The 288,358-nt window shown below is 39.7% G+C and overlaps 1 protein-coding gene, 1 long non-coding RNA gene, 1 other non-coding gene and 3 pseudogenes across 24 annotated transcripts; 3 read left to right on the top strand and 3 right to left on the bottom strand.

Annotated features, from left to right (window-relative positions):
• Positions 1-12,908: 12,908 nt before the first annotated feature.
• On the bottom strand, positions 12,909-13,022 carry LOC123571501 (small nucleolar RNA SNORA40; annotated as a pseudogene).
• An 18,074-nt stretch (positions 13,023-31,096) lies between these two features.
• On the top strand, positions 31,097-33,249 carry LOC107128507 (uncharacterized; annotated as a pseudogene).
• Positions 33,250-75,805: 42,556 nt separating this feature from the next.
• Positions 75,806-75,911, bottom strand: LOC123571520 (small nucleolar RNA U13). The gene has a single exon (XR_006695671.2). It is a non-coding gene; the product is annotated as a small nucleolar RNA U13 (small nucleolar RNA).
• Positions 75,912-100,454: 24,543 nt separating this feature from the next.
• On the bottom strand, positions 100,455-240,259 carry STAG2 (STAG2 cohesin complex component). 22 transcript variants are annotated; one of them, XM_065537877.2, is made up of 36 exons: positions 238,952-239,102; positions 238,702-238,729; positions 180,951-181,012; positions 179,706-179,845; positions 176,370-176,448; positions 171,552-171,716; positions 164,927-165,023; positions 159,622-159,698; positions 156,905-157,109; positions 154,830-154,981; positions 153,258-153,331; positions 152,015-152,138; positions 151,111-151,209; positions 150,931-151,010; positions 146,106-146,213; positions 144,671-144,782; positions 141,344-141,461; positions 140,815-140,918; positions 139,684-139,776; positions 139,139-139,228; positions 138,308-138,511; positions 136,187-136,257; positions 135,862-135,949; positions 135,688-135,768; positions 133,172-133,264; positions 130,536-130,710; positions 125,367-125,506; positions 123,790-123,891; positions 120,611-120,759; positions 118,605-118,733; positions 115,390-115,613; positions 111,817-112,006; positions 111,617-111,727; positions 108,565-108,691; positions 107,248-107,325; positions 100,455-102,381 (listed from the first exon to the last, which is right to left on the bottom strand). In XM_065537877.2, exons 4-36 carry the CDS (start codon positions 179,747-179,749, stop codon positions 102,358-102,360), a joined length of 3,807 nt encoding a protein of 1,268 aa, XP_065393949.1. In that variant the 5' UTR covers positions 179,750-179,845; positions 180,951-181,012; positions 238,702-238,729; positions 238,952-239,102; the 3' UTR covers positions 100,455-102,357. The 22 variants fall into 22 exon arrangements, with proteins under 22 accessions (XP_065393949.1, XP_065393948.1, XP_073885312.1 ...); XM_065537876.2 differs by lacking the exon at positions 238,702-238,729 and adding an exon at positions 204,110-204,134; XM_074029211.1 differs by lacking the exon at positions 238,702-238,729 and adding an exon at positions 175,595-175,717.
• On the top strand, positions 225,364-226,044 carry LOC102131778 (transcription factor BTF3 pseudogene; annotated as a pseudogene).
• Positions 239,514-241,565, top strand: LOC135969083 (uncharacterized). Its single transcript, XR_010584166.2, has 2 exons — positions 239,514-239,619; positions 241,015-241,565. It is a non-coding gene; the product is annotated as an uncharacterized lncRNA (long non-coding RNA).
• Positions 241,566-288,358: the final 46,793 nt, after the last annotated feature.

The raw sequence follows: 288,358 nt of genomic DNA, 5'->3' as shown, positions 1-288,358 counted from the left end.
ATATTTTCACCAAATTTGAAGGTTATTTTCAAGATGGTCTGGCTTAAAATACATCATATTAGCACAATTTACTTTGGGGATGCTGTAGGGCACATTGATTATTTTTTTCCTTACATTGAGTTTTGTGGCCCATCATTTTATGGATTTGCATGAGTTGAGTTAAGAAACCTAGACTTCTTGAATTTTTCTAAAATATCACAGATTAAAGAGAATATTCAAAAATTTCATCAATTTTTCAAAATAATTTTGTTTTCTCCACACAATGAGTAAATTTAAATGCTTACAAAATTTGTCCCAAAGATGAAAAAATCTTAGTTTCAAATCACCAAGAGTATTTGTTTTCTTTTACCAAGAATAGGAAGTCATAATCAATAGTATTTTAAATGAGCATTTTTATGGAGCTGGAAACCCAATTTTAAAGGGACATCCATGCAAGGGCCAATTGCAAAGACAGGCTTTTTCAAGGGCAAATGAAATTGCAGTAAGAAGAATGCTTGGAGAAAGATGAGAAGAATCGTGTTCTTTCACAGGCAATTGAAACCAAAGTTCAGTTCAAAGAGACATTTGGCTGCGGATCAGGAGATACATGAGATGTGAATTCAGATGCTTCTGTAAGAGAAAATAGTGCTTTTACATTTGAACTCCAAATCAATTATGCCAAAGAATCTATACGAGTTCTATGTCTGGAATGTGAAAGGAGAGTCTAAATGTTTCTATAGAAAGGTCATGTTGAAACCAATTACTAAGCCCCCAAAGTTACTAAAATTGTTATTAATGGAGCAGTTTCCACAATTCCAATTATTTAAGACAAGATCAGAGCTTAAACTGTGTATGTCAACAGGGTACAATAGGAATCAGTATTTAATTCTCACAAACCACTGGTTCCTTCAAACTACTGCTTCATCTTTTAAAGGCCGTAAGTACCAAGTGAGTATCTTTTTCACCCATGGCTATTAATAAATCCCAAATGCAAATACCTCAAATAATTGGCATTGGTTTTTGACAGAGTTGCTTCTCACATAGGCAACACTATGTAATGTGTGCCTGAGTGGTGAGCAACAAGGATTTACTCAAATCTACTCAGGAGAATAACAATACCTATGACCTCTAAAGAAACTTGTTACAAAGTTGGAAATTATTAAAGCTCTGAATTAATTCAGCTAGACAAAATCATTATAATGTTAACATTAGTGTTTTTATTGTTTCTATTAAACTTTATTTAATGATAGTTAATTATTCTCCTGTGGAGCACTGGGAGTCTCCTAGAGTCTCTTTTCTTTCTTGGCACTTATAATGAAGGCAGAGAGTTAACTCCCAGTTTTCTTTCTTATTGACAAAAGAGATCAGCACATTAAACACTTGGAAAGCCCTTCCCAGTGACTAGCACAGCCCTTGGCAAATAGTAAGTACTTAATAAATATTTGCCAAATGATTTAATGAACCACCCTTATATGAGTTGGAGTTTTTTGGTTGTAACAAAATCCAACTCTGGCTAACTTAGGAAAAGAGGGAATTTATTTGAAGGCTACAGGGCAGCGAACAGGTTTAAGAAGAGACTGGAAAAACCAACTCTTCGGAAACCAAAGAAGAAACCAGGGAGATCCAGAAGATGTAGAGCAAGAACTGCTTAACACTTTATGTGGACTTTTTATTACTCCATTCATAAATCAAATTCAAGAGGAAGCTTCTAATTGACCTAGCTTGGGTCCACATCACTACTCCTACATGAGGAGAGGATAGGGTATCTTGATTAATATTCCTACCAGAATTTATCCAGTGTCAAAAAAGAATCTTCCCAAAGGAAATTGGCATGCTTCTGCCAAAAGAAGGTAGAATGGATACAGAAAAGGAAGGAAGGAAGGGAGGGAAGGAGGGAGGGAATGAGGGAGGGAGGGAGAGAGGGAGGGAGAGAGAGAGGGAGGGAGGGAGGGAGGGAGGGAGGAAGGAAAGAAGGAATTTTTTTCTTTTTTTTCCTTTTTTTTCTTTTTCTTTCTTTCTTTTTTTTTTTTTTTTTTTTTTTTTTTTTTTTTTTTTTTGAGATGGAGCCTTTCTCTGTTGCCCAGGCTGGAGTGCAGTGGCTCGATCTCGGCTCATTCCAACCTCCACCTCCCGGGTTTAAGAGATTTTCCTGCCTCAGCCTCCCGAGTAACTGGGATTACAGGTGCCCACCACCAGGCCTGGCTAATTTTTCTATTTTTAGTGGAGACAGGGTTTTACCACGTTGGCCACACTGGTCTTAAACTCCTGACCGTAGGTGATCCCCCTGCCTCAGCCTCCCAAAGTGCTGGGATTATAGGCGTGAGCCACCACACCCAGCCAGGAATTTTTCTAAGTATTAAGTAAGAAGGTACTTAAAAGAAAATACTTAGAAAGTAAGTACTTAGTAAGAAAAATTACTAAGTAATATATTAAAATATTGTCTTAGAGTTGATCCAATCTGATAGGATTAGTGTCCTCATAAGAAGAGACACCAGAGAGTGCTCATTCTCCCCACTCTTCTCCCTCCTTTCCACTCCCCCTCTTCTTTCCTCTTTCCACACAAGCACACCAAGGAGGCCATGTGAGCACACAGAGGGAAGGCAGCTGTCTGCAACCCAAGGGGAGAGCACTCATCAGACACCCACCCTGCTGGAACTTGATGGATTTCCAGTCTCCATAACTGTGAGAAAATAAATTTCTGCTGGGAAAGCCTCCCACTCTATGGTAGTTTGTTATGGCAGCCTGAGCAGATGAATATATCCACCATCAAAATTGATGAGACAACCAAATAATTTCACAAAAATGCCTTCCAGGGAAAAATAGTTAAAATAACTGCTTAGAGATAAGTTGCATTATTTTAGTACATTTATAATTAAAATAGAATAGGCTATCATAACCATCAATCATTACACATGAATCTCTGAAAGACCTAACTGCCAAAGACTGCTGCGTTTTCAATGTTATTATCAAAATATGATACTAGCAATAGCTCAAATTGGTAGGGAAAGCATGAATTATTCAATAAATTGTATAGCACTACTTGGGAAAAAACAGTTAAACTCTCACTTCATGCCCAAAGCATAAAAAATTATAGATGCTTTTAAAACCTTCATTTAAAAATAAAAGCTCAGGCCAGGCACAGTGGCTCACGCCTGTAATCCCAGCACTTTGGGAGGCCAGCACGGTCAGATCACTTGAGCTCAGGAGTTCGAGACCAGCCTGGGCAACATAGTGAAACCCCGTCTCTACAAAAAATTAGCCAGGCATGGTAGTGCACAATTATGGTCCCAGCTACTTGGGAAGCTGAGGTAGGAGGATCACTTGGGCCTGGGAAGCAGAGGTTTCAGCAAGCCAAGGTCATGCCACTCTACTCCCAGAATGGGAGACACAGTGAGACCCCGCCTCAAAAACAAAATTTTTTTAAATTAAAAAATAAGAGCTCAGCAGCATTAGAGGAAAACACTGAAAGCATTTGTATAATGTTGGAGTGGGAGATATCTTCTTAAGATTCAAATTCAAAAGCCATAAGAAAAAACATTAACACATCACAGTATGTAAAAATGTTCAACTTCTGTACAGAAAAAGATAACACAAAGAAATTTAGTAGACAGGCAAAAGACTGAAAGAAAATATTTGCAGCATATAAAAAAAGAATTTGATATCCACCATATATAAAGAGTTTCTACAAATTAATAAAACACCAACCATATAATAGAAATATATACTTTCACAATATTATGCAACCATCACCACTCTCTAATTTCAGAACATTTAATCACCCCCAAAAGTAACTAATACACATTAAGCAGTCACTCCCTTTCCTCCCCACCTCCAGCTCCTGGCAACCATTAATCTACATTCCAAATAAATCTACAATCTCCATAAATCTATGGATTTACCTATTCTGAACATTTCCTGTAAATGGAATCATACAATATGTGACCTTTCATTTCTGGCTACTTTCACTTACTGTAATGTTTTTAGGGTTCATCCACATTGTATCATGTATCTGTATTTCATTCATTTTTAGAGTTGAATAATTGAAATTTCAGTTGCCTCCCCTTTTTGGATGCTATGAATAATGCTGCTATTTGTGTACAAGTTTTTGTGTGAATACATATTACCAGTTCTCTCAAGTATATATCTAGGAGTGGAATTGCTATATGGTCATTCTATGTTTAATTTATTGAGGAACTAATAAACTTTTCAACAACAACTGCACCATTTTACATTCCCACCAACAATGTGTGAGGGTTCTCATTTCTCCAAATTCTTACCAAAATTTATTTTCACTTTTTAAAAAATTACAACCATGCTAGAGAAGTAGTATTTCGTTATGGTTTTTATTCATATTCTCCTATTGACTAGTGATGTTGAGCATCTGGTCATATGCTTATTGTCCATTTTTATATACTTTACGAAAAAAATGTCTATTTCTTTGTTCATTTTGATTTGGTTGTTTTGTGTTGTTGCGTTGTAATTTTATATGTATTTGGGATTCTAGACTGTTATCAGATTTCCAAATATTTTCTGTGCTTCTATGGGTTGTCTTTTCACTTTCTTGATGTGTCCATTAAAGCAAAAAGTTTTAAATTTTGATGAAGTCCAATTTATCTTTTTTTTCCCCTTTTGTTCCTTGTGCTTTTGGTTTCATACTTAAGAAACCATTGCCGACTAGGTATGGTGGCTTCATGCCTGTAATCTCAGTACTTTGGGAGGCCGAAGCTGGAGGATCACTGGAGACCAGGAGTTCAAGACCAGCCTGGGCAACATAGTAAGACCCTGTCTCTACAAAAAAAGAAAAACAAAAACAAAAAACAGCCCAGTGTGGTGGCACCCACCTGTAGCCCTAGCTACTCAAGAGACTGAGGCAGGAGGATTGCTTGAGCCCAGGAGTTCAAAGCTGGAGTGAGCTATGATCATGCCACTGCACTCCAGTTTGGGTGACAGAGAAAGACCCTGTCTCCTAAACAAACAAACAAACAAAAAAGACAACAAGCGTTGGTGTGGATTAGGAGTAATTAAAAGAACCTTTGTGTACTGTTGGTGGGAATGCAAAATGATGCACATGCTATGGAAAACAGTATGAAAGTGCCTCATAAAACTAAAAATAGAACTACCATATAATCCAGCAATCCCACTTATGGGTATTTATCTAAAAGAATTGAAATCAGAATCTCAAAGAGATATTAGCACTCCTGTGTTCATTGCAGCACTATTCATAATAGCCAAGATGTGGAAACAACCTAAATGACCAACAACAGATAAACAGATAAAGAAAATGTGCATATACATACACTGGAATACTATTCAGCCTTTAAAAAAGAAATTCTACAATATGTGGCAACATGATTAGACCTTGAGGACATTATACTACATAAAATAAGCCAGTCACAAAAGGACAAATAACAAGTAATGCATGATTCAATTTATATGATGCATGTAAAATAGTCAAATTCACAGAATCGACGAGTGAAATGGCTCATTGAACATGGTGGTAGCCTTGGAGATTCGTGCATATTCTTTGCAAGCCAAGCCAAACCTACATGCAAGTAACTGTGTCTAAGGGTATTGATCTTGGCACCACCCACTCTTGTGTGGATGTCGTTTAGCACAGAATATTGGAGATAATTGCCAATGATCAGGGAAATTAGCCAGGCTTGGTGGTGTGCGCCTGTAATCCCAGCTACACGGGAGGTTGAGGCACCAGAATCACTTGAACTGGGAGGCGAAGGTTGCAGTGAGCTGAGATTGTACCACTGCACGCCAGCCTGGGCAGCAGAGCAAAACTCCATCTAAAAAAAAAAAAAGAATTATCAATGAGTCAACTGTTGCTGCTATTGCTTATGGCTTAGGCTGCTATTGCTTATGGCTTAGACAAAAAGGTTGAAGCAGAGAGAAATGTGCTCATCTTTGTCCTAAGAGGTGGCACTTTTGATCTGTCAGTCCTCACGATTGAGGATGGAATCTTTGAGATCAAATATACAGCTGGAGACACCCACTTAGGTGGAGTTAGATGGAGAAGACTTCGACAAGCAAATGGTCAACCATTTTATTACTGAGTTCAAGCACAAGCATAAGAAGGACAATGATGAGGATAAATAGAAGACTCTTGACGAGTGTAATGAAATTAGCAACTGGCTCAATAAGAATGGTACTATAGAGAAGGAAGAATTTGGACATCAGCAAAAAGAGCTGGAGGAAGTCTGCAACCCCATCGTTACCAAGCTGCACCAGAGTGCAGGAGGCGTTTGAGGGAATGCTTGGGGCCTTCCTTGGTGGCAGAACTCCTCCCTCTAGTGTTGCTTCCTCAGTGCCCTCTATTGAAGAGGTTGATTAACCTAACCCAAGTATAGATATAACATTGCTCCACGTAGTTAAAACTTTAAAGGACCCAAATTTGCAGCAAATTATATGGCAGTATTAAAGTTTGGCTGCTATAGTAAATTACTGGATATTCTCAATACTTGAATATGGAACATGTGCACAGAGGAAGGAAATAGCATTGAACTTTATAAGCAGTGTATTGTAAGTGGAAAATGCAATGTCTTGAATACAGCTATATTTAAAATTGACACCAAAAACAGAGTGAAATGGTGGTTGCCAGGGGCTGGGGGAAGGCAGAAGTAGGGAGTTACTAATCAACAGGCATAAAGTTTCAGCTAAGCAAGATGAATAATAAGCTCTAGAGATCTGCTGTACAACATTGTACCCATAGTCAACAATAATGTATTGTACATTTAAAAAATGTGTCAAACAGGTAGATCATGTTGTGTTCTTACCACAGTAAAATAAAAAATTTAACTTAAAAAAAACCCTTGCTCTCATATAGCTCCATCCCACCCTGAAGCTGTTCTCATGAATTACATCTTTATATGATATGTACTCACCAATATAGATTATAATTTATACTTTAAGCATTTGTCTTTTAAATCATATAGGAAAAAAGAGGAGTTATAAACAAAAGACACATTAATACTGACTTTTATTTTTGCCCATGTAGTTATATTTAACAGTTTTTTTTTTTTTCATGCAGTTACTGAGTTACTATATATGGTAATTACATTTCAGCCTGAAGGATGCCCTTTAGCATTTCTTGTAGGGAAGGTCTAACAGCAGTGAACTCCTTCAGTTTTTGTTTAACTGGGAATATCTCAGTTTCTCCCTTTTTGAAAGGCTGTTTTGCTGAATATAGAATTGATTGGCATGGTTTTATTTTCTTTCTACACTTTAAATATAACATCCCACAGTCTTCTGACCTCCATTGTTTCAGATGAGAGATTAGCTGTTAATCTTTATTGAGGATCTTTTGTGCATAATGAGTTGTTTCTCTTTGCTGCTTTCAATATTCTGTCTTTGACTTTGTACAATTTGATTATGATATGTGTTGGTGTGGATGTCTTTGAGTTTATCCTTCTTGGAGTTCATTGAGCTCTATAGAGGCAAAAAGTAATGTCTTTCATCAAATTTTCAAAGTTTTGGCCATTACATCTTTAAACATTCTTTCTTTGCTTTTCTCTTATTCTCTCCGGGAGTTCACATTATGCTTATGTTGGTATTCTTGATGGTATCCCACAAGCCCCTTAGTTCTATTCATTTTTCTTCATTTTTTTTTTTCTTTCTGGTCCATGGACTGGATTATCCCAATTGACAAATCTTGAAGTTTGCTATTACGTTGTTCTGCCTGCTCAAGTCTGCGGCTGAACCCCTCTTAGGAATTTTTTTGTTTCAGTTATTGTACTTTTCAACTGCAGAGTTTCTATTTGATTTCTTTTTATAATTTTCATTGGATATTCTCCATTTGGTGAGACATCATTCTCCTGATCTCTTCTAGTTCTTCACTCATGGTATCCTTAGATCTCTAAGCATATTTAAAATAGTTAATTAAAAGGCTTTATTGAGTAAGCCTAATGTATGGGCCTCCATGTGAACAGTTTCTATTAATTTCTTTTTTCCTGCATACAGGCACACTTTCTTGTTTTGTTGCATGCCTCTTTTTTTAAAAAAGTGGACATTTTGAATATTATAATGTGGCAACTCTAAAAATCAAATCCCCCTCCTCATGGTTTGTTGTTGTTTGTTTAATGACTTTTATAAGCTAATTTTGTAAATTCTGTATTCTTTGTCATGTGTGGCCACTGGATTCCTTCTTCCATGCACTTAGTGGTCAGCCAGTGATTCAACAAAGAATTCCTAACATGCCTGGAACCAAAAAAAAACACACACACACACACATTATTTCAGTTTTTACTGAGAAGTTCTGTTTATATTGGGGTACATCTTCAACAGTCAGGCAGTTTAAAACTCTGCCTGAGCCTATATTACCTTCTTGCACAGAGCCTGGAGGTGAATCAGAGGTGAGAGCTTATGGCTTTCTCGGTTCTTTTCTGAGCATGTGCACAGCCCTGGACATATGTATGGCCATTCAGATTCCCAAGAATATGTAGGAGTTTTCAAAGCCCTTACTCCCTAAAGCATCTCACTTTCCAGCTTCTCCTCCCAAGTTTTTCAGTTTTCTATTGTTTGCCTCAAGTGTTATCCCTCCCCATGTGGGAGCACCTAAAACATTTGCCTTTAAATATTTTTGGCTACACTCCCAGAGTAGCCATCTCAACCCTGGGAGATTTTCAAGTTAGATAAAATAAAAGCAAGTCCTTTGAGTCTATCCTCAAGGGAGTCACCAGTCAGGTCAAAACAATCCACCAGAATTCTTTGAGAATAAGCTCTGTTCTACTCCCTCCAATGCTGGGTACTTGTTCCAGGAGTGAGCGCTATTGTCTTCAAAGCCACTGCCAAGCCTGGGTTTGGGAGATAGTTTAAGTTTAAGTGCCACAAAGTTCTCTTACTGAGATCCAAATATATTTTCTTGATTAAGGATTCCCCTGGTTACTGTAAGATTTTTATTAGTTTCCAGAGTTCTGAAGAAGTTGATTCTGACAGTTTTTGCTAGTTTATTTACTGCTTTTATGAAGCAATTAATTTTTGAAGTTCCTTATTCTGACTTTTTTTATTTTTTGAGACAGAGTCTCACTCTGTCACCCAAGCTGGAGTTCAGTGGAACAACCTCAGCTCACTACAACCTCCACCTCCTGGGTTCAAATAATTCTCATGCCTCAGCCTCCCCAGTAGCTGGGATTGCAGGAGTGCACCACCACATTTTTTTTTTTTTTTTCATAGAGACAGGGATTAGCCATGTTGGTCAGGCTAGTCTTGAACTCCTGACCTCAAATGATCCGCCTGCCTCGGCCTCCCAAAGTGCCAGGATTACAGACATGAGCCACCACGCCCAACCTCCTTATTCTGACATTTCACTGATGTACTAATATAATCTTTTGGCTTCCCTGGGCCACACATAAAATACACTAACACTAACGATAGCTGATGAGCTAACACACACACACACACACACACACACACAAACTCACAATGTTTTAAGACAGTTTACGAATTTGTGTCAGGCCACATTCAAAGACGTTCTGAGCTGCATGTGGCCTGCAGGCCATGGGTTGGACAAGATTGTACTAGGCAATTCTTAAGATGAAAAAAGATGACCAATTGTCATAAATAGCTGTTCAACCTACTAGTTATTGGTGGAGATGCTGATTAAGATGAGATTATTATTGGTCCATCAGATAAGCAAAAATTGAAAAGATTGAGAATATCTAATATCAACAATGTGGGAGGAAATAGGCATTCATATGCTACTGGTGGTAGATAAAATAAGATCTTTGAGTGTGCAATTGGCAGAGTCTCAAACTTTTCAGTGTTTATTCCTTTTGACTTTTTCACTTCAAGGAATTTAACTTATGAACACACACATGCATAATATGTATTTACAAGGATGATCTTTGCAAGATTGTAATAATGAAAAATCTGAAGACAAACAGGTGCTCAATAGGGAGGTGTTAAGTAAATTATGGCACCACAAAACCCTGCAATATACATCCTGTAGTAACATTCCAACCTTACGTAATTCACAATTGGCTTCTTCCTCCACTCAAATCTCAGATGTGGAAAGCTAATGTTCTTATCTTATAGTGTTGGGGACTGAGGGAGTTTGGGGCTTGGAGGGAAGGGCAAAATCAGACAAAAACACTGCAGGTAGCCACATACAGGGAAGTGGGGGAATTGGGGATGAACCCCCTTCTTCAGTATTATTCTGGCTCAGTCTCCTCAGATTTAGCCCATGAAAGCAAGTCAGAAGTCGAGATAGTTAGTATGATCCCATTTACCCATGAGTGTGTACTATATTCACGTATATGTATTTATGTATATATGTAAATGTATTTTAAAAGACCTGAAAGAAATACACAAACTAATAACCATAGCAACCTCTAAAAAGGGAAATGGGAATGGGGCAGGAATGACAGACTCTCACATTTTACTCTGTTATTAAACCTTTGAAACAGGAATGTTTCTCAAAAAAATCATCTAATTAAAAAACTTATTTAAGAAAAGGTGTTTTGTTTGTTCATTTGTTTTCTAGATAGGGCCTCCCTCTGTTGCCCAGACTGGAGTGCAGTGGGCAATCATAGCTCACTGTAACTTTGACCTCCTGGGCTCAAGCAATCCTCCCACCTCAGTCTCCCAATCTGCTGGGACTGCAGGTATATCACCACACCTGGCTGATTTTTTTATTTTTTTTAGAGACGGTGCCTCCCTATATTGCCCAGGCTGGTCTCAAACTCTTGGCCTCAAGTGATCCTCCTGCCTTGGCTTCCCAAAGTGCTGGGATTGCAGGTGTGAGCCACAACACTGGACCAAGAAAGGGTTTTAAACAACATTAAAGACAACTGGGATAAGGGAATCAATGGCAGTCCCATCACCCTAGCAACAACAACAACAATAGGCATAGAGAATGCCAGAGCCCAGAGTGAATTTGTGAATCACAACTTTAAAAGATAAGACTTGCCCAAGTTGATGTAGTGAGTTAGTGACAGAGTGTACAACCCAGGTTCCCTTAATGCCAAAAGAAAACAGGATTCTAAAACCAGAGGGAAAACTTGAAATGACAATGGGAATCAATGAACCACTAAATCTGAAAAATCTGCAAGAGGTCAGTTGCAGCTTATCCAGTCCTCTATCTCAGTGAAAAGTGAAGAAGAGAAGGTGAAAGTCTTGTTATGAAACCATGGAATGTATGGAGTCGGAGGCATTCATGAAGAAGCTGTGGTAGCTTTTGTCTTCTCTGAGACCTCCAGTGCTGGTACGTGTCACTTAGAATTCCCCAAAAAGCTATTTGACAATTAGAAAAGGAAATTAGGCACTTTATCAGTATCTGTGGAGTTGTTGACTTAAAAAGAGCCCCATGCCACCTTTAGCACTTAGAAGCAGTAACAGCAGCAACAAACTGTTCTCTCTCTCTGCAGTATACTCGTTACTAATTGTTTTACTTGGAAAAGCTAGGAGAAGGGTAGCAGAATCCAACTCTGGCTCATATGAGGAAAAAGGGAACTTATTGGAATGGTATGATTAGTGGTACACTGGTAGATGTTTAGCAACCAGCTCTTCAGAACAACAAAAAATCTGATTTCTAATGTTTGTTGATTTCCATCATATAAATACTCCCACCACGGTCAACTGCAAGCTCCCAGTGTAACATCATCTAGCTCACAAAATTCCTGAAAAGTTAGTGGTAGGTCCTCAGGATCTGATACGGAGAAGTCCACAGGATGGAAGGGAGGCAGAAGAAGATCAACTAGGCAGTACCAGAAGGCCTAAAAAGCAAGAACTACTCAACAGTATTGTCAGGTCACTGCCACATTAGCTTCTCTGCACAAACCTCTATACTGCCCCTACCACCTCCCATAGATTTTTGTGCCCTTTTAGGGGAAAGTCATCCATTCATCTCATTATCCACAAATGGTGTAACCCAAAAGTAGTGGTTCATGCCATATAGTTGCATTTCAAAATATCCTTAGTAAAAGGCCCCAGTTTATATTTGCAAGCCCAACTTGCAGGGTCCTAAACTGAAGAAAACAAGTTTATAACGAGAGATTGGGGCAAAACCTGCACGTAAGTCTTCTTTATTTCTTTGTTTCTTGTGGGTTTTTTTAAGAAACATTTATTGTAGAAAATTCACACAAACACACACACACACACAGAGAGAGAGAGAGAGAGAGAGAGAGAATAGTATAATGAATCCTCATTCTCAACAATTATCAACTTGGGGCCAATCTTATTCTATCTACATTTCCACTCTTTTTCTTAAGGAAGAAAAATATCACAAGAAAGACCAGAAGAAAGATCAATAACAGTCTCAACAGTTAGGACTCTTATTTGGAATTGGAATAACCTGGTGATACGGTTTGGCTGTGTTCCCACCCAAATCTCATCTTGAATTGTAGCTCCCATAATTCCCACACATTGTGGGAGGGACCTGGTGGGAGATAGTTGAATCATGGGGTGGTTTCCCCCATACTGTTCTCATGGTAGTGAATAATTCTCATGAGATCTGATGATTTTATAAGAGGAAACCCCTTTCACTTGGTTCTCATTCTCTCTTGCCATCACCATGTAAGAAGTGCCTTTCACCTTCTGCCATGATTGTGAGGCACGTGAAACTGTGAGTTCATTAAACCTCTTTTTCTTTATAAATTACACAGTCTCGGATATGTCTTTATCAGCAGCATGAGAACAGACTAATACACCTTGTAAAATAATAATGGCTACAATTTTAAGAGAAACTATGGGTTATGAGCTTTACGTAAAGTATCTTGTCAGATCTTCACAACAGCCCTGCTAGGTTGGCATTATTATCTCAGTTTTCAGATGGGAAAATTGAGGCTGGAAAAATTAAACACTTGCCCAAGTCAAAAAGCATTGGCAGAGTCAGATTCAAACTTAGAACATAAACTATGTTGTACCCAAAATGTTAACAGTCATTGCCTCAGGACTGTGGAATTACGATTTTTTTATTTGCTTTTAATAATATTCCTTCTTATATGTATCAAAACTCATACTGAGCAGTGAGTTCTGAGTGGCAAAAGATAATTTATTTTTTGCACCCATCAATAAGTCTTTGTCCACAAGTTATATGCGTTTTTATTATCTTTTTTTTTTTTTTTTTGCTCTTTTTTTTTTTATTTCTCTATAATTGGCATTGCTGGGCAGCACATCCATCCAGATACGCTGGTGTGGGCTATGATGTTCTTCACAGGCCCAGGCCCAAGTGGTTTGCTGCTAGTGCACCCACCCTGAAACAGCTTCAAGAAAACCCTGTTAAACAAACATCTAGACTTTTTTGTGGGGTTAGTGAGGCTCTGGGTAGAAGTGAGCCCAGCAGTCATCATGAAGCTATTGCTGCCATGTTCCTAAATGTGGCCTGAATTCACTAGACTGCATTCAGATAAGCATACCATCCAAGCCAAAGAAGTGATCGGGCCTCTCTACTGCACCAGTCTTTATTCACTATTGTACCCAATGCTAATCTGACTACATCCAGTAGACTCATGAGGATGGTGATTAGTGCAGAAACCATGATAATGGGTCAATTACTAAACACCTACTCTGGATAGCAAAATGGCTGCTGATTCACTTCTGCCTTTCAAATCTCACACAAGAATCCCTCTTGTGGCCCACATTAAGAGGAAACATATAAGGAAGACAGTTCCAGGAAATGTAGTTCAGCCTACCCAAGCTAACTCCACAGGGAAGACAGAAGTAGAGGCTGGAACCCAAGAAGAGCCTCATGGGTAGAACTAGGCCTAATAGAAAGAAATTACTGGGATGCCTTTCAAATAACTTGAGTTGTCTAATAATCATATTGATGGCATCATAGGCAGGAAGCTCCTCATCTCTGGAAGTATTAAAGCAAAAGTTTATGGACAAACTATGGAAGGTCTTATACCAGCTAGGAACCATACTTTGTTTTTAGAAAGCTACTTTAGTAACCCCAGGTAAAGGTGATGGGAGCTTGAACTAGGGCAGTAATGGTAGAGACGGTGAGGGGAGAATTGATCTGGAAGACATTGTGGAAGTTGATTTAAAGGACTTGGCAACTGATTTGAGGGAGGACTATGTATTAACTTCCTATGACTGCTATAATAAATTATCATAAACTTAGTGGGTTTAAACAATAGAAATATTTTTAAATTTCTATCTCTAAAAATAGAAATTCATTATCTTACTGCTCTAGAGGCCAGAAGTCCAAAATGAGTCTTATGGTGCTAAAATCAAGATGTCAGCAGGGCTAGTTCTGAAGGTTCCAGGGGGGAATCTATTCCTTGCCTCTTTGAGCTTTAGTAGCTACCAGCACTCCTTGGCCACATCACTCCAGTCTCTGCCCCCATAGTCACATTGTCTTCTCCTCTTCCGTGTCAAATGTCCTTACCTCTCCCTTATAAAGATGCTTGTCCTTATAAGGGACACTTGTCCACAGGCCTATCCAGAATAATCTTTCCATCTCAAGAGTCTTAATCACATCTGCAAAGTTCCTTTTGCCATATAAGGTAACATTCACAGGTTCCAGAGATTAGGTTGTGAATATCTTTTGGAAAGCCATTTCAGCCTTGTACGGACAGTAAAACTAAGGAAAGCAGTTATAACTCTAGGATCTCAAATATCAGTGGCTCAGACCATGACAGAATCATTAAACAAAGTAAGACTATCGACAAGAAGAAAAAATAGTTTGGTGAGAAGAGTTTAATTTGGGATATGCTACAAATGATATGAGGGATTGATGGGACAACCATATGGAGATGACCAAAAGAAACTCGTAATACTACAGTTTGAAGGTTTGGAAAAGTATCCAAGCTGAAGATAAAGATTTGAGAGCATCTGCAGAGATACTATAGAAGAAGAGTATAAACTCTTGAATAGTAGGGATTAGATTTGCCTATAGTTCTATTCTGGATACCTAGCGTAGCATCTGGCACATGGTAGGTGCTCAAAAAATAATTGTTGAATGAATGGATAAAGGTAAGATCCCAAAGGAAAACAGAGAGGAAGGGCAGGAATTTTTCTTCTTTGAAACAAGAGGTAATAGAAGACAGAAGAGGTGGCTATGCAAAATAATTTAGAAATGGACAGAATATATTGCAAGATCTCACTTTGGGCAATTTTGATATCATCGAAGTGGAAGATGAAGTCATCAGTGAGGAATGTTTTGAATCAACTGAGAATGGGATTCTCATTTGAGGAAAGTAAACCATAAAATGTCAGTACTGTAAAAGACCTTGAAGAATATCTACAGAGCCCTCATCTTACAGATAGGGAAACTGAGGCTTAGAGAAAAGAAAACAATTGCTCAAGTCCCCAAGCCAAATAGAGTTTTGTTTATGTATACAACAAATATTTACTGACTGCTGGCTCTATGCCAGGCAGACCCTGGGCTACATGTTAGGGACATAGTGAAAAACAAGGTAGTCAGGGACCCTGTGCTCATGGAACTTTTAGTGTAGTGTGAAAGATATTAGAAATAAGCAGGGTGCTAAGTGCTATGGCGGGAAAAGCTTCAAGTGCTTAGGGGAGCATAGAGGAGGAAAAGTAAGAGTTAACAAGAAATGAATAGCAAGATTGGTCAGCTGAAATGCCAGCACAGCTGCGGGTAGACAGGGACTTGGCTGTTAACCCAGGCAGCAGTTTCATGACCTAAATGATATTTTTAATTCCAGGGAGAAGAAAAGAAGGCAACTCCCAGGGCCTGACCCTGGTTCTGACATTCCTTTGTACTTGGCTCTTGTCTTCATGTTCCTCAGGCAAACCAGAGGCATAGGAGGAGGAGCGCTTCAGTAAGCTGAGTGATTTACTACAAATTTGAACAGACGAACAAATATGAGAAAAACTCAGAAGTTTTGTTCACTTTTCCAAGGGCACCCAGGATTAAAGAAGCTGCCAGAGCAGGAATTAGCAGAGCACTTCCTCAGGAAAGTGAGGCTTGGAATGAGATTTGAAGTCTACAACAGGCAAGATTATCAGAGAGAACAGCCCACTTTGTTTCACCAGTTTAATATGTCATTACATTTATGTTAAGGCCACTTGTGCTAGAAGCCAATAATAATCGGAGGCAATTGCATTTTAGGAAAGAACAAATGTGAAGTGTAAAAATATATATGCCACTTACCTAGCTTGAAGTAAAACAAATTTCCATTATTTTTCTAATTAAAATTATCCCTAGCCCTTCGCTTAGCTATCATTAGAATATGCTTCTTCCGTCTCTAGAGTACCCCCTCTCACAAGAGTTCTGTGAATCGCAGGGGTGCATACTCATTACAGAGGGTCACTACTGGCTTCTGTTGCCTTAAGGAGAAAAATCTGGAAGCCTACTCAGTCCACCTAGGAACTGTTTCCTTCAGCTGTTGTCACTGTTGCTACAACACAGTGTTGCTAGGAGTCCAGCAATCCAGCCCCATTTCTGATGTTTTAGTGAGTGAGGCTTGTGTTGGCACAGTGGAAGGTTCTAGAGGTGGTAGGGGTAACCACAGGATGAATGGCAGACCACGACACCCACAGGCCTCAGCCCCAAAGCCCCCAAGCCTAGGTAGCAGCAAGCCTCCCTCTACCTCTAGACAAAGAAACCAGAACACACTAGAGTTCTTTCTCTTGAGGAGAAGACTAGACTATAGCTTCCCGAGGAAGAGAGTGGGGATGCCAGAGGGACTTTAAAGAGAGAGGTTGAGGGAGAGTGACTGCATGTGAGATGCCCCTCTTGCGAAGGCCTAAAATGGCAAGCCTTTCTCCCATCCCATTGTGTAGTTCTAGTGAAAGATTTAATAAAGCAGAGCTTCCCAACTGAGGGACCTTGAGACACTGGGGTGCTGCCAATGGATTATAAGTAGGGCAAGAATTATTGATTCCCTCAGGGTTTGGGGCAGTTAGGCAGAGCTTGAGGGAGCCAGAGCCTTCATGCCAGTCGCCACCGGCTGCTAGCAACTTAGCTGGGCGTTTTTGCAGAGGGCAGGTTCTGTAGAACAGAATCTAGAATTTTGCCCTCCCGTCTCCACAACCAGCCAGCACTAAAGGAACTTCTGTTCCTCACTGCTTCACTGTTTCATGCTGAGTATACCCAAGGAAGTGATCAACCACCACATCATCTATTTGAGACTAGGGGAGGGAATGAGGAGAGAAAATGCCAGTAGGCCCAGCTCCGGGTACCAGCCCCAAATTCATATCTTCACATATGTCTGTCTGCTGTTGATATGCTGTCTTAGAGGCATCCAAGCTAGCCACATGGTGACTGCCCGTGTGTTCTGAAAATTACAGCATCATCATTATTTTGAAATACTGTGCTTGACAGTAAAAAATTTGGATTGGGTCTGGGCGCAGTGGCTCATGCCTATAACCCCAGCACTTTGGGAGGCTGAGACACGTGGATCACTTAAGCTCATGAATTCAAGACCAGCCTGGGCAACATGGCAAAATCCCATCTGTACAAAACATATAAAAAATTAGCCGGGCATGGTGGTGTGCACCTGTATTCCCAGCTACTTGGAAAGCTGAAATGAGAGGATGGCTTGAGCCTGGGAGGTGGAGGTTGCAGTGAACTGAGATTGCACCACTGCACTATAGCCTGGGCAACAGAGGCAGACATTGTCTCCAAAAAAAAAAAAAAAAAAATTGGATTGAATTTGGAATCCATTTGTGTCATCACGAGATATTTCATCATAGTGCTTATCAGTAAAAGAAAAGGAAGAGCTGTTGGACTTTTAAAATATACTTCAACTATTGCCAGGACTGGTGGCACGTGACTGTAGTCTCAGCTACTTGTGGAGGCTGAGGCAAGAGGACCACTGAAGCCCAGGAGTTCAAATGCAGCATGAGCAAAAGGACAACAGAGCAAGACCCTGTCTCTAAAAAAATAAAATTTACAAAAAATGAAACTGTTTTTTATTTTTTTACTCTAGCCACCAGTTGTCTAAAAAATTCAACTGTTGTAAGTTTTGGAAAATTTGTTTTAAGTTGTTTTTATCACCTACTTATGGGAACAAAGTTTCTTGTCAATGGTGACAATAAAAGATTCAAAAAATCATCAGTGGGCTAGGTATGGTGGCTCATGCCTGTTATCCCAGCACTTTGGGAGGCTGAGGCAGAAGATTCACTTGAGCCCAGGAGTTTAAGACCAGTCTGGGCAATAGAGGGAGACCCTGTCTCTACAAAAAATTTAAATTAAATTAAATTTTAAGAAATAAAAGCAAATAGTCATAATTAAAACCTTGATAGGGAACTATGTGAAATCATTTTGAGCACAATACTTGATAGAAAACGTTATATTGACAGAACTAAGCTCAGGTTTTTCATTAAACATTTTTGAAAATATTTTATTTAAAAATTTAACACAAATATTGAATATCTTTTAAAATATCTTGGGCCGGGTGCTGTGGCTTACACCTGTAATCCCAGCACTTTGGGAGGCCGAGACAGGTGGATCACTTGAAGTCAGGAGTTCGAGACCAGTCTGGCATACATAGTGAAACCCCGTCTCTACTAAAAACACAAAAATTAGCTGGGCATGGTGGTGGGCGCCTGCAATCCTAGCTGCTTGGGAGGCCAAGGCAGGAGAATTGCTTGAACCCGGAAGACGGAGGTTGCAGTGAGCCAAGATCACGTCATTGCACTCCAGCCTAGGTAACAAAAGCGAAACTCCGTCTCAAATAAATATCTTTTATTTATTTTAATTGTCATAATTACAGATACTTACTGTGGGGTAACTTACAGATACTTAAATCCCCATAAACCCACCATCAGTTAAACATAAGTCAAAAATGCATTTAATACACCTAAACAACCAAACATCATAACTTAGGCCAGCTTACCTTTAACATGCCCAGAACACTTATATGAGCCTATCATTGGGCAAAATCATCTAACACAAAGGATATTTTATAATAAAGTGTTGAATATCTCATATAATTTATTAAATACTGTACTGAAAGTGAAAAACAGAATGGTCATATGGGCACCCAATTGGAGACTGTCTGTATATGATGCAAAAAAGGAATGGATGTTGTCAGTGAGTCCCATATAGACATCCACAAATCCCCTCCAGTTTACCCCCAAGTGCTGTAAAAATATCATTTTCCATTTGTGTCATGATATAAAAGAGCTGAGAAACACTGAGATAAGAATAACAATTTTAAAAAGAGTTGCTTAAACCACTTTATTACTCAGGACTCACTTCACTGTAAGTGGCAGAAGTCCAACCAGAACTAGCTTAAGCCAAATAAGCAGTGGGAGTGGGGGAGTACATTGATGGACTCAAGAACCAAAAATATATAAATGGCAAGGATGGTACTGGCCTCAGTGATGACTGGATGAAAGGACAGGAATACAACTACCTCACTCTCACTCACTATCTCTACATCTCCATTTCTCATTGCTGCTCTCAGAATATTTACTTTCCCACCTCCTCTGCCATCACATCTTCTTTCTTTCTTTTTCTGCCTTTGTGTGTGTGTGTGTGTGCACGTGCGCGTGTGTGTATGTGTGGTTTTTTGTTTGTTTGTTTTGAGACTGGGTCTCACTCTGTCACTCAGGCTGGAGTGCAATGGTACAATCTTGGCTCACTGCAGTGCAGCCTCTACCTCCTGGGCTCAAGCAATCCTCCCACGTCAACCTCCTGAGTAGCTGGGACTACAGGCATGCACCACCACGCCAGGCTAATTTTTGTTTTCCAAAATCGGCATGTAGTTTAGTGTGCCTTTGATCTGAAAGAGAAAGGATTGGAAGGTTTCTGGAAGGGAATGCTATCAGCTTTCTGATTACCTTCCAGGACTCCAGATGTTATAGAACTGAGGGGGCACCAGTCCTTCCCAAGTAAATTATTAACTAGAGCCATCAAATAGCCTTGGAAATCCGTAGATTGACAGATGTATTCTCTAGCATAACAGGCTTTAACATCCCTGACTTCTCTTCCGTATGTGTGTTAGTCCGTTTTTCATTGCCACAAAGAAATGCCTGAGTCTGGCTAATTTATAAAGAAAAGAGGTTTATTTGGCTCACAGTTTTGTAGGCTGTACAAGAAGCATGGCACCAACATCTGCTCTGCTTCTGGTGAGGCCTCAGGAAACTTACTGTGATGGCAGAAGGTGAAGGCAGAGCATGTGTGTCACATGGAGAGAGAAAGAAAGGAGAGAAGTACCAGGCTCCCTTAAACAACCAACTCTCTCATGAACTAACGGAGGAAGAATGCACTCATTACCAAAGGGAGGGCACCAAGCTATTCATGAGGGATCCACTCCCATGACTCAAAAACTTCCCACTAGGCCCCACCACTAACATTGGAGGTCATATTTCACCACGAGATTTGGAGGGACAAAACACCCAAACCACATCAGTATGGAAACAAGGAACACAAGTTGTGAGACAGAAAAGGATGGCTCATGCTGTACCAATGTGTATCAATCAGGATAAGCTAGGATCTGCCAGGGTAACAACCTTCAAATCTCAATGGCTTAAGACAATAAAAGTTTCTCATTTATGCTTCATGTCCATCATGAGTTGGCACAGGTCTCTACTCATCATGATCACTCATAGACCCAGCCTAATGGGAAGAAAAGGTTCCAGAAGGTCTCACATTGGTAATGAAATGCTCTGGCCTAGAAGTGACATATTATTACCACTCACAACTTACATGGCCCAACCCAATCCCAAAGAGACCAGAAAGTGAAATCCTACCATGAGCCCAAGGAGAACAAGAAAAACTTGGTGAATAGCACTAATGTCTACAACATTGATTTACAACTGTGTATGTTGGAGAGTGGGTGAATGAAACTTACCCAAAAAAATCATATGGATAGGTGATTTCTCAGTATTATTGTCCTTGATCTTAGAAAAATCCAGTATGAAAATGCAAATTATTAAATCAGATCAAGTATGGGTTACTTACTCACAGTGCATGAATTATTTAATTTATAAAATGATTCAGCTTAGGATCTTTTAAAAATTTTGAATTTCTTAAACATCTAAATATTTATTTACAGATCATTTACCAAAGAATTCTACAACCTTTGTGTTGAACCTTAGGTTAACTCTTAATACATATGACTTTGAGTTTTTACTGTATCTTGCCTATCTGTGTGTCTAGGCAAAACATATACATTAATCCATAGTTTCCCTAGGTCAAGGTGTAAAGGTCCCATGGTTACTCAAACCCAAGAAAAAGAAGACTAAAATGCACAGTATAATCAGTACTGTGACATCAATTCTGCAGAATAAGAAATTCAGCCTCAAGAACAGGACAAGAGTAGTCTCTTCTGTGACATGTAAAGCCCCAGTTTTTCTTTCAGAAGTGGCTGGTGGGGTTTTCCAACAAAACTCAATTGGCATGTTCACATGCTAAAATGAACAACAAAGGCCTGGGAAGCAACTTTTTTCTCACAGCAATAATCCAAAAATAGTATATGGCAATGCCTTCACCCAAGGGTAAACCCCTTAAACCAAGGGCCAGAGCACACTTCTAGTCCTGTTATCTTTCCCAGTACGCCTCAAAATCATGGGCAACCAATGCATAGCCAAATTTTGCCACCTCTGATGAGGTGAGCTAAACAATGCATTCAGTCTCCCTGCCCACAAACTGTCCATTGGTCGCTGGGGCTGCTGCTTACCAAGTGTTAAGCACTGGGCCAATGAGCTTGGAGATCTTCAAAAGTGGTAGAAAACATGGCATCAGAACTCATGGAATTTATGGCCCACTTGAGAGGGAAAAATTTGATATTTTTTAAATTATAATTGCAAATATGAAAAAAAATAGGCCAGGCATGGTGGCTCATGCCTGTAATCCCAGCACTTTGGAAGGCCGAGGCAGGCAGATTCTCTGAGGTCAGGAGTTTGAGACCAGCCTGGCCAACATGGTGAAATCCTGTCTCTACTAAAAATACAAAAATTATCCAGGCCTGGTGGTGGGCATCTATAATCCCAGCTACTTAGGAGGCTAAGGCAGGAGAATCGCTTGAACCCAGGAGGCAGAGGTTGCAGTGAGGTGAGATTGTGCCACTGCACTCCAGCCTGGCCGACAAGAGAAAAAAAAAAAGAAAAATAAAGAAAAAGGAAGGAAGGAAGGAAGGAAGGAAAGAAGGGAGAGAGAGAGAGAAAGAAACAAAGAAAAGAAAGAAAGAAAAGAAAGAAAAAGAAAGAAAGAAAGAAAGAAAGAAAGAGAAAGAAAGAAAGAAAGAAAAAGAAAGAGAGAGAGGAAGAAAGAGAAGAAAGAGAAAGGAAAGAAAGAAAGGAAGCCTTCAAGTATGCAGACAATACCACTAGCCCACTAGAAACAACTGCCCCTTCCTCCAACCCCTTAATTTGCTGCCTTGCCCTAAGTGTTGATGGAAAATAGTGCTGCATGCTTAGGACATATCAAAGAAGACGATAGGTGCAAGTTCATTCTCAGGAAAGACAGGTAAATTTACTGGAGGCCAAGGCACCAGGAGAATCCTGACACCAGAAGATACAGAATTTCTGACATTCAGTCATTCTTTTACTTAGTTTTTTGTTCTCAAATATTTTGCTAAGCCATGTCACAAATATTTTGCTAAGCCATGTGCTGGCCATTGGACAAGACATAGTCCCTTCTCATATGGAACTCACATTGCAGTGAGGGAGATAATAAATTATTAATTATGATATCACCAGGTCGTGCAGAAATACTGATGGCCATGGAAGCACAGAGGAGGGACCCCCAGCATGGTTGAGGAGGCAAACAGAGAGATTCTAGTGACATGTAAGCCCGCAGGACGAATAGGAGTTTGCCAGACAAACGAGGTGGAGAAAGACTCACAGGCAGAATGAACAGTATGTGCAAAAGCATGGAGGTAAACCACTCAATTCAAGAACCAGAAAAAGAATGCATAGCAGAATCGTAGAGTGCAAGAGGGCAATAGGGGACTAATGGGGAGTGAAGCTAGAGAAATAATCCAAAAACAGGTGTTGGGGAATCTTACAAACCGTGGAATCAGAATTTGGACTTTACCCTAATGGTGGTGGGAGTTGTAAGCAAGGGAGTGGCATGAACCAGTTTGCATTTTAGAGAGATGAGTCTAGTTGCATTGAGAAGAAAGGTGCCCAGTTAGAGGGTAGCATGTAGCCGAGCCTCAAACTCTTTCTTCCCATGTTACATCAAGCAAGTTTAAAACAACCATGTTTTTAAAATGGTACAATTACCGGGTGGTAAAGCCTCCATCAGGCTGACTAGCTTAGTTGATGCATAGAGATACAGTCATGCTAGAAAGTCCCTCAGACCTACATTGGATATGAGAGACAAATAAATACTTCTTGTGTTAAGCCACTAAGATTTGGAGTTATTACTACACCATAACCTAGTGTATCCTCAACTAATTGTCCCTACGAACTTGTGGGGACAGGAAGAGGCAGATGGCCAGGTTTAAATAAATTATTCCTTCTTTTCCTCTGCCTGAGGAAGAGCTGTCTCTCACTCTCCATCCATTCCTCTTCCTGGTGCACTTTATGTTATACACAGACACTTTCACTCCATTTCCCATTCACATTCAATATACATATTTCCTGGTGGAAAGCAAATTGTTCTAAAAGGTGATGTTTTAAGACACTTTCTTGAGATATCTTACATTTCTGTAAGATCATAAAAAAAATTTGCTGGACTATAAGTACCAATTTTCACATTTAAAAACCTATAGACAGTTTCTTCAAGCACTACTCTCTGCCTTCTTCATAAGAGATTCAGTGTCTCACTGATGTGTTAAAATATCTCAGCTTAAGGTTCTTAGCCAGTCAAAACCCAGATCAAAGTATGCTGAAGCTGAACAGTTGAGTTCATTGTACTAAAGGCCATCAACTAAAATGGTCACATTTCTGGCATGTCCTGATAGAATGGAAAAAGCATCATAGGAATAAAATATTGCCACAGAGGTGCCTGTTTTTATAAGCAAATATGTTGGCAAGATCTATTTATTAGCAAGTAGCTTTTATGAAAGGCAGCATTGTAGGCTATTAACTCTTGTTCCATCTAAACTATCCAAGGTGGGGAAGGGGAAAGATGGAGGAAAGAGGCAGTTGGAATCGGCTGTTTTGACGGAAAGTTAACAAGATGTCTAGGATGAATTGTGAGGTCTGAAAATTGGGGGGGAAATATTGATGGATAAAAGTCGAGAAAGCTGTAATTTAAAAAGTACAAGCACCAACATTGGGAAGTAGAAATGTGAATTCATCTTTAGTTCCAGCTGCTGCTTTTATGGGATAGGGTTGGAGAGAACCCCTAAATGAGCCCTTCAGTTCCATACATGCAAAGAAAGTACCTGGCCTTTGTTTTTGTTTTGTTTTAGTTTTTGAATGTTCTTCAATCCTATCCTTCGTTCTTAATGGAAACCATGGAGCAACCTGAATGAAGATGTTTTTAGATTGATGAACCGAGTTTTGATTTGTAATATGAAGTGCTGCAAAAATAGCTGTGTGTAGTTGAACTAGAGTTACTTTATGTTTCTGCAGAACTTATTGCCCTGAGGAAGTGTCCTGTGCCTTATACCTACTGCTTATTCTTATGGAGATATGTCTTCTCCCATTTGAGTGATCACACACAGAAGATGAGGAATTAAGCCAAGAAGAGGGCATGGTGGCTCATGCTTGCAATCCCAGCACTTTAGGGGAGCCAAAGAGGGAGGATTGCTTGAAGCTAGGAGTTCAAGACTATCCTGAGCAACAAAGTGAGCCCCCATCTCTGTAAAAAAATTTAAAAATTAACTAAGAGTGGTGGCACACACCTGTAGTCTTAGCTACTTGGGAGGCTGAGGTGGGAGGATTGCTTGAGCTCTGGAATTTGAGGCTGCAATGAGCCATGGTCATGCAACTGCACTCCAGCCTAGATGACAGAGTGAGATCCTGTCTCTAGAAAATAAAAGTAAATAAATAAGCCAGAAGAAAAAGTAGGGATGGTCTCCACCTTAAACAGAAGAGACAGAAGAGCCTGAATTAAATGCTAGCTTTCAGTCGGACTCAGTGGCTCACGCCTGTAATCACAGCACTTTGGGAGGCTGAGTTGGTTGGATCACTTGAGGTCAGGAGTTCGAGACCAACCTGGCCAAAAGGTGAAACCTCATCTCTACTAAAAATACAAAAATTAGCCAGGCGTGGTGGCAGGAACCTGTAATCTTGGCTACTTGGGAGGCTGAGGCAGGAGAATGGCTTGAACCCTGGAGGCAGAAGTTGCAGTGAGCCAAGATTATGCCACTGCACTCCAGCCTGGGCAACAGAACAAGACTCCATCTAAAAAAAAAAAAAAAAAAAGCATAAAAATTCTGACAAAATGGTAAGGAATTACTAGGCCAGAATTGAAGGTTTAATATTTACCAGTGAAGTGAATAAGAGCAAAAGAAACTTTTTCTCTGAGGGTTCTTGACAATCATAAATTTTTGAACTTTCACTTTGAATAATTCACAGAGCAAGTGGCATCAAGACAGAAGTCAAAACCTGGAGCCTCCACAAATAGTAGATCCTTCCCTCAATAAACTAGAACCCTACACCCTCAGAAAAAGGATGAACCAGAGTTGGGACAGTCCTCACATGGGATTAAAACCCAAGTCTGTTTCTGTGGGTTGATCACAGAACCTCCAGCCTTGAACGAGGTTTAAGGGAATGCCATATTGCTGGTACCCCCAAGTACCTGAGAGAAACGAACACATATGTTTGGAGAAAGATACCTTTATCCTTGATCTCAAATTATTCTTACAAATAATTTTTAAATTCAGTGAGGAACACAAGGTCAAAGACAACGAAGCATGGGCATGGCGGCACACATCTGTAGTCCTGGCTACTTAAGAGTCTGAGGTGGGAGGATCACTTGAGCCCAGGAAGTTGAGGCTGCAGTGAGCCATGATCATGTCACTGCACTCCAACCTGGGCAAGACAGCAACATCGTGTCTCAATACGAGATGACAAAGCACACAAGAAAACTAAACCCCAAGAGCAAGAACCAGTGGCTACAACCAGACCAAAAACAGACCGTCAAAAACTTCAGATAGTGACAACTATTCAGATAATACTAAGTTCAGATAATACAGACTATTAAATAACTGTAAGGTATGCTTACTTTTTTTTTTTATTTTTATTTATTTTTTTTTTTTTTTTTTTTGAGACGGAGTCTCGCTCTGTCGCCCAGGCTGGAGTGCAGTGGCGCGATCTCGGCTCACTGCAAGCTCCGCCTCCTGGGTTCACGCCATTTTCCTGCCTCAGCCTCCTGAGTAGCTGGGACTACAGGCGCCCGCCACTGCGCCCGGCTAATTTTTTGTATTTTTAGTAGAGACGGGGTTTCACCGTGGTCTCGATCTGCTGACCTTGTGATCCGCCCGCCTCAGCCTCCCAAAGTGCTGGGAGCTTACTATTTTTAATGAAATGAAACATAAGCTAGATCAAATCTACAGAGAATAGGGAACCCTAAAAAGTGACACTGAAGACTTAAAAAGAAACCAAATAAAACTTATAGCAAAACAAATAACTGAAGTTTAAAACTCAACACTTACCAGTAGTCATATGGTACAACTGAAGGGCAAAAAATGAACTGGAAATTAAGTCAAAATAAATTATCTATTATGCTACACAGAGAGATAAAACAACAGAAAATTTAAAAAGAGAGACTGGTCAAGGTGGCTCACGCCTGTAATCCTAGCACTTTGGGAGGCCGAGGCGGGTGGATCACAGGAGGTTGGAAGTCCGAGACCAGCCTGGCCAACATGGAGAAACCCCATCTCTACTAAAAACACAAAATTAGCCAGGCATGGTGTCACAGGTGTGTCATTCCAGCTACTCAGCAGCTGAGGCAGGAGAATCACTTGAACCCAGGAGGCGGAGGTTGCAGTGAGCTGAGTTTGAGCCATTCAACAAGAGTGAAACTCCAGCCTGGGCAACAAGAGCAAAACTGCGTCTCAGAAAGAAAGAGAGAGAGAGAGAGAGAGAGAGAGAGAGAGAGAAGGAAGGAAGGAAGGAAGGAAGGAAGGAAGGAAGGAAGGAAGGAAGGAAGGAAGGAAGGAAGGAAGGAAGGAAGGAAGGAAGGAAAAAGAAAGAAAGAAAGAGAGAAAGAGAGAGAAAGAGAAAGGAAGGAAGGAAGGAAGGAAGGAAGGAAGGAAGGAAGGAAAAAGAAAGAAAGAAAGAGAGAAAGAGAGAGAAAGAGAAAGGAAGGAAGGAAGGAAAGAGAAAGAAAGAAAGAAAAAGAAAATAAGAAAAGAGAAAGTGAGAAATAAGATAGAAGATGTTCTAACACAGTCACTTCTCTTTGTTGACAAGAGTTTTGTTCTATAAAGTCATTGTGAATAGTGGATTAGTGAATACTGAACCATTGTTCCTAGGAGAAATAAAAGGTTAAGTTCCTGTGAGCATCTGTTCACAATTATTTCATTAATTAATCAATATATAACTTTGTTTTATGTGTGTTTTTGTTTAAAGGCAGCTTACTTAACATACCCATGGCCAACAGCACTTTAACTCATGTTTGAATGAAGCTTATTTAACACACGGATTTTCACAGCCTTCTTGTACCAAGAAAGATGCTTGGGGGACATTTTAAACAGAGAAATCACCAACAAAAAGCAAAACATCCAAAAACCAAAATCAAAACACTAAACAGATAGCAAAAAGGACATGTGTGTACAATATGAGAGCTGAAGCAAGAAGGCAGAGCATCACCTTGTTTGACCTCAGCTGGGAACATCTACATCAGGTGACTCCAATTTTTTGCCACTCTGAGCATGTCCATGAAAATAAGATTAATTTGGGGATACAAATAGATTTTAGCAAGTAGGTGAATCTGCACATATGCAGTCCACAAATAATGAGGATTGATTACACTCAGAGTTCCAGAGAGACAAAGAAGAAAGAAAAATGAGAAAAAGGCAACATTCAGAAACATAATGACAGAATTTCTTAGAACCTGTGAAAGACACCAACTGACAGATTGAAGAAACCCAAAGCAGAATAAATGAAAAGAAACCCACTTCTTGATACATAATAGTGAAAGTACAGAAAGACAAAGAGAAAATCTTAAAAGCAACCAGAGAAGAAGACAGAAAATCATCAAGTAACAATGATAAGACTGACATGCAACTTCTTATCAGCAACAATGGAAGCCAGGAGAAAGTGAAATGTTGTGGGAAAAGAAAATAACTCCCAAGAGTGTTCAAAACCCAGTGAAGGCCAGGAAAGGGGGAGGGGAAAGGCGGAAAAAAGAAAAAGAAAAAAAAAAAAAGAACTTTGGGAGACTGAGGTTGGTGGATCACTTGAGGCCAGGAGTTCAATATCAGCCTAGCCAACATGGTGAAAACCCATCTCTGCCGGGTGCAGTGTCTCACGCCTGTAATCTCAGCACTTTGAAAGGCTGAGACAAGTGGATCACAAGCTCAGGAGATCGAGACCACCCTGGCTAACACGGTGAAACCCCGTCTCTACTAAAAATACAAAAAATTAGCTGGACGTGGTGGCGGGCACCTGTAGTCCCAGCTACTCAGGAGGCTGAGGCGGGAGGATGGTGTGAACCCGGGAGGTGGAGCTTGCAGTGAGCCAAGATCACGCCACTGCACTCCAGCCTGGGTGACAGAGCAAGACTCCGTCTCAAAAAAAAAAAAAAAAGAAAGAAAGCCCGTCTCTACTAAAAAACACTAAAATGAGGTCAGGTGCGTTGACTCACGCCTGTCATCCTAGCACTTTGGAAAGCCAAGGTGGGCAGATTGCCTGCGCTCAGGAGTTCAAGACCAGCCTGGGCAACATGACCAAACCCTGTCTCTACTAAAAATACAAAAAATAAGCCGGGCTTGGTGGCACACCTGTAATCCCAGCTACTTGGCAGGCTGAGGCATGAGAATCACTTGAGCCTGTAAGGCAGAGGTTGCAGTGAGCTGAGATTGAGCGACTGCACTCCAGCCTGGGCAACAGAGCGAGACTCCATCTCAAAATCAATCAATCAATCAATCTAACGGTGATTGTAAAAATGTCATTATACGAAATAGGAATTTCAGAAATGGTAAATATTATTGAAGCTACTAGTAAAATATGCTCTTTAAAGATATTGATCAACATATATCCTTTCTTAATGCCTCATTGTCAACATTATGAACACGTAAGTTCTATGATGTCTTGTTAAGATAGCCATAGATCTATGTGGTGTCAAATCTGAGCTCAAATATTTGTCAATACCGCTGGCAGCATTAAAATTGTGCTTTTCTGAAAACAAACCATAAAAAGAATGGAAGTGAGGCTGGGCACATTGGATCATGCTGTGATCCCAGTAGTTTGGGAGGCTGAGGCAGGAGGATCCCTTGAGGCCAGAAGTTCAAGACCAGCCTGGGCAATATAATGAGATCCCATCTCTACAAAAAATTTTAAAAATCAACTGGGCATGGTTGTGCATGCCTGTAGTCCCAACTACTGAGGAGGCTGAGATGGGAAGATCACTTGAGTCCAGGAGTTCAAGGATGCAGTAAGCCATGATCATGCCACTGCACTGCAGCCTGGGAAACAGAGCAAGACCTTGTCTCAAAAAAATAAATAAAATAAAATAAAGAAAGAAAGAAACAAAAAAGAACGGAGATAAATAATGGGACAAACTTGCATCTCCTGATAAGATGCACAAAGGACATAACATTACCTATGTAGTATTCTGCCAAGTATTTTTAATTTGGATTTAATCAAAATAAGACAATCAGACAAATATAAAATAACTAGCTTGGACTTTTGAAAAAGGCAATGTCATGAAAGACTGAAGAAAAAAAAAGTACAGTGGAACTGCTCTAGATTAAGGGAAATTAAACAAACACTGACAACTAAATGTATTTTATGATCCTGAGTTGGATCCTGGATTTTTTTGTTGTTGTTGTTGTTCTGAGACGGAGTCTCACTCTGTCGCCTAGACTGGAGCGCAGTGGTGCAATCTCAGCTGACTGCAACCTCCGCCTCCTGGGTTCAAGCGATTCTCCTGCCTCAGCCTCCCAAGTAGCTGGGATTATAGGTCTGTGCCACCATGCCCAGCTAATTTTTGTATATTTAGTAGAGATAGGGTTTCACCATGTTGGTCATGCTGGTCTCAAACTCCTCTAAGTATAAAATCTTGTGGGATTTACCCACTAACAAAATTAAACAGATGTTACTATTCTGCCTTATTTGCTATACATGTTTATTCATATTTTAATGCTGTATTTGTAAGAAATGAAATGTTACATCTATATTCCTTCATCATCCCTTCCTTCTCTAAACTAACTACTATCCTAAAACTGGTGTGTATGTTTCCCATGCATGATTTGCACTTTTACTATAAATAAATGCACTCATCAACAATAAATAATTTTGTAATATCAGTTTTTTTTTTTTTTTTTGAGACGGAGTCTCTCTCTGTCGCCCAGGCTGGAGTGCAGTGGCTGGATCTCAGCTCACTGTAAGCTCCGCCTCCCAGGTTTAGGCCATTCTCCTGCCTCAGCCTCCGGAACAGCTGGGACTACAGGCGCCTGCCACCTCGCCCGGCTAGTTTTTTTTGTTTGTTTGTTTGTATTTTTTAGTAGAGACGGAGTTTCACCGTGTTAGCCAGGATGGTCTCGATCTCCTGACCTCGTGATCCGCCCGTCTCAGCCTCCCAAAGTGCTGGGATTACAGGCTTGAGCCACCGCGCCCGGCCTATATCAGTATTTTAACTTATGAGAAATACCAGTGCTTACAGCAAGTTTTTAGCCTTAAATATTAGGATAAACCGTATAAAGTTGCCAATATTTGATCATTATTTACCTATACAAAAGAGGCCGGGCACAGTGGCTTACACTTGTAATCCCACCACTTTGGGAGGCTGAGGCGGGTGGACCACCTGAGGTCAGGAGTTTGAGACCAGCCTGACCAACACGGTGAAACCCCGTCTCTACCAAAAATAGAAAAATTAGCTGAGTGTGGTGGCGGGCACCTGTAATCCCAGCTACTTGGGAGGCTGAGGCAGGAGAATCGCTTGAACCCAGGAGGCGGAGGTTGCAGTGAGCCGAGATCGCGCTATTGCACTCCAGGCTGGGCAACAGAGCGAGACTCTGTCTCAAAAAGAAAAAAAAAAAAAAAAAAAAAAGACAGGGTATTGCTCCAGTGGCAGTCATTTTAGCAGCTCTTGAGTCCATCCAGGCCATCCGAGCTTTGGGAGCGTGTTGTTTGGCAAGAGGGCAGGAAGGGGCGAGGGGAGGGGTTCTCCTGCTGAACAGTGGCGGGTATGGGGGTCGGCGGCGGCGGGGGTGACAGCTTTACTCGGGTCCCCGCGCTAGTCTTGGTCCTGGTCCCAGTCCCGCACCGCCCACAGGCTCCGATGGCAGCGGCAGCGGCAGAGCTGAGGGCCCTGACTCAGGTTGCCATGACTACAGAAGCACATATAAATCTCACAAAGGGCTGTTTGAACTTTGAGGACATCGCCATTTACTTCTCACAGGAAGAGTGGGGACTTCCTGATGAGGCTCAGAGACTCCTATACCTTGAAGTGATGCTGGAGAACTTTGCACTTGTATTTTACCCAGGATTTTGTACAGAAATACTGGGTGTGGTGGAGCCTGCAGCAAGCTAGTTGGAATGTGCCTCTTGTAAAAGTAGCCTCACTGGGTTGTGGGCATGGTAAAGAGGATGAAGAGACACCTTCTGAGCAGAATGTTTCTGTGTCACAGTCTAAGGCAGGTTCATCCACACTGACGACTGAACCCTGTGAGATATGTGTTCCATTCCTGAAAGATATTTTGCCTCTGGCTAATCTCTCTGGGAAGGAACCATACTTGGTTGGAGCACGTGCAAACCAGTACCAGCACAGAAACATCACAGTGCAAAGAAATCCTTGAAGAGGAACATGGACAGAGCCTCGTATGTGAAGCGCTGCCTTCTCCGTCTGTCAGGGAAGTCCTTCCACAAATGCGAGGTTGGGAAGGACCTCCCAGTCATCTTGGGGCTTCTAGGTCCCTGGTCTTTCCTAAAACTGAGAAGCCCAATACGATCACCAAATGTGGAGAGGACACTCACAGTCAACAAAGTTATTACAAGTCAGGTCAGTGTGGGAAGCTTCCAGGCACAAACACTCCTGTTCACTGTCTAAGAGTCGACACTGGAAAAAGCCTTTATGAGTGTATCAAATGTGGGAAAGCCGGCCAGGCAAAGTGGCTTACACCTGTAATCCCAACGCTTTGTGAGGCCAAGGTGGGCAGATCACCTGAGGTCAGGAGTTCGAGACCATCCTGGCCAACATGGTGAAACCCTGTCTCTACTAAAAATACAAAAAAAAAAAAATTTGCCAGGTGTGGTGGTGTGCACCTATAGTCCCAGCTACTTGGGAGACTGAGGTAAGAGAATTGCTTGAACCCAGGAGGCAAAGGTTGTAGTGAGCTGAGATCACGCCACTGCACTCTAGCCTGGACAACAGAGTGAAAGTCTGTCTCAAAAACAAAACAAAACAAAAAACGGCAAATGTGGGGAAGCCTTCTGTGGCAAGTACTCATTTGTCTAGCACCAGAGAGTGCATACTGGGAAAAGACCCTCGGAATGCAATGAATGTGGAAAATTCTTTAGCCAAACCTCCCACCTGAATGACCATCGGAGATTCCGCACTAAAAAAAAGGCCTTATGAGTGCAGCAAATGTGGAAAATTATTTAGACAAAACTCCAGCCTTGTTGACCACCAGAAAATACACACTGGAGCAAGGCCTTATGAGGGTAGCCAATGTGGGAAATCCTTTAGCAAAAAAGCCACTTTTGTTAAACACTGAAGAGTTCACACTGGAGAAAGGCCTTATAAGTGTGATGAATGTGGAAATTCCTGTAGTCAAAGTGCCATTCTTAATCAACACCAAAGAATTCACATCAGAGCAAGCCTTAAGAGTGTGGCCAGCACGGGAAATCCTTTAGTCAGCAGAGAGTTCACACTGGAGAAAGGCCTCCATCCTTATTCAATACGAGAGAATTCACAATGGAGCAAGACCTTATGAGTGTGGCCAGCGTGGAAAGTCCTTTAGCCAAAAGTCTGGCCTTATTCAACATCAGGTGGTTCACACTGGACAAAGGCCTTATGAGTGCAACCAATATTGGAATTCCTTTAGCCAGTGCTCCAGCCTCATTCATCACCAAAAATGTCATAACACGTGGAGGCCTCATGAATGCAGCAAACGTGGAAGAGCGTTTACCTTCAAGATCTATCATCATTTAGCTCCTGAAAGTCCACACTTCAGAAGAGCCTTAGACCTAGAGAGAATGTGCTGTCTCTGTAGTATTGTGGCAATGGAGAGCATTTATGAGGGAGCCACCTGCCTGAAGTTGAACCTTATGCTTCCAAGTTTCTCTGGTAGAAACCGTCTCCCCTCTACTACCTTGCACAGTAGGAATTGGTCACCCTGATGTTCTGAGGCAAGGCAGACATCTATGTGTTCTCTTCTTTGGAGGAAATCTCGAGCAGTCTGAGCCTTTAGGGGAAATTCATTCCCTTTTCTGACTGATCACAGCATACATCAGACCCAGTTTTGGTCAGGAGGGCCCAGCCTGGGTTCTGCTGGAGGTTTATGTGGAAGGCTTCCCTTCATGGAAATTCTTGGTCTCACACAACTCTTGGTCATTCTTCCAGCCTCCTAGTCACCACCTGGCAACTGACTGCCTCACATTGCTCCAGTTTATGCACTAACAAAGGCTATATATATACATTTTTTTGAGACAGGGTCTCCCTCTGTCACCCAGGCTGGAGTGCAGTGGTGCGATCTCAGCTCACTGCAACCTCCACCTCCAGGGTTCAAACGATTCTCATGCCTCAGCCTCCTGAATAGCTGCGACTACAAGTATGCACTGCCACTAAAGGCCTTATATTTGAATCTACCTGTGATCTTGGGGTTTTGTTTAATATGTGCAGTGGGTGGCAAACAGACTTGAACTCTATATGAAGGAGTGGACAGCTTTTGTGGGCCTCTACAGAAAAAGTAAAATGACAGAGTAATTCTCATTCTGGTTTTGGTCATATTTGTTTTGCTACCTAAGGTCTCCTAGGAAACAATGCAAGGTTTCGGTTATTCTAATTTGTGGCCTGGATGCCTATACTTTCTGTGAGACTAGAAGTTATCCTGAGGAAAGGCCAGCTGTTATGACAAGCACCTGTGCTTCGGGGAATAGGACAAATTTGTTCCATTGTTCCCAGAGGATGTCATATGATGCCCAGGACTGTTGAGAAGTTTTTCACGAGATTCTATAAGGAGACATGCCCTGATATCAAACATTCCATAGGCTGATGTCACTCAGAAGATGATGGGAGTCAGGTGTGAACTATAATTGGTACAGAAATACTGGATATGGTGGAGACTGCAGCAAGCTGCTTGGAATGTACCCCTTATAAAAGTGCATTTACAAATCTTCCTATGACTGTGGCTTTGAGCAAGTGACAGGACCTAGAAATCTGTGTATCGCCAATAGCTGAGGTCATTGTCAGCAAAAATAATTAACTTTTTTTTTTTTATTCTTGTTGACTTTCTAGGTTGTTTACATCAAGTCTGTTGCTGTAGAAGCAGGAAAAGGATAAAGATAATAGAAGTCTGGCTGGGCCCAGTGGCTCACACCTGTAACCCCAGCACCTTGGGAGGCCAACGCAGGAAGATCACTTGAGGCCAGGAGTTTGAGACCAGCCTGGCCAACATGGTAAAACCCCATCTCTACTACAAAAATTAGCCAGGCGTGGCGTGGTGGTGAACATCAGTAATCCCAGTTACTCAGGAGGCTGAGGCACAAGAATCGCTTGAAACCGGGAGGCACAGGCTGCAATGAGTTGAGATCACACCACTGCACTCCAGATAATAGAAGTCCTACAGGATGGGGATGTAGGACTTGTGATTTCCACCAGTGTTGCTATTGTCTCAGACTACAACAGCCTACAGTGCTTGCCGATATTTCCTGCACTTATGGATGCAGGGTTGCCCTTCCTCCAGCCTGAAGGAAAAGAGAGTTCAGTCAACATGAGGTTGCCAAGCCTTCTGGTTTCTGAAAAGTGGGAGATCAGGCCAGGCGCAGTGGCTCACGCCTGTCATCTCAGCACTTTGGGAGGCCAACGGGGGCAGATCACCTGAGGTCGGGAGTTCGAGACCAGCCTGCCTAACATGGTGAAACCCCATCTCTACTAAAGATAAAAAAAAAAAAAAAAAAAATAGCCAGGCATAATGGTGGGTGCCTGTAATCCCAGCTACTTGGGAGGCTGAGGCAGGAGAATCACTTGAACCCAGGAGGCAGGGGCTGCAGTGAGCCAAGATAGCACCATTGCACTCCAGCCTGGGCAACAGAGTGACACTCCATCTCAAAAAAGAAAGAAAGAAAGAGAGAAAGAAAGAGAGGAAGGAAGGAAGGAAGGAAGGAAGGAAGGAAGGAAGGAAGGAAGGAAGGAAGGAAGGAAGGAAGGAAGGAAGGAAGGAAAGAAGAAAAGTGGGAGATCAGGTATTTTATTTTGAAACATGTTTTACAAACTTCCTTGATGAATAAGTGACATGCCATGGTATATATGTATTTATGGTGTATAATTTGAAGAGTTTGTCATATGAGCCCATGAAACCACCTGATATGGTTTGTCTGTGTCCCCACCCAAATCTCATCTTGAATTCCCATGTGTTGTGGGAGGGACCCGGTGAGAGGTAATTGAATCATGGGGGCAAGTCTTCCCTGTGCTGTTCTCATGATAGTGAATAAGTTTCATGAGATCAGATGGTTCTATAAAGAGGAGTTTCCCTGCAGAAGCTCTCTTCATTTGCCTGCCTCCATCCACATGTGACTTGCTCCTCCTTGACTTCTGCCAGAATTGTAAGACTTCCCCAGCTATGTGGAACTGTAAGTCGAATTAAATGTCTTTCTCTGGTAAATTGCCCAGTCTCAGGTATGTCTTTATCTGCAGTGTGAAAATGTACTTATACACCACCCTAATCATGATCATGAACATATTCATGATTCACCTCATGTTGTTTTGCAATCTGCCTGCACTTTCCAAGGCCTTCAAGAGTCCAGTGATTTACTTTCACTACAAGAGAATAGTTCGAGTTTTCTAGAATTTTATGTGAATGGAATCATAAAATATTTACTCCTCTTTTCCTAATGTTTTTCATACTGCATAATTATTTTAAGATTTAGCAATGTTGTTTACATGAATCATTCATTTGTATTGCTGAGAAATAATTATTCTGTGGATATGCCACAATTTGGATAAATAATTGGATGATTTCCAGTTTGGGGCTGTTATAAATAATGCTACTATGAACACAGGCATATAATTCTTAAGATGCATAAATGTTTTATTTCTCCTGTTCCAATAGTACAGTGTATGTGAATAGTACAGTGTATGCTTTATTTTTAAAGAAACTACCAAACTATAACCTAACTGTACCATTTGCATTCCCATCAACAGTATGTGAGCCTTCCTGTTTCTCTACATTCTTGCCAATACTTGGTATGGTTAGTCTTTTTAACTTTAGTTGTTTTATTAGCTGTATAATAGCATCCTTCTGTGATTTTATTGCATTTTTCTGGTATTTTATGGTATTGACCATTTTTTGTGTGTCTATTTGCTACCTGTATATCTTCTTTGGAAAAATGTTTGTTAATGTATTTTGCCTATTTTTAAATGAATGTTGGTGATAGTTCCTTTTTCATTAATAAATAGACATGTATAACAAAAAAGACAAATTTATATTGCCTGGCCTAATATATAGAGAGAGAGAGAAAGAAGAAAGGCTGAAAATTAGTGGATTAAGCATCCACCTCAAGAAGTTACAAACAGAAAAACAAAAACCAAAGGGTGAAGAGAAAAAAAAGCAAAAATAAATAGAAACAAATGCCATAGTAACCATACATAAAACAGAGAAAATCAACAAGGCCAAACTTTGTTTTGTTTTGTTTTGTTTTGTTTTTGTTTTTGAGACGGAGTTTCGCTCTTGTTGCCCAGGCTGGAGGGCAATGGTGCAATCTCGGCTCACTGCAACCTCCCAGGTTCAAGATATTCTTCTGCCTCAGCCTCCCAAGTAGCTGGGATTATAGGTGCCCACCACCATGCCCGGCTAATTTTTGTATTTTTAGTAGAGACAGGGTTTCACTGTGTTGATAGGGCTGGTCTTGAATCCCTGACCTCAGGTGATCCACCCACCTTGGCCTCCCAAAGTGCTGGGATTACAGGAGTGAGCCACCGTGCCTGGCCAAAATTTTTTTAAGAGTAATTAATAAAATTGGCAAACTTTTGGTGAAATTATTTGAGAAAAGAAGAGAGAAAAAGAGAACATACAAATTACCAAAACAGGATCAGAGATGAAAAGGATACTTCATCCATATGTTGAAAACATATTTTTAAATGAGTAAGGCACAAATTACCAAAACTGAACTAAGAATAAATTTTAAAATATGAACACATTTATAATAAGTAAAGAGAATCAGTAATCAAACACCTTCCAACACCTTCTAACAAAAACAAGTCCAAGAAGGCTACCAAACATTTAAAGAATTTAACATTGATCCTTCTCAAATTCTTCCAAAAACTAGAAGCAAAAGGAATACTTCTTAACTCACCCTATAAAGCCAGCGTTACACTGAAACCACAGCCAAAGACATCACAAGAAAAAACAATTACAGACCAATATCCTTTATGAATACAGATGTAAAAATCCTCAAGGAAATACTAACAAACCAGATTCTCCAGCATATTAAAAGGATTATAAACCATGACCAAGAAGGCTTTACCTACAACAGCAAGAGTGGTTCACATAAGAAAATTAATCAATATGGTAAACCACAACATTAGTTGAATGAAAGAAAAAATCCACATGATCATCTCAATTGACACAGAAAAAGCATTTGACACCCTTTCAGAATAAAAACTCTCAGAAAATTTGGAAGCAAATTTTCTCAACCTGATAAAGGACATTTATGAAAAACCCACAACTGACTTCACCCTCGATAGTGAAAGATTGAAAGCTTCCCACCTAAGTTCAGGAATAAGACAAGGTTCTCTCTCTTTCCACGGTCATTCAACATTGTACTGTAAGTTCTAGTCAGGTTAATGGGACAAGAAGAAAAAACAGCATCCAAAGTAGAAAGGAAGATATAAAATTATCTCTATTCACAGATGACACAATCCTATATACAAAAAATTCCAAAGATTCCAGAAAAAATTTACTTGAGCTAACAAATGAATGCAGCAAATTCACAAAATACAAGATCAATATACAAACATCAACCGTATTTCTATACACTAGCAATGAACAATCCTGAAAGGAAATTAAGAAAATATTTCTATGTACAATAGCATCCAAAAGAATAAAATGCCTAGGAATATTTACCAGGGAAGTCAAAGACTTGTACACTGAAAACTACAAAACATGGCTGAAAGAAATTAAAGAAGACCTAAACAAATTGAAAGACTTTCTGTGTACATGGATTGGAAGACATAATATTGTTTGAGATGGCAATACTACTCAAAGTGATCTACAGATTCAAGGCAATTCCCATCAAAATTTCAATGGCCTTTTTAGCAGATAAAGAAAAGTCACGGCACTTTGGGAGGCCAAGGCAGGAGGATCACTTGAGCCCAGGAATTTGAGCCCAGTCTGAGCAACATAGTAAGGCCTCATCTCTACTAAAAATAAAAAATTAGCTGGGTCTGGTGGTGTGCATCTGTGGTCCCATCTACTTGGGAGGCTGAGGGGGGAGAATGGCTTGAGCCAGGGAGGTTGAAGCTGCAATGAGCCATGATCATGCCACTGCACTCCAGCCTGGGCAACAGAGTGAGACCCTGTTCCCCACAAAAAAAAGAAACAAAAAAAAAAAGAAAAAGAAAAAGTCAGTTCTTGAGTTCATACGGAATTGCATGGGACCCTGAAAAACCAAAACAATCTTGAAAATTAAAACAAAGTTAGAAGACTCACACTTTCCTATTTTAAGTCATAATACAAAGCTACAATAATCAAAAACAGTGTGGTACTGGCATAAAGATATACATACAGAGCAGTGGAATAGAATTAAGCATATAGAAATAAGCCCATACATCTATAGCCAATTAATTTTCAACGAGGATGCCAAATCATTCAATAGCGAGACAACTGTCTCTTCATCAAATGGTGCTGGGGCAAGTGAATATTCATATGCAAAGGAATAAAGTTGGACCCCTACTTCAGAATACATACAAAAATTAACTCAAAGTACATCAATGACCAAAAGATATTCTTGCTATGTAGCCCAGGCTGGAGTGCAGTGGTATGATCATAGCTCACTGCAGCCTCAAACTCCCAGGCTCAAGCAATCCTCCTGTCTCAGCCTCCAAAGTGCTGGGATTACAGGCATAAGCCATTGTGCCCAGCCTCAAAATCTTAAAACTCTTAGAAGAAAGCATAAGGGTAAATGTTAATGTTCATTGGCAATGGTTTCTTAGATGTGACACCAAAAGCACAAGCAACAAAAGAAAAAATAGATAATTTGGACTTCATCACAGTAAAAAACTTCTGTGCTTCAAGGGACACCATCAAAAAAGTAAAAGGAGAACCTGTTAATATTAAATGGAAAAAGCATATATTTTTGTTTTTGTTTTTGTTGTTTGTTTGTTTGTTTCACTCTTGTCACTCAGGCTGGAGAGCAATGGCACAATCTCGGCTCACCGCAACCTCCACCTCCTGGGTTCAAGCAAGTCTCCTGCCTCAGCCTCCCAAGTAGCTGGGATGACAGGCGCATGCCACTGTGTCCAGCTAATTTTGTATTTTTAGTAGAGATGGGGTTTCTCCATGTTTGTCAGGCTGGTCTCAAACTCCTGACCTCAGGTGATCTGCTTGCCTTGGCCTCCCAAAGTGCTGGGATTACAGGTGTGAGCTACTGCACCCGGCCGAAATGTATTTTTTAATTATATATCTGATAATAGTGTAGTATCCAGAATAAACTAAAAAAAGGCTTAAACCTCAAAAACAAAAAGAAAAACAACTCAATTAAAATTGGACAAATTAGCCAGGTGCAGTGGCTCACTCCTGTAATCCCAGCACTTTGGGAGGCTGAGGTGGAAGGATCACTTGAGACCAGGAATTCCAGACCAGCCTGGGCAATACAACAAGACTCTGTCTCTACAAAAACTTTAAAAAATTAGACATACATGGTGATGTGAGCCTGTAGTCCCAGCTATCATGAGGCTGAGGTTGGAGGATGGCTTGAGCCCAGGAGTTGGAGGCTGCAGCGAATTATGATCACACCACTGCACTCTAGCCTGGATGATAGAGTGAGACCCTGTCTCCAAATAAATAAATGAGCAAACAAATAAATAATTTTTAAAATTTAATTTTAAAAAATAAAAATGAATTTTAGGAAAAAGATAAATTAACCTCAGTTGATAGAATGCTTTAAAAAATGAACAAAGAACTTGAGTAGACATTTATTGTGAGAAGATATACAAATGGCCAACTAGCACATGGACAGATATTAGTCATGTACATGCAAATCAAAACCACAAAAAGCTATCACAACACACCCACTAGAATTGCCTTTTTTAAAAAAAAAAAAAAAGGAAAATAAGTGTTGGTAATGATGTGGATAAATGGGAATTTTAATACATTTCTGGTTGTAATATAAAATGGCACAACTGCCACAGAAACAGGTTTGGTGGTTCCTGAGTAAGTTAAACAGATACTATATGACCCATCAATTACCCTCCTAGGTATATACCCAGGAGGAGAAATGAAAACATCCATTCACACAAAAACTTGTAGCAAACCTTCATAGCAACATTATTCTTAATAGCCAAAAAGTGGAAACAATCCAAATGTTCATCAACTGATGAAGGGATAAGCACAATATGGTATATCCATACAATGAAATATTTATTCAACCATATAAAGGAATGAAGTGCTGATATACATCACAACATGGATATTCCTTGAAAACATTATGTTAAGTGAAAGAAGCCAGACAAAAAAAGGCCATCTATGGTATGATTCCATTTATATGAAAGGAAAAGGCAAATCGATAGAGATAGAAACTAGATTATTACTTGCCAAGGGCTTTAGGGGAGGGGCAATGAGATATGACTGGTTAATTGGCACGAGGTTTCTTTCTAGGTTAATGAAAATACTCTGAAATTAGATCATAGTGATGGTTGCACCACATGGTGAATCTACTAAAAAACACTGAATTGTACATTTTAAAACTACTAAAGTGATTACTTTTTCTCAATTTTCAAAAATAAAAAATCCCTAAAACTGTTAACTCTGATTCCATTGGACTTAACTCCTGATCCAATATAGTGTCTGATAGCTAGTTTATGCTCAATATACATTTATTAAATGAATGCTCAAATTAGTAAATTAATAAATAGAAACACCCATCAAACATAGCCGACTGTAAGCTCCATCAGGCAAAGATTTTTTTCTGTTTTGTTCATTGCAATATTGAAACCTCGTTTGCAAAATTTATAACAGTTAGAAAACTAAGACAGTGAATGAGATCTGACCTAACAAATTCCATCTAGACTTTAACCTCCAAACTGCCCTTGGTCATTCCTGGACATGGGCAAAGCTAATTTTAGGATAAAAGTATAGTTTAACTGATAATAGCCATTCCCAAAACTAAACTGCCTTTGTAAAACTAATGAAAGGGCCACCAGGCTAGGAGGATGAGAGGGACCTGAACTCTGCTAAGACATAGGTATAGTTAAACGATTACCAGCCATTTTTCTGGAAGTCACAAGACTTGAAACTTCCCCAACTATTCCTGTAAATAACATCACTATAGTATAATCTGAGATTGGCCTTTTGAGATGTCTTTTCAGGCTTTCACATTTCTGATGATCAGATGGCCCCAACCAGACCAGCAAATCCTCTGTGGCTACCACATAGAAGCAGACTCAGTGCACAAGGACCATTTTCCAGACGGCTATGATTTGTATCCCCAACCAATCAGCAGCACTATTCCCTAAACTCTGCCCACCAAACTATCATTGAAAGATTCTAGCCTCCAAATTTTCAGAGAGGCCGATTTGAGTAATAATAAAACTCGAGTCTCCCATTTAGCTGGCCCTATGTGTATTAAAGTCTTTATTGCAAATTTCCTGTCTTGCTCTATCTGGGCAGTGGGCAAGAAGGACCCATTGGGCAGTTACAAATTTGGGAGCTCATCTGGGATAGCCCTTGTGGCTACTTGCCCACAGTTTGGCAGCCCTTCACTCGCAACAGATCCGGAGGCCAGCCCAAGCAGCTACTTAGTGCTCTTGGACCAAGGGCTTCCCCTGGCACTATCTCTACTGCTGGGGTGCTGTCAACCCATAGTGTATGCATCTCATTGCAATGGAGAAATAATTCCCGGAAGACATCTTGTAACCTGGTTTGGTGAGTATTCCAGGATCTGGCAACACTTGCTTCCTTCTCCTTATCTGTTGGCCTCCCTAGAGGACCTATCTGTAGCCCCATCCCAGGGACTATTGGGCTCTCCCTAGGTTGTAGAAAGAGTCTTGGTTTGGGGAGATTTTTCCCCAGGTAGATGGAGAATATGGGGCCTATTTGGAGGAATACTCTTCTGGTTTCGAATCTAGTCTGGAATTTTGGTTTGGAAGTCCTTTTGTCCATCTTTACCTCATCGTGCATATTTATAAGCATAGACAGGATTCCTCAAAGGAATTGCTGATGGAAGTCCAGCAGGCTCTCCTAGTTTTGTCTGGTTGGTCACATTTGGTGAGCCCTGAAGGAAATTCTACAGTCCTAACTCAGGGACCATCTGCTCTTCCATCTTGCTCACAGACCATCTCTTGAAACTTCTGGTTGGAGGTCATCCTACCCTACTTTGAATGAATCAAGGATGTCAGGGACCAATGAAGGCAAGTTGGAGCCTTGGAAGGTTGATATTGAGTGCTGAGCAGAGTGACTAGTGTCTGTGTTTTGTCACATGATTTTTCTCTGGCCAGAAGGGAAAATGTTAATTTGGTTCCCCCCATGCAGTCTGTTGGGCTGTTGGGCTGCATCCTGCAAAATTGAGAGATTTTGTCTATGCTTCCATGAAACAGAAAAGAATTATTTTTTTTTTTGAAATGTTACTTGGCTCCATATCACCCAGAAACCTGGCATGCCATTAAAAGGGTAAGAATTTCTTACCAGCCAGGTTTCTGGCCTCTCTCTCTGTGCAAACCAGTTGAGTAAATGCTAAAAGTCACTGTTTATCTCCTCTGCAAGATTTTGTTTAATAGGAAAAAGGATTTGTGAGGCTAATTTCAGGCTCCAGTTAATCTCGTGTATTTTGTGCCAAAATTTTTCTTTCTGTATTGTTCCATGTGATGATTAATACTGAGTGTCAACTTGACTGGATTGAAGGATGCAAAGTATTGATCTTGGGTATGTCTGTGAGGATGTTGCCAAAGATTAGCATTTGAGTCAGTGGGCTGGGAAAGGCAGACCCACCCTAATCAGCTGTCAGCACAGCTACAATATAAAGCAGGCAGAAAAACGTGAAAAGACTAGACTGGCCTAGCCTCCCAGCCTACGTCTTTCTCCTGTGCTGAATGCTTCCTGCCCTCGAACATTGGACTCCAAGTTCTTCAGTTTTGGGACTCAGACTGGCTCTCCTTGCTCCTCAGCTTGCAGACGACCTATGTGGGACCTTGTGATTGTTTGAGTTAATACTTAATAAACTCTCCTTTATATCTATCCTATTAGTTCTGTCACTCTAGAGAACCCGGACTAATACAGATTTTGGTACAAGGAGTGGTTCTAGAGGAACAGAATATTAAGGATGGAGTTCTTTCATTGGTTTGGGTGTTTCTGGAGTTGGCTGCTTAATATGCTTAGACCCAATGCTAAGGACTCCACTTCTAGTAGTATGGAGAACACTGATAGTTGTTGGTGTGAACTGTTTAGAGAGTTATGCAAAATAAATGCATTTGACACTCCTAATTCACTGCTTGTGAGAGACAAGGAGTTAGTGACTCTATACATAATACCTTTGACCACATTTGGAGAACCAAGGAACATAATGAAGCTGGTTGGTTGCTCCTAAGTTCAGTGGACAAAGTGATGAAAGAAAATAATGAACTCGGGGATTCTAACTCCCGGCTTCAGAAGCAGATACTGAGCCTCAAATCTGCTAAGATTGCCCTGAGTGAGAGTCTTATCTCCTGTAGATAAAGAACTGAAAGTGTAGAAAAACAGACACAAATTCTTATCATGTGAGTAGCTGACCTGCAATGAAAACTGCATGCACAGCCTTGCCAGGTGTCTACTGTTAGAGTGAGGGCATTGATTGGAAAAGAATTACACCCTGAAACTTGGAATGGGGACATGTGGGAGGACTCTGATGAAGTTGGAGACACTGAGTTTGTAAACTCTGATGAACCTTTTTTGCCCAAAGGAACAGCTTCCCATTCCCAGTAGTGGCAACATCCCCTCCCCAATTCATGCTGCTATCAGCCTTTCCACCTTTGTCTGAGGAGATAAACCCTGCACTGCCTGAGGCAACAGTGATGGCCTCCCCTGAGGCAATTGCCAGGTAAGATAATGTTGATTCTCCTCAGGAGCCACCCCCAATACCCCTATTTGCTTCTGGACCTGTAACTAGACTAAAGTCCTGGCGGACCCCTAGAGGTGAGGTTGAGAGTATGACCCATGAGAAGGCACATTAGACTTGAAAAGAACTGCTTTTCTAATGTATATAAACAGAAATCTGGAGAACAGACATGGGAATAGATATTAAGGGTATAGGGTAATGGTGGAAGGAACATAGAGTAGTATCAGCCTGAATTTATTGATTTGGGTGTACTAAGTAGGGACTCTGCATTTAATGGTGCAGAGTCAGAGTTTAAAAAAGGTTCTAACAGTTTATTTTCTTGGTTAGCTGAAATATGGATTAAAAGATGGCCCACTGTGAGCAAGGTGGAAATGCCTGATCTCCCTTGTTTTAATATAGAGGAAGGAATCCAAAGGCTCAGGGAGATTGGGATGGTGGCGTAGATTAATCACTGCAGACCTACTCATCCCAGCTGGAAGGGTCCAGAAGATATATCCTTGACCAATGTCTTGTGAAATAGATTTATGAGGGCACCACTTGCATCTTTGAAGAGCCCTGTAATTGCTCTTCTCTGTATATCACATCTAACAGTGGGAACTGCAGTTATTCAACTACAACATTTAAATACAATGGGAATAATTGGATACCAAGGTGGCAGAGGCCAAGTGGTGGCACTCAACCATCAAAGGCAAGGTGGGTGTGGCTACTGTAATGGACAGCAGAGGCAAAGCGGCAATCAGAATAGTCTGACTTGTGTAGAGCTCTGGCATTGAACAATTAATCACAGTGTTCCTATAAGTGACGTTGATAGGAAGCCTACTGCATTTCTACTTAATTCACACAAGCAGAAAACTTCTAGGTCTAATGGACAAAAGACTAATTTGAATTATAAAAACAGAGAATCCTGGCCCCTCAATCAATTTCCAGACTTGAGCCAGTTTACAGACCCAGGACCCCTTGAATGAATGGGAGGCCGGGTCCCCTTGAGGAAAGACCCCACTACATTACTGACAATTTATGCAGTTAATTTTTCTTCCAGCCTTCCCCAAGGAGACCTCTCACCTTTCGCCAGGGTAACTGTCCACTGGGGAAAGGAAAATGATCAGACATTTGAGGGACTAGTGGACACTGGCTCTGAGCTGACGTTGATTCCAGGGGACCCAAAACATCATTGTGGTCCTCCAGTTAAAGTAGGGGCTTACGGGCTGGGCACGGTGGCTTACACCTGTAATCCCAACACTTTGGGAGGCCAAGGCAGGCGGATCACGAGGTCAGGAATTCAAGACCAGCCTGACAAACATGGTGAAACCCCGTCTCTACTAAAAATACAAAAATTAGCTGGGCATGGTTGCTCGCGCCTGTAATCTCAGCTACTCAGGAGGCCGAGGCAGGAGAATTGCTTGAACCCAGGAGTCAGAGGTTGCAGTGAGCCGAGATCATGCCACTGCACTCCAGCCTGGGTGACAGAGCGAGACTCCATCTCAAAAAAAAAATAAAAATAAAAAAAGTAGGGGCTTATGGAGGTCAGGTAATTAATGGAGTTTTAGCTCAAGTCCAACTGACAGTGGGTCCACTGGGTCCCCAGACTCATCCTGTGGTTATTTCCCCAGTGCCAGAATGTATAACTGCCATAGACATACTTAGTAGCTGGCTGAACCCCCACATTGGCTCCCTGACTGGTAGGGTGAGGGCTATTATGGTAGGAAAGGCCAAATGGAAGCCATTAAAGCTTCTTCTACCTAGAAAAATAGTATATCAAAAACAATATTACATCCCTGCAGGGATTGTGGAGATTAGTGCCACCATCAAGGACTTGAAAGATGCAGGGGTGGTGATGCCCACCACACTCCCATTCAATTCTCCCATTCAGCCTGTGCAGAAGACAGATGGATCTTGGAGAATGACAGTGGATTATCATAAGCTCAACCAAGTGGTGAATCCAATTGCAGCTGCTGTACCAGATGTGGTTTCATTGCTTGAGCAAATTAACACATCTCCCGGTACCTAGTATGCAGCAATTGACTTGACAAATGCCTTTTTCTCCATTCCTGTCCATAAGGCCCACCAGAAGCAATTTGCCTTCAGCTAGCAAGGCCAGCAATATATCTTTACTATCCTACCTCAGTGGTATATAAACTCTCTGGCTTTGTGTCATAATCTTATTCAGAGACACCTTGATCACTGTTTGCTTCCATAGGATATCACACTGGTCCATTACATTGATGACATTATACTGATTGGATCCAGTGAGCAAGAAGTAGCAAACACACTGGACTTGGTGAGACATGCCAGAGGATGGGAAATAAATCTGACTAAAATTCAGGGACCATCTACCTCAGTAAAATTTCTAGGAGTCCAATGGTGTGGGGCCTGTCAAGATATTCCTTCTAAGGTGAAAGAGAAGTTGCTGCATTTGGCCCCTCCTACAACCAAAAAAGGGACACAGCACTTAGAGGGCCTATTTGGATTTTGGAGGCAACATATTTCTCATTTGGGTGTGTTATACCAGACCATTGATTAAGTGACCCAAAAGGCTACCAATTTTGAGTGGGGTCCAGAACAGGAGAAGGCTCTGCAACAGGCCCAGGCTGCTGTGCAAACTGCTCTGCCACTTGGGACACATGACCCAGCAGATCCAATGGTGATTGAGGTGTCAGTGACAGATAGGGATGCTGTTTGGAGCCTTTGGCAGACCGCCATAGGTGAATCATAGCGGAGGCCTCCAGGATTTTGGAGCAAGGCCCTGCCATCTTCTGCAGATAACTACACTCCTTTTGAGAGACAGCTCTTGGCCTGTTACTGGGCTTTGGTGGAAACTGAACTTTTGACTATGACTCATCAAGTCACCATGTGACCTGAGCTGCCTATTATGAACTGGGTGCTTTCTGACCCATCTAGCCATGAAATGGGTCATGCACAGCAGCAATTCTACCATCAAATGGAAGTGGTATATACATGATTGGGCTTAAGCAGGTCCTGAAGGCACAAGTAAGTTACCTGAGGAGGTGACTCAAATGCCCATGGTCTCCACTCCTGCCACCCTGCTTTCTCTTCCCCAGCCTGCCCTGATGGCCGCATAGAGAGTACCCTATGATCAGTTGACAGAGGAAGAGAAGACTAGGGCCTGGTTCACAGATGGTTCTGCACTGTATGCAGGCACCACTCGACAGTGGACAGCTGCAGCACTACAGCCCCTTTCCATGACATCCCTGAAGGACACTGGTGAAGGGAAATCTTCCCAGTGAGCAGAACTTCGAGCAGTGCACTTGGTTGTGCAATTTGCCTGGAAGGAGAAATGACCAGAGGTGCGATTATATACTAATTCATGGGCTGTAGCCAATGATTTGGCTGGATAGTCAGGGACTTGGAAGAAGCATGATTGGAAAATTGGTGACAAAGAAATTTGGGGAAGAGGTATGTGGATGGACGTCTCTGAGTGGTCAAAAACTGTGTATCCCATGTGAGTGCTCACCAACGGGTGACCTCAGCAGAGGAGGATTTTAACAATCGTGTGGATAGGATGACCCGTTCTGTGGACACCACTCAGCTTCTTTCCCCAGCCACCCCTGTCATCGCCCAATGGGCCCATGAACAAAGTGGCCATGGTAGCAGGGATGGAGGTTACACATGGGTTCAGCAACATGGACTTCCACTCACCAAAGCTGACCTGGCTACATCCGCTGCTGAGTGCCCAATTTGCCAGCAGCAGAGACCAACACCGAGCCCTTGATATGGCAACATTCCTCTGGGTGATCAACCAACTACCTGGTGGCAGGTTGATTATACTGGACCTTTTCCATCATGGCAAGGACAGAGGGTTGTTCTCATTGGAATAGACACTTACTCCACATATGAGTTTGCCTATCCTGCATGCAATGCTTCTGCCAAGACTACCACCCATGGACTCATGGAATGCTTTATCCACCATCATGGTATTCCACACAGTATTGCCTCTGATCAAGGCACTCACTTTATGGCTAAAGAAGTGAGGCAATGGGCTCATGCTCATGGATTTCGCTGGTATTACCATGTTCCCCATCATCCTGAAGCAGCTGGATTGATAGAACGGTGGAATGGCCTTTTGAACTCACAATTACAATGCCAACTAGGTGACAATACTTTGCAGGGCTGGGGCAAAGTTCTCCAGAAGGCCATGTATGCTCTGAATTAGCGTCCAATATATGGTACTGTTTTTCCCATAGCCAGGATTCACGGGTCCAGGAATCAAGGAGTGGAAGTGGAAATGGCACCACTCACCATCTCCCCTAGTGATCCACTAGCAAAATTTTTGCTTCCTGTTCCCATGACATTACGTTCTGCTGGCCTAGAGGTCTTAGTGCCAGAGGGAGGAACACTGCCACCAGGAGACACAACAACGATTCCATTAAACTGGAAGTTAAGATTGCCACCTGGACACTTTGGGCTCCTCCTACCTTTAAGTCAACAGACTAAGAAGAGAGTTACAGTGTTGACTGGGGTGATTGACCCGGATTATCAAGATGCAATCAGTCTACTACTCTGCAATAAAGGTAAGGAAGAGTATGCATGGAATACAGGAGATCCACTAGGGCATCTCTTAGTAGCATCTCTTAGTATTACTGTGCCCTGTGATTAAGGTCAATGGGAAACTACAACAGCTTAAATCCAGGCAGGACTACAGATGGCCCAGACACTTCAAGAACGAAGGTTTGGGTCACTCCACCAGGAAAAAAAAAAATGACCTGTTGAGGTGCTTGCTGAAGGCAAAGGGAATACAGAATGGGTAGTAGAGGAAGGTAGTCATCAAAACAAACTACAACCACGTGACCAGCTGCAGAAACGAGGACTGTAATTGTCATGAGTATTTCTTCCTTCTTTTCTTAAAAACATGTTTGTGCATTTATACACTTGTATTAAGAAAATATCTCCATTTTATTTCCTTTTTCCTTTATCATGTGCCCTAATATTTATTGACTTCATATTGGCATTTAAGTATTGTTAATTTTATGTAATAGTATCTGGGTTGGGAATTGGTGCATTTCTGGTTGTACGAAGGATAGTTGTATTACGTCAGGCATAATTATGACCTTACTATTGTCTTTATTTGAAAATTATGTATGATCTCAAGAGATGTGTATGAGTTCAAGTTGACAAGGGGTGGACTTGTGATGGTTAATACCAAGTGTCAACTTGATTGGATTGAAGAATACAAAGTATTCATCCTGGGTGTGTCTGTGAGGGTGTTACCAAAGGAGATTAACATCTGAGTCAGTGGGCTGGGAAAGGCAGACCTACCCTTAATCTGGGTGGGCATGATCTAATCAGCTGCCAGCATGGCTAGAATATAAGCAGGCAGAAAAATGTGAAAAGGAGAGACTGGCCTAGCCTCCCAGCCTACATCTTTCTCCCATGCTGGATGCTTCCTGCCCTTGAACTGAACTCCAAGTTCTTCAGTTTTGGGACTCGGATTGGCTCTCCTTGCTCCTCAGCTTGTAGATGGCCTATTGTGGGACCTTGTGATTGTGTGAGTTAATACTTAATAAACTCTCATTTAGATAGATAGATAGATAGATAGATAGATAGATAGATAGATAGATAGATAGATAGACAGACATATATATTTATAGAGAGCAGGAAAGTGCAATGTTCCACAATATATCTCATTGAAAGGATGTTTCCCTGAGGCTGCTGTGCAACATAATGCCAATCAGCCCACTCTGTAATCATATCTCACTCTGCCATTCCATAGCTCCTAAGTGTCCAAGAGCATGCATTTCTTATTTAAATGAACAAAGATAAGAGTATCGCCCTGTAGTAATAATCACTCACTCTAGGCAACTTCTATTAAACATTTTTAAAAGTATATGTTTTATATAGCTATTATAAATCAAGGTTAAAATTTTCTCATAATGCAATGTAATTTCTGATCCCCCTAAAAGTCAAAAAGATTAGATACAAGAGGAAGAAGGAACAGACAGGAGGAAAGAGAGAATCAGACAGAATTCTGTTGACTGAGTTTTTACAGAGGCAGAGCAGGGGCTCTAAAACAGTATCCGTATGCACATAACCCAAATACAGGCCTTAATTAAGTTGATTTTTAATAACACAGATCTCAAAAGGAAAATACTTTTAAATCTTTTATTACTAGATTTTAGCTGAGACAAACAGCCTATATTTCTGTCTTTTCAAATTTTTTTTACCAAAGGTAACTTCGTATGTGAAACCAATAAGCCTTAACTAAACTTGCGAATAACCACAGACGCATAAGATGGCAAGCCATTTTTACAAGATCTGGAATTGCCCCAAAAGTAGCTCAGAGAAAGGCAAATTCAAGACAGGATATAAGAAGCTGTCCCTGGAGGGGAAAATAATCACTAAACAGCAAAAGCTGCACACATATCAATCCAGAAAGGGCTCATTCCCTATCCAGGAATTGAACCCAGGCCACGATTAGTAAAAGCTCACTAGCCTTAGCTAGTGAGTTACAACATGGGGAAGCCACCATCACTTTTCCCATAAGGAGTCTAGAGTAGTCATTTTTGAGCTTGGAAAGGATTTTAACTGCTCAAGAGAATTCTTAAGGCTAGCCATGACATGAACCCAAAAATTCCCACCCTCCAGATGGTGGAGACTAGGAGAAAGCACTCCCACATGGCCATAAAAAGAACTTTATGTACTGTCTCATCCCATAGTGTTTCCCTCTTTTGGGGATTCAGGATTTTGTGTAAAAATTGGATCTTTAATTTTGGGGAATCTGTTCTGCCACCCAGCTATGCCCGCCTATCAGGCCCTAGCAACTACATGCCTTCCTGGCCCTGTTCCTGAAAAGGCTCCACCCTAAAGCCAGTAACCCAATTAACTTACATCTTTAAGGAAATCTCCACCTGTAAAGGTGTCTGCTTTTCCTGGCCATCTTTTTTTTTTTTTTTTCTTTTTTTCTTTTTGAGACCGAATCTCACTCTATCACCAGGCTGGAGTGCAGTGGTACCATCATGGCTCACTGCAAACTCTACCTCCCGGGCTCAGGTGATCCTCCCACTTCAGCCTCACGAGTAGCTGGAACTACAGGCACATGCCACCACGCCCTGCTAATTTTTCTATTTTTTGTGAGGACAGGGTTTCTTGATGCTGCCTTTGAGTAAGCTACAGGAACAAAAAGAGGGGAGAGAGAAAAGACAGATTCAATTTGTCTCATGCCATCTTTATTGGCTCTTGTTTGAAAATCTGTCTCCTCTCTATCAAAGTAAAGGTTTTTGCCTTTTCTTAAATTTTTGAGGCGGGGCACAGTGGTTCACGCCTGTAATCCCAGCACTTTGGGAGGCTGAGGCAGGTGGATCACCTGAGTTCGAGACCAGCCTGATCAACATGGGGACACCCCGTCTCTACTGAAAATACAAAATTAGCCAGGCGTGGTGGTGCATGCCTGTAATCCCAGCTACTCGGGAGGCTAAGGCAGGAGAGTCTCTTGAACCTGGGAGGCAGAGGTTGCAGTGAGCCGAGATTGCACTATTGCACTCCAGCCTGGGCAACAAGAGCGAAACTCCATCTCAAGAAAAAAAAAAAAAAGAAGAAAGAAAAGAAAACATTTTTGAGCTGTTACTTCAGCTAAATGAATGACTCATGATCCTATTTTGTGATATCAATTATTTTAAACCTTTGATATTCGACAAACTTTCCAAAATAATATTCTAAATTATGTCTTTTTTTTTTTTTTTTTTTTTTGCCTCATTAACCTTTTTAAGTGCAAAAGAGACATATTTGGCTGGGCACGGTAGTTCATGCCTGCAATCCCAGTACTTTGGGAGGCCGAGGTGGGCAGGTCACTTAAAGCCAGGAGTTTGAGACCAGCTTGGCCAACACGGCAAAACTCCATCTCTACTAAAACTACAAAAAATTAGCCAGGTGTGGTGGTGTATGTCTGTAATCCCAGCTACTCAGGAGGCTGATGCGTGAGAATCACTTGAATCCAGGAGGCAGAGATTGCAGTGAGCCAAGATCATGCGATTGCATTCCAGAGAGAGACTCTGTCTTAACTTTTTTTTAAAAAAAGAGAGAGACAGAGACATACCCGGCTTATTTGGTATATTAAAATCATACAAGGACCATTGTCAAATAGAAAATGGTATTTAACTTTCCTTGGGTTATATTCATATACATATGTTATTAGTATGTGTTCAAAGTTATATGATTCCTATAATTCTGATATGCCTTGGTATATGCTATCAGTAATAATTATGACTGCTGTATTAAATTATTATGTGCCACAAAGATGACCAGATTTCCTTGTTGACTGCATCTTTAACTGTGGCTGTACTAAGACTTGTCATCCACAGACAATTGTCATCTTATTTTGATCTTTTTCAAAAGGCAGCTTATCTATAGGACTCTGACAAGTGTTTATTTTGTTTTTTGTTTTTTGTTTTTTTGAGATGGAGTCTTTGCTCTTGTTGCCCAGGCTGGAGTTCAATGGCACGATCTCAGCTCCTTGCAACTTCCACCTCCTGGGTTCAAGCAATTCTCCTGCTTCAGCCTCCCAAGTAGCTGAGGCCACAACCATACCTGGATAATTTTTGTATTTTTAGTAGAGATGGGGTTTCAGCATGTTGGTCAGGCTGGTCTCAGACTCCTGACCTCAGATGACCCACTCACCTTGGCCTCCCAAAGTGCTGGAATTACAGGTGTGAGCCACTACACCTGGCCTTGACAAGTGTTCTTGAACATAAGTCTTTGGAAAGTATTCATGAGTATTTTTAACTTTTAGCAATATAGTTATTTGCATAATTGCAAAAAAAAATCTGTTTTCTTTTGTAACAGGACAAAATTGGAGATACGGGTTATATTACCAAGGCTTTGACTGGAATGATATGCTTTCAGATATAAACAGATTGCTTTAAGAAATCAAAGTTGACTTATAGAGCTGGTAATAGTCCCTTGGGAAAACTGGCCTCATACCTTGTGTATACAGTCCCTGTACACGGTTCCTGACCTGTGGTAAGTAAAGAATGTCACTTTCTGACAGGCCCAGGAGCCCCTAGTTATCTTGAGACTGAGAGGAGAGGAATTCAACTAATTAATACAAATATTTGCAGGCACAGATAAATCCATGGCTGAGCTCGAGGATTTTAAAAGTCCAAGCTGAGATTCCTTATGAAAAAGCAGTTCCAGTAAGCCAATTTTATTAAAAGTGCGTACATGTCAAATAATTATTATTGTTGCCCTTTATGCAAACAACCAGGCAAAGTATAATAAGACTAAAACTTATTTTGCAAATAAATTTTTCCAATTATGATTTGTCTTTAGTAAAAATGGGGACTGGAGAGAGAAAAACTATGTTTCAAAAAATACTATAAGGTCAGGTGGTGGCTCATTCCTGTGATTCCAGCACGTTGAGAGGCTGAGGCAGGTGGTTCACTTGAGGTCAGCAGTTTGAGACCAGCCTGGCTAACATGGTGAAACCCTGTCTCTACTAAAAATACAAAAAAAAATTAACCAGGTGTGGTGGCTTGTGCCTGTAATCTCAGCTACTTGAGAGACTGAGGCAGGAGAATCACTTGAACCCCAGGAGGCGAAGGTTGCAGTGAACCAAGATTATGCCGCTGCACTCCAGCCTGGGCGACAGAGTGAGACCCTGTCTCAAAAACACAAAAGAAAAAAAAAAAACACTATAGTACACCTGTTAGATTCTAGTCTTGTCTGTTTTTAGTTGTTGTTGTTTTTATTATTTTCGCAATTTGAACTAAATCCTGAAGTCTCTCTGAGCTACAAGTCTCCAAACTCATGCTTTCCAATTTTTCTTCCATTTTTCTGACTTGGACTCAATGAAATTGCTACTACCTTTTTCCTGAGGCCCTGCAAGCTGAAGCTTATTCCTTGTAATACAGGCAAGAAAAAATGTGTCAGATTGCCACTGCCTTCTTCCTATATAACTAAAGATGCTTTGAGACCAACATCTGGATAAATTGTGACCCACACTAACCTTTGTTTTTCTTCTGTTTCCATAGAAATGTCTCATATTAAAAATCTGTTTGCCTTCATCACATATAGAGCCCCAGCCCATCTGCAATACTACCTCCTGAAATAGGACAGAGCTGTTTAACTGAACTGATCTATTCTCTGAACTAAAAACTGACTAAAAAAGATATGGCATGGTATATTTAAATTTACTCTTTCCTGTTCATCCCAATTTGTCTACCAACAACCTCTAACACAAATCTTTCTCAACTAGTGACCCTGTGTCTGACTGGTTCTCAGAGCTATTCACCTGGATCCTTTAGGGCTTTAGATAAATTCTACAAGGACTTCTGAAGCTAGGACTTTCACTCGTTATATTAGGACTCATTATCTTATAGTTTGCTGTCAACCTCCAACCAGGCTGTGAATACATCCAGACAGCTACAAAGCAGTTTCACTATGCTTACACTGGAGCCAATCCTATCCCAACAACACCCCCTGTCAGCAGAAAGAAGTTAGAGCAGTTGTTGGCCTTTTCCCATCTCCGTAGCTCACACCTAAGAATAAGGTGTGGTGAAACCCAAAATAGGGGATTGAAACCACCTTTGCAAAAATTATAACAGTTAGAAAATTGTAACAGTAAAAGAGATCTGACCAAACCAACTACATATTGCCTTTAACTGCCAAACTCCCTGGCCATGGGCCAAGCTAACTTTGGGAGATATTTAGTTTATAGTTTAAATGATAATAGCCATTCCCAAAACTAAACTACCTTTGTAAAACTAATGAAAGGGCCACCCAGTTAAGAGGATGAGGGGGGCCTGAATTCTGCTAAGATGTAGGCATAAAAGATTACCAGACATTATTCTAGAGGTCATAAGATTTGCAACTTCCTCAATTACTCTAGTAAATAACATCACTATAGTATAACCTAAGATTGAGATGTGTTTCAGGCTTTTGCATTTCTGATGATCAGATGACTCCGTCCAGACCCACTACCCCAACCTGTGGCCTTCACCCAGAAGTGGACTCAGCACGGGAGGACCGTTCTCCACACCCCTATATTTCCATCTGCAACCAATCAGCAGCACCCATTCCCTAGCCTCCTGCCTGCCAAACTATCCCTGAAAGACCCTAGTCTCTGAAGTTTGGAGGAGGCTGATTTAAGTAATAATAAAACTCTGGTATCCTGTTTAGCTGACTCTACATGTATTAAACTCTTTCTCTATTGCAATTCCCCTGTCTTGATAAATTGGCTCTATCTGGGAAGCAGGCAAGAATAACTCATTGGGCAGTTACAGTATTCCCCAGTGCCTGTAACAGTGCTGACCACATAGCAGGTGTACAATAAATATTTCCTAAATGAATGGATTAATGAGTTCTGCTGGTTTCTTATATGGGCTATTGCCTGGGTGGGATCACAATGGTCCAGGATCTGCCTCACGAAACAGTTCAGTCAGTGTACCAAGATTTACTTGTCTCTGTGGAGCTACCACACACTTACTCAAACTGGCAGGAAGTTCTTTTGTAGTGGAGTAGCTGCTGAGGGGAGTAATTTGAACAAACTATTATTTACTTAAATTTTTAAAAACTGCCATCTTCTTCATTGTAGAGAAGATACAAAAAATTCTCTTGGAGCATATTTATTCAGTGCAAAGGTTTTGAGAGTTTCTCTTGTTCAATGGAGAGGTGTATAAGTAGTTATTGCCCTGAGTAAATTGGTAACAGGAGGATCTTTCAGGTCTTCACTAAGTCCATCCCTCTAGTATGCAGATCTGGGAAGAAAGCTGTAGAGCATAGGGTCTTCTGTGGTGAAGATAAATGAAAAGAATGAGAAGCGAACCTCTCCCTTCAGATTCCAAGCTAAGGAAACCTGTCAACTTGAACTCAACCACAAAAGTCCTTACCAAGGCAGGGACCTGGAAGAGAAAGCAGATCCCAGAAAAAATTACCAAGAAAATAAAAAGAGATAACCCAATAGGTGAGCCGACACTTGAATCATTGTGGAAAATGGGAACCAGTAGTTCTGGGTTAATGAGCTGATAAACCTCAAAACTGATCCTGCATGGTTCCTCCTGAAGGTAAACCATGCCCTGGTCCTGTAACTTTGTGAGATGCTTGGACCGTTTGTCTTAAAGCACTCATATGTGGTTGGTGCTGGAATCTGCCAACACCCACGACAATGACGGGAACAGGGGGTATAACACTGACTTTAGCATTTTGGGTACCATCCACTGAGGCAACACTGCTGTATGAACTCAGACAATTTTTAGAACTTTATCTAGAGAGCTTAAGCCAATGGCTGAACAAACCTCTAGAGAATTCAATACATTTCAGCCCTAATCAAGTGGTTTCTGGTAGCAATATTATCCAGGATCAAAGGTTCCCATTTCAGCACAAGGAGATGAGTAAGTGAGATGCTTTAACACACAATGCCCACCCCCAACCTCAGGTTAGTAAACACTTTGGAGTCAGAGGCATACAAAGGGGAACATATGGGACTTGAAGAGAAAAGACAGGTTTTACACTAATTTATCCAGGTACTTTATAATTGGGAGTGGGCTAGCTTATTATTCATAACTGAATCAAAGTCCAATCATACTATAATCAAAGTAGCTCTATTACTTTTTCAAAATAAAAATTTCTTATGGTTGTCTCTTGATTGTAAAAATGCTTCATAGATATGGTAGAAACTTTAAACAATATAGAAATGTATTAAGAAACTAAAAATCACTTCTGAATCCCACCACACAGAAGTGACCACTGTTAACGTTTTGGTAAACATATTTCCAAAAATCTTTCCTTGTATACCGTCACACACCCCCACCCCCAACCGCACAACCCCCTTGTATACAACAACACTCCTTCCCACCCCCACACACTCTTTGCCTTTCAGTGACTGGTACACATCACCATGTTTAACCAATACTTAGTGGTCCACTAAATGGATGTATCATAACTTATTTAACCAATCCTCTATCAATAGACATGCAAGATATCACCAATATTTTGACATTATAGATAGCACTGCAATAAACAACTACTTATATCATTTTTTGCATTTTTAAAATTTTTGTGTATTTATTTACCTTTATTTTATCTGTTCTCACAATCTATTTATTTATTCATTTACTTTTAGAGAGACAGGGTCTCACTCTGTCATCTTGTTATAAATAAAGTTTTGGTGCCACAAAAGAAATAGCACTCAAATACAAAATTTTCTTTTTAATTCTTAGCAAGGCAAGTTACTCCTGTAGAAGGGTGCACCCTTACAGATGGAGCAATGGTGAGTGCACACCTGGACAAGGGAAGGAAAGGGGTTCTTATCCCTGACCCACGTGGGCCCTGCTGCTGTGTCGTTCCCCTATTGGCTAGGGTTAGACTGCACAGGCTAAACTAACTCCAATTGACTAACTTAAAGAGAGTGACGGGGTGAGTGGTTTGGTGGCAAAAATGGTTGTGGCAGAGCAGGAAATCAGAATGAGTCAGGGTGGAGAATGAGTCAGGGTGGAGCAGGTAATTGGAATGAGTCAAGGTGGAGCAGGTAATCGGAATGAGTCAGGGTGGAGCAGGTAATCAAAAAATGTTGCTTTATGAGGAAGTTAAGTTTAAAAGTAGAAGGGAAGAATTAAACATACTGAAATATTGATTCTCTGAAGAGAAATTTAGAACTCATATCTAATAATCTAGGCTGGAGTGCAGTGGTGCAATCATAGCTCAGTCTAACCTTGAACTCCTAGGCTCAAGAAATCCTCCCACCTCAGCCTGCTGAGTAGCTACAACTACAGGTGCATGCTAACCTGCCTAGCTAATTTTTTTTAAATTATGTTTATTTATGTTGCCCAGGATGGGTGGTTTGCTGCACCCATCAACCCATCATCTACATTAGGTATTTCTCCTAATACTGTTCCTCTCCTAGCCCCCAACCCCCCAACAGGCCCCAGTGTGTGATGTTCCCCTCCCTGTGGCCGTGTGTTATCATTGTTCAACTCCCACTAATGAGTGAGAACATGCAGCGTTTGGTTTTCTGTTCCTGTGTTAGTTTGCTGAGAATGATGGTTTCCAGCTTCACTCATGTTTCTGCAAAGGACATGAACTCATCCTTTTTCATGGCTGCATAGTATTTCATGGTGTATATGTGCCACATTTTCTTTATTCAGTCTGTCATTGGTGGGCATTTGGGTTGGTTCCAAGTTATTATTCCACACAATAAACATATGTGTGCATGTATCTTTATAGTAGATTGATTTATAATCCTTTGGGTATATACCTAGTAATGGGATTGCTGGGTCAAATGGTATTTCTGGTTCTAGATCCTTGAGGAACTGCCACACTGTCTTCCACAATGGTTAAACTAATTTACACTCCCACCAACAGTGTAAAAGCGTTCCTATTTCTCCACATCCTTGCCTACATCTGTTGTTTCCTGACTTTTTAATGATCACCATTCTAATTGGCGTGAGATGGTATCTCATTGTGGGTTTGATTTGCATTTCTCTAATGAGCAGTGTTGATGAAATTTTTTTCATATGTCTGTTGGCCACATAAATGTCTTATTTTGAGAAGTGTCTGTTCATATCCTTTGCCCACTTTTTGATGGAGTTGTTTTTTTCTTGTAAATTTGCTTAAGTTCCTTGTAGATTCCGGATATTAGCCCTTTGTCAGATGGATAGATTGCAAAAATTTTCTCCCATTCTGTAGGTTGCCTGTTTACTCTGATGATAGTTTCTTTTGCTGTGCCAAAGTTATTTAGTTTAATTGGATCCCATTTGTCAATTATGAAAGCCTCTGCTTTTTGATGCTCACTTGTGGTTTTGTGTATTGGCTTCACGGTACCAAACAGGGATAGACCCCATTATGGGGGACCAGTTTTTCTGGTAACAACCCTTCTTATTCCCTCTTCCAGGAGGTTTGTTGGCAGGCCTGAAATCTCCAACCCTCTAATTACTTGGTCTTTGTGGTGTACATCCACATCCTGTGGCTACCTAGGGGCTCCATTTTAAGTCACCTCGTTAGCATAAACTCAGGTGTGATTGAAACGGCTTGTTATGAATAACAAAAGACATTCCTATAATTCAGGAAATTTTTAAAAGAGCTCTGTGTCAGGAACCTGGGACAAACACCAAATATATTATTATACCACAATGATAATGAGCTCTGAATTGAATTTGTAATAAATAGCCTACCAAATGAAAGATGGATTCACAGCCAAATTCTACCAGATGTTCAGAAAACAGCTGGTACCATTTCTACTGAAACTATTCCAAAACATTGAAGAGGAGGGGCTTTCCATAACTCATTCTATGAGGCCAGCAGCATCCTGATACCTAAACCTGGCAGAGACACAGCAATAAAAGAAAACTTCAGGCCAATATCCTTGATGAACATCGATGCAAAAATCCTCAACAAAATACAGGCAAACTGAATCCAGCAGCACATCAAAAAGCTTATTCACCACAGTCAAGTAGGCTTTATCCCAGTGAGGCAGGAAAATAGAGTCTGGAGGCAGGGAACATAAGACCGATTCACACTTCAACTATGACAGGAAATACCCTCTCCATAGGGTGTAGGCCAAATAACTTTGAAACTTTACTTCATCCTCTTCATTTACATAGGCAATACCCCAAGTAGAGGGTATTTAAACTCACAAAAACTCTGTAACAGGGCCTTTGAGCCTCTATGCTCAGGCCCGCTCCGACACTGTGGAGTGTACTTTCATTTTCAATAAATCCCTTCATCCCTTCCTTGCTTTGTGTGTGCATGTTATCCAATTCTTTCTTTAAGACACCAAGAACCTGGACCCCCTCCACTGTTAATATATTTTGGTAAGCCAGCCAGGAGGAAGAGGTAAGCCCAAATTGTTGAATATAAAATGCTCCAGGAATAAATACTCAGTGCCATAAAGTAAAACCACCACTCAGGCAAAAATTTAATTCTCTCAGCAAGGCAATTTACTTCTGCAGAAAGGTACCGTTTGCGTCAATCAAGATCACAAGAGCACATAGAACAAAGGAGACCAGGGGGGTTTTATCCTTAATGCAGTCCCTCTCTCTGTGTCACTCCTCCGTGGGCTGCGGTCGGACCACACAATCTGAGCTGACCCAACTGGCTACTTGTACATATTTTCCTAAATATAGAAGGGGAGGGGGACATAAGGTACAGAGGCGGAGCATGTGAGATGTGCAGTTTCGGGGGAACAATGGGTGCAGGTAACCAAGGGAACAGATGTGAATTATTGATTAGAACTGATGGGAAGAGGCTGTTTACAGTAACTAGGGGGCAAGGAAGAACAAGAAAGTTGAGTTTGAGAACAAAGGATAAGGAAGTTAACAGGCTAAACCCTTTGAAGAGAAACTCAGAAAGATTTATTGTATCTTACAATTCCTCCCTTTTAATTTTCTTATGATTCCTTCTCTTCAAACTTTTTTAACATGTCTTGGCTTTGCCATTTGATTTGATCTTCTAAAAGGAAGAGCTGACTTGAATAAGGTGGAGGAGAACTAAGGGAGGCTTTAGTAAGTGCTGTTTGTACAATCCTTTGTATTAACCCACGGATGCATGGTATAACACAACACCCAACGAGAACGCGTACGCCTATTATGACTGCAAGGGAAATAAGAATTGAGACCATAATTCCTTTCCATTTACCGAATCACTTTCCTAGCCATCCTGAAATGGGGTCATCGACTCCAGAATTTGTAGTTAATTCATTGCATAAAGTGGTAAGTCCTTGCAAGGCCTTTGTTATGCTCCCATCGGGGACAGTGTTGCTTGGGATGAAGGTACAACATTGGGTTTTAATCATAACACAAACTCCACCTTTTTTGGCTAATATGTCTAGAGCTATTCTGTTTTCCCAAGCCATTTGACTAGTAGGCCCTAATTGGTCAGCTATTCCTTTGATAGCATCCCTGGTGTAATTAATAAACCGCTGCTGATTATAATAGATGTAATTTATCCAAGCTACATTTTTATTAATAGTTACCCATGGAAATATGGATTCAAATCCTGCAACTATTTGGTCTTGGGCCTTGAACCTGTCAGGCACTCCCCCTGGGACCCCAGTGGCATCTCTGTAAACTTGAGAGTAAAAAGACCCATAAGGGGCTCCTCTTATTTTTCAGTGTTATGGTTTTTCTTTTTCTGGTTGATGAAATACCAGGGTGAAAGGGATAGCCAATTGGACAAGAGCACAAGTGCTGCTCCAGTTACTTGGTAGAGTGTCCAGTACAGGTCCACCACAATACCACTATACATCTGCTCGAGGATGACTAACGGCAGACTGATGGGTAAGCTCTTGGAAGGACTTAAGCTCACTGCATCCCGTTAAGCCTCCAAGGAACGCCAAATTCTCCCCGTGAGAAATACGAGGTGAAATTGATGTTGGAAGACGGAAGCTGGATGGCCCTTGGGGGCTGACCCTTAGGGTGTTGGACTTTGGGATATAGCAGAGAGACAGCTTGGCATGATTTGTTGCCCCAGGCTGTGGAATCCTGGAAAACAGCTACCATACAGCCCATGCCTGGTCGATTGAAGAACCATCCTAGTGGAAAGGGGACAATCTGGGCCTCTGGTCTGCCACGCGCACAAGCATAACAATTGCTTTTGTTTAACATGCAGATGGAATATTGAATCCATTCCAACCAGGCATTTACATCTTGATATCCTGTTTCAATTGTTAGGGTTTGTCTTAAATCTTTTACTTCTACAATATTTACTTTGGCATTGTTGTTAGGTAGGGTAGTAGGTTCAGATGGAGAAGAAGAAGGGGAATCAATAAAGCATATTTTAAAGAAGCCTATATGGTCATATCCATTGGCCTCTGCTCCTAAGAAATACAAGCATTCTAAAGGAGGCGCATGGTTGGTGGAGGTAGGGACATTAATAGAGATAGTTACTGGGTTACAATAGTCAAGTTGACACTTAGAGGGTGTGGTTCCTTTGGTAAGGCGAAGGTAAGATTTTAGGTCAGCACAGCCTTCTGGGAAGGTCCTGCCATGTTCTCTGGTAGTTAGGATGACATCTGCCCATTGAGAACATATCTCCCAACTTGGGGTGCATTGGTACCCCTGCCACGAGCAAGGCGCGGGCTCAGTGACTTCTTTGAAGGGGCAGAGGTATTTTTCTAAAGTAGAGACATATCTTTGCCAGTATTCGTCCTTTTGGCAAGGCATGACAAGGCATGCATCAAAGGTAATGATTTGGGGTGTGTCTGACCTAGTTACATTGCTAACAAGGTCAGCAATAGAATGAGGAAAGAAGAAAGGGTAATAGAATACATAAAAGAGTGTTAAACTTTTCTTAACCTTAGTTTGAGGGGGGGTTTCCGCGACTTCGGGATGGCAGTGCTTTCTTGACTTGGGTATGATGGGTCCATCTTTTCTTGCTGCTTGAACTGCAGTTTCAGGGGTTAGAAGCACTATGCCAGCTCCTCAGGCTCGTGTTGAGGTACTGAAAACTCTAGGGGTGGTGCCTGTACTGGAAAATTGTGAGTTCTAGGGGAAGAGAAAGTGGAAGATAAACCAAGTATGTACGAATGTTGGCAGTGGATTGCTTTGAGAGGTAGTTTGGATTCTTACTAGAGTAATAGGAAGACAGAAGACATTTGATTTATGGCAACCAAGTCTCTAGACTTGTTTGGCTAAGGGTATAAATTCCTATATACGTATAAACTTTGTGCTACACATGGCTTGGGGTCTTTAATGGGTCCTCTAATGTATGTGGGATAGGACTTCCTTCATAAGAGGTTTGAATAACATTTCTCTGAGTTCCCTTTAGTGCCTACAGGAGAAACGGCAGCTGGTCCAGCTTACCTGATTTGCTAGGTTATTTTCTTGACTCTTGAAAGACAGGCTTTTTGGTGCCTGGGGACATGGACAATAGCTAATTTTTTTCTTTTCTGGTAACTGAAGGTTATTTAACACTTGGGTGATTAACTCCTCATAAACAAGACTTTGACTTTTACTATTAAGTCAGTCTGAAATTTTCTAAATGTATGAGCCACCATAAAGGCGTATTTAGAATTAGCATAGATGGTTCTTTCCAGGTCCTGCAGTACCTTAAAGCTTGACTAAGTGCAAACAGCTTACAAATTTGGCGAGACTAATTATTAGACAAAATTTTGTGTGTGTGTGTGTGACTTTATTTCTCTACGAACTTCTCTTTGAATTACTGAACAACCGTTGAGTCCTTTTTCCCTTAATCACTTTTGAAAGGGATTTCTCTTAAGTTTGGCCAGACATTTGTATGGTAATCAGTTAAATCTAAACATGTGTGCTTTCTTTTTAGATTTGGATCTCTCATTAATAAACTTGTTAGGTGAAGTGAATTATCAATAGTTAATATTAAACCATCCTTTTTAATAGAATAGCCTCATACTTATACACTTTTAATACTTTTCTGGTGGTACATTTTAATATAAGTGACCTTAAAGAATCTAAGTTCTTTTCTGGTGGATATTTTCACTTTTAACACTGGCCTGACCATAATAAATGCTAGTGGATATATCAGCTGAAAGATTATCTACTACTTGCTCAGGAAACTTAGCTGCGGGGATGCCTAGCTGCTTAGAGCCATTGCTGAAGCCCTGTATTACTCGGCCTCGGCAAAAGTAAGGCAAATGTCCTATAAGGCAGTCTGCCTGGAGCACAGGCTGCGGCCCAGTCTGTGTGTCCTGCAGAGCCGCCGTCGATACGGTGCCAGGACCCTGGACCAGCTGAGGGGCAGGAGCACGGGCTTTGCCTGCTGCAGGGGCGCACTATGGGCGGGACAACACCGACTACATGTTGCGGTGGATCCTTGATGTTGCTAGCCCAGCAAAAGACACCTGGCGAATTAGGAGTTTGGAGTTCTTTCAGGGAGGGGGACTTAGGCTGGGGAAGAACAGACTTATGGGGCGATGCCTGAGGGTAAGGGTTGGGTGTATTACGTGGGGGATGGTCTAGGCGATCCTGCTTGCTGTTCTTTTTGCTAGGATCCGCTGAGCCCGTTCCTTCACTGTCTTTTTCATTCAAGATGGTTCTATCTTAATGGGGTGCGTGTGCAACTAATTTTCCTCCAAAGATTAGTTTTTGACTTGCTCCTTTCAATCCTTGGAGGAGGAGAAGGCACAAGTCCTTGCCACCAACATAGGGCATAATCTATTTCCTTTCGGGAGGCAGATCTTCTACTAGCAACATTTTCTATTAGAAGCTCACAAATCCATTCCTCATTCGACCCAAATTCTGGCCAGAAAACTAAAGGTTCAAGGATTGGTTCTTGAGTCCAGATGGACTCATTTGTTGCTTTTTCCTATGTTTAGTCTTTTCACTATCTTTCCAATGTTTTAACATGAGACCTAGGGGACTATCGGGGTGATATCTTTGTTGCTAACTTTATCTTTTTTGCTTGTAATATTTCCCATACTGAGTCCTGGCTAGGCTCAATCCCTCGTTTTATGAATCTCTTGCCTAGCGGGAGCTTGCTGTAGCTCAACCCCTCATATTAGGTGTCTCTTGCCTATTTGGGGGGTTCCTTGTGGCTCAACCCCTCATATTGGGGGTCTTTTGCGTACTCTTCGCTGGAAGCGTTGCTAAGGTTCAATTCGCCTATCCTTTAGCTCCACCTGCTGGAAGTTCCCCGCACCCTTCTTTCGCTTCGTCGGCTCTGGCTGCTTCCCTCGCGGGAATGTTTCAGGTTCCTCTTAGCAGTGATGGCGGGTCAGTATAAACCCCTGACGGGGCCCCCGAAGGGCCACCCTAAGCCATATGAGATGACCACGGAACCTCACATTGGACTCACTCACTCCGCAGAGCAGTAGTGCTTGTTACCATTCACACACTTTCAACCTCCAGAATGCCCCGACCCCCCGCCCACTGAGACCACCAAAGAAGTACTTTGTCAACCCTATGATGTTTCCTACATTGGTCTGTGCTCAGAGTTTACCTGGTCGCCACGGTATTTCAAGCCTTTCTTCCCCGCGTTGCTGAGAATCTGGGTTTATTCGTCACAATGGGTGGATCTTGATCTCCCGTCCCTGAGGCCACTGCAACAGGGCAGTGGGACGCGTCTCCCTTGGGTAGGGTGACCGAAGACCCCTTCCCGAAGGAGAATGGGGATCCCGGATGAGCCCCCAGAATTGTTGGATATAAAATGCTCCAGGAATAAATGCTCAGTGCGACGAAGTAAAACCATCACTCGGGCAAAAGTTTAATTCTCTCAGCAAGGCAATTTACTTCTGCAGGAGGGTGCCACTTGCGTCGATCAAGATCACAAGAGCACATAGAACAAAGGAGACCAGGGGGTTTTTATCCCTAAGGCAGTCCCTATCTCTGTGTCACTCCTCCATGGACTGGGGTCAGACCGCACAATCTGAGCTGACCCAATTGACTACTTGTACATATTTTCCTAAATATAGAAGGGGAGGGGGACATAAGGTACAGAAGTGGAGCATGTGAGATGTGCAGTTCCTGGGGAACAATGGGTACAGTTAACCAAGGGAACAGATATGAGTTATTGATTAGAGCTGACGGGAAGAGGGTAGGCTCTTTATGGTAACTAGGGGCAAGGAAGAACAAGAAAGTTGAGTTTCAGAACAAAGGATAAGGAAGTTAACAGGCTAAACCCTTTGAAGAGAAACTCAGAAAGTTTTGTTGTATCTTACAAAAGTTTAGGATTTTTTTCTTCTCCTTTCTCCTTTTCCTTTCTGCTCCATACAGGGGAATCTCTTTCTCTCTCTCTTTTCCTTTCCAACCCAGAACCCTTGATGGGTAGCACCTAAACATGGTAGCAACTGCAGGTTTCTGGTCATAGTCGGTGAAACTAAGGGATTTCCATGTGAAGAAGCCTAACTGCCACCAGTTGGTTAGCTTAAGGAATCTGGGTCTTTTTCATTTTTCCTTTTCCTCTCTTTCTTTTTCAGTTTTTCAGCGGCTGTTTCCTAATAGCTCCTTGAAAATTGAGGGCAAATTGACTGGGGTCACTGCCCAGTATTGCCTGAAGACCAAGGAATGAATGGGAATAATTGCCCTGCCCCAAAGGGCGAATGATTTTTTTAAAAATCTTTTCCACCCGTGGTCCCTGATCCCTATGTGCAGGGCAGCTCAGAGCAAATTCACACATGTTTCAGATGACTTAAACCTTTTTTTATGCTAAATTCTTCCCTTCCACTATTCAACTGGCTAAAGACAAAGGAAACCCACGCAGCCTCCAGTTCCTATCATTAAAGTTCATGGAACAGGAAGCATGGGAAAGCGTGGCCTTATTGAATTATAAAGATGCTAAAAGTTGGGGATTACACCCAGGTTCCAAAGGAAAGCACATAGCAGGCTCTGGAGGGAATGCATGCGAAGTGGCACCAGTGCCCACCTAAGGCCAGAGACGTCTGGAACTCTAAGATTGAACCCCACAGCAGGATGCTCTGGGGGATACTCCAGACCTCAAACTCCAAAGAGGATGCTCTCCACAGAGGTTCTGAGGTGTAGTAATAAGCCCTCCATATAATTTTTTCTCGCAGTTGCAGTGCTGCTTGGCCCCAAAATTGTTTAGAATCTGAAGTTCACTGTCTAATGGGAAAGTGGGATGGCATTGCATGTATCCAGGCCTTTGTGCTGCTGTTCTAAGCAGGGGGCATGGTTAACGTGTGATGCCCTCATTTGGTACTGTTTGGCTCAGTGTTCCTTGGAGTCTGGGGAGGTTTAGTTTTTGAAAATCAAACTGCCATGGAGACTGCTTTACCCAAAATTTTGGTTCACAGCCTTCCTTGGATTATCTATTGGGGCAAAGTAAAACTGGCAAGCTTGCTACCTCATGGCTAAGGTTCCAAGCTATTGGATCTTTGTTTGTGTGTGTATACATGACTAGATGTGTTCGTGTGTACACTTATTGTTATATGTTTTGTCTACCAAATTAGCTTATAAGTAAAAGAGCATTCATAAATTAAGCAAATAAGTCCATTTTCAAGTCAATTTTCAAGTTCACGTGACCTAAGTATAACTTTACTAAAAAAGCTAGCTTTAAAGTTATTGGTGGAATAAAAATAGCAAGGCCTTCAGAACTGTCAGCATACATTTTATCTGAATGTTATGTTAGTCTTTGTTAGATATTTTTAAATGTCAGTGTTAATTCAAGCTGGGAGCTGTTTGTGGGGAGCCTGCCTCCCCTTCTATTCAAAGTCTCACTGAGATAAATGCGTATCTGATTGTTTCCTTTGGAAAGGCTAATCAGAAACTCAAAAGAATGCAACCCTTTGTCTCCCACCTGTGATCTGAAAGCCCCCAAGCCCCCTCCTTGCCTCGAGTTGTCCCACCTTTCTGTACCAAACCAATGTTCATTTTATATATGTTGCTTGATGTCGCATGTCTCCCTTGTTAAAAGTAAAAATTAACTACAGTGAATGAGATACATGTTTTAGGTAAACTTTTTGTGTAAATTAAAATCTTAAAGTTATTTTTGATGTTCATTTAATATCTGGATCATTTCCAATTAAGAAAGGTTTGTGATATGGGGAAATGTGTTTCTAAAATTGTGGAATTGTTCTTATCTATAAATGCCCATTTCTGACAGTTCAGAATTTCTTGCTTTTTAGGGTTTCACTAAAGTTTTAGGTTACTAAGGATAACATTCTAGTTAACACGTAATTCGGTATACAAAATGTGCCAGAAAGGGTTTTGTTATTAGTGAAAAAAGGAATAAGTTTTGTCTAATTCAGAAGTTATCTAAAAGTTAGTTCAAATTACAGATTTGAAAAGGTTATTTATGAAACAATGTAGTAAGGAACCATTAAGTAGGGGAGAAAGATGTGGAAAAAGTTTAAATAAAATATTCTTTAAAACCTCATAAAGAATTGGAAACATTTGGCTAATTAACATTTTCATAGTTAAAGCTCTTAGTCTTGATTAAAGTCAAAAAGCATTGGCAGTTTGGCAATTTGTTTTAATATAGTTAACCATGAAGTTGGATTTAGTGTGAGGCCAAATTTCACATACATGCTTACATTGCTTCACACTATGTTTACTGTTTTTCTTAGAGGGTGCTGGAGTACTGACTGGTCATGTGCCTAAAGTGGATTTCCTGATTGCTCGGAATGTATAATGATATTGATGAACTTAAGGATATTTAATTGTGTTTCAGGAATAAAATATTCATTATATGGGGTCTGGGGGGGCCCTAGGTAAAACTGTAGCCTCCTTGGTAAATTGAGTAGGAAAATTTAGGGTTGATTTTTGTTTATTTGTTTTTGCTTCTAGTTTTCATTTGTTTGCTATTTATTTTCCTCTGGCTTTGCTTGCGTATCCATATACACAAAACCATGCTAGTGGAAGCCTTTTATTTGGTTCTGTGAATAGTTATTTTGTTTCCACTGCATTTCTAGCAAGTTATCATCCGTTCTATTTATCCGGAATTCCTAAGCCACCTTTGTCGGGCTGCAGGAATTATTGGAGCACACCAGCTTTTTATCCTTCAACTAACTTTTTGGATTTTAGGCTTCCTGACACTTTACGCTTATTGAGTATATGCTTTCAAATAGAATTTGAGTCGTATTTCTCTTTCTGCCTAGTTTCTCCTAAATTTGTAAACTATCTATGAATATTCTTAATTCATAGCAACGTGTTTGTTTGCATGCAGTCAAGCAGGTTCACTAGGGTCCCTCAGGGAGAGAAAACCCAGAAACCTGGCCTGCCAGCAAAAGGGTAAGAATTTCTTACCTGTCAGTCTCTGGCCTCTTTCTCTCTGTGCAAACTGGTTAATCTCCTCTGTGAAGTTTTAAATTAATTGGTTTAATAATAATAAGAGCTTAAATCAAATATTTTGCCAGAAAAGTAGAAAGTGTAATGTCTTTTAGTTCATGTGACTTTAGCAATCTTTGAAAAATAAAGATGGTTTTCAAGATTCTTGGTAAAATATAAATGTCTTCAAAATGTAAACATGTGGTCTGAATTATGTTCGAATATTAGGTTTGCTAAATGCTTTAAGATAATAAACTGCTTCTTTGGCTTTTGAAAATTGTTTAACTTGTTTGCTTTCCAGCTAGGTAAGACCTGGGGACATATGAAGTTAGCCATGCACCTAGCTATGCTGGAAATAGTCAAACCTTATCAGAACATAACTTACCGGGTCTTACATTATAATTCGCTATTATAACATGCAATTAAGACTACTAGAAACAGTTTTACATGAGAGGTGTGTAAGAACAGTAGAATGTGTGGGGTTTTTTTTTTTTAAGTTATAAAAGGTTTTTGCTTCTTTAAAATTTCTGAGTCATCATTTTGGCAAAATAAATAATTTATGGTAATCTGGAATTCCAAAATCAAACTTCAGTTTCAAAATTGTCTTTCCTAATGCCTGGCTTTCTGGATGAATCATAGGGCCCCTGAAAACATCCAGAAAAGAGGTAAACAGGATTATTTGACATGTTTAGATACACGGGATTGCCAAAATGATGTTCAGTCTTCTTTAGGCTATATTTTTGTGAATAATACTAATATATATTCCTAAATTGTATGGGATTTCTAAAATTCTAATGTCTAAGTATATGCTATAAATTATAATTATGGTTATTATGTTAAGTTATTGTAAACCACAAAAATAACCAAATTTTCTTGTCAGTGCTATGCGCCTAATTTGGAAAAACAACTGGTATCCAAGAGGATATAAGTCTAATGTTAATTAAGCGTGGAGACTCATGGAGAACGAGGATGGCCACCTTGTCCACCCTGAGTTCTTAAAGCTTTTATTAGAAAAGTTCTGCATTCCATGACTCATCATGGAAAAGATATAATGATCCAAACTGAACACATTGGTGTAGTGACTTACAAATTACTAAAATAGTTTATAACCAATACTTGATCCCATATTCCTGGGAAAACAATTAAAGCTTCAGATATATCTGGTCACCTGGAGGGTCATTTAAACATTGTATAAAGGGATTTCTTTCCATTGTTATTTTCAATGCATGTTTTCCCATGCAAGAAAACATGGGAAAGAAAAGCTTTCCCATGCAAGAGGCTGATGTTATAACAGTAGATTATTATGCTACAGTGTATTTTCACTAGGTAAAGAAAGCTTTTCATGGTTTGGATCTTCTGAGAACATCGGAGAAAGCCTCGCTTTGCCATTTACACTACAACAAAACTTCAGGACCTTAGGTTTGGGGTGCATGGTCTCGCAACTGAGAAGGGTCCCTCCACATTTTTGGAACTGTGCACCCACTGGAACCCTTGAGGTAAAGCTAACCAGGGAAATTTCTCCCAAGAAGAAGATGGCATCTTTGATGTGAACAGCTTTTCCCAAGTTCACAGATTAAGACTTCTACTGTCATGAAACTCTTATCTTTCAATGTTTTTTCTTGCTTATGCCTCTATGAACAATAGAAGTGGAAAGGGGATCTGTTGTGTGCACTTATGGGGTATACTTTTATTTGTGAAGGAGTTTGCAGCCACCCTTATACATGGATAACCTTATACTTTGATAGATAAAGTCCCATTGTAGGTAAGAAACTTTAATGGTACATGCGTTGCCTCATAATCGGTCAAAAACAAAACATCGGTTCACTCCTCTTAACCCACATCATGGGTTAAAAAGAACATTGCCAGAAAGCCTTCACTCTTCTAAAAGTGCATCATTTGTTAGGTCCTTTCTCCATGGTTTAAAATAAAAGAAGCAATGATTAGAAATGTATCCCTCATGATAGGTTTTATAGCAAATTCTACTGTAAAGGCTACAGTTACACAACAGACTTTAGATTCTCTTGTGAAAGTTATGCTAAATAATGGAATTAGCTAAACAGAAAAGTACCTGTGCAGCTGCTGACACTTGTGGCCTATGGAGAAATACATCAAATGAAGATTATAGAAATTCATTGGTAGAGGATTGATGAAAAAATTGCTTAGCCAAGTGAGTAAACTCTTTATCTAGCTCATTCTTTGATCTATTTAATTTTAGGAGGTTTGGTTTATGGGAACCTTGAGTAAGGAGAATACTCCAAACTCTTGGTATTTTCCTCACAATAGTCATAATAATAGTCTCTCTCATGTGTTGTATTCTCTCAAAGATTTTAAATGCGGCCGGGCGCGGTGGCTCAAGCCTGTAATCCCAGCACTTTGGGAGGCCGAGACGGGCGGATCACGAGGTCAGGAGATCGAGACCATCCTGGCTGACACTGTGAAACCCCGTCTCTACTAAAAACTACAAAAAACTAGCCGGGCGAGGTGGCGGGTGCCTGTAGTCCCAGCTACTCGGGAGGCTGAGGCAGGAGAATGGCGTGAACCCGGGAGGCGGAGCTTGCAGTGAGCTGAGATCCGGCCACTGCACTCCAGCCTGGGTGGCAGAGCGAGACTCCGTCTCAAAAAAAAAAAAAAAAAAAAAAAAAAAAAGATTTTAAATGCTTGCATGCAGCCATTTCTAGAATGTCGTATGGTCTCTCTGCAACTGGAATGACAAGAGCTAAAAGAAATGTGCAACCATGAGGACACTGTAACCTACAAATGACGTGCTGAGACTGGAAATCCAAAATGATGTCAACTGAGAGTGGCGCTAAGGCCCTAAGTTTTCATCACATGCTCACCTAAGTGAGAACCTGACCAAAAAGGGAAAATGTTTTTAAACAAAATTCTGAAAGCCCATTGTTTTGAATTAAGTTCATGCACTAGGCCCCCCAACAAATCAAACCAAACCAAAATGGAGTCACTCGTGCTAAGGTTTGTGCTAAGGAAACACATAGATTCTAGAACAGACCAGGTTTTGTTTTTTCTCCTGCAAATCTCTATAACAAATATTTCTGACAGCATAGGTATCCACCCCCTGAAGTTCCCATTAAATATTTTAACCTAATTCATTTCCTCTCACCTAGAGACCATCAAGCTTCAGATGAGGTGAAGACACCACCCCTGGTCATCAAGAAGCTGCCCTGCCTCAACTAGATACAACAGGGCGAGTTCTATGATCCCCAATAGGTAGGGACTACGCTCCAAGCCAGCATGAAGCAGTTACAGAAAAAAGACCATTAGTCCCTCTTCCTCCCATAAAGATTTATGGGGATCGTATCTCTCCGGGGGAGATGAGGCAGGAAAATAGATAGGGTCTGGAGGCAGGGAACATAAGGCAGGTTCACACTCCAGTTATAACAGGAAATATCCTCTCCATAGGGTATATGCTGTAAATGACTTTGTAACTTCACTTCATGCTCTTCATTTACATAGGGCATTCCCCAAGTAGAGGGCATTTAAACTCATAAAAACTCTGTAACAGGGTCTTTAAGCCCCTATGCTCAGGTCTGCTCCCACATTGTGGAGTGTAATTTCATTTTCAATAAATCTCTTCATCCCTTCTTTGCCTTATTTGTGCATTTTGTCCAATTCTTTGTTCAAGATGCCAAGAACCTGGACACCCGCCACCATTAACACCAGGGATGCAAGGTTGGTTCAACATATACAAATCAATAAATGTGATTCATCACATAAACAGAACTAAAGACAAAAACCACACGATTACCTCAATAGATGCAGAAAAGGCTTTTGATAAAATTCAACATTCCTTCATGTTAAAAACTCTCAATAAGTTGGGTATTGAAGGAACACACCTCAAAATATTATAATAATAGCCATCTATGACAAACCCATAGCCAACATCATACTTGAATGGACAAAGGCTGGAAGCATTCCCCTTGAAAATTGGCACAAGACAAGAATGTGCTCTCTCACCACTCTTATTCAATACAGTATTGAAAGTCCTGGACAGAGCAATCAGGCAAGAAAAAGAAATAAGGGGCATTCAAATAGGAAGAGAAGAAGTAAAACTATCCCTGTTGGCAGAAAACAGGATTCTATATCGAGAAATCCCCATGGTCTTCAGCTGATAAACAACTTCAGCAAAGTTTCAAGATACAAAATCAACATACAAAAATCACTAGCATTCCTATACAGCAAAAAAAAAAAAAAAAAAAAACCGAGCTGAGAGCCAAATCAGGAAGGCAATCCCATTCACAATTGCCACAAAAAGAATAACATATCTAGGAATACAGCTAACCAGGGAGGTGAAAAATCTCTACAAGGAGAATTACAAAACACTGCTGAAAGAAATCAGAGATAACACAAACAAATGGCTAAACTTTCCATGGTCATGGACAGGAGGAATCAATGTCATTAAAATGGCCATATCGCCCAAAGCAATTTACAGATTCAATGCTATTCCTATCAAATTACCAACAATATTCTTCACAGAACTAGAAAAAACTATTTAAAAATTCATATGGAACAACAACAACAACAAAAGCCTGAGTAACCAAGGCAATCCTAAGAAAAAAAAAAAGCTGGAGGCATCACATTACCCGATTTCAAACTATACTACAGGGCTACAGTAACCAAAACAACATGGTACTGGTACAAAAACAGGCACATAGACCAATGGAACAGAATAGAGAGTCAGAAATAAGGCTGCACACCTATAACCATCTGATCTTTGACAAAGCTGACAGAAACAAGAAATGGGGAAAGATTCTCTATTCAATAAATGGCGCTACCCATATGCAGGAAATTGAAGCTGGACCCCTTCCTTACACCATATACAAAAATCAAGTCCAGATGGATTAAAGACTTAAATATAAAACCTAAAACTATAAAATCCTGGAAAACAACCTAGGCAATACCATCCTGGGCACAGGAATGGACACAGATTTCATGACAAAAATGTCAAAAGCAATTGCAACAAAAGCAAAAATTGACAAATGGGATCTAATTAAACTTAAGAGCTTCTGCACAGCAAAAGAAACTATCAACAGAGTAAACAGACAACTTACAGAATGGGGGAGAATATTTTAGAAACCATGCCTCTGACAAAGGCCTAATATCCAGCATCTATAAGGAACGTAAACAAATTTACAAGAGAAAAACAAACAACCCCATTAAAACATAGGCAAAGGACGTGAACAGACACTTTTCAAAAGAAGACATATATGCGGCCAACAAGCATATGCAAAAAAGCTCAACATCACTATCATTAGAGAAATGTAAATCAAAATTACAATGAGATGCTATCTCACACCCCAGTCAGAATGGCTATTATTAAGAAGTCAAAAAAATAACAGATGCTGACGAGGTTGTAGAGAAAAGGGAACACTGACACACTGTTGGTGCAAGTGTAAATTAGTTCAACCATTGTGGAAAGCAGTATAGCAATTCCTCAAAGAGATATAAACAGAACTACCATTCAGGCCAGCAATCCCAATACTGGGTATACACCAGAGGAATATAAATCATTCTACCTTAAAGACACATGCATGTGAATGTTTATTGCAGCACTATTCACAATAGCAAAGACATGGAATCAACCTAAATGCCCATCAATGTCAGACTGGATAAAGAAAATATGGTACTTACACACCATAGAATACTATGCAGCCATAGAAAAGAATGCAGTTGTGTCTTTTGCGGGAACATGGATGGAGCTGGAGGGTATTATCCTTAGCAAACTAATGCATTAACAGAAAACTAAATATTGCATATTGTCACTTTTATGTGAGAGCTAAATGATAAGAACTCATGAACACAAAGAAGGAACAACAGACACTGGGGTCTACTTCAGGGTGGAGGTTAGGAGGAGGGAGAAGAGCAGAAAAAATAACTATTGGGTACTAGGTTTTATTTACACTTGGGTGATGAAATAATCTGTACAACAAACCCCTGTGAAATGAGTTTACCTATATAATAAACCTGCACATGTACTTCTGAACCTAAAATAAAAGTTTAAAATAAAGATTTTTACAGAAGCTTCCCAGGGACTGAAATTGCTAGGGGAGCTTTCAGAACTCTTGGCCTGAAGTAAGTGAGGCAATTTCCAGTGTTCTCTCCCCATTTTGTTCTACACCTCATCCTTCACTTTCACAGTCCATCCTTGGTACTCAAGGTCTTTTCTGATTTCTCATCAAAGTTAACCAGTCTTCCCAGGCATGGTGGCATGTGCCTACAGTCCCAGCTACTTGGTAAACTGAGGTGGGAAGATACCTTGAGCCCAGGAGTTCAAGGCCAGCCTGGACAACATAGTGAGATCCTATCTAGGATACTGCATTGTGCTTAGCTGGCCTTCCTTTTAATCAGCAATAGACAACCAGAAGTTTGAGGGCAACCCATCTCTTGTTCAGGATATCCCTTGTTAGAGAAAGGCTGTTCTTACTTTTTACAAAACCATAAAGAGCATTAAAACTGGAAAGTCTGCCTAGTATGTTTGCTGGTTTCTGAGGACATCATTGCTCCACCGGTTCTTCTTCCACCCAACTCTTGAGATCCTGCCTCAGCAACTTTCTCCAACATTTAATGTGGCTTCTTCCATCCAAGAGTGGTTTCCTGCAATTTTTACATCTATACTTAGGGGAAATTAGAAACAATGCACAACCTCCAACAATCATTTAATGATTCCAGTGATGTTTCACCTCTGCAGCCTCTTCTTCTCTAAAGAAAACCATGGTCCTCTCTGGCTCTTCTTATGTTTGGTCTCCTGATCAAGTTCTTTCTTTCTTTTTTCTTTTTTTCCACATCAGATGGGTAATGTGCCAAGATGCCATGACAAGGTTTGAGGGAGACACATCTCACATAAGAGCATGAAAATCCAATCATCACACTTATTAACTACAAAAGAATCTGGTCAAGTTCTTTCATCTTTTTTCAGTTATCTCCCTTTTTTCACTGCAGGTGCACTCTCCACTTAACTTGCCCACCCTAGTAATTTTAAAAGGACCCAGTTTAGATAATGGCAATGTATCAGTGTTAGTTTCTTGGTTTTGAAAATGTACCAGGATAGGCCGGGTGTAGTGGCTCATGCTTGTAATCCCAGCACTTCGGGAGGCCCAGGCTGGCAGATCACCTGAGGTCAGGAATTCAAGACCAGCCTGACCAAAATGGTTCACAAAAGGAAGAGATTTGTGTCTTCTGGGGCAGGGGTGGGGGTGGTATTAGTGAAGGCATGGGATGCTATGTGGAAGTGAAGCCAAATGAAGCAGGATGTTATAATGTTCCTCTGTGTGCCCTTATGGATTAAAATCATCCCAGATACTTTCTAAGTCACATCATCTAGGACAGTTCTGGAGCAGGGGAGAAAGTAAGAGTCAGCTGTAGGGATGCATTGGAAGTTAGCTTTGGAGACGGGCGCAGTGGCCCACGCCCGTAATTCCAAAACTTTGGGAGGCCAAGGCGGCTGGGTCGCTTGAGGCCAGGAAATCGAGACCAGCCTGGCCAACATGGTGAAACCCCATCTTTACTAAAAACATAAAAATTAGCTGGGCATGGTGGCAAGCGCCTATAATCCCAGCTACTTAGGAGGCTAAGGTAGGAGAATCACTTGAACCTGGGAGGTGGAGGTTGCAGTGAGCTGAGATCATGCCGCTGCAATCCAGCCTGGGCGACAGAGCGAGACTCTGTCTAAAAAAAAAAAAAGAAAAGAAGAGAAAAGAAAGTTAGCTTTGGCCTTAATATTTGGCCAAAATCTGCTCTCACCTTTGGCCTTACCCTTTGGAAGGCCAAATGTCTACCTCAACACTACTTCTGCCATCCCAGAACTGGTGCAAGACGTGATCTTATATGTTATCATCACATATAATCAGTACCAAACTGTCGGTAATATGAACAAAGAATATAATTTAGGTTTATTGTTAATATCTAGGCATTTTCAAATGTAGGGAAGCATTCTAGATGTCAACTGGGGTGAAAACCTCCCCACATGCCTTATATGTTGAAATGTTTCAGTCCTTTGAAGTATAAATACATATTGATTATGGCAGGAGTTAAATGCTACAATACTTAATGGGGATTATGAAAGTATCTAATTTTGTGTACAAACATAGGAACTTACAAAAAGTTATTAATAAATAGGGAAATAGGTGAACAGTCAATACAAATATTAAGGGCCAGACACTGTGGCTTATGCCTGTAATCCCAGCACTTTGGGGGGTCAAAATGGGAAGATTGCTTGAGGCTAGGAGTTTAAGACTACAAAAATTTTTTTTAAACTTAGTCAGGTGTGGTGGCACACATCTGTAGTCCCAGCTATTCAGGAGGCTAAGGTGGGAAGACCACTTGAGCCCAGGAGTTTGAGGTTACAGTGAGCTATGATTGCACCACTGCACTCCATCCTGAGGCATAGAGTGAGATCCTGTCTCAAAAACCAAGAATAAAATAAAATAAAATATTAGGATAATATGCAGTAGCCAAATACATTTAAGACAATCATATTCTTTTTGAGCAAATACTTTTTTAAATTATAAAACAAAAATAAAAATTAGATATAATTCTAATCTTTGTAGAATTGTTTTTTTGTATCAGCATTTGGAACAATAAACAAAATAACCTTTAAGAATTGTATTGGCTGGGGGCAGTGGCTCACGCCTGTAATCCCAACACTTTGGGAGGCTGAGGTTGGTGGATTACCTGAGGTCAGGAGTTCGAGACCAGCCTGGCCAACGTGGCGAAACCCTGTCTCTACTAAAAATACAAAAACTAGCCCGGCGTGGTGGCGCATGCCTGTGATCCCAGCTACTCGGGAGGCTGAGGCAGGAGAATTGCTTGAACCTGGGAGGCGGAGGTTGCAGTGAGCTGAGATCACACCATTGCACTCTGAGTGAGACTCTGTCTCAAATAAATAAATAAATAAATAAATAACTTTATTTAATGTTCAGTTGTTTAATTATAAGGCCATGAGTGTTTTAAGAAAAAGTCTTATTTGAAAATCCTTCATAGCTTATGAAGACAAAATAAAAGCTAAATGTCAACTTTTCTGCCTCCAAATTTCATGAGGAAAAAAATCCAAAATCACATGCAACAGCCATGAAAAATCATGTTTCATCCAAATATAGTAACAAAGAATGTAATGACTATAAAGACAAGAAAGTGTTAGAGACAAGTAAGGTAACCAAAGCTCATTTGATTCTCATTAAGCAAGCTTCAAAAAAAACAGACTTTACAGGAATCCTTTAAGGCAATTCCTTATCGTGTTGAGTCTATGGAGTTTAAGAATCTAAACAAAACTTGTTGAAATGATGCTTATAGGCCGGGCGCGGTGGCTCAAGCCTGTAATCCCAGCACTTTGGGAGGCTGAGACGGGCGAATCACGAGGTCAGGAGATCGAGACCATCCTGGTTAACACGGTGAAACCTCGTCTCTACTAAAAAAATACAAAAAACTAGCCGGGCGAGATGGCGGGCGCCTGTAGTCCCAGCTACTCGGGAGACTGAGGCAGGAGAATGGCGTAAACCTGGGAGGCGGAGCTTGCAGTGAGCTGAGATCCGGCCACTGTACTCCAACCTGGGCGGCAGAGCGAGACTCCGTCTCAAAAAAAAAAAAAAAAAAAAAAGAAATGATGCTTATAGACTGCCAATCATTTTCAGTAGTTGAAATGGAAGGATTTTTGAAATGTGCCCAAGCTATGAATCTCAGGTACAAAATTCCTCCTAAAAATTAAGTTACTGAAAAGTGTTTTGTCTGAATTATATTCTACTGTGCACAAAAATGATTAGCAATACTATTAGCTATGCTACTTTTAAAATTTTGTGCATTGTACCCTTGGAAGTGCAAAATCAACCAGAAATCCTTTTTAAAATCAGAGCACAATGGATTAATGCTTTTGTTGTACTTTGCTTACAGTAGCAGTTAGTTATTGCTATGTTATTTTAAAAACCACCCAAAAACTTAGTGGTTTTAATAAAACACCATTTATTTGGCTAACAATTCTGCAGGTTGTCACTTTAATTCGGCTCAGCTGGGCAGTTCTTCCGGTCTTAGCTGGGCTCCTTCCTGCGTCTACGGTCAACTGTAGATGAGCTAGGCAAATCTGCTTCCGGAGTTTGACTAGATGCACACATGCAATGAATGCTAAGACACAGGTGGCAATTCGTAGATAATTTTTTTTTTTTTTTTTGAGATGGAGTCTCACTCTGCCACTCAGGCTGGAGTGCAGTGGTGTCATCTTGACTCACTGCAACCTCTGCCTCCCGGGTTCAAGAGATTCTCCTGCCTCAGACTCCTGAGTAGCTGGGATTACAGGCATGCACCACCACACCCAGTTAATTTTTGTATTTTCAGTAGAGGCAGGGTTTCACCATGTTGACCAGGCTGGTCACAAACTCCCGACCTCCAGTGATCTGCCCACCTCAGCCTCCCAAAGTGCTGGGGTTACAGACGTGAGCCACCATGCCCAGCCAGTATCTTAAGAGTCTATTACATTGCTCTATTAACACATCTAGGTCCACTGTTCAAAGACAAATTTCTCTCAAAAGATTGTATAAAACATCAAGAGCTGGTTTTCTAGTTAAGTTGTAGAAGCACATTCCACTCTGCCTCTCCCACTGAATGCAGCTATAAAACCTGGATAGAATGCATGGAGCATCTATTTGAGAACTCCATAAAGTATGTGGTAGCAGACATATTGGAAAAGAAGACAATAATTCAAAGTAAACTTGCAGTCCTATCACAGCGTGGACAGCAGCAGTGGCTGCAATAGTCAAAGCACCTCACAGGGGCCTAAAACTCTGAGGAGCTGTGGTAACAAGACGGGGGAGCAAACACCCATTGGTTCATTTCCCTCTCTCTTTCCTTCCAGACAGGAGCACAGTCACAAGAAGTATTAATATATGGCAGAATGAACTAACTAAAAATCTCAGTTTTCTGGTCAGAGGACTGAATATGGAAGCCTTAGAAACCTGAAAGTATCAGAAAGACGGCAGAGAGGGAAAGAGGGAAAGTTCCAAACAACACCACCATAAAATTGTTTATGAACTCTTTAGAGACCTGTACACCAAAAAAAAAAAAGTCATTTAAAAGTATGTTATATTGACTGGGCACGGTGGTTCATGCCTGTAATGCCAGCACTTTGGGGGGCCAAAGAGGGCAGATCACTTGAGGTCAGGAGTTCCAGACCAGCCTGGGCAACATGGTGAAACCCCATCTCCACGAAAAATACAAAAGTTAGCCATGGGTAGTGACGGACAACTGTAATCCTGACTACTTGAGAGGCTCAGGCATGATGAGAATCGCTTAAACCTGAGAGGTGGAGGCTGCAGTGAGCCAACGTCTTGCCACTGTACTCCAGCCTGGGTGACAGAACAAGACTCTGTCTCAAAAAATATACCTATTAATAAAAATGTTCAATGTAAAAGCTTCTTTTTTTTTTTTTTTTTTTTCTTTTTGAGGCAAGGCCTCACTCTGTTGCCCAGGCTGGAGCCCAGTGACACAGTCACAGCTCCCTGCAGCCTAGAAATGCCAGGCTCAAGTGATCCTCCTGCCTCAGCCTCCAGACTAGCTGGTGAAATGAGAGAGTTCTCTTATTCCCCTTGCAGGGCATGCAACAGAGGTGCGGTTCCCTTATTCAGTGCCCTGCTGCTCAGACCCCTAGAAGGAGCATGCAGACAAGCAGGTGCAGAGGCTGCAAAGAGTGCTTTTGGGCTCTCGACCCACAGCAGGACTCCCGAAGCCCAAGTGGGCGTGTCTTCCACCGCTTGTGTTAGTCAGCTCAGTAGACCCTCTGCCTTATCTCAAGAACATGGGGTGAGTGTGACAGCCTGAGTTCTTGCCCAGTGTACCGGAAGAATCAGATCACACATGGGCTGGAAGGTTAAGTGCAGGGTTTTATTGAGTGGTGGAGGTAGCTAGATGGATAGGGAGCCGGAATCAGGGAATAGAGTGGGAAGGTGGTCTTACCCTGGAGTCGGGCCACCCAGCGGTGGGGCTCTTCTCCAACCGCCCTGGGCAGAAATCCCCTTGGCATCTGCGCCATTCCACTGTTGCTGGTCTGCCAGTATCTGCTGGTGTGTTCCTCTGCTCCTCTCAATGTCCGGCTGCTTGTGTCTGTGCCCGCTAGGTGTTGGGTTTTTATGGGCACAGGATGCCAGCAGGGGTGGGGGGCGGTGGCCAGCCAAAAGGCAACTTTTTGGGCGTGAAAACAGAAATACCTGTCCTCATTCAGGTCTATGGGCACAGGCCCGAGGGTGGAGCCCTTGGCCAGGGACCCCACCCTTCTCTACCCAGCACTTACCTGCCCGGCTCCCATATCACTGGGACTACAGGCTGTGCTACCACACCTGGATAATTTTTAAAATAATTTTGTAGAGATAGTGTCTTGCTTTGTTGCCCAGGCAGCCAGTTTTGAACTCCTGGCCTCAAGCGATCCTCCTGCCTCAGCCTCCCAAAGTGTTGGGATTATAGGCGTGAGCCACCTTGTGTAGCTGAAAACCTCATTTTTAAACAAAAGACATTTAATAATGCTTCAATACAATTTTGGATTTACTGTTGCATTCCAGAAATTTTCTGATAGCATCATTTAGTTTAGGCCTTGGCTTCAGGTAAATATTGATTTTAACACTTGACCATTTAGCATTTTGCCTAAATGTATTTTCAGTCACTCCTAGTTGCCAATCAAATAAGAAGGGCAGGATCAGTAGGACTCTGCTCCATTTAACCTGATGGGCATTTTCCGATTCAGTCAACAAGTCATGTGTACTGGCTTTTCCTCAATTTCTGAGGAAATTCTGAGATAAAGCATCTATCTACTACTTCAAAGTGATATTAAGTTATGAAAGTCCTGCTGAAATTGAGCAGTACTTTCATAACTTAATATCACTTTGAAGTAAGAAGATAGATGCTTTCTCTATCTCCATTAGCAGAAAGTTTTATTGTCACAAGCTAGGCATGACAGCTACAAAAGAGAAGCTTCAGGCTGGACGCGGAGGCTCATGCCTGTAATCCCAACACTTTGGGAGGCCGAGGCGGATGAATCACTTGAGGTCAGGAGTTTCAGACCAGTCTAGGTAACATGGCGAAACCCATCTCTACTAAAACTACAAAAATTAGCCGGGTGTGGTGGTGCATGCCTGTAGTCCCAGCTACTCGGGAGGCTGAGGTGGGAGGATGAGCCCGGGTGGTTGAGGCTGCAGTGAGCTATAACACTGAACTGCAGCCTTGGCAACAAAGCAAGACCCCATCTTGGAAAAAAAAAAATCAAAATCACCATTCTGAGTAGACATTCCCCAACATTTATCAAGTTTGGCAATAACAGTCCTGTACAGTACGTTGATTCATTCAGTTACCTAGACATATCTTTTAAACAAGTTTCTCTTTGGTGGCTGGCTCATTAGGAAGTTTCATTGTTCAAAGCTAGGTCTTTCCTGAGCTTTTTCATGACTGACATTTCGTTGCTGTTTTAAATTTTTGCTGCCTAAAATCACTATTGTGATGCTCTCTAATTTAGAGTTTAGGGGTCTGGCTCATCTCTGGCTAAACCAGACCACAACTTGCTTCCCAAGAGTTATATTGGCCCTGACAGTGAATATTCCCTTGGCCTACCTCCACACAGAAGGGCAGTGGCTTTCAATTCAAGGACTGGTTCCTGTTTGGCTCATCCTTCATTTGGGTTGACTTTTAAGACACATAGCTCTGTGCTTTGGCAAACACAGAATAGTTGTGTTCTAAGGATTTGTCAGAGAACATACCCTCAAACCCACAGTTGCTCAATACTTATGGAAAGCTCAGCTGAGAGTATAATATTTATAGAGGATTGCCTGAAGTCTAAGAAGCCTCTATTTCTCTAGTCAAACATGTATCCCTGGATAAAAGTGAGATCAGCAAGAAAACTGTATTTGTGGATTGAACTGACTTGTCTACCCCTCCTCACACACACACACACACACACACACACACACACAGAATTACTTTAGGTGTAAAGACTTTATTTTTTTAGAGAAATTTTAGAATCATGGCAAAATCAACAGGAGGGTAAAGAGGCTGGGGGCGGTGACTCACACCTGTAATCCCAGCACTTTGGGAGGCTGAGGCGGTTAGATCACCTGAGGTCAGGAGTTTGAGACCAGCCTGGCCAACATGGTGAAACCCCATCTCTACTAAAAATACAAAAATTAGCCGGGCATGGTGGTGCATGCCTGTAATCTTAGCTACCTGGGAGGCTAAGGCCGGAGAATCACTTGAACTCTGGAGGCAGAGGTTGCAGTGAGCCGAGATCGTGCCATTGCACTCCAGCCTGGATAACAATAGTGAAACTCCATCTCAAAAAAAAAAAAAAAAGAAGAGGGTATAGAGATTTCCAATACACTCCCTGCCCCTATATACCTATACATACACAGCCCTTCCCATTATCAACATCCCCAACTAGAGTGGTACATTTGTTACAATTGATGAACATACACTAGTACACTAACACATCACTATTGCCCGAAGTCCATAGTTTACATTAGGGTAACACTTGGTGGTGTACTTTCTATGGGTTTGGACAACTGTATCCACATGTATCCACCATTAGAGTATCATACAGAATAGTTTCACTGCCCTAACAATCCTCTGTGTTTCTCCTATTCATCCTTCCCTCTCCACCAACCCTTGGCAACCACTAATCTTTTTTACTGTCTCCATAGGTTTGCTTTTTCCAGAATGTCATATAGTTGGAATGATACAGTATTTAGCCTTTTCAGACTGGCTTCTTTCACTTAGAAATATGCGTTTAAGATTCCTCCACGTATTTTTATGGCCTGATATCTCATTTCTTTTTAGCATTGAATTTAACATTCCATTGTCTGGATGTACCATATTTCGTCCATTCACCTACTGAAGAACATCTTGATTGCTTTCAAGTTTTGTAATTGGGAACAAATGTGCTATAAATAAACATACATGTGCAGGTTTATGTGTGGATGCAAGTTCTCAATTCCTTTGAGTAAATATCAAGGACCGTGATTGGTATTGGTACCATATGCATCATATGGTAAGAGTATATTTAGTTTTCTAAGAAATGGCCACTGTCTTTCAAAATGGCTGTACCATTTTGCATTCCCACCAGCAATGAATGAGAGCTCCTATTGCTCCACATCCTCACCAACATTTGGTGTTGTCAGTGTTCTGGATTTTGGCCATTCTAATGGGTTATGGTCATTCTAACTTAGATTTATATTTCCCTGATGACATATAATATGAAGCATCTTTTCATGTGCTTATTTACCATCTGTATATCTTCTTTTGGCAATATGTATATTAAGGACTTTGGCCAATTTTTTTTAATTGGGCTATTTACTTGTTGTTGAATTTTAAGAGTTCTTTGTGGCTGGGCGTGGTGGTTCATGCCTATAATCTCAGCACTTCGAGACGCCGAGGTGGGCAGATCACCTGAGGTTAAGAGTTCGAGACCAGCATAGCCAACATGGTGAAACCCCTTCTCTACCACAAATACAAAAATTAGCAAAGCGTGGTGGTGTGCACTTGCAATCCCAGCAGAAAATTGCTTGAAACCAGGAGGCGACGGTTGCAGTGAGCCAAGATTGCACCACTGTACTCCAGCCCGGGTAACAGAGAGAGACTCTGTCACAAGAAAAAAAAAAAAAAAGTTATTTGTTTAGTGTATTAGGCCACTCTTGCATTGCTATAAAGAAATAACTGAGACTGAATAATTTGTAAGAAAAGAGATTTAATTGGCCCATAAGTTCTGCAGGCTATACAGGAAGCATAGGAGAATATGCTTTTGGGGAGGCCTCCGAAAACTTCCAGTCATTATGGAAGGCAAAAAGGGGGCAGGCAAATCACATGGTGAGAATGGGAGCGAGAGAGAGTTGGGCGTGGGCGAGGTACCACACATCTTTTAAACCACCAGATCTCGTGAGAACTCACTCACTATCATGAAGATAACACCAAGCCATGAGGGATCCGCCCACATGACTCAAGCAGGCCCCACCTCCAACACTGAGGATTACGATTCAACATGAGATTTGGGCAGGGACAAATATCCAAATCATATAACATATTTTTTATAAGAGTCCTTTATCATAAATGCCTTTTGCAAATATTTTCTCCTAGTCTGTGGATAATTACTTTTTTTTAATTTTTTTTTTTTTTTTTTTTTTTGAGACAGAGTCTCACTCTGTTGCCCAGGCTGGAGTGCAGTGGTGCAATCTCAGCTCACTGCAACCTCTGCCTCCCAGATTCAAGTGATTTTCCTGCCTCAGCCTCCTGACTAGCTGGAACTACAGGTGCAAGCCACCACACCTGGCTAATTTTTGTATTTTTAGTGGAGACAGGGTTTCACCATGTTGGCCAGGCTTGTCTTGAATTCCTGACCTCAGGTGATCCACCCGCCTCAGCCTCCCAAAGTGCTGGGATTACAGGCGTGAGCCACCACACCTGGCCGAGAATTGCTTGTTTTAATTGGGATATAACCAACATACCTTAGATTTCAGCTATTTTAAATGTACAGTGGTTTTTAATACATCCTCAGGGTCATGCAATCATCACCACAGTTATTCTTTGAAACATTTTCATCACCCCCCTCCAAAAAACATACCCATTAGCAATTGTAGCCCCTTTTTCTTCAACACCACCCTCATCCCCTAGAACACTAATCTCTTTTGGGTCTCTGTAGTGACTGGATTCTTTCACTAAGCATAATAGTTTTCAAGTTTCACCCATCTTGTAGCATGAATGAGTACTTCGTTTTTTGTGTGTGGTTGAATAATGTTCCATTGCACAGATATAATACATTTTATTCATTCATTCATCAATTGATAGATATTTTGGTTGTTTCCACTTTTTGGCTATCCTTTCATGAATTCCACTTTGGCATTACACTAATGGCCTATACTAAGGGATATCATAAGAAATACTAGAAACATAAAGTTTTACTTACTGTCAGGTTCTTTCTTCCATTGCCAGGATACTATTTTATGACAACCCATAAATGGTAGGCTTAATCTGAAAAACTGTTTTTGTTTTTTATGCTCAGAGACAACATGAATGCTGTAACTAATTATTTTTCATTCTTGGTGTTCATCTTGCTTCTTTTTATATTGTTGTATTATTTTTTAACAAAATGGGGATAAATATTAGTGGCAATTCAGCTCACTCTAAAGTTATGGCAAATGGGCTTTCCGGTTGATCCATCTTGTCTGATCTTTACTGTACACGTGGCTGACAAAGAGAAGGGAATATGGACCCGTCATCTTGAACATGTCTAGTACCTAGTTCCTGCTGGCATTCACCCTTGCAAGCTCCTAGCTGGTTTGCCTATGCCTGTGGCTTGACCTTACAGGTTGTTCTTTGTTAGAAAATGATTCGGGGCTGCTTTTCATGAAAAACAAAAGCCTTACCAAGGGCTCCCATGCCCTTGCTATCTGCCTAAGTAATTCCTTCTTAACTCCTATATCATCACCTCACATAGTTACATGTTTTGTGGTGAGAACACTTAAGACTTATAGTAAATTTCAAGTATACGTTATTATTAACTATACTCACCATGCTGCACTTTTGATCTCCGGAACTTACTCATCTTATTACTAAAAGTTTGTACCCTTTGATCAAAATCCCATTTTTCTGCTCCCTCTCAGACCATAGCAACCATCTTTCCACTTTCTGTTTCTATGAGTTTGACTGTTTTAGATTCCATATATGAGTGAAGTCATGCAGTATTTGCCTTTCTGTGTCTGGTTTATTTCACTTAGCATAATATCCTCTAGGTTCATCCTTGTCACAATGGCAGGATTTGCTTCTTTTTTAAGGCTTTTGTTCTTTTTTTTTTTTTTTGAGATGGAATCTTGCTCTGTCACCCAAGCTGGAGTGTAGTGGCCCGATTTCAGCTCACTGCAAGCTCCACCTCCCAGGTTCACGCTATTCTCCTGCCTCAGCCTCCCGAGTAGCTGGGACTACAGGCGCCTGCCACCACGCCCGGCTGACTTTTTGTATTTTTTCAGTAGAGACAGGGTTTCACCGGGTTAGCCAGGATGGTCTTGATCTCCTGACCTCGTGATCCGCCCACCTCGGCCTTCCAAAGTGCTGGGATTACAGGCTTGAGCCACCGCGCCCGGCCAAGGCTTTTGTTCTTGTTGCCGTTGTTGTTTAAGCTCTCTAATTACAACTATACATATTTTTTCTTTCTTTTTTTCAGCACAGCTGTGAAGAATACATATTTTTCCCCCCTGGCTCGAGGACCTAGAAATGTCTTTTAGACAATAGTAAACTAAGTAGTCTTCCTAAACCACCATATACTGTCTGTGTATGATCACCTCAGAGTCTATTTATTTGGTAGCAGGAAGAGATTGTTAGCCTGAAAGGTCTGTTTCCACAGATCAAATCCTCTTAGCTTGTAAGTAATTCTTTCTTTCCTTTCTTCTTTTTGTCCCTTTCTCCCCTCGTCCTCTCATCTACTTTTTTGCTTTCAATATTTTGATACAGAAATTTTCAAACACAAAAGTTGAAGGCATTTTACAATGAACATTCATATACCCAGCACCTGGAGTTCTGGAGCTTACAACTAACATTTTATCTATACATATCTATTCATCTCATCCATAAACTAATCTTATTTTTGATGCATTTTGAGATAAGTTGAAGACATCAGTGTATTTCACACCAAATATTTTAGTATACGTATCAACTAAAGTTAAACTTTTACTTGTTTTTGTTATTAGGTAAAATATAATGTGAAATGCACAAATCTTTTGTGTAAGGGTTTGAGTCATGTAGGCCAAAACTTATCATGTTATAGGATAGTACCATCACCACAGCGAGTTCCCTCATGCTCTCATGTCAATCCTGGCCTCTACACTCCTAAAACTGTCTGTCACGAGTTTTTCCACCACAGAACAGTTTCATCTGTGTTAGAATTTCATATAAGTGAAATTACACAGTATGTATACTCTTTTATATCTGGATTCTTTTAGTATAATGTTTTTGATATTTGTCCTCCTTGTTGTGTGGATTGGTAGTTCATTCCTTTTCATTGCTGAGTTGTATTCCACTGTATAAATAGACTTATTTATCCATTTTTCTGTTGATAAAACTTGGGCTATTTCCCGTTTGGAACTACTATCAATAAAGCTGCTATGAACATTCTTGCACAAGTCTTTTTGTGGACTTTCATTTATCTTGGGTAAACACCTAAGAGAGGAATTGCTGGATCACAGGGTATGTGTGTGTTAAGCTTAATAAGAAATGGCCAGCCCTTTTCCAAAACAAAATGTGAGTTTCACTTGTTCCACGTCCTCGCCAATATCCTGTGTTGTCAGTCTTTTTAAATTTTAGTCATTCTAGTAGATGTGTAGTAGTATGTCTTTGTGATTTTTAATTTTCATTTCCTTTATGACAAATGCTGTTGAACATGTTTTTCAAGTGTTTATTGTCTACTCATCTATCTTCTTTTTTGTTTTTTCCTTGAGACAGGGTCTCGCTCTGTCACCCAGGCTGGAGTATAGTGGCAGCTCATTGCAGCCTCCACCTCCCGGGTTCAAGTGGTTCTCCTGCCTCAGCCTCCTGAGTAGCTGGGATTACAGGTGCGTGCCACCATGCCCAGCTAATTTTTGCATTTTTAGTAGAGATGGGGTTTCACCATGTTGGTCAGGCTGATCTCGAACTCCTGGCCTCAGGTGATCCACCCACCTCGGCCTCCCGAAGAGCTGGGATTACAGGCATGAGCCACCGCACCCTGCCTACTCATCTATCTTCTATTGTAAAGTGTATATTCAGATCTTTTGCCCATTTTATTGGGTATTTATTTCACTGAGTTGTCAGGAGTTCTTTATATATCCTTGATAACAGTCCTTTTTCAGATAAATGTTTTGTGAATATTTTCTTCCAGTCTATGGCTTGCCTATATATTTTCTTAATGGTGTCATTTCTTTGGCAGAAGTTTTAAATTTTGATGTTTTGCTTTCGTTTTTGTTTTTGAGACAGAATCTTGCTCTGTCACCCAGGCTGGAGTGCAGTGGCATAATCTCAGCTCATTGCAACTTCCGTTTCCCAGGCTCAAGCGATCCTCCTGCCTCAGCCTCCTGAGTAGCCAGGACTACAGGCCTGTGCCACCATGCCCGGCTGATATTTTTGTATTTTTGGTAGAGAAGGGGTTTCACCATGTTGGCCAGGCTGGTCTTGAACTCCTGACCTCAAGTGATCCGCCCGCCTCAGCCTCCCAAAGTGCTGGGATTACAGGCCTGAGCCACCATGCCCGGCCATTGATGAAGTCTATTTTATCGGGTTTTTCTTTGATAGTTATTTACATCCTAAGAAATTTTTTGCCTACTGTCAAATCACAAACATATTCTCCTATGTTTTCTTCTAAAAGTATTATAATTTTGTCTTTTACATTTAGGTCTGGGACAACATAGTGAAGAGACTCAGTCTGGCAGGGAAGAGACATGGTAACCAAAACCCCAGGGGCCTCACATGCCAGGGCATAAGCCTTCCCCTACTTTCTTGCCTCCCTTAAAGGGTTGACCCAAGTCACGTAGCAGATAGCTGCTGTCTCCTCTGAGTTCCCAACCATAAAAAAAAAAAAAAGAACCTAACCATTTATTTCCTTGAGTTACTTCTCTCAAGGCTATTAAAGTGAGACTCTAGCATTCCTGATAAGAACCTGACTAGATGCACCCAGCTAAAGACAAGATGGACTCCAGTGCTGACCTTTCATCAAGGTTTTCCTCCTTATAATGTCGTTATAATGCTAAAAATCACACCCAGGGGTGGAGATTTAACATGCTAATGAGACGTACAATACATGAAGCAGCATATTATCAAACTGTGCAGGTGGTACATGCCTATATATCACCCTTTTTCACCTCAGCTTCCTTAAAATGGCAAGAACAAAAGCCCTTCAGGGAGCTAGCACCAGGACCCCTTTCCTGTATGCTGCTCGCTTGCTTTGCTTGAGCCACAAGCCTATTAAACCTGTGAAAAATTATCTGTGAAAAATTTGTTTGGCCTGGTGTTAATTTCTGGGTTTTGTTTTTGTTTTTGAGACAGTCTTCCTCTGTTGCCCAGGCTGGAGAGGAGTGGTGTGATCTCAGCTCACTGTAACTTCCGCCTCCCGGCCTCAAGGGATCCTCCCTCCTCAGCCTCCCGAGTAGCTGGGACTTCAGGCACGTGCCACCACGCCCGGCTAATTTTTGTATTTTTAGTAGAGATGGGGTTTCACCATGTTGGCCAGGCTGGTCTCAAACTCCTGACCTCATGTGATCCACCCACCTTGGCCTCCCAAAGTGCTGAGATTACAATCGAGCCACCACGCTCAGCCCCATCCTGGCGTTAATTTCTACTTACACGAAAGCCAAGAACTCGGAGCGCAAACTGTGGTGACAGATCTATAATCTGCCTCAAACTGACTTTGTGTATAGTGTGAGATAGCAGTTGAGCTGAATTTTTTTTTATATGGTTATCCAGTTTTTCCAACACTATTTTACTCAGTAAGCTAGCAATATATAAAATTAAGATACAGAAATCAATAGCCTTCATGTACACTAACAATAACCAGTTAGAGAAGATAATGGTAGAGGAAAATCACCTTCAAACAGCAATAATGAAGATAAAATAAACTTAAGAAATATGCAAAACCCATTTGAGGAAAAGTTTAAAACACTTCTGGAAGACACAAAGTAGACTTGAACAAATGGAAAGATATCCCTGTTCTTAACTAGAACAACTCACCTTTGCGAGGACCTAATGAGGAGGAGAGAACCAGTCCTCCTGTAGCTAATTTTTTGTTCATATCTGTGTGTCTGTCTACCTATCTAGTAGAGACGGGGTCTCCTTATGTTACCCAGTCTGGTCTCAAATTCCTGGGCCCAAGTGATCTTCCCACCTCAGCCTCCCAAAGTGCTGGGATTATAGGCATGAGCCACCATTTCTGGCCAAATTAATTTTTAAATTTAACACAATCCTAATAAAATACTAACAAGGCTTTTAATGGAGCTAGACAAGTTGACACTTTCCATATAATAAGCATGGAACAATAACTTGCAAAACACTGAAAAAGGAAATAATACATGGAATGTTAAAGCCAACTAAAAAGCCTTATAAATAAAACAGTGTGGTACTCCCTATGGCAAGACAGGCTGACAAGTGAAATAGAAAAGAAAGTCCAGAGATGTATGCTAAGTACATAGGGCAATTTATTGTCTGATAAAGGTGACAGCTCAAACCACTGGGGCAAAGATGACCATTTTAATAAACAGGGCTGGATAGCCATTTGGAAAAAGATAAAAATATAGATTCATACCTCACACCTTACACAAGAATCAATTTCAAATGGATTAGAAATCTGAATAAAGAAATTAAACCATATAACCATATAAGTCCTAAAAGAAAATTTGGGTGAATTCCTGTATAACCTGGGTTTCTAACTATGACTCAAAGTCCAGATGAAATAAAAAGTTAATACATTTGACCACATAAAGATTTTTAAAATATTTTGCATGGCAGAAAAATAGCATAAGCAAAGTCAAAGACAAATGACAAACTCAAGGAAAATATTTGCAACATGTATCACAAAGGGCAAATATTTCCAATATCTAAAGAACTCTTAAAAATTGAGGAGAAGCTGGGCAAGGGTGGCTCATGCCTGTAATCCCAGGACCTTGGGAGGCCAAGGTAGGAGGATCACTTAAGCTCCGGAGGTTGAGGATGCAGTAAGCTGTGATTCTGCCATTGCACTCCAGGCTGGGTGACAGAGTGAGATGCTGTCTCAAAAACAAAACAAAACAAAAAGCCGGGCATGGTGGCTCACGCCTGTAATCTTAACACTTTGGGAGGCTGAGGTGGGCAGATCACGAGGTCAAGAGTTTGAGACCAGACTGGCCAACATGGTGAAACCCCGTCTCTACTAAAAATACAAATATTAGCCAGGCATGGTAGTTGCACGCCTGTAATCCCAGCTACTCAGGAGGCTGAGGCAGGAGAATCACTTGAACCTGGGAGGCAGAGGTTGTGGTGAGCCGAGATCATGCCACTGCACTCCAGCCTGGGCAGCAGAGCGAGACTGTCTCAAAAACAAAAAAATTAACAAACAAACAAACAACAACAAAAAAAGGAGAAAACACCAAAAACTTGATAGAAAAATAAGCGAAATACATGAACAGACAACAGAAAAGACACAAAATGGCTCTTAAACAATATAAAAACACTCAGCCTCACTTACACAGTAACAGAGATGCAAGTTGAAACTACACTGAGATGTGTAGTTCAATTCAACTCAGTTATTGAATTGGCAAGAATTAAAAAACAAGACCACACATTCAGTCAGAGCGGCTGTGGAGAAGTAGGCACTCAAACATTCAGCACCATATGCTGGTGGGAATGCAAATTGGTTCAATCCTTTTAGGGGGGAGAATTTGGCAGTATCTAACAGAAATCCACACACATTACCATTTGAAGAACATTGGAATTTGCCCCGAAGATGTATCTTCAACAATACAAAAATATCTATACACACAGTTATTCAGTGTAGTATTTTCTTTGTAGATGCAAAACAACGAAAACAACCTAAATGCCCATACATAGAAGAGTGGTTAAACTATAGTGTACCCACACAGTGAAGTAATATGAACTGCAAAAAAGAATAAGAATCTATGAATAATATGAAATGGTTTCTAGGACATGTTAAGTTTTAAGAAAAGTAGAATGCAGGCTAGGCGTGGTGGCTCCTGCCTGTAATCTCGGTACTTTGGGTGGCTGAGGCAGAAAGGTCCCTTGAGGCCAAGAGTTTCAGACCAGCCTGGGTAACATAGCAAGATCCCATCTCTCCAATAAAATAAAATGAGTGCAAAAGAGTAATAAAGGGAAAACAAGAAAATGTATACATATCTGCTCATTGTGCAGGAAGAAACACAGAAAATGTTAAGCAGGAACTAAAGAGATTGGTTACCTACAGGGGTGAGTGGAAATAGGATGGAAAGAATGGAGGCTAGGAGGCTGGGCACCATGGCTCATGCCTATAATCCCAGAACTTTGGGAGGCCAAGGCGGGTGGATCACCTGAGGTCAGGAGTTCAAGACCAACCTGACCAACATGGTGAAACCCTGTCTCTACTAAAAATACAAAAAAAAAAAAAAAAAAAAAAATTAGCCAGGCGTGGTGGCTCATGCCTGTAATCCCAGCGACTTGGGAGGCTGAGGCAAGAGAATCACTTGAACCCGGGAGGCAGAAGTTGCAGTGAGCCGAGATCATGTCATTGCACTCTAGCCTGAGCAACAAGAGCAAAATTCCATCTCACAAAAAAAAAAAAAAAGAATGGAGGCTAGGAATGGGATAGAAGGAATCAAGGGTGGGAGTGAGACTTCTTTGAGTATATATTTCTATACAGTTTTGGCTTTTAGAATCTTGTTAATAATTCCTCACATATTCATAAATAAAATCAACAAAAATGGGGGAGGACCCTAAAATGCAATATAAACAAAAACAAACCTAACTATATGTCAAATGAATAACATAACTACATTGTGGTGGTAGTGGCAGTGAAGGAGGTAGCACAGAACATACAGACAAATATATATAGAAGTATGCATATGTATACATACATATATTTCTCAGCTTAGTCCTCTAAGAAAGCCTGTAGAAGCAATTAAAACCAGTACCAATGAGCATATGTAGTTGCCAAATTCTGGCCTCTAAATATCATTCTCCAATAAAAAGAATAAGAGAGGGGAGGGGAGAGAGGAGAAAAATACAGGATAGGATCCAATATCTTAGAAACAAGGATAGCTTGTCCACTATAACAGAATGAAACACAAACTATACGAATACAGACACAAGTAGGTGCATACATTTAGTAGCAGGAAGATGAAGAGAGAAAGTTACATTCATAGACTGCAGAATCAGAAACTGTGAGTTAAAATCTAGACCTCATCACTTACATGTTATGCATCCTTCGGCAAGTTGATTTAACCTGTGCATCAGTTTCCTTCTCTGTAAAATGTAGATAATATCAACTATAATTTGCTGGAGAATAGTGCTTGTTATACAGTAAACACAACACATATTAGCTATTATTTTTTCAATGTTACAATTTTGCTATAAACACTATAAAATTGTTTAAAAGCTAACTTGTCACAGGTTCACTAGAGTAAAATCCTCAGGCATATCCTAAGCAAAAGATAGTAGAGGATAAATAAGTTAATGTAAAAAAACAATCAAGGTACAAGTTCGGATGTAAGCAAGAGCAGAATAGAACTTTCCAGTGCTTGTCTCCCCACAGGAACATAAATTTGAACAACTATCCACACATAAAAATACGTTCACAAGAGCTAAAGAAACCAGACAAGAGCTTACAGCACCTGAGTGTAATGCAGAAATAAGAAAAACTGCATTGAAGAGGGTAGGAAGGAGAGTTTTATATTATCCTCATAACCCCTTCCCCAATCCCAGTCAGCACAGTGTGGAGAGAGACCCTCTGCTTGGGGAAAGAGGGAAGCGAGCACCAGACTTTGTCCATCCCAGTAAAACCAACACTGGGCCCATCCCAGTAAATCCAGTGCCCCCATGGCGTGAAACTCTAGGTCAGTATCCCCAAACTGCGCCTCCAGACTTGCCCCAGTGCTAGGCCGGCCCCTGCCGGCCCCATTAATTTGGTCTCTGGGCCTACCCTAGCATCAAGCCAGCCCCTATACACAGGTCCATATGAGCAGCCTCAGATTCTGGACCACCTCTACAGCCACAGGCTTCAGGCCCACCCCAGCACTAGGCTGCCCCCACCCTTAGCCCTACTTATCAGGCTGGAATCCATGGTCCAATTGCCAGGTCAACAATCCTGGCTTCAGGCACCAGGACAGCACCGTGGACACAAGTTCCAGGCTTGCACAAGGCCAGGCCAGCCACTGTAGCCCCACCCTCCAGCAGACCCAGGGTCCAGGTTCATCCCAGTAGAGCCTAGCACTGAGCCAGCCCCCATGGACTCAGGCTATAGCACTGCTCCTATGGACTTAGCCTCCAGACCCATTCTAATGCCTGGCAAGCCCCTGAAAATTGAGGCTCAAGGCCCCACCCTGTGGACCGAGGTGCTGGGCCCACCCACCTCCTTACCCAGGTACCTGGCCAGCCTGCCTAAGGACACCAGCAGCAAGCTCACTCATTAACCACATCAGACTACCTGCTAAGAATCTCTGGACAGGCTGAATGTGGAAGGGCTTTCCAAGACAAAGCCAGTCTACAAAGGCTGAAGTAAGTTCCAACTTCTTCAAATGTACAGAAACCAATGCACAGCCATAAGGATAAAGAACAATCAGGGAAACATGACAGCATCAAAGGAACAAAGGAAAGCACCAGGAAGTGAACCTAAAGAAATGGAGATTTATGAACTGCCGGCCAAAAACTTTAAAATAATTGTTTTAAGGAAGTTAAGTGAACTTCGAGAAATACAAAGAAACAATTCAACAAAATTAGGAAAAGAATAAACAAAACAAGAAATTTAACAAGAATTGAAATTTAAGAAAAAAAATTCTGAAACTGAAAAATATAGTAAATAAAATGAAAGAGAGAGTGGCAGAATTAATGAAGCAGACAAATATGTGAACTTGAAGACAGGCTATTTGAAAATATAGTCAGAAAAAAGAATAAAAAGAAGTGAAGAAAGATTCCAGGATTTATGGTACAGAATCAAAAGAGCATTATATATATATATATATAAAATTATATAAATTATAGGTGTTCAAGTAGAAGACAGAGACAACAGAACAGAAAGCTTATTTATGAAAATAATTGCAAAAAGCTTTCTAAACCTGAGAAAACATGTAAATACCATGTAAAGGAAGGTCTAAGGTCTGAAATCAAATTCAGTCCAAATAAGACTACACCAAGACATATTATAATCAAACCATCAAAAATAAGACAAAGTGCAGATAATGAAAGCAGCAAGAGAAAAAAATGTGTATCACATATAAGGGAGATCCGGTAAGGTCAGCAGTGAATTTCTTAGCAGAAACCTTACAGGCCTGGAGAAAGTGAGATGATTATATTCAAAGTGCTAAATGAAAAACCTGCTAACCACGAACATGTACCTGGCAAAGCTGTCCCTGAGAAATTAAGGAGAGATAAGACTTTTCCAGACAAACGAAAGCTGAGTGAGTTCATTACCACCAGACCTGTCTAACAAGGAATGCTAACGGGAGTTCTTCAAGATAAAAGATAATGCTAATTAGTAACATAAAAACATATAAAAGTATAAAACTCACTGGTTAAAGTAAATATACAAATTCAGAATACTCTAATACTGTAATGATAGTGTGTAAATCAATTATATCTTTACTATGACGGTTAAAAGATAAAATAATTAAAAATAATAGGGTCGGGCACAGTGGCTCACGCCTGTAATCCCAGCACTTTGGGAGGCCGAGGTGGGTGGATCACCTGAGGTTGGGAGTTCGAGACCAGCCTGGCCAACATGCAGAAACCCCGCCTCTACTAAAAATACAAAATTTGCTGGGCGTGGTGGCATGTGTCTGTATTCCCAGCTACTGGGGAGGCTGAGGCAGGAGAATCGCTTGAATCCGGGAGGTGGAGGTTGCGGTGAGCTGAGATGGTGCCATTGCACTCCAGCCTGGGCAACAAGAGTGAAACTCTGCCTCAAAAAAAAAAAAAAAAAGAAAAGAAATAATAATAATAATAGTAACAATAGCTACAATTATTTGTTAAAGAATGTACAATATAAAAAGATATAAATTCTGCCTTCAAAAACATAAAATGGGGGGGAGTAAAAGTGTAGTTTTTCATGCAATCAAAGTTATCACCTTAACATAGCCTGTTAAAATTGTAAAATGTTTTATGTAAACCTCATAGTAACCACAAAGCAAAAAGCTATAGAAGATACACAAAAGACATAAAGGAATAAAAATATCACTGAAGAAAATCACCTAATGACTAAGGAAGGTAGCAAGAGAGGAAGAAAGAACAAAGGATCTACGAAACAACCAGAAAACAATGAACAAAATAGCAGTAGTAAGTCCTTACCTATCAATAATTACTATGAGTATAAATGGAAAAAATTCTCCAATCAAAAAACTGGTTGAATGGATTTTTAAAAAGTAAAACCTAACTACTGCCTAAAAAAGACTCACTTCACCTTTAAGGACACACAGAGACTGATAGTGGAGGGATAGAAAAATCTATTTTATACAAGTGAAAATCTGAAGAGAGCAGGGGTAGCTATACTTTAGATAAAGTAGAATTTGAGTAAAATCTGTAAAAAGACACAAAGAAGGTCATTATATAATGATAAAGGGGACGATTCATCATGAGGATATAACAATTGTAAATATAGATGTATCCAACATTGGAACACCTAAGTATATATATGGCAAATATTAATAAATTTGAAGGGAGAATACACAATACAGTAATAGCAAAAGACTCCTCTCCACAAAAAATGTGTGAGGTAATGCATGTTAGCTCGATTTAGTCTTTCCACAATGTATATGTATTTTAAAACATATACATATGAATAGTTCTTGTCAATATGTACACACACACACACATATATATAGTCAATTAAAACAAGTAAAAATAAAAAATGAAAAACAAACTCATAGTAGCTGGCCTTTCATTTTCCTCAATGGTAGAATAAGGCCTGATGTGATGAAAACACCCATATTATTAAACAAATCAATTTTTCACAAGTCATTTAAAGGCACCCTGCTACCATTTTGGATCTTCGCCAATTCTGAGCACATCACACATAAAACGAAAACACTTAAGTTACCAAAGGTATCACTTGTGAATGTCTTTTTTCATTTTTAAAGCTGATGTGAGGTACTGGATAGTCAACTATCCTTTCTAGTCTTGCCCCATCCACCCTTAAGCAATTACTAAATAGTTCTCACATCTAAGATGGTCATTTATGTTGTCTCCTTTGCCTGAAATTTTCAGCCCTCGTCATGCAGTCCTCCTTTCACCTATCCCACCTCTCGGCTTTTAAAATGCAACTCAGGTAGCAGCTTTATTCCTAACAGCCAAAAAAGCAGAAACAACCCATAACAAATTGTAGTATATTTTTACAATGAAACACATTTAAAAGAATGAACTGTTGATATATGAAACATGGATCTCAGAAACATGCTGAAACCTTGCACAAAAATACTGTTATGATTCCACTTATATGAAGTTCTAGAACAGCCAAATTTAATCTATGATGGGAACATAATAGCTATTGTTTCTAGAGGATAGATGAACAGATTGGTTAAGGAAAATAAAGAAACTTTCCAGGTTGATGGTAATGTTCAAATAAGGATTTGGGTTAAGCAGTCTAAGCATTTGTCAAAACAGCAAATATATATAGTTTATTTACTATATATAAATTGTACACCAATATAGAAAACAGTAAACTTTTAATGATATGCACACTGAAGTAGTTAGGAGGTAGTGTGCCGGTGTTTGCAATTTACTTTGAAATACATAAATGAGAGACAGATGGATATGTGGTAAAGGCAAGTACAACAGTGTATTCAAAGTAAAATTCTTTCAACTTTGTTGTGGGAAAATTTGCATGAAATGTTGCAGGGGAGAATTCAAGTATCAGCCTTACAGGAAGCCTCCCTGAGCACATCCACTGTTTGTGCCCCTCCTCTGTGCTCCCCTAACACCCAATACAATGAACTTACTTCATTTTATTCTTTTGGCATCTGCATCCTAACCCCCAGTAGAACTGTAAACACAAAATCTGTCTTGTTGGTCTCTGCCTTCTCACCAGCTAGCGCTAGGCCAGGCACACATCAATCACTAAGATTTGTTGACCTGAAGTGACATTTATCTAGTGTACTTCAACACGGAGTTTCCTCATAACCAAAGGCATGGTGCTTTATTGGATCATTTTCTTTTGCTGAATCATTACTGCTACCAGAGTAATATGTCTGATCTGTATTCATCCATGTGACCCCTTAAAGTTCCCTTTGTGGCAGAATATTGAAGACATCTCAGTTATCCTACTCTTCTTCCCCAGTCTCTCAGCTTTATTAACTAAACCACTGATAAGTTCAGGACTCAGATTCAGCTTACATCTTCTTTATGAAAGCCGGTTAGGTAGCATATTAAGGACAATATTTATTTACACCTACCAAATCTATAACCAGTTGAACTCTTAAGTAGATGCACTATGACAACGAACAATGTACCATTTTATGTGTATGCAATTACGAATGTTTCCCTTATCTATCAAATAGTTTCAATGCTTTCTAGGACTTAATGCAGCCAGACTGCCTGAGCTGGAATACCAACTCCATTATTTACTAGCCATATAACCTTGTCTTAGGCAGCCGTATCCAACCTTCCTGGCACCAGCGGCCAGTTTCATGGAATGTAACTTTTTCCATAGACTGTGGGGGTGGGGTGGGAGGTGGGGTTCAGGATGAAACTGTTGCACCTCAGATCATCAAGCATTTTCATAAGGAATGCTCAACCTAGATCCTTTGCACGTGCAGTTCACTTTAGGATTTGCACTCCTATGAGAATCTAATGCCAAAGCTGATCTGACAGTAGGCAGAGCTCAGGTGATTAATGCTTGCTCACTAGGCTACCACTCACCTCCTGCTGTGCAGCCCAGTGCCTAACAGGCCAAGTTCTGGTACCCCTGGTCTAAGGTATTTAAATTTCTTTGTACCTCATTCTCACCTCCTTCTGATTTGTTTAAAAAAAAAAAAAAAATTGGTGGGGGAATAACAGCATCATCAACTCGTCATGAAGCTTAATGAGTTATTACACATAAACTACTTAAAACAGCACCCAGTTGTTTTAGCTATCATTTTATACGTTCAGTTCTGAATCACTAATGATAGAAGACAATTCTAATATGATATACAAACTAGCCCAAATGAACAATGTGCTAGTGTTACACTGACATGAACCTCTTAAAGAGTACAATGCAAATCTTGTTAACACTTTCTTTGATGAGTTTTCAATATGGATTCAATTAGTAAATTCTTTTTCAAATGTTGGTTTTACCTCCATGCCATGAGCCCCTTATTTAAGACAGGTTTCTCTCTTACTCTCTCTCTCTCATTCTCTACCTCAGCATATCCTGCCTGTTTCCTTCCTGGCAGTTATTACAAGTTTATTATTTTGTTTTCCCCAATGGATCTATGAAGGAGAGATCTCTTAACACATGCCTAGCACACAGAAGGCACTCAAATGTACCCTGTATAAACAATGGAAACATTTGTAAATGTGTTTAACCTATACCAGATGAAAATTAAAGCAATAATGATTACAGATTCCTATTTTAAAGTAATAACCCAATTAGGGATTTGGTTTCATTGTAAATACATATGATTTATTAAAAATATAAACTGATGGCATTCTCTATAAATTATTCCCCAAACACATGAAAAGATGTGATAATAGATATAATTTGCAAACCATTTATAGTCACCCTCCCCCTCTGAGTACAAGAGAAAACATACAACATACTGTAGGTTTATTTTTATTCAAAAAGTTACTGTCTCAAGACATAAATACAAATCAGAAAACAGTACAATTAGGACAATAGAATGTGGAGGACAACAGGTTAGAGTAATATATAAAACATTTTTAGCTGGTTGAAAACAAAGCTGTAAGAACTGCTTTCACAAAGAAGTACTCCTTTCAAGAGTGAGAAAAAAAATCAACTTAGGTTTAAAATCATATATACAGTCCTCTCAGCAGTTCTAGTTAATGCAGTGGTGTGTAAAACAACATAGGCAATACTTTTGCACATAACAATATTTGTTGATGGAAAATCTGTTAGACAAGTCTGGATTCATTTGTTATTAACCATGACTTAATAAAATAATTGTATCATGATCTTTTTAGCTAACCTATGGTTTTTGGCTACCACAGCCCAATGCTTGATTTCTGACTAAAAACTGAAAGCCTTTTGGTATTCACCCATCTGAAGATATTCTTGTATTGCAAGCATATTAAGGCATGGAATGATTAAAATAATATACCTCAAGAACTGAGAGACGACTGACAAAAGATAGATACACATGTAATATAAGTTAATATTTTGTTTTAAACGATGTCTAGCTGCCTAAGCCTCGCAAAATGAGTTGATGTCAAAATGGCAAGTAGCCACTTTCTGTTTTAAACTAATTTATTTGTGAAAGGACATAAAATGAAGTTTAAAGCTTAGCTTTCAAAGAATATTATGGGTTATGAATTCTATTATCCCATCTAATTTACATACAGCGGAAATGTACTGTAACCTGTTAGAAGTATCTTTAACCTGAAGACTGCTTGCAAAGACAGATAGATAAAACAATATAAAATACAAATTTAAAAATCATTTTAAAGCATGAACACTCATGCTTTTCTATTTTTAAACATTGTTAAACTTTCAATATATTTCTGAAACCTCATAATTTTAAGTTGGAATTTAAAAGTAAGAAAAAACTAAACAAACTGCGCAATTATAAAATCAGCACCAATTTATATATATATATAATTTTATTTAAAATTTAGATCCCTATTCCCACACTCTAATAAGCTGTATAATTTTTGTTTAGAATTTTTCTGCAAACATACTACAATAAGCTTCTTTTATTTGGAGACAAAATACAGTGGCACTACTGGAAGGAATATCACAACATTACATTTTTATCTTAAAGGACAAGCAAACTTTCAGGGTTGATAATGGGATAAGCATGTTTGAGACTGGTTACCTTCTGGCAGTTCACTGCATCTGGATATTTCTGAAAAGTATAGAGAAGCTCTTGGATTTTAAAAATATCTTAAAATACTTTTAGATGAAAAAATTGTAAAAGTTCTGCTTATAAGTTTACTTTTCTCCACAATTACAATATTTAAAACAAAGTTTTGTTGATTGATGTTTTAAGCATTTAAATTTAGAATGCTAAAAACAATTCTATCCTACACTTTCTTCAGGGTAGGGGAATAAATACATCCTTAACATTGTTTTCTGGATGTAAACAAAAATCCAGCAGAGGTCATCATTATTTAGTACAACCAGTAAATAAATGTAAGAGAATTCGTATCTGTACCAAATGCCTCTTCAGATTGTTATTTTGTTTTTTTTCTTTTTTTAAAAAAAAGCATGAAATAATTGATTCAAAAGCCAACTAACAGCGCATAAATAAAATATTTACTTTCTAAGAAAAACTGTAGCTTATCATCAAATTGTTTACTTGTCCTTTACTTTTATTCAGGCAAACAAAACTGCCCCTCAATGCACTTGATCTTGGTAAGCATAAGCATGTCATATTCTCCTTAGAGAAAAATCTGTACAGAATTTCACTGTATCTACCACACTTTAAAATTTCCTCTTCCACTTAGAAAATGACTTCACCACAGATTTAATTGTGTACTGGTATTAAAACATTGACACTCCAAGAACCTAATGAGAGAGAGAGGGGGGAGAAAATCTCGTTAAAAGTCATTCATTTATTTAAATATATCTGTAAACATTACATTAATGCTTTATTATGTTAAATAACATGCTAATAAAACCACTTTGAAAACTTCCTCTCTCTTCAGATGTATAATTCTAAAATTAAATCGACCATGATATACAATGAAATAACATCAGGACTAATCAAGATGCTACTTACCTCACAAATATAATTAAAGTAGGAACCTTGGATTAATTATGTTTATATATACCCCTGATGTCTAGATAATGCCCTAAACATAGGCACTCAACATAGGTATTTGTTGAATGAATAAATGAATGTGCTTCTTCACATATATTTCTGGCACAGGTTCCTTGGAAAGAGGTTAAGAAAGTCTTGCAAACTTGGCTATTTGTGCTGGAAGTGGATACAGTTTTTCAAAAAGGCATTTGAAAATGCAACCAAAAACAATCTAAGAACAATTCAAGTATGTAGAAAGCAGGAAGCTTTCTTTAGAAAATATGGCCAAAGTGAATAGAACAGAACTACAAATTTTAAGAAATCAAAAAGGTAAGGTAAAATCAGGGCAAAATGACTTATATTGATGCTTTCTATATACTCCAGCTGAGAAAGGAATGTTAGGTAAAATCTAATAATTACTTGTCTAAAAGTAAAAGCAGATGATGAATGGAGCAACTCTCCCTTGTTCATTAAACAAGAATAGCATGTGACTGTTAGTATATATACTAAAAGTTAGGTTGTTCAATTAAAATTCTAGCACTTATGCCCATTAAGTAATATTTTAGAATACTATAATGAGCTAGTAAGAACTGATATCAAAGCCAGATGTAATGAGCTGAAATATTACAAAGAGCTCTTACTTACAAGTTAAATCTCTCATAAGTTCTATGAACAAAAGTCATAGAACTCATGTATAACCATAAGCTGAAGAAACTGTGTATTTTCAGACCCAGAAACAAGTATCTGATTGCAGCCTCTTTATAATGAATTATCAAATAGTGTTTGGAATCCCAAGTAATGAAAACAAAGAGGACTCGTGCACCCAGTTTCTTACCTGTCCATTCACAATAACTACCACACTACTAATCCCTTGTCCTCTCCCCTTCCCGCATGCTTCAGGGTTCTCCTTTTTTGGTTAAAGACAAGAGTTTGGGTGGTTAGAACGTTTCCACCAAAGAGACCTAGATAATGTTTAAAGGCCAATTCTTGCCATAACAGTCTATGAATCTCGGTAGGGAAAGGTCTGATGATGAATGAAAGTATAAAATCTTAATTAGCAATTTAGTATAGAGTATGGGATGAAGATGAACTCAAGTTCTTTACAAACAGAGTGCCTGACTAGAAAGCACCCAAACCCCTGAGATTCTTTTTGTTTTGTACAGACTAGGTTATAACTAGATTCTCTTACTAGAACATTAAATTAGTTCCATTACATGGAGCCCTTCTTTACCAATTTTATACTATAAATAATTCTAATAAGAGAATCTCAACACAGGGGAATGAGAGTAGTGACACTCTTTTCTGTGCCAACACAAACTCTGCCTATTTCTGATGTTAACATTAATAAATACTTTAACATATTTTTAGAAGTACAAATATCAAACCAGTATATTTTGGCAATTCTGGCAGAAAACGACTGTTATCAAAATGTTATAAACCAATTTTGTGTCCAAATATAAAACCAGCTATACCATAAATCTAGAATTTTTATGTATATGCAACACAAAATGATAGGTTCAGAGTGTTTATATTACCACTTCTTAGAACTGGACATTAAAGAATTTAAATCCCAATTTTGCTACTGTTTTGATGACCCCGTTATTACGGGCTTCAGTAAGAACAGATGTGGGGTATTGTATAAAGGCAAACAGAACTTTACATTTAAAATTTTCCATTATTCCATTTCTTAAGTTATGGTTGAGACAGTATGGAATATAGTTTAGTGTATATTTTAAAAATAAACTATTAACTTTAAAAAAAAAATTACATTGTCAAAGCCTTCTAAAGAAACCTAAGCCTTTAAAGATTATTGAGCATTCAGTTATGTGACTGCTGCCATCATGTGGTAATGCTATAAAACTACAGTTATAAGTACAAGTGCTCATTTTCCTAATTTTAGTAGCAGAAGCAGCTAAACTATTATCAAATTAAGAATAAATAAAAGCCTCTCAGCTGTAACATTCAATGTACACGAGAACGCTATAAAATCACCATAAATAAAAAATGACTATTAGGACCCTACTTTTCTCTAAATGTTAAATGTCAAAAATAGATACACAGTTAATACTGCTGTTTCATTATTTTAGTAATCTGAAGAACACCTGTTTGCAAATCTAGTATGTAACTAAGAAAACAAATGTTAAAAGTTCTCCTGACATTAGACAAATACATTAAAAAATGGTGATCCTAACTGCCCATATTAATTTTGATCATAGTTAACCATTTCAATTTCTTAATTACTTCTGTTGGTGTTTCATCCAAATGGGGATTACGACAGTAGAGACAGCAGGAGATTATTAAATCAAAAGGAACTGGCATCAAATTACTACTTGGACACTTCCTAACTGTATAACTGAGCAAAGTCACTAAACCACTTCTTCAGTCTCAGCTTACTACAGCATGAAAGTGGAAATTCCCATTACCTTTCTCACAAGGTTGCTGAGAAGATCAAAATAAATCATACCTAGCATAGTGTCTGTCACCCAAGCTCTCAGCTACTACCTTCCATACTTTTCATTTCAAAGTGATAGTCAAGGTGCACTAGAATATGAATTCCTTAAGGACAGGGAGAGTGTCTTATTCACTTCAGCACCAACTTCTGATGTAATAAATTGTTGAATAAATGCATTTCATCACACCTGCTTGAAAATATTCCTTTACCCCTCATCATAATCACTACTTTCATGTTTAACAAACTAAGATAATACATACTGTTAGATTAATTATCAAGAAAACCATAAACTTCAGACTTATGAGTGGGATAGGTCACTTAGGTACTATAAAGTCTTGCTACTCAAAGTATGGTTTGCAGACCTGAAGCACCGACAGCATGTTAGCAATGCAGACTCTTAAGGCCACACATAAGACCAATCGAAGCAGATTCTACCTTTTTTTTTTTTTTTTTTTTTTTTTTTTTTTGAGACAGGGTCTCGGCTCTGTCACCCAGGCTGGAGTGCAGTATCGTAAACACAACTCACTGCAGCCTCAACCTCCTGGGCTCAAGCGATCCTCCCACCTCGCGCTCCTGAGTAGCTGGGACCGCAGGTATGCATCACCATGCCCAGCTGATTTTTTTTTTAGTTTTTGTAAAGATAGGGCCTCACTGTGTTGCCCAAGCTGGTCTCAAGCTCTTGGGCTCAAACAATCCTCCCACCTTGGCCTCCCAAAGTGTTGGGATTACAGGCATGAGCCACTAAGCCCAGCCCCTTGGCCTTATTAATAAACATGTTAGTGTGAATTAGTTTGTCAAAATAGTTCTAAAAGCTATCTGAAAGCAGATTATGAGGTAGGAGAGGGCAAGGAGGGAATGGTAGAAACTGGACATAGAAGGGAGGCCTTAGAGGATGGTATAACCATCACTTGAGGCAGTAGCTGTGAGGAACGAGGAACATAAAATGGGTAGATACTAAAAAGGGAGATGTCAAATTTATTCATTTGACAAAACTAAATATCTACTGTGCTGGGCAGAACTAAAAATGAATAACATCACTGCCTCAGGGATTTCAATCTAGTGAAGGACCAGGGCATGTAATATCCTATCTCACTATGCAAGTCTGGCAATTATTACAATAAAGTGTGTACAAGGAGTTAAGGAAGAAGAGAAAAAAAAATCTGGAAGTCAGCAAAAATTCCACAGGTAATGTCAGAATTACTATCAAATAAAGACTTTACTAGGAGGAAAAATAAAGGGGAATTTCTGGCAGAAAAAAAGCTTATACAAAGTTATGGAGTCAGGAAAGAGCATAGTGTATCTGAGAGGAACTACAAGATTTGATATGGCTAGAGCATAGAATACATGTAAGGAAAAGGCCAAGGTTAAGGTGGCAAGGGAACCAGATCATAAAAGGCTTTGTTTGCTAGGCTGAGGAGCTAGAATTTTCTTCCTAATGGCAATGGGGGAAAAAAAATCAATAAAAGAATGGTAAGTGAGAATATCACATCTGCATTTTTAGAAATATGACCCCACAAGAGGTATGAAGGAGCAGGGGAACTGCAATATCAGCTTAAAGGCTTTGCAACAGCCCATGTGAAAACTGAGGAGGACCCGAATCAAGGCACTGTCAAGAAGAATATGGCACAGGGGACTGATATAAGAGGTATTTAAGAAAAAGAACTGACAAAGCCCAATAATAACCAATTAAGGATGGTGGGAGTGGTAACTGACTCTCATCCTAGACAGCTCAATAACCTTCTCTTCATTATCAAAGCCTTTGTTCAAGTTCTCATTATTTTTCACCATGCCTTTATATTACGCCCCTCATTCACCCTGTCCCATCCATAAATGTCAAGGAAATCTTTCTGAAACACAATTCTCATCATGACATTACCTTATTTAAAAATCCTTCAATGGGCAACCCATTGAAGAACAGTACAATCCTGGAAGAACAGTCCAAATTCCTTAATATTCAAGTCCCAGTCAGCCAGGATTCAAAAGTACTTTTCTAATCTGTCACCACTATTGCATCACTCTCTTCCTCTCCCACTGAAATCCTGCCTGCCTGCCTCTTTTTCTCACGTCCAACTGTTTTCATCTATTCTCAGTATGGCTACCCCAGGTTTTCAACCTCAAACTGAGAGACTGCCTATACTTTTGATTTTGCAATCCTGGGGTACATTTAAATTAAACCTACTGATTCATCCATAATTGAAGCTGGATCAAAGAAATCAGGCTTCAGTTCTGTTCTCTCTCGTCTGTTCTTTGATGGTGGCTAAAGGAAAAAAGGAAATAAGTTGACATTAGCTATATCTACAAACCAGATAGTAACTGAAAATATCCAAGTTAAGTGTTCACATGGCCTATGTGATTGCAAGTGTACCTGACACAGTATTTTAAAAACTCATAGAAAATGATTGGCCGGGCCCGGTGGCTCATGCCTGTAATCCCAGCACTTTGGGAGGCCAAGGCGGGCGGATCATGAGGTCAGGAGATCGAGACCATCCTGGCTAACACGGTGAAACCCCGTCTCTCCTAAAAATACAAAAAATTGGGCGCCTGTAGTCCCAGCTACTCAGGAGGCTGAGGCAGGAGAACAGCATGAACCCAGGAGGTGGAGCTTGCAGTGAGCTGAGATCGCGCCACTGCACTCCAGTCTGGGTGACAGAGTGAGACTACGTCTCAAAATAAAAAAATAAAATAAAAAATAAAAAACTCATGGAAAATTATCCTGAGAGACAAAAACCGGAAAACTCATTTTTCATTTTACTTTAAAAATCATTCTCTCAAATCCGTTTTCCTTTTGAGGCACCTTTATACCATTCTAAAAATTTAATTATTTCTTTAAGAAGAATACACAATATACTAAAAAGAATCATAAGACTTGACTTAGAAGTATCAACTTTACTGTTTGCTAGTTTTGCCTCTTTGGAGAGAGTAAGTTTCAATATTCTCAATCATCTCAACTTACTTCACAAAGTTGAATGAGATATGTAGCAAAATGAAATATGTAAAACCATTTTGTGTATGATCAACCCTAATCACATATTTAATTATTAATAAAGAATACACTCCTTCCTGTATTTAACTTCCTTCAAGTTTAAATAATTTTACTTCATTATCTGATATTGAATTTGTCTCAACAAGTATTAATACATTGTTTTGATAATGGTATACTTTTATACTCATGTTTAATGCATAATTAAATAACAATTGACTTTCATAGTCAAATTAGTATTAATCAAAATATACCCTTTAAACCTATATATTCCTAAATTAATCTCAGAAGCAAACAGACAATTTTTATCATCTTAATCTAGGATCTATCACCTTCACCAACCTTACTCTCTTCTAAATCCCTTCCCATATATCTAAAACCCCTGGCAACTATTTTATTTAATATTTTTGCAAAACTTATTTCTCTTGGTAAGTATTTCTCTACTCTAATAAATATCCAACATAATTTTCAAAAGATCTAAATTGAAAATCTTACAGAAATCATGAAGTTTCTTACCAAATCTATATCCATGGTGTCAAAATCCATTCCCTCATTAAGATCCTCAATCCTCCCTTCTGAGGACATCATAACATCTTCAACAATTGGCTCTTCATCATCTTCCATTAGGCTTGTGCCACGCCGACTAGAGAAATATAAAACAAAGTCAAGATCTGAACTCACGTCATGACTATTAATATATAGGCAGCAGTATGTGGCTCTCTATATTCAAGTATAATGGAAAATGATGGAATTAAAGGTCAGGGAGAATGATTAGGCATTATGTCATCAATGATGTCAAAACCCAATGTTCACTTGTCTAAAAATGCTAAGGAGTTATGTTTATTCTACATTACTTCAGTACATTTAGCTTTATAGTTCTGATATGCCATATACAAGATTCAATGAGAATTTCCCACATGGGAACATACAAGATACCTCAAATCCTTTTTGAAAGTCGGCAGGGTACAAATTAATAAACAAACATAAAACAGAGACCAAAGAAATGACATTTTCAGAATACACATATTTTCATCAATATATAATGCTACTTTTACCTATCACTCCCTCATTCATTCAGTACCTAATGTGTACCAGGCATGTGCACACTCACTCACACAATGCCCACTATGTGACAGGCTTCTACTGTGTCCTATAGATGTTTAAAAAAAAAAAAAAAAAAAAAAAAAGATGAATAAGACTAAGACATGATTCCTGCCCTCAAGGAGCTTACAGTCTACTATGGCAAACAGAGATAAACAATTAATTATGACAAAATGTGATAAAAATTACAAGAAAACTATGCATCAAATGTTCTAAGGACATACTAAAATAAGGGATTAATTCTGCCTCAGGAAGAAATGAGGAACACTCATGCTGAAACTTAGATTCGTGTGCCCTATGAAACTCAAACTAAGACATATATAGAAATTTAAAATGAAAAACTAAGACCAAGAGTTATATATGTTATTACATAATTATGGGGAATACATTAAGTTCACAAAGTAGCCCAGATCAGCATAAAGTAGCCAACATAATTGTGAGACTGAGTAGGACTTGTTTTTCCCCAGTTTGGCCAACATTACCTTCTTTTCTCATCCAAAGACACCCCCATAGTCAAGAAAGTTGCCAAAACCCCAGCAATTATTTACCGAATGCTTACAATTTACACAATACTATGCTGGTTCTTAAAAGATATAAAGATAACAAGGTATGATGTCTGATCCATGTTACCTGGACAAATATGTTTATAATGGTCCTTATTTCCTAACAATTCTAGGTAGAAAGACAATTTTACTGTATTTTGTGGAGGCAACCGTGAAGGGAATATACGTGCTGTATGAACCATGTGACAGAAAATCAGAAAGCTGTTCTGCATTTTGTTTGAAATACAAGGAAGATACATGTGATACGAGCTATGAAAAATAAGATAATTTGGAAGTATTTTTATTTATAGGGCAGATACCATTATAGAAAAATCATTGTAAGATGAAAATGCTTTAGAGTCCCACGCAATAGATGACTTATGGTACAATCACCAAAGAATCTTCTGGTAATAGTTATTTAACTGAGATAATTTCTTGTAGTTGCCAGTGGGGAGGGAGGGGGAGGCGGGGGGCGGTTAACTATAATTGGGAATTAAAATGGTACTCAGTAGTAACATGCTATTATATAGGATCTTAGGAACTGGTATAATGTTTTATGGGGAGAGATACAGACCAAATGATTGCATGGCAGAATTCTGGAATATATGGACTGGTGACAAGTTGGAAGCCAAGAAATTAGTTGTAGGATCCAGCATAAAATAAGAACTTATAATAACTAAAGTGAATTTATGCAGGCCACCACTCATAGTAAATGATCATTTTGTAAGAAAAACAGGTAAAATTCTTAACATCTAAAAACCAACAAAACAGAACAAAATATGAATTAAAAAAAGAAGAGGGTAACAACTACTATCAGTAAAACATATAGCACATTATAAATACAATGCTTTCAAACTCAAAAACTTAATCATAATCATCACACTTTTCCCTATATACTAATCAAGACATTTTAAAAAATTATCTAAAGACTGCTTGTCTGCCATTTATTTTAGAGCCAAAGCTAATGAAGATTTTATAAAGATTTATAAAGTTATCATACATAATCCAGTAAAAGCAAAGTATTTAAAAGATAAACTTCAATTTTTTTTAGCATTGAACATTTATTCAATTCAATGAACATTTACTTAGCACCTTTTATGTGTCAAGCACTGACAGGCAATGAATGTGGTCCCTGCCCTTGAGGAGCTCACAGTCTAGACAAACGGGACAAACTCATAAACAAATATTTACAGTACAACGTGGCAAGTGCTATAAGAAATATGGATATACATAGTGTTATGGAAGCATAGATGACCAAAGCTTCAGTTAAAGTGACACCTGAGCTTGTTCTTTTATGATGATTTTACCAGCTGCCAGGGAATACGAAATCATACTAAAATGTGGCAGGGGCCATCGGCCATATTTTGAAACATCTTGCATGCCATGAGCTAAGGAAGTTTGGAGTTTATCCAGCAGGCAATGGGGAGTCACAGAAAGGTTTTAAGTAAGAGTTACCTGGTAAGATTTTTATTCTAGAATAGTAATTCTTGATGGTAGTGTGAATGATGGAGTGGGGGGTGAAGGGAGAGGTTTGGTGAGAAGATAAATGGGAGATTTGAGGGAAGAAAACCAGTTAGAAAGCTAATATAATAGTTCAGGTGAGAGATGAGGGCCTGAACTAGGTTGGGAAAATCAATTAGGATGTAACAGAACTGTATTTTTAATGCTGTGTACCAAAATAAACAAGGATTGATATTTAAACTTTTCCAACAGATCAACCTAAGATTGGTCCTTTGGCTAACTGGGTAGTATTTTAATTAAAATATTTTGTTTTTCTGTTGGAAAGACCAATTTTTAGTTCCTTGATTATTTCAGCTCAAGTTACTCTAGAGAGTTTGCTGAAATTTTTAGATAAGGCACACATTAAAATGTTAAAATGAATTAGTGAACTTCCTAGACTCAGACAATAAGGCACTCTCACTTACATGGCATGCTGAAGATTAGTTCGCAGTTTAACATAGCTCATTGCTGCTCTCTCCTGCTGTTGCCTTGCTTCCTCTTGTTGTCTTTGAGCTAACATCCATGTTACCTGCGTGCTTCAAGGAGAATTTTATTCTTCTTTTAACTTAACTTTTTCTATGTAATTAATAAAGTTATAGTACAGAAAATGATCAAATGTACTTACTTATAATCAAGAGGTGTTTGATGATGTTCAGTCTGCATTGGATAAACACTCATGAAGCTATCCTCAGGCCGTAATCTTTTGGGCTCTCTCATAATAGTGGAGGTGAGTTGTGGTGTCTGCATCATAACAGGGGTGTGCAGTGTTTGTTCTCTGCTTAACCACATACTATCACTACTACTACTTTCTTCAGCTGGAAAAGAAAATTAACGACGAGGTTTAGTCACTAATTTTGACTATTCAGGTGTCTAATACAACCTGTTCAGGTCAATAAACATCTGTTGCTTTCCACATGCAAGTCATAGGAATAGGGGGACACAAACCTATGTAAGGGGCAGTCCCTGACCTGGCCTTAGAGTCTAGTTGTAGACACAGAACAACTAGGCAATTAAAATACAATGTGGCAAATGCAAGGAGAGAGGGAAGCATAAGGGGAATGGGGGCAGTGAAAGGGGTCAGAGCCAACTATCCAGAAGCAACTTCTAACTAGAGTAGGTATCAGCTGGGCTAGGAAGGCTTTTTATTCTAGGCAGGGAGAAGAACATAAAGCAAGAACTAAGGCAATTCTCGGCTCACCGCAACCTCCACCTCCTGGGTTCAAGCAATTCCCCTGCCTCAGCCTCCCAAGTAGCTGAGATTACAGGAATGTGTTACCATGTCTGGCTAATTTTTGTATTTTTAGTACAGACAGGGTTTCACCATGTTGGCCAGGCTGGTCTTGAATTCCTGGCCTCAAGTGATCTGCCTGCCTTGGCCTCCTAAAGTGCTGGGATTACAAGTGTGAGACATTGCACCCAGTCGACTGAACCCTATTAATCTGCTAATATTTGACCTACAAAAAGGGCAATTTTGTATGGTTCAAAACTAACAGTTTGCTACTCCTGGGGCACAAAGATTGAAAGAGTAGTAAAAGACAAGGCTAGATAAAGAAGCAGGAATCAAATTGTGGAAAATCTTGTGAGCTCTGCTAATGTAACAAGGAACTGCTGTTAAGGTTTTAAGGCAGGGAAGTAATTTGGTGAGTTATATGTTTTAGTCAATGTGGTGGCAGTGTGGGGAGTAAACTTAAAAACAGAATACTGGTGAACAAACAGACCAGTTAGGAGGCTAATTGTGTGGCCTAGGTGAGTGAGACATGGTAACAGGGATGGAAGTAATAGGAGACTGGTTCCCAATCTATTGGATGCAGACCGCTGAGCAGGTAGTAAGAGCAACTGCAAGGGGGCCACAAATCTATATGAATATTAAGCACTGGACTAAAAAGAAAAAAGGTTTCACACCTGCAAAAGCTACTTTTTTCAAATGTCTGTAAATGTTGCCATAATTAGTCAAATTTGTGTACAATTGTTACTGAATTAATAGTAATTTTTAAAATCACTGACTTGGGAGAAAAAAATTAATAGCACTTTGTGGTTGTGAATTTAGAAGAAAACTATTTCATTAGAAGATTATACATATGAGGCCAGGTGTAGTGGCTCATGCCTGTAATCCCAGTACTTTGGGAGGCTGAGACAGGTGGATCATAAGGTCAGGAGTTTGAGCCTGGCAAAGATGGTGAAACCCCATCTCTACTAAAAATACAAAAATTAGGCGCAGTGGCAGGCGCCTGTAATCCCAGCTACTTGGGAGGCTAAGGCAGGAGAATCACTTGATCAAGCGAGGGGGAGGTTGCGGTGAGCCAACATCACACCATTGCACTCCAGCCTGGGCAACAAGAGTAAAACTCCATCAAAAACATAAAAAAGATTATGCATATTTGCAAATGTGTGTAAGGTTTTAAGGGATAAGAGTGGAAAGAAAATGCATGAATAGCTAATACTATAATAATAGATTAAACATAAACTCCACATTTTGCAATATAATTATATCAGCCTTTAAGTTCTACTGCATTCAGGCTCCAATATTGTCTTCAAAACTGCATTGACTTGGCAAACTTATCAGTATTCAAACTTCCTTAACTTATTAACGCCTCAATTTCTATGGTTCTCCCCAAAAACCTGAATGAGAGCATTGACTCTTCCTGTAAAAACTGAAGTATCTGGTTTAATAATCTATTTGTAAAATGTAATATAAATACCAATTCATATCTGTTTCCATGAGGTCTTAAAAAAAAAAAGAGAGATTTCTGTAATATGAATACCCATTCATGTGTTTCCATGATGTCTAAAAAAGAGAGAGATTTGATGGCCCAGCACACATCTATAACTATTAACAACTAGCTCAAATGATAAAAACTTTCAAAAATTTAGTGATATGAGAAAACACCATCTTTTAATTTGATAACATTGTTTTTAAAAAACAGAAAAGTTTCTTTTAACTTATAAACCATGGGCCCTAACTACTTTAACTGGTCCAGGTTAATAAAAGAGATTTCCCTATTAACTATGATGTTGGGACTATATAACTAACCAGTGTAAAATTGTACAAGTTAGAAATATAAGGTTATGCCTTTATACTACTGGACAAAAGATACTAAAATTCATAGGACAATCAAGTTTTAAACATTAAGCACTTGATGATAAATGAAAGCTGATGAGTTATGTGGCAATTTAAAAATATGGCCCCAAAATTCTTTGACATTTCTCACATTAAGAGGTGGAGAATTATGTCCTCTCCCCTAGAATCTCTGTGATTGCTTGGCAAATAGAATATGGCAGAAATTACACTATGCCAGTTTTTGGGCCCAGGCCTTAAGAAATTGGCAGCTTCCACTTCTGGTCTTTTGGGACACTTGCTCTTGGAGCCTAGTGATATGCTGACATGGAGAAGTCACAGGTAGGTGTCCTGGCAGATAGTACAGCTGAGGTCCCAAGTGACAGCCAGCATCAGATATGTAAGTGAAGATGCCTCCGTATGATTTCAGCCACCAGCCTTTGAGCCTTCCTAGCTGAGGTACCAGACACCATGGTCCTGGCTATGTCTTAAGTTTTGAGGTAGTTTGCTATTCAACAATAATAACTGGGACAAATGTTGACAGCTAAGCTAATTTGTTTAATAATTCCTAAGAAAAAAAGTCCCCAGGCCCATTTTGAACCAACTCTGGAGTGCTAGGAGTCTAAGAGTTTCAAGCACCATAATGCATTCCTACCTCTAATATGATAGCACTCTATTTCTATGAAGTTCTTCATGATTAATGGCCTCTTCATAGAAATTCAGAAGTTGCAACCTCTCTAAATCTGTTGTTCCACTTTAAGTAGATGATCTGATCTCTTGGGTAATAACTAGCTCCATAATACTGAGTCCATTTCCCTATGCATACAGTGTGGCAGATTTTAAAAAGCAGGCACTCTAGAGTGAAACTGCATGGCTCTCCTACTTACTAACTGTGTGACATGAGTATGTTACTTAACCTTTCTGTGCCAAGTACTGTCATCTGAAAAATGAAGATGTACCCAAAACGTTGTGAGAACTGAGTTTATGTATCTAAAATGCATACAACAGCACATTTACACATAACGAACACATTTTGTAAGCTATTACTGAACACATCTCAAATAAAAAATAAGGTGAACCTTAATGACAATTCAGTTGGTAAATATGAGGGATAAATATAAAGAAAACAAATCATATCCTTACTGAGTGAAAGCTGCATGCCTTCAACCACTTTCCGTTTTCCTGTAGATGGTTTTGATTTTTTACTCCGCACAGTTGACCCCCGGCTGCTGATTCCACTAATGACTGACATGGTGTCATCATCACCACCAGCTAGCAAAGAATTTCGGTAAGACATCAGTGGAAGCCACACATCCTCTCTTCGGAGTGACATCTGAAAGGTCATGAACTTTTCCAAGTAAACATACCTTGAAAAGAAATCGAAACTGTTAGCTTCGATACAGAAATCTGCAGGTTACATTAACTCCTAGTTGTGTGAGCATGGGCATATTACTTCACTACTCAAACTCAGCCTAATGAACAATGTTGTCTCTGCCAAGATTTTCACATCAAATGAAATAATTCAGAGCATTCAGTTTAACATTTGCTGAGTACCTATTACATCCCAGGCACTACGAATAGATACAAAGATGGATATGATATGATTCCTACCTGCAAAAAAGTTTCAGCCTGGTGGAAATCATAAATCTACCCCTGGATCCAAGTATCTCAAGGCTTATATGTAATTTTGCAATCAAAATTCAACTAACGTTCATGTGACGACTATGTGCTAGGTATTTTTTTTCCTCAGGTTCCTTAACTATTCTTACAATTCTATGAGAAGAATGTTTTCCCAATTTTACAGGTGATGAAAGAAAGGATAATAAAAATTAAGAAGTAATCCCACAGTAATAAAAATGAGTAGAGGCAGCATAACCATGATTCAAGTCCAAGGCTCTGACACCAAGAGTTCAATAAGGCTAAATTATGCTTCAAATAAAGACAATTATTTGTCAATTAACTGTAAAGTGCAACTAAAATATTTGCTGTCATTGTAATGACTGATTTCTATCAATTCAGATTTACTAGTGTGAACAGCATTAAAGAGAACAGGAGACATCAGTTACGAAGCATACTGCTTTGTTAGCTGCTCAGTATGCATTTTTCTTTTTTCTTTTTTTTTTTTTTGAGACATAGTCTCACTCTGTTATCGAGGCTGGAGTGCAGTGGTGCCGTTTCGGCTCACTGCAACTCCATCTCCCAGGTTCAAGCGATTCTCCTGCCTCAGCCTCCTGAGTAGCTTGGATTACAGGTGCACACCACCACGCCTAATTTTTGCACTTTTTGTAGAGACAGGGTTTCACCATGTTGGCCAGATCGCTCTCGAACTCTCTGCCCACCATGACCTCCCAAAATGCTGGGATGACAGGTGTGAGCCACCGCACCCAACTCCCAGTATGTCTTTCTGTATTACAATACACTTCAGTCATATATAGTAGTACAGTACCCCTCCAAGTGTGGCCTATGAACTGACTACCACTCCAAAAACTGTTAAGTCTGCAACAAGATGCAAAGCTTGAGCCAAAATATACTCACTGGCAGAGAGATTTACAATTATGTACCCACCACATACCTAAATAGGACATTACAGATAAGTAGCCTGCACTAAAGCTATCCCCATTTTGCTTCCTCCTCGTGCCCAGAGGTTACCACTATTTATCACCCCCAAGCACATTTTATATGTTCAATACATAGTTGTCTGTAAACATCATAGAACAGTTTTGTATTTTGCTCTTTGTACTCAACGAAATCTAGCCATTTTTACTATTGTATGGTATTCCATTATATATAAATCTATTGATCCATTTTCAGTTGATGGATGTTTAGGTTGTTTTGTTTTGAGTTTTCCACTATTTCAAACAATCCAACAGCCATCATTCTTTTATTAGCCTCATTGTGCATGTATTCAGGAGTCTCTGTGGGGTATCTACTTATGAATGAAATTACTGGATCATGAGGTAGAGAGAATCTTAAACTTTACTAGGCATTGCCAAAAAGCTCCACAAAATGGTCTTGTACTGCCATCAACAATGTATAAAAGGCTCTGCTGCCTCACATCCTTGGCAATATTTATTTGACACTATCAGACTTCTTAATTTTTCCTAATGTGCTAGGTGAGAAATGGTATTTCATTGTTTTAATTTTTATTTAATACTGCTTATGCAATTTTAACTGAGATAAATTTATATATAATAGAACACATAAAACTAAGACCACTGTTGTATCAGTTTTACAACTGAATATAGACCTGTGTGACCCACATGCCTAACAAGATACAGAACTTGGCAGGGCATGGTGGTTCACGTCTGTAATCCCAGCACTTTGCGAGGTCAAGGTGGGCAGATCACCTGAGGTCAGGAGTTCGAGACTAGCCTGGCCAACATGGTGAAACCCTGTCTCTACTAAAAATACAAAATTAGCCAGGCATGGTGGTGCATGCCTGTAATCCCAGTTACACAGGAGGCTAAGGCAGGAGAATCTCTTGAACCCGGGAGGCAGAGTTTGCAGTGGGCCGAGATGGTGCCTGAGGGACAGAGCTAAACTTCGTTTCAAAAAAAAAAAGGTACAGAACTCTAGTACCCTAGTGTTCCCATTCAAACTCTCCAATACTAGAAGTAACCATTACTGTAATTTTTATCACCATACATTAGTTTTGTCTGCTTTAGAATTTCATATAAAGTCTATAGTCTTTAAAAGCAAAATACTAGCGGGTTTTCAGACAAGATTATTTATAATATGAGGTATCCATATGCTTCTGCCCTTTTACACCTCAAAGCCATGAGGAAAGGTAGAAGATTTTTGAGAATTTAAATCCATTTTGGGAGCTCTTTTATAAGTCACCATTATAGGAGACTAAACCAGAAAAGTGCCCTGTTTGAGAATTAAAGGATGTTCCTGATGGATTGCCTTTATTATTGTTTTTCAAACGCTCCCTCCTTAGTTGGGTTAAGGCACAAATGCAAATAAGAACACAAAAAGCAGCCAGGCACAGTGGTTCATGCCTATAGCCCCAGCTACTCAGATTAAGGCAGGAAAATCACTTAAGCCCAGGAGTTCAAAGCCAGTCTGGGCAACATAGTGAGTCCAGTCCCTTAAATAATACATAAAGTATTCAAATTATACCTCAAAAGCTACAACTATACTGGAGGAAAACTCACAATATTAAAATAGAGTATTTATTATGCATAAAACATAGTTATAATCCTTAAATTATAAAGTTACTGAAGTATAAACTTTTTCGTGTATTAATGCAATCCTACAATTCTGTGTGTGAGTAGAAAGGAGAGAAACCAAGTATAACAATTGCCCTTAAGAATCCCAAAATGAAATTAAATAGGACATTTCCAGCAAATACATACACTGTTCTTTTGTCTTGTCGGAGTAGTTTAGAAGAAAATTCACTCAGAATATCAAGAAATGCCAAATTTAAAGGTGGATGGCTCTCCCCTTGCGGATTAGGCTCTTTAAAAGCAAATTCTATGCCATCTCTGCAAAGAAAAAAGAAATAATTGAAATAAACATTTGAGGGACTATAATAAAAAAGTCAATAACTTAGAAAATTTCACTAGCTACTTCCTTTGCCAAGCTTTTAATCTGAGGAACAGAAAACAAGGAGGTTGTAAAGAGTGCAGATATATTAACATTTTATGTGACTGTTACTTTCTTTAAAACAATACACACACACACACACACACACACACACACCACTTAGCTTTCAGTCTGAACATGGTCTGGTATATCTACATTCTTTAATCGGTACCTTTTTCCATAGAAAATAACATAAATTCTCTCACATAATGATCAATACATTATCTGTATTTTTCAAGACATAAAGGAGACCTACTCTAACATATAGAACGTTAAAAAAAAATTCACAAATATCTGTAATGAACAATTCAAGAGTAAAGTTTAAAATTAAACTCCATGTAAGGCCCATTTTAACTACATTTATGTGACAATAAATACCTCTATTCATCAAAATAACAACCCAACATTATAACTCTATCAAATATATAACTGAGTAAAAAACAATCCAGATAGAATCAAGGAGGAAACGAAGGAAGGATATTACATGAAAAAAAGACATTATTTCTGAAAATAATATATAGGTAGTCCTTAAATATTATGTACAATTACCATCTAATGGATTAACAGGCATAAAAATAAACTTCAGTTTTAGAACAAAGTGAAAGTTGTTGAGGGAGGAAGCCAGGTGTGGTGGTTCATGCCTATAATCCTAATGCTTTCGGTGGCTTAAGTAGGAGGATCTCTTGAGGCCAGGGGTTCAAGACCAGCCTGGTGAACATGGTGAGACCCTGTCTCTACAAAAAACAAAATAATAATAATTAAGTTGAGGGAGTATAAGCAAAACTTAAACAAGAGCAGCAAATTTTCCTCAAAGAGACAGTTAACACTTTTATAACTAAATGAGCAAGAGGATGAAGGAGAGTCCAAGACTCCAAAAGCAAGGTTCTTTAACCCACAGGTAACAGATAAAGGGTTTTAATACACAAATGTTGGTTATGTTAAAGGTCTAAAATGTATCCATACTTTAAAAGTGCAATTGATCACTAAATTACATGCCCAGTATAAAATAAAATGACTTCCAATTTTGATAAGGGGAACAAAATATGCAGATGGAAAGAAGGCTGTGGATCAAAAAATGGGAAAAGGTCACTACAAAATAAGAGTGCAGAACCAAAGAAAAAACTTGAGACAAAGGAATCAAACCTCAAAGATTTCTCTATCTGACAATGAGATCATGACAAAAGTTGATAAAAGATGTGTAATGCTTGATGAATTTATGCTGCTTTGATTCACATAATTTATAGACTTTGTATGGTTTAAATTTAAACAAAGGTTTATAAACGGAGTTTTAATCCTAACTCATTTTGCTGTTGTTTTTGAGACAGACTCGCGCTCTGTCACCCAGGCTGGAGTGTAGTGGCGCAATTTCGGCTCACTGCAACCTCTGCCTCCAAGATTTGAGCCATTCTCACACCCGAGTAGCTGGGACTAGAGGTGCACACCACCACTCCCAGCTAATTTTTCCATTTTTAGTAGAGACAGGTTTCACCATGTTGGCCAGGCTATTCTCAAACTACTGGCCTCAAGTGATCCGCCTGCCTCAGCCTCCCAAAGTGCTGGGATTACAGGCATGAACACCAAGCCTGGCCCAACTCATTTGTTAATTGATATAGCACTGTAACTGGTTCTTTAAAATTAAGAAAGGAGATAGGGTAGAGATTTAGAATAAAGCATAAATTTAATTTAGTTATTCCAAATGAAAGTGCTAGATTTAAAAAAAAAAAAAAGTTTCATGACTTAAAAAATATGAGAGCTGAATAAAATATCTGGAAATTACTTGTGTAGCATGGCAATGGCTTCTCTTGTTTTCAACTGATCAAGTCCAAAAGTTAAAGCAAAACGTCGAGCAAGTTCTTTTATGCCACTAAATGTAGAGGATGATCTATCAAAATTATAGCCATTTTCTTGTATCATTTCATTAAAAAGCTGTTTGGAAAGAAAGAAAGCACGTTAAAGTTCTTAATACCTGGAGATTAACATCTTTTAAAATACTACATTTTCATTTAAAATACAGGTGTTCAATAAATGAGGCACTGTATTTTATTGTAAAACACTAAAACATGATACAAATGACCAAAAGTGTAGTACTTCGTATTTTTAAACTGGAGGTTGTTATTAACATCAGAAACTCTTTAGGTTAGTTTTGGCAGAATGCTATTCTGCTGGTATTAATTGGATATTAACACAGCATATAAAAATATAAAGAAAAAAACCCCCAGCAAATTATTAGGCAACCATGCTCTGTTATTTACGTTTCAGTGGTGAATCTTCACATCAAGAACTCTTAACATGAAATAGCGAAAGCTTAAGAATTTTAATCTTCTTTGACAAAGCAATTCTAATTATAGGACTTGAACCAAAAGAAATAATATTTATGCACAATACTATGTACAAAAATGTTTCAGTGCTATTTATAACAGCAAAGCTTGTTTAAAAAAAAAAAAAAAACCCTCAGCATAAACAAGGAGACTTTGGTTAAATTGTGGTCCATCTACAAAATGGAATATTATATAGTCGTCAAAATGGATATGCTAATCATCCTGCTTTGGTTAACTATACACTGTGTCAAAACATCACTATGTATACCCCATAAATATGTACAATTATGTGTCAACTTGTTTTTGTTTTTGAGACAGAGTCTTGCTCTATCACCCAGGCTAGAGTGCAGTGGCATGATCTTGGCTCACCACAACCTCCACCTCCCGGGTTCAAGCGATTCTCCTGCCTCAGCCTCCTGAGTAGCTGCGATTACAGGCGTGTGCCACCAAGCCCAGCTAATTTTTGTAGTAGAGACGGGGTTTCACCATATTGGCCAGGCTGCTTTCGAACTCCTGACCTCGTGATCTGCCCACCTTGGCCTCCCAAAGTGCTTGGATTACACACGTTAGCCACCACACCTGGCCATGTGTCAACTTTTTAAACTGAGGAAGACTTCTGGGTATACACCCAGAGAAAATGAAATCCAAATGTTGAGGAAATATCTGCATTCATAAAAGCAGAGAATAGAAAGGTGGTTGTCAGGGACTGGGGGTTGGGGGAGGCTGAGACTTTGGTCAAAGGGAACAACGTTTCAGTAGGACAGGATAAGTAAGTTCTGAAGATCTATTGTATAGCATGGTGACCATAGTTAAGAGTAACGTACTGTTTTGTTTGTCTAAAAACTGCTAGGACAGTTGGTCTTCAATGTTCTTAACACAAGTAAGTAAGTATGTGATGTAATGTTTATGTTAATTAGCTAAATTTAATCATTTCACAATGCATACATATCAAAACATGCTGTACACCATTAAGTACACAGAATTCTTACTTTTCAATTATACCTTCACAAAAATCTAGAAAAAAAATAAATGAACCTCTCCTGCTCCAAAAAAAAAAAAAAAAGGTGCTGAGGAAATTATTTAATGGCATAAATGTGTTCATTGTTTATTAGTATTAAAATGCAGTCTTACAAAATGGAATGCACAATTTAATTTTTGTTAAAATTTCAGATTTCATGTAGGCATAAAAAAGAGTAACAAGGCCATTAAAAAATAAAAAGGTTATTGTAAAGTGAAAACATTAAGGATAATCTGCATTTGTTCCTTTTTTATATTTTCTAAACTTTCTACAGCTAGCAGCTATTACTTTATAGCAAAAGTTATTTTTTAAATGCCATCTTTCAACCTTTTAAATTTTATTTATTTTTCTTTCTTCATTTTCTGTAGAGATGGGCTCTTGCTATGTTGCCCAGGTTAGCCTTGAACTCCTGGGCTCAAGCAATTCCCTACCTTGGCCTCCCAAAGTGCTGGGATTACAGGCATCAGCCACTACACCCAGCCTACATTTTGTTAATTTTAATAGAGAAAATTCAAATTCTCAAATAAAATTAAGAACATTCCTATCTGTATTTCTTAAAAGAAAGTTCATTAAGTTGGAATGGGTTATCTTTTGCATGCAAATTTTGTCTCCAAAGACAAAAGCATACTAAGTGGATAATTTTACCTAATTAAACTGCCTCAACACTGCCAAAATGAAAACTATTGGTTTTTTTGTTTGTTTGTTTGTTTTGAGACAGAGTCTCACTGTGTCACCCAGGCTGGAGTGCAGTGGCACGATCTTGGCTCACTGAAACCTCCACCTACCAGGTTCAAGCAATTCTCGTGTCTCAGCCTCCCAAGTAGCTGGGATTATAGGTGCACACCACCGTGCCCAGCTAATTTTTGTTTTTTTAGTAGATACGGGGTTTCCCCATGTTGGCCAGGCTGGTCTCGAATTCCTGACCTCAGGTGATCCGCCCACCTCGGCCTCCCAAAGCACTGGGATTACAGGCATGAGCCACCACACCTGGCCAAAACTATTGTGTTTTAGTTATAAAATTAATATATGCTCACAAAAATAAGTTTGGAAATATACAGAGAAAAAAGTAGAATTCAACATGAAATCTACCAAAGCAAGTTAACCACTGTTAATATATTTTGTGATTATGAAGCTCTTTATACATTAACGAATATAGATCTACACTAAGTTTAAGTGCTGTACAATAGTCATTGCAGAAATGTACTATACAGTAAATTTATCTAATATCCTGATAGACTTTTAGATTATGTCTTACTTGCTGTAAACAATGTTGCAATATATAACTTTGTATATCAACTTTTGCAAACTTGTCTTTTTATCACCTTGCATAAAAGAGTAGATTTAAAAAGTAGAACTGCTGCCTCAAATGGCATACACATTATATATTTTTACATAAATTGCCCAATTGCCTACCACATCTATATTTCCTCCATACCTTAGACACCTATAGGTTTTGCCAATCTTGACAGTTTGAAAGCAAAAAAATAATCTCACTTGCACTCTCTTGTATTTCTACTTTTATAAATTGTCTATTGCACCCTTTGCCCAATTTCAACTGCTACCTTAGTTTGCTATTAGGTGTTAATTGTGTTAGCTAAAGTTGGTACTCTTAATGCTTACCTGTTGCAGACTGAGAATAAGGGTCTTAGCACACTGAATTTTGTCTATCTGCCTTGTTTTACTCATTGTTTCTTTGATGATATCTCCATAGTCATTATAATACTGAAAAGAAATTTGTACAAATTAGAGCTTTATCTCTTAAAACCACTGGACAATAAGACTAATTTTAGGTTAGTCATGTAAACACATAACAAAGTATGTATTTGGCCAAAATTATGCCTTCGAAGGCAGGAAAGAATGTTACTGAAACCTAAAGATCATTTCTAAGCATACAATCCCTAACTTCAGTAAAATCATATATACAAAACCGTTAAGATCTAATCAAATTCAGCTCCAGACTTGGTTTAAAATAAAGAAGGTATAGTGACTAAAAGAACACTTAGGTTATGCAGATTTTCAGAAGTAACACAAAATATACAAACAAAATTCTCTTTGTAAAACAATGAATATAATCTCAGTTATACTTATAACTAATTCATTGATACTGGGTACAGGCCATGAGCAGTTTAAAACTATTAATTTGGCTTGTAGAATCTAACAGTCTATAAACAACTTTTAAAAGGAAAGCATATAAACAACTTTTAAAAGAAAAGTTGTTTATATGACATTTACAATACACATGGCACATGAAATTTTTTCCTAATTTAAGATTGTGTTTCAAACACGTACAATAACAATTATCAAAGATAACAGAATAACCATGTCCCTATGACAAATAAGTGACTTTAGAATACCTAAAACTTTAAAAGTTGTTAAATAACTTCATAAACAACCTTAGTTTAAAAACAAAACAAAACAAAAACTGGTAATTATCATCCCAAATGATTTAAGTTCCAAAATAATTTTCAATGATATTAGAGTTCAAGTAGCAAAATATTCCAGAGAGGATTAACTAAGTTTTAATATATTACATATTTTATTTATTGAAAGCAAAGGCTTTAAAAAGTTTACATTTATAATTAGATTTTAGTTGAGGAAGGATTTTTAAAGCTATCTTACCATATTTAGTCACATTCTCTTAGTATAATCAACAATATCCTGTTTATTATTACTTTTAACTTACAAAACCTCACATACAGTTATGAAAATTATGAATAACCTATGGTGAATCAAGTCAGACTTTGAGAACCAAAGGTGGGAACCTTAACAATCATAGTGGAACAGATAAAGGTAGTCAGGATGCAAAATGTTTGGAGTTATTCAAGGTTGCAAAATGCATAGTAACCAAGCCAAAACTACCACCCAAGTTTTCTGACTCCTGAAATTCTTTTTAATGCTACATCAAGCAGAGGAGGATGCCATCCTATTATCTTAAACTGAATCATAAATGCTATTTCTGATAGTGACAAATTAAGAGGCCATCTCTAATATTCCAAATGCAAATGAACATAATAAACCCACAATGTCCATTAATTGGAGTAGAGGTATAAGGAAATGTTACTGAAAACATTAAATATTTTAAATACAACTCTTTTACACTAGAAATGTAATTTACCACTTAAATAATTCAATGGCAGCCATGTATAAAAACCAGTGTTGCATTTTAAAACTATCTTGCTATCCATTTTCAACTTTACCTTCATATACTGTTTGAAGATATCTGCAGCTGTATTCATCTCCACCACAGTATATACAATTAGCTTACAAAATGCTGCAAGTAAATTTCTTCTCTTGTGCAGAGCTTCAATTTTACTGGCTTCATCCTCTTGCTGACCATCTACAGAAAAAGTCCCAAACATTAAGCCATCTTGTATTTTATTTCAACCATGTATTTTTTAAATTCTCACTATAAAACATGCTTTTGTAAGATAATTTGAAAAGGGAAAAACATTAAAATTAAAATTATAAACATTCATAATTTATTCCAATAGACTACATTTTTGTGACATCAAATAATGATCAGAACAAATGGAATTGAATCACTCTATTTGTTCATATTCTACATTCACCTAGTGAAGTCAGGCTAAACTTGCCTAACATTCATCTACTTCCCTAGCAGGATAGTTTGTTAACAAAATCTGCACATTCAATGTCTGTTAGTTAAGGCTCCTAGATTCCTGAACACTGCCAACCTCAGAATTTCTCCTATCCCTTACGAGGATGATCCCACTTACTTCAAACCCCAAAAATCTGGCTATAAGAGTCCTCCTTTGTACATATATTCTGCTAGACAGGCCCCAGAAACCATTTTGTCTTTTTAAAATAATCTTGCATATTTCTACTCTGATCCATTATGTGAAATCTTGACATTCAATTCTCAAGAAGACAAACTTATTTCCAAATTCATAGTCAGGGAAGCCCCACTGCAGCCTCCAAGTAATGCCAAATAATTGTTTTTACTTATTGGATACTGTAAATAAAACTGGATGAAGCTTTTTATATTTAAAAAAAAGCTACATAAAAAATTTTTCCCTCTGGAGAGATTTTACAAATGAAATTACTTGTAAAAAAAAAAACCACTATCCCGGGCCGGGCGCAGTGGCTCACTCCTATAATCCCAGCACTTTGGGAGGCCAAGGCAGGTGGATCATCTGAGGTCAGGAGTTCGAGACCATCTTGGCCAAAATGGTGAAACCCCACCTCTACTAAAAATACAAAAATCAGCTGGGTGTGGTAGCACGCGCCTGTACTCCCAACTAGTTGGGAGGCTGAGGCAGGAGAATCGCTTGCACCCAGGAGGTGGAGGTTGCAGCGAGCCAAAATCACGCCACTGCACTCCAGACTGAGCAACAAGAGTGAAACTCCATCTAAAACAACAACAACAACAACAACACTATCCCATGTTAAATGAAGTTAAAATTGTTTATGTTTATTAGCCATTTATAATTCCTCTGGTGAACAGTCTGCACATATCCTATCAGCTCCAACATAAGGTTCTCAATATCAAAAACTATTTTATGTATAGTAAGAATGTTCTTTCATTTAATTAATTTTTCATCTTGTCTCTGGTAATCTTTGATAACTTCTAGTAAACTAAAACCAAATTTTAAGAGTAAGAATTTGTTTAAGACAGACCATCAGAGAAAGTTATATCTCAAATATATGTCCCAAGATGCAACACTATTTGCTTAGACACCTAAGACATATCATTACACTGAATACATAAAGTAACCTTTTCTTAATAGCTCTGTCACTATAATGGACAATTTCTACATGACATTGTTTCCAATGACATACAGACATTTTCCCTCTAAAGACTAAACTATCCTATGATATTAAAAGTGTTTAAGTCCTGATTTTTATTTTCCTCCACTAACTGCTTGTCAATAATTAGCCAACTTTTTCTCTTGTGGATATTAAGGAATGCAAAGAAGTACCTAACACACTGGGCCTTTCATTAAGTGTCAGCTGCCATTATTATTATGTATTGTCAAATGAAATGCCTCTAGGAGCATTCCCTATTTTCCTCTCCCTTTCTAATCTGATGTGGGCTAACAAATACAATATGCAAGGGTCTACAATACTAGATGTTAGGTGAGGATGAGTAACAATGGAAATTATCATATGCTGCTGAAAGGAGGGTAAAATACTACAACCACTTTGGCAAGATGCACACACACTATATAATCTAGCAATTCCATTCAGGTATACACTAGAAAAGAACTACACATGTGCTCAAGGAGCTAAGCATTGAAATATTTGTTGTAACACAATTTTAATTGAGGAAAAAGTAGAAATAACCTAAATGTCTAAAAATAAGAAAATGGATAAACTGTTGTTAACTTGTATCATATAATACTGGTCAGAATGAATGAATTCTAGCCACATGTCAACACTGTTTTATCTCAGGAATGTAAATTCAAAAAAGAAAATTGCACTGGTTGCAGTGGTGTGTGCCTATAATCTCAGATACTGAGGAGGCTGAGGCAACAGTACTGTTTGAGGCCAGGAGGTTGAGGCCAGCCTGGGCAATATAGCAAGATCTCATTTCATATTTTAAAAATAAGACAAAAGGCAAATTGCAAAAGGTTCAACATAATATCATTTACATGGAAGTTAGCAAGAATAAATGAACTATGTATTTTTAACAGATACAAATTCTTAGTAAAATAAAACCAAAATGCAAAGGTGTAATAAACAACAAATTTGGGGTAGCAGTTATCTCTAGGGAAAAGGGGAGGATAACGGGATAAGGGAGGAATACAAATGAGGGCTTCTTTTGTAACTGTACTTTTATTTCTTTAAAAAAACCTAAAACAAATACAGCTAAATTTGACAAAGACTGATAGAATGGTTATGTAAAAATCTGTTATATTTTCTACTCTTCCATTGGACTAGAATGCACTTCATTTTAAAAGTGAAAATAGTGCCAGGTACAGTAGCTCACATCTGTAATCCCAGCACGTTGAGAAGCCAAGATGAGAGGACTGCTTGAGCCCAGGGTTGGAAACCACCCTGGGCTACACAGCAAGACCTCGTCTCTACTAAAAATTAAATAAATTAGCCAGGCAGAGTGGCACAGGCTTGAGTCCCAGCTACTCCAGAGACTGAGGTGGGAGAATCATTTGTACCTGGGAGATTTAGGCTGCGATGAGCTATATGGAGTCCACACCACAACCTGGGTGACAGAGTGAGACCCCCCCACCACACACACACAAAGTCCAAGGAGATAAGATGCTGTGGGTAATTCTAGGAAGCTCCTAGGTGGTCAAGAGTTTTGGCAAGCGTACTCTAATTCAATTCCCCATGGACTAAATGAAGCTAAGGCAGCCCCAAATTAACAAAAGGGTTATGTACCAAAACTTATTTTGTATCAGGTTTTAGAATCCAATTGTGCTTTCTCATAGACGTTTTAGAAGTTTAAAAAAAAAAAAAAAAAAAAAAAAGATGTTTTATAAAGTCCTATTCACTTTTTGGATTAATTTCAGATGTTAGCTTCTCAAAAGATGCTTCAATACCTGCAGATCAGTGAGAACTTACTCTACATGCCCAAAACACTTTGTACATGTCTCCATTACTTATCAAAAATTGCACTATAGGCCAGGCACAGTGGCTCACACCTGTAATCCCAGTACTTTGGGAGGCCGAGGCGGGCAGATCACCTGAGGTCAGGAGTTCAAGACCAGCCTGGCCAACATGGTGAAACTCTGTCTCTACTAAAATAACATAACATAACATAACATAAAACAACAAATTTTAAAAAAAAGAAGAAGAAAAAAAAAAAGAAAAAGAAAAATTAGCTGGGTGTGGTGGTTGACACGAGTAGCCTCCCAGCTACTTGGGAAGCTAAGGTAGGAAAGCCATTTGAACCTGGGAGGCGGAGGTTGCAGTGAGCCAAGATTGTGCCACTGCACTCCAGCCTGGGTGGCAGAGCGAGACTCCACCTCAAAAAAAAAAAAAAAAAAAAAAAAATTGCACTATAATTACTTGGTTCTTTTCAACCTGAATTTAATTCTTGAAGGATGATACCTTGTTTCATCTTTTCATATCCATACCATCTAGTAAACTGCCTGCTGACCAATAAATGTCAATATTATGAATAAAAGCATAACTAAGCCAATAGCTTAGAGTAACAGATGAAAAACTCAAAGTATATAACCTTCACTACATGGATTCTGACAACTGTTTGGGCAACTCTGGGTTTCTCATTTGTGTTCAGAGTAAGTTTTCAGTATGTGAGCACAAAGCTCTCTATTGCTAAAAATAAGCTACATGCCGTATACAGAATTACCTGTTTATTTACACCCTGATATGCAGTGATACATCAGTATGGATATACACATGTTGATGTTGTATTTTCCTTTAAGTATAACTTCACACTTTGGGAGGCCAAGGCAAGAGGATCACTGGAGGCCAGGAGTTCAAGACCAGCCTGGGCAACATATCAAGACTCCATGTCTACAAAAAATTAGCCAAGCACGGTGGCACACCACCTGTAGTCCTAGCTACTCAGGAGGCTAAGATGGGAGGATTGCTTTGGTCAGAGTTTGAGGGTGCAGTGAGCTATCATAATGCTACTGTACTCCAGGCTAGACAACAGAGTGAGACTCTGTTTCTAAAAAATAAACAAAAAATATACCTTCAAACTAAAAACAAACCCAGAAAGACGCCACCAAATATCACTTCTTTTCCATGACTTCATGCTCAAGTAGGCAATTAGGGTGTGTAAACAATTAGGGTGTGAAGAGTAACTTAACACTAGGTGAGGCTGGTTTGATTCTTTTCCTGTGAACATTCTATACTGCCCCAGACTTTTACATAGCAGTTTCAAACATTTTTCTAACATTCAGAAATCACATTAATACTCCCAAAATTTAAAAAAAAACCTATGGTATACAAGTACACAACAAAAAGTAACATAAATACTTGATTCTTCCCAAATTATCTGCATATTGGTATTACCAATAAATAAGGGCAAGAGGGAGTAAATTTTATTGAGTACCTGCTATATGTCCAGGCACTGTACTAGTCATTTGGCTCGATTTTTAACAGTTTTATGAGGTAGTTAGAAATTAGAAAACAGGCTCAGTGCTAGTGAGAAGCAGAGATCTGACTTGAGAGCCTATACTCTGCAACATCACATTTTCTTCACAATAGTACAAAAAATGAACATAAATGTGCTGGAATATATACCTGTGTTTCACGTTTTTAAGGATAAAATATATTCTAGTGCACTGGAATATATACCTGTGTTTCACGTTTTTAAGGATAAAATACATTCTAGTGCACCAATGTACATCATTGTTACTTAAGTTTGATTTTATGGTGGACACACAGATTTAATAAAAAGATGGCAATAAAATTACCTGCACTATTATTATCATCATCCTGTTCAATGAAGACATGATCCAAAATAAAGCTGAGCAACTCAGACTGCAATGAAGAATCAGGGGTGTAAACTAATGGCTCTAACATGTCACGCCCTCCTGACATAATCTGATGGCTGAAGATCATCAAAATATCACACAGAATAGTGAAGGCCTATTTAAAAAAAAAAAAAGAGGAAAGCATGCTATAATCCAAGATTTCTCACTAACTGCCACAAATAATTTACATATTTAACACAGAAACAGAATCCAACTTTCTATATTTAAAAATCTTAAGAGAAATCAATGTTTAGTATTTTCCTAAGATTCTAAAGCTGAGAAGTATATATATTTGCATAATGCTTTACTAACTGCAAATTTCACAATTTTTTTTTTAAATTTTCAGCAACATTAAGTGACTTGTACAATATGTTACACACTACCAAAACATGCAGGGTCAGGACTCAAACTCAGGTTTTCTAACTCCAAATCCCCTACTTTGCTCTATATTGCAATGCCCCAAGGTATTCATTCTCAAACATGAAATAATGTATAAACTTGGTACCATTCTTCATTCTACAGAAGAAAAAACATTAAAGAGGTAAGTATTAGAATAGAGATCACAAAATCTGTGGTACTTACTAAGTACTCTCATTGTTCACACGTGTACTGATTAAGTAGAGAAAACATAACCAGATACGGGGCTGCTTACTATTTATCAGGTAAACCTGAACATATTATAATAAACATAAGGCTGAAGTTGTATCTCAAGGAGCTTAATAAAAACTCTGCCACGGGTTTTAAATGGAGTCACAGACTAGTTAATTATTTGTTGGGAAGGGGTAATGAAAATAGAAATTTAGGGTCACAAAGTAAACCAGAAAATACATTTAAAGGAAGCCCATTCCTGGAAAGACAATATAATACAGAGCACAAAGTAGATCTTACTAACAGTTTTGCCATTTTGGTACCAACCATATTTACTTTTTCTCTTTATGTTTTTACCCCTTCCTTCAGTCTCTTCTCCTAACTACTATAGTAGTAATTTATACCTATTAGCATATTTCAGTTTACAAAAACTTGCAACATAAAGAGTAAGGATATAAAGTATTAAGTATGATGATATTTACTAATTAGCTGAACTGGCAAATCAAGTGAGCTGACCAGGACACATTCTGGGAAGCTGTTGGGAAGACTGGGCACACAAGCTGTTTAATAACTAAATAATTAACCTCTATGGCCTGAGCAAGGGATTATATAGGCAGTTACACAGGATAACCCACAAGGATAATGTGTTAATGCTGTAAAAATAGGGATTATTATGCTGAATAACTTGGTGTCCCATGCCAATATAAAGTAATATTTCATGCATTAGGTTTGGATCCGTGCATGTCATTAAAATCCTATTCCAAGAGTTTAAATCTAAATTCAATTTACTACCATCAGAAATCTTGTTCCTTTCATCTGAATTATAGAGATGAAAATTAAAGTACCACACCCTTTATTGCTATAGTTCAAAACAACACATATAAAATTGGAAAGAATTCAGCAATGTAACAGTTATAGCTATATACTTCATATTTTTGGAAAAAAGAAAAAAAAGCAAAATTCAGTAACTGCATCTTGGCCATTGAATACCTTCTAATTCATGTGTGACCAAGCATATATGTATGGTAGGGACAAGAGAGAGATGGAAATACAAAAAAAAGAGACTAACAGCTGGGCACTGAATGGACATTTTAAACTATAGAAATCCAAATATGTTTTATTAAAATTAGCTTCGGAACTTTTTAATTAAATAAAAACAAGTGCCAAACAAAAGGGCTGGTATATTTGAACATATCACAGTGTCCAAAAATCATAGTCAGGTTGACTATTGGGATTCTACCTGAAAAAACAAAGGTTAAGCTGTATGAAATGGTTGCAAACCTTGAAATCACCATAATCCTTTTGACTATACCATATTAATAGTTATTATGAAATGCTTGTGAAAACATCTTCCCATAAAAGCATTTGAAAAGCATGTTTCCAACGAAGCTTAATCCTCTCAATTAGAGAATTAGAACTGAACATGACGTTAGTTCTAGGATCAAACCAGGTTAACAGTCTATTTCCAGAACTGAAAAGGTTGGAAGTAATGGAAGCATGAAGGCATATGGGCTGGGAAGGTTAACACTTGGAAGAGTGACTATAAATGTTTATTTCAGACAAGGTCCACAGAAAGATCAGGATGAGCGAGAATGCCAACATTTGATATTCTCAGAGAACAAACCCTCGTGGACTTTTCTATCCTGGAGCAAACTTGTTATATTAGTTGCTTTCAGGAATGACTTTTTGTTAATTTCATACATCTATAATTTGTATGAAGAAGTCTGTTTACCATGTGTCATAAAGGAACAACAACATAAATTAACTAGAAGGGTAATCTATAATGCAATTATAAACCCCACATGAAATTAATCAATTTTATTATGCACAAGTCCAATATATTGACCTATTTTTTTAGTATAGTACACATAGGCAGATACAAGATATTTCTGCTTCGCTCAATCTTAGTATTATTTAAACTTTCTACATTAGTTCAGATTTTATAAAAGTTGCTTACAAAAAGATTACCATCTATAGTAATTACTAACCTGTTCCTTAACAGTAGTATTCACGTTGGTCAGGTAATGTTGACATATCTGACAAAATACTCTCATTTGCTTCTTTAAACGCAGCAAGTCCTCCTTGAAAAAATTTAACATTAACTTTTAAAAAATATTGTATAAACAATTCAGCATTTCTTTAAAATGTTTTCAATTACGTAAAACATTATCATATATATATAGCTTTATTAACTCTACTTGTGCATTTGATTTAAATTTCTTGTTTATAATTTACTAGAAATGAAAACAAAGAGACGGTTTGTCTTACAAATCTCACCAAAGTGCAGCCTTAAAAATATGAGGTACAGGCCGGGCGCGGTGGCTCAAGCCTGTAATCCCAGCACTTTGGGAGGCCGAGACGGGCGGATCACAAGGTCAGGAGATCGAGACCATCCTGGCTAACACGGCGAAACCCCGTCTCTACTAAAAACACAAAAAATTAGCCGGGCGAGGTGGCGGCGCCTGTGGTCCCAGCTACTCGGGAGGCTGAGGCAGGAGAATGGCGTGAACCCGGGAGGCGGAGCTTGCAGTGAGCTGGCCACTGCACTCCAGCCTGGGCGACAGAGCGAGACTCCGTCTCAAAAAAAAAAAAAAAAAAAAAATATGAGGTACACTAATAGATAATATCCTAAGGCTTTAGCCACTAGCACAGAATGCTAATAAAGATTTACACTCCGTGCTCACATCATTTCAAGGGTGGTCAACCCATAAATGGAAGAAAATAATAAAAAAGAAATGGCATCTTCCATTTCTTGTTAGAAGGATACTGCTGTACTTTATAAAAACTCAGAATGGAAAACATTTTGTGGTGTTACTATAAACTTTAAAACGTCTCAAGCTTTTAATTTAAGTTAATTAATTTGTTTGTTTATTTATTTTGAGATAGAGCTCACTCTGTAGCCCAGGCTGAAGTGCAGTGACATGATCTCGGCTCATAGCCCAGGCTGAAGTGCAGTGACATGATCTCGGCTCACTGCAACCTCTGCCTCCCAGGTTCAGGCAATAATTCTCCTGCCTCAGCATCCTGAGTAGCTGAGATTACAGGTGCACACCACCACGCCCGACTAATTTTTGTATTTTTAGTAGAGACAAGGTTTCACCATGTTCGCCAGGCGGGTCTTGAACTCCTGACCTCAAGTGAGTGGCCTTCCTCAGCCTCTGAAAGTGCTGGGAGTACAGGCGTGAGCCACAGTGCCTGGCTTACCATAAATAATTTTATATTCACTCCTTTCCTATACTAAAAATACTGCCTTTTTTCCAGTTTATTTTTTAACTTTCAACATAGGTAAGCAATTATATATGGTAATATAGTCACCGTTCCTACTACAAGCTTAACATTTAGTTAAATTAACTTTTTCCTAACTGATAAAAAGCACACAATGAGCGGGGCACAGTGGCTCACGCTTGTAATCCCAGCACTTTGGAAGGCCAAAGTGGGCAGATCAGTTGAGGCCAGGAGTTCGTAAGCCTGGTCAACATGGTGAAATCCCATGTCTACTAAAAATGCAGAAATTAGTGGGCGTGGAGGTGCGTGACTGTAGTCCCAGCAGCTTAGGAGGCTGAGGCACAAGGATTGCTTGAACCCAAAAGTCAGAGGTTGCAGTGAGCCGAAACTGCACTACACTCCAGCCTCGATGACAGAACAAGACTCTGCCTCAAAAGAAAAGGGAGAAAAAATAAAAGCACATAATGTTAACAATACTATATTGATTTTTCAAGAGGAAAAATCCATTTGTAGATATAAACAGCATCTTAAAAGCCCAGAGAAATTCTAAGTATTTAACATTATTCTCTGGGTTTAGGCAACACAAACTTATTATCAAGAGGATTACTTTTTGAAGAAAATGCCTACAAACACCTAACTCCCGAACTCTCAGAAATTGCGTGATATTTCTAAAAATGAGCCCAAACAATATTTAAGGCAATATCCAGTACTACAAGTACAATGTTTAAGCTTCCAATTTACAAATGGAAAAGGCAGTCCTGTTTAGTTCAATTACTAAACACATTAAGGATTATCATTATGGGTAAAGCTTTAAAAGCTCTATATGTACTAATAGCTGGCACTAGCACATTATATATTCAATCAGAAAATGATTGATCATGAATTTGGAACATCACTAGAGAGATCTTGAATATGAATAAGGTTATCTCAAAACAATACCAGAGCATAAGAAGATCTAGGGGCAGTTGGTTTATTATCTTCAATTTATGTAATCTAATACTTATATCTGTTTCAAAGGCTCTTGGTCATCAACTTTGAGAATACAGAAAACCACAGATTATGCAACCTTCAAACGTGAACAACAATGTTTAATTAAAAATCATACCTTGAAACAAACCATACTGATGTCCTCCACTGAATATACATCAAACTATAAATAACAGTACATTAGAAACAAGCAACATTTCACTGAAATAACTGATCTCATTAAATGTGTAAGTTTGCTGAAAACCGTTAATGATACTTAGTCTAACAAAAACACTATCGAACCACCACAAACCTTTGTAGAGCTGCTTTCAGTTATCTTAGCAAGTTGCCAAAGGATTACATAGTGAGTACACTGCAGTGCGTGAATAACAATCTGTAAAAAGAATCAAAGGATACAGTTAAAATTTTAAAGTCACAAGACTTCACTTTTCAAAGTTAAATGTGTAACTAGTAAATAAATAAAAACCTGCTCAGGCATGTCTCCATTTTCGATTCCAGTTTTCAAGAGTTTGTAATTACAAGCAAATAGATCCCACTTTGAAAGGTCATGGGCACTGTAAAAATAAATAAATAAATAAATAAATAAGCTTTATTAAAAAGCTAAACCTAATGACAGTTGTTTTGGACTTGACTATTAACAGAATGTAGTAAATGCAGTAAACTTTAAAATGCCCCCACAACAACAACAACAACAACAACAAATTAGCTTAGAAATTAACATTATAACCCACAAAACATGCAAGTTTATTTCTACAGATTTAAGAAAACAGGAACTTCAAAATTCAACTTACTTATGAAAAGCAGTAATCCTCTTCAATGTTGACAATACCTGATATGCATCATCTTCATCAGGTTCTTCACCCTATGAATATTAATTATACTTAAGAACCATCAGAGTGAAAAATCCTAGGCTAACAAAACCCACAAACGAACTTTGTCATTCAATACCTAGATCTGGCCAAATTTAAGGCAATATGGCTGGGGTAATAAATCAACACAAGTTTGTTATCATAGAAACATCATAACTAGGCCGGGCGCGGTGGCTCAAGCCTGTAATCCCAGCACTTTGGGAGGCCGAGACGGGCGGATCACGAGGTCAGGAGATCGAGACCATCCTGGCTAACACGGTGAAACCCCGTCTCTACTAAAAAATACAAAAAACTAGCCGGGCGAGGTGGTGGGCGCCTGTAGTCCCGGCTACTCGGGAGGCTGAGCTTGCAGTGAGCTAAGATCCGGCCACTGCACTCCACCCTGGGCGACATAGCGAGACTCCGTCTCAAAAAAAAAAAAAAAAAAAAAAAAGAAACATCATAACTAAGAGAAAAAATGAAAATGACATTCTTCTTTTTCTTCTAAGTAAACTTGACACAAAATTATAAAGGCATCTATTTTTTCACAGTAATAAATGCACTAGGACAATAAAATACTTAAATGACAAGAATATCAGAAAGACAATACCTAAAGGACAAAACCTAAGTACCTTAAATGTATATCATCATGAAGACATATGACACTAATCACAAATAAATAGGGAAAAACCCCCTGAATAATGACTAGATATGCTGGTCCTATTTGGATATCAATATTTATTAATTTCATTCATTTTCAACTTAGGGTAACTTAAGTTTTGAAAAATTTTACCAGTCTTACTACAGGAAACATAAAATTGTTTACACACTACTAAATCTACTGTGTTGAACTCTAGTTCTCTCAAAAAAGCACTTGTTTTTAAACTATAACTCTTCTACAAAGTAATTAAATTTAATTAACAAACCATTGCTTGATTTTAAATGAATTTGTCCTAATCAAAATCATATTCAGCCAAGAGTAGAGCTATTACAATTTTTAACTAAGAATGTAATAATTGTACATCAAAATATTTGCACAAACCTCCAATTAGTAAAACTTAATAAGCCCAGAATAACGATATACACCAAATAAAAGTTAAATGAGTAATTAATAAAACAAGAAAACTAGAAATTACAAAGTCCATATGATTTTACAACATTAATGATAAAAGTGATGTGGAAAAGGCTAACAGCATTAATTTGACAATTATGAATTTTTATTTTATTCAAGAAAATTTAATGTAAATATTTCCAGAAAAAATAACAATCACAACAAAAATACAAGTGTATTTAAGTGCTATGCACTAAGCCTCTTTGGAAATACAAGAGAATAACACAGGAAACTGAAAAAGTTTTATAATATCAAAACCCAGATCGGGTGTGGTGGTTCATGCCTGTAATCCCAGCACTTAGCGAGGCCAAGGCGAGTGGATCGCCTGAGGTCAGAAATTCGAGACCAGGCTGGCCAACGTGGTGAAACTCCATCTCTACTAAAAATACAAAAATTAGCCTGGTACGGTGGCACATGCCTATAGTCCCAGCTACTCGGAAGACTGAGGCAGGAAAATCGCTTGAATCTGGGAAGCAGAGGCTACAGTGAGGTGAGATCGCACCACTGTGCTGCGGCCTGGGCAACAGAGCAAGACTCCGTCTCAAAAAAAAAAAACAAAAAAAAAAAACATAATGTCCTTCCCTAACCTACACTGCCAAAACACTTAGAAATACTCCACTTTTTTAGGCTATCTAGTCTAAATCCAGCTCTCCTTTTCTGTTCCATTAACACCCTATTCCTTAACAGCCCTGGTTTAACCAGGTAACTGTCCAGACCATTTCTCAAAACAAAAAAGATGTTAGTTTTGCTTTCACCTTCTCTGAGTCACAGATTCTTAACACTTTCTTATTTTGGTGGAGTAGCAGCCTGGTGAGTCATAGAATGAAAAGGCTGAACATCTTTTCAAAATACTGCTAGGGACTATCACCAAGACTAACACTTGGGTGACTAATTGGCTTACTGGAGTAGAGGTGCTCAACTGACAAAATACTTGTAATAGTTATAATATATACCTCTTGCAGAAAATCTTCAAGAAGCCGGTTAAATTTATCTGCCAATTCATCTATCAGTTGACTTCTTGAAATATCTACCCTGTTGAAGATTGTGAACTCTTCGTTACAGAGTGCATGGTAAGTTTTAGAACATGCTTCCAAAACATCTGTATCTGTGTGCTTCTCTACAATATTCCGGATCTGTCGCAATAAGGCATCCAAATGCTGCAAAATAATATTTTTCATCAAAACTAAAGCATATGTGATAGGTATAAGGTGACTACATCACCACACCACCATAGAAAAAACTGTCAAATACAGTAACTCTATGACACAGAGCGTACATTTTAAGGTGCTTTTCTAATCATGATAAATAAATACACTGATCCATCCATACTTATTCCTCAACTTTAAGGGAGATATTACCTACCTCATAGGGCTGTGGTGAGAATACTAACATATATTCATAGAACACAGCAAAAGTGTTCAATAAATATTAGTTGATTTTGTCTTATAATTGTTACTATTGTCTATGGCCATACCACCCTGAATGAGCCCAATCTCATCTAATTGTTATTATCTAGTTATCCACCCCTAGTCTCCATAAATGATCAGTGACACAGTCACATAATAGCTAAGAATGAGGGTACAGCTGTGGGCATGAAGCAAAGGGAAGCATCATTACCACCATTCTGTGAGTCAAACTAATCTAAAGTACAGAAGACCTAAGCTATAGGTTTCCTTTCTTAAAATACGTCCCAAAAACACATTTTAAGAAATATAAACAAACGCTATGATGAAATGAACTAAAACATTTTTCTTAAAGGTTTTTTTTACACAAAATAATCTTACCTTTTCTAATCGTCCAGTGGTATATATTTCCAAATCAAAGTACTGAGGCAGCTGCAACAAGTTAGTCACCTTTTCTGCATCTACAGAGTACTGTGAAATACAAAGATCATGTTAAAAATATCACTATAAGGCCGGGCGCGGCGGCTCATGCCTGTAATTCTAGCACGTTGGGAGGCCGAAGCGGGCGGCTCATGAGGTCAGGAGATCGAGACCATCCTGACTAACACAGTGAAACCCCGCCTCTACTAAAAATACCAAAAAGAAAAATTAGCCGGGCGTGGTGGCGGATGCCTGTAGTCCTAGCTACTGGGGAGGTTGAGGCAGGAGAATGGCGTCAGCCCAGGAGGCGGAGCTTGCAGTGAGCCCACATCGCGCCACTGCACTCCAGCCTGGGCAACACGGCAAGACTCCGTCTCAAAAAAAAAAAAAAATATATATATATATATGTATATATCGCAATAAGCATTATAATATTCTGTGAGGCATTTAGAAAAAAAAAAAAACTGTGATTTCTTAATAACACTATGATATCAACACAAACTTACTTTTGCTAATAACTGAGGAAGGGCCACGGCAAAAAGCTCAGTGATTTTTGTCCTGTCATCCAACTGTGTCTTCTTCTCCTTTGCTGTAAGCACCTAAAGTAACAGAAAGACTTCTATATTTATTAAGCCCATTAGCACTGTTAAGTGTTCAAGTTTTAGTTAAAACATACAAAATGATTACTAAAAGTAAACTTCAAGAGATGGACACAAAAATTTCACCATAAAACATTAACCCTAAAAGTGACACGAAAGAGAAAACTACACATTATAAAAACATAAAGCTACCTGAAATAACAAAAAAAATTTTACATAGTCCTAGAGGGAAAATCAATATCCAATAAGACTCATCAACTCTACCTTCAGATGGTTGGAGAATCGGTTAAAAATAGGAAATATAGCTTAGGAGCTTATATATAAAATATTGGGATTGACCAGCATTTCTGCTTACTCTAGGCTGTGGAACACGACACGTAAGTAACAAATTCAAAACACTAAATTGCTATCAGCAATTAGCAAAAAGAAACAGAAATTTTTAAACACAGAAATAGAAAATATAGAAAACATCACCTTGTCTTTGATAAAATTTTGTTTCAGTTATGCACAAACACAAATATATTCATGTGTAATACGTCACAATATAAAAAAGAATTTTTATGCTTTACAGTCAAAAGTTTGAAAGCCTGTGGAATTGTTGGTATAAAATGCAAATTCACATAAACTTTACAAAAATGCACTAAAATATGATCCCAGGAAATAGAAATTTCCTTATTTTAATAAAAAATTATCTCGATTTTTATTTCTGATTTTATTTTAGAAGAAAAAGAAAGCAACTCCATAAATAGAACATACAACTGCACCATTCCAAATGGTGTACACTACATTCAGTCATGAAGGCAGGGACTGTCAATCATATCTCCTGCAGTTAACTAAAAAAGTATCTTATAGAGAACTCAAATTTCTCAAATTGCTAATGCTTTAAAATTTACCTCTAAGACATTTATAAGCAAAGGTTGTCTGAAAAATAAACAAAATTTTAAAAAATTTTGTTTCATGGCTAAAATGGAATTTTTAAAAGATTCTGAAAAAGGAGAAATGGAGTTTAGAATATTGAAAAGACATTGATTGTCATACCCTTTTTCCTGTCCCTCTTCCCACGGGAGGATGACATTCAGCCGCTTGTCTAATGGTACAAAGCATTATTTCAATCAGAGCACTCTCTTGCCTATCTGTTAGTGCTAAAAAACAAAAAAAAAAAAATCAAAAAGTCAAAAAGAGCCTATTTCTTCTCCCTATATGCCACTTGTAATTATTACATAACAGTTTCTTCTGCCTGTAAACAGAACCTGCCCTAAGGTACTAAAGAAAATCCCATTACTGTATCACAGAAAAGACAACCTTCCTAAAACCCTCAGCATCCCAAAACTATCCACCACAGATTCATACATTTGGGTAAAGAAAATAACCCAGATAAAAAAAAAATAAAGAATGCTGACAGCAATTACATCTTTTTACATAGCATAATATTTACATGAAAACAAAACTATGCACAAAGTAAGACTTTCTATCAAATTGTCTTGACTAAAAGGATAAACAAATGGAATGAGTAAAAATCTACTTACAAAACTGTCTAAACAAAAATACCATAATTAAACATCCTTACCTTCCTCTCCACTAAGTGGCTCTTCCAGCAACAAGCTATTCATACATTCCCAGTCTTTCAGCAGCTCAGTAGCACAGTCCCACATGCTATCCACAAGGTATGCTGCATGCTCATGTAACTAAAATTTAAAAAGAGCAATGTGGTCTTAGACAATAAGCACACTAGCCTTAACTCAAAAGAATGGAAACTTTATTGATACCATCTACAAACTCTCAAACAGCTGTCTATTTTTTGAGGTCAAATAGATGAAAGGACAGAGAAGAAACTGCCTTAGTCTGCTTGCTGTAAGAAAGACGTGTTAGGTAGCATCATTACACATTAACAATTATCATTAAAACATTAATATGAAAAATATACATTTTTTAATATTTTTATATATTTATAATAAATTATATGTATTTGGTGGGGCAGAGACAGAGTCTCACTCTCGCCCAGGCTGTTGGGAAGTGGTTCGATCTTGGCTCACTGCAACCTCCACCTCCCAGGTTCAAGTGATTCTCCTGCCTCAGCCTCCCAAGTAGCTGGGACTACAGGCATGCACCACCACGCCCGGCTAATTTATGTATTTTTTAGTAGAGATGAGGTTTCACCATGTTGGCCAGGCTGGTCTCAAACTCCTGGCCTCAGGTGATCCGCCCACCTCAGCCTCCCAAAGTGCTGGGATTACAGGTGTGAGCCACCGCACCTGCCCTGAAAAGTATTTTATAAAGAAATTATATACATATTGCTTATTTGGACCTAATATTATATCAGTTAGCTACTCTCAATTCTTAGGTATGCTATGAATTTACTTTACCTGAATGGGAATGATAATGGTTAATTAAAACACAAAATGTATGTTTGTCAATTCAATATATAAGCAAATAATTCTCTTCATTATGTGAAGCTTAAAAGACCCTTAAAAGGCCCAGCTTAAAAGCTGGGCATGGTGGCTCACACCTGTAATCCCAGCACTCTGGGAGGCCAAGGCAGGTGGAAAACCTGAGGTCAGGAGTTCAAGACCAGCCTGGCCAACACGGCAAAACCCTGTCTTTACTAAAAATACAAAAATTAACCAGGTGTGGTGACACGTGCCTGTAATTCCAACTATATGGAGGCTGAGGGGGGAGAATCGCTTGAATGTGGGAGGTGGAGATTAGCAGTGAGCCGAGATCACACCACTGCACTCCAGCCTGGGCAGCAGAGTGAGACTTTGTATCAAAAAAAAAAAAAAAAAAAAAAAAAAAAAAAAACCCTACTGTTTCCCAACTCCTTTGGCGGGGGGAGGAGGGGGCGTGCAAATCATAATAATTATACAAAAAAAAAAAAATCTGTCAAAGCAATTACAAATAATAAAAAAATCTAAATCTAAATGCTTTATGAACATGGAATATCCTCAAAAACTGGCAAACCGGGCCACGTGCTGTGGCTTATGCCTGTAATCCCAGCACTTTGGGAGGCCAAGGAGGGAGGACTGCTCGGGCCCAAGAGTTGAAGACTAGCCTGGGACACGAGACACCCACATTGTCTACAAGATTCTAAAATAAACTAGCTGGGTGTGGTGGCACACAGTTGTAGTCGGAGCTACTAGGGAGGCTGAGGCAAGAGGATCAATTAAGCCCAGAAGTTCAAGGCTGCAATGAGCTATGATTACGCCACTGCACTTCAGGCTGAGGGACAGAGCAAGACAGTCTCTTAAAAAAATAAATAAAATAAAATATTTGCAAACGGAATCCAACAATATATAAAAAGAATAACATCATGAACAAGTAGGTTGATCCAACATTTAAAAAGTCATTCAACATAACACATTAACATAGTAAAGGATAAAAATAAAACAATCACCTCAAGGAATGCAGAAGCATCTTACAGAATTCAATTTCCATTCATGTTAGAAACTTTCAGCAAAGAAAGGATAAAAGGAAATATTCTCAATCTGATTATAAATAGCTACAAAACACCTATAGCTAACAAGGTAATTAATGCTGCAATATTGGACACTGTTCCCATAAGATCAGGAACAATCCAAAGATGTCTACTTGAGACAGAGTCTTGCTGTCACCCAAGCTGGAGTGCAGTAGCACGATCTTGACTCACTGCAACCTCTGCATCCCTGGTTCAAGCGATTCCTGTGCCTCAGCCTTCCAAGTAGCTGGGATTACAGGCATGTACCACCACGCCTGGCTAATTTTTGTATTTTTAGTAGAGAAGAGGTTTTGCCATGTTGGCCAGGCTGGTCTCAAACTCCTGGCCTCAAGCGATCCACCCGCTTCAGCCTCCTAAAGTGGTGAGAATACAGGCGTGAGCCACCGCACCTGGCCCTATTCAACATTCTACTGAAGGTCTTAGCCAATTCAGTAAGGCAAGAAAAAAAAATGAAAAAAAAAATGCTGGAAAGGAAAAGGAAAATTATCTTTCTTTATAAATGACCTGATGGTATAACATAGAAAATCCTAAAGAATAAAAAACCAATTATATATCCATATATAGAAATAACTAGAAAATTAAAAGGCCCGATCACTAATCAAATAATATGTAATATGAACACCAAAATAAATTTTGAGCCCTCTCAAAATCTGGCTAACATTGTAGGTTTCCAACTTTAGGGAGACTAGTTTAAGTCCACATCTACAATTGCAATGGCAGTTACCAACATTTGAAATCTTACAATGTTCTAGATCTGTGTTAAGTTTTATACAACTTATTTCAGTGTTAACTAAGAATTTATTACTCATCTTTTTACTAAGAAACTGAGGCTTAGAAAGAGTAAGTAGCTAAACCAAGATCACACAAATAGTAAGCAGAGTAATCCAACTGACAAATAGGATTTTGAACTCTAAAATTAATATTCTCAGCACTATACATAAATCCAACTGTTTGAACATCTTACTAAAAGTAGAAAGTGGCTGGGCACAGTGGCTCACGCCTGTAATCCCAACACTGGGAGGCCAAGGCAGGCGGATCACTTTAGGTCAGGAGTTCAAGATCAGCCTAGTCAACAAAAAATTAGCTGGGCATGGTGGCACACACCTGGAAGGCCAGCTACTCGGAAGGCTGAGGCAGAAATGCTTGAACCTGGGAGGCAGAGGCTGCAGTGAGCCGAGATGGTGCCACTGTATTCCAGCCTGGGTGACAGAGCGAGACTCCATCTCAAAAAAAAAAAAAACAAAAACAAAAACAAAAAAAGTAGAAAGCATATTTTTAAAGAAATTTGGGGAGTGGGTAGATCTCCATTCTATTCACAATTTACTGTGCTACAAGGAATATATATTTTCTTAATGTGCCTCATTCTAACCCCTTTTCCAAAATTTTTTGAACCTAAGTATAAAATAAATACTATCAACTAACCTCACTTTCTAGAAAGAAAAAAACCAACGTCTTAACAAGGTTGGCATTTGGACCTTGTCTTCCTCTTCTTTTCATCATTCCATCCTCCTCTGGATCTCTACGACTGAAGAGCCTGTGAAAAAAGTAAAATATTTATTTTATGACAACAACAACAAAAAATTCCTAATCAAAAAAAAAATTAAGTGGATTTCGTATCTAAGGATCTAACAAAGGAGTAAAGGAGAACTGGATAAGTACGATATCATCCAACATTATGGCACACCACGCAAATAATTGCTATAAACCTTTTTCATTTCACGTTTGATGGTAATTCTAAGCCCTTTTAAACTAATTTCTCAAGTTAATTGTACCGTTACAAATTATTTGTTTTTAAAAACTTTACTGTATTTTATATAACTGTTGCCTTTCATAAAAGTAATACATTGACAAAGCTACACCATTTATGCTAAAAAATCTATGATACACATTCATCTTGAAAACAAAACACATACTTTCCTTCCATCCTTCTTGCAAAATTACCCCAACTTACTGTCCTTTTACTATGGATAGCATGGGCATTTTTCCTCATAATCAACAAGAGAATTAACACTAAACAGCAATGAATAGAAAACTGTAGTGTAAATGTTTTATGCCACCTACTCTTTCTAATAATTGCTGCACCCCCAACAGGCATTTTAATAAAATCATAGCAACAAGAAAAGTTTAATCTATATGGCTCAAAATGGTCTCTTTGAAAGCCATTATATAACAATCTTTGAGTGTTTTCTGTGATCAGATATTCACACTTCTACTCATACTACCTAATCTGAGTTAAATAGGATCATAAAAGTAAACAGACTGTAGAATTCTTGGGATTCTTATGTCGAACTTTATTAAGTACTTGAAGAACCTTTTAATATTTTCTAAAGCAAAGGAAAAATAAGTTTGAAGACTAAATATAGCCTGTAGTCCCAGCTACTCGGGAGGCTGAGGCACGAAAAGCGCTTGAACCTGGGAGGCAGAGGTTGGTTACAGTGAGCTGAGATCGCACCACTGCACACTCCAGCCTGGACAACAGAGAGAGGCTCTGTCTCCAAAAAAAAAAAGGACTAAATATAGCATAAGCAATATTTAGAAGCTGAAGCAGGTATTAGAAGGGTAAACAATTAGGAAGGTCAGCCTTAATATTATAATATAGTTAGGTATCTTTCTAACCATGTTCACTGAAAGACGTGGGTACATTTCCCTTTAAAGATCTAACTTAAATAAATAAAAGAACTTAGGAGAAATCTAAACTTGTAAAGGAAAAAGTAAAATGTGAAAGCTTCGATATGATCTGTAGTAATTTTTAAAATAAGTTATATATATATATAAAATCTTAATGTCAAGTGTGACATAACAAATTACTGTTATGAAAGTATGCCTCAGAAAATGAGTAACAGAAATATAGATTTACTTTTTGAAGAGAAATTCTCCAGCTGCTACTGCTACTGGCCGGTGAGCTGAATAAACCAGGTGATAGACATTTTCACAATCTTCTGCAGTAAGAACTTCTTCACTACTCCTAAGAAATAAGCAATAACAGGTGCTTTTAGTAACATCATAATTCTAAGCATATTAACAGTACCAAAATTTATGTTTATACTTTTAAAAAGTTGTAAAGTTTCACAAATTCGTGTTAAAGGAAAAAAAAACAAATCAAGCTTATTTAATCACCATCTACCAAAATCTATCAAAGATAAATGGCAGGTAAAATTAAAACTGAATGCAGAAGGTAAACAAACATTTAAGAGAATTATGTCACATGGATGCTAACAGAAGAAGAAGACAAAATAATGAAAACTGATATAGAAAGTAAAGAGGCAGCAAGCTAAAAGCTTAGAGTTAAAAATCGCAGATAATATAATACTTTGCTTATATTTCATAGTAATATTAAGTCACAACATTACATCAAAATATACTAATGTCTCATTTATATCACATCAATCAAGAATGCTTCATCCACCATGTACTGAACACCATATAAGGCAATGCAAGTGGTTTTCCCAAATAACTAAAATCTAAGTGCCAAAGATCTTTAATTGCAATCACTGGGGGAAAAAAATCTTACTAAAATGTAATGTTCATTTTCTTTTTCTTATCCTTAAAGAACAAAATAAGCCTAACAAAATATTTTCGATAATCATAATCATTATTAAGGTCCATTAACCACAGTACCCCAGAGTAAACACTGTGAATTCTTCCCTTGCAACTGCATTTAGATTCCTGGCCCCTGGGAGGTCTTTCTATCCCAATATGCTTCTAGTCTACTGTAATATATAATCTAGGTTTTTACTATTATATATAAATTCAAATTATAGGACCACTGCCAGAGGAAAAAAGCCTAAGAAGACTGGATAGTTGAAGCACACAGATCCTCTTTTTGGTTTTCTGTTGTGCTGAAAGCTTCCAGAAGTCTGATGTCTAAGAAGTATTACTTCTTTTTGAGAGAAAAAGATACTAAATTGTTAAAATTCAAGTTTCAAAAGCACATTGATTTCAATTGCTCTTTATATAATATCAGATTGTTCTTGGAAAAATAACTTTTGTGTTTTTAACAAAATAACCCTCAATCAGGCTGGGTGTAGTGGCTCACACCTGTAATCCCAGCACTTTGGGAGGCTGAAGTGGGTGGATCACTTGAGCCCAGCCAGGTGTTTGAGACAGCCTGGGCAACATGAGACCTCATCTCTACAAACAAACGGAAAGAAAAAAAAATTAGCCAGACATGGTGGGACTACAGTAGCTATAGTCCCAGCTACTTAGGAGGCTGAGGTGGGAAGATGGATTGAGCCTGGGAGGGCGAGGCTGGAGTGTGAGCCGTGATCACACCACTGCACTCCAGCCTGGGTGACAGAGCAAGACCCTGTCTCTAAAAAAACAAAACAAAAAAACACTGAATCAAACAAGTTAAAGTATTGTAATTCTACAGAAGTTCACTCATTTTAACTTTTTGAAAAGGAACGTTTCTAAGACATTTAAATTATTAGGTATATAGATGGCTGAAAATCAACATGAATGGCTATGTCTATTATCTTTGATAAAAATATCAGAAATAAGATGCTTCTAGTGTACTATGGAGGATGGTGGGAAAGAAGCTATAGAAATATATGTAGCATACTACTACTTTATTTCAGAATTCTTTCAAAAATTTTATATACAACATGTGTATATAACATTTATGATTTTAAAATATAATTAAAAATTAAAGAAAGAATGCAACAGTTAACAGACTGCTCAAGAAATTCCAAGGTAAGTGAATTCCCTGAATTGTCAATATCTGTAGAACTACCTTCTTTTTAACTACTGCAATGTTGTCCGATTCACAGAAATGGGAATAACCACTACCATCTCACTGAGCTATGGTATTAAATGAAATTATCCATATAAAGTGCTTATATTTGCTATTATCTTACATACTAATTTAATTCTTCCTCTATCTTTTTTTTTTTTTTTGAGACGGAGTCTCGCTCTGTCGCCCAGGTTGGAGTGCAGTGCCTCAGTCTTGGCTCACTGCACGCTCTGCCTCCCGGGTTCACGCCATTCTCCTGCCTCAGCCTCCCGAGTAGCTGGGACTACAGGCACCCGCCACCATGCCCAGCTAATTTGTTTTGTATTTTTTAGTAGAGACAGGGTTTCACGGTGTTAGCCAGGATGGTCTTGATCTCCTGACCTCGTGATCCGCCCGCCTCGGCCTCCCAAAGTGCTGGGATTACAGGCGTGAGCCACCGCGCCCAGCCAATTCTTCCTCTATTGATATGCACCCTTGGTTGTTTTCAAAATTCTGCTATTACAAACAATGCTTTGTTAGAGAACATGAGCATTTGAAATTCTGACAGATACTGTCAAGTTTTTCTCCAAGGAGCTTAGACCAATTTATACTCCCATCAACAATGTAAAAGGGCCTGTTATGGCAGAGCCTCAACAATATAGTGTAATTACCAAACACTTTCTATCTTTGCTAAGCAAACAGATTTAAAAGTCTCACTTTAATATATATGTTTATAAGGGTGGCCCAACATCTTCTCATGTTTAAATTCACACTTTTCTATCAATGATCTGATCCATAATATTTGACTGTTTTCCTATTATTACAGATTTCTTTAATTGATTTGCAGAAATTAACTCCTTTGATGCAAAAATATCTTGCCCAATCTGAGTTTTCTGAGTTGGTATTTTATGCCATACAGACATTTTTAGGTTTTTATATAGTTAATTCATTGATCTTTTTATATCTAGCTTTTGTGTCATGCTCATAAAAGCCTTACATGGTCATTTTATTAATGCATATGTGTTTATCTCTATTTTTATTCTGCTTCATTGATCTTTTTTGTCTATTCATGCACCAGGACCAAAAATTTTAAATTACTATGATTTTATAATACATGACTTAAAATTATATTGGGCTAGTCCTCACTCATTAGTTTGTATCATACTCTTCTGGCAACTCTTACATGATAAATTTTCCATATGAAATGTCACAATTTGCTTGCTATGGCCAAAAAAAAAAAAAATCCTTTGCCTTTACTATTTACATTGTGGTAAATATACAGAATAGGAAGACTACAAAGCCTTTAAATACTGAGTTTTTCTAGGTGAGCTTTCCAAATTCAAGGTTTCTTTTATGTCCCTTAGTTGCATTTTATTAATGTTTCTTTGCATATACCTGGTAGATTTCTTATTTCTAGATATTTTTATAAAAAATTGTATTATTTTGAAATGAGAAGACTCTGATTTTTAACTCTCTCAACATACTACCCAAGTGCTTGGTATAGAGACATCACCTGATAAATATTTATCCTGAAATGCAGAAAACAAGTGTTGGTGAGGACGTACAGAAATTGGAAATCTTGGCCGGGTGCATCACGCCTGTAATCCCAGCACTTTGGGAGGCCGAGGCGGGTGGATCACCTGAGGTCAGGAGTTCGAGACCAGCCTGGCCAACATGGTGAAACTTCGTCTCTACTAAAAAAACAAAAATTAGCCAGGCGTGGTGGCAGGCACCTGTAATCCCAGCTACTCGGGAAGCTGAGGCAGGGGAATCGCTTGAACCCAGGAGGTGGAGGTTGTGGTGAGCCGAGATCATGCCACTGCACTCCAACCTGGGCAACAGAGCGAGACTCCATCCATCTTAGAAAAAAAAGAAAGAAAAGAAACTGGAAGTCTTGTACATTGCTGGTGGGAATGTAAAATAGTCCAAGCTTTGTGGAAAGCATTATGGCGGTTCCTCAAAAAAAAAAATTTAACAGAATTACCATATGATCCAGCATTCCACTTCTGGGTATACATGAAACAACTGAAAGCAGAGACTCAAACAGATACTTGCACATCTATGTTCATAGCAGCATTACTGACAATAACCAAAAGAACAGTCCAAATCTCCATCAATGCAAAAATGGATAAATAAAATGTGGAATATACATACAGTGAAATATTCAGCTATAAACAGGAGTACATGCTATAATAATGTATGAAACTTGAAGAAATTATGCCAAGTGAAATAAGCCAGCTGCAAAGAACAAATATTGTATGATTCCACTTACACGAAATATCTAGAATAGGCAAGTTCATAGAGACAGAAAATAAAACAATGGTTACCAGGATATGGGGGAAGGGGACAATGGAGAATCAGTGTTTAGTGGATACAGAGCTCCAGAATAAAGTGATGAAAAAGTTCTGAAGATGGATAGTGGTGGCAGTTGTACAACAATGTAAATATAGGTAATGCCAGTAAACCATACTTTAAAATGGTTAAAATGGTGAATTTTACATAATCTATATTTTACTACCATTTTTTAAAAAGGAAAAATATGAATAACATAACATCACTATCAGATATTAACATAGAATAGGTCTTAAATTCAGATTGTTTAAAAGTGCTATGAGAAGTATAACAGAGACATTCTTATAAATGCTCATACCCTAAAAGTGTAACAAAATATAATAAGCATGTTTTTTAATACACTGATGTGCTTAACTTATTTCAAGAGCATCAGAAACAGAAAAATAGGAAATACATCGGCCAAGAGAATGGGAACACATGAATTCCTAGCTCGGTCAGAATTTCCATATTCTACGGTTCCTTCTTCCTGTGTTTTCTCAGCTATACATGAAGAAATTCAACTTCTAGCTGTAAAACTCCATTACTAAAATTTAGACCTAGATGAGTTTGAACCAAATACTCTAATGTATTATTTAGATATCTGAACATTAGTGCAAATATGCAACAAATACATACTTACTGTAAAACAAGAGTGAGTAATTTTATTGCTTGTACTGCAACATCATATTCTTTGTCAAGGGTCATAGACACAATTCTATCCTAAGGACAAAAAAAAAAATTTAAAATATTTTTAAAAAGAAAGCAAGAGGAAAGTGTTTGCAAATGACAAGTTATTTGTAAATTCTTAAGTAATACTAACCTTGAACCGACTGGTAAAAAGTTCCAGTTTGGAATTAAGCTCTTTGTTATAATAAAGCCCTTGTAGAGCAGTAAGACATTTGAGTCTTACTTCACCTTGCTAAAAAAAAAAAAAAAAAGGAGACAATGAATTAAAACTCTATGTATTCTCAACTTCAATATTGAAGATGTATACAATATTTTCTACTTTAAAATTTTAAATATTTCATACCATAGCATTCCTTCAGAAACTATCATCTTTGATAATGCAAAAATAGTAATCAGTACATACATTTACAACTAAATACCTATGGGATTACTGTTTCTGAAGTTCAAAGGATAATTTTTGAAAATTTGTTCAGAACAAAACTATTGTGAAAAACAATAGAATCATGTGTCACAGTATATTTTCCACTATAGAAAGTAATGTTTGGAAAGAATTATATACAATTAACTTCTTCAAGGCAAGTGAAAAGGCAGCCTAAGAGAACGGTAGTTTAATGAAAACATATTAAAAAGGTCAGAAACCAAGCTGTAAGGTATAATCTGGCTAAGATACAGGTTTGTCAAAAGAGAAGATCAAAAATGAAGAATTTTTTTTAAGTACATAGCTCTCAGATAACAACAGAGTAATGGTTCTTCTTTGTGCCCTAAGAAATGTCTCACTCCTACCACCTTCATGATTCTAATATTTCAGCAAAAAACTGATTCACCATTAATGGTTAAATCAGTGGCCAGGATTCAAAAATATCTAGCAGACTTTATGTGACAGAAAGTAAGTTTTTACAGAGAAGATAGAAAACAATAAAGGGGAGGCTTACAGAAATTTGTCACCAGGTATACATACAGGCAGATAACTCATGAATGAGAGCTGCAGGCAGCCACGCCGATGTGTAGAAAGAAGCAGTCTGAAGGGCACATCTTACCTTATCATGCATAGTCCAACCAACATATTTTAAATAACTGTCATTAAGAAAGGCATCACTATACATCTTCATCCAAATGCCAATCTCTTCAATGCATATAGCTCGAATTTCAGCTATCGCATCACTGAATGGAGGAAGGAAAAGCGATGCATAATTAGTGCCAATATACCACAAAACTTATGGTTTATTCAAGAGATGCCAAGTACTTCAGATCTACTATGAATATGATACTATCTTAAGTATTACTAGAGATTAAAAATATATAAATGAAGCATGGGCCTGAATGCCAAAAGCTTACAGTCTAGATGGCAAAGCATAATTATCAACACATAAATACTTAAAATTATATAAAACTACAAACAAAATCCCATCCCCACACCTTTTATACCAAACGTATCCCAGTCTTTGCTCACACCTGCTGGGCATGGTGTGTTCAGAAGACAGCAGGCACACTTGTCTGCTAGAGCATAATTTCCAGGTAAGAATTATTTACACATTACACTGAGGCCAAGTTCAACTGGGATTTGAATGTTAGAATAAATGATTTTAAATTTATCTTGTAAGTACTGGTGAGTCATGGAAGGCAGAGGAATAACACAATAAAAGGATATTTTGGCAAAACTGCAATAATCTCTAGGCATAGAATGAAGAAACAGACTAAGGTAACGGTGACAATAGAAGTGAAAAGGTAAGAATGGACATGGAGACATTACAAAGCAAACATTAACCTGATTCAGTAACTGCCAAGTTGAGGATATGTGAAAGAAGCTGAATAAAAATACTACCAAAATTTAAGAATAGGTTACAGCAGAAATTTAATAAGATTACTATTTCTTTCCTCTGTTCATTCAAAACAGCAGAAGAAAACATCTCACTTTAACCTATCCAATTTTTCCCACTGATACTCAATGGAAGGGAAAAGAGTCAAGAGTCAGCATGTGCAGGTTCTACTAACATAGCGCATCCAAAGGCAATTAAGTATTATGTAGCCTGACTCCAAATAGCAGTAACTTCTACGGGCTACAAGTCAAGCACAGCATTATCCACTTTTCAGATGGGAAACACCAAACTCACAGGAGTTAAATAACTTGCCCAGAGTGACTCAGTGGCACAGTGTAGAGTCTAACATTGATTTTACTGTAACATTCTTCCCACTAATTTAGATGCCCTACACCAGTGAAAATGCAAACTTGCTGAGTAGAAATTATATAGTGCTACTTGAGAAAAAACTGTCACAACTTACCGGTATCTATGTACAAACACTCCTTTAAATATTGCATTCATCATATTTTCTATTTCATCTTGATTTTCCTGAAGCTGTAAAAAACACATCATTTCTTTTCAATTGTAAAGGAAGACAACCAAATGAACACCTGTAAGTTGTTATAAGCACGAGAAAAGCAGAATTCCCCAGTATTCTGGTGAATTTTGAATTTTACTAGACAACAGTAACCATATAGAAAAATTAACAGTTATATTATCAGGTAAAGTCCCTTAATACCTGAAACACTTGAATGGGATTTTAATATTTAGCTAGTAGATTTTTTTCCTAATGCTCATAAATTTCCACTAAAGAACTGTAAAGAAGGCCAGATGCAGTGGCTCATGCCTGTAATCTCAGCACTTGGGGAGGCCAAGACAGACGGATCACTTGAGGTCAGGAGTTCGAGACCAGCCTGGCCAATGTGGCGAAACCCTGACTCTACTAAAAATACAAAAATTAGCCAGGCATGGTGGCACAAGCCTATAATCCTAGCTACTGAGGAGGCTGAAGCAGGAGCTTGAACCTGGGAGGTGGAGGTTGCAGTGAGCCGAAATAGTGCCACTGCACTCCAGCCTGGGCAACAAAGTGAGATTCTGCCTCCAAAAAAAAAAAAAAAAAGGCACTGTAAAGAAATCTGTAGTTTATTGTTACTACATATCACTTATTATACAGCATATACATAAATTAAGGGGAAAAGTATCAATATTTCAAATTATATGAAAAAGATGAGGAATTTAGACATGGGGGAAATATGAGCAGGATTTTTCTTAGTTTTCTTGAGTCTGGATATGTTTTAAAGTTATTAACTATTTTGGAAATAACCAATTTAAAATTAGCTACTAATTTCCCCCCCAAAAAAATTCAGAATCAGGTCAATAATTCATAGATTACCACGATAACTACTGAACTCAACTGCATTACTAATATTTTTGAAAAATCAGACTTTGCCTATTTGAAATGAAAACAAACATCTCCATTATGAGATAGCTAAATAGTTTATCACCAATGAAGAAAGAATTTAAATTACAGCTGCAGCATCAAAAGATTTCATTTACTGTTATTTCACATAAGGCTGAAAAAATTATTTTCCTCATTCAAAGTTGAATTTGGTGGTCAGTCATTAATGTTAAACAAATGCCTTCTACTGTATAAAAAACACTGATTTAGATAGTAATAAACAGCTTATGTTATTTTTCAAAGTGATTTTATTTTTCAAAGTGATTTTAATTGTGAAACCTCTTTTCATCCTGACAAAAGGTTTTTCACCATAGAGATGAATAATACTAAAGCTTAAAACAACTTGTCAGACTAACCCCAGTCCCCTTACTTAAAGCCAATTACTCTTAATAGTAGTCCACGCAGACTGAAAATAAGAAAACAGTATTGCTGGCATGGATATTCATCAGAATTTTGTTGGGCAAATAGTTTGAAATGTTATTTACATTTAAATATTTCAAAAACAATTATCTGAGCCACTAGCAAAGTTATATCCTAATTAATGGTGACCAAGTTGGTCACACAATAGCCTAAATATTCAATATAAAAGTTTACCTCTTTCCGCTTTTGTAGAAGGAGTTCTAGCCTCTCATTGGCTCGTTTTCCAATCATTTTATTCCGTTCTGCTTCATATTGTCTTTGTGTATTATCCATATTAATGCTAAGATTTAGTGCCACATTCACCAAAGCTGTCATCAACTTCATAGCTATTTTTTAAAGAGTAAAAGTATGGTGAAATTAATCTAACAGATACAAAAATTTACAATTTAATATCAAATAGAAAAATTAAGCAGAAATGAGCTAATCTGCTTCTAACAAAAGAAAGATGCAGCTGCTACAAATGACAACAATAAAATAACAAAAAATAAAACAACTTTTCAGGAATTATCTCCTAATCCTCACAATGGCCCTCTCAAAAGTATTATACCCATTTCATTCATGGCAAAATTGAAACTCAGGGAAATTTTAAAATTTGCCTCAGTTCATATAAGCAGTCAAATCAGGATTCAAACCAAGGCAATCTGACTCCAGACTATCCTTAAATTCCATTATTCTATAATATGTTCCCTAAAATATTATAATCATTTTCATAGATCATAATTCACCTTCTAAAGTAAATTTTAGTTCACACAGAAGTTATTTAGCTATCTCAGTAATTAAAAGTAACTTGATGGCTTTACATCAAATTATATTTTATGAAAATGTTGAGGAATTTTATCAGTATTTGCTTTCCTTTCATTTTACTCTATAACATGACTGATGAAATTGTGAACAGATCTCCATGGAAAGTCAAAAGTATAAAGGGCAAAATGTCACTTAATTAAAGTGCTTTTTCATAAAGCTTCCTCCAGATCTCTACCTTCTGTTACTAAACTCTTACTCCTGATACAAGATTCTTATTGCCTGGGATTTAAAATTTATTAACTGAAAGATCTGATCACTTTTTGCTTTATTTAGCTTACTCCAGACTACTTCTCAGACTTAGTGCATTGCACGATACAACAACAATAAAATTACATCTTAAATTTGTGGCTATTGGCTCTCTTAAAGAAAGATTTCCCAATTTTCTGCTCTAAGTTAATTTCATGCTCCCAGCAATCCAGTTTGTCACTCTGATCTACAAGTACCCATCTTGCACCATAATCTTTGTTTTAATTTACTTTAGCCATCAAGTTCTTGACATTGCTACCTTAAGTGCATAAAGCAAGATCATATTCATGTTTTCTGACTTCAAACGTAAAAACAAAAACAACATATGGGAAACTGCATTTTCTCTTTAATAATGAAGGACTTAGAAGCATATCTTTAATCATAGATTTAATCATTTGAGAAAATCTTCTAAATGAAAAACAAACCACAGAGAATATAAAATATTTTAGTTAAAAATCAAAATATCATTAAGATTCAGAAGATTCAGAATACTATCATAACAGTGCCTATTTTATTTATTGAAACTCAAAAACAACATATTCAAAAACAGTGTATCACCAATTTCACCTTAAGCACAAAAGAGAAACTAATAGATTTTATGAGTTATAAAAATATACCTCATTTAATTAAACTTTAAAGAACAAAGAATTTGCCCCAGCCTAAAGTTACCCAGAAGCATAAGAGAAATCAACTTTTTGCAGTGTGACTGAAAGAACAGGCATCACCCAGTAGGGTCCATCCTACCTGGAGAGGCAATGCACACCAAAGACAAACTATATGGTCATCAGGATCACATATCCAAAATGACTGTGATGATATCTCCAAATCTGCTGTCAATATCTTCCCTGGTAACATATCTTTCAAAAACCCACTACATACCTATCATCCAATTTTCCCTTCTTGTGGCATAGTATTTTTCAATAATCCAATGCATACCTACCATCCAATTCTCCCCTGTTGTGGCACAGTATGCATAATATACAAGAAAATCACCATATACTAGTCATAGTATACCTTCACAAAATCGAAACTGAAATTACCATCCCATTTCCCGTAATTCGCAGGAGGGATGAGGGGACTGTCCTCTTAGTGGTCACTTTATAAATAAAATTAATTAATTTGTATCTCTGTTATTTCCTTTCTCTTTCAATGAGAATCTTTTTCATCTCAAATCTAAGACGAAATTTCTAAATACTGACCTGCCAGGGTGCTTGTATGTCGAAATGCTCTGACTTGTGAGTCAGACAATCCTGTAAGAAGTGAAATGACTGTATCCATCATATACTCATCATATATGATACTATATTGACATTGCCGTACTAACACACCAATGAATTCACAAAAACTGGATTTGAACTTCTTCCACTGAGGACCGGCCATAGTAAGTGGATAATCTCCACTATCCTAAAACAAAAATTTAAAACAGCAATTTCATTTAGAATGCATGACAACATACCACTTGCTTTTGAAATACCCTAGACAAAAGCATGAAAAGGTATCTCTCACCTTTCTTCTCCAATAAATCCTCAAAGTAGGCAAGAGAACAATATATAAAGGTAGGGGTACCTCTGAATACTCTGGCTCTTTAAGATCAAAATAGATATTCTGAATTCACTTTAATCAATGAAAATATATACTAATTACTCAGGTTAAAATTTTTAAAAGCCTCCCTCATCAAAGCAAAACATCCTTGTGATGAGCACAGATATAAAGCAAAAGCAAACCCAAACCAAACCAAAATTATATTTTTAAATAGATTCAAAATGATGGAAATCATATTCTCAATCTAATAAAATGATGTGATGTATAAATCAACAAAACATTAGCTTCAAATACATCACACGGTCAACAGATATAAACAATCATAATTTTTTAAAGAAATGGAAATGTAGCTAGTATTGCCTTGGAAGACTGCTACTCTGGTTTTCCTTTGCACAAGAGGGCATTCTCTAGTCTCCGGGTAAATTGAGATTCTCTACGAATCATTAAAAACAATAAAATACTTAGAAATAAAAGCAGAGACTAATACCATATAGAACATCTAAAAGTAATGGTCTCTGACAAGAGCATCCTAGAGATGTAAGGTAACTTTATCAGTACAGTTTAGTAAATTTTAAAAATTAATTTTTGTTAACAGAACATTTTTTAAAATCTTAAGTCATGTCACATGTAAGTGCAGTTGAGTCTCATCTGAGAACAAGGTCCTGATATTCCACAAAAAAGTTTTCTGGGTATTTTCTGATTAGCTAATTTAGAGACTATATTGAAATACAGCATCTTAATTGTTAGTAACTTGGTTTGCTGACATTTTCAAATCATATTTCAGGACAATTATCTCAAATAGCTGTTTCCTTTTAGTGAGAAAGTTCTCACTAAAACATTTAATATTAAAAGGGTAAAAAATACCACTATTCAAAATTACTTCTCAACTACTTGGGGAGTGATTAATAGCACATAGGGATCATAAAAGTATTTTAACTCAACTATCTTTTAGAATAATAGTTCAAAGCTCCTTCATCAGAGTAAGCAAGAAAAAAAAGACCAAATAAAACTCAAATCAGACAAGGTTTTCTACTTGAAAATCCACAGTGAAAAATTTCGGAAGAGTAAAGCTACTGGCGCTGAAATACAGCAGTGACCCAAACAAGCCCAAATTCCTTCCTTGAAGAAGCTTAATTTATAGTAAATCTATATATGTATTTATTGGTAACGATACTTCAAAGAGCTCACTGTAATAAAGAATCAACTCAATCTAGCCCTAGGGAGGTAAGTGGGGGACAACTCAGTCTAAACTAATATGTAATCTTTGTTGTTCTTAAGAGCTTTTAAACAATAAAAATATCTATATACTCCTTTGCCCTAGCTATCAAGTTCCCTAAATATTGCTGAAATCTTCCTTTTACAACATTCCAGGATATGTTCTTATATTCTTCCTTGAAATTTTCATTTTTGGCAATAATAACTACCATTTATTAAGTTCTTGCTATGTTCTGGGAACTGTAAAATGTTAAGCAATTTTCAAACATTACTCAATTCAATCTTCGTAACAGCCTTATGAGTAAAGTACTATTAGGCCCATTTTACAGATAATGAAACTGATACTGGCCAGATGCAGTGGCACCTACCTGCTGCAATCCCAGCACTTTGGGAGGCCAAGGTGGGCAGATCACTTGAGGTCAGGAGTTTGCGACCAGAGTGGCCAACATGGTAAACCCACACCACTCAACCCCCATCTCTACTAAAAATACAGAAATTATTCAGGAGTGGTGGCAGGTGCCTGTAATCCCAGCTACTTGGAAGGCTGTGGCAGGAAAATTGCTTGAACCCGGGAGGCGGAGGTTACAGTGAGTCGAGATCATGCCACTGCACTCCAGCCTGGGCAACAGAGCGAGACTCTGTATCAGGAAAAAAGAAAAAAAAAAGAAAAAAAAAACAAAAAACTGATACTAAGACAACAACCTGCCAAAGGTCGCACAGGCATCATTTAATTAAATCTAATGCCAAAGCTCTTATTTACAACATTAATGCTCACAATTTTTTTTTTCTTTTTTTTGACGGAGTCTCACTCTGTTGCCCAGGCTGGAGTACAGTGGCGTGATCTCGGCTCACTGCAACCTCCGCCTCCCAGGTTCAAGCAATTCTCCTGTCTCAGCCTCCCAAGTAGCTGGGACTACAGGCGCACGCCACAACACCCGGCTAATTTTTTGTATTTTTAGTACAGATAGGATTTCACCATATTGGTCAGGCTGGTCTCGAACTCCTGACCTCAGGGGATTTGCCTGCCTCGGCCTCTGAAAGTGTGGGATTACAGGCATGAGCCACCATGCCCAGCCTAATGCTTAATTTAATAATACTTTCAAAAATAAGTCAAGATAAACATTCATAAGTTATCAAAACACTTAAGGTAGTAAGTTACCTCATCGAATTCTTCAGTCATTTTTCGAATTATCTCAGAGTTCTGCATATGTCTAAACATTTCTGCTGTGACAACTCCTGAAATTTGCAAATGTCAGAAGTTAATATATGGTGTGATAAAAAAAAATAAAGAAAACTTCCAAGTAAGTCTCTAAGAAGTCTATGGTCACACAATAAAAGGCATACTTCTTCCACCATCATCTAATGATCTTCACCATGATACTCTAATCTATAAATAAATGCTATCTATTCTCAATATGCACAAGAAAACAGCCCCACACTTCTGACAGATCTTTTTTCCTAACACAATTAACTTTGGCCATTTCTACCTGACTTACTTTACTCATGCTGTAATATTTATATTGGCTTTGTCTCTTTAACATAAACCATATGTTATCAAGAGTGAGATAGCATCTAGTATAACACTTAAAACCTTGGGGATGAAGCTGAAGACAAGGAAAAGAGTAAAAGCTAGAGTTCACTTTAGTCAAGCTTCTTTATTAAGCACTATTTCGTGTAAGGTAACTATATCCTAACATCCTCTAAAAGAGTTAAGTAGTAAATTGTAGTTCCCGCCCACCTAGATGCCTGTAATCTAGTTAAAAGTTAAAACTAAAGAATACCAAAAAGAAAAAGAAGTAAACTGTCAAAGGTAGTACATAATCGATGCCCTGATGTGTGGAAATGCCAAAGAAATGCTATAGCTCTGACTCCACCCCCACCAGAAAAATCACACGTTATACGCTAGAAAATCAAGAACTATGTCAAAGAGAAACAATTTGATAAGGACCTTTAGAATCTTACACAGGAGGATGGGAGAGGAAAAAAGAAAGGGTGCACATTAGAAGTAGTAAAACATTAGTCAGGTGGAGACCAAACATCAGAAAGGAAATTTCTAGCATGCAGTAGGAAGATATACACGAACTTCCACTGATGGGGCATCAAACTGAGAAATAGAGAGATGGGGGCAGGGGTAATCAACGTAAATACTAGATTTTCAAAATCCTGTTTTTATTGTTGAATTATTTGCTTACCAGTCTTCTCAGTAGAAATACCATAAATATAGTAATATCTAAGAGAAGAATGTCTTGGTACGGGAAGATGAGATTTATAAATAAGAACTAGATACAATTAACATAGATTTTTTTCAACTGACCAGAGCAATACTTTGTATATGCATGCGTGTGTGTGTGTGTGCGCGCCTGCGTATATACATAGCTGTAAAACCATAATCCCAGCTTCACAGATGAGGAAACTAAGGCTTAGGCTAAAGCTAAAAGAAATTAAATAATTTGTCTGAGACTATTTACCTAAATCATGCTGCCTCCCACTTATCTGGGTAAGATTAATTTCTAGTGGTACCCTAGAAGAATCCTTACTTACCACAACTTAAAAAAAAAAAAAAAACTTAAAAAAAAAAAAACACCAGGCCGGGCACGGTGGCTCAAGCCTGTAATCCCAGCACTTTGGGAGGCCGAGACGGGCGGATCGCAAGGTCAGGAGATCGAGACCATCCTGGCTAACATGGTGAAACCCCGTCTCTACTAAAAAATACAAAAAAATAGCCGGGCGAGGTGGCGGGCGCCTGTAGTCCCAGCTACTCGGGAGGCTGAGGCAGGAGAATGGCGTAAACCCGGGAGGCGGAGCTTGCAGTGAGCTGAGATCCGGCCACTGCACTCCAGCCTGGGCAACAGAGCGAGACTCCGTCTCAAAAACAAAAAAAAACAAAAAAAAAAAACAAAAAAAAACAAAAAAAAAACACCAAATGATTGTTTTAAAAAGTTGATGAACTCAGGAGAAAGCACCATTTATCTGGCTAAAGAAACACTCTCTGCTGGGTACGATGGCTCATGACTGTAATTCTAGCACTTTGGGAGGCTGAGGTGGGCGGGTCACTTGAGGTCTGGAGTTCAAGACCAACCTGGCCAACATGGTGAAACCCCGTCTCTACTAAAAACACAAAAATTAGCCGGGTGTGGTGGTGCGTGCCTGTAATCCCAGCTACTTGGGGGGCTGAGGCAGGAGAATCACTTGAGTCTGGGAGGCAGAGCTTGCAGTGAGCTAAGATCACATCTCTGCACTCCAACCTGGGCAACACAGTGAGATTCTGTCTCAAAAAAAAAGAGGAGAGGAAAGAAGAGGAGAGGAGAGGAGAGGAGGGGAGGGGAGGGGAAGGGAAACACATACTCTCAAAAACCTTTTGAAAGGCTTTTGTTTTTAATCTAGAATCATGTATAACTCTTCAAAACCTTCCCATACTTCATACCCAGGTGCTGTATACCTCGGAATGCTAGAGAAAGAAAAGTAACTAAAGGCCTGAACATTTCTGTGAAATTAACATTTACATATAAATATATCTCGAAGCAAACATACTGCATACTTTTCAACAATCCCTCATTTCTAAAGCTCCTCCCCCTTCTCATAAACCACAAGACATCCAGAAACCCAAAAACAAGCAGAAAAAGACCTCAAAGCAGAAAAGAAAGTAGCTATCACAAATTCCATTCATTTAACTTTTGAGGCAGGTATGAAGCCACCATTAGGACATAAGGCCAGAGCCTGCTGCCTTAAAAATGTGGGGGACATTTTTTTTACCAAGACTGCTAAAATCCGGTAAATCTAAAAGTGATATAGCAAGACTCTGTCACTGTTTTAAAAGAAAAAAAAAGAAAAAAAGAAAAGTAACAGCTGACTAGGAAAAAAAGAAGAAAACACTGGCCACAGAATCACCACCGAACAGTCAGGAGCAGCATAGGGCTAAACATCCCTCCATGCTTCAACAGTCGCAGAAGCCACCACTGTATTATAGAAAAATAACTGATGCTTTTAACAACCTTGGGTCTGCAGGAAATGTTAAATTACAATAAGTATACTTAAAGAAGTTTCTAAGTCATTTATAAAAGAATTATATCAAAATAATTTTGTGTGTGTAAGTAATTAATGGCTTTATCTTTGATTATATAGTAAATTCCCCTTCATGGAGATTGCCTGATTCCAAGATAAACATTGCAGCAGTGCTCAAATTTACCTCACAATTTAAGTTTTCAATACCTTAAGTTTTTAGAAATCTTGACAAACTCACTTGTGACAAGGTCCAAATGTTGAGTTAGCAAGCTCCTGATTTGTAAACAAACTGATGCCAAAACAGGAATGAATTTGACAAAGGAAACATGCTCTGTGGCCTTGTTTTAAAAACAACTACAACTCAGAAGCCTAATTAAGAAACTCAGGCGGGAGTGGTGGCTCACACCTGTAATCCTGGCACTTTGGGAGGCCAAGGTAGGACAACTTCTTCAGGCTAGGAGATCGAAACCAGCCTGGGCAACAGAGAAAGACCTGTCTCTACAAAAAAAAAAAAAATTAAATTTAAAAAAAAATAGCTCATGCCAGTAAGGTGGCTCATGCCTGTAATCCCAGCACTTTGGAGGCTGAAGTGGGACGACTGCCTGAGGTTAGGAGATTGAAGATCAGCCTGGGCAACATAGCCAGATCTGTCTCTACAAAAAATAAAAATTAACTGGGCATGGTGGTGCACACCTGTAGCCCCAGCTATTTCGGAGGATGAGGCAAGAGGATAATTTGAAGCCTGGGCAACATGGCAAAACCCCATGTCCACAAAAAATAAAAACATAAACAAAAAATTAGCTGGGCGTGTTGTCGTGAGCCTGTTATCCCAGCTACCCAGGAGGTTGAGGTGGGAGGATCACCTGAGCCCAGGAGGTAGAGGATGCAGTGAGCCATGATCACGACACTACACTCCAGCCTGGGTGAAAGAACAAGACTCTCTCTAAAAATAATAATAATAATAAAATAAAATAAAAGGGGAGACTTAAGATTTAAAATTTCAACTCGTTACATTATTTCCGGCCCCTGTTCAGTTGTATGCACTCAACCTTCCATTTGCAAAGAGTTTAATGAGAAAGGACATAGCCCTTGATTTTATGACACAACAAGCAGGTACTTGTATCCATCCTACCCCAGAAAAAAATGACTGGATATAGGCAAAAATAATTTTAGTATGTTCATCTTTAAACAGTCAACCTGGTTCAGAACCTTAAGGATACCATAGTAACATCACAACAACATCTCCTCTGAGCAGAAGTCAACTGAATTTTCTAATATTGAAATAAAGCTACATTTTTAAGGCAAATGAAGTAAACTAGGCAGCTCTCTATACGCTATGATTAAGACAATTTTTTAAATTTCTCAACAACTTAGTGACATTATAAAGATCACAGGCTCAAGAATTTAATATATTTGTCTCTTTCAGGCCTCACAGACAGGTAACATTTAATACACATACTACACTGAATGTTGTGATCAAACTCAAAATGCCAATGTTACTTGTTTTTCAAAGATATTATGGTATCTTTAAAGGAATACTGCAGAATTGAATTGCTTCTTACAATTCGTTTTCTGCATTTGTTGAAATAAATCATTCTTTACCACCTTAATGTTTTATATCTATTTTTAAGTAAACTTCTCTCCCAATTTCTAATGCTCTAATGTTTTTGATGCCACTTTCATTAAAAAAAAAAAAAAAAAGGTACACCCAGAAATCTCCATAAAATGTATTTGCCTGCGCATCATCTGAAATTTCAAGGATGAGCTAAGTATTAAAAGACACCAGATACATCAGAACCTGCCCGTAATCTTGACTGACTCATTTATTAATCCATGAGGATATATGACTCCCCAACTTACATAATTTTGTCCCCCTGCCAAATGTTTGTCCTAAATACTTCTGTCTTAGGGAAGAAATTTATGTATTTTGTACTTTCATAATTCCCAGTTCAAAATGTTTTTAAAGTAACACCACTACACACAACAAAATTTCTTTACCTTTTAGAAAAAATGTCAATTTCATCAATACCTTATTTAACTTACTTAATGTAACTTGCTTGCTTGCTTACTTACTGTTATTCATGGCACTTTTTAACTCCCTACACTGTATAATTCCCTGTCATCTGAACCTGTACCTCTTCATTATCTTCCTCCTCCCTTCTTAATCCATTTCTTTGTTCCTAAAACCAGATGCTAACAGTGGGAAATATATCTAATAAAAGTAACATAACAATTATAAACTGCTAAGCTTTCAGATAACTTTCACATATGAATAAAACTTTGTCAGTAGACTTTCTCTCTTACTTTGTCCTCTGCTCTTTTTTCCTCACAAATTTTGTATGGATATGATGCAAATAATGCCTTAGCGTTATTTACCATGTAAAGTGCTAACAACATCTCTTTAGGTGGAACAATGAAGTGACTATTTGAGAGCTGCTGATTTCAAAATAAATATATCTTACCTTTACAGCCTGAACACTGAATAAAAAAGTTGATAAGGTCAAGAAGTGCTATATCTCGGTCATGCTTGTATGATTCTATCCAATCATCCACCACCGACTACAGCAGAGGGAAAAAAATAAAATCATTAGCTTCTCCTAATTTTCTCAAAATCAATTAAGTCTGATAAAGTCATAAAATTTAAGATTATATAGTATCACATTACTTTAATATAAATACTTACACATTGAAATTTAAAGTTCAATTTTAACAATAATAAAATAGAATCGAATTCAGTAAAACAACTATCTGGTAACACAAAATGACATATCAATATTCTATTTATTTTGCATTGAAAAGAATGTGGAAACTATGGAACTCAATTCCATCAAGTATAATTACTCGTGATTTCTTGGTGACATTAAAGGAAGGAGAGAATTTCAAATAATTAAGACAATACAGGCCAGGTGTGCTAGCTCATGTCTATAATCCCAGAACTTTGGGAGGCCGAGATGAGTGGAAAACTTGAAGTTAAGAGTTCGAGACCAGCCTGGCTGACATGGTACGGTAAAACCTTGTATCTACTACAAATACAAAAATTAGCCAGGCATGGTGGTGCATGCCTGTAATCCCAACTACTCGGGAGCCTGAGGCAGGAGTATTGCTTGAATCCAGGAGGTGGAAGTTGCAGTGAGCCAAGATCACACCACTGTACCCCAACCTGGGCAACACAGTGAGACTTCATCTCAAAAAATAATAATAAAAATAAATAAAATATTCTAAAATTATATTCTAATGGAGGCTGTACAACTCTGAATTTGCACTCTAAAGGGTAAATTTTATAGTATGGTAAATATAACTCAATATGGTTATTTCTTAAAAAAGAAAATAGGCTAGAACTAAAAAATAAAAGGAATACTTTATTCCTTTGGGGGCAAGAGAGGGAACGACAAAACTGATTTTAAATTTTTAGGCCGGGTGCGGTAGCTCACACCTGTAATCCCAGCACTTTGGGAGGCTGAAGCCGGCGGATCACTTGAGGTCAGGAGTTCGAGAGGTCAACACAGTGAAACCCCGTCTCTACTAAAAATACAAAAATTAGCTGGGTGTGGTGGCGCATGCCTATAATCCCAGCTACTCGGGAGGCTGAGGCAGAAGAATCACTTGAACCCGGGAGACGAAGGTTGCAGTGAGCCAAGGTCGCACCACTGCACTCCAGCCTGGGCAACAGAGCAAGACTCTGTCTCCAAAAAACAAACAAACAACAACAACAAAAAACAATTTTTAAATACAGCAAATTAAATAAAATCAAGATGATAAACAAGAGCTAGCGTAAAAAACAAAAGGTTGGGAGAGGGAAATGTTTCTAAGTTATACACCAATAAATAGGAAATCCAGTACAAACAATGACTAAAATATGTAGAATTTAATGTACAAAAAAGATACTATGATTACACAATAAAGATAAATCAAGGAAAAATATCTAAGAAATACCTGGTTCAGATAGACTGACTGGAATTATTCTAAAACTTTACTTAATTTCTACTTTTTTGTATTCTACTTGTTTATATTAATCAACATAATTAACAAAAGAAATGTGCTCAGTATTTTTCCCAAATATAATATAGGCAATAAACAGCAAAAGAATATATCATAGAGATTATGACAGTTTTAAAACATGGCCCCAAATTATTGGACGTTGCTCCCCAGTAAGAGGGTCTATGTCATCTTCTCTAGAACAGAATGCAGTGATGCTTCCAAAATTAGGCCACAGAACGCCAGGCAGCAACTGCACTGGTCTCTTGGAGCACTAGCAAACTGGACACTACTCTCAGGACATTCTCTCCAAACCCAGACGCCATACTGTAAGAAGCCCTAGCCACATAGAAAGGCCATTTGTAAGTATGCTAACAGTTCTGGCTAAGCCCAGCCTTCATATCACTACAGACCAGGCACTAAACATGAGTAAAGAAGCTTCCAAATGATTATAGTCCCTAACTGTGGTAGTGCCAGGCACTCAAATGGCCCCAGCTAAGGCCCTTGACATCATAAAGCAGAGACAAGTCATCTCCACTTAGTTCTGTCTGAATTCCAGACCCAAAGAATCATTAGGCATAATAAAATGATTGTTGTTTCACATCACTAAGTTTGGGGTGGTTTGTTATGCATCATCAATAGATAACTGGAATAATGGCTACTCTCATCAATAAAGACGCAAAATATTCAATGAACTCTTACAAAGAGACCACTACATCACATTAAAAAGTAATTCATGAAGATCAAGTAGAGTTTTCACTAGGAAAATGTCTGCGGTAATAAAAATGATGTGAGCTATTGAAATATGCTTAAAATTTTTAATCAAATAGTACGCTGAGAACCTATGTAACAAAATTCAACATCTGTTATATAATAAAATTAGGGGGCACATGCATACTTTCTCCATTCTTAAAACATAACAATTAGTTTTAAACCAACAGCCATTCTTGTATTTATTGACTATGACTTATAATTACTGAGAAAGCCAGCCTGGCCAACATGATGAAGCTCCATCTCTACCAAAAAATACAAAAAAAAATTAGATGGGCGTGATGGCATGCAGCTGTAATCCCAGCTACTTGGGAGGCTGAGGCACGAGAATCACTTGAACCTGGGAGGCAGAGGTTGCAGTGAGCCAAGATCGCGCCACTGCACTCCAGTCTGGGTGACAAAGTGAGACCTTGTCTCAAATGATAATAACAACAACAACAACAATAATAATAACAACTACTACTACTGAGATAAGTATATCCTGGCAATGCAAAAATAATGAATAATATATGATCCTTGATCAAAAAATTAGCAATCTAAAATCAAAGTCAGGCACAGTATAAGTTCTATATAATGAAAAGATAAGGGTAAAAAACAGGCCGGGCGCGGTGGCTCAAGCCTGTAATCCCAGCACTTTGGAAGGCCGAGACGGGCGGATCACGAGGTCAGGAGATCGAGACCATCCTGGCTAACACGGTGAAACCCCGTCTCTACTAAAAAAAGAAATACAAAAAAAAAAAAAGGGTAAAAAACACATTGGAAAGGAAAAGTAGTAGTGTCTGAGAATGCTTTTCAGAAGACTGACACTTGATTCACTCAGTCCTATTTGATATGCAAGGGGGGAGTAAAAGAAAACTATTGCAAACAACAAAAAAAAACAAAAAAGAAAAGCCTAGGGGCTGAGTATATACTGTGACTGGAGAACAGAAAATATAGCATAAGGAAATCTGGGCTAGAAATTTTAGATAAGAACCCTTGGAAGTTTCTAAACAGAGGACTTCCTCCATCAAATTTGGTCTTAAAAAGGGTAACACAACTGGGAACACACATAACAAAATAAAATTGTCTAAAGGATTCCAGGAAATCAACGGAGAGATAGTGCAGACATTCTCTCTTAAGAGGGAAACACATTTCGAAACAGAAAACCAAGCTGGTCACAATGGCATGTGCCTGTAGTCCCACTTACTGGGGAGGCTGAGGCAGGAGGATTGCTTGAGCCCAGGAGTTCAAGTCCAGCCTGGGCAACATAGTGAAACCCCATCTTAAAATAAAAAAAAGAAAAAAAAAAGGCACAGATAGAGGTACAAACTTAATACGATAAGCCATAAGCAACATAAAAATAAAGAAAATATTCATTTTTAGATAAAAATGGAATAGCCTAATAATAGTGATTATGAGTCAGGATTTCTCATAGCTGTGGTCTGAAGGATTTTGTGTTCAAACTATACGTTGAACTGTAGTCACCAATGTTATGGTATTAAGAAGTGGAGCCTATAGACGGCAATTAGATCATGAGGCCCCTGAGAGCTGCTTTGCCCCTTCTACTATGTGAGGGCACAGTGGGAGGATATCAACTATGAACCAGAAAACAGGCCCTCACCAGATAATGAATCTATAGGCACCTAATATTGAACTTCCCAGCCTTCAAAACTGTAAGAAATAAAATTGTTTTTTATAAGCCTCCTAGTTGATGTTGGTTTTTTGTTTTTGTTTGTTTGTTTGTTTGTTTAGACAGGGATTCACTCTTGTTGCCCAAGCTGGAGTGCAATGGCGCGATCTCAGCTCACTGCAACCTCCGCCTCCCAGGTTCAAGTGATTCTCCTGCGTAAGCCTCCTGAGTAGCTGGGATTACAGGTGCTAGCCACCAAGCCCGGCTAATTTTTGTATTTTTAGTACAGACGGGGTTTCACCATGTTGGGCAGGCTGGTCTCAAACTCCTGACCTCAGGCGATCCACCCACCTCAGCCTCCCAAAGTGCTGGGATTATGTGAGCTGCCACACCTGGCCTATGTTGGTTTTTTACAATAGCAGCCCAAATGGACTAAGACACTGATGTTAAAAAGATAGCAGCAGAAAGAAGATTAGTGCATTTAACTACTTAGAACAAACTATTATAGAGAAAATGTATAATATAAAAATAAGAAGGAAAGTAATGAAATGCAATATAATGTAACTGAAATAATTTATTCTCTTGATAAAAATAACCCAAAAGGAGAACTAGAGAGAGAAAGGTAATTTTTAAAATTGGGAAATGATTAAATAAACCATAGCACAGTAATATAATAAGACATTATTTTTTAAAAGTCAAACATATTCAAAACAGTAATTTAAAACATTAAACAAGAAAAAGAATCCACACTCTAATCATGGTATACAAGCAAACATTAATAAACGGATTTAAAAAGGTGCATTAGAATGGTATGAATAAATCTGGCACCTTTTAAGTTCTTTGCTCCGTAAAATTGGTGAAAGCTCAAACAATTAACAAGTATTTTCACATTTTACATGTAAAACTGTTCTTTATTAGTCTCATTTGATACATTTTATTTACAAAACCACACATATTAAGCTAATTCTGTATTTCTAAACAAGGTTTTTGTGTCAATTTTTATTAACAAAAAGCCTGAATGGATAGTTCTCAGAAAACCATTCATGTGCACCCATCACTGATTAAAGTTGTTTCTATGAAGAAATACTATTCCTCACAGTCATAAAAAAGAATGCAATTGTGTCTTTCACAGCAACATGGGCAGAGCTGGAGGCAATAATCCTAAGTGAATTAACGCAGGAACAGAAAACCAAATACCACATGTTCTCACTTGTAAGCGGAAGCTAAATATTAAGCACACGTGGACACAAATGTGGGAAACATAGACACTGCGGACTACTGGGGGTGGGGGGTGGGGACTGAAAAACTACCCACTGGATACTACACTCATTTCCTAGGTGCAATATACTCACGTAATAAACCTGTATATGTAACCCCTGTATCTAAAAGTTGAAATTAAACAACAAAAAAAACTATTTCCTGTAGCTTTTATAAATTAAATTAAAACTTTATTAAGCATATATATTCCCTGAGTATAGCATTTATTCCACTTTTTAAAATCATATGGGCTTAGCCAACATTATAAAGCCTAAATGCTTCTATTGTCATAAAAGTATGCAGAGAAAACATAATTCGAATGATTTGACATTAATATGCCTCCAACTTTTTATTAAGAAACAAGCACAAATAATAAAATTTATAATAGACAACAGTAACCAGATTAATTAAATTCACTAAAGTGGATAGTAATTATATTAGGTCACTCAATCAGGAATTCCATATAGGTAGAAGACTTCGTATTTTAATGGCATCTATATAAATTCAGGGAAAACTGAGACCTCATAGCCATGGTTTACATCAGCATATTTTTGACCAAATTGTATTTTACCTTATGCCATTAAAAAAAATAATGGGTTGGGGCTGGGCACGGTGGCTCACGTCTGTAATCCCAGCACTTTGGAAGGCCGAGCAAGGTGGATTACTTGAGGTCGGGAGTTTGAGACCAGCATGACCAACATGGTGAAACCACGTCTCTACTAAAAAACAAAAATTAGCCAGCCATGGTGGCAGGCACCTGTAATCCCAGCTACTCGGGAGGCTGAGGCAGGAGAATCGCCTGAACCCAGGAGGTAGAGGTTGCAGTGAGCAGAGATCGCGCCACTGCACTCCAGCCTGGGCAACAGAGTGAGACTCCACCTCAAAAAAATAATAATAAAATAATAATGGGCTGGGCATGGTGGCTTACATCTGTAATCCCAGCACTTTGGGAGTCCAAGGAGGACAGATTACTTGAGGCCAGCAGTTCGAGACAAGCCTGGCCAACATGGTGAAATCCTGTCTCTACTGAAAATACCCACAAAAAAAAAAAAAGAAAAAAAAACACACACTAGTCAGGCATGGTGGTTTGTACCTGTAACCCCAGCTACTTGGGAGGCTGAGGCAGGAGAATCGCTTGAACCCAGGAGGTGGAGGTTGTGGTGAGCCGAGATTTTGCCACTGTACTCCAGCCTGGGCAACAGAGCAAGACTCTGCCTCAAAAAAATAAAGTAAAATAAATAAGAAAAGAAAAGAAAAAAGAAAAAAAAATGCAGTGGAAAATGAATCAAGACACAGCATAAAAGTCTTATATATGAAGAAATACATCCCAAGAGTTTTCTGATTTTGTTGCTTTTTTCTAATAAGTAGTGTATGTTTAAAATGCAGTTAGAAAAAATCAGAGCTACACTCTATATAATAAACTCATTAAAGTTTAAAATGTACAAATGAACTGGGAAGAACAACATAAATCTTACCTGCATAGCACTCTTGCCCATTTTAACAACTTCAAACAACATCATGTTTTCCACTCCATTCTGTTGGTGATGACCATTCATTCGGTTTGGACCAGAAGGAGGTTTTCCTCCTCCATTTCCACCTTTGCCCTTTTCTGCTGGGCCCTTTTTGCCTTTTTTACAAGTCTGCAAAAAAAATACGAGGTGGTTAAGTTACATCACTATCCTTGAGAGTTCAAAACACAGCTACAGTAGAAGTAGCTGATAGGGTACATAATTATAACATGCTTAAACTTGCCCTAAAGAATTCCATCCACTTATAACAAAATAATATAACTGTGACAGCCTCTTTGTGGTGCCCATTTTTTCAAGTATACTACCATGTCTCACACGACATAGTAGTTAGAAGCATAGCCTCTGCAGACAGACAGACTCTGTGGGTGCAAATTTCTGCTACAATTAGCTGAGTGACATTAGGCAAATTACTTAACCACACTGTGTTTCAGTGATGTTTTTCTAATTTGTAAAGTGAGGATAAAACTGTGCCTACCTCATAGGGTTGCTGTGATAATGAAGACACAAAGTACTTAGCAACATACCAGCATTTAATAAAGTCAAAAAGTGTCAGCTATTATTATCACTGTAAAATGAAAAAATTATGTCAAAAGGAGTTCAGTAAATGTTACATGAATCTTAATCTGGTAGGAAGACCAACAGAAACAATGACAAAAAATACAGATTTGAATCTATTGAAAAGTAATATAAAATCACAGACTTAAAAGCCCTCAAAATATCAACAAAGTTTGAAAAACACTGCAAAAATCTCTCTCAAGTATAATCAGAGAAATCTCAAGGGCATAGAAAATCAAGGTAGTTGTCTCCAAGTTTTATTACTCCCGTATGCAGCTTTTGGATGCAGACTGAAGTGGGCAGCAAGAATAACCAAACTCGTTATCAAGTATGTACCTTATACTCAGTTCAACATTTCATTTGCATTGTTAGTCTTAGAAATCATTGCAGTGCTCTGAACAAGGAATTCTGAACATTGGGAGTAGGTTTATCAATCTCATTCTTGTTTTAGGCCTCCCTCCAACATTTAGTCATCATGAAAATTCAATTAATGAAAACTATGGAAATGAAGCCCATTATAACAAAAGTTGTCAGTATTTGGGGGGGGGGGGGGGGCATCAAAAAAATCAGGGAAAGGGTTCCCTATATGCCTAAGCTATAAAAATACCTCCCACAGCTCTTATACTTTAGGAAAACAAGCCAATTCCTAACTTGGAGTCCTCATTTCTCAAATGTCAGGGTTGAATTAAAATACTTTACAGAAAGGTATTCTGACCCCTGGATTTGGTGATTTCTTAAAGGTCTCTTTTAGACCAACACATCTCTACGATCTAGAGAGCAAGCATTGGCCAACTTTCTGTAAAGTACTGGATAGTAAATATGTTAGGCTTTGTGGGCCACATACAGTCTCTGTAGCATATTCTTTATTTTTAAAACTATTTAAAAATATAAAAACAGCCCAGCATGGTGGCTCACACCTGTAATCCTAGCACTTTTGGAGGCCGAGGTGAGCGGATTGCCTGAGCTCAGAAGTTCGAGACCAGCCTGGGCAACACGGTGAAACCCTGTCTCTACTAAAATACAAAAAATTAGCCAGGCATGGTGGCGTACGCCTGTAGTCCCAGCTACAATGGAGGCTGAGGCAGGAAAATTGCTGGAACCCAGGAGGCGGAGGCTGCAGTGAGCCGAGATCACGCCACTGCACTCCAGCCTGGGCACAGAGCGAGACTCCATCTCGAAAAATAAATAAATAAATAAATAAATATTAAAACAGGACCAGGAGTGGTGGCTCCCACCTGTAATCCCCATACTTTGGGAGGCTGAGATGGGAAGATTGCTTAAGGCCAGGAGTTCAAGACAAGTCTGGTCAACAGAGCGAGACCCCATCTCTATAAAAAATAAAATATATATAAACTATTCTTAGCTCCTGGACAGTACAAAAACAAGCCATAGATTGTGGACCTCTGATCTATAGCCATGCCTACAAATTTCTTTCCACTGAAAGCCTGTGGTATTTACGTACTTTATTCCTTAGAGGGTCCCTTCTTCCTCCAAGAGTGCAAAACTACTCAACTCTTAACAGTTACTTTAAACCCCTTCCCAACACCTGAAACATATTACTTGTTAATTTGCAATACAGTAGTCCTCCCCTGGGTTTTACTTTATTCAATTTCAGTTACCCTTGGTCTGCTGCAGTCCAAAAATACTCAGTAGGAAATTCCAGAAATAAACAGTTCAAAAGTTTTAAATTGCACGCCATTCTGAGTAGCATGATAGAATCACTCATCATCCTGCCGTATCCCACCCAGGACGTGAATCATCTCTTTGTCCAGCATATCCCCGCAGCTCATTAGTCACTTATTAGCCATTTTGGTTACTATATTGAAAAAATGTAGTATATGCAAGGTTTAGTACTATCCGCAGTTTCAGGCATCCACTAGGGGTTTTAGGGTTTTAGAATGTATCCCTGAGAATAAGGGGGATTGCTATATTCTGTAAATGAGATTCAGTCTCTGTGAACCTAATTCATTAATTCCTAATTGTACAATGAAAGGCTTTTGTCCCCAGTAAAGGGATTTTCAGAGATAAGGTTGAAAGAAAAGATCAACTACAACAGAGTAGACTAGTAAAAAATAAAACATTAATTAACATGGAGCTATATATTTGCAGTTTATCTATCAAATGCCTCAATAGTCCCTGTCAGTATGAAAAACTAATTGGGACAATTAAAATGGCAGAATGGGTATGCTGTGCTAGAAAAAAAAAATGTGCAAGGAGTGATAACACAAAGGAAGCAATATACAAAAAGCAAATATCCTAACCTGTGTACAATCTTGGAGAGAAAAAAATTTCTACATAAAGACTTTAGGAGGTAGTATAGTATACAGGGTTAAGGGCACAGACCTGAGCTCAAATCCTTTAACCATTAGGCTTTTCTGGACTTCAGTTTCCTACCTATAAAATAATGGTGTTTTCTCATCTACGCAGTTGTTCAAATATTAGATAAACATGTGAAACTGTTAGCACAACACATGGAACATACATAGTATAGTGTCAAAATGCAGTTGCTATTATTATAATAAATCCTTGATCTGTCCCAACACCTCACCCACAGTAGTAGCTATACAACCTTAACCAAACTGTGGCACAAAAACTTCAGAGTCCTCTACTCAGGCGCCACCAAGAATCTTATCCAAACTTGTAAATTAAATCAAAAGCAAAAGTAGGTTAATGGGGGGAAAAAATGATTTTCTAATAAATTAATGTATGCTATCCAACAGAATTAAGGTTATCTTTGAATAGCCGTTAACATTTCTATTCATATCTCTCTCTCAAATCTTTTTAAGGAAATAAGAGAGCACACAAAATTATGAAACACATGAATTATGAGCACTCAAAAAATATTCCAAGCATTAAAAATTATGTTCCATACATTAAATGTGATGCTGTGCCACAATTAGAAATCAAAAGAGAATGGCTGGGCACGGTGGCTCACACCTGTAAATCCCAGCACTTTGGGAGGCTGCGGCAGGAGGACTGCTTGAGCCCAGTAGTACAGGACCTGCCTGGGGAACATAGTGAAATCTCATCTCTACAAAAATAAAAAATAATAGAAATTACAGAGAAGCCAGGCATTGTGGCACAGGCCTGTGGTGCCTGTAGTCCAGTCAAGAGGCTGAGGCAGGATAACTCCTTTAGCCCAAGAGTTTGAGGCTGTAGTGTGCCATGACTGTGCCAGTGAATAGTCACTGCACTCTGGTCTAGGCAACATAGAGAGACCCCATCTCCAAAAAAACAAATAAAGTTAAAAATTAAAAAAAAATAAGTTACAGAGTTTTACATTCACTTATGGGAAAGTTGTTGACAACATAACATTGAGTTTTAAAAGCACGTTAAACTGCATATTATGACTCCACTTAAAATGTTATAATCATGTTTATACACGGGTGTATGAATAAAAGTATGTGCATCAAAATGTTTAAAGAATAAATTACCTCCGGGTGATAGGGTTATGGAAAAATTTCACTTTGGTCATCGTAAACTTCTGTATTGTTAAGACTTTTTCAAAGTATGTCATGAGACAATATAAATCCAAAATTCATTTTGAAAAACAAATGCTGAACAACAAAAACAAGTTATCTTTTGCATAATGTATTTACACACATGCAGAGTCAAATGTACTTTCCAAAACAACAAAATAATTTAACCATTCACCAAGTTATCTGCAGCTCAGGCTAACCGCTAACCCACTCACACTCTAAACTTACATTATATTGACTCAGAACTTAACTTTGTAATTTTTTATCTTTCATATTACTTATAAAGAGTAAAACTATTATCAATTGTAACCCACTAGCCTTAAACTGGTTGTATGTTACATTTTTAGAGTGCTTTAGAATAAGAGATTTTATATATTACTTTGCTTTACATTTTATTACTTGTGGGAAAACAAAAATAAAGCCAACAGAACATTGCATTCTGCTTAACATACTATGCTTTACAAAATAAACTACTGGAAACGATGCATCATCATCATCATTATTATTATTATTATTATTATTATTTGCAACTTTACAGCAGTGTAAATAGATCCCAAAGGCTATCTGGTCTAGAAGACAAAAGGACCACATTTATCCAGAAGGCTTACCATACAACCCCCACCCCCTTAAAAAGTCATTTTTAAAAGATAAAACTATCTGAGACATAACCTAAATTTATGTGTGTGAGAGATCTTAGGATACAAAATAAAGTCACATATTTGATACATACTTTGCCTTTGCCTTGCTTTTGGTTTTTTCCTTCGATATCTTCAAAATCTGTGTCAGAAGAAAAATGTGTTTCTGACTCCCTGTGACAAAAAGATAAGCAAGAATTAAAAACCTTCCTTAGAAATTTATATAGAGTTTCTAATTTTTCCCATATTTTCTAAAAGAAAGGCTTGGTCAACTTATTAACAAAACTTCATATTAGCCTTATAAGTAATTAAGATGTTTCCCAAAAACACCATACTATATAACTATAGTTATATATAGTAAAATAATAACTAAAGTACAAATATCTAAACATCTTTGTTAATTTTTAACCGAAGTATGAAAACTAATCCAGTGGGTCTTAAAATTTAACCCTAGGAACTGTGGTATTCCATGTAATGGCTGGTTCCATTTCCTACTTCAAAGATCATAGTGCTGCGGAAAAACTGTATTTTAATACTAGGCATTGAAGGAACTTTATTAGTGAGTTTTATGATTATGGATCCTCTGACCTCTCCTACCTCACTCGAAAAGTATTTATAAATCTAGGTGAGTCAATATACAAAACATGTATTTCTGAAAGGGTACTTATAAAACCTTTTTATAAACTAAATCATTTGAAATACACTAGGGAATTATGCTAAGTGATCAATATCCTTTATGAAGTAAAGAGGTGATAAGCTATAGTCAGGAGAACAGTTTTGGTACTAAGTAACTGTGGATCTTATACAAGTGACAATCTCAATCTTCTCATCTATAAATAATATATATGCAGGAAAGAATTAAATCTCTAAAGTCTCTACAATCTCCAACATATGAATCTATAGTCCTAAACAACTGTCCCTTGTTCTGGGTGGGGGTAAGGCTAGTTTGTATAATCTGGATTTTCTCACAAACATATGGAAGCACACTGATTTAAATAAATACATGTGATGCTTTCCAAATGAGTAAACATGAGTCTATCTAAATAGTAGTAACATACCCTCATTTAAATGCTTAAAGCAAGGCATACTTATATTAGTATTTGGGTCACACTGGATTTTAGAATTGAGCCACATCCATAAAAGATAAAGGTTTTTCCATCCTAAATGTGTAAACCTAGCACCAGCTTTGCTTAAAATAAATGGAATTGAAGTGAAAGGCTATCTTTATAAAACTAGTATTCTCAATCTAGATTTCTTCTATTTCCATTTTATTGCTACAATAACCAGTTGCCCAGAGGCTATGAGGTAGGAATACTTCATAAATCTAAAATAATGATTAAGACGTTAGCAGGAAAAAAATTACTATTTACATAGCACTTACATACAAAGTAATTTAAACAATGTATGGAAGGTGATGGCAATCCTAACTATATCCCACAATGTTGAGAGGAAAGGGCCTGTAATAAATACCATTCCCTAGAGTTAATGCACCAAAAACTGAATGACTACTATAATATTAACCCTGAAGCTCATGCCTGTTACATCTTAAGAAGATTATTGTCATCAATAATCTTCTCACATGTCTATATGGCCTTGCAAAAAAATGAAAATTTATTTTTTTTTAATTTTTTTATTTTTTTAAAATTATACTTTAAGTTGTAGGGTACATGTGCACAACGTGCAGGTTTGTTACATATGTATACTTGTGCCGTGTTGGTGTGCTGCACCCATCAACTCGTCAGCAAATTTAAAATATCTTGATGTATAAGTAATATTTATTTCTTCCCAAGCCTTTTGTGGGACACCAGCTCTCTTAAAGAGCTAAGTAACTGCTTTAAGTCTGAAGAAAATCACTACTCTTCACAATGTTCCAATGGCCACAGTAATCAAGGGCTCAATTATCCTCTTAATACTCATCTCCAAGCTATCCCAGCTAAGAGTGAACCACTAGAGGTTTGGTAACTTACTGAAAAACTTTCCGAAGAAAGCTTGAGTAATCAGAACGAAAGTCTAAAATACTCCCAACCAAAGAAGAAATACTCTCCTAAGCCGTTCTTCAATGCTTTCCTGTGTTTTTAAGATCAAAAGAACAACAAAACTAACCTAGGTGAAATAACATTTATGTTTATTAAACATACTGTATTAACCATTCAGTGACCTGAAACATCCTGAGTCATCTATCACACGACTGAATCTTCCATTCCTCTTTACTGTGCCCCCCACCCAACATACCCAATCAAATACCGGGTCTGTTCTACCCCCACAACATCAATTCCCTTTTATTCATTATGCTATTTCAGGTCCTAATTATTTGAGATATTCTAATAGTCAATAGTCTAGTCCATAATATAAACCTTTTTTATAGTCTCTAATCAAGTATATAAGAAACTTCATAATCTTCTCTTTATGTCTTTAAAATATGAACTCATAAAGGCAGCAGGAAGTACTAACTTAATTCCTCACAGGATCTAATATAACATCCTGTATACAGCAGACATTTAATATTAACAAAGGTAATAATTAACTTTTACAAAGATGAGACTTAGAATACATAAAATCCTCACTAAAAATGCTGTTTTGTGGGAACCTGAATGTATTTGGTCCCAGAAGATTCATAATCTCCACTGAAGATAACAAAATTATTAAAAATATGAAAATCTACATACGATCAAAAGTAGACGCTGCTGCCATTATGTACAAAGGTATTGGTCTGTTGTTTTCAAAATTTTTAGCAACTAAACTATCTTTTCAAGTCAGGTCTCATAAAGATCCTAATAAAAAATACAGTGGTGGGGGGCGGGTAAATAAAGGAATTCACGGGCAATTTAAAAGTTCACTTTTCACTGAGGCAACTCATGAAACTGTACCTTAGTATGAAAATCACTGTTACATAGAGTAGTTCAAAATCTTTCCAAACCAAGCAGTAATTAGAATAAAAGCTAAGGAGTACAGTTAGCTTTTTAGATGGGGGTAAAGAGGATACCTATGTTGAAACCACTTTCTGGACCAATATACACGTAACTTATTTCTGCAATCATCATTTCATTTTGTTACAGAAATCTGACATTACATCCTAAATATTACCACATAGTATACCTCACTAATGAGAAAACTTAATTTTTAAGAAATGTATGATGCTCTCTCAAAACAGTTGCTATTGCAAAACCAAGTATGGACTCAGAACTACACAACAAAAAATAATAAACTGTGCAGCATGTAAACCAAAAGATAAATTTAAAACACAACAAAAAAGTACAAAATAATTATTATTACGGAGCCTTGATGAGTGCTGATATAAACTCTTGCAAAGCATACAACTATTTTATATATTAGATCTTCTCAAGCAGAAGAAAATTTAACTGAAGTTAATGTATTCCCCATTCTGTGGAATAAACAAGTATTTAAAAATTATCAGAATATAATTCACTTACTGTAGTAGATTAAAATCAGTTGGTATTTCTGGAGCTGCTATCATTTCTTTATCATCTTCTGGAACACCTCAATGTCAGAAATATATTCATATATTTACGTGGGTAAAATGATGGCTTGCTTCTTTCTTCTAAGACAATTCCTTTAAAAAGGAGAAAATGACATCTACTATAAACGAACCAAAAATATTGGGAAAGGATATCCATACTCAAAAGCTAAATTCCCCAGTGCCTACTAATGTGTTTTAGTAAATAAGGATTTCGTTCCCTTGCATTTGACTGCTTATTGTTTTTGTTGGGTTTTTTTGTTTGCTTGTTTTTTGAGACGTATTCTCGCTCTGTCACCCAGGCTGCAGTGCAGTGGCGCAATCTTGGCTCACTGCAACCTCTGCCTCCCAGGTTCAATCAATCCTACTTCAGCCTCCCGAGAAGCTGGCGCAGGCCACCATGCCCAGCTAATTTTTGTATTTTTAGTAGAGATGGGGTTTTGCCATGTTGGCCAGTCTGGTCTCAAACTCCTGACCTCAGGTGATCCACCCACCTTGGCCTCTAAAAAGTGCTGGGATTAAAGGCATGAGCCACCATGCCTGACCTTGACTGCTTAGTAGATATAGATTTGTTGTAACACTCGCAGCCCCATAGTAATAACACATAGGGGAAAAAGAAGCTCATAAAACAACTGTTTTTAAATTTCTTTGTGATTCTCCACCTGGCATTATGTATACATACATTAATACATCCTAAATAGAAACAGGATATGACTCTTACTGGTCCTGAAATCCCTATGAGAACTTTAAACCATAATACGAGATGCCTGAAAATACAACCTTTCGCTGATATCATACACACACAGTTAAAAGGAGCTAATAAAAAAAACCTAAGACATAATTTTAAAACAGGTTTTCCTGCCCTGGAAACATACAGTCCAAAGCCTGGCTTATTAAATAAATAACCACTTCATGATAACAAACTGTGTTGAGAAGAGAAAGGGGAAACAATGTTAGGTCTGATCTATTCCTCCCCCTCAAGGAACTTATGATCAATTTAAACGCCAGTAATGTCATATCAACAACAGATGAATGCCATTTCTGACCAAAGTACATGCAAAAATGGCAGACAGAAAGGGTATTATGTCTATGTTTTGAAAGTCAAGGATGCATTTCCTAAATGAGAAAATGACCTAAAAGCAAACAAGAAAGTTGAAAACAGGCTGAAGCTAAAGTCTAAAGCTCTTAGTCTTATGTATACCTTTCTCTTATACTTTTATGATTTTCTTTTATTCCCAAGTGAATTTAGTACTCGGTGGCCACCTAAAGAAAAAGCAGGTAAGATTAAACATATCCAATTAATATTAAACGTTCAAATATAACATACTGACAAACTCCTAATGATTTATCCCAGTAGGTTAGACATCACACAAGAAACAGCTCAATTTTTCTTAGTAATATTGTATCTCTAGAAAACATCATCAACGGCCGGGCGCGGTGGCTCAAGCCTGTAATCCCAGCACTTTGGGAGGCCGAGACGGGCGGATCATGAGGTCAGGAGATCGAGACCATCCTGGCTGACACGGTGAAACCCCGTCTCTACTAAAAAATACAAAAAACTAGCCGGGCGAGGTGGCGGGCGCCTGTAGTCCCAGATACTCGGGAGGCTGAGGCAGGAGAATGGCGTGAACCCGGGATGTGGAGCTTGCAGTGAGCCGAGATCTGGCCACTGCACTCCAGCCTGGGCGGCAGAGCGAGACTCCGTCTCAAAAAAAAAAAAAAAAAAAAAGAAAACATCATCAATGGCTACTAATACTTAATATACAAAGTTCAAAAGACTGTATTTCCTACTTACTTAAGCTAAAACAGCAAAATATTAATTTTATATTTTGTGAACAGCAAAATAACAAAAGAGGCAATACGAGAAACAAGAATGAATAATCCACAAATTAAATCCTGAATAATCAAATAATATATACCACCACTTTATTTTTTTCTGAAAGATACTCAGATTTTAAAATCCCGTTTTTGGCCAGGCGCAGTGGCTCATGCCTGCAATCCCAGCACTTTGGGAGGCCAAGGCGGGCAGGTCACTTGAGGTCAGGAGTTCGAGACCAGCCTGGCCAACATGGCGAAACCCCATCTCTACTAAAAATACAAAAATCAGCCTCGTGTGGTGGCGCACACCTGTAGTCCCAGCTACTGAGGAGGCTGAGGCTGGAAAGCGAAGGCTGCAGTAAGCTGAGATCATGCCACTGCACTCCAGCCTGGGTGACAGAGCAAGACTCTTGTCTCAAACATACATACATACATACATACATACATACATGCATGCATACATAAATTTTAAAATCTTATTTTTGTTGAGACAGGGCCTTACTCTGTCACCCAGGCTGGAGTGCAGTGGCACAAATCATAGCTCACTGTAGCCTCAAATTTCAGGGCTCAAGAGATCCTTTTACCTCAGTTTTCTGAGTAGCTAGGACTACAGGTACTCACCACATCCGGCTAACTTTTTCTTTTTTGAAGTTTGTCATCATATGTAGGACACACATTCACCTCCTAAAATGCTAACTTATTTATAAAAGAAAATTATTTTGTTTCTTTAAAAGGAACTGGAGAGGCACAGAACTAATAAATTCTAACGAACAGGTCAGGTCATCTAGACGGCAAGATGAAAATAAAAGTGGTCATGTGATCCTTGCTGCATCTGTCTGTCTCTCTGAGCATTTCATAAAAACCAAAGTTGCAGCTTTCCTTCAATACAGTTTCCTTCAATATAGTTTCTAAGCACACTTTGAAGATAGTTCATAAATACAGTCACCTAAGGAATCACAGGTGATGAATATAAAGCTCTGAAAAGCAGAGAATACTAAATAAAATGAATATTGTGATATACTGGATTCTTCTAAATAGCACAAAATTAATTTCTACTGTAAAAGAAGTATTCCCAGGCCAAATTATTTTGCAAAGCATAGGCTATACTGACATGTATTTCGTAATTAGAAACCAAAGCAAACACAAAAGCAAAACCAAAGATATAAGACGTATCTCTCAAGACAAGATAGATGCGCGTGCGTGTGTGTATTATATCTATATAAAAAATAGAGACAGACAGACAGACAGACAAGGTCTTACTCTGTCACCCGGGCTGGAAACGCAGTGAGGTAATCACAACTCACTACAGCCTTGACTTCCCCAGGCTCAAGTGATCCTCCCACCTCAGCCTCCCAAGTAGCTGGGACTATAGGCACACATTACCATGGCCCGGCTAATTTTTTCTTATTTTGTAGAGACAGGGTTTCACCATGTTGCTCAAGTTAGTCTTGAACTCCTGGGCTCAAGCAATTCACCCACTTCAGCCTCCCAAAGTGCTGAGATTACAGGCGTGAGCCACCGCACCCAGCCAGGTACATATATTTTTAAAAGAAAAAAAAAATGTTGTGTCAGGGTCTGATAGAAAAACTATTGAAATGGCCAATTCCCTATCCTAGTGAAATGTGATATTTTTAAAGTCTCTAAACTGCGAAAATTCATCCAACCAAGTAAAAGTATCCACCATGTGCCAAATGTAGTGCTGGGCAATGAGAATACAATAGTGAACAGGAGAACAATGATCCTTGTCCTTAATACCTGTTAAGAAATGTGATTATTATTTCTACTAGAAGGTACCTACTTGCTACTTAATATTATTAAATATAAGAATGCTGGCCGGGCACAGTGGCTCACGGCTGTAATCCCAGCACTTTGGGAGGCCGAGGCAGGCAGATCACAAGGTCAGGAGATCGAGACTATCCTGGCTAATGCGGTGAAACCCCGTCACTACTAAAAATACAAAAAAATTAGCCGGGTGTGGTGGCGGGCGCCTGTAGTCCCAGCTACTTGGGAGGCTGAGGCAGGAGAATGGTGTGAACCCAGGAGGCAGAGCTTGCAGTGAGCCGAGATCGTACCACTGCACTCCAGCCTGGGCGACACAGCGAGACTCTATTAAAAAAAAAAAAAAAAAACCCCCCCGCTAAATTCCACGTATCTGAGCTGAGTGTTTGCTAGTCATTCTCTAAATGACTTATTTGCCATAAAAACAGTTCATTATAGCTCAAGAAAAATTACAAATATTAAAGTTGCTTTGTAATTGAGTTGGGATTAGTAGTTTCTAAATGTAAACTTTAATCTACAGGAAGAGCTGAGAATGCTTACATCTTTATTTTAAATGTCTACAGCTGCAAGTAAATATAATTTGCAGGCCATGCATGATGGCTCACAGTTACGATCCCAGCGCTTTGGGAGGATGAGGCAGGAGAATGTCTTAAACTGACGAGTTCGAGACCAGCCTGGGCAACATAGTGAGATCCTATCTCAACAAAACATTTAAAAATCAGTCGGGCATGGTGGCACACACCTATAGACCTAGCTACTTGGGAGACTGAGGCAGGAAGATTGCTTGAGCCCAGGAGGTAGAAGCTGCAGTGAACCATGATCACACCACTGCACTCCAGCCTGGGCAATGGGGTAAGACTCTGTCAATCCGTCCGTCCGTCCGTCCGTCCGTCCATCCATCCATCCATCCATCCATCCAATTTGTTTCCCCCATAGACTTACATTAACAAATTCATAGTATCTTCAAATGTGCTTAATACCATTTGACTTCAGCTGGGTAACCCAAAACTATAAAAACATGTAACGCTCAAAGAAAAGTATCAGTTTAAAAATCAAACTCACCACACAATTTCTGCACTATTGCAGGTTATTAACTTTTTAAAAAATATGCTCAAAGATCACAAGGTGGAGCTCTCTCCTAGTGTCTAGAAAAAACTTTTGAGGTTTTTATCATATGTACCAATTCTCTATACCTACTATAAAAGAGTTAACATTCTAACAGCTTTGGAGGATGAAGCATAGAAATAAAATTTGCATTAAGTCTCAATCACTATTTTCCTTCTGGGAAAAAAAAACGTATCCAGCAACAACTAGCTTCTGCTTCTCCTTACCGAAAACCAAGCAACTCCGTTTGTAGATAAGCTAAACAATACATATTAAAGTAAAACTACTTTCTTAGGTTCACATGCATAGTGTGCTGCCATTAAAGGCTGTTAATTATTAGATTAAAAAGTAGCAGATGATCGTGTATTTCTAATTATAAATATTAAATTCAAGTAACACTGCTTTTAATATAAACAGACGTAAAAGCTGAAACTTAATCACCATAACTTTTCAGGTTATCTATAATTAGTATATGTTTATGGCCTGTTACTCAAAGTTTAGATTACAAGTTAAATTCAATAAGAAACACCTGTCAGATACCTATTACTATAGCATATTAATACAAGCAAGTAAAAATTATGATCATGCTTGCATCTTTCCAACTCCAAAAAAGAATGACATCCTATATTCATCAAAAGTACCCCCCCACAAAATAAAAACACACACAAAACATCCTAATATCTTGCTTTGGTATCATTTTTTCCCCCCTAAAAGAATTACTGTTTTTTGTTTGTTTTTTTTTTTGAGACGGAGTCTCGCACTGTGTCACCCAGGCTGGAGTGCAGTGGCGCGATCTCGGCTCACTGCAAGCTCCGCCTCCCAGGTTCACGCCATTCTCCTGCCTCAGCCTCCGAGTAGCTGGAACTACAGGCGCCCGCCACCACACCCGGCTAGTTTTTTGTATTTTTAGTAGAGACGGGGTTTCACCATGTTAGCCAGGATGGTCTCGATCTCCTGACCTCGTGATCCACCCGCCTCGGCCTCCCAAAGTGCTGGGATTACAGGCTTGAGCCACCGCGCCCGGCCACAATTACTGTTTTAAAGGTCTTTAATTTAGGGGCCAGGCATGGTGGCTCACGCCTGTAATCCCAACACTTTGGGAGGCTGAGGCGGGTGGATCACGAGGTCAGGAGTTCAAGACCAGTCTGGCCAAAATGATGAAACCTCGTCTCTAAAACAAAAATACAAAAATTAGCTGAGCGCAGTGGTGCGCACCTGTAGTCCCAGCTACTCGGGAGGCTGAGGTGGGAGAATCGCTTGAACTCGGGAAGCGGAGATTGCAGCGTGCCAAGATCATGCCACTGCAATCCAGCCTGGTTAACAGAGTGAGACTCCGTCTCTATTAAAAAAAGGTATTTAATTCAATCCCAAGTGGTCTCAAGACAAAAAAATAAAAAGCTACCAACAAAGCCATCACTAAGAAGGTTCCTCAGAATCCATATATTAATAATATATCACTGGAGAAAACAGGGGAGGGGAACACTTAAGTAGCTGGTATTTTAATTCTCTCACTAAAATAAAAATGCAGAAATATTCAACTGCTAAAAGCTGGCAAATTCACACACCACATGCCATACCCTTTACACTCCTCCCAAAAGGGTCCCGTACTTCTACATATAAGGATCACAACCAGGAAATGTATACACCCTTCTAAAACGCCACCATCACTATAATACAAACACTTAAAATTAGAAATTACTGAAATATCCAACTACCCAGACTATAGGCGAGCACCATCACGCCCAGCTAATTTTTGTGTATTTTGTAGAAACAGGGTTTCACTATGTTGCTCAGGCTAGTCTTGAACTCCTAGGGTCAAGCGATCTGCCCACCTCAACCTCCCAGAATGTTGAGATTACAAGTGTGAGCCACTGCACCCAGACAGGTACATATAATTTTAAAAGAAAAAAATGTTGTGTCAAGGTCTGATAGAAACAGAAAAAATTACTGACCTGGCCAACTCCCTATCCTAGTGAAATATGATTTTTAAAGTTTCTAAATACTAAAAATTCATCCAACCAAGTATCACTGATAGTATCATCAATGTAATTAATGTAATATTCATACACTGAAACTATTTATGACTGTGTACCAATGTGGGTAAATGGACATAATGACAACAAAAAAGAAGCAAAGGAAAACAATAACATATCAGGGTGGGTAATTTTTTAATTTTTTATTTACAATCTTATTGTTAGTACAAAAAAGGAAATTATGAAGGGGAAATTTAATTTTTAATGTACTCTATTAAAACCTGAACTACCAGCTGGGCAGGGTGGTGCAAGCCTATAGTCCCAACTACTTGAGAGGCTGAGGTGGGAGGATCTCTTGAGCCTGGGAGGTCAAGGCTATAGTGAGCTGAGAACATACCACTGCACTCCAGCCTGGGCAATAGAGTGAGATCCTCCCTCAGGAGGGAAAAAAGAAAAAACTGTTTAAAAACCTAAACTACTTGAGGAATTACAAAACTATGCTGCTAAAATCTATTCATATTTCATGTTCATAATCATATAAAATTAAATGTACAAAAACTGAGTTCTATCATAAAATTACCTTTATTATATTTGCCTACTCAAGATTAGCAGGGAACATAAACTTTCTTACAGGCTCCTGACAACAAGACCCAAAGGTATGTTCCTTTTATTGGCCTATGTACTTTCTTAGGATACAGCATACAGAAGTCTGTTGTTTAGTTTGAGGTTGTGAATGCTAAAAGGTAGACTACTTCCTGCAGTAGTACATTTGATCCAAACAGGAAAGTTACTATCATTTCTATGTCAAATGATGTACATGGGGCAAAAAATGAAAAGCTAACCCAAAATGTGGATATAAATACCTACCTTCAAAAAGAAAAAAACTAATGCCCCTTTGATGAGTAACAATCTTTAAAAATAATTCGGCTGGGTGTGGTGGCTCCCACCTGTAATTCCAGCACTTTGGGAGGCTGAGGCAGGCGGATCATGAGGTCAGGAATTCAAGACCAACATGGTGAAACCCCATCTCTACTAAAATAGAAAAATTAGCCAGGCATGGTGGCACACACCTGTAATCCCAGCTACTCGGAAGGCTGAGGCAGGAGAATCGCTTGAACCTGGGAGGCGGAGGTTGCAGTGAGCCCAGATCATGCCACTGCACTCTAGACTGGGCGACGGAGCAAGACGCCATCTCAAAAAAAAAAAAAAAAAATTCTTCTTACCTAAAAAATATTTGTCCTCCCTCTGTTTTTTTTTTTTTTGTTTTTTTTTTTTTTCTTTTGAGACGGAGTCTCGCGCTGTCACCCAGGCTGGAGTGCAGTGGCCGGATCTCAGCTCACTGCAAGCTCCGCCTCCCGGGTTCACGCCATTCTCCTGCCTCCGCCTCCCGAGTAGCTGGGACTACAGGCGTCCGCCACCTCGGCCGGCTAGTTTTTTGTATTTTTTAGTAGAGACGGGGTTTCACCGTGTTAGCCAGGATGGTCTCGATCTCTTGACCTCGTGATCCGCCCGTCTCGGCCTCCCAAAGTGCTGGGATTACAGGCTTGAGCCACCGCGCCCGGCTGTCCTCCCTCTGTTAATCTCCCTAATTTATTCTATACTATTCTAAGTAAATGACATGGTGAAAAGTATGTCAAACTAAGCAATGATCATGTGTACTCAGTCCAGTAGTAAAATCTTAACCTAAAAGTTTCTTGATAACACACTCACATTACAGCTACCACATATATCATTCGTAAATATCTTTTCTTTTACACAAACCTGAATGGAGTCCTACAGAATTCCTAATGGTAGTCCCTGCTCTGGTACAGGAATAGGTAAACCAGAGAAGGCATGCCTGGAAGAAATCTGCATATGTAGGAAGATTAATGACCCTGTCTATATTTCCTAACTAATAGTAGGAAATCTATACTTACAAACTTTAAAAATAATATAAAGGACAGGCCGGGTGTAGTAGCTCAGGCCTGTAATCCCAGCACTTTGGGAGGCCAAGACAGGCAGATCACTTGAGGCCAGGAGTTCCAGACCAGCCTGGCCAATGTGGAGAAATACCATCTCTACTAAAAATACAAAAATTAGCTGGGCATGGTGGCACAGGCCTGTAATCCCAGCTACTCCAGAGGCTGAGACATGAGAATTGCTTAAACCCAGGAGGTAGAGGCTACAGTGAGCCAGTATCGTGCCACTGCACTCCAGCCTGGGCAACAGAACAAATCTCTGTCTCAAAAAAAAAAAAAAAAATTTTATACATACATACATACATATAAAGGACGGAAGGAGGCCAAAGTAAAAGGGCTTTCTAAAATAACTAAGTAGACAAATTGAACAGGCCTAAGGCCACAACACTGCAAAAATAACTTATTTTCAGGAAGAGGGGAAGGAGCAAGCTGGGGCAGTCTACAGATATGGCATCACTACACACTGCCAAAAACTAGAATTTACAAAACGGGAAACATCCACCTGTTCCCTTCCTATTTTTAAGTTTATTATAGTAGGTGCTCAGCAATCTTCCTAGTTTTCTTGTCTACTCACTTTCCCCAATACTTTCAAAACATGACTCGAGCCATCACCACAACTGTGATCACCTTGACAAACCTACATACTGGCTGTCCCAGTTCTCAATGACCAGTTTTGATGTCTGTAGAAAACCTAGCACGCTTTGTGAACTTAGCAACCCCCTTAGTTAGGGGTTAGAGGGAGACAAGAAAAGGCTTATGTCCTATTCCCGCAGAGCCAACTTGTACTCAGTACTCAGTTGTAACCTGTACCTGAATCACCCAAAGATCCTATCCTGTCTGACATGTTCCTGCTGTAATATATCTACCTTCATTCTGGTACTGGAATCCTGCCCATAAACCCACCCTAAAAGTCTCCATTTGTCTCGACTTGCCTTAACCTGAATGCTACAATATTGTCCTCTCATATGTCTGACCATACTGGCATTGGCTGCTGCTCTACACTGGATACCATATTATAGTTGACATATTGGATATGTATCTGCTATCTAATTTGAAGACTACTATTTCCCCAGTCAGCCTCAATAAGCTGCAGCTGACCAGACATTATCTGGCTCTATCCTAAGACAAATATCAAAACAGATATTTGTTTTATCATATACTATCACCTTAAAATCATGTCTCAGTCTGCCAAGGTCAATAGCTAACAATTGTTTTAATACCGTCATTATCCTCTTCATCTCACTTATATGTGAATACCACACTCTACAGTTAGCTTTCTGGACTGGTGTGCATGTGTGTGTGTGCATGTGTGCATGCATGTGTATACATCTTCATCTTATTAACATAACTTTGTGATGTAACCTGTGATGTAAATTTGCAATGTTAAGACATAACAAATAAACATGGGTAATTACAACTGGGTGTAGTGGCTATCAACATTTCCAATGACACTGTATTAGCTGGTATAAATGAATATCCAGATCCAAAAATCAAATTTACAAGACGGGTTAAATAGTATACAGCATGATATAAGCACAATATATTATTGCCATCTAAACCATTTCACACTGGGCATCACTGGCTCACTGGCAAATTTCAAAAAAAGGCAGATTTCATAGAAGAGTAGATGAACACAGGACAATCCTGCTTGATATTGGGGGAAATCTAAATTTTCATTTCACATACTCTCAATAGATTACATCAAAAGTTTCCACATTTACTCAAGGTAGTAAAAAGTATCTCAATGAATTATTGAATTTTATTAATTTGCATAATGAAGATAGAACCATAACCAAAAAACAATTCAGTAGATTGAAAACAGTAAAACCAAAGTGAAAAAGAAACCACTTTATAGAGAATAATGAAAAATTTTAACCTGATATTTAAAATTGTGGTGACTATTAATATGCAATGCCTCTTTTTTCATTTTAGCATGACTATACAACAACACATATATGTCACATGTCCAATTTTTTTGTTCCTTTCACTTCCGATTAGCTGACCTTATTAAAATATTTAGCATTACCAGCCACTTGATATTACCCACTAACCTTTTAGCTAACAACCACAGTACACAATTCATAGGTTTGAATTATATGCATATTCAAGTTCAGAAATCAAATATGCTTTCACAATTCAGTTTGTCAACACACTACAGGTACTTTCCAATTCGTATTTCAGATCTAAGAGTTTGATTCTTCACTTGGTAATTCCACGCAGTGGTAACAACGGGAGACACATATGTGGTACTCTAAAATTATTTTAATTATCTCTAATCTTAAACATTCCTAGACAAACAGTAAAGCATGCAAATTACATTTTAAAAATTAAATTCAAGCCAGAAAAAGACACTATAAGAAAACTATAGACCAATATCCCTGAATATTAATGCAAAAATTCCTAACAAAATACTAGCAAACCAGAATTCATCATTTAAAACATTTAAAATATTATACACCATGACCAAGTGAGATTCATTGCTGAAATGCAAGACTGTTTCAACATACAAAAAATCAATCAATGTAACACAACACATTAACAGAATGAAGGACAAAAACCACATGATCATCTCAGTTGACGCAGGAAAAGCATTTGACAAGAAGATTCAATACCCTTTCACTATAAAAAATACTCAACAAGTTAAAACTAGAAAAAAAATCACCTGCTATGGTTTGAGTATTTGTCCCCTCAAAAACTCATGTGGAAATTTAATCCTCAATGTGGCAGTATTGAGAGGTGGGGCCTTTAATAGGTGATTGGGTAAAGACGGCTCTGCCATCATGAATAGGTTAATCCATTCATGGACTACTGGGTTAATGATTTAATAGTCATGAGAGTGGGACTGGTGGCTTTAGAAGAGAAAGAGACCTGAGCAAGCATACTCAGTCCCACTGCCAAGTGATGCCTTGCAACACCTAGGAACTGTGCAGAGTTCCCACTAGCAAGAAGACTCTCATCAGATGTGGACCCTCAAACTTGGACTTCTCAGCCTCCTTAACTGTAAGAAATAAATTCTTTTTCTTTATAAAGCACCTAATTTCAGATATTCTGTTGTAAGGAACAGAAAATGGACTAAGATGCTATCTCTATATAATAAAAGTCAAAAGCCCATAGCTAGTATTATAGTCAAGGGTAAAAGACTGAAAGTTTTTACTCTAACATACAGAACAAGGCAAGGATGCCCACTCCCACCACGTGTCTATTCAACATAGTACTTGGAAGGCCTAGCCAAAGCAATTAGACAGGAAAAATAATAAATAAAAGGCATCCAAGTCAGAAAGAAAGAAGTAAAATTATCTCTGTTCCCAGATGACACAATCTTCTATGTAGAAAATTCCAAAGTTTACACACGCATAAAAACTTAGAACTAATAACCACAAATTCAATAAAGTCACAGGATATTAAATCAACACACAAAATTCTCGTATATACTAACAATCCAAAAAGGAAATTAAGGAAACAATTCCATTTACAGCAGCATCAAAAAGCTTAAAATACTTAGGATTAAACCTAACCAAGGAGGTAGAAGACTTGTACACTGAAAACTACAAAATGTTGCTGAAATGGAAGGTGACACAAATAGAAAGGCATCCTGTGTTCATGAATTCGAAGACTTAATATTATTATGAAGTCCATACTACCCAAAGAAATCTACAGATTCAACACGATCCCTATCAAAATCCCAATAGCACTTTTTGCAAAAATGAAAAAATTAAGCTGAAAATTCATATAGAATCTCAAGGGACCCAAAGAGCCCAAACAATTTTGGGAAGAAAAGAACAAAGTTGGAGGACTCATACTTCCTAATTTCAAAGCATTTTAGAGAAAGTCCTCAATATCACCAACAGGTTCTTGGAAACTCCAATGTTAAGCAAAATGACGTATAATGAAACCAATTTTTTTTCTCATAAACATTGTAACGAAACAATATTGAACAAATTGATATTATTCAAGGACCTGCTGTACATCGTTTTGCTTAAAGCCCAAGTTTCCAAGAACCTAAGAATGGCACTAAGTAAGAACTTACTGAGCAAAACTACAGTAATCAAAACTGTGAGGTACTGGCATAAAGACAAATAGACCAACGGAATAGAACAGATATGGATAAACAAAATAGATACATAAAATGAAATACGCACCTTTTAAAAGGAAGGAACATCTGTACTACACTACAACACGGATGGACCCTAAGGGCATTATGCTAACTGAAATAAGCCAGTCACAAAAAAGAAAAATACTATATGATTCAACTTATGAGGTATCTGAAGTAGTCAAATTCATAGAAACAGAAAGTAGAATAATGGTTACCAGGGACTAGGTGAAGAGAAAAATGGGAGTTGTTTAATATGTATAGAGTTTCAGGCTTTCAAGATGAAAAATTTCTGTAGATCTGTTTTCACAGCAGTTGGATATACTTAGCATTACTCAATTACACACTTAAAAAAATGGTTAAATGGTAAATGTTGTTATTTACCACAACAAAAAATTAAATTTGAAACCTCTTTTATCAAGCAAGCTTCTCTCATATGGTATAAACTCACAGGATTTTACTTAAATCATTGATCATTTAAGAACACCTTTCCACTAAACAAGCATACCACATACCATGTAACTATTGATCTATTGAGATGTCATTTTGTAAATTAAGACACTAATCATTGATATCTATACTCAGAATATTTTGACAGACTTTTTGTCTCCAGTTTAATAAGGTAGAATGCACCAAAGCTTATGTTAAATTTACAGCAAAATATCAAAAGAAATAATCTAGCTTTTCCAAAAAACATGGAAACACTTGGTTGAACAACCAGAGCTAACTCTACATTTTTTAAGTTGCTCACCACAGAATATGAAAACTGTCACTGAAACCTATTTAACAAACGTTCAACATTTCTTTCGCTTGTTCAAAATATGACGGTACAAGTCAAGTCCCATAGTTACCCACAAGAACACACAACTTAAAGCCAGGGTAAAAAGCAGCAACAATCTTCCAGCAGCAACACAAACAAACTGCATCCAACAGTTAGTATACTAAATGGCCTCAAGTGATGACACTAAGATTTAGAAATTAGCCTAAAACGCAACACTTGATTCCATTAAACTCGAGAGGGAGCACACAGCATGAATAAGATCCAGTAAGAAGAGACATGTATCTATCTATCTATCTACCTATCTACCTACCTACCTACCTACCTACCCACCCACCCACCTACCCACCCACCCACCTACCTATCTATCTGGTTAGATTACTGGTACCAGATATCATTAGGGGACTCCCACATTTTGTCCTGTAACTGAGCATATTTCATACACTTTAGCACGCCATCCAAACAGACCAACTCAATCTGAACTCTAAGATGACTGAAGTTTTTAAACCTTCCCTAGAACTATGACAAAAGACTACGACAAAAGACTGCCTTATTTCTAAACAACAAATACATTAAAGCATCTTGCAAAATCAATATCCCCAAAAGAACTATCAAGATGCTAAGAAAGGAGGTGAAATAATGACTCAATATATATTTAATATTAAGAGCAATATATTATTAAAAACAAATATATACTAGAGCTAACGTTTTTGTTTTGGATAGACTTGAAAGTACACTCTACTACAGAGAACTTGAAACTATCTTAGATTCATAGTTATTGCAACTTTGCTGTTATGATATAATTTGTTGTAACAATGGTTTATTAAGTAATTAGGAAAGAAACTTCTCAATTAGAAAACTCTTTCTAAAAAAAAAAAAAAATGTGTTATAATGATCCTCCAGGCAAAGAGTTATCTGCCAAATAATGTAGCAACACTGAGAACACCATGACTGAAAAGATTATTCATATGCAAGGATCTCCATCTTATTCTATGATTATTCTTTTGGCAAAAATACTCAAAATGATCTTTTCATCATGAAATACAATCTCCCTCTCCCTCTGTCTCCCCCCACCCACCATAAATGACTGTGCTTAGCTATCCTAATTAATAAATTAATTGCAACTAGCAACTTGGCACGGTGGCTTATGCCTCTAATCTAGCACTTTGGGAGACTGAGGCAGGAGGATTACTTGAGCCCAGGCGTTTGAAACTAGCCTGGGCAACACAGCGAGACCCTGTTTCTAAAAAATTAATAATAGGGGTGGGCGCAGTGGCTTATGCCTGTAATCCCAGCACTTTGGGAGGCTGAGGCAGGCAGATCACCTGAGGTCGGGAGTTCCAGACCAGCCTGACCAACAGAGTGAAACCCCGTCTCTACTAAAAATACAAAAACTACCCAGGTGTGGTAGCGCATGCCTGTAATCCCAGCAACTCAGGAGGATGAGGCAGGAGAATCACTTGAACCCAGGAGGCAGAGGTTGCAGTGAGCCGAGATCGCGTCATTGTACTCTAGCCTGGGCAACAAGAATGAAACTCCATCTCAAAAAATAATAATAATAATAATAATAATAATAATAATAACTTGCAACTAGGAAAGGGAAAAACTTTTCTCCTCCAACTTCTACATATAAACTATTCTGAAGATGTTTGCCAAATATGCCATTATCATGTCATTTTACTTGAATGTTTTACTTCATTATATCCCCTTTCACAGGTTAGTCCTGTGTCACCTACTTTGGCTAACCATAATTTACAAAATATTCAACTACATTTCACCTGTTTTTCTGCCCAAAGTCATAAAGCAAGAAGCAGTTTTTCCAGTGTTATATACTTGAATTTAGTTACTACTGAACCTACTATCTCATGTTGATCATAACTTATAGATCACAAAATAATGTGGAAGTCAGTGTAGCAGATTCAACTCTCACAACATAAATAACAGCATTAACACAACTCTGAAAGTCTTCTGTTAGGTCTGCTACTTAATATCTAAGTTTACATCAAGTTATGTAATGTAAAGTGTGATGCCTTTCACAAAATAAGAACATGTATATGAATGGATGTATTTGTTTGCACAAAAAAATACTGAGGATTAACAAGAAACACTTTTTCCAAGTCGTCCGTAAGAAGCAGGGGATGATAAAAGAAATATAGGCGGCAGGAATCTGTGGAAGACTTCTATATATACCTTTGCATATAATTTTAACTTTTGAATAAGGAAAATGTCATACTCATTCAAGTGAAACTGAATTTTGTTAGGTTATGTCACTGTCATAAAAACAGAATTTTTTAAATTTCTGAAATTGAAGACAAATTGGAAAAATAAACCTTATCATGTACATCAAATTAATAACACAGGCATACAGAGAAAGTACTTATATAATGTGAGGTGAGAACACACTTTGCTTATCCTTAGTGGGAAGAATTTCAAGGACAAAAAGAAGAAAATTTAAAGCATAATGTGATGGCTCACACTTGTAATCCCAGCACTTTGGGAGGCCAAGGTTGGGGGGATCGCTTGAGGCCAGGGGTTTGAGACCAGCCTGGTCAACAGAGTGAGACCTGTCTCTACAAAAAAGGAGAGGGAGGGAGAGGGAAGAAAGCGGGGAAGGTTGAGGGGGAAAGGGCGGAGGGGGAGGGAAGGGGGGTAGGGGGAGGGGGGTGGGGAGAGAGAGAGATCCCAAGGAAATTATGCTAAATGTAAAACGAAACAAACAAACAAAAAAACATATCAACGGTTATATACAGTATGATTTCCATTTATGACTCCATGAAAATGTCAAAATCATGAATAACAGATTAGTGGTTGACACAGATTAGAAACAAAATAGAGGAAGGAGAGAAGGGGTGGGAGAGTGAGCGTAACTAAATGAGTAGTGTGAGGGATATTTGTGATGATGGAACAGTTCTGTGTCTTGATGGTGATGGTGATGGTGGTAGTAGTGGTTACACCTATCTACACATGATAAAACTGCACAGAATTATACACATAAAACATGCAAACATAGTTATCTAAATGAGTCCATGTATAACTAGCAAGATCTGAATAAATACAGTTAGCCCTCCATATCCATGGGTTCCACATGCTCAGATTCAACCAACCACAGAAAGAAAATATTCAGGGAAAAAATACAATGAAAAAAAACAACAATAAAAAAATACAAATAAAATCAATACAATAACTATTTACATAGCGTTTATATTATATTAGGTGTTATAAGTAATCAAGACATGATTTAAAGTATACAGGAAGATGTGTGTAGGTTACGTGAAAACACTATTAAGCATCCATGGATTTTGATGTCATCAAGGGTTCTGGAACCAATTCCCCACAGATATCAAGGGACACCTGTATGTGGACTGTACCAATGTCAATTTCCCGGTCTTGATGTCGTACTGTAATTATGAAAAATGTTACCACTGGGAGAACCTGAGTGAAGGACACAAGGGACCTTGCTAATTCTGCAACATTCCATAAATTATTATACCAAGATAAAACTTTAAAGTCAAAAGGAGGATAAAAGAGAAAAAAATGTAAAAAGCAAAGAACCTTAACATTTTTAATAGAATGCACGAAAGCAAAACAAGGACTCAAAACAGACATTTGTACACCCATGTTCATAATAGCATTACTCACAATTGCCAAAAGGTAGAAGCAACTCAAGTATCCATCAATGAATGAATGGATGAACAAAATATGGTACATATACACAATGGAAAATTATTCAGCCTTAAAAAGGAAGGAAATTATAACAGAAGCTACAACATGGATGAACCTGGAAGACAGTGCTAAGTGAAATAAGCCAGTCACAAAAGGATAAATAGTCTACAATTCCACTAAATAGGAATATATATGTGAGGTACCTAGGAGTCAAATTCAAAGAGAAAGTAGAATGGTGGTTGGGTTATCTTGGGCTAGGGAAAACGGGAAATTAGTGCTAAATGGGTATAGAGTTTGAGAGCAGTACATCACGTCCCTGAACTTTTTATCTTCTTTGGATTATGGGTAGGGTTAGGAGGGATTAGGATTGGTGGATTAACAGAACTGAAGAGAGAGCAGGATGCTGATAGTCCTGCCCAGGGCTGCACCTTGCCCATGAGGAAGACTCTAGGTCAAATGCCAATAAATATGAACCTCTAGAAAGTTTTTTAAAAAGATAAAGTTCCAGAGATGGATGGTGGTGATGGCTACAAATGTGAAAGCACTTAATGCTACCGAACTGTACACTTAAAAATGGTTCAAATGTATATGTTATCTGTATTTTACCACAAAAAAAGTTAAAACAAAAAATGTTTAATCAGGAATATCAATATAAACTCATCTCTAAAATACATCAAAAACAAATACACATGACTATAGTGTATTAAAATATGTTAAACCAATAAAAATCTATAATAAACCCCCAAAAAAGATAAAAGAACAAATCTATGTTATCATTATAGTTACTAAATTAACACCTTAATTTGAAAATTGGTAACTAAAGGAAAAAATTAAGTATTTACCCTACCTTTTCATTAAGAATTATTTTTCAGGCTGGACACAGTGGCTCATGCCTATAATCCCAGCACTTTGGGAGGCCAAGGAGGGTGGATCACCTGAGGTCAGGAGTTCGAGACCAGCCTGGCCAACAAGGAGAAATCCTGTCTCTACTAAAAATACAAAGAAATTAAAAAAAAGAAAAGAAAAATTGCCGGGCATGGTGGCAGGCACCTGTAATCCCAGTTACTCAGGAGGCTGAGGCAGGAGAATTGCTTGAACCTGGGAGGCGGAGGTTGTGGTAAGCCGAGATCGCGCCATTGCACTCCAGTCTGGGCAAAAAGAGCGAAACTTCGTCTCAAAAAAAAAAAAAAAAATCAGGTGTATGGTTGACGCAGAACTGGCCATCTTTTAGTTCCCAAGTAAAACCACACAGGCAATTTTCTCCTCACAAGGTGAAAACCTAGCAGTACAATAAGAAAATTGGACAGTCATCACCCTAAGCCAGGAATTAACTTTATCATCACTAGCGTATCTACAGGTAAGATACAACATCAAATATACAAAATCACCTAGGATATATTCTAACCAATAACTCCCCAGTGCAAGCAACGCTCCCGCCTTGGCCTCCCAAAGAGTTGGGATTATATGAAGACTGTGGTGTACCTACTACTGTATGATTTTACTTATATGAAATTCTAAATTATAAAAAATGCAAACTAATCTACCTTGACAGAAAGGAGGCAAGAAGAAACTTGAGGGTAATGGAGACGGGGTTTTATTGTTGTTGTTGTCTTGAGACAGGGTCTCTCTATGTCACCCAGACTACAGTGCAGTAGTATAATCACAGTTCATCACTGCAACCTCAAATTCCTGGGCTCAAGCCACCCTCCCTCCTCAGTAACTGCATCCCACCATGCTCAGCTAATATTTTTGTGTTTCTGTAGAGACAGGGTCTTGCTTTGTTGCCTAGGCCTGACTCAAACTCCTAGCCTCAAGCGATACTCCTGCCTCAGCTTCCCAAAGTGCTGAGATTACAGGTGTGAGCCACCCAGCCACGATGTTCTTTATCTTGACTGTGGTGGGTGGTTGCAAGGGAGTATATATCATAGGTGACGTTTATTGTATGTAAATTATACCTCAATATACAGTCACGTGTTGCTTAACAATGGAGATAAGTTCTGAGAAATGCATCACTGGGCAATTCATCGTTGTGCAAATATCATAGAGTGTACTTACACAAGCCTAGATGGTATAGCCTAGGCTTACTACACACCTAGGCTACATGGCATAGCTTACTGCTCCTGGGCTACAACCGTATACAGCATGTTACTGTACTAAATACTGTAGGCAACTAACACAATGGTAAGTATTTGTGTATATAAACATATATAAACCTAAAAACGGTCCAGTAAAAATACTGTATAAAAGATTAAAAAATGGTATACCTGTATAAGGTACTTACCATGAATGGAGGCTGCAGGACTGAAAGTTGCTCTGAGTGAGTCAGTGAGTGAGTGGTGAGTGAATGTGAACGTCCAGGACATTACTACATGCTACTGTACGCTTTATAAACACTGTACATTTAGGAAACACTGAATGTATTTTTTAAAATATTTTGGCCGGGCACAGTGGCTCACGCCTGTAATCTCAGCACTTTGGGAGGCCGAGGCAAGTGGATCACAAGGTCAGGAGATCGAGACCATCCTGGCAAACACAGTGAAACCCCGTTTCTACTAAAAATACAAATAATTAGCCACGCATGGTGGCACGCGCCTGTAGTCCCAACTACTCTGGAGGCTGAGGCTTGAACCCAGGAGGCAGAGGTTGCAGTGAGCCAAGATTGCGCCACTGCACTCCAGCCTGGATGACAAAACAAGACTCCATCTCAAAAAAAAAAAAAAAAAATTTTTTTCTTCTTCAATAACAAATTAACCTTCACTTACTGTAACTTTTTGGCTTTATAAACTTTTACACTGACTCCTAACACTTAGCTTAAAACACATATTGCACAGCTGTACAAAAATACTTTCTTTATATTCTTGTTCTGTAAGTTTTCTATTTTTAAAATTTTTGTTTTGCTTTTTAAACTTTTTTGTTAAACGCTAAGATACAAATATACACTAACCTAGGCCTACATAGGGTCAGGATCATCAATATAACTGTCTTACACTTCTACATCTTGTCCTACTGGAAGGTCTGCAGGGACAGTAGCATGTGGAGCTGTCATCTGTCATAACAGTGCCTTTTTCTGGAATACCAACGGAAGGACCTAAGACTGTTTTACAGTTACCTTTTTTTTTTCCCCTTCCCTTGAAACAGGGTCTCGCTCTCTCACCCAGGGTGGAATGCAGTGGTATGATCATTGCTCACTGCAACCTTGAACTCCCTGGCTCAAGCGATCCTCTTGCCTCAGTCTCTCAAGTAGCTGGGACTACAGGCACGCACCACCATATCCGGCTAAATTTTTTGTGTATTATTCTTGTAAAGACGGCATCTCACTATGTTGCCCAAGATGATCTCAAGCTCCCGGGCTCAACTGATCCTCCCGTCTCAGCCTCCCAAAGTGTTGGGATTACAGGCATCACCCACCATGCCTGGCCACAATTTATTATAAGTAATAGTACATTCTAAAATAATGATAAATAGTATAATAAATATGTAAACCAGGAACATAGTTATTACCAAGTATTATGTACTGTACATAACTGTATGTGCTACATTTTATATAACTGGCAGGGCAGGTTAATTTACACCAGCATCCCCACAAACACATGAGAAATGCACTGCACTAAGACGTTATAAAGGCTATGACATGACTAGGTGAAAGGAATTTTTAGCTCCATTATAATATTATAGGACGATCATGCTGTACGTTGTCCATCGTTGACTGAAACGTTATTCAGCACATGACTGTAGTTTATATAAAAGGAGGGTGAGGTGTGCTAGGTTATTAGAGTTGAAGCTTAAGAGACCAGATTCACGTGGAAGGATCACTTGAGACCACGAGTTCAAGACCAGCCTGGGCAACATAGTGAGACCCTGTCACTACAAAAAATTTTATTTATATTTTTATATATACACACACACACACACACACACACACACACACACACACACACACATATATGGCCGGGCAGGGTGGTTCACGGCTGTAATCCCAACACTTTGGGAGGCCAAAGTGGGTGGATCACTTGAGCCCAAGAATTCAAGACCAGTCTGAGCAACACGGAGAAACTCCGGCTATACAAAATATATAAAAATTAACTGGGCATGGTGACAAACATCTCTAGTCCCAGCTACTCAGGAGGCTGAGGCAGGAGGATCACTTCAGCCCAGGAGGCAGAGGTTGTTGCAGTGAGCCGAGACAGCACCACTGCACTCCACCCTGAGCAACAAGAGGCAAGACTGTCTCAAACAACAACAAAAAAAATTAGGCATACATGGTGGCACATACCCGTAGTCCCAGCTACTTGGGCGGCTGAAGCCAGAGAATCACTTGAACCCACAAGTTGGGAGACTGCAGTGAGCTATGATTATGCCACTGCACTCCAGCCTGGGTGACAGAGGGAGACCCTGTCTGAGAGAGAGAGACGGGGAGAGAAGGGGGAGGGAGGAGGGGAGGAGGAGGGAGAGAGAAACCACATTCAATGCATGTATGGTTTGGATAAACCAGATATGATAGGTGTTTATGAATACTTGGAGAAATGTGAATGTGGACTGGGCATTAAAATAAAATGTTATTGACATGAAATGGTGGAGCTAAATAAAAAAGGAAGAAAAGGAGGGAAGAAAAAGACAAGACAAACACAAAGGCACATGTATAGAATAATGTCTCTCTGCCTCTACTCTGAAGGGATGTTTCTTTTTTTAATGGCACATAAATGTGTATAGAAAAATGTCTGAAAGATAAAAACAGGATTGTTTTATTTTCTTTCTATTTTTTTAAAGACAGAGTCTCACTCTCACCCAGGCTGGAGTGCACTGTCACCTCAAACTCCTGGGTTCAAGTGATCCTCCTGCCTCAGCCTCCTGAACAGCTGGGACTACAGGTATACATACTACACCATGTATGCCTAATTTTTTTTTTTCATTTTCTGTAGAGATGGGGTCTTGCTATGTTGCCCAGGCTGGTCTTGTGATACTCCCGCCTTGACCTCCCAAAGCACTTGGATTACAAGCATGAGCCACTATGTCCGGCCTGGTTTTGCTTTCTTATTTTTAGTTATATGTAGTTTCTACAATGTACATATACAACTTTTATAAGAATATTTAAGACTATATTTAAAAATCTATCCAAAGCACTTGAAAGAGACTCAGGTCACTAATTATTAGGAAAGTACATTTCAAACCACATTAAGATTTGACTTCACATCCATCAGGAAGGCCGGTAGGTAGGTAGGTAGGTAGGTAGGTAGGTAGGTAGGTAGACAGACAGACAGACAGACAGATTAAAGAAAATGTTGGTGAGGAAGTGGAGAAACTGAAACTGTGGGGATGTAACTGTGGAAAACGGTATAACTGTTCCTTAAACACACACACACACACACACACACACACACGGCAGGGCAGGGCATAGTGGCTCACACCTGTAATCCCAGCACTTTGAGAAGCTAAGGCGGGCAGATTACTTGAGGTCAGGAGTTTGAGACCAGCCTGGCCAACATAGCAAAATCCCATCTCTACTTAAAAAAAAAAAAGAAAAAATTAGCTGGACATGGTGGCGAGCCACCTGTAATCCCAGCTACTGAGGAGGCTGAGGCAGGAGAATCTCTTGAACTCGGAAAGCGGAGGCTGCAGTGAACAGAGATCGTGCAACCGCACTCCAGCCTGGGTGACAGAGTGAGACTCCATCTCAAAAAAAAAAAGAAAAATTAAACACAGTATTACCATATGATCCAGTAATTGCACTTCTGGGCATAAACTCCAAAGAATTCAAAGCAAGCACTCAAAAAAATATTTATGTACCCATGTTCATAGCAACATTATTCACAAGAGTCAAGGTGGAAGCAACGCAAGGATCCATCAACAGATGAATGGACAAACAAAATGTGGTATATACATACAATAGATTATGAACTCTGACATATTAAACAAGGGGCCAGGCGCAGTGGCTCACGCCTGTGATCCCAGCACTTTGGGAGGCCGAGGTGGGTGGATCACCTGAGATTAGGAGTTAGAGACCAGCCTGGCCAACGTGGTGAAACCCTGTCTCTACTAAAAATACAAAATTTAGCCAGGCATGGTATTGGGGGCCTGTAATCCCAGCTACTTGGGAGGCCGAGGCAAGAGAATCGCTTGAACCCAGGAGGCGGAGGCTGCAGTGAGCCGAGATCATGCAACTGTACTCCAGCCTGGGTGACAGAAAGAGACTCTGTCTCAAAAAAAAAAGAAAAAAACCAAGGATGAACCTTGAAGATACTGGGCTAAGTGAAATAAAAGCCAGTCACAGAAGGATAAATATTCTATTATTCTACAAATACAGAATGAAGTAACTAAAGGTGTCAGATTCAAAGAGACAAAGTAGAATGGTGGTTGCCAGGTGCTGGGTGTAGTGGAGGAATTGGGGAGTCATTGTTTATGGGTCCAGAGTTTCCATTTGGGAAAATTTTTTAAGTTGCTAGAAATAGATGGTGGTGATAGTTGCAAAACAATGTGAATATACTTAATGCCACTAAACTGTGCACTTCAAAAGTTAAAACAGAAAATTTTGTTACATATATGCTACCACAATTTTTAGACATCTGTCTAATCAAAATTCTACCAAGATTTTTTTCAAAATCAGCAAGCTGATTCTTAGGTGAAAAGGCAAAGGAGTTAGAATAACCAAAACCATTTTGAAAAAGAACAAAGATGGAGGACTCACATTACTTGATGTCAAGGCTTTCTATAAAGCTACGGTAAGATAGTGTAAATGGTGATCAAGACAGATCAACGAAATAGAATAGAAAGTCCTGAAACAGACCTACACACATATGGTCATCTGATTTTTGACAAAGGTGCCAAGGTAATTCAATAAAGAAAGATAGTCTTTTCAACAAATGGTGCTAGAATGACTGGATATCCATATGTCAAAAAAAGTTAATTCTTTCCATACCTTGTACCATATGCAAAAATTAACACAAAATGGATGCTAGACTCAAATGTAAAAACCTAAAACTATAAAAACTTCTAGGCAGCTTTATTTGTAGTCACCAAAAGCGGAAACAACCCAAATGTCCTTCAACTGGTGGTAAATGGATAAGCAAATTATGTTATACTCATACAATAGAATACTACTCAGTAATAAAAAGGAACAAATTTCTGCTAAACACAACACCCTGGATGAATCTCAAATGCATTATGCTAAGTGAAAGAAGCCTGACTCAATTGGCTACTTACTGTATGATTCCATGTATACGACAGTCTGGAAAGAGCAAAAAAAAAAAAACACATATAAATGACAAAGAAATTAGTGGTTGCCAGGGGCTATGTTTGGGGAGGAAAGAAGGACTACCAAGGAATATTGGAGGGATGTGGATATAGGGGTACTGGAACTGATCTATATCTTAATTGTAGTGACGGTTAGACAACTGTATACATTGGCCAAAACTCCCAGAACTATCCGCTAAAAAGTGTAAATTAGACTGTATGTAAATATCATAATTTTTTTTATTTATGTCCATCAGTGTTCCCCTGCCCATACTCAAATGCTTTCTTCTGATGTATTTCATCGACATCTACATTGGAACCTCAAAGCTATCTGTTTCAGTTACCTGAATAACATTTAATATTTAATTCCATGTTGCTGTGATTGTTTTAACCATTTAACATATAAGTAGTCCCTCATACTGACTGAAACATGATTGTTGAAGGCATTGGCCAAAGGCGATATGCATTTGTAATTTTAACAGATGTCAAAATCGCCCTCCATATTTGGGGGTTATATCGAATTATACTTCCACCAGCAATGTATGTACGGATCTGTGAGTTTCTATACAGTCACCAACAGTGCTGTCAAGACTTGAGAGATTTCTGGCAATCTGCTAAGTGAATAGTGGTATTTAGGATATAGATTAACCTCCCTACAAATTCTACTTCACAATCTCAGGAACCAAGCATACACTTTCAATAAATCCCTTGTTATTCAAAACATCAACCAAACAGATTTCGATAATGCAGTATTAATCACTATCTGAACTCCTGCTAAGGAAATCAGGAACAAAACAGGTCTAAGAAGGGATATCTGTCATTTTAATAAGCACTTCTCTATTTTTCTTATTTAAGTACCATTCATATCTTTTTCATAAATGCTGTTTGCCTTTTTTGAACATTTTTTTTTTTTTTTTTTTTGAGACGGAGTCTCACTCTGTCACCCAGGCTGGAGTGCAGTGGCACGATCTCGACTCGCTGCAAGCTCTGCCTCCCGGGTTCATGCCATTCTCCTGCCTCGGCCTCCCGAGTAGCTGGGACTACAGGCGCCCGCCACCACACCCAGCCAATTTTTTGTATTTTTAGTAGAGACAGGGTTTCACCGTGTTAGCCAGGATGGTCTCAGTCTCCTGACCTCGTGATCCACCTGCCTGGGCTTCCCAAAGTGCTGGGATTACAGGCGTGACCCACTGCTAATGATCTTTTCCTTACTGACTCCAAAGACCTCTTTATATGTTAGGATAAATAGCCTTTCAGGCTTAAGTCAAAAGTTCTCTCCACTGCTTCCACAGAGATGATTTCCTGCTAAAACGGATTCTTTGTGCAAAAGCCCTACCATATCTCCCTAGTCGTAACTAAACCTTTTCCATAAAGGCTTTATCTTGTAGCCCGCTCATCTCTTTACCTGGTCCCATTGTCACATACAAAGGATATTACTGTATTTTGCACTCAAGCTTTCTGAGATCTACCATCTCTGGGCTAGCTCACTATTTTCCACACTTCTTTGATGCACAACCTACCGGCCCATCTACACATTTTTTGTAATCTGTGCATTTTATGTCTCCAAGTGTGCTAAAAATAGGAGTTTGCAGTTTTTTTTGTTTACGTTGTTGTTTCTATATTATACGAGAGGGAAAAAATGCTTTCATACTACCATGGTAATACCAGAAGTGTTACCAAAATACTTATGCAAGTAATAGCATAAAATGGTTTCTACAGCAAATCAACTTCCCCTAAATACTACTCAACACTGAATTTTTTTTTTAAGTTAACATTTTTTCCCAAGGCCACACAGCTAAGAGGCAAAAATCTGGGCTTGAATTCATCTTCTACATGTTTGTCTCACAAATATATAGTTGTCTTACTAAGATAATCCACATAATAGCTCTTCAGAACAAAAATAAGACTACACTCTTAAAGTATTCTGAATCACTCAATTTCAAAACATAAGAGGTCTTAATTTCCTTCCTTTGTACTTAAGGAACTGTCTAAAACTATCACACAGAAACCCCTGAAATATCTTGCTCTTCATTCAATACATGCAATAAAAATAATAGTTTCCTTACAATTGTGTACACCAAACGATCTTTAGCAAAATCTTGAGCAGCAGAAAATCCCTAACAGCTGCACTTTACCATCAATCTTATTATAAAGCAATAGGCATTTGCTATGGGTTAGACATGGTTTGTTTGTCCCCACCAAAACTCATGTTGAAATTTCATCTCCAATGTGGCGGTGTTGGGAGGTAAGGCCTACTCAGAGGTGTTTGGGTCATGGTGGCAGATCCCTCATGAAAGACTTGTTGCCATTCTTTTGGTAATGAGTGAGGTCCTGAGTTCTCACTCTGGTGAGACTGGATTAGTTCTCCTGGGAATGGATTCATTCCCAAGAGAGTGGGGCTGTTGCTTTAAAGCCAAGCTATTCCTCGGGTTCTCTCTTTGAATGTGTCCACTTCCCCTTTGACCTTATCTACCATGTTTTGACCTAGCAAGTAATCATCACCAGAAGCCAAGTAGATGTGGTACAATGCTTATTTTCCAGACTGTAGAACACTGAGCTAAAACCTCTTTTGTTTATAAATTACCCAGCCTCAGGTGTTCTGTTATAGCAAAACACAAATGGACTAAGACAGCACTTACTGCCTGTAATTATACTTCCTAAAGAGGAGTAGTAGCTCCCCCATAATGCCTATAGGTAGTCGCTTAATAAATAAATTATGGAAAATTCCACCTATATGAGAGCAGTTCTCTTAAATTCCAATATGCATAAAAATCATATAAAATGCTTGTTTAATTGCATGGTCACAGGTCCGACACCCAAGGACTCATTTAGTAGATCTGTACACAGGTCTCAGGTATTTGTATTATTCACAAATCCCCTAATATAAGTGAATCCATACTCCACTTTAAGAAAAGCTATTCTAAGTCATGGAATCAGCAACCTGTTATACATAGGATTACCCAGTTTTAGAGAAACAGAAGGTATGAGTAGCTAGGGAAGAGAAGCAAACACGCTCCCCGCTTCCTGCCTTGGGCCACTTAATCATCTGAACATTATTCACTCAAATGCCAGGAATCCACAGCTCAATGATGCATTTCCCCAGAATGTCCTTAAGAAGCTTCCCAGAGACTAAGCCACCAGTGGCCACCACACTGCTCTTCTTTCTACAAGAAAAAAAAAAAAAAATGTACCTTTCCTGAAAGGTATTGCCCAAATTTAAGCTAAGCAAGATTGAAAATCTCCAGGAAGTTCATTCCATATAGATTTCAACTCACCCCTGGGATCTTCCCCGATTCATTTTCTTTAAATGCAATTTTTTTTAATTGTTTTTTGTACAGTCAAGGTCTCACCATGTTGCCCAGGCTAGTCTTGAACTCCTGGACTCAGTCTCCCAAAGGGCTGGGATTACAGATGTGAGCCACTGTGACCGGCTCCTCTGTTCATTTTCTATCTTCTACAGAAACACTAAGCCACCCAGTTTTTAGTCTAAATAACTCAAAACAAAAGTTTACCCAACTAGAAAAATGTATCATTTAAGAAAAATACAAGGTATCATCTTCGGGCACTTATATTTAAATATCATCAACCCCAACAAGACCCTGCAAAAACCAAAGGCCTGCTTTTTCTATTAATAAAATTGAACCTACAACTTCAACCGCAATGTTTGTCTCATCATTCCATGGAAAGTACTCATTCCCATCTCTGCTTCTCCAGCCTGTAACCATAACCACCCCCTTGTACTCGATGCAGAATCATTCTTTAAGGACCGGTTAAAACCATAGGATGGGCGCAGTAGCTCACGCCTGTAACCCCAGCACTTTCAGAGGCCAAGGCGGGCAGATCTCTTGAGCTCAGGAATTTGAGACCAGTTTGGGCAACATGGTGAGACTCCGGTCTCTACAAAAAAATACAAAAATTAGCTGGACATGATGGTGTGCGCCTGTGGTCCCAGCTACTCAGGAGGGTGATGTTGGAGAATCGCTTAAGTCCGGGAGGCAGACGTTTCAGTGAGCCGAGATTGAGCCACTGCACTCCAGCCTGGGAGACAGAGGGAGACCCTGTCTCCAAGAAAAACCTAGTATTTGTTCCATGAAAAACTCCCCCTACTACAGCCCTCAATGAATTGATCCTTTCAAGTGCAGTAAACTTAGACTCAAGCGCACAAAGTAAAAAGGCAACAGAAAATAAAAAATAAAATTTAAAAATTTTAAAAGAGATTTCAATTCAATTAAGCACATCTGTATTAGCACTGTGGTAGGCCTGATGATAAAAATAATACACATTTTCGAATGTAAAAAAGGATTAAAATAAAGAGTTAATAATAAATAAAATCAAGGATTTTAATGCTGAATTCTTCAGAGGTGACATACACGAATGTCTGCACTTACTTTGGAGTGCATTTTTAAAAATGGAGAGCACAAAAGCTAGACGGATGGTACCTGACAAAACAAATACAGTCATCCCTCAGTATCCATGGGGGATTGGTTCCAGCACACCCCGAGGACACCAAAATCCATAGTTGCTCAAGTCCCTTATATAAAATGGCCCAATATTTGCATGCAACCTACGTACATCCTCCTCATCTCTAGATTAGTTGTAATAGCAAATATAATGAAAATGCTATAAAAATAGTTGTTGGGGCCGGGCATCGTGGCTCACGCCTGTAATCGCAGCACTATAATCCCGCTGAGGCGGGTGGATCACCTGAGGTCGGGAGTTCGAGACCAGCCTGACCAACATGGAAAAACCCCGTCTCTACTAAAAATACAAAATTAGCTGGGCGTGGTGGCGTGCCCCTGTAATCCCAGCTACACAGAAGGCTGAGGCAGGAGAATCGCTTGAACCCGGGAGGCGGAGGTTGCGGTGAGCCGAGATCGCACCATTGCACTCTAGCCTGGGCAACAAGAGCAAAACTCTGTCACAAAAAAAAAAGAAAAAAAAAGAAAAGAAAAAATAAAATAGTTCTTGGGCCAGGCGCCGTGGTTCACGCCTGTAATCCCAGCACTTAGGGAGGCAGAGGCGGGCAGATCACCTGAGGTCAGGAGTTCAAGACCAGCCTTGTCAACATGGTGAAACACCATCTATACTAAAAATACAAAAATTAGCCAGGCATGGTGGCATATGCTTGTAGTCCCAGCTACTCGGGAGGCTGAGGCAGGAGAATCATTTGAACCCGGGAGGCGGAGGTTGCAGTGAGCCGAGATCATGCCATTGCACTCCAGCCTGGGCGACAGAGCCAGATTCCATCTCAAAAAAAAAAGTTGTTATACCATATTACTTAGGGGAAAATGACAAGAAAAAAGTCTGTATATGTTCAGTACAGATTAAAGCAGGTTTTTTCAAATACTGGCTGAATCCACAGATGGGGAACCATGGATATGAAGGGCTGACTGTAGAGCAAACTGCTAAAAGTCAAATCTAGGTGATAGGTATATCAGTATTCACTATACAATTACGTACATTGGAGTTTTTCATAATAAAATGTTCAGGGAAAATGAATAAAACATACTCTTTCCCCCCAATGAATTTAAAGTACAGTGAAGGTGTCACACAAGTGATTACTATAGGGTACACTGAAAGCACACTGGCATGAATATGCTTAGGAAGCCTCAGGGCAACGGAAAGTAGCTCTTCTGGGAAAGGAAAGCTCAGGTATGGTTTTCAAGTAACCTCAATCTAAATCTGGAAGGGCATGTACTGTTATGCTGGCAAGTGGGTACAGGAATATTCCAGGCATTAGAAACAGCCCAAGCAAAGAAATATCTAGGCATCAAACAGCCTGGTGTCCCCAAGGAACGAAGAGCAGTTAAAGTTATGAGAGATGGAGGTTAGGTGGTTTGGAATGTCATGATAAACTACTGAACCTCAATCACTACGCCTCCTCTGTAAGACACACTCCTTGAAATCTCTGAGATAATCACTACCTCTTTCTGTTCCTATACTTTATATAAGTTTCCATCATTACAATAATGACTCTATTTTAGTATTTTTGTTTCATTAGCTACCTTCTGTATTAAGACTGTGGACACTGAGAACAAAAACTGCATCTTAAACACAACTCTGAAAAGACACCATCAAAATACGTACATAGTAAAGTTTGTTCTTTTGAGACAAGAGAATGGGGTCTGGAGGCAGGTGGAATAAGACCTATTCACCCTGACTTCCTAGAACTAAATCAATGGGAAAACCCCAACTCTCCATACCTAAGCAACTCTCCATACCTAAGTACCTCTGTGTGGCAGAGGGAAAACTGAAAGTACCTTTCTTAGGAGTGTAACTTTGTATAGTTACAAAGTTTGCATAGGAGTGTAACTTTGTAACTTCACTTCAGCCCCTGATTGCTTGCTTTCCACAACCAATCAGACTGATCACAGGCCACTACTTCATTTGCATGGGGTGTACACCATGTGGCCAACGGAAACCCTCTAGAGGATATTTGGACCCCAGAAGATCCTGTAACCAGGGCTCTTGAGCTGCTGCTCCAGCCGCTCCTACTCTGTGGAGTGTACTTTCATCTTCAATAAATCTCTGCTTTCCTTGCTTCATTCTTTCTTTGCTTTGATGTGCGTTTTGTCCAATTCTTTGTTCAAAATGCCAAGAACCGGCCGGGCGCGGTGGCTCAAGCCTGTAATCCCAGCACTTTGGGAGGCCGAGGCGGGCGGATCACAAGGTCAGGAGATCGAGACCACAGTGAAACCCCGTCTCTACTAAAAATACAAAAAATTAGCCGGGCACGGTGGCGGGCGCCTGTAGTCCTAGCTACTCAGGAGGCTGAGGCAGGAGAATGGCGTGAACCCAGGAGGTGGAGCTTGCAGTGAGCCGAGATCGCGCCACTGCACTCCAGCCTGGGCAACAGCGTGAGACTTCGTCTCAAAAACAAAAACAAAAACAAAAACAAAAACAAAATGCCAAGAACCTGGACAACTTGCAGTCAAGACCCTCTACCAGTAACACTTTTAACATAAAGTATGCCTTAAATCACATCCCCAACACAACAAAGTAACAAATGTTACTACCTTAGCCTAAAAAATGTTTAGGCTAACATAGTATAAAGAAATAATTGCCAGGTGTGGTGGCTCACACCTGTAATCCCAGCATTTTGGGAGGCTGAGGCAGGTAGATCACAAGGTCAGGAGTTCAAGACCAGCCTGGCCAAGATGGTGAAACCCTGTCTCCACTAAAAATACAAAAATTACCTAGGTATGGTGGCGGGCACCTGTAATCCCAGCTACTCGGGGGGCTGAGGCAGAGAACTGCTTGAACACAGGAGGCGGAGGTTGCAGTGAGCCAAGATGGAGCCACTGCACTCCAGCCTGGGCAACAGAGCAAGAAAAAAAAAAGAAAGAAAGAATTATACAACACCACTTTTTCTGGAAGAAAAAACACTAAGTCACTTATACATACATATGATATTTTAATAAAATTTTTGCATTTCTAAAAGCCATGGGGATGATTCGATTTATAAATGCAAAGTATATGCTACTTTAAAATATGCTGCTATTTGTGTAAAATATAAGGTACTACAATTAAGTGAAAAGAGCAAGTTACAATGCAATATATATAAATATAATTCAATTCATTTATGATTAGGACATTTCTAGGATACAAAAAACTATCAGCAGTGGTTACCTCTAAAAACTTGGAATGGAAGAAATGAAATCTTTCGCTTTACACCCCTTTTGTACTAAATTTTTGCCATGGGCAGGGATCATTATTTTTACACAATTATTAATAAAATTATTCCTTCTTTTGAAGTAGTATACTCTAAACATTCAAAAACTCTTTGAAGATATGAAGACCATGCTACAAAACTCATTAAGCCTGCCGGATACTAACTACTTCTGTAAAATACACAACAACTCAAGAAAGACAAACATTCCAAGGAATTACAATACAGGGAACTCAGTTGTTTCACTGCGGACATACTCCCTGAAGATTAGTTTAAAACAAAATGATGGGGGCTGCGGGAAGAAAGTGGTGGGAGAGACAGGCAAGACACACAGAAACAGAGACACACAGAGAGAATGAACCTCATCAGTTTAACAATATGCTTAACTGAAATGAAACAACTGAAAAAGCATTCTGTAAGTTTTCAAACCACCAAGACTATAGTACCATTTACCCAGGCAAATTCTTTTTAACAAGCTTCTTTTAAAATCAGAATGTAAATGAGGAATGCAAGAATCAATGGTGCACTGTGTCTTGCAGTAGTACTCACAGATGAATGGAAAAAGAGAAGAAATCAAACTAACACCTCAACCAGTCTTTTTTATGGAAGCAATGAAACAGAAAAGAACACACATACCATAAAGTATATCAACCATAAAATATATGAAGTAATTTGGAAGGCAGACAGCAGTAAAGTATTTGCTTTGCTGATTGACAAGACAAGCTACACAAAAAGCGATGGGCATAGAAGATTATAATGGATGATTTCCCTCATAATACTGCAATGGAACATATATCTCGGGCTTAAAAATGCTTCTTTAATGACACCAAGTTGAAGATTCTAAAAAAAAAAAAAAAAAAGTCCATTAAGATTTACTTACATAATATACAAGTCTACTTATTGTGGCCATAATTCTCAAGAACAAGAAGAAAATAGTAATAGTGAAGTTCCATGGTAAAATGCAATGGGTTGAATGATAGTATGCTAAAAGTTTACTAATAAAAAATTAAAAGCCAGTAGTCGAGACTATTAAAATTCCCCCAAAGTATAAGATACAATATACTATAAGCCATATCATCTAGGTGGAACCCCTGAATGTTTTAATGCCAATGCTCTTCAGTGCACATTATACGGGAAATATATCATCTTGGTTTTCACCCTCTTTATTACACAAAATTATCTTTAAAAATAATCAGAACAATCACATAGCATTCTAATACCCTGATAAATCACCTATTTTCATTTTCCTTCCCAGCCTTTGTCCACATGTATATGCCTGTATGACTCTGTAGATTTTTCAAAACCATAACCACAAAATGGATACAACTGTGCATAACTTTTCATCTCCATATACATTTCTAGGCACTTCTGTAATATTCATAATACAAACTTCTAATAGTTTTATGAGATTCCACCAGATGTGATAATCTACTTCTTATTAGACATTAAGACTAACCCCAACACTTCATTGTAATAATTAACAATGCTTCCTATGTACAGATTTTATGTTGAATTATCCCTTATTTTCTCATTATTAGACCCAAGTAGATTTATTTTAGGGCTCTTGATTAAAGGCAGGATGCATCTCTACAATTTTTTCTATTTGTAAATGCAGAGATTTGCACCTATTCCTTGCAAAGTTATGAAGAATTTAAAATGACAGATGTCTAGCCTGGGAAACAGGGAAATATCACCACCAAAAAATGTAAAGGCCAGGCGCGGTGGCTCATGCCTGTAATCTCAGCACTTTGGGAGGCCGAGGCAAGCAGATCACCTGAGGTCAGGAGTTTGAGACCAGCCTGGCCAACAAGGCAAAACCCCGTCTCTACTAAAAATACAAAATTAGCCAGGCATGGTGGTGCATGCCTGTAGTCCCAGCTACTCGGGAGGCTGAGGCAGGAGAATTGCCTGAACCTGGAAGGCAGTAGTTGCAGTGAACCAAGATCACTCCATTGCACTCCAGCCTGGCGACACCACGGTAGCTCACGCCTATAATCCCAGCACTTTGGGAGGCCGAGGTGGGTAGATCACGAGATCAGGAGTTTGAGATCAGCCTGACCAACATGGTGAAACCCGTCTCTACTTAAAGTCTCTACTAAAAATACAAAAATTAGCTGGGCATGGTGGTGCACACCTGTTAAAAAAAAAAAAAAAAAATTTTTTTTTAATTTTTTTAAAGTAGCTGGGCATGGTGGCACACACCTCCAGTCCCAGCTACTCAGAAGGCTGAGGTGGGAGGACTGCTTGAGTCCAGAAGTTTGAGAGAAACCTGCGCAGGCCCTGTTTCAAAAAAGATATCCTTAAAAAAAAAAAAAGTTCACTAACATTTAAAATCATAACAGTTATTCATATCAATCTGTATGAATGCAGATATAAAACCTTTGGTCAAATGCTTTCCAAAATTTGTCTTCATCGTAGTTGTCCCTTTCTATACTGTAATGAAGTACATTTCATCTCTGTAACATATTCTAAAACAATGGTAACACTATCGAGCACATTCTTTGTCAGACACTTAACATAATACACTACGTTTAGTTCAAGGTAGATGATACTCTGCCCATTTTACAGATGAGGAAACAACAGGGTCACATAGTCAATAAAGAAAGGTGTCATAGGTGCTCTTAAATCTACTTGTCTCTAAAGTATAAGTTCTTTCCACCATCCCAAGCTGCCTCAAAATAAATTCAAAGTTTTTGGAAGCTATTCACCCTTACAAGAACAAACTTGTGACAGAAAACTATTAAGAAACTCAAATACCTTTGTTATCAGACATTTCATCAGGTAGCATACACATCTCCAGAATCAAACACATGGAAGGTTATAAAGATCACAGGACTGATCTAAGGAAGAGACCTGGGTTGGAATCCTGACTCTGCCACATCAGCTTTATAATGTTAATTTATTATAGATATTATTAACATCATATATATTTGTAAATAAATATTTACCATATATATATATGAAGTTAGAGTACTACTCTTCAAGGTTTCTTCCTGCTCTAAAATTCTATGGTTCTAAAAAACACAGAACCAAAACCAGAGAACACAGGATATATGTCCTAGTGTTCATATTACTAATTCTAATTGTGTAACCCTGTCCTAGTGTTCATATTACTAATTCTAATTGTATAACCCTGGGCCAAGTTTCTTAGTTCCTCTGAAACGCTAATTCATTGTTTGTAAAGTAGCATGAATACCACAAGAGGCTGGCTGTAGAGCAGGGAGGATGGCTTAAGCCCAGGAGTTTGAGACCAGCCTAGGAAACATAGCAAGACCTCGTATCTACTGAAAATAATAATACTAAAAAAAGTAGCCTGGTGTGGTGGAGCGTGCCTGTAATCCTAGCTACTAAGGAGGCTGAAGACGGTGGATTACTGGAGTCCAGGAGTTTGAGGTTGCAGTAAGCTATAGTCTTGCTACTATATTCCAGTCTGGGCAACAGCAAAACCCTGTCTAAAAATAAAAAATACCACAGGACCTCCCTCCCTAAAGGATCATTATTATGAAGAAGACAGAGTGAAAGTGCTTTGTAAACTAAAACTATCGTGGAATCATTGCTACTATTACATTTGATTAAAGCATATAATGACCAGCCAGGGGAACAAAGTAAGAAACCATCTCTACAGAAAATAAAAAAATATTAGCCAGGGGTGGTGGCAGACATCTGTAGTCCCAGCTACTCAGGAGGCTAAGGCAGGAGGATCCCTTGGGCACAGGAGGCCAAGACTACAATGAGCTGTGATCACACCACTACACTCCAGCCTGGATGAAAAAGCGAGACCTTGTTTCAAAAAAAAAAAAAAAAAAAGGAAAAAGGAATAAAAGGTTGTCTTAACTTGTGAAGATAACTCATCAGAAGAAAACATGCTAATAATGAGTTCAGACATAGTTAAATACAGCGCAAAAAAAAAAGGTATTTAATGAGCTTCAGACTATTTTTTAATCTTAGCTCCAATTTCTTATATTCTATAGTAATACTGACAAGTCTCTCAGGTCTCAAAACTTTCTCCTGCTTCATAGACTGATTTTTAAAAATCTGACTGATAGGTTCAGAAATGTAGTTATATTCACAACTAGGACTAAATTTATTTATAAATATTTTAATCAGAAGTTGGGCACGGTGGCTCGTGCCTGTAATCACAACACTTTGGGAGGCCAAGGAGGGCAGATAGATTGCTTGAGCTCAGGAGTTCGAGACCAGCCTGAGCAACATGGTGAATCCTTCTCTTTACCAAAAATACAAAAAATTAACCAGGTGGGGTGGCACGTGCCTGTGTGCCCAGCTACTCCGGAAGCTGAGGTGGGAGGATCACTTGAGCCCGGGGAGGCAGAAGCTGCAGTGAGTTGAGATCACTCCAGCCTGGGTGACAGAGTGAGACCTCGTCTCAAAAAAAAATTAAAATTAAATAAAATATTTTAATCAGTATCCAGATAAAGCACTAAATTAAATCATTCAACAATTTCTTGAGACCCTGCTAAATATCAGGCACTATTAGAGACACCACCTTTACAACATTGAAGAAAGAAGTTTTTGCCCCCATGGAGCTTAAAGTCTATTGAGGGGGAAGAAAAATAAGAAAATACCAAGCACTGGTAAATGTTAACATGAAAATAACACAAGATGATTATGCTGAAAGGGGAACAGGGCTCTCCATTCACTACATTTAAATGTAATGTAACGTGTATGATCATTTTCAGCAAAACTATAAATAATACATTCTATCTTCCTAAATAAGTCAATCTATAAAGGACGTTTGAAAATTATTTTTTTGGCCAGGCACAGTGGCTCATGCCTGTAATCCTAGCACTTTGGGAGGCTGAGGCAGGCGGATCACCTGCGGTCGGGAGTTCGGGACCAGCCTGATCAACATAGAGAAACCCCGTCCCTACTAAAAACACAAAATTAGCCGGTCATGGTGGCTCATGCCTGTAATCCCAGCTACTCGGGAAGGCTAAGGCAGGCAAATTGCTTGACCCTGGGAAGCAGAGGTTGCAGTGAGCCAAGATCGCGCCATTGTACTCCAGCCTGGGCAAAAAGAGCGAAACTCCGTCTCAAAAAAAAGAGAAGAAAATTATTCTTTTAGGTTAGAGGGAAAAAAATTAACTGCTGTATAGAATGTTTTCATTTGCCCCTAACTCCTCTTTCTACACCTGGAAAACTTTTCACCACTAAGTTGTTAGTGTCTCTTTAACCACTCTAAAGTTAGCCAGTCCAGAACATTCTCAGATATCATAAAGGATATCTTTTTCCATAGGTTCTGCAATGCCTTGGTACTGACAAATCCCCAAAAGGAGAATACTATGGACTTCCTACCCGGAAGTAGTTTATGTAGACTACTACCACCTGGCATAACAATAAATACAATTATGTAATTATTTTTCAAAAGAATGATGTCAAACAGCCAATTTTACTTTATCCATCCGGCTCATGACTATAAATAACCATTACTATCAAGAAGCAGGCTAAGCTACTAATAAAAATCTCATTTCACTATAGGCTTCACCGCTAAAAAGATTACACTACAGTAAGAAAAAAAAAACATCTGGGCTCTTCCCACTGATTCTCTCATACTCTGTTTACAAAACACTTGAACTCAGCTCATCCACGAATTGGCTATCCACTGAATGCAACTTAGCACTACTATGCTAAACAAGAGGATGGATAGATTACTTTAGGTTTCCTAAGCAGTAAATTGAAATGAACTAGGAGAACCACAAATAAGGTGAACAGAGATTACAAAATACACAAACTCAATTTAAAAGAATTAGATACATCTACTTAATACTAAAAAAAAAAAAAAGTGCTAGTAATTTACTAAAAACTACTGTATACTCATAAGACCCTTTCAGGTTAAACTTAAGTTTGTCGGTCACATTCACAATACCTTGCTGAAAAACAAGGGGAAATATTAATTTCAGCTAGTAATCAAAGAAATGCAAATTAAAGAAATCTGAGGAACTGCACGGAGTGTTTAAAATAACATCTCGCAAGCAAGGATAATGTGGTTACCATGTATCACAGCACTGGTGGCACTGTAAAATCAGTACAACCCTATTAGAAAACAATATAACTTCAGTTACCAAGAGCTTTAAAAATGTTCATGCTGACTGACAGCGTGATTCCAACTGCTGGACACAATTAGGGAAAAAGATAAAGCCACTTGTAGAAGTATTGCTACCTAAAAATGAGGATAAAGAAACAGACAAATGTACAAGGAAAGTAGTTGGTTTTGGTTTATGATACAGCAAAAAAAAAAAAAAAAAAGACAAAAGTCTGTATAGCCCTGCCTCACATCATATTCAAAAGTAAATTCGGGCCGGGCACGGTGGCAAGAACCAGGGCAAGAACCAGGCCCCTCTTTTTCACTACTACATCCCCAGTGCTTAGCACAGTGCCTGCCATATACTAGGTACTCATAATTTGTGGAGCAATTCCACTTCTGGGTATGTACACAAAATAATCGACTGCAGTGACTTGAACAGATATATTTGTACACCAACGTTCCTGTCACCATTATTCATGCTTGAATAATGGCTATAATAGCCAAAAGGTATAAGTAACCCAAGTATCTGTCAACTGATGAGCAAATAAGCAAAATATGGTATATACATACAATGGAATATTATTCACTTTTAAAAAGGAATGAATTCTGATAAACGTTACAACATGTATCACCTAGAACACATGCTAAATGAAACAGCCACAAAGGACAAATATTGTATCATTCCACTTATACCAAATACCTAGAATAGTCAAATACAAAGAAAGTAGAACAGTGATTACCAGGGGTTGGGAGGTGGGAGGCAGCGAGGGAAGGAGGGAGGAACAAGGCCCTATTGTTTAATGGGTACAGTTTTATTATGAGATGGTAAAAAAAGTTCTGGATATGAATGATGACAATGGTTGCACAACAATGTAAATGTTCTCAATGCCACTGAACTGTATACTTAAAATGGTTACAATGGCAATTTTTATATATATTTTACCAAAATTAGATTAAAAAACCTTCTGGAATGAGGAAAGTAGAATTATGAGTGGTTTTTCATATTGATAATAATTCTCTGTAAAATATTATCTCAAGAGGCAGAAAAATGAAGTGATTTTTATAAGACACTCATCTCCAGCATTATTCCTACCCAAGTTAGCTTTTACACAAAACTTAAAGAAACTAAAGTAGTTGCCTACACACTTATTTCACATGAAGTACAGAAGGAAAAAAGAAAAAAGTTTTTCCTTTCAAAATAGACTCCAGAAATTCCAATCATATTTTTCAGAGCTATTCTGAAGAGGACATCAAATTGCAGTATTGCTTTATCCTAATACTATTTGCATATTTAAGTACAATCAATTCTTTGATCAGCCACACTAACACCAATGTCGCATGTAAAATAATTCCAATACAATTTTATTTGACTTTGTAGAATTCAATAAAGCCAAATATGCCTTCCCTTCCTGTCCCTGACCACTTCCCAGCTTAAACCTATTATTTGTAACCTGGGACCCAGTGTGGGAGAAGAACGCAATTCCCAAGAGATGCGACAAAGAAAACAATCTACATAAGGATAATTGTTGATTATATCAGCTTTAAAGATAATTTTAACTTGACATAATTGGAAGAACAGTTTTTATACTGTATACAATTTAAAAGCATCTCCCAGATGGGAGAACATGCCATCTGGATTCTTTTCAAATTTGAGATGCTTATGGATTGTATGCTATATTATCCTAAATTTTCTCCTACCTCTTTGACCACTCTTATCAGTGATCCTACTTCTTCCTCCTGCCAAGTTAAGCATGATGTTTTCACCTCTGACCCTTCGGCTCTTTATTTCTAATCACCCCCACCAAAAGCCAAAGTACACTATGCATAATGATCCCAAAAAAATCTCCTGCTCTTATCTCTGCTGAACCACAGTTACATAATATCAACTTAAGGTTGATATATCTAAAATCCAATGTCTCTTTCTCTCCAAAATCAGCTTGCATTTGGATGCAAGAGTATAGTAAAATATTATTACTACTATGTTCCAACTACATACATTATTGCAAGAAATGTTTTGAGAAGCAGAAACAAAGAAAAGGGTATGCATTCCAAGACGTCAGAAAAACTATGTGCTATCAAAATATTAAGTATTAACCAAAACGTAATTATTGAAAGTTTCAGTACAACACATTTTAAAAATATACACACATATTTATGTACCTAGAAATGTACGTATGTATGTTATCTCCTACTAAATTATAAATGGCAAAGCTAGGATCCCCCTGCTCAAAGCTAACCCTCTGCTTCACATCAAGCTCCATGCTGTGATCATCACAAATACACTATAAATGGTCACTCAAAGAATCTTTAGGCAAAATGAGGGGTTGCAAGTTAAGTAAGAAGCAGCAGCTTTAAGAGACCTGTACTAACAGATAAAAGGCTCTACAGAACATAGAAGCTGAGCTGAAGGCATATACTCCTCCTGGAACTCAAGGCAATTCATGAGAATAGGCCTCTAAAAACTACAGGAGACTCGATTGCCTCCCAATTCCCAACCAAAATAGGCCCAAACACCTGCCACAGCATTTCCCTTCTAAGGAATGCCCATTTTGGTTGTTAAATATGAAATTAGTTTACTTCAGGATCAGCTTGCAAATAAGTCCAGCGTATCTATCTCTGGATGCCACATAAGCATTAGCTCAACAAATATTACATACTTACTACACTCCAAGCACTGTTCTAGGTGCTGGGGTTAAAGCAATGTAAAGGCAGCTGACAAATATCCTTCCTCTCACTTAACATTCTAGATTGGGGAAAAAGACAACTCATGTAAATGTATGTTTGATGGTAATATTAAGCAAAATAAACTGAAAAAGGAGGGCTGGAAAAGCAAGGGATATTATTTTATATGTAATGGCCAAGGAATGTTCCACTGAAAGGGTAATACTTGAGCAAAATATCCTGGAGAAATGAGTAACCCAGTCAGGCAGAGGGATCAGCAAGTACAAAGGCCACAAAGTAAAAACCTCCTTGAGCAAATTACTGAATTTCTTTAGGTTGTTTTCTCATCCATAAAACGGGTATAATATCCCCTATCATGTAATAACTAAAGGTAGTATATTACCTCAGGTATTTGACACATGCAATGTACTCAACAAATGGAATTACTGAGCTATCTGGGGGGCCTATCATGCCAGCAAAACCCTCAGCCTATTATCTGGCACAGAGAAAAATCCCAGAAAAAGTAAAGGTTGAGTATCCCTTATCCAAAATGCTTGGGACCAAAAGTGCTTCAAATATAAATATTCCAAAATCCAAGTATTAATATTGTTTGGATTTGGGATTATTCGTATTACACTTAGCAGTTGAGCATCACATATCCAAAATGTTATTTGTATTATACTTACCAGTTGAGCATCCCATATCCAAAATGTTCCAATGAATATTTCTTTGGAGCATCATGTGGATGCTTAAAAGGTTTCAGATTTTGGAGGATTTTGGATTTGGGATGCTCAACCTGTATTATTATAGTCTCTATAAATAACCTATAAGGCAAATGGGATTACTTACAGCTGGGAAAACTTGAGGATTAGAGATTTGCCCAATCTTCTGCTATCCCCTAAAATTCCTATAAGGATGCACAAACATACTCCACAATTAAATAGAGGACTTAAAAGTACACTGCCAAGATGAAGAAACCACTCCCATTATTGTCCACTGATCAGCAGTATGGCAGTGTAGCATTAAGAACTCAGGAACAGAAAACCAAACACCACATGTTCTCACTTGTAAGTGGGAGCTGAATGATGAGAACACATGGACATATGGGGGGAAACAACACACACTGGGGCTGTGGGGGAGGGGCAGAGCATCAGGAAGAATAGCTAATGGAAGCTGGGCTTAATACCTAGGTGATGGGATGATCTGTGCAGCAAACCACAGGTTTACCTACTATGTTAACAAACCTAGCCATGTACCTCTGAACTTAAAGTAAAAAAAAAAATAAAAAATAAAAAATAACTCATTAGTGGCCAGGCACGGTGGCTCACGCCTGTAATCCCAACACTTGGGAAGCCAAAGCAGCCGGGTCGCTTGAGCCTACGAGTTCAAAACCAGCCTAAGCAATATGGTGAGACCCCATCTCTGCAAAAAACATGAAAATAAGCTGGGCTTGGTGGAATGCACTTGTAGTCCCAGTTACTCAGGAGGCTGAGGTAATAGTATCACTTGGGCCCAGAAAGTCAAGGCTGTAGTGAGCCGTAATCGTGCCACTTACACTCCAGTCTGGGCAACAGAATGAGACCCTATCTCAAAAAAAAAAAAAAAAAAAAAAACAAACTTGGGCACCAGATTGCCTGGGTTCACATTAAGGCTCCAACACTTCCTAAGTATGTGTGTGCTTAGAAAAAGTTTAGGCTCACTATGCCTCCATTTCCTCACACACAAACAGAAAATAATAATAGCACCAACACCTCACAGGCTTGTAGGGAAATTTAAATGCATTAATTTTTCTATTTTTTTCATTATTTTTAAAGGAAATGTTTCTGAGTCATAAAATGGATTAATTTTTGAAATCACTTCTATTTCAGTGCCTCACAAATAAGGTTGTCTACTCTTAGCAGTAATAGCATAAAAGTAAAATAAGGAAATCACCATCAAAACATTTCTACTTTTTATGAAGAACTACAGAAACTGTAAAGATACTGGAGGAAAAAAACAAAAAGCAGCAGAAAAGGGAGGCTGGAATATGAAAACCAAAACACAAACTGGAATCATAATGCTGACTAACCTAGACCAGTTTACATGAACAGATTATTCTTATTAGAATTATTGTTCTTTACTATGGAGACAATGCTTTAGATTAACATTTTGTTTCAAAGTTTATTTTCTAAAAAAGTTAATTCCTTAAAATTAATTCAGATACTACTTTACTCAAGATTACAACAGTACAGTATAAGAAACTTTATCATCAGTACAGTGTAAGAAACTTTATCATCTCCCTCTGACTAAGCGTTTTCTAGCTGCTACTTGATGTTTATTATAAAACATGAAACATATCACATGCAACTTTAAGCATCCATCAGCTCTCGGTTGAAAATAAGCTTTTCTCCTACTTAATCCCCCAAAAGGTTCCTGATCACTATGAGAAGTTTAACTTCCTCCTCTGTCTTTTCCATTTAGAGTTCTTGTATCCTTTTTATTCTCTTTCCCCAAGGAAAGTATCACTATGAAATCTATAAATCATCCCACTGGGAGGCAGTGTATCACCATGTAAAGAAGTGTTCTAGAATTAGGCAGAACTGGATTCAAAAAGTAAGCTTGGTCACTTATTAGCTGAGTGATCTTGGGCAAGTCTCTTAACAATTCGGAACCTCAGTAAATGACCTCAACAGGGTTGTTGTAAGAAACAAAAAATTAAATGTTAGGGAACCTAGTACAACTTGTCATATAGTAAGAAAATGCTATAAGTGGTATCCTGTCGATACAAACATTATCATTAATGCAAAACCAACTATAGGAAACTATTTTTCTTCCAACATCAGCTTTTAAATATGAATACCAATAATGCAATTATAATGCAGGGTTACATTTCTTTAAAAAAAATCGAAGGTTTCAATTCAATTACCATTTGAGAACCTGTATAATATACACTGTACAATGAAACAAGGATTCAAAATCAGATGAAAACAGTTCCTAGACTGAAAAGTTTAATCTTGTTATAAGTGATAAATCTGGATATTTGCCAATATTGTACATTCAAACGCTATATATACATACATGCACACATAATTGCCTCAAGTTAGAAATCTTTCTTTTTTTAAATTTAATTTCATCTTTTTTTTTTAAGAGAAAGAGTCACTGTCACCCAGGCTGTAGTGCAGTGGCACGACCTTGGCTCACTGCAGCCTCAACCTCCTGGGCTCAAGTAATCCTCCCATCTGAGCCTCCCAAGTTGCTGAGACTACAGGTGTACACTGCCACGCCTGGCTAATTTTTGAATTTTTGGTAGAGACAGGGTCTTGCTATGTTGCCCAGGCTGGTCTGGAACTCCTGGGTTCCTGCCTCTGCCTCCCAAAGTGCTGGGATTATAGGTGTGAGTCACTGCTCCCGGCAGAAACCTATTTTTCTGTAGTAACTTAGAAAACTGCTTCAGTCTAACTTGAAAGGATTAGCAACGGAATATCCTATTATAGGAACTTTTCTAATAAAATCCCATATTGTCCAAATGATCCCTCTGAAATTTTTCAAGTATATTTAGAATACCCAAATATGAATATAACTACTGAATATTCCTCAATGAATAGTAGCACTTTATGCACTGATATTTAACCAAAACTCAGAAAGTACATATATGGCAGGGCGCAGTGGCTCATGCCTGTAATCTCAGCACTTTGGGAGGCCAAGGTGGGCGGATCACCTGAGGTTGGGAGTTCGAGACCAGCCTGACCAATATGGAGAAACCCCGTCTCTACTAAAAGTACAAAATTAGCCGGACATGGTAGCACATGCCTGTAATCCCAGCTACTCGGGAGGCTGAGGCAGGAGAATTGCTTGAACCCAGGAGGCAGAGGCTGCAGTCCAGCCTGGGCAACAAGAGCGAAACTCCGGCTCAAAAAAAAGTACATATACTCACGACTGGAAAAATCCATTTGTAATTGACAAGTTTGCTTTTCAAAAACATACCTTCATGCTTCTGTTTCCCTGCCAGCCATGACTACCACCACTTCCTCAATTCTCCTGCCAGGAGTAAAGTCTGAGGAATGTCTTTTGGCCTGAATGAGTGGTGGAAACAGGGAGGGACATATCCCAAAGGAAAAAATATTATGGTTTTGCTAATAATATTTCCTACACTTTATCTTCTTCTTTATAACAGTGTAGAAGGGAAATTCTCAAAGGTTCATGTTCCTATCTTTAATACTATTTCTTTAGACCACAAAAAAATGCCTCTAGCTTTGTAAGAAGATATTAAACACATTCTTTGTAATAATATTTAGCCACCATAAAGTTTGCAAGTTAGGTACAAGGCAGTAGACACACTGGTGAGTGCAAAAATTCTCCTTGCTTTTAAAAGGAGAAAAAGGTTGGAAATCTAAGGAAAAAGATTATCATATTTCCCAATCCTGAAATGGAAGTACTTCAAGTATACCAAACCTCAATCATTTTATATGATGGGTGTGTGGGCGAGTGAATGAAATGAAAATCAAATACTAGGCCAGGTGCGGTGGCTCATGCCTGTAATCCCAGCACTTTGGGAGGCCAAGGCAGGTGGATCACGAGGTCAGGAGTTCGAGACCAGCCTGACCAACATGGTGAAACCCCGTCTGTACAAAAAATACAAAAATTAGCCAGGCATGGTGGCACGCACCTGTAATCCCAGCTACTCAGGAGGCTGAGGCAAGACAATCGCCTGAACCCAGGAGGCAGAGGTTGCAGTGAGCCGAGATCACGCCACTGCACTCCAGTCTGGGCAACAGAGCAAGACTCCATCTCAAAAAAAAAAAAAGAGCTGCCATCTTGCGTCCCCGTGTGCATGTGCCTGATCTCAGCTGGTCCACCCAAGATCCCCTGAGCACCAACCCTAGTCCCCCGCGCGGCCCCTTATTCGCTCCGACAAGATGAAAGAAACAATCATGAACCAGGAAAAAACTCGCCAAACTGCAGGCACAAGTGCGCATTGGTGGGAAAGGAACTGCTCGCAGAAAGAAGAAGGTGGTTCACAGAACAGCCACAGCAGATGATAAAAAACTTCGGTTCTCCTTAAAGAAGTTAGGGATAAACAATATCTCTGGTATTGAAGAGGTGAATATGTTTACAAACCAAGGAACAGTGATCTACTTTAACAACCCTAAAGTTCAGGCATCTCTGGCAGCGAACACTTTCACCATTACAGGCCATGCTGAGGCGAAGCAGCTGACAGAAATGCTACCCAGCATCTTAAACCAGCTTGGTGCAGATAGTCTGACTAGTTTAAGGAGACTGACCGAAGCTCTGCCCAAACAATCTGTGGATGGAAAAGCACCACTTTGCTACTGGAGAGGATGATGATGATGAAGTTCCAGATCTTGCGGAGAATTTTGATGAGGCTTCCAAGAATGAGGCAAACTGAATTGAGTCAACTTCTGAAGATAAAACTTGAAGAAGTTACTGGGAGCTGCTATTTTATATTATGACTGCTTTTTAAGAAATTTTTGTTTATGGACTGATAAAATCTAGATCTCTAATATTTTTAAGCCCAAGCCCCTTGGACACTGCAGCTCTTTTCAGTTTTTGCTTATACACAATTCATTCTTTGCAGCTAATTAAGCCGAAGATGCCTGGGAATCAAGTTTGAAACAAAGGTTAATAAAGTTCTTTGCCTAGTTAAAAAAAAAAAGAAGAGGGTATCAACCTTTGGGTAACAGTAATTGCATATATAAGATGATCATGGGGCCGGGCACAGTAGCTCACGCCCGTAATCCCAGCACTTTGGGAGGCCAAGACAGGGGTTATCACTTGAGCTCAGGAGGTCAACACAAGCCTGGCCAACACAGTGAAACCCTTTCTCTACTAAAAATACAAAAATTAGCCAGGTGTGGTGACAAGTGTCTGTAATCCCAGCTACTTGGGAGGCTGAGGCAGGAGAATCACTTGAACTCGGGAGGTAGAGGTTTCAGTGAGCCAAGATTGCACCACTACATTCCAGCTTGGCCAACAGAGTAAGGCTCTGTCTCAAAAAAAAAAAAAAAAAAAAAAAGATGATGATCATGGGCTCTTTTAACTTAGTTTATTAACAACCAACTGCCAAAGACTGAAGCATTCCAAGGCTACGTTAAAGCCCTCAGTTGTTTTGTATGTTTTCTCAGTTGTTATTTTTCCCCTAAAGTTTTTCAGTGAAGCCCTAATTTTTCAGTATTTGTCACTAATCTCAAATTAGGAACACAATGTCAAAACTGCATTGATGGCTGGTTTTAGCCCAATATTCTTTAATGTAGAGTAAACCCAATACACAGTATTTCAATAGGTATTTTTTAACACTTCTGTAGCGACAAAGTCCAACTGACTATATTCCCTAAGGGCAGAGACTACATAATCTAGTTTACCATTGTATATCCCATCTTTCATAGGTACATTTTTTTTTTTTTGAGACGGAGTTTCACTCTTGTCACCCAGGCTAGAGTGCAATGGCGCAATCTCAACTCACTGCAACCTCCACCTCCCAGGTTCAAGCAATTCTCCTGCCTCAGCCTCCCAAATAGCTGGGACTACAGGCATGCGCCACCATGCCAAGCTAATTTTGTATTTTTAGTAGAGACGGGGTTTCTCCATGTTGCTCAGGCTAGTCTTGAATTCCCGATCTCAGGTGATCTGCCCACCTCAGCCTCCCAAAGTGCTGGGATTACAGGCGTGAGCCACCACTCCCGGCCTATTTTTTTCTTTTTTTTTTTTTTGAAACGGAGTCTTGCTCTGTTGCCAGGCTGGAGTGCTGTGGCGCAATCTCGGCTCACTGCAATCTCAGCCTCCCGGGTTCAAGCAATTCCCCTGCCTCAGCCACCCGAGTAGCTGGGACAACACGCGCGCGCCACCATGCTAGGCTCGTTTTTTGTATTTTAGTAGAGACGGGGTTTCACCATGTTGGCCAGGATGGTCTCGATCTCCTGACCTCATGCTCTGCCTGCCTCAGCCTCCCAAAGTGCTGGGATTATAGGCACGATGAGCCACCGCACCCAGTCCCCCATAAGTACTTTAAATACCAGCTGATTTTAACAGCCCTAGAGAAACTTATGAAATGCATGTATATAGTTTGGACATAATTTGACAGGGTTCACAAATCTCTATCCCACCCATGGACCCCAGCTTAAAAACCACCAATATAGTATATTTAAAATCCAACTGCATTTCTTTAATTTTATTTTACTACTGCTTTTTGTTTTTTGAGTGGGGGTCTCACTCTATCACCCAGGCTGGAGTACAATGTCACGATCTCAGCTCACTGCAACCTCCGCCTCCCAGGCTCAAGTGATCCTCCCACCTCTGCCACCTGAGTAGCTGAGACCACAGGTGAGCGCCACCGCACCAGGCTGATTGGGTTCTTTTTTTGTGTGTGTGTGTGTGTGTATTTTTGGTAGAGGGGGCGTTTTACCATGTTGCCCAAGCTGGTCTCGAACTCCTGAGCTCAAGCGATCCACCAGCCTCAGCCTCCCAAAATGCTGGGAATACAGAAATGAACCACCTAGCCCAGCCCATTAATCTTATATAATAAATCAAATCTCCCCAAAATAACCTTTTGTCTCCCATAGTCACTACACAGACCACAAATTCCTTTATATGGTCAGAAATGCAGTCCCCCTTCAAGCTATATCTTGTCTCATAATGGTTTCAATTAACTAAATAAAAGACCTTAAAAATTAAACGGACCTATTTAATGATAGTGACACCAACAAAACCTCCAAACGTCAACCAGCTAGGGGGAAAAAAAAAACACAAATTACTCAATGAACTACTAAAATAGCCAAGTATGAAAACAAAACTGGAAGTGCCCTTAAGATCAGATACTACCATTCACTCCCACTCAAAGGAAAAAAAAAAAAAAAAAAAAAAGATCTTAGTTTACAATATAGTTGTTTCCACAATTGTGCCAAAATCACTTCTCTACATTTGAATTCACCTTCAGTAATATTTTTTGAGGTGACAGCACAAGCATAAACAGGCCAGAAACATAAAATAGCTTTAAAAATCGCAATAAAAGAGGAATATTTATTTTATGAAATGACATATCAACCTCTATAAGACTTAACTCTCAAACTATGCTACAGAATCAGTTTACCTTCAAAAGTCTCTAAACTGAATATTTTTCTTTCTTTTATAGTAACACTTCTCCCTAGTCACAAAAGGATTCATCTTCTTTCTACTGTCTTCTCAGAAAAAATTTCCACAATCCACATTTCTTCCTAAGAAAATGGTAAAAGGAACCTGAATAATACGTACTGGTTATCTTAGAGTTTTGTTTTAACTTAGGTGGCCCTCAGGAAAGTTGCTTTTCAACATTAAGACAATATAATCACCTCAGTCTAACAGCCACTTGAAAAAAATTCAACTGGAAATTCTCCTGGATTTTAAAAAAAAACACTATCTTGTCTTTTTACTATTGACCATGTACCAATAAAAACTCCCCCAAAAGGGTAAAAGTAAACAAACTCCCAGAATATGGCAATTTAAAATAATTTAAATCACCTTCATTCCCACGGAAATCCCTACAGGTCTTATTTTATTTTATTTTAGAGACAGAGTCTCGCTCTGTCGCCCAGGCTGGAGTGCAGTGACACGATCTCAGCTCACTGTAACCTCCATCCCCAGGTTCAGGGGGTTCTCCTGCCTTAGCCTCCCAAGAAGCTGGGATTACAAGCACACGCCACCACACCTGGTTAATTTTTATGTTTTTGGTAGAGATGGGGTTTCACCATGTTGGCTAGGCTGGTCTTGAACTCCTGACTCAGGTGCTCCACCTGCCTCGGCCTCCCAAAGTGCTGGGATTACAGGCATGAGCCACCGTGCCCAGCCTCTACAGAGGTTTTAAATCCCTTCTTAATGCTTACTAAGTGGGCAAGTTATTTGGTCTCTCTATGCTTCAGTTTCTTCTGAAAAAGAAGGTATTAATTAGGGTCATCATATATCCTTTCTCTCAAACAGTCCTAGTTTCTGCTATTATCTCAGCATGCCATTTGGTGAGTGCCCCCTTTCACTCACTCTTCACTTGATCTTAGCCAAAAGGCCAAGAAGCAATCCCTTTCAGGCTCAAAAGTATCCTGGCTTGAACAATAAATCATATGGTCACCCTACCTCATAGAGTTATGAAGATAAAGTAAGCTAATACACACAAAGCATTTTTTAAGAGTATCTGGCATATGGTAAGAGTTCAGTTAGTATTAGTTCTTGTTAATGTTAGTCACTGTCAGTGACTTCTTATAGAAGATTTTGAACTGTATAATGAACAGTGCTCCCACAATATTCCTTCTTATAAATAAAATGATGCATTTAATGTCCCACATTAAATTCTTCCAAAAAACTAAGCAGCACTAACTGCTTGAAATCAACACTAACCAATTTATCCCACAGCAATAGCAGTATCAACAGCATTCACATTGTATCACGAATTGTAATAGAGGCCATATTAGAGTTACTAACGGGAAAGTGACAGTGAAAAGTAAAACTTTAGTGCCAAACCAAGTCCCTTAATATTCTAGCAGCCTGTCTCAACCAGTGTTCCTCAAGTTAACTACAGAACTCAGAAAATGACTTGACTACAGAACTCAGAAAATGACTTGAGTGACTATTTCCTGAAGTCTCCCAAGAATAATACCTAACTAATATCTTTCTAGATGTGCAGGGGAGAAACTAATTTATAATATATGATGGATGCCTTGGGGAGTAATTCTGTCATGGAACACCAGTTCTTGATTTTCTTGGAATACAAAGGGGGAAATATGGACGAAAAGACTCCTCAATGAACAAAGAGTCTAAGACTGCTTGCTGTTCATCACCTGAGAAAAAAGTATTTCCTACATGTTAAAGCTTAAAGGAATGATCAATATAAATATATAAATTTGACTCATGGCAATGAAAAGCACAAATAGATACATTTGGTTTTCCTTGTCTCCACAAATTTATCTTAGGTCAGAAGTCCAACATCCAGAATTCCTTCAGATAAAAAAAAACTTGTTACAATTTAAAAAAAAACAAATAACAAATAAACAGGAAGACCGGGCGGGCGTGGTGGCTCACGGCTGTAATCCCAGCACTTTAGGAGGTGGAGATGAGTGGATCACCTGAGATCCGGAGTTCCAGACCAGTCTGGCCAACATGGGGAAATCCCATCTCTACCAAAAACACAAAAAATTAGCCGGGCGTGGTGGCACACGCCTGTAGTCCCAGCTACTTGGGAGGCTGAGGTGAGGGAATCGCTTGAACCTGGGAGGTGGAGGTTGCTGTGAGCCCATCGTGCAACTGCACCACAGCCTGAGCAACAAGAGTAAAACTCTGTCTAGGGGGGGGAAAAAACAGAAAGGAAAAAGAAAACTGAGACTAAGATACCGATCACTAATGAACCTAGTAACTTGGGGCTCTGATATTAACTATTTATCACCTGATAACAGTAACAACAAGAAAACTTAGTAGTGAAAGATGAACTAAAATAGGAAGTATAAGCAAACAACAGGAGCCATTAATAGAATAAAAAAGTATTTTCAAGGTACAATTAGATAACAAAAAATCCCCCTAAAGAACCAGAGTGCTGAATTGTTAAAGATTAGCCTGAACGTTTTACTTCAAATCTAACCACTCAATAAAACAAGCTGAAGGACTGGGGAACATTTCTCAGAGACAATCTCCATTTTAAATAGAGCATAAATGACATAAAAGAAAAAATATCTATGAAATCATTTCATGTCTCATATGATTTCACCCAAAAAAATTCAAGAATATAATTCATTATCCCAAAAACTTTAATAAGCATAAGCAAACAAAACCAACGCTTAGATTTATTTCAACTACTTCTATTACTATTAGAAGACAATATAGGCCGGGCGCGGTGGCTCAAGCCTGTAATCCCAGCACTTTGGGAGGCCGAGACAGGCGGATCACGAGGTCAGGAGATCGAGACCATCCTGGCTAACCTGGGGAAACCCCCTCTCTAGTAAAAAATACAAAAAAATAGCCGGGCGAGGTGGCGGGTGCCTGTAGTCCCAGCTACTCGGGAGGCTGAGGCAGGAGAATGGCGTAAACCCGGGAGGCGGAGCTTGCAGTGAGCCGAGATCCGGCCACTGCACTCCAGTCTCGGCGACAGAGCAAGACTCCGTCTCAAAAAAAAAAAAAAAAAAAAAAGAAGAAGACAATATAGACCTCAGGCAGCAATTCATGTGACTCTGGGTAAAAATCTGTATTTACCTTGCACTATACATGAAAAAGAGTCTTGATTTTGTAAAATTAAAATAAGAATGCATGCTGTCTGATGACAGATAGCCCAAGACCTAAACCAGGTAAGGGAAACAACTGAGTTTTAACAAAAAAGCACAAAGGTTTTGAGGCCAGGCTAATCAGAGTGTGAATCCAAAGCCGTCAATTATCATCATGTGACTTGGGACAAGGCATTTACTCTCTAAGAGCGTCAACTTCCCCATGTGTAAAATGATGAGGACCGCCTATCTTGCAAAGTGGTTGAGAAGATTAAACAGAAGATTAAAACAAGGTTACTGATATACAGTAGGAACTTAAAGAGCAGTTAAACTAAGTTTCTTAGAATGCTTCAGGTTTCAAAAGTTATTCTTGCAAAAATGTAAATAGGACTTGTTTTCCCCCTCCTTGAATAATGTACAACAGAATTTAAACTTTTTGAGATAAGGCCTTACTCTGTTGCCCAGGATGAAGTGCAAAGGCATGATCATGGCTCACTGCAGCCTCAACCTCCTGGGGTTCAAGTGATCCTCCCACCTCAGCCTCCCCAGTAACTGGGGCCACAGGCTGCACAACCACACCCAGCTAATTTTTAAATTTTTTTGTAGAGATGGGGTCTCCCTACGTTGCCCAGGCTAGTCTCAAACTCCTGGGCTCAACAGATCTTCCCACCTTGGCCTCCCAAAATGCTGGGATTCAGAGGGTGAGTCACCACGCCCAGACAACTTATTTCTTATAAAGGACTTTTATCTTTGAGTTGTCCCTTAAATTAGGCAGAGCTTACTGAAATCTCCCTAGTTTGTCTCATCAAGCCTAGTAATGTATTTCCCAATTAAAATACAGTCATGTGCCATATAATGACATTTTAGCCCACAACAGACTGCATATAAGACAGTGGTCCCACCCGGGCACGGTGGCTCATGCCTGTAATCCCAGCACTTGGGGAGGCCAAGGCAGGCAGATCATGAGGTCAGGAGTTTGAGACCAGCCTGACCAACATGGTGAAAACCCGTCTCTATTAAAAATACAAAAATTAGCTGGGTGTGGTGGCACGCACCTGTAATCCCAGCACTTGGGGAGACTGAGGCAGGAGAATCGCTTGAACTCAGTAGGCAGAGGTTGCAGTGAACCAAGATCTCGCTACTCCACCCTAGCCTGAGCGACAGAGGGAGACTCCGTCTCAAAAAAAAAAAAAAAAAAAAGACAGTAGTCCCATAAGATTATAAGGGAGCTGCCCTATAGAGATGTATTAATTTTTCTTTTCTATCATATTTTTATTGTATCTTTTTTGTTTTCAAACGCAAACACTTACCACTGTGTTATAACCACCTACGATATTCAGTACAGCAACATGCTGTACAGGATTGTAGCCTAGGAGCAACAGGCCCTACTATATGGCATAGGTGTGTAGTAGGCTATTCCATCTAGGTGTGTGTAAGTACACTGTATGATGTTCACAAACCAAAATCACCTAAAGATGCATTTCTCAGAAGGTATGCCCGCCATTAAGCAATGCATGACTGTAATAAAAAATAGACCAGCTGGGCACAGTGGCTCACGTCTGTAATCTCAGCACCTTGGGAGGCTGAGGCGGGCAGATCACCTGAGGTCGGGAGTTCGAGACCAGCCTGACCAACACGGAGAAACCCCATCTCTACTAAAAATACAAAATTAGACGGGCGTGGTGGCGCATGCCTGTAATCCCAGCTACTCGGGAGGCTGAGGCAGGAGAATCGCTTGAACCCAGGAGGCAGAGGTTGCAGTGAGCTGAGATCGCGCCCTTGCACTCCAGCCTGGGCAACAAGAGCGAAACTCCATCTCAAAGAAAAGAATACACCATTGACATTATTCATCCTCTCTTTCTTCAGCAGAAGGAATGTAAAACAATTTCAATAATCTCTTCTTGGCCAGGCACAGCGGCTCTGCCTGTAATTCCAGCACTTTGGGAGGCTGTGGTGGGTGGATCACCTGAGGTCAGGAGTTTGAGACCACCCTGGCCAACATGGTGAAACCATGTCTCTACTAAAAACACAAAAAATTAGCTGGGCGTGGTAGCGGGCACCTGTAATCCCAGCTACTGGGAGGCTGAGGCAGGAGAATCGCTTGAACATGAGAGGCAAAGGTTGCAGGGAGCCCAACATCACGCCACTGCACTCCAGCCTGGGCAACAAGAACAAAACTCGTCTCAAAAAATAAATAAATCTCTTCTTGACTTACTACAATAACCATACGTAAAGACTCCTTGGTGTCTACTGGTGAGTATCAAAGATCTATAGCAAGCATACATTAAAAACACAATTCAGATAGCAGATTACCACAGCTGCTGAAGATGTGTAGATTTTTAAAAGGCATATACACAAAAATTAGACTCCACCAAGCAACACCACTTACAATGAAGAAATATAAAATTTGGGTAAATTAAACGTAAAGCAGGCAACTCAAGAGACTGAAAAATCAAACTGATAATTTTCCTTTCTCACATATCTTTGCCGATCAGAACACACGATAACCATCATTTATGATACACAGAAACATAAAGAATTATTACACAGGGACAGTATTGAACCACGAACTAAAGTCCTGAACATATAGCCAATGCAGAAGAATATAAAGAACTTTTTTTTTTGTAGACTGAGTCTCGCTCTGTCACCCAGGCTAGAGTGCAGTGGCGCTATCTCAGTTCACTGCAACCTCTGCCTCAGCCTTCCAAGTAGCTAGGACTACAGACACGCACTACCACGCCCAGCTAATTTTTGTATTTTTAGTAGAGATGGGGGTTTCACCATGTTGGCCAGGCTGGTCTTGAACTCCTGATCTCATGATCCGCCCGCCTCAGCCTCCCAAAGTGCTAGGATTACAGGCGTGAGCCAAGGCACCCAGCCAAACACTTTTAAAATAGCCTGTCTTTAAAGTTCCTTCCTTACTCTCCAACAATCAGTATATACTGATTGCATATACTCCAACATCAGTATATACTGATGCCCACACCTGAGACTATCCCTCTCCCTTGCTATTCTCCCCAACTCCCAAAATGGTACTCCATTATATAGTAAACTGTAAGTTTTAGTTTTTTAATTTTTTTTGAGACAGGGTCTTGCTCTGTTGCCCAGGCTGGGTGCAGTGGCGCAATCATGGCTTACCGCAGCCTCTATCTACCAGGCTCAGGCAATCCTCCTGCCTCAGCTTCCCAAATAGCTGGGACCACAGGTGTGCACCACCACATCTAATTTTTAAATTGTCTGTAAAGATGGGGTCTCCCTATGTTGCCCAGGCTGGTCTTGAACTCCTTGGGCTCAAGCGATCCTCCCACTTCAGCCTCTCAGCCTCCCAAAGTGTTGGTATTACAGGTGTGAGCCACTGTGCCCAGTCGATTTTGGTTTAAGTTCAAAAGTCAACTTGCAGCATCAAAAACTGAAGTCTGCCATCTATTATAAAGAACCCAAAGCAGAAAGATTATGCTATTCTCTGTTTACTACCTTCCCACATATGACTGTGGGTGGTATCAGTTAAACATGTACAATATTAAGCATTACTAAACTGCATATTTTCACATCTAACCCTAAATTCCCAAAGGAATAGATATGAGCCTTAGCCTGTCTCCCAAGCCCATCCCATTCATTTTAATTCATAAGTCCTCAGGTGACCGCAGAAGTCAATAAAGTTGAAAAAGAAATGTAGAATTTGATTTCAAGAAAATCTTATTTGAGCGTTTGGGCTTTAAAAAATCCTAACTAAATATACTTGAAAGTTACCAAAGTCATCATGTGTTGGTGTATTAGTTTAGCTATTGCCTCACCACAATAAAATAAACCTGATGCCACAATCCTTACCATCTACTAAGAATATTTGTATATGAATAAAAATTTGAAATATGTCACCTATTTTCCTTTAACATCCTTCTAAAGCTAAAATTCTGAATATGAAATACACAAACAGATTAATGATAACAGTCATAAAATGTTCCCAGATTGGGGTGAAATTTTGCTATAAATTATATATCCATTATTTTGGATTCCTTTCAGAACTGTGATATATATTTTTAAAATGTATCTCCTAGGGGGGAAAAAATAAACCTGACACTGAACGTACAAAACTGCCGGAAAAAAAAAAAAAAAAAAAAAAAAGGCACTTACCTTAATAGAATTTAGGAGCAGTTCACGAATACACTAATTAAGGGAGACCAAGGATTTTCATTGCAACACATTTTTACTGTTTATGGGTAATGGTCAGAATGTTAACAGAGAATACTGAAATATTTTACATATCAACTTCTAACTAGTTATAGCACCAGATCCTTGGGGCGTGGGGTGATTTAAACCATTTTAAATGTAAACACTCATTTTCATATCAGTTAAAAAAAAAAAAAAAAAAAGAACCCACTCCACCCTCTCTGCCAGTCTCTGATACACCTTAGAATACTATAGTTACTTCACAGTGGGAAGGAATAGCTAATAAGTACATTTCTTTTCCAACCCGCTTCTCTACCTAGTCATTAAACACCAAATCCTGAAACTGAATTCAGCTACCTAGATCTTTCTACCAGGAATGTTCCCTATGGTACCTCAATCCCTTCCACTGTCACTTACTGCAACTGCCAAAGCCCCTCCTATTAATAGTAAATCCCTTTCATACTGACTCACTGTAACTCCAACTTGATGAAATAGACACCAAGCAGAATTTACAAAATTTGCAAATGGAATTTTCCTGTTTTCAAAGAATTAAAAAGGAAACTAAAAGTAGAGCACATTCAGGCTAAACTATAAACATTTAAAGTTCAACCAATTTGTTGAACTTTATTTATGTTGCCTGTTTTATACTAGTTCCTGTTTAAACGTTTTTTTTTTTTTTTTGAAAGTTTTGCCAAGTATTGTGTAATCACTTACACAAGGCTAAACTTCCCATGCAAGTAATTTTGACATGTAAATATAAACTTAAGTCATTACCCCCAAGACTGTAAGACAATCTGGAAATTCTTCTGCAAAACAAAATTTCTCTTAAACTATGGAAATTTTTAACAGCATACACAAAAGTAGAGAGAATGATAGTAACAATGAGCGCTTCTGTATTCATCCAGCTACAACAATCAACTCAAGGCCACTTCTGTTTCACACCTACCTCCTACCCACTCCCTCCTCTCATTATTATCTTCAAAAATAATTAAGAGGAAGATACTATGTTCTCTAAGTACACTTCTACCCAGAGATAGCAAAAGTATCAAAAACTAGCAAGTTAAGAAGTCAAAATCCTACAATGTAACTATACAGCCGCCTTACACAATTCCTTGGTAGGTGATAAATTTAAGAACTCAGTTAAACACAAAGATATAACCATCTTTAAGAATTTTAACGAAGTCCATAAAACCCAAAGGGCATATTTAAAATTATACCTAAAAAAACAAATAGGGAAATGTGATGAAAACGGACTTAAACATTTGCAATTAACTTACTTAACGTGGCACCTTAGTTCAAAACGAAAAAAATCGACTATTTAACATAATGTGCCATAAAACTGCAATTCAACCACTTGAAAAACTGCTGAACACTTACATACCTTAAACTGGTCCTTCTGATCCCTAATTATAGATTGATATCAATGTAGAAAGAAAACCAGGCATTTTAACGTAAGTGGTTGAAAATGTTGAAAATTAACCCCACTGTTCATCGTAAAGTATATGAGAGCAAGCCTAAACTACCTGAATTATATGTCATTAAACAAATGCATCCACTTCCCAGGGCCTTTTTTTTAACAAAATAAGTTCACATATACCCTTAAACGTAACGCGCTAGGCTACAGACAGAATTAGGAGACCGCCTCCTGCTTTTGCTCCTAACCAATACGCAGAGAGAGAAGGTTGGCAGAAAAGTGCTGCGAGGACAGTAACAAACACCAGCAGCTCCCGAGCAGGCCCTGCTAGAGCCAGGAATGACGCACTTCGGTAACCCGACTCTTTCTCCCCTCCACCCCCGCCCCCAGCAGCGGTGCTGACACCGCCAACAGCCCGGAGTAGGAAAAAAGACAACAGAAAAAAGGCAGAGGTTGGACCGCACTAGGTTTCATCAAGAAACCTCGATTATTCCTCTTTCGACACTAACCACTAGGACTAAACAGGAAAAGAAGCTTCGTGCTTAAGCAAGTCCCATCATGGTGGTTTAAGAGTCACTAAATTAAGCTGATAATGAGTCCAATCCACAGAGACAAATACAGGGTGTGGCTGCTGTGAAATACGGCGGTCCGTGGGAGAAAAGGGGTATGGAATTTACACTCCAGTGTGAAGGGAAGATGGGGCTTTACGGTGGGAGAAGGGGGTGGCCCGCGCATTTTAAGGAACCATTGCAAACCAACACAAGCGTCTCGTTTACTTAAATCCAACCTTACAGATCAAAAGTTTCCAATAGATATATCATGTAAACTGTAAATTAACATTTAATCCAACACCATGGCCCTCAATTTAAAAACTACATCCAAGAGAAAGAAGGAGGGAGAGAGAAGAGGGGTGGTAAGCAACAACATAAAAAACATTCTAGGCCACGGAAGAGAAAGTCTCACAAACCGGATGAAACTACTAATGCAATATTAAAAATTAAAGCCGAGCACTGAAGCACGAAAATCACACGATAACCCATTACAGTTAAGGATTAAAAATAAAATGACATATGCACCAAGGGGGAGCGGAAACTAAATGTCGAAAGTACAGCGGTTTATAAAAAACTAAAGGCAAAACAAGACATTCTCGCGACGGGGGGAAAAAAGGCCGAAATCAACAATACGTTCACAATTCTAGGCCAAAAGAAAATGGGAACGGGGCTCAAAGTTTTGCGGAACTACTTGATGCTGTTTCCCACACCTTCTCTCTCCCACGGCCCATCCGACCCTTTTCGTCCCCAAATCGCCGTCCGCAGATCTCCGGATCCAGGGGAGAAGAAAAAAGAAAGTCGACCCCGAGCAAGAATAAAAGTGTGGAGTGAAAACGCACAGGCTGCCTACCTGGGGCAAGGATCAGCTCAGTTCGTGCCTTGAGAAAGACAGTGCGGGTGGGGGTGGGAATGAAAAGCAGCACTAAAACTAAAACAAAAGTGGCGCCAAAACCCCCCAACAAACAGCCTTCCACTCCCGCCCTTCCCCCCTCCGCCCATGCCAGGCAGGCAGGGCCCCCTTCGGGGCAAGGTCTGCGCGCGGGGGCCAACACCGCCAGACCCCAGCCGATTTAGAAAATTGTTGCCCGAAGAAAACTGACCGAAGTCGGGCCTCGGAAGGGATGGAGAGATCGATGCCAATCGCCTTCCCCAGCAGTTCCCCCACCACGCGCTGGAGATGATGGGGCGGGGGAGAAGCAGAGGGGCCCGTCACATGAATGTTGTTCCCTCTCTAGGAAGGGAAGAAGAGAGGGAGGGAGGGGGGAGGGAGGGAAGGAAGGAGGGGAAGGGAGAAGGGAGGGGGCACGAGGGAGGGGTGTGATCAGAGTAGATTTTCCCTCGCCTCCCTCGGTCCGAGGCCCAAATATACACAACTGAGCCTCCTTTCTCCCCTCCCCCCTAGGTTCCCAGCACCACCATTTTGCTCTCTGCCTTCCCCTCACCGCGACACCGCGCTCTCCCCAACCCCAACCACAGCCTCCCGGCTTTCCTCCCCCGACTACAGCTCGCACCCCACCCCACCTCCAGTACGGGCTCTCCTAGGTTTATGAGCCTGCCGGAGAAAAGGAACCTAAATCTACTGCTACACAGAGAAGCGGAGCCTCCATCTTGCGCTGCTCCGCGTTCTCCATTTTGGGCCACCCATGGGGGGGGGGGGTCTCCGTAGAGGCCCCGAGGGAGAGTTGGGCGAGGGAAGGAAGAGAAAATCTTCAGCGAGGGTAGTCGAAAAGAAGAGCCCTGCGGTAGAAAGCCACTCTAGGAGTAGGAGGTAGGGAGGAAGGGGGGCTGGAAGTTCCTTGTAAGTGTTGGGGTAGCGACTTGGGGGGAGAAGAGAGAAAGGAGGGCCGGGGGCGCCGCGGGGGCGAGGAAGATCCTCCCGCGTGGACTCTGTCCCCCACTCCATGGCTGCCCCCCATGGGGGCGAAGGAAGCAGAGGGGAAATTCAATGGCAACAGAGTGCCCAACCTTTTTCCCTCCCAACTCCTCTCTCTCGCCCTGTTTCAACCATACACACCTCACGGTGGGCCCCGCGCCCTCCGGGTGCCCCTCCAAACTTCTAGAAGCTTCGCCTCCGCCATTTTATAACTTACCTCCCCCCTCAGCGTACACAGAGGCAGCAACGAGACTGTTCGCCTCCCCCACTCCTCCTTCTTTCTCAGGCCGGGGGCTTCTTCACCCCTGGGCTGGTACAAGATATTTTTCCCCTTCCTCTTCTTTACACCCTCGAATTCTACTCAGGGACGGAAGCTCCCGCGGTTCTAGAGCGGTGGGGGGTTTTGAAAGTGGCGGTCGGATCCGGCGGGGTTTTTTTTTCTTTTTTTTTTTTTTTTTTTTTTTTTTTTTTTTTTTTTTTGGTGGCGCTTCGGGATTGTTTGGGGTGTTCGCTCTTCGGCGACTTGGAGGCGAATGGAACGCGCAGGCGCCATCTGTCGGCCACGAACCCGCGCCCGGCTCCCGTTGGGAGGGAGCGGCATCTAGCGGCAGAGAGTTGCCACTGCAACGCCTGGCTCCCAGCCCTCCCACCCAGCGTCCTCCTCCCAGTCACCGACCAATCGTGGCCGACTGACTCCCGGGTTCAGCGTCTCCGACGCCGCCCGCAAACCAGCCGCCCGCAGGGGCGCGCCGCCGAGTGGGGTAAACAAGGTGCCGTGCCCGCGCCTGACTTACTCATTCTTTTGGCCGCCCTTCCGCCGCGGACCCGATCGAACCGCGGTTTTTCTGTCATTAGTAGGGTGTCGAGGGGAGGGCGGTAAGAATGTCCGGCGGACCCCCGGGCCGTGGGAATCCAGAGCCTGGCTGGACTCGCTCGGGGACTCGTTCCCCGGGCCCCTGCGCTCCTCGCGCGGCGCTAAGGTGGCAGCCTAGTCGGGCATCACCCTTCGAAGTCCCCTCTTCTGACACACCCCAGCGAGGGGCCTGTGGCCCCAGTTCCCGGACCTTCAATGCTCCCTTGTCCCTACCCCTTCCCACCAGAAGAACCCAACTCGCTTAACTCTGGCACCTGATCCTAAGTGGTTTAATGGGGCTGCTTGGGCTAGATCGGGGGCGGAATAGTGGTTGGTTTTGTTTTGTTTTTTGCTTCGGGTGTGGAGAGAGAGCGAGCTGATTCTCCACCAGGAAGACCTGGCCCTGGAAAAGAAAGAAAAATTGTTTTGCTTTACAGCCCACTGGTCCCGTCTCCGAGAAAACGTGGTCTGTGTCTCCAGGGTCTAGGAGTCCTAAGGAACTGGACTAACTAGCCTAGGCCGGGCGCTCGACCAATTTGTTCGCCACTCTCGGGGCAGGGGAAGAGATACGACCGAGCGAAGTGGAGGGAAATCGAAATGTGGGCAAAGGAGTGTGGGGGGACCCCGCCTCCCCCGCGCATCCACTGCCTTCCTGGGCGGGGGCAGGAGCGCGAAATTGTTGAGAATTTAGGTTACTTCGCATCCTGCCTTCCCAACCCTCCCCCAAGATGTTTGAAGTGCGAAAAGACCCTTTCTGCTCCTCCGACCCCTGTTAACTAAAATCTTTGTCACCCTTATTTTTTTATTTGTTTCGAATCCAGTGTACTGGACCTTTGACCGCCAAGAGCTCTTTACTCGGGAGAGAAAAACTCGGGGAGGGCCTATCCCATCCAAAGCGCCGCTTTTTCCTTGGACAGGAAGAAGTGACCTATTACAGTGTCTCCATTGCTGTTATAGAAGTTCGTAGATTCATAAAATATTGTTTGCTTAAGAAGTCTTCGTTTCTGTTCCTTTTGTGAAATTTTGGTTAAAATATTTCTTAAATATTAAACTACATTTCAATTAGAAGAAAAGGAATAAAACGTATTAATAACAAATTTTCCAACTGAGAAATAGGGTGAGCCCTGTGTAAATCATGAAGCCTTCACCCCGATATCACTTCTAAAACATTCCTAATGCAATAAAACGATTATTTGCAGTCCTTAAATTATATTCCTTCCGTATCTCTTGTTAGTTTCTCTCCCATCCTCTGTGCTTATTGTTTTTACTGCAACTTTACAAAAAGAGTTATAGTATATTTAATCAACTGGACAATAAAAGTTAAACAGAAACATCTAAATATCAATAACAAGAAGTAAAATCTGAGACATTTGTACTTACCTCTAAAGCTTTGGAGAGTGGAATACTATTCAAAATAAATTTCCATTTCTTTTATAGACCATCTTTGGTAGAATGCTATACAGTTTTTAATAGATTCAAGTTACAGAATGATGCAGCTAGAACATTAAATAGAGAGTAGTGGAAAATTTACAGTTATATAAGTTAATGCAAAATTCCACTTGAAGTAATAGAAAAATTGGGCCGTGTACCAAGTCATTTTTACATTAATTTAGTTCAATTGTGCCAATTTAATCTCAATTGATATTAAATGATTTCCTGTCTTAGTATTAGCTGAAAACTACTGATTTTCTGCTCCAAACATCACATTTATAGTACATTGTACAAATAGTTTTTTATCTGTTTTATAAATTTGAGTTCTCAGTTAATTATCTATGTAGCAACTGAGATTTTAAACAATTTTATGCTTAGAACAAAACTGAAAAGTTCTTCTGTTTAGCAAATTAGCTCTTATTTTGTGAAAAATACCACTGAAGATTAATAACAAACTGGTATAACATCAGAAATAAATGTCGTAGCACATTTTTACTAATATTTAAGAATATTTTACAGTAACTTTTTTTTTGTTAGAGCTCTTTCAAAAACATACTTGTCAAGACTTCAATATGTACAGAATGCTAGGTGCTCCAGTCCTATCATAAGAAGTGGAGTTTATTTCATGGGGTACTGTAACACCTAAGCAATTCACCCTTTGAATGTGAGGACAAAGGGAGAAAATGCCGTCAAACGAAATATGAAATAATGAAAAATGAAATAACTGATGGAAAATAATATTAATCTTGTTTGTAGCATGTCCTTTATGAGATAATATTGTAAAGGCAGAAGCTTTGGGTGCCTAATAAGAAAAAAAGAGAGTTGAATAGTTAAAACTTACAAACATCTGATACTGCAAGACACTATTTGATGCAGAAATGTTCTGGTCACAAGAAATTCATATGCCACAGTATAACAAAGATAATCCTCCAGGTTTACCATAGTTGGACTAAAACATCCCACAGTTCTCTTTGCTTTAACTCCATGCAAATGGAACAAACTTCTGATTATAAATTAGGTTTTCCAGACAGTCTCCTCCTCTGTACAGCATATGTATGTTTTTTATATTTTCTTTATTTATTTTTTTTTTTTTTTCTTTTTCTGAGACAAAGTCTTGCTCTGTCACCCAGGCTGGAGTGCAGTGGCTCCATCTCTGCTCACTGCAACCTCCGCCTCCGGGGTTCAAGCGATTCTCCTGCCTCAGCCTCCGGAGTAGCTGGGATCACAGGCACGTGCCACCACGCCTGGCTAATTTTTGTATATTTAGTAGAGATGGAGTTTCTCCATGTTGGTCAGGCTGGTCTTCAACTCCCGACCTCAGGTGATCCGCCTGCCTCGGCCTCCCAAAGGGCTGGGATTACAGGCGTGAGCCACTGCGCCCAGCCCATTTTTTATATTTTCAAACACTATTCTAACCGTAAAACCCAGAAACCAAAAAGTAGATAAATAAATTTAAGTCCACAGAAATTAAAAAATTATGTATACCAAGACACCAGAAACAAAGTCAAAAGATAAGCTAGAAACTGTGAGAAAATATTTGCTGTATGGATGAAAAAAGCTAATTTCTTCAAGATATGGAAAACTGTCAAAATCAATAAGATAAAATTTAAAACTCCAGGAGAAAAATGGACAAAGGATATAGTCTACTTGTGGGAGAAGAAATACAGATGGCTAGGCCAGGCGTGGTGGCTTACACCTGTAATCCCAGTACTTTGGGAGGCCAAGGCAAGCAGATCACAAGGTCAGAAGATCGAGACCATCCTGGCTAACACGAGGAAACCCCGTCTCTACTAAAAATACAAAAAATGAGATGGGCACGGTGGCACGCACCTGTAGTCCCACCTACTCAGGAGGCTGAGGCAGGAGAATCGCTTGAACCCAGGAGGCAAAGGTTGCAGTGAGCCAAGATGGTGCCACTGCACTCCAGCCTGGGTGACAGCGAGAATCCATCTCAACAAAAAGAAAAGAAATAAGAAATACAGATGGCTAATACATATATAAAATAGTGCTCAACTTCATTTGCCACTAAGAAATGCAAATTAAGGCCGGGCGCAGTGAGTCACACCTGTAATCCCAACACTTTGGGAGGCCTATGCGGGCAGATGACAAAGTCAAGAGATCGAGACCATCCTGGCCAACATGGTGAAACCCTGTCTCTACTAAAAATACAAAAATTAGCTGGGCGTGGTAGCTCACCTGTAGTCCCAGCTACTCGGGAGGCTGAGACACAAGAATCTCTTGAACCCAGGAGGCGGAGGTTGCAGTGAGCCAAAATCGTGTCACTGCACTCCAACCTGGCAACAGAGCGAGACTCCGTCTCAAAAAAAAAATAAAATAAATGCAAATTAAACACAAACTCTCCTACCAGATTGCCAGAGATTTAAAATGTTGATAATACTTAGCGTTGGTAAAGAACTGAGAACTCTCATATATCATTTAGGGGAGAGTAAATTTAAAAAAAAAAAAGAAAACTGAAAAATAAAAATTTTAAAAAGGTCGGGTGCAGTGGTTCACATCTGCAATTCTAACACTGGGAGGCCGAGGCAGGAGAATCACTCGAGCCCAGCAGTTCGAGACCAGCCTGGGCAACATAGCAAAACCCCATCTCTACAAACATTTTAAAAACTGGAGAAAAAGTTGAAAGTATTTCGGAGCAGTTAAATGTAAAATTGATCTAGCAATTCCATTTCTAGGAGTCTGCCATACAGATATGCTCATACAAATTACACAGAAATATATATAGAAAGATTTTCATTATAGCTTTGTAATAGAAACTGACAACAATAGAAATGGTCATCATCGGGGGGACTGAGTAAAGAAATGATGATACATCCATACAATAGATGCATTGGATAATGGTGGGCATACAATAGTCCTATGCCCACCATTAAAACAAGTATATACTTATCTATTAATATTGCAAATATGGGCCGGGCGCTGTGGCTCACGCCTGTAATCCCAGCCCTTTGGGAGGCCAAGGCAGGTGGATCATGAGATCAGGAGATCAAGACCATCCTGTCTAACACAGTGAAACCCTGTCTCTACTGAAAATACAAAAAAATTAGCCAGGCATGGTAGCGGGCGCCTGTAGTCCCAGCTACTCGGGAGGCTGAGGCAGGAGAATGGTGTGCGTGAACCCGGGAGGCGGAGCTTGCAGTGAGCCAAGGTCGCGCCACTGCACTCCAGCCTGGGCAACAGAGTGAAACTCCATCTCAAAAAAAAAGAATTGCAAATATGTCTAAGATATGAGAAAAAATCAAGTTGCAATTACCTGTATACTATGATCTCATTTTGGAATATATATATTTATATACACATGTATTTGCTTGCATATGCATAAAACTTTTTTTGATAGAGACGGCATCTCACTATGTTGCCCTGGCTGGTTATGAACTCCTGATGTCAAGCAATCCTCCTGCCTTAGTCTCCCAAAGTTCTGGGATTACAGTCATGAGCCACCAGGCCCAGCCAAAACATTCTTGAATATACAGGAAACCTAACAGTTACTACTCAGAAAAGAGACAGTACAGTTCCATGACTTGTCATTTTACTTTTCATTTTATACATTTCTACCTTATTTTATTTTATTTTTTTTTTTTACAGTGAGCATATATTACTTATGGAAGTTTTAAGAATTTATACTGGTTGCTCCAGAAAACAGTTTGGCACTTTCCTACAAAGTTAAATACATACTTACCATCTGACCCAGCAATCTCAGTCCTGAGCATTTATCCCAAAGAAATGAAAATTTATGTTTACACAAAAACCTGCACACAAGTACTTATAGCAGCTTTTATTTGTGATAGCCAAAAACAGAAAACAACCAAAATATCTATCACCTGGTAAATGGTTAAGCAAACTGGTTCCATCATGGAATGGAATACTATTCAGCAATAAAAAGAAACTATTGGCCAGGCACAGTGGCTCACGCCTGTAATCCTAGCACTTTGGGAGGCCAAGGCGGTTGGATCTCCCTAGGTCAGGAGTTTAAGACCACCTTGGCCAACACAGTGAAACCCCATCTCTGCTAAAAATACAAAAATTAGCCAGGCATGGTGGCAGGCACCTGTAGTCCCAGTTACTCGGGAGGCTGAGATGGGAGAATTGCTTAAACCCAGGAAGCGGAGGTTGCAGTGAGCCGAGATCATGCCACTTCACTCCAGCCTGGACGACAAGAGCGAAACTCTATCTCACAAAACAAAGAAAAAGAAACTATTGATACATACAAAAAACTTACATGGGGCCCGGCACGGTGGCTCACGCCTGTAATCCCAGCACTTTGGGAGGCCGAGGTGGGCGGATCACAAAATCAGGAGTTCAAAACCAGCCTGACCAACATGGTGAAATCCCGTCTCCACTAAAGATACAAAAATTAGCCAGGTGTGGTGGTATGCGCCTGTAATCCCAGCTACTGGGGAGGCTGAGGCAGGAGAATCATTTGAAACCTGGAGGCGGAGGTTGCGGTGAGCCGAGATCGCATTCCGGCCTGGGTGACAGGGCGAGACTCTGTCTCAAAGAAAAAAACTTACATGGATCTGAAGGGCATTATGCTTAGTGGGAAAAAAAATCTCAGAGTTACAATGATTCCATTATAAGATATTATCAAAATGAAAAATTATAGTTATGGAGGATAGATCAGTGGTTGACAAGGATTAGGGTTGAGAAAAGACTATGAGTATTAAGGGGTAACATGAGAGAGTTTTTTGTGGTGATGGAACAATTGTGCATCCTGATTTTGGTGATGGTTACTCAAATCTACAGGTGATACAATTTTAGAGAACTACAAATACACACACATAAGTACATGAGAAAACCAGGTGAAATCCAAGTAAGGTCTGCACTTGAGTTGATAGTGTTGTATGGATTGTCAATTTCCTGTATTTGACAAGGTGCTATTAGGGCAAAGCTTTGTGAAGGGTACCTGGGAATTCTCTCTACTATTTTTGCTACTTCTCGTAGCAAACTAAACTATTTCAAAATAAAATAGTCCTAAACTGTTTCAAAATAAAAAGTTGTAATAAAAATAATTAACTCGGCCGGGCGCGGTGGCTCAAGCCTGTAATCCCAGCACTTTGGGAGGCCGAGACGGGCGGATCACGAGGTCAGGAGATCGAGACCATCCTGGCTAACACGGTGAAACCCCGTCTCTACTAAAAAAATACAAAAAAACTAGCCGGGCGAGGTGGAGGGCGCCTGTAATCCCAGCTACTTGGGAGGCTGAGGCAGGAGAATGGCGTAAACCCGGGAGGCGGAGCTTGCAGTGAGCTGAGATCCGGCCACTGCACTCCAGCCTGGGTGACAGAGCGAGATTCCATCTCAAAAAAATAATAATAATAATTAATTCTGCGGCTGGGCACGGTGGCTCATGCCTGTAATTCCAATGCTTTGGGAGGCTGAAGTGAGAGGATCATTTGAGTCCAGGAGTTTGAGACTAGCCAGGCATGGTAGCATGCTCCTATAGTCCCAGCTGTTCTGGAGGCTGAGGCAGGAGGATAGTTTGAGCCCTGGAGGTGAAGGATCACTTGAGGTCAAGGCTGCAGTGAGCCAAGATCGCAGTACTGCACTCCGGCCTGGAAGAGAGAGTGAGACCCTAACTCCAAAAAAAAAAAAAAAAAGACACTGGTAATAAATGAAAAAATTCTCTGGTTAGTGGAAAGATAATTACTCCATTGCAAATTAATAAATTGAATTTCTGGTTTACGAACCAGCTTTTTGTAAACTTGGATATAATAGACTTAATTTCCAATATCCTTATCATTGCCCCTGTGTGAACTTAATATGATTAAAGGCCTGATGCTGCAATACTTAGAAATAGACCTTGGACCTGTGGCATTAACAGGAAATAGACATACCAATAGGCCTTGTCTAAAACAAATAACTGGCACCTTTTAAGACATCTTAAATACCCTGTTACTAGATTTGCTGATTTTTTTTTTTCTTTGAATGATATGCAATGTTCTCAGTATGAGTTAATGGAACCAAAGGTCTTTTTTTTTTTTTTTTGAGACGGAGTCTTGCTTCGTCACCCAGGCTGGAGTGCAGTGGCCTGATCTCGGCTCACTACAACCTGTGCTTCTCGGGTTCACGCCATTCTCCTGGGACTACAGGTGCCCGCCACCACACCTGGCTAATTTTCTTCTTCTTCTTTTTTTTTTTTTTTTTTGTATTTTTAGTAGAGATGGGGTTTCACCATGTTAGCCAGCCAAAGCTCTATCTTTTTACAAAAGATTCTCTCTCTCACATCCAGCCCCTTCCACTTCTCATCTAACTACAATAATAGTCCCATGTCCAGTTTCTTTCATATCCAAACCAATCCTAATTAGATTACTTCCTTATTTTTATGCATGCTTACTAGCTCTCTTACTTTCTTGCTTACTCTAGCTCATTCATTTACATACTTTTTTTTTTAAACTTATTGACCAATGTACATACTCTCTTACTGTCTTAGCTGGCCTACAACAATGCTCCTCTAACACTAATGTGCATAAGAATCACCTAAGGATCTGCTGAAATGCAAATTCTGATTCTGTAAGTCTGTGGCTAGGGCAAAACCTAATACTTTGCATTTTTTTCTTTTTTTTTTTTTTTTTTTTTTTTGTAGAGACAGGGTCTCACTATGTTGCCCAGGCTGGAGTACAATGGCACAATCTTGGCTCACTGCAACGTCTGCCTCCTGGGCTCAAGCCATTCTCCCATCTCAGCCTCCCAAGTAGTTGGGACTACAGGTGCCTGCCACCATACTCAGCTAAAATTTTTTTGCATTTTTTTAACAGACAGGATTTCTGCCATGTTGCCCAGGCTAGTCTCGAACTCCTGGGCTCAAGCAATCCACCTGTCTTGCCCTCCCAAAGTGCTGGGATTACAGGCGCAAGCCACCATGCTTGCCTGGCTGAGATTTTGCATTTCTAACAAACTTCTGGTACACTCCCACATTGCTGGTCTAAAGTCCACAGTTTGCGTAGTGAGGATCTGAAGAACCAAGTACAAACTCTTTAGGGTAGTTTTCAGTGCATTCCACAGTCTATCCAAATCTCATAACTGTGAACTCTACTGAGGTAACGTTCATTGTTGCATCCTCAGCCCTTAGTATAGAGCCTGAAATAGGATAGGTGCTCAAAAAATATTTGTTGAATGACTGAAGGAGTGAATGAACAAACAGCTACTCCCTGTTCGTTATGCCATGCATTCAAAGCAAACTAAATTACTTGCAGGCTGGACACTGTGACTCACACCTGTAATCCCAGCAGGAGGATTACTTGTGCCCAGGAGTTCAAGACTAGCCTGGCCAACATGGTGAAACCCCATCTCTACCAAAAATTCAAAAATTAGGTCAGGCACGGTTGCTCACCCCTGTAATCCCAGCACTTTGGGAGGCTGAGGCAGGTGGATCACGAAGTCAGGAGTTCAAGACCAGCCTGGCCTCATGGTGAAACCCCATCTCTATTAAAAATACAAAAATTAGCTGGGCGTGGTGGCGGGTGCCTGTAGTCCCAGCTATTTGGGAGGCTGAGACAGGGGAATTGCTTGAACCCAGGAGGCAAAGGTTGCATTGGGCTGAGATCATGCCACTGCACTCCAGCCTGGGCAACAGAGCGAGACTCCATCTCAAAAAAATAATAAAATAAAAATAAAAATTAGGCTAGGTACAGTGGCTCACATCCATAATCCCAGCACTTTGGGAGGCCCAGGCAGACAGATCACTTGAGGACAGGAGTTCGAGACCAGCCTGGCCAACATGGTGAAACTGCGTCACAAAAATTAGCTGGGCACCTGACCAATGTGGTGAAACCCCATCCCTACTAAAAATGCAAAAATTAGGCTGAGCGCAGTGGCTCAGGCCTGTAATCCCAGGACTTTGGGAGGCCAAGGTGGGTGAATCACAAGGTCAGGAATTCAAGATCAGCCTGGCCTCATGGTGAAACTCCATCTCTACTAAAAATACAAAAATTAGCCGGGTGTCATGGCAGATGCCTGTAATCCCAGCTACTCGGGAGGCTGAGGCAGAGAATTGCTTGAACCCAGGAGGCAGAGGTTGCACTGAGGAGAGATTGCACCACTGCACTCCAGCCCGGGCGAGAGAACAAGACTCCATCTCAAAAAAGCAAAACAAAAAAATTAGCCGGGCGTGGTGGCATGAGACTATAGTCCCAGCTACTCAGGAGGCTGAGACAGGAGAATTGCTTGAACCTGGGAGGCAGAGATTGCAGTGAGCGGAGACCACGCCACTGCACTCCAGCCTGGGTAACAGCGAGATTCTGTCTCAAAAAAAAAAAAAAAAAAAAAATTATCTGGGCATGGTGATGCACACCTGTGGTCCCAGCTACTGGGGAGACTGAGGTGGGAAGATCGTTTGAGCCCAGGAAGTCAAGGCTGCAATAAGCTGTGATTGTGCCACTGCACTCCAGCCTAGGTGACAGAGCGAGACCCTATCTCAAAAAATAAAATAAAATTCTTGCTGTTTTCCATGAACTTTCCCACTTCTGCATGTTTCCTCCATTCAAATCCTCTTCATCCTTGAGTGCCCGGTTTAAATGAAAATGTCTCCATAAACCCTCCCCTGCTGTCCCCTTGGGAAATTATCTCTTTCAGTTTGGAAGTCTTCTCCCTACCAGATTTTGACTGCCTTGCAAATAATAATTATAGTAGTAATAATGTTTTGTTCACATTTGCTAATAACCACTGTGCCTAGCACAAATGTTGACATATAGAAAATCAGTAACTCTTTTTTATGAAACAGGGTCTTGCTTTGTCTCCCAGGCTGGAGTGTAGTGGTGCGATTGTGGCTCACTGCAACCTGGAACTCCTGGGCTCAAGTGATCCTCCCAGTTCAGCCTCCCAAGTAGCTGGAATTACAGGCACACACCACCGTGCCCAGCTAATTTTGTTTTTAAATTTTTTGTAGAGATGGGGATCTTTCTTTGTTGCCCAGGCTGGTAATACATGTCTATTATATTGAAATAGAAGAAGAAATAATTATTTAAATCAGCACTTTTAGAACTTTTTGTAAGGATACAATTTCTATAACCTGTGTTGTCTAGCATGGTAGTCCCATGTAGCTACTGAGCACTTGAAATGTGGCTAGTGCAACTGAGGAACTGAATTTTTTATTTCTTTTAATTTTAACTCATTAAAATTTAAATGTAAATGGCCACATGTGGCTAGTGGCTACTACATTGAACAGTGGCTATCCAGATAATTCTGATTAAAATTGTTCTTCATTCAACAGTATTTACTGAGTGCCTTCTGCCAGCCAGCCAGCCACACAGTATTCTATGGGCTGTTCATAGAAAAATGAATATAGTCGTCCCTCCATATCCAAGGGAGGTTGGTTCCAGGATCCCTCCAGAATATCAAATTGTTCAAGTTCCTAATGTAAAATGGCACAGTATTTGCATATAACCTACACACATTCTCCCACATACTTTAAATCATCTCTAGATTACTTATACCTAATACAATGTAAATACTACATATATATATACACACACACAATACAGTTCTACTGTATTGGTTTTATTATTTGTATTATTTTCTTTTTTATTTTGTTTTCGTTTTTAAGACAGAGTCTCGCTCTGTCACCCAGGCTGGAGTGCAGTGGCGTGATCTCGGCTCACTGCAACCTCCACCTCCTGGGTTCAAGCGATTCTTCTGCCTCAGCCCCCCGAGTAGCTGGGACTACAGGCACGCGCCACCATGCCCAGCTAATTTTTGTATTTTTAGTAGAGACGGGGTTTTCACCATGTTGGCCAGGATGGTCTTGAATCCAAGAATGGGGAACCCATGGATACAGAGGGATGACTGTAATTCACAACTCTTGACCTTAAAGAGCTTGCAACCTATTAAGAAAAGATAGTCGGGATCAAAGAAATTCAATCAAGTGTTGTAGGTGCTATTATAGAAGGTTGACAAAAGTAGAATGTGCACACAAAGGAGAATGTGGGCAAGAGTCAGAAAAGGATTCTGGAGTCAGGAGTCAGAAAAAGATGGTAAGAGTTAAAATGATGAACTAGGCACAGTGGTTCACGCCTGTAATCCCAGCACTTTGAGGGGCAGAGGCAGGAGGATCGTCTGAGCCCAGGAGTTTAAGAGCAGCCTGGGCAACATGGTGAGACCTCCCATCTCTACTAAAATTATTTTTAAAATAAAATTTTAGGCCGGGCGCAGTGGCTCAAGCCTGTTATCCCAGCACTTTGGGAGGCCGAGACGGGGGGATCACGAGGTCAGGAGATCGAGACCATCCTGGCTAACAGGGTGAAACCCCGTCTCTACTAAAAAATACAAAAAGCTACTCGGGCGTGTTGGCGGGTGCCTGTAGTCCCAGCTACTCGGGAGGCTGAGGCAGGAGAATGGCGTGAACCCGGGAGGCGGAGCTTGCAGTGAGCTGAGGTCCGGCCACTGCACTCCAGCCTGGGCGACAGAGCGAGACTCCGTCTCAAAAAAAATAAAATAAAATAAAATAAAATAAAATAAAATTTTAAAAAGCATTAAAGTGACATAGTATTCATTAGGCAAACAAAAGATAAAGAGCTTTGCCCAGGGAAGAGTATGAACAAAGGAATGGAAAATCAAAACAGAGAGCCTGTCTCCTCCTGGAACTGCAAGTAGTTAATTTAGCTAACACCTAGGAAATGGAAGGCAGGGATTTCTACTAAAAGAACTGAAGCCTGGGTAACATGGCGAAACCCCATCTCTACTAAAAATACAAAAAGTTAGCCAGGTGGGGTGGCACACACCAGTAGTCCCAGCTAACTCAAGAGGCTGAGGTGGGAGAATGACCTGAGCCCAGGAAATCGAGGCTACAATAAGCCGTGATCGGTCGGGCGCAGTGGCTCAAGCCTGTAATCCCAGCACTTTGGGAGGCCGAGACTAGCGGATCACGAGGTCGGGAGATCGAGACCATCCTGGCTAACACGGTGAAACCCCGTCTCTACTAAAAAAAATACAAAAAACTAGCCAGGCGAGGTGGCGGGCACCTGTAGTCCCAGCTACTCGGGAGGCTGAGGCAGGAGAATGGCGTGAACCCGGGAGGCGGAGCTTGCAGTGAGCTGAGATCCGGCCACTGCACTCCAGCCTGGGCGACAGAGCGAGACTCCGTCTCAAAAAAAAAAAAAAAAAAAAAAAATAAGCCGTGATCATGATACTGCACTCCAGCCTGGCCAATGGAAGTGACACCCTGTCTGGAATTAAAAAAAAAAAAAAAAAAAAAAAAAAAAAAAAAAAAAAATTATAATAACTGAGGCTGAGGCAGGAAGATCACTTGAGCCCAGGTGTTCAAGGTTGCAGTGAGGTGTGATCACACCACTGTACTCCAGCCTGGACAACAGAGCAAGATGCTGCCTCTTAAAAAATAAATAAATAATTTGAAATACTAAAACAAAGAACTGGAGAAGTTTGTGCTAGAAACATAGGCAAGAGCCCAATCATAGAGTGCCCTTGTGTGCAGTGCTGAGGAAGGATTTTGGCATCCAGTAGGCAATAGAGAGTCATGGAAGCTACATATTCAGATTGACATTTTAGAAAGATGTCGATCTGCGTGATGCACTGGAAAGAGATACACAGTCTAAGAAGTGATGGTGCCAAACTAAGCAGTGGCAGTGAAAATGTAGCCAGGGTTTAGATGAGGTATATATGCTTTTTAGCCTGAAACAAGATGGTAACTACAGTGAACAACTTCATTTTGTCTTTATTTAATAATCCATTCAGTTTTCCTTTTTTGTGTATTTTTACATATAGAGGCACAGCCTTCACTGAATGGTGGCGTCTCCATGGAAGCAAAGTTGAAACTTATGAATATCTGGAAATTTCAAGGAAAAACTACCTTCTGCCTAAATCATCTGAGAAATACTAGCCGAAATAATTGGTTCCTATCAGGAACTAATTATATGGCGACTTAACACTGCCATCGGTGCTAGTTATCTGTATTAAGTAAACAACGTCATAGGGTTTGTTTGTGTAGACAAATGACATTTGCATTACTTTTTCAGTGCACACTTTTTTTTTGTTTTTCTTTTTTTGTTTTTTTTTTTTTTTTTTGAGACAGAATCTTGCTCTGTCACCCAGGCTGGATTGCAGTGGCACGATCTCACCTCACTGCAAACCCCACCTCCTGGGTTCAAATGATTCTCCTGCCTCAGCCTCCTGAGTAGCTGGGATTACAGGCATGCACCACCATGCCCAGCTAATTTTTGTATTTTTACTAAAGATTGGGTTTTACCATGTTGGTCAGGCTGGTCTCAAACTCCTGACCTCGTGATCCGCCTGCCCCGGCCTCCCAAAGTGCTGGGATTACAGGCGTGAGCCACCACACCTGGCCTCAGTGCAAACTTTTAATAAACAACAACAAAACATTTATCAAGGCACAAGCAGACCTATCAACTCAGACTTATAGAAACAGAAGCATTGCTGTTAAGAGAAAAAATAAACCCTACCCCCAACAACAAATATTTTTTGGCTCTTTCCCTATATTGCTGAAAGTGATTTGGTTAAAATTAATATTGCCCAGAACCTCCAACAAGACTCTCTTTTATTGGTACAAATACAAGCTTATAAAGCCAAGGTCATATTAGTAATTAAGGAGGACACTCATATTAATAACAATAAAGACTATTTGAGTTTAAGTGAAGTATTTGTTATTGTAACTACCAACATTAAGTAAAATTCAAACACTATTGGCCTTAGCCATGGTGGTCATTAAAGAAGGAAAATGAGCAAAAGCAAAAAGGAAAAAAAATGGAAAAAAGAAACAGAATTCAAACACTATCACCACTGTCAGCATTTGATGTCTATCATTGGTAGCAAGTTTACTGTTATATGCTGATAGCACTTCTAATGTTAGACACTAGAAATTAATGCTAGAACTGCTTGTGGAAAGATTAAGAGGTGTGAAGAGAGGATGAGTGGAGGTTTTCAAAGTAGAAGAGTGCTAAGGATAGAAACTTCTGAGAAAATATATTTATCTCAAATATATAGACAGTACTGGATTAGATTCTGGACCAAACTTTTTTTTTCTGGAGATGGAGTCTTGCTGTGTCACCCAGGCTGGAGTGTAGTGACACTATCTCGGCTCACTGCAACCGCCATCTCCTGGGTTTAAGCCATTCTTGTGCCTCAGCCTCCCAAGTAGCTGGAATTACAGGTGCATGCCACCACACCTGACTAATTTTTGTATTTTTAGTAGAGACGGGGTTTCACTTTGTTGGCCAAGCTGGTCTCAAGCTCTTGACCTCAAGTAATCCATCTCCCTTGACCTCATAAAGTGCTGGGATTACAGGCATGAGCCACCATGCCTGGCCTAATAATACTGAATTAGTGTTAATTTCCTGATTTTGACAATTGTGGTTATGTAGGAGGATGTCTTTATTCTTAAGAAGTACATGCTGGGCTGGGTGCGGTGGCTCACACCTGTAATCCCAGCACTTTGGGAGACTGAGGCAGGCGGATCACAAGGTCAGGAGATCGAGACCATCCTGGCTAACACGGTGAAACCCCGTCTCTACTAAAAATACAAAAATTAGCCAGGCATGGTGGCAGGCACCTGTAGTCCCAGCTACTCAGGAGGCTGAGGCAGGAGAATGGCATGAACCCAGGAGGCGGAGCTTGCAGTGAGCCAAGATCATGCTACTGCACTCCAGCATGGGCAACAGAACGAGACTCCGTCTCAAAAAAAAAAAAGTACATGCTCATGCTGAATTATTTAGGGGTAAAAGGGGCATTATGCCTGCAACGTATCCTCAAATGGTTCAGAAAGAAAGGTAATATAAATATATTCCTTATGCATACCTTATATACAGTGGTGGTGTGCTACAGTCTGCTAGCACCATCTCACTAGAATTGATTGTACACATGTCTTCCCTAGAATTGATTGTACACATGTCTTCCCAACTCTGGTTCAGTGATTTCAGGTTGAGAGCTTGAAATCAGCCATGATGGGAGTATTTACACCATGGAAATCAGCAAACACTAGAGACCAGTCTATTTTTCCCCCAGGAGAGCCAGTAGTTAAAATATATTTGTCAGGAATCTAATTCAAAGATCATGTCCAGATTTACGGATTTTTGTGTGTGTGTTATTATAATGATGAGTTATTCTATTTTACTTTTAACCTGAGTTGATACATTTTCAAAAAAACAAACCAACCTAGTGATAAGGGCAGGTGCAGTGGCTCAGGCCTGTAATCCCAGCACTTCGGGAGGCCGAGGCAAGTGGATCGCTTGAGCTCAGGAGTTCGAGACAAGCCTGGGCAACATGGCAAAACCCCCTCTCTACTAAGAATACAAAAATTAACCGGATATGGTGGCGTGTGCCTGTAGTCCCAGCTACTGACTTGGGAGGATGACATGGGAGGATGGCTTGAGCCCAGGAGGTGGAGGTTGCAGTGAGCCAAGATTGTGCCACTGCACTCCAGCCTGGATGACAGAGCCAGATCCTATCTCAAAAACAAAAACAAAAACCTAGTGATTAATACCTAATAATGATAATAATATATTTTAATATGCCATCTTTTCTCATCCTCTAATCACCTGAAGCATCTTTCAAACTTGTCTTCCCAAGGAAGTAGGTAAATATGTACATTATCCTAGCTTTGTAGTTATTTATTGTATGCCATAAACTAAAAGTAATCACATACCTAGCAGCAGGAACCAATTTCACTATGCCCAGACACACTGCTTGCTTCCCAAGCTTCTGAATCCTTCATTGGACTTTGTCAAGCCTCATATTCCCCACAAAGTCTCTCTCTGTCTCTCTCTCTTTTTTTTTTTTTTTTTTTTTTTTTTTTTGAGACAGAGTCTCACTCTGTCGCCCAGGCTGGAGTGCAGTGGTGGGATCTCGGCTCACTGCAACCTCCACCTCCCGAGTTCAAGCAATTCTCCTGCCTCAGCCTCCCAAGTAGCTGGGATTACAGGCGCCTGCCACCACGCCCGGCTAATTTTTATATTTTTAGTAGAGACGGGGTTTTACCATGTTGGCCAGGCTAGTCTCAAACTCCTGACCTCAAGTGATCCACCCACCTCAGCCTCCCAAAGTGCCGGAATTACAGGCGTGAGCTAACACGCCTGGCATAAAGTCTCTCTTGAATATTGCATTCCACATTTGTCCCTTCCCTTCATTCGGAAGAATGTGTGGAAGATACATAGAGGGGCATCCACACCAACTACCTCACTTTCCAGAGAAGAAACTGAAGAGTCAAGAGATTAACTTCCCCAGTATAACACATTGTCCAGTAACAGTTAGGAGCAGCACCCTAATCCTCTCATCCCCAAGTCCTAGGCTGTTTCTCTGCACCGCTAGAGAACACATTTTACAGAGAGTGGATACAAGATCACAGTTTTCTGCTTCCTAGTGAAACTTAGTGTACTTATTCAAGAGTAGAAACATCTGTCTAGCATAGTAGATGCTCAATAAATAAAACTTGGTGATCAATAAATATTTGATATATCCATTAGTTTGGAATGCCTTTCATATAGTCCTTTTTTTCCAAAGATGCTTTTTGATTTATTTACAAAGCTATAAAACTTGACATGCATTTTCTCAGGCTACCAACAATGAAAGTCGATGACTTGTTTCACAGAGGGTGGGACATCCAGATGTCTAGGTGCCAAATTAGAAAATGACATCAGCCTTGGAGTCTTTACTGAGGTTTTAGCCTTTCAGATTTAAATATGGCTTATAGAACACTTTGAGAATCAATTTAAAGTCACTTTCCAGGGCAAAACATTATAGCCAATTAGATATTCTTAAAGAAGTATATCAACTAGTAGCACAAGAAAAAGCAAAAAAAAAAAAAAAAAAAAAAATAGGGGCTATCCCAAGTTGTTTGTCCCTATTAAATAAATAAATAAATAAATAAATAACACTTTTCTACAACTTTTAGATACAGAAAGTGATAAAAATTTAAATATTACAAGTTTTCAAAAGGACTACCAGAAGAAACTTAGTGAGGTTAGTAGTCTATTTAAGATCCCAATCATCAGAAACTTTTAAACTGGAGTCTTTATTCCTTTATGAGTTGTTGAAACATTCTTGAGGTTTACAGCCTACCATTCAGCAAGTTAAGACCAATAAAACACCCACTCGATGAATTCAGTCTTATTTCCCAAGAAGAAATAACAAAACAGAGTTTGAAAAGACATTCATTCATAACAACTGTTGTGAAATAGAGCTCAAAGACCTTTGAAGTACAATGATCAATCAGATTTTTTATATATAGTATAAAAAATGGTATGCTGTTTGATGGAAAATCAGGTTCTATCCTTCAGTCTACAAATAGCAGTATATGAAAATTAAAAGGCAATCAAAAATATGTAAGATAAGTTGCTGTCATGACATCATTACTTCAACCAAATTGCGGTTTTGATGCTCAAGAGGATAGTTACAAATGTTTAGAAAGTTACAAACACTTGATTTTGAAGACAGGGAAATGGATGAGACATAGTGCCCTTGCCTGCGAAAAATAAAACCATAAGTTTTTAAAAATTTATCTTTCTAGGGCCAGGTGCAGTGGCTGACACCTGTAATCCTAGCACTTTGGGAGTCCAAGGTGGGTGGATCATGAGATCAGGAGTTCGAGACCAGCCTGACCAACATGGTGAAACCCTGTCTCTACTAAAAATACAAAAATTAGCCGGGCATGGTGGCAGGCGCCTATAATCCCAGCTACTCAGGAGGCTGAGGCAGGAGAATGGCTTGAACCCAGGAGGCAGAGGTTGCAGTGAGCCCAAGATCACACCATTGCACTCCAGCCTGGGTGACAGAGCGAGACTCTGCCTCAAAAAAGAAAAAAAAAAAAAAAAAAGAAATGAAAACGTGTAATATGAAGCCAGAATATTTGTCTTGGATCTCAAATGTAATGAAAAATTCTGATTGTAATTTTAAGCATTTATACAAATAATGCAAATAAAGATTATATGAAGTTCAGAAAACCTTTTTCATTTTAGTTGAAATGCACTAGGATATTTAATAAAAGCTCAATGATAGAGTCTGAGAAAAATTAGATTTTTCAGATAAAAGTAATGAAAACCTCACAATAAAATATTATTAGCATACTTTCATGTAAACACCATATAAAGACTATGGCCAAACTCAAACCAGAGGTCCACATAATCATTTTAGAATTCCTGTTGTTTAGAATACTGTTGTTTATAAATTTAAAGTACATTGCTTAGGCCGGGCACAGTGGCTCATGCCTGTAATCCCAGCACTTTGAGAGGCCAAGGCAGGTGGATCACCCAAGGTCAGGAGTTCGAGACCATCCTGCCCGACATGGTGAAACCCCATCTCTACCAAAAATACGAAATTTAGCCTGGCATAGGGGCATGCGCCTGTAATCCCAGCTACTCAGAAGGCTGAGGCAGGAGAATCGCTTGAACCCGCGAGGCAAAGGCTGCGGTGAGCTGAGATCACACCACTGCACTCCAGCATGGGCAACCTAGGGAAACTCCATCTCAATAAATAAATAAAGTACATTGCTTAAAGAAAGCCATACTTAATCGGGGAAAAGGAAATATTCTGAAAACAGCTTTCAGAAGTATCCTGATAAACTACCAAATTTGATAAGATGGATAATTCTACTTGTATAATAGGGCATTTTGTGTGACAACTAATACAACATTATTAATTTAAAGGTCAAACAGGCTAGGCACAGTGGCTCACGCCTATAATCCCAGCACTTTGCGAGGCCAAGGCAGGCGAATGATGAGGTCAGGGGTTCGAGAGCGGCCTGGCCAACATGGTGAAACCTCGTCTCTACTAAAAATACAAAAAATTAGCTGGGCATAGTGGCGGGCGACAGAGTGAGACTCCATCTCAAAAATAAATAAATAAATAAATAAATGTCAGACAATTGACTTGGAGTGAGGGGGAAGGCTACGGAGACTGTTCCACTTCCCTGTTTACAGATTCAAGTAGTTACACAAGACCTTCTAAGATCTAAGATGCAGTAGCTTTTTCTTAATTTGGTTCTGTTGATAACAGAACCACCTTTATTCCTTTTTCTCTGTTTAAGTAAAATGGAAAGTCTCAGGCCGGGCGCGGTGGCTCAAGCCTGTAATCCCAGCACTTTGGGAGGCCGAGACAGGCGGATCACGAGGTCAGGAGATCGAGACCATCCTGGCTAACACGGTGAAACCCCATCTCTACTAAAAAGTACAAAAAACTAGCTGGGCGAGGTGGCGGGCGCCTGTAGTCCCAGCTACTCGGGAGGCTGAGGCAGGAGAATGGCGTAAACCCAGGAGGCAGAGCTTGCAGTGAGCTGAGATCGCGTCACTGCACTCCAGCCTGGGCGACAGAGCAAGACTCCGTCTCAAAAAAAAAAAAAAAAAAAAAAAATGGAAAGTCTCCCAAATAGATTTCATGTCAATATGCTTTTCCTCAAAAATATAGTCAGGAGACTCAGGATTTTATAAATATTCACATATTCACATAAAGTTTTCCCCCCTTTTAAATTTGTTCTGCCTTCCTCTTACATATTTCAAAGTACATTTTTCCTCTCCAGAATAATTATCCCCATCCTTTAACCTGGGAGTTAGAGGAATTTTCCACTGCAAATGTTGCTGTCTAGCTACTGTGCCCATAAATTATGTTTCTAAAGCATTGATTCTCAATGATTTCCAAAGTCGTATTCACTCCACACTCTGAGGGTCAGACAACTTTTGGCACATCCTCAAACCTTGAAAGTAACATGGAGTTAATTCCCATGTTTATGAGACATTTGTTGCCTCCACTCTCTTCCTCAATGTGTGTGAGCTCACCCCTTTGGTGTGGAAGATCTAAGAAAAGAAGGTGAGAAGGAAAAATCAGGAAATGACAATACCTTACATTTCTATGTCTTAACAAGGAGTTCCAAATACTTTTATATTATAATGCCGCATTTGTCTTTGCAACTTCCCTGTGAATGTGTAGAGCTAAGGGGAAAGACTGGGACAATCATTTAACCTTTCAGTTTCATTATATCTTACCTGGGAATAACAATACAGGCTTGACATACTTTGGTTCTCTGAAGATAGAGTTAATGATAAATATAATACATGAATCCACTCTCCTTTTAAAAAGTCAGAATTGGCCAGGCATGGTGGCTCACACCTGTAATCCCAGCACTTTGGGAGGCCAAGGTGGGTGGATCACCTGAGGTCAGGAGTCCTAGACCAGCCCAGCCAACATGGTGAAACCCCATCTCTACTAAAAATACAAAAATTAGCCAGGTATGGTGGCAGGCATCTGTAATCCCAGCTACTCAGGGGGCTGCGGCAGGAGAATCTCTTGAACCCGGGAGGCGAAGGTTGCAGTGAGCCTAGATAGCGCCAGTGCACTCCAGCCTGGGGAACAAGAGCAAGACTTCGTCTCAAAAAAAAAAAAAAAAGTCAGAATAGGCCAGGCACAGTGGCTCACACCTGTAATCTCAGCACTTTGGGAGGCTGAGGTGGGCGAATTGCTTTAGTTCAGGAGTTCAAGACCAGCATGGGCAACATAGTGAGACCTCGTCTCTACCAAAATTCAAAAAAATTAGCCAGGTGTGGTGGCGCATGTACTCAGGGGGACTAAGGTAAGAGGATCGCTTGAGTCTAGGAGGTTGAGGCTGCAGTGGGCCCTGATCATGCCACTGCACTCCAGCCTGGGCAACAGAGCAAGACCCTGTCCCAAAAAAATGTTTTAAAAAAATCAGAACATTGGCTGGGTGCGGTGGCTCACACCTGTAATCCCAGCACTTTGGGAGGCCGAGGCGAGCAGATCACAAGGTCAGGAGATCGAGACCAGCCTGGCAAACATGGTGAAACCCTGTCTCTACTAAAAATACAAAAAAATTAGCCGGGCGTGGTGGCAGGTGCCTGTAGTCCCAGCTACTCAGGAGGCTGAGGCAGGAGAATGGCGTGAACCCAGGAGGCGGAGTTCACAGTGAGCCGAGATCGCACCACTTCACTCTAGCCGGGGTGACAGAAAGAGACTCTGTCTCAAAAAAAAAAAAAAAAATTCAGAACATTAAAAAGATGAAGCTAAAGTCTTTGTATTAGTCATGATTCCCCAGAGAAACAGAACCATTTTGTGTGTGTGTGTGTGTGTGTGTGTGTGTGTGTGTGTGTGTGTGTTAAGGAATTGGCTCACATGATCATGGAGGCTGAAAAGTCCAAAGATCTGCAGTTGGCAAGCTGGAGACCAAGGTGAGTCAATGGTGTGGTTCCACTCTGAGAGCCAGCACAAGACCCAACAAGAGCTAATATTTCCGTTTGAGTCCAAAGGCAGAAAAAGACCAATGTCTCAGCTCAAGTGGTCAAATAGTAGGAGTTACCCCATTACTCTTGGGAGGGTCAGCCTTTTTGTTCTATTCAGGCCTTCAACTGATTATATGAGGCCCACCAACATTGGGAAGGGCCATCTGCTTTACTCAGTCCACCAATTCAAATGTTAATCTCCTCGAAAAACGCCCTCACAGACACACTGAGAATAATGTTTGACCAAATATCTAGGCACCGTTTGACCCAATCAAGTTCACACGTAAAGTTAACCATCACTGGCCAAGTGTGGTGGCTCACTCCTGTAATCCTAGCACTTTGGGAGGTCAACGTGGGCAGATCACCTGGGGTCAGGAGTTCGAGAGCAACCTGGCCAACATGGTGAAACCCCATGTCTACTAAAAATAAAAATAAAAAAATAGCTGGGGGCCGGGCGCAGTGGCTCACGCCTGTAATCCCAGCACTTTGGGAGGCTGAGGCGGGCGGATCACGAGGTCAGGAGATCGAGACCATCCTGGCTAACACAGTGAAACCCCGTCTCTACTAAAAATACAAAAAATTAGCCAGGCGTGGTGGTGCGCGCCTGTAGCCGCAGCTACTTGGAGGCTGAGGCAGGAGAATGGCATGAACCTAGGAGGCGGAGCTTGCAGTGAGCCGAGATGGTGCCACTGCACTCCAGCCTGGGCGACAAAGCGAGACTCCATCTCAAAAAAAAAAAAAAAAAAAATAGCTGGGCATGGTGGCACACATCTGTAGTCCCAGCTACTCGGGAGGCTAAGGCAGGAGAATTGCTTGAACCTGGGAGGTGGAGGTTGCAGTGAGCCGAGGTCACGCCATTGCACTCCAGCCTGGGCAATAGAGTGAGACTCCATCTCAAAAAAAAAAAAAGTTAACCATCACAGTCCCCTTGGCCACCATCCCAACCTGCTTCTTTCCCTTCTTTCCATAGATAATCATTTTTTAGTTTGGTACACATCCTTCCCGATAAATATTTTAAATACTTCTACTTAAGTAGGCATAGAATTGGCATTTTAAATACTAATTTGTGTAGCTGAGCATTGTGACGGGTACCTGTAATCCCAGCTACTTGGGAGGCTGAGACAGGAGAATCACTTGAACCCAGGAGGCAGAGGTGGCAGTGAGCCGAGATCGAGGCACTGCACTCTAGCCTGGGCAACAAGAGTGGAACTCCATCTAAATAAATAAATACATAAATGAATAAATACCAATTTGCTTATAAGCCTAAAGTATAGAACATAGTATTGTATCATAGTGTTTGACATAAATCGTGTCATACTACACATACCCTTTTGTGACATGTGCTTTTCATTCAACATTATGTTTTAGAGATTTATCCCTGTTGATACATATACTACTTCATGATTATTAACTACTGTATAGTGTTCCATTATGTGAATGAACTCCATTTTATTTAGTCATTCCCCTATTGATGGACAGAGAAATTGTTTATTTTTCACAGCTAACAACAGTTCTATAGTAAACATCCTTGTGTACCTGTGGGTGTGTTTCTCTACCTAGAAGTGCAATGTTTGTAATTCTTCCAATAGGAGACAACTAGTTTAATAAAAACTGAATGTAACATTTTAAATTAGCTTTTTTTGTTTGTGTGTAAACTTGTGCATTGTTACTTTTTTTTTTTTTTTTTTTTTTTGAGACAGAATCTTGCTCTAGTCGCCCAGGCTGGAGTGCAATGGCACGATCTCAGCTCACTGCAGCCTCTGCCTCCCGAGTTCAAGCGATTCTCCTGCTTCAGCCTCCCGAGTAGCTGAGATTACAGGCACCCGCCACACTTTTGTATTTTTAGTAGAGACGGGGTTTCGCCCTGTTGGCCAAGCTGGTCTCGAACTCCTGACCTTGTGATCCGAACCCCTCAGCCTCCCAAAGTGCTGGTATTACAGGCGTGAGCCATCATGCCCTGCGGAATTGTTAACCTTTTGATGGAGAGCCCATGGATAGACACACTAAGAGACCTGCTATCCACCCAAACAGGTTGCAGAGAGGCTATACTTTGGAGGGAATTGACATAATTCAGGGTTCACAACTCACTTCTGCAAATCCAGGGTCTAATTTCTGTCAGTGCACCAATTGGGAACCCAGTTTACAGTATCCAGGTACCACTGAAGCCACCTTAGGAATAAGAAAGTAGATTTTGGGCCGGGCATGGTGGCTCATGCTTGTAATCCCAGCACTTTGGGAGGCCGAGGCGGGTGGATCATGAGATCAGGAGATTGAGACCATCCAGGCTAACACGGTGAAACCCCATCTCCACTAAAAAAAAAAAATACAAAAAAAATTAGCTAGGTGTGGTGGCGGGCGCCTGTAGTCCCAGTTACTCGGGAGGCTGAGAAGAGACTGGGAGGCGGAGCTTGCAGTGAGCCAAGATGGCGCCACTGCACTCCAGCCTGAGCGACAGGGTGAGACTCCGTCTCAAAGAAAAAAAAAAAAAAGAAAGAAAAAAAAAAGAAAGTAGATTTTGGAGTTGGGCATACTGGCATGCAGCTATAATCCCAGCTACTTGAAAGGCTGAGGCAGGAGGATGATTGAAGCCACAAGTTCAAGACCATCCTGGGCAACATAGGAATACCCCCATCTCTACAAAAATGTTTTTTTAGTTAGCCAGGTGTAGTGATCCACACCTGTAGTCCTAGAAACTTGGGAGGCTGAGGTAGGATGATTGCTTGAACCAAGGAATTCAAACCATTACATATGCTTTATACAAAAATTTCTTCTCAAAGTCATTGGAATCACACAAGATTGAGTTTTTGGTGGCACCTATGACTCCTAAATTTAGTTGTCATTTATAAGCACAAGCTTTGATTTTTGAGAGCTCACAAATTGAAATACTGATTTACATTTTTGTTTTGTTTTTTGACACAGGATCTCACTCTGTCAACTAGGCTGGAGTGCAGTGGCACAATTATGGCTCACTGCAGCCTCGACCTCCCAGGCTCAAGTGATCCTCCCACCTCAGTGTCCCAAGTACTTGGGACTACAGGCATGTGCCACCATTCCCAGCTTTTATTTATTTATTTATTTATTTATTTATTTATTTATAGAGATGAGGTTCCAGGCTGGTCTCCAACTCCTGGGCTCAAGTGATCCTCCCACCTTGGCCTCCCAAAGTGCTTGGATTATAGGCAGGAGCCACTGCCAAAATACTCGTTTACTGTTTTTGTTGTTGTTGTTTGTTTGTTTGTTTTCTTTCTTTTTTTTTTTTTTTTTTTTTTATGGAGATGGAGTCTTGCTCTGTCACCCAGGCTGGAGTGCAGTGGCGTGATCTTGGCTCACTGCAACCTCCACCTCCCGGGTTCAAGTGATTCTGATTCTTCTGCCTCAGCCTCCCAAGTAGCTGGGACTACAGGTAAGTGCCACCACACCCGGCTAATTTTTGTATTTTTAGTAGAGATGGGGTTTCACCATATTGGCCAGGCTGGTCTCGAACTCCAGGCCTCGTGATCCGCCCGCCTCCACCTCCCAAAGTGCTAGGACTACAGGCATGAGCCACAGCTCCTGGCCTGATTTACTGGTTTTTAGGCCTATGTATAAGTGCACAAAATCCCTCATTTAGTAACTAGATATTATTATCCTTATTTTACAGATATGGAAACTGAGGCTCAAAAACAGGTTAAGGAAAGTGGGGCACAGTGGCATGTGTCTGTAATCCCAGGTACTCAGGAGGCTGAGGCAGGAGAATTTCTTGAGCCCAGGAATTTGAAACTAGTCTGGGCTGGCCGGGCTAGCCTCAGGAAGCGGAGATTGCAGATAGCGCCACTGCACTTCAGCCTGGGCGACAGAGCGAAACTCCACCTCAAAAAAGAAACTAGTCTGGGAAACATAGCGAGAACCTATATTAATTTTTTTTTTTTTTTGAGACAAGGTCTCACTCTGTTGCCCAGGCTGAAGGGCAGTGGTGCGATGTCTGCTCACTGCAACCTCCACCTCCTGGGTTCAAGCTATTCTCCCACCTCAGCCTCCCAAGTAGCTGGGACTACAGATGCCCGTCACCACACCCAGCTAATTTTTGTATTTTTTGGTAGAGAGGGGGTTTCACCATGTCGGCCAGGCTGGTCTCAAACTCCTGACCTCATGTGATCCACCAGCCTCAGACTCCCAAAGTGCTGGGATTACAGGTGTGAGCCACCGTGCCTGGCCAAAAAAAATTTTTTCTTTTTTTTTTTTTTTTTTTTTTTGAGACTGAGTCTGGCTCTGTCGCCCAGGCTGGAGTGCAGTGGAGTGCAGTGGCCAGATCTCAGCTCACTGCAAGCTCCGCCTCCCGGGTTTACGCCATTCTCCTGCCTCAGCCTCCGGAGTAGCTGGGACCACAGGCGCCCGCCACCTCGCCCGGCTAGTTTTTTGTATTTTAGTAGAGACGGGGTTTCACCGTGTTAGCCAGGATGGTCTCGATCTCCTGACCTTGTGATCCGCCCGTCTCAGCCTCCCAAAGTGCTGGGATTACAGGCTTGAGCCACTGTGCCCGGCTAAAAATTTTTTCTAAGGTAAAGGGAATTTGCTTTTGGTCATATATCTTGGGAAATAATGGAGCCAATTCCATCCCAGGTCTGTTTGATTTCAAGCCCAGCACTTTCTCCAGAGTACCCTGTAGCCTTGCATGGTATATTTTCTTTCTCTATCCCCAGCTGATCCTGTGACAATGTGTATGAAAGTGCTTCCATGCCAGGCACAATGGTACATGCTTGTAGTCCCAGCTACTCAGGAGACTGAAGCAAAAGGATCACTTGAGCCCAGGATTCAAGACTGTAGTGTGCTATGATTGTGCCTGTGAATAGCCACTGAATACCAGCCTGGGTAACATAGTGAGATCCCATCAAGAAAGTGAGAAAGGAGGGAGAGAGAGAGAGAGAGGTTGAGAGAGAGAGAGAAATTGAGAGAGAGAGAGGAAAAAAAAGAAAAATAAAGAGAAAGAGAAAGAAAGATGATGCAGATGGTGCATGTCTGTAATCCCAGCACTTTGGGAGGCTGAGGCAGACAGATCACAACATAGTGAGACCCCATCTCTACAAAAAATACAAAAATTAGCCAGGCATGATGGTGTGTGCCTGTAGTCCCAGCTACTTGGGAGGCTGATGTGGAAGGATCTCTTGAGTCTGGGAAGTTGAGGCTGCAGTGAGCCCTGATCATGCCACTGCGCTCCAGCCTGAGTGAAAGAGGGAGACCCTGTCCCAAAGAAAAAAAAAAAAAAAAAGGAAGGAAAGAAGGAAGGAATCCCAGGTACTGGGATTGTCATTGGATGAGGGAGGGAGGGGAAAAAACATAGTAAAGGGATGAGGAGTTTTGAGATATAAAGGGCAAAAGTTACCATTTTTGGAACACTTACTCTGTGTCAAGCACTGGGCTAGGTACAGTACCTTATCTTTTTTTTTTTTGACAGAGTCTTGCTCTGTCATCCAGGCTGGAGTGCAGTGGCACGATCACAGCTCACTGTAGCCTCAACCTCCTGGGTTAAAGTGATTCGCCTGCCTCAGCCTCCTGAGTAGCTGTGGGACTACAGGCATGCGCCACCACACCCAGCTAATTTTTGTATTTTTAGTAGAAACGAGGTTGCACCATGTTGGCCAAGATGGTCTTGAACTCCTGGCCTCAAGTGATCCACCCACCTTGGCCTCCCAAAGTGCCAGGATTACAGGTGTGAGCCACTGTGCCCGGCCCAGTACCTTATCTTTAAACTTCCCAGCATCCCTGTAAGGTAGATATTATTATCTCCATGATATAGGTGAAAAAATTGAAGTTTAGATAATTTAAATGACTTGTACAAGGAGGTCAGGGCCAGAATTAAAACTCAGGTCCATTAGGATGCAAAATTTATGTGAGTTCCACTATAACCAAGTATATTAGTCTATTCTCACATTGCTATAAGGAAATACCTGAGACTGGGTAATTTATAAAGAACAAATGTTTTATTGACTCACAGTTCTGTTGGGCTGGGGAGGCCTCAAGAAACTTATAATCATGGCAGGAAGCACCTCTTCAAAGGGTGGCAGGAGAGAGAATGAGAGCCGAGCAAAGTGGGAAGCCCCTTAGAAAACCATCAGATCTCGTGAGAACTCACTCATTATCACGAGGACAGCATGGGGGAACTGCCCCCATGATTCAATTATCTCCACCTGGTCCTGGCCTTGACACGTGGGGATTATTACAATTCAGTGTAAGATTTGGGCAGGAACACAGAGCCAAACCATATCTTTCCGCCTCTGGCCCCTCCCAACTCTCATGTCCTCACATTTCAAAACACAATCACACCCTTCCAACAGTCCCCCAAATTATTTTTTTTTTTTTATTTTTATTTTTTTGAGATAGGGTCTCACTCTGTCACCCAGGCTAGAGTCCAGTGTCATGATCTCTGTTCACTGCAACCTCTGCCTCCTGGGTTCAAGCAATTTTCCTGTCTCAGCCTCCCAAGTAGCTGGGACTACAGGCATGTGCCACCATGCCAAGCTAATTTTTTGTATTTTTTTAGTAAAGACAGCGTTTAACCATGTTGGCCAGGCTAGTCTTGAACTTCTGACCTTAGGTGGTCCGCCCGCCTCGGCTTCCCAAAGTGCAGGGATTACAGGTGTGAGCCACTACACCCATCCTGAGTCCCCCAAAGTCTTAACTCATTCCAGCACTAACCCAAAAGTCCAAGTTCAAAGTTTCATCTGAGACAATGCAAGTCCCTTCTGCCTAGGAGCCTGTGAAATAGCAAGTTAGTTGCTTCCCTGATATGGTGGGAGTACAGGCGTTGGATAAATACACCCATTCCAGGTGGGGCACGGTGGCTCACACCTGTAATCTCAGCACTTTGGGAGGCCAAGGTGAGCGGATCACCTGAGGTCGGGAGTTTGAGACCAGCCTGACCAACATGGAGAAACCCCATCTCTACTAAAAATACAAAATTAGCCAGGCATGGTGGCACATGCTTGTAATCCCAGCTATTCAGGAGGCCGAGGCAGGAGAATCGCTTGAACCCAGGAGGTGGAGGTTGCGGTGAGCCAAGATTGTGCCATTGTATTCCAGCCTGGGTAGAGCAAAACTCTCTCTCAAAAATAAATAAATAAATAAAATAAAAAATAAAAGTACACTCATTCCAAATGAGAGAAATTGACCAAGATGTGGCTACAAGCCCCATGCAAGTCCGAAATCTAATAAGGCAGTCATTAAATCTTACAGTTCCATAGTGATCTCCTTTGACTCCATGTCTCACATCCAGGTCACACCAATGCAAGAGGTAGGCTCCCATGGCCTTGGGCAGCTCCACCCCCATGGCTTTGCAGGGTACAGCCCTGCTCCCAGGTGCTTTCATAGGCTGGCATTGAGAGTCTGCAGCTTTTTAGGCATATGGTGCAAGCTGTCGGTGGATCTACCATTCCGGGGGCTGGAGGATGGTGGCCCTCTTCTCACAGCTCCACTAGGCAGTGGCCCAGTGGGAACTCTGTGTGGAGGCTCCCACTCCATATTTCCCTTCCACACTGCCCTAGCAGAGGTTCTGCATGAAGTCCACTCCTGCAGCAAAATGCTGCATAAACATCCAGGCATTTCCATACATTCTCTGAAATGTAGACAGAGGTCCCCCAACCTCAATTTTTTGCTTCTGTGCACCCACAAGCTCAACACCACATGGAAGCTGCCAACGCTTGGGATCTGCACCCTCTGAAGCAATGGCCAGAGCTGTACCCATTTTAGCCATGGCTGGAGTGGCTGGGACACAGGGCACCAAGTCCCAAGGCTGCTTACAGCAGTGGGGGCCTGGACCTGCCCCAGGAAATCGTTTTTCTCTCCTAGGCCTCCAGGCCTGTGATGGGAGGGGTTGTCTTGAAGGTCTCTAACGTGCCCTGGTGATTCACATTTGGCTCCCCGTTACTTATGCAAATTTCTGCAGCCAGCTTGAATTTCTCCCCAGAAAATGGGTTTTTCTTTTCTACTGTATCATCAGGCTGCAAATTTTCCTAACTTTTATGCTCTGTCACCTCTTGAATGCTTTGCTGATTAGAAAGTTCTTCCACCAGAAGGCCGGGGACAGTGGCTCACACCTGTAATCCCAGCACTTTGAGAGGCCGAGGCGGGCAGATCACCTGATTTCAGGAGTTTGAGACCAGCCAGACCAACGTGGAGAAACCCTGTCTCTACTAAAAATACAAAATCAGCTGGGCATGGTGGCACATACCTGTAATCCCAGCTACTCGGGACCCTGAGGCAGGAGAATCATTTGAACCCGGGAGGAGGAGGTTGCAGTGAACGCCATTGCACTCCAGCCTGGGCAACAAGAGCAAAACTCCATCTCAAAAAACAAACAAACAAACAAAAATTAGCTGAATGTGGTGGCAGGCACCTGTAATCCCAACTACTCAGGAGGCTGAGACAGGAGAATCACTTGAACCCAGGAGGCAGAGGTTGCAGTGAGCCGAGATCATGCCATTGCACTCCAGCCTGAGCAACAAGAGTGAAACTCCGTCTCAAAAAAAAAAAAGAAAGTTCTTCCACCACATACCCTAAATCATCTCTCTCAAGTTCAAAGTTCTCTAGGGCAGGGTCAAAAGAACACCAGCCTCTTTGTTAAAGCATAGCAAGAGTGACCTTTACTCCAGTTCCCAACAATTTTCTCATCTCCATCTGAGACCACCTCAGCCTGGACTTCATTGTCCATATCACTATCATCATTTTCGTCAAAGCCATTCAACAGGTCTCTAGGAAGTTCCAAACTTTCCCACATCTTCCTGTCTTTTTCTGAGTCCTCCAAGCTGTTCCAACCTCCGCCCATTACACAGTTTCAAAGTCACTTCCACATTCTCAAGTATCTTATAACAATGCCCCCACTCATTCCCCATACCAATTTACTGTATTAGTTCATTTTCACCCTGCTATGAAGAAATACCCAAGATTGGGTAGTTTATAAAGGAAAGAGGTTTAATTGACTCACAGTTCTGCATGCCTGGGGAGGCCTCAGGAAACTTACAATCATGGCAGAGGGGAAGCAAACATGTTCTTTTTCTCATGGCAGCAGGAGAGAGAAGTGCCAGAAGCGGAAATGCCAGATGCTTTTAAAACCATCAAATTGGCCGGGGGTGGTGCCTCACACCTGTAATCCCAGCACTTTGGGAAGCCGAGGCAGGCAGATCACGAGGTCAAGAGATCAAGACCATCCTGGCCAACACGGTGAAATGCCATCTCTACTAAAAATACAAAAATTAGCTGGGCATGGTGGCACATGCCTGTAGTCCCAGCTACTCAGGAGGCTGAGGCAGGAGAATCACTTGAACCCGGGAGGCGGAGGTCGCAGTGAGCTGAGATCACACCACTGCACTCCAGTCTGGCAACAGAGCGAGACTCCATCTCAAAAACAAAACAAAACAAAACAAAAAAACAAACCCATCAGATGTGATGACTCACTATTATCAGACCAGCACGGGGGAACTGCACCCCATGATTCGATTATATCCACCTGTTCCCACCCTTGACACATGGGATTATGACAATTCAAGGTAAGATTTGGGTGAGGACACAGAGCCAAACCATATCACCAAGCTTCCTGTCAGTGTATTATTGTATTGTATTTCACATATTATTAATATATTAATTCTGGTCAAGCTTATATGTTTTTCAAACTTTCTTTGTGTCCCTCTCTAGTTGTAGTACAATATAAGTTTCTTTTCATTTTTTTTTTTTTTTTTTTTTTTTTTTTTTTTTTGAGACGGAGTCTCACGCTGTCGCCCAGGTTGGAGTGCAGTGGCGCGATCTCGGCTCACTGCAAGCTCCACCTCCTGGGTTCACGCCATTCTCCTGCCTCAGCCTCCTGAATAGCTGGGACTACAGGCGCCCGCCACCGCGCCCGGCTAATTTTTTGTATTTTTAGTAGAGACGGGGTTTCACGGTGGTCTCGATCTCCTGACCTTGTGATCCGCCCGCCTCGGCCTCCCAAAGTGCTGGGATTACAGGCGTGAGCCACCGCGCCCGGCCTTTCTTTTCATTTTTTACCTTATTGAGGAGAAGGTGAGGGAAGTCTTGCTGTTATCTAGTGCCTTCTTCATTCCACTATTGTATATTTTCTCTTTTTTTTTTTTTTTTTCTTGAGACAGGTCTGGCTCTGTCACCCAGGCTGGAGTGCAGTGGCATGAACACAGCTCACTGCAGTCTTAACCTCCTGGGCTCAAGTGATCCTCCTGCCTCAGCCTGCCCAGTAGCTGGGACCACAGGCGTGTGCCACCACACCTGGCTAATTTTTCTTTTTCTTTTTCTTTTCTTTTTTTTTTTTGAGATGGAGTCTCGCTCTGTCGCCCAGACTGAAGTGCAGTGGCGTGATCTCCACTCACTGCAAACTCCGCCGCCCCCCAGGTTAATGCTATTCTCCTGCCTCAGCCTCCCAAGTAGCTGGGACTACAGGCGCCCGCTACCACGCCCGGCTAATTTTTTTGTATTTTCAGTAGAGACGGGGTTTCACCGTGTTCGCCAGGATGGTCTTGATCTCGTGACCTCGTGATCCGCCTGCCTCGGCCTCCCAAAGTGCTGGGATTACAGGTGTGAGCCACCGCACCTGGCCTAATTTTTCTATAATGTATTTTTTGTAGAGATGGGGGGTCTCATTATATTGCCTAGGCTGGTCTTGAACTCCTGGCTCAAGCAATCCTCCTGCCTCAGCCTCCCAAAGTGCTGGCATTGCAGGTATGAGCCAATGTGCCTGGTCTGAGATTGAGACTGAAAGAAAACTGGGAGTTTACCCAGGTAGAAAAGGGATGAGAGAGTATTCAGTATTCGAGAGAGAGTCCAGCATGGGCAAATGCACCAAGACGTAAAGAAGGCATGAACTGAGGAACTACAAGAAGTTTATAGTACTGCTGAAATCTAAAGGAGAAGGGGCAAAGAACAGTGGAGGGAGATTAGGCAGGGGCCAAATTGTGGAGGGCTCTTGCAATGAGTGCTAAAGACTTTGAACTTTATCTTGAGAGTGATGGGAATCCACAAAAGCTTATAATGAGGGAACTAGCAGCAGATGCTTTTGGTAGAAGTATGGAGCATGGACAAGTGAGCAAGACTGATATCAGGAAAACCAATTAAGAGGCTATGGGCCGGGTACAGTGGCTCACTAATCCCAGCACTTTGGGAGGCTGAGGTGGGCGGATCAGCTGAGGTTGGGAGTTTGAGACCAGCCAGACCAACGTGGAGAAATCCTGTCTCTACTAAAAATACAAAATTAGCTGGGCGTGGTGGCACATGCCTGTAATCCCAGCCACTCGGGAGGCTGAGGCAGGAGAATCATTTGAACCCAGGAGGCAGAGGTTGCGGTGAGCCGAGATTGTGCCATTGCACTCCAGCCTTGCTCTCCAGCCTGGGCAACAAGAGCAAAACTCTGTCTAAAAAAAAAAAAAAAAAAAAAAGAGGCTGTGGTAATAGGTCAGAGAAGAAATGACAAGGCCCTGAAATAAGGCTGTGGCAGTGTAGATGGGAGAATGAGTCAAGAGATAGTTAGGAACTGTGATAAGAACTTGGAAGTCATTTGGGTGAATGAAGGGGGTGGGGCTGTGAGTCCATGTTTCTGACATTCACCTAAACAGGAAAAAAGAAGAGGAAGAGGAACAGGAGGAGGAGGAAGAGGAAGTAGTAGTTTGGGAAGAGATTATGGGTTTTTTTTTTTTTTGGATACGGAGTCTCTTTCTGTCGCCCAGGCTGGAGTGCAGTGGCACGATCTTTACACTCACTACAACCTCTGCCTCCTGGGCTCAAGGGATCCTCCCACCTCAGCCTCCCAAGTGGCTGGGGGTACAGGTGCATGCCACCATGCCAGGGTAATATTTTTTATTTTTTATTTTTTTTTGTAGAGATGGGGCGATCCGTTCGCCTCGGCCTAGCAAAGTGCTGGGATCACAGGTGTGAGCCACTGCACCTAGCGAGATTATGTTCTTGACTTCAGTTTTAAGTGCTGGCAAAATTAAATCTAAATCCCTTGGCATGGCATTCAAGGTTTTTGATGATATGACCCCAAACTGTATTTCCAGCTTCATCTCCCCAGTACAGCTTTTTGCATATAAGATTGCCCAAAGCTGTTCTTTCAGACTGTGTACCTTAAACAAAATTTTTTTTGTAGAGATGGGGGTCTTGCTATGTTGCCCAAGCTGCTCTTGAACTCCTGGACACAAGCCATCCTCCTGCTTTGGCCTCCCAAAGTGTTAGGATTACAGACACGAACCATCACGTCTGGGCTGCACCTATTTTTTTTAAACTCTTGACTCCTTCAGGTAGTTATGTGTCAGGAGCATGCCAGAATATCATCAGAGGAAACATAGGAACAAGTAATGAGAAAATGTGATAAGTATGTGTATATACACATAAATACATACACACACACACATATATATACATATCACAAATGATGAATTTTTTTTTTTTGAGACGGAGTCTCACTCTGTCCCCCTGGCTGGAGTGCAGTGGCCGGATCTCAGCTCACTGCAAGCTCCGCCTCCCGGGTTCAGGCCATTCTCCTGCCTCAGCCTCCCGAGTAGCTGGGACTACAGGTGCCCGCCACCTCGCCCGGCTAGTTTTTTTTTTGTATTTTTTAGTAGAGACGGGGTTTCACTGTGTTAGCCAGGATGGTCTCGATCTCCTGACCTCGTGATCCACCCGTCTCGGCCTCCCAAAGTGCTGGGATTACAGGCTTGAGCCACCGCGCCCGGCCAAGCACATTGTTTTAAGCCACTCAGTTTTGGGGGATTTTGTTATGTAGCAATAAGCAAGTAAGACAAGCTGGCAATGGAAAGATTAGTAGGAATTCTCCAGGAAGGTAATGGAGGAAGAAGCTTTCTGGGCAAAGTGAAGCAAAGACGCAGAGGAGGAAAAGTTTATAGTTTATCTCAGGAATGGCAAGTGGTATTGTGTGGTTAAAGAAAAAAAAATTGAAGGTGCACATCAGAGTAGTGGGATGAAAGAGTAAACTGGGTCTCAGTTTGGAAGAGAAATGTGTTGGAACCAGTAGCAATTTAATGATGAGCTTTGGCTATACCGCATCTTAGAATATCATATAAGAGTTGTGTTTCTCCTGTATTGTTCCTTTCATTTGTGAACAGTTTACTCCCAAACTTCCTCAAAGAAATGATCGTTATCAGGTCATTATCTGGTTTTCTTCAATGTGATTATGTAGATTACTTTTTTTTTTTTTTTTTGAGACTGAGTTTTGCTCTCTTTGCCCAGGCTGGAGTGCAATGGTGCGATCTTGGCTCACTGCAACCTCTGCCTCCTGGGTTCAAGCGATTCTCCTGCCTCAGCCTCCCGAGTAGCTGGGATTACAGGCATGTGCCACCATGCCCAGCTAATTTTGTATTTTTAGTAGAGACAGGATTTTTCCATGTTGGTCAGGCTGGTCTCGAACTCCTGATCTCATGATCCACCCACCTTGGACTCCCAAAGTGCTAGGATTACAGGCGTGATTACAGGAGTCTCAAACTCCTGACCCCAGGTGATCTGCCCACCTCGGCCTCCAAAAGTATTGGGATTACAGGCGTGAGTCACTGCACCCAGCCTATGTAGAGATTACTAAGAAGCACTTTCAGAATGTAGCTGCCTGCTCAGTCGGTAGGTTAATGTTTGCTTTCATTTTTGGGGTTTGCTTTACCGTTCATTTCTTCTTCTTCTTTTTTTTTTTTTTTTTTTTTTTTGACACAGGGTCTTACTCTGTCACCCAGGCTGGAGTGCAGTGACGAAATCTCGGCTCACTGCAAGCTCCGTCTCCCAGGTTTACGCCATTCTCCTGCCTCAACCTCCTGAGTAGCTGGGACTATAGGCGCCCGCCACCACGCCCGGCTGATTTTTTGCATTTTTAGTAGAGATGGGGTTTCACCGTGTTAGCCAGGATGGTCTCGATCTCCTGACCTCATGATCCGCCCGCCTCGGCCTCCCAAAGTGCTGGGATTACTGGCATGAGCCACTGCACCCGGCCTTTACCATTCATTTATTAAAGAAGCAAACATTTATTGAGTTCCTAGCATATGGCAGGTACTTGGGATTCAGAAAAATAAGCCACAGTTCTTGCCTTCTAGAAGTTTATAGTCCATCTGAAGAGATGGACAGGCAGTAGGAAACTACAATACAGCACACTTAGCCCCAGAGAGGAAAGAGAAAATTTCATCTGATTAAGACAAAACAGGCCGGGCGCAGTGGCTCAGGCCTGTAATCCCAGCACTTTGGGAGGCCAAGGCGGGTGGATCATGAGGTCAGGAGTTCAAGACCAGCCTGGCCAAAATGGTGAAACCCCGTCTCTACTAAATATGTAAAAATTAGCAAGGCATGGTGGCAGGCGCCTGTAATCCCAGCTACTCTAGAGGCTGAGGCAGGAGAATTGCTTGAACCTGAGAGGCGGAGGTTGCAGGGAGCCAATATTGTGCCACTGCACTACAGCCTGGGTGATGAGACTCCGTCTCAAAAAAAAAAAAAGACAATACAGGCAAGGTATGGTGGCCCACGCCTGTCATCCTAGCACTTTGGGAGTCCAAGGTGGGTAGAGCACTTGAGGCCAGGAGTTCGAGACCAGCCTGACCAACATGGAGAAATCCCATCTCTACCAAAAATATAACAATTAGCTGGGCGAGGTGGCTCATGCCTATAATCTCAGCACTTTGGGAGGCCGAAGCGGGTGCATCACTTGAGATCAGGAGTTCAAGACCAGCCTGACTAACATAGTGAAACCCTGTCTCTACTAAAAATACAACATTAGCCGGGCATGGTGGCGCACACTTGTAATCCCAGCTACTTGGGAAGCTGAAGCAGAAGAATTGCTTGAACTCAGGAGGCAGAGGTTGCACTGAGCCAAGCCATAGCACTCCAGCCTGGACAACAAGAGTGAAATTCTGTCTCAAAAGAAAAAAATACACAAAAATTAGCCGGGTATGGTGGCACACGCCTGTAATCTCAGCTCCTTGGGAGACTGAGGCATAAGAATTGCTTCATCCCAGGAGGTAGATGTTGCAAGTCCAGAAGTTCAAGACCAGTCTGGACAACATAGGGAGACCCCATCTCTACAAAAAAAAATTTTTTTAATTAGCTGGGTGTGGTGGCACAGCCTGTGGTCCTAGCTACTCGGGAGGGTGAAGTGGGAGGATGGCTTGAGCCCAGGAGGTTGAGGCTGCTGTGAGCTGAGATCATGCCACTGCACTCCAGCCCGGGTGACAGAGTGAGACTCTGTCTCAAATAATAATAATAATAATAATAATAATAATAATAATTTCTTCAATTCCTTCCACCCAATCTTTCGTCTGACTCATTAGCCTTGAACTCCTTGACTCAATCAATCCTCCCACCTCACCCTCCCAAGTAGCTGGGACTTCAGGTGGGCAACACTCCACCCAGCTTATATACCATTTTATCACCTGTGTAGATTCATGTACCCACCACCACAGTCAGGATACTGAACAATCCCAGCATCACAGATTCTTCCTGTTGCCCTTTTATAACCACATCCATCTTCCGCCACCCTCCCTTCCCCAATCCATGGCAACCACTTACTCTGCCCTCCACTTCTTAAATTTTGCCATTTCAAAAAATGCTATATAAATAGGCACTTTTCAAAAGTTTTCTGCACTCAGAGTGAGAAACATATGCAGTGCTACAGTATTTCAAGAAGGGTAAAAACCCTCTTGTGTTTTCTTACTCCGTTTAAAGGAAAATATTTCCTTCTAGCAGAGCAAAATTGACTTACTTTCTGGGTATTTTACTCTAGTAAATTTCTACTTTAGTAATGGTGGCTGAATCTCTTTAGCAATGGGCACTTCTTCAAGTAGTAGTTTCTTTTTTTTTTTTTTTTTTTTTTTTTTTGAGACGGAGTCTCGCTCTGCCGCCGAGGCTGGAGTGCAGTGGCCGGATCTCAGCTCACTGCAAGCTCCGCCCCCCGGGTTCACGCCATTCTCCTGCCTCAGCCTCCCGAGTAGCTGGGACTACAGGCGCCCGCCACCGCGCCCAGCTAGTTTTTTGTATTTTTTTAGTAGAGACGGGGTTTCACCGTGTTAGCCAGGATGGTCTCGATCTCCCGACCTCGTGATCCGCCCGTCTCGGCCTCCCAAAGTGCTGGGATTACAGGCTTGAGCCACCGCGCCCGGCCCTTCAAGTAGTAGTTTCTATGAAGGAAAACAGCCTCCCCACACCCTATATAGTTCAGGCAGAATTTTGGGCTGGAGGAAAGAAAAGTTTTTGCCGAAATTCATATATCAAAATTGTCACACATTGATAAAGGACAGAATTCAAATCTAACATATGAAAATGGGGCTGGGCATGGTGGCTCATGCCTGTAATCCCTGTACTTTGAGAGGCTGAGGCAGAAAGATCCAATTAAGTCCAGAAGTTCAAGACCAGTCTGGACAACATAGGGAGACCCCATCTCTACAAAAAAAAATTTTTTTAATTAGCTGGGTGTGGTGGCACAGCCTGTGGTCCTAGCTACTCGGGAGGGTGAAGTGGGAGGATGGCTTGAGCCCAGGAGGTTGAGGCTGCTGTGAGCTGTGATCGTGCCACTGTACTCCAGCCTGGGTGACAGAGGAAGACCTTGTCCCTCCCGCCTCCCCCTCGCCCCACAAAAAAAAGATAAAAAGAAAAATGCTTAATTTATACTCATAGTCTCATATTCCATTTCATATTCCATCTTGGAACCAAATATTTAGATTCTTTGGGGCTATCTGAGGAAATGTGCTTTCCTTTGAACATAAAGTTGCCACTAAGTAGGATCCAAGTTCATCCAAGTTCATGAGAAGATATAAGCTTGACACTGTTTTCCTGTAATGGAGAGGGATACTACACTCTCTCCTTTCCTCCTCTCATATGGCAGAATGGCAAAAGGAGTGTGTGGGAAGGTTGCCCAGGTTAGGGGTCAATAGCTCTTTTTTCATGTGTTCTCAACTGGCTTTGTTTTTCTAGGTTTCCCCTTACTACCCAGAATGACTGGGATGTTGTCACTACATCTTGCTGGTTTCTCCCTTCTTGTTTTCTGCTTGGCCAATCCCAGCCCTTCTCCTTCCCAACTTAACTATTCAACATTCCGATTTCAACATCTTTTTCCTTCTCCTGCTGTGAAGACATCTAAAGAATTTCACCTGCTGTGTGTTTCCAACAGGCCAATTAAAATATGGAGCGGGTGGAGGGAAAGAAGAGGAATAAGAACAGCAAACAAGAAATTACCAAGTATTCAGCAAAGCAAAGAGGGGCCTCCTGTTAGGTTTCAGTGAAGCCATTGAGCTGATCTTTTACAATCTTCACGGATTGTTGTCAGAGAGGAGATGAGTGAGCCAACCGAAGTGGAAAAATTGAAAAATGAAGGTAGAGAATGATCTGGAAAACTATACTCCCCAAGAAGAAAGACTTTAAGTATCCTAAAGCCCAAATGATTAATGGTCCTTACTACTACTGTGGGTTGCATTCGATTTTAAAGACAGCTGGTATCATTGGCTAAATAATGTAGTAGTAACTTAAGAACAAGGAAAACCTACCTGAGTTGTGTCATTTCAAATACCTATTAAAGAGTTGAGTAGAGGATGCAAGTATGAGAGACTCGCTGCAGTATGTAATTATGCACTTTGAAAGCATGGTTCATCCACGGCTCTCAAAGCACATTACCAACTTTAATTGTTTTTTGTAACACCTCTGCAAGACCATTTTTCCCTACAGACAGATGAAGAAATGGAGACAGAAAGGTTACCAGGCGCCTTCAGTCACCATGAATCATCTGTGGAGTTGCTCCTATTCCAGATTGATTTGTCATTTGAGTTAATTGATGATTTCCAAATGAAGACAGACGGCTTGAGCAGTGCTTTGAGTAAATTTTGGCTTCTAATTTTTGTTTGTTTGTTTGGAAGCAAGGGAGGCTAGATTCATTTTAAGCTGTAATCTGAAGAGTTATTATTCAATAAAATGTACATGGAAACATATTAAAATATGCAAGACATATGCCAGCACACCATATAAGTTTATAACATAACAGACCAAGTGGGTCCTTTTGTCCTCCATCATTAACCTTGCACAGAAAACAAAACAAAACAAAATGACAAATGTATCATATATGATCATACAGCTTTAGGATCTGGAACAACCTCAGAATTTTTTTTTTTTTTTTTTTTTTTTTTTTTTTTTTTTTTGTGAGACAGAGTCTCACTCTGTCACCCAGACCGGAGTGCACTGGTTGCCCACTGCAACCTCCACCTCCTGGGCTCAAGCAATTCTCCTGTCTCAGCCTCCCGAGTAGCTGGGACTACAGGCGCACACCAACATGCCCAGCTAATTTTTGTATTTCTAGTAGAGATGGGGTTTCACCATGTTGGTCAGGCTGGTCTTGAACTCCAGACCTCCGGTGATCCACCTGTCTCGGCCTCCCAAAGTGCTGGGATTATAGACGTGAGCCACTGCACCTGGTCAACCTCAGATATTTTAGCTTTTGTGACACTCCTTTCATGAAACCTACTCCAATTATTGGGCCACACCTCCTTTGTCCTTCTGTGTTCCTGTTGTAATGATAGTCTATTACACACAATCTAGCGCTGTATTACAATGTAGCCTTACACTCTTTTGTTCTTTTGATTTTTTTTCTGAGTTAAACAACATAACAGTTATCAATGGCCCCTGTATTGTATTTGGAATCAGGAAATACCTTGTGAATGGTGTATGTCTCTTTCTGCCAACAAGACTATAAACCCCAGGAGGGCTGAGTTTGAGTCTTATTTTCTTATATCCTACCTCCTAGAATTTTTGGGTACACATCAAACACTTAACATACAGTGTTAGTTTGATTTAATATGATTGAGAGATGGTGGTGAGGGTAACAGTGAAGTGAAATGGCTTCTATTAAACACATTAATCAAGGTAGCTGAATTTAAATATGTATTTCAGGCTGGGCGTGGTGGCTCATGCTTGTAATTCCAGCACTTTGGGAGGCCAAGGCAGGTGGATCACCAGAGGTCAGGAATTCGAGACCAGCCTGACCAACATGGAGAAACCCTGTCTTTACTAAAAATACAAAAATTAGCTGGGCGTGGTAGCGCGCACCTGTAATCCCAGCTACTTGGGAGGCTGAGGCAGGAGAATCGCTTGAACCTGGGAGGCAGAGGTTGCAGCGAGCTGAGATCATCCACTGTGCTCCAGCCTGGGCGACAAGAGCAAAACTCCGTCTCAAATAAATAAATAAATTAAATTAAATTAAAAATAAATATATATTTCAAATAAAAAGGAACCTATGTGAGACCTGTATAATTTACCCAGCCCCTGCAAAGGCTTAGAACAGGGGATGGTTGCCTGGTAAATGCATATTCTTTTCCTTACCTCCCAACATAGCTCACAAAACCTGCCTTAGAAAATAACTTACTTCTATGGTATCCTGCTCAGAAATTCAAAATCCAGCATATGAGCCTGAATTTCTCTTATCTGGTGGGGAGGGGAGAGGCCCAAATTTATCCTACATATGTACCTAAGGAGACCTAGTGTACATAAAGAGCCCTTAAGCATTCTCAATAAATACTTTGGACCTCTCATGCAAAACCTCCAGTTTTAGTTCTTTAGACCCGCCAGACTTTCATGATTCTGAACTCTGCACTTGTTCCTTTCTCTCAGACAGAACTCTCCCCTCCTTGACTACTTAAATGTTCCCCCGCCTCCAGAAAACCTTCCCTAGACCCTCCCCTAAACCATCTGAATTAAATACAGCTCCTATTTCCCTTCAGCACTCTATGATAGAACGTACTCATCCAGCTCAGAGCTTGCTGGCAAAAAGTAGATGTTTAATGTTTGTGCAAAAAAAGAATGAGGCAAGGCACAGTGGCTCACGCCTGTAATCCCAGCACTTTGGGAGGCCGAGGTAGGCGGATCGCTGGAGATTACTTCACCTGGCCAACATGGTGAAACCCCGTCTCTATTAAATGTACAAAAATTAGCCGGGCATGGAGGCGGGTGCCTATAATCCCAGCTACTTAGGAGGCTGAGGCAGGAGAATTACTTGAACCCGGGAGGAGGGAGGCGGCGGTTGCAGTGAGCCGAGATTGCGTCATTGCGTTCCAGCCTGGGCAACAAGAGCGAAACTTCGTCTCAAAAAACAACAACAAACAAACAAACAAACAAACAGAAAAACTAGCCTGGCGCGGTGTCGGGCACCTGTAATCCCAGCTACTCAGGAGGCTGAGGCAGGAGAATTGCTTGAACCCGGGAGGCGGAGATTGCAGTGAGTCAAGATCGCCCGCTGCACTCCAGTCTGGGCGACAGTTAAACTCCATCTCAAAAAAGAAAAAAAAGGGCCAGGCGCGGTGGCTCACACCTGTAATCCCAGCACTTTGGGAGACCGAGGCGGGTGGATCACGAGGTCAAGAGATCGAGACCATCCTGGCCAACATGGTGAAACCCCGTGGCGCTCGCCTGTAGTCCCAGCTACTCGGGAGGCTGAGGCAGAAGGATCATTTGAACCTGGGAGGTGGAGGTTGCAGTGAGCCGAGAGCGGCCACTGCATTCTAGCCTGGGGACAGAGCGAGACTCTTGTCTCAAAAAAAAAAAAAAAGAAAGAAAGAAAGAAATACAAAAATTAGACAGGCATGGTGGCACACCTGTAGTCCCAGCTACTCGGGAGGCTGAAGTGGGAGTTTCCCTTGAGCCTGGGAGACAGAGGTTGCAGTGAGCTGGAATTGTACCACTGCACTCCAGCCTGGGCAACAGAGCAAGACTCTGTCTCAAAAGAAAAGAAAAGAGGTCAGGCATGGTGGCTCACGCCTGTAATCCTAGCACTTTGGGAGGCTCAGGCAGGTAGATAACCTGAGGTCAGGAGTTCGAGACCAGTCTGACCAACATGGAGAAACACGGTCTCTACTAAAAATACAAAAATTAGCCAGGAAGGCTGAGGCAGGAGTATCACTTGAACCCAGGAGACAGAGGTTGTGGTGAGCCAAGAACACGCCATTGCACTCCAGCCTGGGCAACAAGAGCAAAACTCCATCTCAAAGAAAAAAAAGAAAAGAAAAATTTGTAAAAGCATCAGTATTGATCCAAATTGTATTGTACTTGTCAATGCACAGTTTTTGGATGGGGAGGTTTTCCCACTCCATTTATTTATTCATTTGTTCATTCATTCCATCATTCATACATTTATGTACTGAGCAAAAATTAACTCAGTACCTCCTAATGGACTAGATAGTGTGCTAGTCACGATAACATAGCGACTAGGGAGACATGCTTCCTGACTTCCAAGGTTTTACTTGGCAGTGTAGTGAAAAGTTATCTTTCCCATTTCCAAATTCCTGAGATCAGAAATGTAGTTAAACTTTCTTCTTTTTTTAAGAATTACTTTAATTTTTCAATTCAGGTTGAGTAGATTTGGTTTTGTGGTTTGCTGTCATATGGCCAGCCAGGTCTTGCCATCCAAAAAGGAGCTTAGATTTACATGTATATACATCAGACAGTGAGGCAGCCAATGTAGCTAAATGATGCCAAAAATTAGCTAGAAACAGCTTTGTTGCCTATAAGAACAGCTTGACTGGTGATTCACCATATGATTTAGGTGAGTCACATAACCTCTATGTCTGGGGTTTCTCAGCTGTAAATTACAGAGATGCTAGGAATATAATGAATAAGGAACACAATGGCATAGTGCAAGAGTACCAGACCAGAAGTCAGAGTTCTTTTTATGGCATTGCTTCTACCTATCTGTATGACCCTGGGCAAGTCACCTAACCTTTCAGTGGCCATTTCATTAACTGCAGAATTATAATAAACTGCCCACTTTAGAGAGATGTTACAAAACAAAGCAGGTAAAGTGCTTTGAAAATTATAGTTTCAGGCTGGGTGCGGTGGCTCACACCTGTAATCCCAGCACTTTGGGAGGCTGAGGCGGGCAGATCCAGAGGTCAGAAGATTGAGATCATCCTGGCTAACACGGTGAAACCCCGTCTCTACCTAAAAAGTACAAAAAATTAGCCGGGAGTGGTGGCAGGTGCCTGTAGTCCCAGCTACTCGGGAGGCTGAGGCAGAAGAATGGCATGAACCCGGGAGGCGGAGCTTGCAGTGAGACGAGATAGTGCTACTGCACTCCAGCCTGGGCGACAGAGCAAGACTTTGTCTCAAAGAAAAAAAAAAGAAAAAGAAAATGATTTATGTAAATTAACATCACTACTATGTATCAAGAGATCTTTTGAGAATACAAATTAACATCCCTAAATTTATCCGTTTCATGTATTCTTATTTTCATGTTAGAAAACAGAACTGACTTGACCGTCCAAGTAAATCTGAGGGCCCCTTGAATGGCAGGACTTAAAAACACACTTTCCACAATGGTACACAACAATGATTTCTCCAATTATCTCAGTGCCATTACCTATATATTGATTTAAACATAAGGAGTAACCATATAGAGAGTAGAAGGCAAAGAGATAATGTATATAAGGGGTTTTGAAAGTCATGGAAATGGCTAAGAAGCTGTATAAATGAATTTCATCATGCTACATCCCTGATTAATCATACTGTTTCACGACTGTTTCATTTCGTGTGAAACTAACACATAATTAGTCCAATAAACTCTAATTAGAGGAATGATTCCTCAGGCTTATATAGAGGGTTTGTAATTTTTGAATCTCTTTCATGTACATTTTCTCATATGATCCTTACGACAATCCTCTGAGGTAGGTGAACAGAAATTATTACCCTCATGTATTGATATTTTTATGTTTCACTTCATATAACTAGTCAAATATTGACTTACAATTTACACTTAATATAGGTATCTTCACTTAATTTTTTTTTCTTTTCTTTCTTTCTTTCTTTCTTTTTTTTTTTTTTTTTTTTTTGAGACAGGCTCTTGCTCTGTCACTCAAGCTGGAGTGCAGTGGCACAATCACGGCTCACTGCAGCCTCGACCTCTCGGGCTCAAGTGATCCTCCCAGCTCAGTCTCCTGAGTAGCTGGGACCACAGGCGCATGCAACCACACCTGGCTAATTTTTCTATTTTTTGTAGAGACAGGGTTTTGCCATGTTGCTCAGACTGGTCTCGAACTCCTGGAATAAAGCGATCCACCCACTTCAGCCTCCCAAAGTGCTGGGATTACAGGCGTGCGCCACCCTGTCTGGTCTTTTTCGCTTAGTTATTATGGATCACATAAAAATATAATGTATCTAAAAATTTATAACAGAAAACCAAGAACGGTACAGCACAGAGTACATTCTTTTTAGTAATCAAATAACAACCAAAAAAAGCTAGTTGAAAGAAAAACAGGTTTTTCCAGATTTGTTAGATCATTCTCTTTACTTAATAATTAACACAGACCTTTGTTAAATTTCTACTAAGAAATCCATGTATAATGTTTGTTTAATGAAAAATAAAATGATTTTTAGCAAGTTTTTCTCAACTTCAGAAGATTAATTTTATGGGAGGAGATCTGGAGTCTTTTGTTTTTAATCCTAGTTTCCCTGAAACACCAGTTAGGTGTTCATGAACATACTCATGTGTTCGCCTTTCTTCCTCAACGTAATTGTCAGTAATCTGGCAGAAGCAGAGCCTAATCTCTGCCAAACAAAATTCCAGTATTTAACAAGAAAATACATTTTTTATGCCTTAGCCAAAAATGCAAAGCCCCTTATATAAGCTAATGGAATTAAAAAAGAAATCCTGAGTACCTAGTAACGGGAAAAAGCTAAAGAAACATTTCCAAGTCACTTATCTGAAAAAATTAAAAATAAACAACACACACACAAAGAAAACTGACTCTCAAAAGTTCACATAACAAATAGACATTAATAATTTTGTATGTAAAATACGTTTTTGGAACAGTAAGGTCTATTGTAAGAAAAATTAAATTTTGAAGCAAGATCACTGTTTAAATATCTCAATTTATTATATCCTATTCTTTCTTTGCAAATTTAAATTCTGGGAAATTACAAGAAGAAAATAACAGTTTTGATTTCTCTTGGGTTCTTATTCTTTGTTTCTGTTTTCTTTTTTAGAGATAGGGTCTTAGTATGTTGCCCAGGCTGGAGTACACTGACTATTCATAGGGCCAGTAATAGTGTACTGTAGCCTTGACCGCCCAGGCTCAAGCAATCTTCCTGCTTCAGCTTTCTGAGTAGCTGGGAATACAGGTGCACCAACACTCCAGGGACCCTTATTTACTTTTACCCAGTATTCTTCCAATATTTAGTCATAAGCCTACAATTAACAAGTATAGGCCCAGGCCAGGCGTGTTGGCTCACGCCTGTAATCCCAGCACTTTGGGAGGCCGAGGAGGGCATGAGCCACCATGTCTGGCCAGTTTTCTTTGGTTCTTCTGTGGCACAATTATTTTTAAAATTTCAGAACTAAAAAAGAATTCAGAACTACTAATTATTATGAATTAGAGAGGCTGACTCCTTCCAACTCTGAAATTCTAGCATTCCAAATTCAAGGCTCACGTTACACTGAAGCTTTGGCTCTCTGTAGAAATGCAGGTCTGTTCTGTACAATCTCAACTTGTTGCTGTTGGGCTAGCACTAATGAGTGAGCCTTCAAATACTTAAGTGGAGGATAGTGTAATGGCAATGAGCAATGTGGGGCTATGTTGAACTCAGCAGGGAAAGGGTTGCGGAAAAATTCCCATTACAAAGTTCAAAGTGTATGCAAGAGTTTTTTTTTGAAAAGTAGAATGAGAAGGCACTCACAAGATGTTGTATTTTATGCCTTTATATTTTGTAACATGAGAAAATACAACACTGGGCCAGCAATGAGTTAGTTATAGCGAAAAGTAAGAAAGGTGAGGATGATAATCATTTGCGGAGATCTACATCAATTTGATTTATAGGTTTCAGACCCCATATGATATTCCAGTGTTTTTCAAACTTTAGCTGGCATCTGTCCACCTAGAGGGCTTATTAAAAGATTGCTGGGTTGCACCCTCAGTTTCTGATTCTAGGTTTGAGTTGGGGTCCAGGAATTTGAATTTCTAACAAATTCCCAGGTGATGCACTTTTGAGAACCACTAGGTATCCATATACCATGCAGTTAGTCTACTAACTTTTAATAAGTACCATATTTGTTCTACAATGTATAAGCAAACTACCACATGAAATAGTGAAAACGTGGTTTAAAAGTATTTTTGAAATGATAATATCAGTTATAGGGGTTTTATTTCCCTTAATTTTCAAATAGGCAAAAATGGGACATAAAGTTGATTTTAATTATTGTTTAAATGTATATTAAAATTCAGCAATAATAGTGGTGAGTTAAAAATTCACACATTTGGCCGGGCGCGGTGGCTCAAGCCTGTAATCCCAGCACTTTGGGAGGCCGAGACGGGCGGATCACAAGGTCAGGAGATCGAGACCATCCTGGCTAACACAGTGAAACCCCGTCTCTACTAAAAAAATACAAAAAAAACTAGCCGGGCGAGGTGGCGGGCGCCTGTAGTCCCAGCTACTCCGGAGGCTGAGGCAGGAGAATGGCGTGAACCCGGGAGGCGGAGCTAGCAGTGAGCTGAAATCCGGCCACTGCACTCCAGCCTGGGTGACAGAGCGAGACTCCGTCTCAAAAAAAAAAAAAAAAAAAAAAAAAAAAAATTCACACATTTATGCAAATTTTTTCTTATCCATTAGAAATACATTAACAAGGTGGCTGGGTGCAGTGGCTCAAGCCTTTAATCTCAGCATTTTGGGAGGCTGAGGTGGGTGGATCACCTGAGGTCAGGAGTTCGAGACCAGCCTGACCAACATGGAGAAACCCCATCTCTACTAAAAATACAAAAATTAGCCAGGTGTGGTGGCAGGTGCTTGTAATCTCAGCTACTTGGGAGGCTGAGGCAGGAGAATTGCTTGAACCCGGGAGGTGGAGGTTGCAGTAAGCTGAGATGGTGCCATTGCACTCCAGCCTGGGCAACGAGAGCAAAAAGAAAGAAAGAAGAAAAGGAAGGGAGGAAGGGAAGAAGGGAGAAAGAAAGGAGAAAGAAAAAAGAGAGAGACAGAGAGAAAGAAGAGAGAGAGAGAGAGAGAGAGAAAGAAAGAAAGAAAGAAAGAAAGAAAGAAAGAAAGAAAGAGAAAGAAAGAAAGAAAGAAAGAAAAAGAAAGAAAGAAAGAAAGAAAGAAAGAAAGAAAGAAAGAAAGAAAGAAAGAAAGAAAGAAAGAAAGAAAGAAAGAGAGAGAGAGAGAGAAAGGGAGGGAGGGA

The sequence above is a fragment of the Macaca fascicularis genome, chromosome X (assembly GCF_037993035.2).
Source record: "Macaca fascicularis isolate 582-1 chromosome X, T2T-MFA8v1.1".
NCBI classification, from domain to species: domain Eukaryota; kingdom Metazoa; phylum Chordata; class Mammalia; order Primates; family Cercopithecidae; genus Macaca; species Macaca fascicularis.
This window is presented reverse-complemented; position numbering and strand designations above follow the sequence as displayed.

Coding starts and splice junctions, on each gene's coding strand:
- STAG2 (XM_005594515.4), bottom strand. CDS start 179,749: ATGATAGCAGCTCCAGAAATACCAACTGATTTTAATCTACTACA. Junction 153,332..154,829: donor TTCTACAAAAGCGGAAAGAG/GTAAACTTTTAT, acceptor TGTTTTTTACAG/CTTCAGGAAAATCAAGATGA. Junction 139,229..139,683: donor TTCCTCAGTTATTAGCAAAA/GTAAGTTTGTGT, acceptor TGTATTTCACAG/TACTCTGTAGATGCAGAAAA.